At 52.2% G+C, this 279,774-nt stretch overlaps 9 protein-coding genes, 1 long non-coding RNA gene and 1 other non-coding gene across 24 annotated transcripts; 5 read left to right on the top strand and 6 right to left on the bottom strand.

The window, feature by feature from the left end:
• Positions 1-9,868: 9,868 nt before the first annotated feature.
• Meis3 (Meis homeobox 3) lies at positions 9,869-21,124 on the bottom strand. Of its 4 annotated transcripts, none has more exons than XM_021223245.2 (13): positions 20,933-21,124; positions 18,961-19,136; positions 18,669-18,828; positions 18,521-18,571; positions 17,852-17,902; positions 17,514-17,663; positions 14,131-14,242; positions 13,809-13,957; positions 12,361-12,437; positions 12,138-12,196; positions 11,476-11,559; positions 10,751-10,820; positions 9,869-10,321 (listed from the first exon to the last, which is right to left on the bottom strand). In XM_021223245.2, the coding sequence occupies exons 1-12, from the start codon at positions 20,942-20,944 to the stop codon at positions 10,771-10,773; spliced, it is 1,131 nt and encodes a 376-aa protein (XP_021078904.1). In that variant the 5' UTR covers positions 20,945-21,124; the 3' UTR covers positions 9,869-10,321; positions 10,751-10,770. The 4 variants fall into 4 exon arrangements, with proteins under 4 accessions (XP_021078904.1, XP_021078906.1, XP_021078905.1 ...); XM_021223247.2 differs by having other exon boundaries at positions 17,514-17,612; positions 20,933-21,108; XM_021223246.2 differs by lacking the exon at positions 18,521-18,571 and having other exon boundaries at positions 20,933-21,108.
• A 14,191-nt stretch (positions 21,125-35,315) lies between these two features.
• On the bottom strand, positions 35,316-64,402 carry Slc8a2 (solute carrier family 8 member A2). The gene is made up of 10 exons (XM_013125520.3): positions 64,249-64,402; positions 59,973-60,663; positions 52,628-53,292; positions 49,256-49,678; positions 44,213-44,316; positions 44,066-44,083; positions 42,000-42,124; positions 41,621-41,720; positions 37,771-38,049; positions 35,316-36,293 (listed from the first exon to the last, which is right to left on the bottom strand). Exons 2-10 carry the CDS (start codon positions 60,645-60,647, stop codon positions 35,917-35,919), a joined length of 2,766 nt encoding a protein of 921 aa, XP_012980974.1. The 5' UTR covers positions 60,648-60,663; positions 64,249-64,402; the 3' UTR covers positions 35,316-35,916.
• A 2,849-nt stretch (positions 64,403-67,251) lies between these two features.
• Kptn (kaptin, actin binding protein) lies at positions 67,252-74,947 on the bottom strand. Of its 2 annotated transcripts, none has more exons than XM_013125496.3 (12): positions 74,646-74,947; positions 74,053-74,135; positions 73,865-73,949; positions 73,736-73,790; positions 72,605-72,680; positions 72,420-72,493; positions 71,745-71,854; positions 71,591-71,668; positions 70,806-70,908; positions 69,616-69,751; positions 69,367-69,537; positions 67,252-67,620 (listed from the first exon to the last, which is right to left on the bottom strand). In XM_013125496.3, exons 1-12 carry the CDS (start codon positions 74,866-74,868, stop codon positions 67,495-67,497), a joined length of 1,320 nt encoding a protein of 439 aa, XP_012980950.1. In that variant the 5' UTR covers positions 74,869-74,947; the 3' UTR covers positions 67,252-67,494. The 2 variants fall into 2 exon arrangements, with proteins under 2 accessions (XP_012980950.1, XP_005086503.1); XM_005086446.4 differs by having other exon boundaries at positions 70,806-70,881.
• Positions 74,948-78,543: 3,596 nt separating this feature from the next.
• On the bottom strand, positions 78,544-96,988 carry Napa (NSF attachment protein alpha). 2 transcript variants are annotated; one of them, XM_013125519.3, is made up of 12 exons: positions 96,792-96,988; positions 87,843-87,922; positions 86,173-86,289; positions 82,852-82,898; positions 82,389-82,466; positions 82,162-82,217; positions 82,007-82,091; positions 81,212-81,316; positions 80,146-80,214; positions 79,846-79,896; positions 79,028-79,172; positions 78,544-78,911 (listed from the first exon to the last, which is right to left on the bottom strand). In XM_013125519.3, exons 1-11 carry the CDS (start codon positions 96,887-96,889, stop codon positions 79,071-79,073), a joined length of 888 nt encoding a protein of 295 aa, XP_012980973.1. In that variant the 5' UTR covers positions 96,890-96,988; the 3' UTR covers positions 78,544-78,911; positions 79,028-79,070. The 2 variants fall into 2 exon arrangements, with proteins under 2 accessions (XP_012980973.1, XP_005086504.1); XM_005086447.4 differs by having other exon boundaries at positions 78,544-79,172; positions 96,792-96,987.
• Positions 96,989-99,098: 2,110 nt separating this feature from the next.
• On the bottom strand, positions 99,099-133,504 carry Znf541 (zinc finger protein 541). 4 transcript variants are annotated; one of them, XM_040734654.1, is made up of 18 exons: positions 133,449-133,504; positions 132,335-132,483; positions 124,466-124,539; positions 124,114-124,178; positions 122,757-123,160; positions 118,510-118,750; positions 115,095-116,940; positions 113,128-113,204; positions 112,531-112,690; positions 111,234-111,552; positions 105,518-105,581; positions 104,891-105,033; positions 104,493-104,596; positions 103,034-103,109; positions 102,439-102,527; positions 100,150-100,290; positions 99,831-100,012; positions 99,099-99,741 (listed from the first exon to the last, which is right to left on the bottom strand). In XM_040734654.1, exons 5-18 carry the CDS (start codon positions 123,061-123,063, stop codon positions 99,573-99,575), a joined length of 3,918 nt encoding a protein of 1,305 aa, XP_040590588.1. In that variant the 5' UTR covers positions 123,064-123,160; positions 124,114-124,178; positions 124,466-124,539; positions 132,335-132,483; positions 133,449-133,504; the 3' UTR covers positions 99,099-99,572. The 4 variants fall into 4 exon arrangements, with proteins under 4 accessions (XP_040590588.1, XP_040590587.1, XP_040590589.1 ...); XM_040734653.1 differs by lacking the exon at positions 133,449-133,504 and adding an exon at positions 132,647-133,261; XM_040734655.1 differs by lacking the exon at positions 133,449-133,504 and adding an exon at positions 132,647-133,261 and having other exon boundaries at positions 124,114-124,173.
• A 15,315-nt stretch (positions 133,505-148,819) lies between these two features.
• Positions 148,820-221,011, top strand: Bicra (BRD4 interacting chromatin remodeling complex associated protein). 5 transcript variants are annotated; one of them, XM_005086449.4, is made up of 15 exons: positions 148,820-148,995; positions 196,953-197,053; positions 199,548-199,593; positions 199,700-199,742; positions 202,487-202,552; positions 205,762-207,696; positions 208,025-208,201; positions 213,596-214,231; positions 214,378-214,558; positions 214,763-214,872; positions 215,430-215,491; positions 216,393-216,541; positions 216,713-216,807; positions 216,997-217,099; positions 219,109-221,011. In XM_005086449.4, the coding sequence occupies exons 3-15, from the start codon at positions 199,553-199,555 to the stop codon at positions 220,218-220,220; spliced, it is 4,710 nt and encodes a 1,569-aa protein (XP_005086506.1). In that variant the 5' UTR covers positions 148,820-148,995; positions 196,953-197,053; positions 199,548-199,552; the 3' UTR covers positions 220,221-221,011. The 5 variants fall into 5 exon arrangements, with proteins under 5 accessions (XP_005086506.1, XP_040590275.1, XP_021078926.1 ...); XM_013125521.3 differs by lacking the exon at positions 148,820-148,995 and adding an exon at positions 176,368-176,525; XM_040734341.1 differs by lacking the exon at positions 208,025-208,201.
• LOC121135492 lies at positions 214,806-219,320 on the bottom strand. Its single transcript, XR_005872596.1, has 3 exons — positions 219,240-219,320; positions 215,266-215,475; positions 214,806-214,958 (listed from the first exon to the last, which is right to left on the bottom strand). It is a non-coding gene; the product is annotated as an uncharacterized LOC121135492 (long non-coding RNA).
• A 2,684-nt stretch (positions 221,012-223,695) lies between the features above and the next one.
• Ehd2 (EH domain containing 2) lies at positions 223,696-242,694 on the top strand. Its single transcript, XM_005086450.4, has 6 exons — positions 223,696-223,810; positions 226,867-227,325; positions 227,770-227,867; positions 232,455-232,867; positions 238,731-238,895; positions 240,927-242,694. The coding sequence occupies exons 2-6, from the start codon at positions 226,922-226,924 to the stop codon at positions 241,476-241,478; spliced, it is 1,632 nt and encodes a 543-aa protein (XP_005086507.1). The 5' UTR covers positions 223,696-223,810; positions 226,867-226,921; the 3' UTR covers positions 241,479-242,694.
• Positions 242,695-246,017: 3,323 nt separating this feature from the next.
• On the top strand, positions 246,018-254,633 carry Nop53 (NOP53 ribosome biogenesis factor). Of its 2 annotated transcripts, XM_005086451.3 has the most exons (13): positions 246,018-246,259; positions 246,771-246,835; positions 249,947-250,052; positions 250,212-250,411; positions 250,772-250,842; positions 252,326-252,421; positions 252,704-252,808; positions 252,883-253,071; positions 253,309-253,484; positions 253,572-253,638; positions 254,070-254,146; positions 254,236-254,292; positions 254,576-254,633. In XM_005086451.3, the coding sequence occupies exons 1-13, from the start codon at positions 246,036-246,038 to the stop codon at positions 254,580-254,582; spliced, it is 1,440 nt and encodes a 479-aa protein (XP_005086508.1). In that variant the 5' UTR covers positions 246,018-246,035; the 3' UTR covers positions 254,583-254,633. The 2 variants fall into 2 exon arrangements, with proteins under 2 accessions (XP_005086508.1, XP_012980947.1); XM_013125493.2 differs by lacking the exon at positions 254,576-254,633 and having other exon boundaries at positions 254,236-254,296.
• LOC121135613 lies at positions 253,679-253,787 on the top strand. Its single transcript, XR_005872716.1, has one exon. It is a non-coding gene; the product is annotated as a small nucleolar RNA SNORD23 (small nucleolar RNA).
• Positions 254,634-265,367: 10,734 nt separating the features above from the next.
• On the top strand, positions 265,368-270,166 carry Selenow (selenoprotein W). Its single transcript, XM_005139219.4, has 6 exons — positions 265,368-265,518; positions 267,028-267,052; positions 267,171-267,224; positions 267,360-267,434; positions 267,523-267,621; positions 269,849-270,166. Exons 1-5 carry the CDS (start codon positions 265,475-265,477, stop codon positions 267,604-267,606), a joined length of 282 nt encoding a protein of 93 aa, XP_005139276.2. The 5' UTR covers positions 265,368-265,474; the 3' UTR covers positions 267,607-267,621; positions 269,849-270,166.
• Positions 270,167-279,774: the final 9,608 nt, after the last annotated feature.

The following is a 279,774-nucleotide window of genomic DNA, read 5'->3' as shown; positions in this document are numbered from 1 at the left end:
TAGCCTCGGGAGTTTGAGGTGGAACCCAATGCAGTCCCTTCTGCATTGCCAGACCAGTGGCTTAAGGGACAGGAAGGTGGGGGGGTTATCTCATCACTGCAGACTAGGAAGCAAGAGAATGGACAGGAGTGAGACTAACCTTCCAGCCGGGTCCCACCCCTTCACGCTTCCATAGCCTCCCACAATAACGCCATCGGGCTGGGAAAAGTGTCTGCTGCTCAGGCAGGGGATCTGAGTTTGGATCCCCAGAAACCACATAAAAACCGAGCGTAGCAACACAGCCCGGTCTGTAACTCCATAGCTGGGGCTGGGGCTGGAGCATGCTGATCCCAGAGCTCAGTGGCTGGTCAGCCTAGTCAAAAACCTTCCCTCACAATGGGTGGAGAGGATCAAGAAAGATACCTGACACCAGCCACTCAGCTAAATACACACACACACACACACACACACACACACACACACACACAGCAGTCAGCTGGGTACAAGCAGAATGTTAAATCTGAAGGATCAACAAAGCCAGAAGGGGAACTGAGGCCTTGGGCTGGAAGCAGCTGCTATTACAGGCCCTGCAGCGCAGGTCCGTGGGGCACTTTCTCGAAAAACACCGTTTACTGAAACTCACTGTATTGTGGCTTTTCTCGTCTGTGTGAAAGAAACAAGGGAGGCAGGTTTTCCCAAAGCAATCTTGAGTTGTCTCCTTTCTGTTTGAAGACACGTCCCTTCAGGCTAGAGAGAAACTGCTACATAACTACCAGCTGTCTCGCCTGCCCTGGACCCTGCATCCGTGTGGCCATGGATCGTAATCGCCGACTCCATCCTTACGGGGTCAACGCATCCACACTTCACTTTTTTCTTGTGGTGCTGAGGGTGAACTCTAGGGCCTTGCACATTCTAGGAAGTCCTCCACAACTGAGCCGCACCTCCAGTTCCTAAAACTGATCAGATCTGCAAGGTCTCAACCTCTCTACGAGGAAACGGCAAAGACTTCTGGGAGTCACTCGCAGACCTGCCAAGCTTCCTAGAAGAGGGTTAGACCAACTGAGGCACGTGGAAAGGACACCCTCCAACCTGTTGAGCTGCCCGCAGACTGTACCATGTGCGCCAGGTTCCCAGAGCATGCTGGGGTGAGCTTTGGAGACGCAGCTGTCTTTGAGTCATTTCTGCTCCTATGATAACCACAGTAATACTCATTGGTTCACCCAAGTGGACTCTGGTGGTATCCCTACTTTGGTCTGTCATGGGATCCTGTCTGCGATGAGTCACCCCAAGCTGCATTTTCCTCCCCAGGAAAAATCTGTCACACAGTGTCTACAGACAGAGGAAGTGGGTTCCTGGCTGCCAGGGCCTGGGAACTGGAGAGTGGCTTATGTAAGGTTTCTTCTGTTGATATTTAGGATGATTAGAAGCCACTACCTCAAGATGGGCATGTTGGAAGGCCTGTAATTAGTCAGCACTTGAGAGACAGAGAAGGGAGATTCTGGAGTTCAAGACCAGCCTGGGCAATTTACTGAGACCATGTCTCACTCAAAAGCAAACCAAAATCACCAAAAAGCAGTGATAATATCAGAACCTGTCACCCAGCAACAGCCACGATGGGTCCGTATGCAAAAGGCACTTGCTGCCAAGTCTGAGACCTGAGCTTGGTTCCCAGCGGTTAGTGGAAGGAGAGAACCCGTTCTGTTCCTTGTCCTCTGCCCTCCATAAGTATGTGGCATACACACTCCTCCAACAACTAAAGAAATAAATGCGGTGGGGGGTGGCACATGGCTTTATTCCCAGCACTTGGGAGGCAGAGACAGATAGATCTCTGTGAGTTTGAGGCCAGCCTGGTTTATATAGTTCAAGCCAGCCAGGGCTATATAGTGACCATAAAGAAAGGGGGAAAAATAATTTAAAACTTCATGGCTCTTCAGCGCCCCCTTGTGGGATCAAGATTCACTGTTGTTCCTTGGTCCTCGTGTTAATGGCCTCTTACTCTTGTTTGACCCAGCCACACGTGGATCTCCTCTGGGAAGCTGGCCCTGACTCCTAGCCAGCCAATGGCCTTTGCTCTGGCTGTAAAACAGGATGAGTCCTGGGAGCCTGAGGCACCCCAGATCTCAGTGACAGAGACTCCAAGTGGGTTTACGGGGGTCTTGACACCACTGGTGCTTATCATAACAACTGTACCCTGCCAGGGAGCTCAGTCACAAGAGACCAGGAGTGACCATGGGTGGGTTTGGGACCCTAATGGCCTGCTGTGAAGTGAAGCCTGACTCATCAGGAAGCCCCCAGAGAAATTTCTGGTCTCCCTGCCCCCAAATGCAGTATTTCTTTCATCCAGTGTGTAACGGTCCAGGGATGAAGCCACCACAGGCCTCCCCCGCCCTGCTTTTTGTGGGGGGGATAAGAAAAAGATCAGTGTTGGGCTGGAGAGATGGCTCAGCGGTTAAGAGCACTGACTGTTCTTCCAGAGGTCCTGAGTTCAAGTCCCAGCAACCACATGGTGGCTCACAACCACCTTGAATGTGATCTGGTACCCTCTGCTGGCCTGCAGACAAAAGGCTATATGCACAATAAATAAATAAGATATTTAAAAAAAGAAAAAGATCAGTGTTATCTGTTCTAATATTCATTATTGTTTAAATGCTGAGCATTGAGTCTAGAGCCTCACGGAATGCTATACTGGGAAATCTACCACTGAGCCACACCCCAGCCCCTCACTGGGGTATTCTAGGCAGGGGTTCCACCACTGAGCCACACCCCAGCCCCTCACTGGGGCATTCTAGGCAGGGGTTCCACCACTGAGCCACACCCCAGCCCCTCACTGGGGGATTCTAGGCCAGTGTTCAGTTACAGAGCCATCCTGCCCCCAGGCTTCGTTTTATTTGGATTGCTTTTGGATTTATTTTACTTTATGTATGTTTTACCTGCATGCATGTGTATCATGTACATGCCAGTTGGATCCACTTGTGCTGGAGTTAAGGATGGTTGTGAGCTACCAAATAGTGCTAGGACTCAAACCCAGTTCCTCTGCAAGAGAAACAAGTACTTTTAACTTCTGGTCCATCTCTCCAGCCCTGTGTTTTGTTTGTTTGGTTTGGTTTGGTTTTCTTTTCTTTTTCTTTTTTTTTCTTTTTTTTTTTTTTTTTTTTTGGTTTTGGTTTTTTGAAACAGGTGTTCTCTCTGTAGCCTTTCCTGTCCTAGAACTTGCTTGGTAGCTCAAGCTGGCCTCGAACTCACAGAGATCCATCTGCCTCTGCCTTCCCAGTGCTGGGATTAAAGGTGTGAACCATTACTGCCAGGTCCTGAGGTTTTTTTCTGTTTTTGTTTTTCGAGACAAGGTTTCTCTGTATTGCTCTGTATTGTTTTGGAGGCTGTCCTGGAACTTGCTCTGAAGACCAGGCTGGCTTCAAACTCACAGAGACACCTCTGCCTCTGCCTCCCTAGTGCTGGGATTAAAGATTAAAGGCGTGTGCCACCAACGCCTGGCCGAGGTTTTTTTTTAATGTATTTAATTTGTAGTTTGTGTGTGGGCACATTCATGCCATAGCACGCATATGGAGTTCAGAGAATAACTTGTAGGTTCAGGGATGGAACTCATATCATCAGGGTTGCAAATACACTCCTTTAGAGCTAATCTGTCTCACAGCCCCTCTTATTCTGAGACAGGCTTTACTAAACCACACAGACTGATCTTGGTCTTGAGATCCTCCTGCCTCCCAGCCTTCCTAGCACCCAGGCTTGCAAACAGCCCCCCGTGCCTGGTACCTTCTCTTCCTCTATGCCCTGAATTCTGCAGAGGGCGCTGGTACTTGAAAGTGGCTCCATCTTGCAAGTGGGCTGAGGGTCTTGTGTCTCTGCTCGGGATCCAGGTAGACTTTCCTCCACTTGACCTGAAATTCCTTCTATATACCCTTACGCCTCACCCAATGATGGAGACCATCTCAGTGAGGGTTTAATTGCTGGGAATTGACACCACGACGGCAGCAAGTCTTACAGAGGAAAACATTTAATTGGGGCAGGCTTATAGCTTCAGAGGCTTAGCCTGTTATAGTCGTGACAGGAAGCATGGTGGCTTGCAGGCAGACATGGTGCTGGAGAAGGGGCTGAGAGGTCTCCGTCTGGATTTACACCTGCTGCGACAAGGCCACACCTCCTCATAGTGACACTCCCTGTGGACCAAGTACTCAAAAACTTGAGTCTATGGGGGCCATTCCTGCTCAAACCACCAGAGACGCTCTGAGGAGAGTCGGTAGCTTTCATTTCCTTACATGAATTCAGATGGACTCAGATCCCCTGGGTGACAGTCCTAGGAGGCCGTGATGGTCATGTGACCTGTTGTTGCCCAAACTGTTGAGATGCAGCCCTGGGCTCTGGAGATCCAGTGTTCCTGCTTGGCCATTTGGCCTCTAGAAGCCATAAATAACCAGCCAACGCCATCATCCTGCTTGCCAGATTCTCCAGTGCCTACTTTACCTTAGTGGTTCGTTTTAAGGACAGCATCGAGTTTGCCTTTGACCCTGAAGTGCTACTGCTTGTATACTAGCCCCTGGGGCTCAGGAAGGGAACCCCATCAGATTAGGGTTCCTACTTCTGGGGCAGCAGTTCCCCTCAAGTTCTGACTTCCGGGGAAAGAGCTTGTTGGGCACAGGGGCACAAGCACACCTGTAATCTTATCGCTTGGGAGGTAGAGGTGTTCGAGGCCAACAAGGACCCTATAAAATGCTATCTCAACATAAATAGACGCATAAATGGCAAGAAAGCCGAATGGAAGCCAGGTGTGTAAGCACTGGCGAGCCGGAGGCAAGAGAGTGAGAATCCAGTTATTCCCGGCTGCCATGGAGTCTGAGGCTGGCTAGTGTGGGTTACATGAAAGCCTGGATTAAAGGGAGGGGGTTTGGAGAGATGGCTCAGTGGTTAAGAGGGCTTACTCCTCTTGCAGAGGACACAGGTTTGGTTCCCAGGACTCACACGGTGCTTTACATCTTCCAATAACTTCAGTCCCAGGGGATCCCGTCCCCTCTCCTGCTCCCCATGGGCTTATGCATACAGGTGGTGCACATACACACATTCAGACACACACAGTGCCCATAATAAAATAGTTTTTTCCAAAAACAAGAAAGGGGAAAAATTCAGTCAGTGTCTCTGGGTTTTATTGCTTCGAAGAGCTACCATGACCACAGCAACTTTTTTCCCCACAGCAACTCTTATAAAAGAAACCCTTTAATTGGGGCTTGCTTTCAGTTTCAGAGGTTTAGTCCATTATCATCATGGCGGGAAGCGTGGCAGCGTGCAGGCAGACACGTTGACGGAGAAGGAGCTGAGATTTTACATCTTGATCCACAGGCAGCAGAAGGAGACTGTGTGCCGCGCTGGGCATAGCTTGAGCATATAAGACTTCAAAGCCCACCTCCACAGTCACACACTTCTACACCTCCTAATAGTGACACTCCCTGTGTGCCAAGAACTCACGCATGTGAGTCTGTGGGGGCCACACCTACTTAAACCACCACAGTGAGGGACCGTGAAGATGCCACAGCACTTTAGAGCGCTGGTTGCTCTTACAGAAGACCCGGGTTCAGTTTTCAGTACCCACATGGTGCCTCCCAGTTGCCTGTCATTCCGGTTCCAGGGGATTTAATGCCCTCACCCTTCTTACTTCAATGGTCACTGCACACACATGGCTCACGGATTACATGCAGGCAATCAATCGTATCCATTAAAAATCCAAACAAGCTGGTGAGTACAGGCTGGCAGTGGATCTGAACTATAATCCTCCAGGCACGCCCTTGGTGGCCAGCGAGGCTTTGCATACGAAGGTGTCACAATGCCAGGAAACATTGCTACCCGTTAGAGTCTCTGGGGGACTTAACACATCCAAACCACAACAGGCCATCAACGCAGTGCCGCAGAGCCCAAGGAGGAACACTCACTGGGTGGACACAGAAGGTGCCTGGTCATCTCACGCAGCTCCACATACAGGAATGTCACTGACACCTAGAAAGTAGCCCCCAGGGACACAGACCCCTCTTTCCAACCAGTCCAATATGTCATTGGGATGTACAGACTCTGCTGTATCCGGAAGGGAGCTCACACAGAGGCACCAGGACAGACAGCCTGGGGCACATCTCTTCCTGGTGGCACACTGTACTGTTTGACCACGCCCACACTCAGGGTGACTCGCTGCATTGATCCCTCCAAATAGCTGAAGGATCTGCTTGTCACCACATGCTGTCTTCAGTGACAGCTGACTCCCCGCCACCCTGAGAACCAAGTCTGACTTCTCCACCCTCAGTTTGGTTCCACTGGTCCCCCTCCCCCCTTTCTGGAAACTGTCACTTATACCCAAAGGGTACACTGATTTCTCCCCCACAGGAAGAGGTATTTTTAGTTGCAATTAACCTTCCCCTGTTTGTCTCCTCCTGGGTGGCCCATCAGACCCTCTAATTAGGGAGACTTAAGTGGGAGACATTTCCGGTCACTGAGAAGACAAGGTTTGGTAAAACGGCTCCACCGGTCTCTGCCCTACAACTAGCCAGAGTCTAGCCAGAATCCCACAGTCCCCCGGCCAGCTGCCAAGACCCTTGTCTGTGTTAGGCTGGGGTAGTGAGTCCCCTGTTGGCAAGACTCAGTCTTAGTAATCTCCCATCTCCTGGAGGGTCACGTTGGTGGTCCTTCCAGCTGTCTGTCCATCATCCATCCCACTGCAGAGTCCTGGAGACTCTGGGAGGAAATAAACTCAACTTATCCTTGACACAAGACCGATATCACACCTGCAAAGCAGCTCACGTTAGCTAATCGTAAACTATTTCTTGTTAAGTTTACTTATGTGTGTATGTGCATGTCCCTGGGTGAACGCCATGTGTGTGCAGGTTCCTGTGGGGCAAGAGAGGGTGTTGAGTCTCCTGGAGCTGGAGTTATTGGAGGCTGTGAGTCACCTAGTGTGGGGACTGGGACACACATTGTCCAGGACCACAGCAGAGATTCCCATTTAGGTTTTGCTCTGTAGCCCGGGCTGGGTCAGGGCTCACCATCCTCCATCCTCTGCCTTGTAGAGTGATGGTGGCTGCAGACACCTCCCACGCTACCTGGTTCTATGCTGCCTTCTAAAAACACCCAAGGATTTTGGAGGCTTGTTTTTGTTTTCTTTTTCTTTTTTTCTTTTTGGTTTTTTTTGTTTTGTTTTTTGTTTTTACGAGACAGGGTTTCTCTGTATTGTTTTGGAGGCTGTCGGCCCAGCCTGGCCTCGAACTCACAGAGAAACGCCTGCCTCTGCCTCCCGAGTGCTGGGATTAAAGGCGTGCGCCACCACCGCCCGGCTATTTTTTTCATTTTTATTTGGTTATTTCGCATGTGTGGATGTTGTGATGGCTATTCTCGGTTGTCAACCTGTCTGTATCTGGAATGGACTACAATCCAGACATGGAGGGCACACACCTGCGGTCCAGATCTTGAGGCTGGAAGGCACACCTCTAATCTGGGCCTCGCCTTCTGCTGGAAGCCTATATAAGGACAGGGGAAGCAGGAAGGGTGGTCATTCATTCTTCACACGCTTGCTCTCACACCGGCAGTGTATCTGTTCCTTCATTGGCATCCGGGCTGAGGTCAGGATTCCAGCATCTGCAGACCCAGCCTCAAGTGACTGAGCAACTACTATAGATTCTTGGACTTTCCACCCACAGCCAGCCGTTGTTGGATACGCTGGACTGCAGCCAGTAAGTCATTCTAATAAATTCCCTATGTATGTATGCATGTATGTATGTATGTATGTATGTATGTATGTATGTATTCATTCCATAAGTTCTGTGTCTCTAGATAACCCTGGCTAATACAGGTGTTTTGTCTGCACGCGTGTCTGTATACCACTTGTGTGTAGCACCGATGGAGGCCAGAAGAGGACATCAGACCTTCATGGCCAGAACTGGAGTTACAGATGGTGGTGAGCCACCATGTAGGGACTGGGAACTCAGGTCCTCTTGAAGAGCAGCCAGTGCTCTTAGCTGCTGAGCCGTCAACCAAACTCCTATTTTATTTTTAAATGTGTGTGTGTGTGTGTGTGTGGGTGTGGGTGCGCGCGCGCGCATGTGCACGCGCTCCCACAGACTGGAGTTGCGCACTACAAGGGTGGAGGTCAGAGGGTAATTTGTGGGAGTCAGCTCTCTCCTTCCACCATGCAGGTATCAGGGAGTGATCTCAGGTTGTTGGGTTTGGTGGTGAGCGCTGCCTTCATCTGCTGAGATATCTCACTGGCCCTTTATGTAGTTTTAATCTCTGGGTGTGTTAACCACCCATGCACCACAGTAAGTTGTAGAAGTCAAATGACAGCCCCTCACTGGGGGATTCTAGGCAGGGCCTCTACCACTGAGCCACACCCCAGCCCCTCACTGGGGGATTCTAGGCAGGGCCTCTACCACTGAGCCACACCCCAGCCCCTCACTGGGGGTTTCTAGGCAGGGCCTCTACCACTGAGCCACACCCCAACCCCTTACTGGGGGATTCTAGGCAGGGGCTCTACCACTGAACTACCCTTCCAGGCCTTCACTGGGGGATTCTGGACACCAGTTCTGGTATTGATCCATGTCCCTACCCTAGACTCTTCCTCATCATTAATCAGATCAGCACACAGCTGTGGTGTAGCAGACAGGATGCTGTCACTGTGTCATCTTCAGTGATTCAGACTGTACAGAGCATTCACGGGCTCTGCACACCCACTGTACCACTTTCTGTGAGGGGCCTGAGCTTGTATGGGTTGGTGACCCCCAGGGCATCCCGAACAGACTGTCCAAGGAGCTGGATGGAGCTGGTCACTTTCCATAAGCAGGCACCCAGATGGAGCACCCTGACTCTGCATGTAGCTTTGTGGTGTCTTGGGGGCAAGTATCAGGCTGGCCCTGGAGTTTGTTGGTTCCAGTGCTAGGCTTCTAGTTGCTACCCAGAGTCTGAGAGGCTGCTGGAACTGGCCATCCATGTGGAAACTCGAGCTGTCTTTAAGGTTCATAGACGTCCTTTTTGAGAACGTTGTTGGCATTTATTTGACAGGGAGAGCTCACATCTGTGTCACTGCTCGCATGTGGGGGTTAGGGCACTGCTTACGGGAACTGACTCTGTCCTTCCACCACATGAGGCTTGAATGGGTCCTTGAACTTGTGTCTTCAGGCTTGGGGGGGGCGTTAACCCCCTGAATCATCTCGACAACTCTGTTTTTTTTTAAAGGGGGTGAGTTTTTCTTTATTTATTTACTGTGCATTGGTGTTTTGCCTGCGTGTATATATGAGGGTGTCAGATCTTGGAGTTACAGACAGTTGTGAGCTGCCATGTGGGTGCTGGAAATTGAACCCAGGTCCTCTGGATGAGCAGCCAGTGCTCTTAACCACTGAGCCATCTCTCCAGCCCGACAGCTCTGGCTTTTATGCTGTTCTCTTTATAGGAAGTCTTTCCTCTGTGTGTGTGTGTGTGTGTGTGTGTGTGTGTGTGTGTGTGTGTGTGTGCCTGTGAGAAAGAGAGAGAGACAGACAGACAGACAGACAGACAGAAAGCACAACTGGAATTCTGTTCTCTCCTCCCACCATGTGGGTCCTGAGGCTTACACTCAAGTCGTCAGGCTTGACTGCAAGCACCTTTATCCACTGAGCGATTTTGCTGGCCCCTGTGACCACCTTTGAAGTCCAGCTGTGCCTAGTATAAGAGGCCAAACAGAAGCACAATAACCTTAACAATGTCATACACTTTGAGCCACAGAATTTGGGGGCAGCTTGTTACGCAGCAGCAGCTAACTGATACACATGGTATTTCAGAGCAAGAATCAGGAGAAAGACCGCCAAAGACTGTTAGCCTTTGTGATTCTTCGACTTCAAATTGCCAAAGATTTGAACTCTTACAAGACAAATGAGAATTTTGATTTGTATTTTTTAAGACTTTATCATTAAAAAAAGAAAAGTAGAAGAATGTCAGAGAAGGGAGGTGGTGAGGCAGGAGGCAGGAGGGGGCTCTCCTAAGCTTTGGATCATAGTGACCCTCCTTCCTTGAGTATCCTTGCCCAATCCCGATCCCTTCTCTGTCCTAGATTGGGGCCCCAGCCGCCATCTTCTGCAGACCCTGGCCCAGCTCTCAGCTCAGGTCCTGGGCAAAGGGGAGGGCAGAAGAAGGGTGCAGGACCTGGAGGCTTTGTCTTTGCCCTTGAGAGGCCCTCACGTGGGCTCTTGGGTCCCCAAGCCTCTGGGGGCCCCAGGGAGGTAGGCGTTGAATGGGGTGGGAGCTTTGGAGGCAAAGTCCTGAAGTCCGAGGACCAGCGGGGACCAATTAGGTACAAGGCTGGCAGTCACAGTCTGGAGGCTGAGGCCTGTGGAGGGGAAGACAGGCCAAGTCAGAAGGCAGAGCATTGGCTCCTGTGACAGATGAGTGAATAGGTGGATGGATGGGTGGATGGATGGGGGGTGGATAGGTAGACAGGTGGGTGAATGGGTGGATGATGGATGGATGGATGGGTGGGTGGATGATGGATGGTGGGTGGATGGATGGTGGGTGGATGGATGGATGGATGGATGGATGGGTGGGTGGGTGGGTGAATAGGTAGACAGGTAGGTGAATGGGTGGATGATAGATGGGTGGGCAGAGGGACGGATGGGTAGATGGAGGGATGGATGGGGCATCTTTCCATTAAGCTTGGAAAATTCTCACTTCAGGGACCCACATTGGCACTGCTCCAGTTGGGTCCACTGCTGGAGTTTGACAAAGTTTGGGACTGCCAATCTAGACTCTGGAAACTCACCTTCCTTTTGACCCCAGCCTCTATAGGTAATGCCACTCTCCTTCTAAGTTCAGATTCATCCCCACTGATCCTGAAAAGCAAAAGAGACGGTCAGTGAGCCTTCCTGCCCACAGATGTTCTAAGACCTCCTCTCTCCTGTTACCCAGGGTCCTTCACCAGGATTAGGTGAGTCAAGTGTTTAAGAGGGTTCTGAGTCTGGCTTTAATCCCAGCACTCGGGAGGCAGAGACAAGAGGATCTCTGTGAGTTCGAAGCCAGCGTGGTCTACAGAGTGAATTCCGGGATAGCCAGAACTACATAGACTCTGTCTCAAAAAACTGTGGTGGAGGAGGAGGAGGAAGAGGAGGAAATTTTTTAAAGAAAAACTAGTCTTGGGGGCTGGAGAGATGGCTCAGAGGTTAAGAACACTAGTTGGTCTACCAGAGGTCATGAGCTCAATTCCCAGCAACCACATGGTGGCTCACAACCATCTATAATGAGATCTGGCACCCTCTTCTGGCCTGCAGGGATACATGCAGACAGAGCACTGTATACATAATAAATAAATCAAAAGAAAAAGAAAGAAAACTAGTCTTGAATTTGGCTGAGCAGAGTGGACCAGTGGTGTTATGTTCTGCTCCCTGTGTGCAGGCAAGCCATGAATTACTCACGAACCGAGTCTAGGAGGTGTGTTGTTAGAGGTGTGGTCTGGCACCGGAAGTAGCTCAGCAGCGATACGGGACTTACCTGGCGTCCTGACTGTCACTTGCGGCTGAGTCTCTGTGTAGCCTGCCATGGGTTGGCCCTCAGGGCTGAAAGATGCACCCTGCCCTAGGAAAGGAGATGGGGTGTATGGTGAACCCCAGGAGGACTACAGAGGTGTTGGAGTGAAGGCAGAGTTTCACAAGACCTGTGGTGGGGGCTGAGGCCAAGGCTTGGAAGCTTCTCAGAGTGGCCTGGGGCACAGGCAGAAGATCGGGAGAGAGTTTCAATGAGATAGACCCCCTAGGAGTCATAAGAATAGGGTTGGAGCCAGGCGTTGGTGGTGCATGCCTTTAATCCCAGCACTCGGGAGGCAGAGACAGGCGGATCTCTGTGCATTTAAGGTCAGCCTGGTCTACCTAGTGAGTTCTAGGCCAATTAGAGTTACATAGTAAGTCTCAGTCTCAGAAATAAAATACAAAGTTGTCAATACTTATTATAGAAAAGAAGATAGCATTTGGGGTACAGACAGAACCCCAGGAGCCTAGAGAAGAGAGTTGGGGTTCAGATGGAGACACAGGAGCTCCATGAGGGGACCAAGGGTGCAAGATTAGCTTCAGGAACCCTCCAAAGACGTTAGGGTACAGACTCAGGCACAGAAAGTCTGGTCCCACCTGGGGCTTGGAACTTCCTGTCCTTTTGTGTACCTGTGCGGTTGGACTGGTCAATCATGGGCTGCACAATCCGTCTCCGGGCATTAATAAACCTGGGGAGAGTCAGGGGCAAGGAAAAAGGTGTAAGGAAGTATTCAGGGGGGAGTCAGAGAGCCACAAGAAGGGACGGCAGAAGGAATCCACATCTGGCTGTGAAGGCCACCGGGTGGGAGATGACGTTTCAGCACCACGGACAGCGCCCAGCCCCGCCACTCACCAGTTGTTCACCTGCAGGATGGTGAGCCCCGTGTCCTGGGCCAGCTGTTTCTTTTGCTCTTCTGAGGGGTACGGGTGCTGCAGCCACCAACAAGAGTCATTTCTGCCTGCCTCGGTGCTGTCTGTTCCCTAAGGTCTAGCCCTGGTCCATCTGGCTCCCAAGGCAGGAGGAGGGTAGGAGAGCCATTCTCCCTCCCCGGCCGAGGAGGCCAAGTCCAACCGAGTCTTGGGCAATTATTTTCCATCCCCACCTCTCACTGCGATCAGAGGCAATTGGGCGGGGAGCGGGGGTGTGGCAATCAGCCCCACCCACCCCGTCCTGCTCAAGGAGTTCCACAGAGTGCCTCATCTTCTCCCCTTTCCACTATATATAGCTCAGCTGTACCTTCCACCCTTAGGGGTTTTTGTTTTGTTTTGTTTTCTGTAGCCCGGCTGGCCTCCAACTTGCCTTATAGCTGAGGATGACCTTGCCTGCCAAGTGCTGGGTTACAGGCGTGGCTCACCACAACCTGTGTCTGCAGCAATGGGTGGCAGCCAAGACTTCTTCATGCGAGGCCAGCAGCCAAGACTTCCTCAGGCGAGGCCAGCAGCCAAGACTTCTTCATGTGAGGCCAGCAACCCACCCAACTTAACTACAGCTCAAGTCGACCCCTGCTTTAAAATTGCACGTATATTCTCATCATGTATGTGGTGTATGTGTGCCTGTGTGTGTACATGTGTGTGCGCGCCTGCATGCGGAGGTCAGAGGTCAACTTGTGAGAGGCCGGTCCTCTCCTTTCACCAAATGGGTCCCAGGGATCAAACTTGCTTTGTGTGTGTGTGTGTGTGTGTGTGTGTGTGCTTCACCCACTAAACCATCGCAGCAGACATGCTCCTGTGTCTTTTGAACAGAGAGGCTTCCTATGCAGCCCGGGCTGTCTTCGAACTCGGAACCCTCCCGCCTCAGCCTCCTCCCAAGCACTGGGACTGCAGGCTGAGCCGCCATTTCCAGGTTTGGGTTTCTGCTTTTCTCTGCCCCTCTTCCTCGGCCCTCAGTCCATCCCCATCTTGCCCTTCCTCCTACGGGGCCATCCGGGTAACCTGCTTTTAGCCTCTTCCTGTCTGCTCACCAGTCTCCCTCCGCAAGGCAGTGTGGTACAAGAGGTAGGGCTAGACTGTTTTCATCTGAACCCGTGCCTGGCTGGGTGATCCCAAGTAAGTCCCTTAACCTCTCTGGGCCTTGTCACGGGGCGTTTAGCAACAGCACGTCCTCTACAGAGTCCCCTGGGGTGGGTGGATGACTGATGGATAGGTAAGTACATGGAGGTGTGTGTGTTAGGTAAGTACATGGAGGTGTGTGGGGGGTGCTGGGAGGGCTCATCTCTGGGTGGCTCTGGGTTGGGGCTTGGCCTCCAGGACAGCGACCTCCCTCTCTCTGTGCCCTCCTCCACCCAATCTGAAGGCTCCTACCGAGAGATGCTGAAACAACCAGGCTCTCATGATGTTGGTGGCCACTTTGGGGAAGATCCCCCTCTTCTTGTTCCGCCGGCGCTCCAGGTCCAGCTCCTCATCCTCGCCGGCAGAACCGGGAGAGGCCACGCTTGCGTCCAGCCCATCTCCTGGGGAGCGGGAGGGCGTGCCCAGTCAGTGGCGGTAAGCAACAGAGCACTGGGGTACCCTCACCCGCGACACCAACCACACTGCAGCCGGTCCCCTGGAAGTCCCACAGGAAGTCTAACCTTAACCCTCAGGGCAACTCCCAAGCTTCCTCTGTCCCTCCTAAGTCGCTTACCTTGGTCACTTGAGTTGTCCCCACTCTGGGAGGCCAGGCCTCCACTGGATGGACCTGGGGTCCCCAAATGTACAGACCCACTGTCCTCATGGTCTCTAATCCATGTGTTGTTCTAGGAAACAAGAATCGGAAACAATGTCAGTGGAAAAGCTCAGGCTCTGTAGGCAAAACCTGTCCCTGCCATCCTGGCCATGTGATCCTCCGTGAGTCACTCTGCCGTCCTGGCCGTGTGATCCTCGGCGAGTCACTCTGCCTCTCGGTGACACTTTTGGCTGGGAAATGGAAGGCAACAGCAGCTCTCCCCTTGGGGCGAGAAGTGTGCGGTGGGCTCCTTTGTGTGAAGGTCTGTAGTGACCGACAGGTAGGCTAGAACAGTCCACAGCACACCCACGTCTAACACCCTAAGACCAGAGTTGCCTCCGGCTTTCAGACCTCACCCTGGAAGCCAGGGACGGTGGTGCTCCTGAACCCCGGCGTTCAGAAGGCTGAGGTAGGCTTGCCACGAATCCCAAGGCAGCCTGGGTTACAGAGCAGGACCCTGCCTCAAGAGAGCAGTGAATGAAGTAAACAAAAGAACAAATAAAACCTTTCTCATTCTGAGCCAGGATGCTGGGGCAGTGGGTTTCCTACTCACCCCCAGCAGGGGCTGGGGCTCTGCCTCAGCACCAAACCTATTAACATGCTCCCGAAAACCACATGAATATTAACTAAGTGGAAAAAATACAGGCTATAAATAGCCTCTCATTAGTTCAGGTTGGGGTTTTTTTTTTTTTTGCCAATGAATTTGCACTGAATTTACAATTTTTTTTGTTTGTTTCTAGATGTGTTATGTTTTGTTCAGTGTTGGGAATAGAACCCAAGGTATTCTGCATGTTAGGTAAGAGGCTCTAACACTGAGTCACATCCCCAGCTCCTTACTGGGGGATTCTAGGCAGGGGCTCTACCACTGAACCACACCCCCCAGCCCCTCACTAGGGGATTCTAGGCAAGGGCTCTACCACTGAGCCACACCCCCAGCCCCTCACTAGGGGATTCTAGGCAAGGGCTCTACCACTGAGCCCCACCCCCAGCCACTATGCTTTGTCCTGAGACTTCCATGTATCATATAACTGAACATAATCTCCCTGAGTGTGAGTGCTGTTCCCCCCAGAGTCCCCAGATGGCAACATTGCCCACAGAGAGGGTGTCCCTGTGTGTGGATGTTCTGGGGTGCTGCAGAGACAAACAGCAGTGTTGGGGTGACTGTGGTGGCCAGCATCAGGCTCAAGTGGCTGTCACCAATGGTGGTGACTACAAAGTCTGTTTTCTTTTTCCTAGCTTGTGACACAATTCGAGGGTTGTCTATTTTTTTAAAACACATTTATGTATGTAGTGCATGTGGGCATGAGTGTGCCACAGCATGTGTGTGGAGGACAGAGGCCAACTGGGAGGGGTTCGCCCTCCCCCCGTCATTCGGGACAGGGGGCTGAAACTCAGGGCGCCAGGCTTAGCATCAGGAACCGTTTACTCCCCGAGTCCTCTCACCTGCCACTGCCACTGGGTTGTCTTCCAGGGTACCATGTGTGGATGTGTGCCTATGTGTGCATGTGACTCTGTGGGGACACATGTGTGTGTGTGTGTGTGTGTGTGTGTGTGTGTGTGTGTGTGACCTCTGGATGACTGTTCTTTGAGCATAACGGAGGCTGTGTGAAGTCTGAGCAGGGACCTCCCTGGCAGTGATATCGGATCCTCTCATGCAAATACCCCAGAGCACATTTGTGTGGGGGCCACAGGGGCTGGGTGGATGTGCACCTGTGTGTTGAAGGGTCCGGCGCCTTGCTCAAATTCTCCCCACCATATGTACTGAGGCAGGGTCTCTCACGAAACCCAGAGCTCACCAATCCAACTAGTCTAGCCCGCCGGCTTGCTCCGTGTCCCGCCGGTCTCTGCCTTCCAAGTGCTGGGGTTGCAGTCAGGCTATCAGACTCACCCAGCATCGACCTGGGTGCTGTGGGTCCAAAAGCAGCAAGCCATTTGCTTTACACAGGGAGTGCTTTGCTTACTGAGCTGTTTTCTCCAGCTCCAACGGAGGGCTTGTGAGGCTCTCCTGAGTGGCAGCGTGTGGGTATACCCTAGGCTCTGGAGTTGTGCGGCGTGCCTATCTCTGGGTGTGGCCAGCGCATGGCTTTTTCCAGTTGAGGTGACTTGGGATCCACCCAGCGGCTATGTACGTAACTGTTGTCTGATGTTCTGAGATGATGCCGCTCTGTTTATCTCTACGTCTAAGTCTACGTAGACGGATATGAGGCCATGTGGCTGGCTTCTGGGCAACACCACACTTGTGCACACGCCTGCAGGTCCTGGTTGTTATGTGTACACAAGGACCTTTTGGTCAGTCTATGTCCGTGTGTGACCACATCTGCCTTTGCCTGGCAGTGTTTAGAGCTGCTGGGCTCCATCAGAATTACCCGTGTGAGCCGGGCGGTGGTGGCGCACGCCTTTAATCCCAGCACTCGGGAGGCAGAGGCAGGCGGATCTCTGTGAGTTCAAGGCCAGCCTGGTCTACAGAGTGAGTTCCAGGACAGCCTCTAAAACAATACAGAGAAACCCTGTCTCAAAAAGCAAAAAAACAAAACAAGGAAAAGAACTACCTGCGTGGCAGTGTGTGTATGTATGCAGTGGTTATCCTTAGGATGGCAGTGTGTGTACATGTATGCAGTGGTTATCCTTAGGGTGGCAGTGTGTGTACATGTATGCAGTGGTTATCCTTAGGGTGGCAGTGTGTGTATGTATGCAGTGGTTATCCTTAGGGTGGCAGTGTGTGTACATGTATGCAGTGGTTATCCTTAGGGTGGCAGTGTGTGTATGTATGCAGTAGTTATCCTTAGGGTGGCAGTGTGTGTGTATGTATGCAGTGGTTATCCTTAGGGTGGCAGTGTGTACATGTATGCAGTGGTTATCCTTAGGGTGGCAGTGTGTGTGCATGTATGCAGTGGTTATCCTTAGGGTGGCAAGGCAGGAGTGACTGTATGGTCTGTGCTACTGTCTCATGGCCGTACAACAGCTCTACGGTCTGCATTGCTGCTGCGTCATGACTGTGGCCTGTTTCAGAACACTGGGTGGCTGAAGGGCCTGTGCTACTGGTCTCAAGGCTGCGGCTTGTTTCAGTAGGTGGCGCCCTTCATAGCCTGTGGAGCAGGGCTGCCTACACCTGACTTAAGCTGGCCGTGCACGCAGGTGGCGGTGCTTGCGGTCCAGCGGTGCCCGTGCACTGTGACGACACGGGAACGTGTGAGTGCAGCGCACACAACACCAGGGCGGGTATGACACATGCCGCCCCTGCTGTGTCCACGCCCGTCTGTGGTTTTTTTCCAGGAAGTGCCTGGTGGCCTGTTGATGCCCACCTGATCAGGGAGACTGGGGCAGGAGGCCGCGTAGTCCTCAAGGTCCTCCCTGCAGCCACCCTCCCGATCTTCGATCACCAGGTCTATGGGCATCTTCCCCTTGAGGCAGGTGATGTAGCGGTGACAGAAGTTGTCGCACAGGTCGTGGACCTGGGAGGGCAGCGGGGTACTGGGGGCCGGGCCGCCCGGGGGGGGGGAGGGGCCGCCCGGGGGAGGGGCCACCGGGGTGGGAGGAGCCAGGGCTGGGGTGAACAGGGTGAGGGGCCATTCTGCTTCCACTCCGGCGGGGAGTGGGGGAGAGGAGGGGGGCAGGGCAGGAGCAAGTGAGACGCCCTCACCTTCTCCAGCTCCAGCAGGTGGAACCGGAGAACCTGGATGGCCTGGACCATCTGCAAACAGAGAGGAGGCAAAAAGGGGAGCAGCTGGGTGTGGAGGCCCACGCAAGGGAATCCCAGCACCTGGAGGGGAGCTAAGGCAGGAGGGTTGCCCACAGGGACATGGGCTCCTAGACTCCTAGACAGTAGGGTGAGACACTGCCTTAAAAAAAAAAAAGACAGAAAATATCCTTGACACAGAACAGCAAAGATAAGGATGGGGAGACAGTCCATCACAAGGGGAGCTGGCCAGCCAGCCCTCTGCTCTGGGTCCCACCTCCATCTTGTGAACTACATTTCCCAGAGACCTTTGCCAAAGGATGAGGCCCATAGAAGTACTGGGTACAATGAGAGTGTGTTTCTCAGTGGCTTTCTCTTTTTTCTCCCCTGCCCTTTACAGATGTGTAAGGAGGTGCGCACCACTCGCCCCGGCTCCCTGGTTCATGGAGCAAGAGCCAGGATGCAAACTCTGACCACCCGGAGTTCTAAAACTGGTCAACACTCTTGTGTTTGGAAATGTGGGCCAGTCAGTGGCTTCCTGTCCTCACCCCTCGGTCAACCCCAGGAGCACGGGTGGGGAAGGACAGGGGCTGGCTGGCTAGTGAGGGGACACGGGGAAGGCCTGAGCCTCACCAGGTTGTCCAGCTCCGGGTTGGAAGAGAACAGCGGCCTCTCGGAGCGGATCTGGGAGGGAGAAGAGAGGCCAGGCAAGGCGGTCCGGTCCGCCTCCCGCCCGCCCTTCCGGCTGCCTCCCCTGGTGCCTCGTTCTGGGGCTGCCCACCTGCTTAGCAAAGGCGGCAATGTCCTCATTGAAGGAATCCGAGGAGCAGACGTCACCGCCCGGGGATGAGCCCAGCCCAGCCGATGCCCCATCGCGGGGCGAGCATGTGGCGAGCTCACACTTCTCAAAGACCAGGGCCAAGAGCGGGAAGAGGGGGTGTCTGGGGGGACAGGAAAGTGGGCATGCCTGAGGGGAAGTACGGAATGCTTGGAGGCAGACCCTGGGGGGAGAAACAGACTCTGGGAGAGCCAAAGGACGCTGGGGACCCTGCCCTGTCCCTAGACACACTCACCCATAGATGTCATCCTTCTCTCTCTTCAAGCTGTCGCTGTCCAAGCCTGGGGCTTGGGGCTGGGGAGGTCGATGTGGGCCGTAGGGCCCAGGGGCTCGAGGTACTGAAGGTGCTGCCTCTGAGAAGCTGGCCAGGGTGTGCTCTGCAATGCCGGGGTAGTGGCGAAGCTCCTCATACTACGGAAGAAGGGACAAACTGGGAGCTCAGCATCCTCGGGGTTCCGTCTCTTTACCCAGGACCATACGGTGTGCACTCTGGTTTCCCAGGATCCCAGCGTCTGCCATATTAAGTTCCAAGTGACTCACAGAACTGTCTAAGTGGGTATAAGAGTCCACTCAGGACCCAAAAAAAGACGCCCAGGTCAGGAGATGCCTAGGAAGGAGCTGGCAACCCAGGGAGAGAAAAGTGCTAAGTGGTATAGAGATGGAGATGTAGGGGGAGCCAGCTAGGGATGGAGAGCACGGGAGGGAGGGCAGGGTCCAATAGGAGGCACAACCCAGAAAATCCACAAAATTTACCTGCACATGCACACCTTCCTCCTGATCGCCTCACAAATGTGACAGTACACTTCATTTCTGTAGTACTGGGTTCCAGGACCTGGTGCATCCTAGGCAAGGACTCTACCACTGAGTCACACTCCCAGCCCCTTACTGGGAGATTCTAGGCAAGGGCTCTACCACTGAACTACACCTCCATCCCCTCACTGGGGGATTCTAGGCTGGGGTTCTACCATTGAGCCACACTCCAGTCCCTCACTGGGGGATTCTAGGCAGGGGCTCTACCACTGAACCACACTCCAAGGCCCTCATTGAGGGATTCTAGGCCAGTGCTCTCCCAGCCTTGTTTATTTGTGAGACAGAGTCTTTGTAGCCTATGCTGTCTTGGAACTCAGAGCAATCCTCCTGCTTTAGCCTCTGGAATGTTGAGGCACACAGCTAACTACACACCTCAGAATGTCTTAACAACTTATCACATCCATCATGTAAATCCACCATAGCCACATGCTCACACAGTTGGACACACAACGTACATACACACTCATGTGACATACATGCACATATATGCCATAGGGTATGCCCTCCACAACATGCAGGGTTAGAGCACCACACACCCAATTGCTGGAGATAACCCTATACAGACAGACAGACAGACAGACATGGGGTTGGGCGGGGGGTGGTGATGTTAGGAGCGGTCGAGCCTAACACCGAGTAGGAACTGAATGAATGAAGACATGAAAGACCTTTGGCACAGTCTGACAACAGTCAATAAATACGTTTGGGGGAGGGGCAACCCCATTCCACTACGCAAACAGCTCCAACCAGAAATAAGACTATGCGGGCCACAATTCTGAGCCCTCTTGTCACAGAACCAACATCGGGGCAGCAAGACCTTTCGATCTCCTGGTCCCAGATTGTCCTGAGCCGTGGAGAGACCTGGGCTCCAAGAGGCCATGGGCTGGCTGGTATGAGGCAGAGGGGTCCCTTGTGCTCCAGCCACCCTGGGTGATCTGGGCCACCTGAGTGGCCGTCGCTTCTCTTTTGCTTCCTGGCTAACTTCTCCAGCACCCTGAAGTGAATTCACCTGCTACCCTGTTGCTCACCCAGAACACAGAAGACCGGGTCTTCACCCCCTGTCAGGTCCGGCTCTAGCCCTCCCAGCCCCCAGGGCTCCCATCTCTCCCCTCTCCAGGACCAAAGGACAGTCCCTTGTCTAGCAGCCTAGTAAGACGTCCCACCCCTAACCCCAGGGTGGGTCTGAGACAACGGAAGCCTAGGGGGAAGGCAGAAGGGAAGAGGATGGAGCGGAGGGGGTAGGGATGGGGAAGACCCAGGAGACGGGGGGGGGGGCAGTGAGGGGGAGAGAGCGCGACAGAGAGGAACAGAGGGAGGGGCAGAGGGGACTCCGAGGGGGGCAAAAAGGGGACCTTTAGGGGCAGAGAGGAGCCTGGGGCAGGACGGGCGCGGCCACCTACCCTCCGGGCCATGGGCCGGCGCCGCCTGTCCTGGGCTCGGGCGGTCACGGCCGGGGGCTCATCGCGGCGGGAGGTCCCCGAGGTCCCCGCCGGGTGCCAGGGTCTCCGAGCGGCCGAGACCCGCTGATCGCGGCCGAGGGCGGCGGCGGCGGCTCCTCCGCTCGCGCGGGCCGGGCCTGTGTCACATCCGGAAGTTCACGCGGAGACGCTTAACCCGCTGTCCGCCGGAGCTGGGCCTCCTCCGGAGCGTCCCCTCCCGTGTCTTGTCCCTCCTCTCTCCTTTGAGTTCCCTCCCCCCTCTCCCTCCCTGCGCCCCTCCTCTTCCCCCCTGTGCTGTCCCCTCTCTCCTCCTCTCCCCTTCTTGGCCTCCAGGCCTCCCCCAAACCCACCTTGGCCGTGGCCTTTGTATGTCAGGTTCGCGGGGTCCTGTGTCTGGCGCTTCCCCGGGTCCCCACCCTCCCTCTCGGTCCTGTCTGCTCCTCCTTGCTCTGTCCCCTGCCTGGCCGCCAGGGGTCTGCTGTAGCGTTCTGCCCCTCCTCTCTTGTCATCTCCGGGTCTCTGTCCCCCCTGTCTAGCTGTAAGGCAGGGTTAGAATAAACGAGGCGCAGGGACAAACTTATATTTTAGTTTGTCTTCTTGCTCTGGGTTTTGTCCCCTTGCCTCCCCTGGGGGGACAGGGGTGCTGTCAGTCCGAGGCACCAGCGTGTGTATGTGTGGCCCCCCGAAGAAGCAATGAACTAGGTTGGTAGAACATCCCTGGGTGGGGCATGAGTGTCCTTCTGAGCCCTGCCTTTAGGAAGGTTCTTAGCCTAAATGAAGTCCCCTTAGTTGCTCTCAGGAAATAGATAGGACCTCCAAGTCTGGGGGAGCATAAATCGTGGGTCTTACCACTAATGAGCCGCTATCCAAGCTTTGGAGTGGGGTTCCAGTGACAGAAAGTAGTTGTGCCAGGGGTGCGTGGCTGGGGAGGCAGGAGGATCACCGGTTGGATACGAACCTGGTTATATAGAAAGATTCTGCCTCCAAAACATCAGGGAAAGAGGAGGATAGGGGTCAAGGGCAGGAAGAGGAGGGAAAGGAAGAAAGCAGGAGGGAAACTGAAAAGAGACAGCCACTTGGAGACACGGGAACAGACTCCCAGAGAGAGGGAGATGCTCCAGACAGTGGAGGTAGCCAGAGCCTGCTTCTCTGTTGGTGGTGTGAGTCCTGCTGGGCTGGCTGGAAGTGCATTTTATGACTTCCATAAACACCGCCTGACACTCCTACATCTTCTCTGCTGGAAATAAATCAAAAGCCAGGGCAGGGGTGACAGGTGGGGTGGGCCTGAAGTGTGGGGGTGGCCCGGGGAGCTGGGGTGGCTGGGATGAGATGGAGAATGGACAGTAGGAGACTGTGGAGGGCCGGCCAACCGGACTGGACCGGACTCTGGTTCTTCTCAGCTGCCCCCCTCCCCCTCTCCCAGGGCCTCCTCTTCTCCAGGGTCCAGCTTCTAGGCCTCCTCCAGTCTGCTCCTCACTTTCCCGACTGTTCTCTGTCACCCCACAGATCCTGATGAATGGCTATGGTCTGGAGTCCAGACCTTTCTCCAACACGCCTTTCTCTTTCTGCAACAAGCCGGCACTTCAGGTTTCAGGGGACCTTGCCTGGCTGTGGGTTCATCACACAGAGTGGGGTCCCCCCTTCATCTCTCCCCACTGTGACCTTTAAGGCTGTGACCAGGGGAAGGGGTCTGGTCGCGCATACCCACCGCTGACATAGGTATTGTGGGTAGAAAATTAATTTTGATAGCTTTCAATTAAATGTGTAAATATATCCTGTCTGCTCCTCTCTCCCCCACGACAACTTCCCCTTCCCCACTAGCCTTGGTGGAGATTCATGGAGGGAGACCCAGAAGTCCCTCACGAGAACTGATTTTTAGGTGTATGTGTGTGGGGGGGCACGACAGGGTCTCCTGTGACCCAGACTAACCTTTAACTCTACACCTTGATGCATGATCCCCCTACCTCAGACTCTTTGAGGCCACAGGCGGGTGACACCACACCCAGTTTGATTTTTTTGTTCCCCGTGCCCACCTCCATCTTTTGAAATAAGGTCTTTGGAACTCAAGTTCTCCTCGGAGCCAGACTCCTCCTGCCTCGGCCTCCCAAGGGCCGTGATGACCAGCATATGCATGGCTATGCCTGGTTCCAAAGTCGAGTCTGAGCCAAGCCTCACTCAGTCCAAGGCAGAAGGGAGGGAAGGAGTAGACAGAGAACAGCAGGCAGGGGTGGGGGACAGAAATGTGTGTGTGTTTGTGCATGTGTGCGTGTGTGTGTGTGCGTGTGTGTGTGTGTGTGTGTGTGTGAGTGTGTGCGTGTGTGCCCACAGAAACTCCAGAGCCGGCTGCTGTTACTCTGTGCACAGAAGGCTCTAACAAGCTCCGAGCCAAAAAGCAGTGGCTGGGGCTCGTGGGCATAAATCTTTTTAATTAACGAAAGGGACTGGATGCTGGGAAAAGAAAGGACGAGAGTGTCGGGGTGATAAATTGATGGGCGAGGTAGGCGGGTGCAGAGAGAAGGCTCACTCGCCCCCAGTCTGTCTAACACACACTCCCTGGCCTGTCCTCGCCTGAGCTCTGGCTAACTCTCTATGGCTGCCTCCCTAACAGGGTTGGGACCCTTCCTCTGGGGCAGGATGGGCTGCTGGAAGCCAGTGTCTTCTGGCTGGCATCTCCTCTGGGAGGGTGCTGTTTGGACACCTGTGGACGGAGCTCCAGGATCTGTGCTGGCCTCTGTGTGGCCCCACGTCACCCAGGGGAAAGTCCCAGGCTGCATCCACTGCCAGCTGTTGCCAGCCCTTGCAGAGCGAGCGAACGAGCCAGCGCACGGGGCTTCCCAAATCTTCCCAGCTCGGCCTGCCAGGCAGGGCTCTCCCACCTGGGCTCAAACCGCAGAGGCCTTGACTATAGAGCAACCGCAACCCCCAAGGATCCTCCGGGGATCCCAGCCGTCTCTCTGTCTCTGTCTCCCTGCGTGTGCCCCTCTCTCCCCCGCTACTCTGAGACCTGCCATCTGCCTCTCTGATTCTCTCCACACTCCAGGCCCCCCCCCCGGCCTGGCCTGGCTGCAGCAGAAGGAACCATTTATCTCAGGAGCTCGTAGCTACAGGCCTGGCCATCATCCATCACAGCAGCAGCGGTGACTGGGGCAGCTCGTTTGTCACCTGAGGCCTGCTGCCCTCCCCTCCCGCCCCACCAAGCAATCATTCCATTAGCCATGGCTCTGCAGTCCCAGGGAACGGCTGTGTGACCCTGGGGCGGGGGGGGGGGGGGCAGGAGGCCCCACCCACACCCTTTTCTCTTCAACTCTGTTTTCCCCTGGCCCCTTCAGACCCTCCTCAGTCTCCTCCCTCCGCCAGCTGCGACCCCCTCCCTGGGTCTCGTGGCTCAGTGTCCTTTCTCTTCCCCCTCCTCCTCTTCCTCCCTCCTCTTCCCTGAGTTCCTGTGGCCACCTAGCCCTGTCTTGGTCCTGTGTCCTGTGTCCCTGCCCCCCCCCCAGCCTCCCCTCTCTTTCTGGGTCTCATGGCTCTGCCTCTAGGTCCCTCCTCTTCTGACTCCCAACTTTTATTCCCATCTGTCATCCTCCACTCCCCCCACCCCCACAGAAGGCCCAGAGGACAGGGAGGGAGACGGGGCCAGGACAATGCATGAGGCACCTTGGGGATGATCTGAGGACTTGACATGCCTTGAAGCTGGGGGCCCAATCCTGTTTCTCCTACCGTCTCTGAAATCCTCCCAGAGTCGGGCTTCTGTCCTCAGGAGAGACCAGGAGCTGGGGGCTGGGAGTTGCCATGAGAATGTTTAGTCCTCTGAGAGTGGTGCCTTTCCTCTCCCATACCCATAGTTCTGCAGGAGGGAGGACAGGGAAGTCCTCCCAACTCGGCAAAGCAGCCACGAAGGAGGGAGGCCCTCCATGAACCCCACAGACCCCAGGGTAACCGTCATGAGGCATCACCCCTGTCGAGAGACGGTGTCACGTGACACCTCAACGTCCCTATCCTCTGGTGGGGAACTTGGAGAGCATTCTGCACACTGCCCAAGAGGGCTCCAGCAGAATGGAGCCCCCCCCCGTGGCCCACATGGGTGACTGTCTACCTACATGGCCTTTAACCCTTCCTTTCTCTTTCTTAATATTTCTGCCCTGTGTCGCCGGCTTCCATCCTTGCCTCAGACTGACTTGTGGTGAGCTCAGCTGATGACAGTGACCAGACATGACCGAGGAGACAGGAGGAAAGAGACCGTCTTTCAATGGTTCATTGTAGATGCCTACTCAGTAATGCCTGGGTACCTATCCAGGGGCTCGACACCATCCTTGACGGTCCTGGGAAGATGCTCTTACAATGGGGTGAATATTTAAGTCAGCCGACAAGTTAACAGATTGGATGTGTGGCCTGTGTCAGAGAAGTTGAAGGGAGGAAGAGAAAGAGACTGAAGGTCTAGGAAAATAACTCCGTCAATAACAAGCTTGCTTCAAAACATGAAGATCTGAGTTCAGATCCCCAGCATTTTATTTATCTAGTATTATGTGTACACACACGCACGCGCATACACACACACACACACACAAAGCCTTATACAAGTAGCTAATACAGGAAAACGTTACCAGAGAAATGCTGTGACCAAGCCTGAGCACAAGCTTCTTAAGCCTTCGGAATAGGATGACAGGATGAATTGGGAAGGGTCTGGACACTCAGGCTGGAGGAGCCCCAGGGTACTATAAACTCGGGTCACTAGGTGACCTGGATGGAAGGTCCGAGGTATGGAACACCAGTCCAAATGCGGACTTCAGGAAGGCACAAGGGTTCTGTTGGGAACTGGGCTAGAACCCATTTGTGTTCCATTGTGAGGAAAAGCTTGGCCACATTCTATCCATGTCCTGAGGCTCTGGGGGAGGCCACGATGGTTAATTTTTGTTTTGCTTTGTTTTTCCAGACAGGGTTTCACTGTGTATCTCTGGCTGTCCTGGAACTCGCTCTGTAGACCAGGCTGGCCTCGAACTCACAGAGATCCACCTGCCTCTGCCTCCAGAGTGCTGGGATTAAAGGCATGCACCACCAACCCCCAGCACTGGTTAATTTTTAATTATCCATTTGCCGCAACCTAGGATAACTAGAGAAGACCCAAAGGATCCTCGATGCTCTAAGGGGTAGGGATGACTCTAAGACCCGGGGGGGGGGGGGGGGAGGGGTGGGTGACTACAACCAGACAGTGTCCTCCAGACACAACCGGAAAAGCTGCACGTGTGAACTCAAAGAGGTTCCGACAGTACACACGAGGACCTGCCCAAGATCTGGCCGAACAAAACCCCAGCGTGGGGAGAGGAGGTGGGCATGGTGTCACACCCCCTAGCTGAGGAAATCAATAGCTTCTGATGGAGAGGGAGAGAGAGACAGAGAGACAGAGACAGGCAGAGATGGAGAGGAAGAGAGATAAACACAGAGATACACAGAGAGAGACAGAGCCAAAGAAACAGACGAGAGACAGGCAGAGACAGAGAGACATAGATAGACAACGAGACAGGCAGGCAGGCAGGCAGGCAGACAGACAGACAGACAGACTGACAGAGAAAAAGTTCTTCAATAACGGGGCCCCTGGGAGGCCATCTGTGCTCCAGTATACAGGGAGCATCGAATGGTGGTTAGACATTAAAAAAGAACACATGAATTTGGGAGGGGAGAGTGGTAGGAAAGATGGAGGAGGAACTGGACGGGAGTGGGAGGGAGGTGGAAGGTAGAAGTTTTTGAGGCTAGCCTGGTCTACAGAGCGAGTTCCAGGTCAGCCAGGGCTACACAGAGAAGCCCTGTCTTGAAAAACCATGCATGCATACACACTTACACACACACACACACACACACACACACACACACACACACGCACACAAGCTTCAAGAATAGAGAGTTGAATCAGTGGTTGAGAGCAATTGTTGCTCTTGCAGAGGACCCAGATTCGGTTCCCGGCACCCAGATGATGGCTTACAACTGTCTTTAACACTAGTTTCAGGGGATCCAACACTTTCTTCTGACCTTCAAGGACATCAGCACACATGGTACTCATACACACATACATAAATGTAGACAAAACATTCATACATACACAATAATAAAATTAAAAATTTAACAATTTTTAAAGAGCCTCAATCGAGTAGTTATCTAGGTGAGGTTGGCCTGTGGGCATGTCTGTGGGGTGTGGTCTTTACTGTTATTTGAGGTAGGAGGATCCACCTTGAATGTGGGCTGCCCCATTGCCCAGACAGAGGGTCCTGTATTATGTAAGAAAGGAAGCCAGTTGTTGGTGGCACACGCCTTTAATCCCAGCACTTGGGAGGCAGAGGCAGGTGGATCTCTGTAAGTTCAAGGTCAGCCAGGGCTACACAACACAGTGAAAACGTGACTGGAAAAAAAGTAAAAGGAAGGAAGGAAGGAAGGAAAAGTCTAGCTGAGAGCAAGCTGACAAGCAAGGATCCATGCATTTATTCTCTCTGCTTTTAACCACGGATGCGATGCAGTGAGTCCCTTCTTCGACTTCCCTGAAATAATGAACCGTAATCTGGGGGTGTCAGCTGAATAAACTCCCTCTTCCCCTCGGTAGCTTTGGGTCGAGCTGTCGTATCTCAGCAACAGAAATGAGACTAGAACAGAGTCTGAGCTTAAGGGTATCAACAGTGTTTTGTTTGACTTTTTTTGTGAACTTGACACAAACTAGGGTCATCTGGGGAAATGGAGCTTCAACTGAGAAGACGCCTCCATCACACTGTAGGCAAGTCTGCATGGGCATTTTCACGACTGATAATTGATGGGGGGCAGCGACTGTGTGTGGTGCCTCCGCCAGGTAGGTGGTCTGGGCTGTAGAAGAAAGCGGCCTTGCCTGGTGCTGATCCGATGTCTTTAAGGTCACAGCACTGGGGCCAGACATGCTCACACTTTGGGAAAAGATTCATCAGGTCTGTTGAAATTCTGACTTCTCAGCGGGACAGAGACACCAGGCCTATTGTCAAGGTCACTGCTGTTTCTCACAAACTACTGAAGGAGTGAAGAGGAAGGCTCTCGCTTGATTTGGAAAGGGAGGGAGGGAGGGAGGGAGGGAGGGAGGGAGGGAGGGAGGGAGAGAGAGAGAGAGAGAGAGAGAGAGAGAGAGAGAGAGAGAGAGAGAGAGAGAGAGGCTGGGCAGTGGTGGTGCACACCTTTAATCCAAGCACTGGCGAAGCAGGGGCAGGAGGATCTCAGTGAGTTATGGGCCAGCCTGGTCTACAGAGGGAGTTCTATGACAGCCAGAGCTACACAGAGAAACCCTATCTTGAAAAATAGAAAGAAAGAAAGGAAGAAAGAAGAAAGAGAGAGAGAGAGAGAGAGAGAGAGAGAAGTTGAGCAAGTCGGTAAGCACTGCTCCTTTATGGCCTCAGCCTCCAGATTCCTGCACTGACTTCCCTCTGTCATGGAGTGTGATCAGGAAGCCAAACAAACCCTTTCCTCCTGGTAAGTTCACTCTGGTCAGAGTGCTTATCACAGAAGCAGAAAGCAACCTGGGAACAAAGGTGAGAGACTAAGCAACTGGGCAGAGGGAATTCCAAGCCGGCCTAGCGTTCGGTTTGCACCGTGGTTATCGCTGGCTGCTTTTAGACAGATTTTCATAGTGATCTGGAGCAGAAAGTAGAGTAGAAGGGCTTGAAAAGCATGCCGTCTGACCATAAGAGGAACACATTGAACGCCACGAGCTAGGTGTAGCGGCAACCCTTTTAATGTCAGAACAGTCGTTGGCACAGGTAGGCTGATCTGAAGCCAGGCACGCTGGCCAGACATGACAGACAGCCTAACTCCCTCCCAGCCCTGTTGGGTTCTGTTTTAGGACTTTTCCAGGGCAGATTATTTCTGTTCACCACAGAAGTAGGCACTTCCAGCCCAAAGAAAGTTCATCTACATGCAGCTTGGTAAACCAATAAGTTTAGGAGTGACTTCCAGGAATGTGGATGACTCTCACCCAACAGCTCGCCCCAGAATGAGTAATGAATGGCTCCCAAAACTGTACCCTTGGAGTCCCCTCTGCAACACACAGGCAGCTCTGCCTGAAGAGTCCAGTCCTATCTCTCCCCAGCAAGAGTTCACTGCTGGTATACCAAGCAGGGAGGCACCTGTCTTGTGGACTTTCTGATTCTTGCATCTCATGAGACCTTATTTTTAAAAAAAATCCAGGCAACATGTCTTTAATCCCAGCACTCAGGAGGCAGAGGCAGGCAGATCCCTGTGAGTTCCAGGCCAACCTGTTCTACAGAGCGAGTTCCAGGACAGTTGGGGCTACCACAGTGAGACCCTGTCTTGAAAAGCAAAACGAAACATTTATTTATTTATTTATTTGGTTTTTACGAGACAGGGTTTCTCTGTATTGTTTTCGAGGCTGTCGGTCCAGCCCAGCCTCAAACTCACAGAGCTCCGCCTGCCTCTGCCTCCCGAGTGCTGGGATTAAAGGCGTGCACCACCACCACCTGTCGAAACATTTATTTTATGCCGATGAGTGTTTTGCCTATATGGATGTGCACCATGGTTTAGCTTAGTGCCCAGGGAGATCAGAAGCGGGCTCTGGATCCCCTGGAACAGGAATTATGTATTATTGTGAGCCACCATGTGGGTTCTGGTTAGTCCTCTGCAAGAGCAGGAAGTGCTCTTAACCCCAGAGCCATCCCATCCCTCCAGCCCCTAATGAAAAGAATTATCATATATATATATTGGTTTTTTCAAGGCAGGGTTTCTCTGTATTGTTTTGGAGGCTTTCCTGGAACTTGCTTTGTAGACCAGGATGCCTCTGCGTCCAGAGTGCTGGGATTAAAGGCGTGCGCCACCAATGCCCGGCAGAATTATTGTATTTTAAACCATGTGCATATGTGTTTGCGTGTGCTTATGTGCATCTGAGTGCAGATGCCTGCGGAGGCCAGAAGAGGGCGGTAGGTCCCCTAGAGCTGGGATTACAGGAGGTTGAGCCTTCTGACATATGTACTGGAACCCAAACTTGGGTTCTCTGCAAGGTCAGTGCATTCTCATAACGGCTGAGCCTTCTCTCCAGCCCCTCATGTGAGTCTTACGAGCCACCCTGCTTCCCCCACGAGTGGCCGTTTCTATCCTAGGAAACAGCTACACCACGAGTGTCTGGCTTGGCTGAGCTCTGCAGGAGTGTGGCGAGAGGGGGGGGGCTCAGATGCATTCCATTAAGTCCCAGTGGAGACAATGGCTGGCTAAATAATGGCCCCCCAGATGTCCACTCTACATTCCTCAGAAGCTGAGACTGTTACCAAACGTGACCCCAAAGGAATCTGTAGATGTGTCCAATTAAAATTTCTGGGATGAGGAGAAAATATTAACCACCCAGATGGACCATAAGCGCCATCACCAGGGACCCTTTAATGAAGAGAGTATCACAAGGACACGGGCTGACTCTGACAGGTGCCATGACGTGGAGAGGGTTGGAGTCAGGGGAGGTGGAAATGGAAGCTTCTGGAATCTTTGAAACAGACCTCCCCAACCCAAGTCCCTTGGGAGTGCCATCCAGCTGACATCATGGTTTAGTCTGGCATCAGACTTTGAAGAAAGTCTGTGTTGCTTTAAACTGGAGAGAGCTTGTGGGAAACAGACTCTTTGGAGGGTTTCTGATCCTGACGGAGTCTCTCCAGACCCGTGTCTCACGAGAGCACAAAGCTAGCTGCTTGTCCTGTATCAAGCTGCCTCTTTTTTTTTTTTTAACATACACTCAGAATGCCTAAAGGGAGTTTTCTTTCCAGAGAGAACCCTTGAGACTCACTCTCCCAGCCTTCGCTGTGCCTGGCACACGACTCAGATCCCAGTGAGGTCCTGAGTCCCAAACGTGCAGCTTGCGGAAGAGACCCCTGATGGGATCCATCTGCACGGAGATGGTGGGAAGGTCAATAGCAAAGCAAGAAGCAACTTGACAGGATGACATTGTCTCCCAGAACGACTTTCAGCTGTGCGTTGGGGTGCTAGGGATGACACCCATTGCATACTAGGCAAGTGCTCTGCCTTTGAGCCACACACCCCAGGCCCTCACTGGGGGATACTAGACAGGGGCTCTACCACTGAGCCCCATCCCCAGCCCCTCACTGGGGGATTCTAGGCAGGGGCTCTACCACTGAGCCACACCCCAGCCCCTCACTGGGGGATTCTAGGCAGAGGCTCTACCACTGAGCCACACCCCAGCCCCTCACTGGGGGATTCTAGGCAGGGGCTCTACCACTGAGTCATACCCCAGCCCCTCACTGGGGGATTCTAGGCAGGGGCTCTACCACTGAGTCACACCCCAGGCCCTCACTGGGGGATTCTAGACAGGGGCTCTACCACTGAGGTACACTCAAATCTCTTTGATATGGACCCAAGCCAGTCCCTTCTAAAAGCCTGGATGGACCTCATTCATCACGTCCCTCTGGAACATTTCCACTGTGCTCATTCATTCTGGCTAACATGGGGCTGTTCCTTGTCGCTCTGCACCCCAGGCCTCCTTTCCACCCTTCCTCACCGTGATGCCTCAGGTAAACTGCTGCTCCTCTCTCAGCCCCAGTTTCCATTCTGTGGGATGACTGTGGTGGTGGGGCATCCTGATACAGGTCCTGATTCACAGCCCTGTATTCACAGCCCAGTCACCTTCGGACGTCTCCCTTCCCTCCCCATATTTGTGAAAGCGGTCTGTGCACTTTGACTCAGCTCCTGGCTCTACTCACTCCAGACTAGGCTGATTCTATCGCTGCATTTTCTACCCCGACTCAGACCTTACCAAGCTTCTTCCAGCAAGGTCAAAGCTCAAATGTTTCCTTTTCATAAAAAAGAGATTCTTGGAGCTGGAAAGATGGCTCAGAGGTTAAGAGCACTGACTGCTCTTCCAAAGGTCCTGAGTTCAATTCCCAGCAACCACATGGTGGCTCACAATCATCCATAATGAGATCTGGTGCCCTCTTCTGGCATAAAGGTGTACATGCAGGCAGAACACTATATACATAATAAATAAATAAAAATCTTATTTTAAAAAAGAGATTCTTGGAGCTCAGAGGTTAAGAGCACTGGCTGCTCTTCCAGAGGTCCTGAGTTCAATTCCCAGCAACCACATGGTGGCTCAAACCATCTGTAATGAGATCTGGTGCCCTCTGCTGGCCTGCAGGCAGAGTACTGTATACATAATAAATAGATGAATCGTGAGAGAGAGAGAGAGAAAGAGAGAGAGATTGATTCTTGCCAGTGGACACCTTTAATCCCAGCACTCAGGGCAGAGGCCAACGGATCCCTGGGTCCTAGCCTGACCTGCAGAGTAAGTTCAAGGATGTCCAGGGCCACACAGAGAAACCCAGTTTTGAAAAAGCACCACCAATAAACAGCAAACCAGACAAACACACACACACACACACACACACACACACACACACACAACAAAAACAAAAACAAAAAAACAAATAGGAGAGACTGTCACGTAGCCCAGGCTAGACAGGATCTCCTGAACCTCTTCCCTCCACCTCCCTAGTGCTGGGATGGCGGGTATGTACAATAACCAGTTTTCTGTGGTGCTGGAGATTGAACCCAGGGCTTCACAAATGTGAGCCAAGCCCTGTACCACCTGAGCCACAGTGCTGGCCCATTGTGGTTCTGAGACAAGGTCTCCCTCACTCTGTAGCTCAGGCTGGCCTGGAACTTAGTCCTCTGGCTTCTCTGCCTTAGGAGTGCTGGGACTGCAGGTGTGTGCTAACGGTTAGTAGCATCCTAACGATTACGTGTCCGTGTCCCTGAGCCCTGCATCGGACCCTTCAAGACAAACTTTTTCTTTTTTTTTTTTTTTTTTGGTTTTTCAAGACAGGGTTTCTCTGTGGCTTTGGAGACTGTCCTGGAACTCACTCTGTAGACCCAGGCTGGTCTCGAACTCACAGGGATCCACCTGCCTCTGCCTCCCGAGTGCTGGGATTAAAGGCGTGCGCCACCAACGCCCGGCTCCTGTCACTATTTCTTTACCCTCTTGGGCAACCCATGCCAGCCCTGGCTTGCTGGTGAGTCCCAAGTCTCCTTCGTAGGCAGTCAGTTCCCTCTCCAAGGGGCCACAGGATCCTGGATCTCCCTCCCTCCCGTTTTCTTCTGCATTTGGCACATCCTGTGTCCCTAGATCCATCCTCTGAGCCCTGATTCACCCTCGTAGTTACCCATTTCTCATGCCCCAGCCCGGTCTCCACCGGCTTTCTCCTGCCTGAGTCACTGGTTTGGGCTTGGCCTCTGGTTTCCTGTTGGATTCCTGGCTTCCTGTTGTGGCAGCAGGAGCCGGTGGGTCTCAGGCTGTGGCTGGTGTCCTAGCTCTCTACTGGGCTGCCCTGGGCAGCCTCCACTCGCCTGCGCGTCCCAGCCCTGTGGCTCTGCACCTTCCATGTCCCCAACCTGGTCACTCCGAGGCCCCTTCCCGAAATTACCCTCCTGTTTCAGGCGCCACCTCTTTCCAGCCCCCCCGATCTTCCTGAGCCTTCTCATCGCCCTGATTCCCCATCTTAGTTACCCTTTTCTCATGCCCCCCTCCCCCGCCAAGCCTCTGCTCCCTTTCTCCTGTCTGAGTTACTGGTCTCCCGGCGACTGGGGACCACAGAAGGCCACGAGGAATGCTTGAAAATATGAATCAGGGGCTGGAGAGCTGGCTTGGAGCTTAAGAGTACTGGCTGCTTTTGCAGAGGCCCCGGGGTTCAATTCCCAGCATCCATACTGTGACTCACAACTGCCTGTAAATCCGGTTCCAGGGATTCAAAGCCCCCTTCTGGCCTTGGCAGGTACTGCATGCACATGGTACACAAACACACACTTGGGTACACATATAAAAAATATATAAATCAGCTGATGTCAATTGCTGGCCTGCCCCTTTTAAATCTCTTCTAAAGCATTCTTTTGCATTTAAATACTAAGCTCCTTAGTGTGGTTGCTAAAGTCTCTTATAATTGGTCCTGAGGTTCTGCTCCCCACCCAATGCAGGAAGCACGTTTTCCGTTCCTGTTCACCCCTTGCTGCAACCTGAAAAATCTACTGCCTTACAGGGCCATACACCTTAACCTTGGCCGTGCTCATTCCCTGAACTCCACCCTTCTGCACAGGCAAATGCACACGCATCCCTCCTGTTTCCGTGACTCTGAGAAAGTGGCCTGTTTTATTTAGGAAACTCTTATCAACCTCAGCTCCTTCTAGTTTAGGCAAATTGGGGTCCTCCTCCTTTGCGTTCCCACAATGCCCTGCGAACAGGAAAAGCCAAGTAGCTGGTGATCGGGGTGTGGCCAGCAGAATCTCAAGGTCGGTGAGAGGGCGTGGCAATCAGGGCTAGGCTCGAGGCTTATGTGTGGGGCATGGTACTAGAAGCCTGTGGCTGACGGGGAGGGGCGTGGCTAGTGGATGCTCTTGGCTGATGGGCGGGGGCGTGGCTAGCGGATGCTCTGATAACCCCATGCCCGTGTCCCGCTGTCTGGCCATACCCTGAAGCACAGGCTACCTAGTCTGTCCCCTATTGCCTAGATATCGGAGGTGCCATCTATCAACTCTCTCCTGTTGCACCCAACTTCCCATGGGAGGACTGTTCAGGCAGCATTTCAAAGTTTTATGGCAATTTTTACAGAAATCACAGAGAAGAGACAGCGAGTGATGCTGATGAGTCTGGGGCGAGACGGGCAGTGGGTAATGGCTCCGATGCACAACTGGATGAGAAAAATGCAAAAATAATAGTAGTAATAACTTAGGGGAAGCAGGTTTACGAAGGAGGTAGGGTCACGAGGAGTGGGCAGCACTCCCCATCCCCCCAAGGATGTCTTTTTGGGCAGGAAACATCAACAGTAAGAAATGCAGGTGGCCTACCAACAGATGTATGGCCCGCAAAGTTAAAAATGCCCACCCAGACCCCCGCCCACCCTCCCTCCCACCCCCGCCCCCCAACAGGCAGAGATGTGGCAGCATTTGCTGGCTTGTAGTATTGGTCCTCTGGGACCCTCGGTCTCCTCTTCGAGGGTCCTGCCCGGATTGGCTGGCACTGAGGGCAAAAGTGAACCTTCTAGAGTATTCTCATCAAACCGTCTAGCATATTGTCAGGGGAGGTCGGCTGGACTCCCTTTGATTTTCAGTCTCCTCCGCTACGCAGATTCTCAAGGCTGAGTGAGTCGCGTGCTGCCCTCTCGAAAAGGGAAAGTCTGTCGACGCCCCTTCCCCCAAGACATGCACCCTCCCTTGTCCCCCCGCCCCCAAACACATTATATACAAACACACACACACACAAACACACACAGGCCCCTCCCTCCAGGCGTGGCTGGGCTCTCAGAGGTAGTGGAGGGCGAGTCGGACGCTGGAATGTCAGAAGTGGTGGGTTCAAGACGTGTCTCCTCTGGCTGAGCCTGGGGGACAGAAACTCCAAACGTCCCTCCTCCCTCTCCATGCCTCTGTCTGAGTGGAGACGTCAGGAAAAGCGCATGCCCTCCCTCTTTCATGCGCACACCCTCTTACTCATCCCCCTGGGGACTGCAGGGAGCTCCCTGAGGCTTGGGGGTATGGGTGGGGACGGGTGGCATCCTGGGACGGCACAGCCTCCCTCTGAGGTACCTGGGGAGATGTTCTAAGGCCCAGGGGCATAGATGGAGGGAGGGTTGTGGCTGGAGGAGGGGACCCGGGAGGACAGAGGCAAGTTGGGTGTCCAGGGAGGCAGAGAAGGTGGTGTCTAGGGGGTGGGTGCCTGGCTTGGGATTTCAGATGTAACTTACAAGGGATGGGCTGGAGGGGGTGCCTCTGAGAAGGGAGATGGAGGGATGAGTCCAGAAGGAAAGGGAGGCTTGTCCAGGAAGAGGGCTGGAGACGAGGAAGCCCAGGAGAGGAGTCCCAGGGGGCCCAGGCTGAGTCTGGACAGAGACAGAGGTGGGTCCAAGAGCTAATGCCACCTTGTCCCCACCATCAGGGCGGTGGCTACGGCCCTAGAAGCCCCGGATGTGGCAGTAAGCCTCGAGGCTAGCGAAGAGAATGTAGAGGAACCAGAGACCCAGGAAGAGGGCAGTGGTGGCCAGCTTGGGTCCCCGCGGGCCGCCCAGCTCGCCGCCGATGTGTGGCCGGCGCCGGTATAACAGCACTGCGATGCCCACGAAGGCGAAGACGGTGAAGAGCGTCACCGAGAAGGCCAGCGTGCCCGTACGCACCTCGAAGGGGCGGCCCTGCACCGCCCAGTACACCGCGGCCACCGACCAGGCCACGCCCAGACCCAGGAACACGTTCACCGCGTTGGAGCCGGTCACGTTGCCGATGGACGCGTCAGCACACTGGTCCTGCAGGGCTGCCACCTTGCTGGCGAATGTGTCTACAAACAAGAGGCAGCGGTGAAGAGAGCCGTCCCCCCACCCGACCCCCGGTCCTCGCCTACTTCCTATGGGATCTGTCTGCATGCAGTAGGCGCCACTGTAGAGCACTTCTTTGGGACTTGTGCGAAAGGTTGGCATTGTCCTGTTCTAATGGGGTTCTTACTTAATTTTAGAGGGCCTGCTGCTGTCCAGCCCTCTCCCCAACACACCCGCTCTGGAAACAGCTGTGTGTCCCCACATGTGCCCTCCCTGCTGGTGAAGAAACAGAGTCTCTCCCCATCTTGTCATGATGGGGTTGATTTGATCGTGGCTATGGCCTCCGGACAGGACACTGCCCCGTTTCTGTGGCACGTTCACCCTCACTGGCCCGACTCTTGCTGACATCTGAGTTAAGACTCAGCCGGGGTGGTGTGCACGCCTGCAATCCCAGCACTTGGGAGGCTTAAGCAAGAGGATCGCCATGAGTTTGGGGCCAGCCTGGGCTACATAGCCAAATCCAGGGCAACTGAGATAGACTGAGGCCCTCTCTGGAAAAACAAAACACACAAGAACTGTAATCCAAGTTCTTGGAGGTGGAGGCAAGGGGATGAGGGTTCGAGGCTAGACTCTTCTACATAGTGATTTTGAGACCAGCCTGGGATACCTGAGACCCACTACAAAAAACAAAACATAACAATAAGCTGGCGAGATGGCTCCCTGGGTATAGTGTGAGAACGCGAGTTTGAATCCCCGTGCTCATGTAAAAGGCTGGGGGTTTGGTCTGGCAAGACGGCTCAGCAGGTAAATGGACTTGCCGCCAAGCCTGATGACCCGAGTCTAATTCCTGAAACTCGCGTGGTGGAAGGAGAGGAAATGACTCCTTCAAGATGCTCTCGGATACACACACACACACACACACACACACGCGCACGCGTACACGCACACAGAAAAACACACGCACGCACGCGTACACGCGCACAGAAAAACACACGCACGCACGCGCACACACACACAAACACGCACGCGTACACGCGCACACACACAAACACGCACGCGTACACGCACACACGCACGTGTACACGCACACACACGCACGCGTACACGCACACACGCGTACACGCACACACACACACAAACGCGCACGCACGCGTACACGCACACACACACACACCTCCGAGAATCATTGCCCGGTTCTCTCCACCTACCACCGAGTATCCATGAAATCAGCGGGGGGGGGGGGGGGACCTGTCTCTAGGGATCCCCCCAACAGCGGATTTTGTGAGGTTTCCCAGGAGCTCTAGGTCCATTCCCCACGCCTGCATGGCCTCCCCTACTTCCTATGGAGCCCGGGTCTGCTTCCTAATGCTCCTGTTACGTTAGCCCTCCATGCCCCTGCCCTGCTTGCCCTGGTGCACGGTCAGCCCGAACACTGCACACACAGGGCCCCTCCCAGGCCCTCTCCTATCTTCCCGTCGAAGCCGCCTCCCGGGGCGTTACCGGGGATGGAGGTGCCCAGGGCCACGAAGACCACGGCGTTGACCGAATCCTTGAGGCCCACCGTGCACCCAAAGTGGGAGGCCAGGTCTCCGATGAGGGCGGTGAGTAGACCGATAACCAGGATGCAGACCCCGAAGCAGGCCCAGCCGTGGCAGTACTCCGTGGGAGGAACACAGGCGAACAGAACCTTCCAGAACACCGTCAGGAAGTGCATCACGTAGTCAAAGCAGGATGGCAGCCGCTCTTCCCGAGACCCGTCCTCCTCCTCCTCCTCATCCCCTGTGGGCACATGACCCAGCTGGGGCACACGCCATGCCTCAGACCTCCATGCTTACACAGCTCCATTGGGTTAGGCTTCCAGACAGCTCCAAATGAACTGCTTCCCCAGCATGCCTTGCAGCTAAGAGAATGTCTGTCTGAGAGGAACGTATTTATTTTCCCTGAATCCCTTGCAGCTAAGAGCATGTTGGGCCCAGGTAAATGTACTTTCCCAGAATTCCTAGCAGCTAAGAGTATTGGACTAAGGGAAGCTTATTTGCTTTCTTATATTTGCAGCTAAGAGAATATTAGGTTTATGTAAATTCAGTTTCCCTAAATCCCTTGCAGCTGAGAATGTTGGGCAGAGGTAAATATACTTACTTTCCCAGCATTCCTAGGGGCTAAGGGACTGTTGTGACCAGGTAAACACACTTACTTTCCAGAATCCCTTGCAGCTAAGAGAGTTGGGCACAGGTAAATTCATTTACTTTCCCAGCGCCCCTCAAAGCCTGAGAAGGCAGTATACATCCCTTGCTAAAAGTACTCAGTGCCAAAAAAGACCCGTCAGTGCCTCACAAACCCTGGTTGCTAGAGATGACCATGTCTTGAGCTAAAAATAGTCATTTCCCCAAAAGCTCTCCACAGCCACGGACAGCCATCTGAACAGCCAGAAATACTCACCTTTGGGAGGAGTCCCCGAAGTGGCATGGGGCTTTGGCTCAGAGGCAGACTGCCTGCCTAGCATGTGAGAGGTTCTGAGTTCTGTCCCCAGCGCCACCAAACAATCAAATGCCAAGATTCCACAGTTGGCTAAACACCCTGGCTTTCCCAGAGTCTCCAGCAGCAAGACAAAGACAAACACCCAGCTAAAATTACCCAAGCTCCCAGAATCCCTTGAGGTTAGCAACAGCCACATCCACGGATAAAAATATGTTCTCTCCCAGAATCCCCCGCTTCTAGCAATTCTAAAATACATACTTTCCCCAAACCCCTTGCAACAGCAGCCCTCCCTCCCTCCCTCCCTCTCCCCCTCCCTCCCTCTAGCAATGAGACAAAAGCAGAGGTTCTGAAACACCCTAGCTCCCTTGGTACAGGCGCCCTGTATGTGTTTGTTTTCTGAGCTTTGCAGAAAGGCCCAACTTGTCCCTTACTGTGACCTGATCGGCTTTTAGTACCCAGTGATTTGTGTGATTTGAAAAGCACAGAAGTATGTGGAAACCTCCACACCCTGAGACGATAAGCAGGAGGTGATGAGTGAAAAAAAAAAAAGCAGGTTCTCCTGTGCCAAGTATTATAGCTGGGAGGGTGCTGATAAGGGGAGTGGCCAGTGGCCAGCAGGCACCAGGCAGTGGGCAGCGAGGCATGGGGAGGCTAGGCCAGGTGCTGGATGCCGAAACCGTTTCCCAGAACCAGGCACAAGCACCCAAATTTTCTCTCTAAGAAACAGGACGCTGCAGTGGTGGGGCAGAGCCTGCCCCTCCCACCTGGCTGGAGGACTCCAGCCACATCCCATTCTGTCCTTTCTAACTTACTTAACCACGGGCTTGCCAAAGAAAGAAACGCTTGAATTTGTTCTTTATTCAAGTGGGCTTTGTGGTTTATTGGTTCTGCAAGAACCACACTTTTCGCCTCAACCACAAGTAAAATGGAATTAGAAACAACAACCAGAAACTCAGCAGACACCCTAGCCTAAGTTCTGGCTCCCCTAAGTTCTTTTTGTTCCTGCCGGGACTGTAGACCTGACACCTAGAGGTGTAGCAGCCACGAGGGCCAAAGCTGAGGACGGAACGGCAAAAGAGGAGCCAGATCCAGGCGTGGTGGGGCATGAGATTAGTCCCAGTGCTCGGGAGGCAGAAGCAGGAGGCTCTCTGTGAGTTCGAGGCCATCCTGGTCACCAAGAGGAGTTGCAGGCCAACCTGAACTCCATAATAAGATCTTGTCTCAATAAAGACAAACAAGGGCTGGAGAGATGGCTCAGAGGTTAAGAGCACTGGCTGCTCTTCCAGAGGACCTGAGTTCAATTCCCAGCAACCGCATGGTGGCTCACAGCCATCTATCATGAGATCTGGTGCCCCCTTCTGGCATGCAGGCAACTATGCAGGCAGAACGCTGTATATGTAATAAAAATAAGTAAATAAATTAAAACAAAACAAAACAAATAAATACATAAACAAATGAAATGAAACAGTCCTCCGTGAGCCTCGGTCATCTGGAATGGGGTTTTTCTGCTGAACTGCTGGTACCGGAAGTGTACTTAGAGAGGCCAGTGCAGACAGGCACATTCTGGGACTCAAGGCTTCTCCTGCACTGTACATTCTGCTACGGCTCACCAGTGCCCTCACATCCAGACTGTTGCTTTCTAGCCTTGGACCCTAAGTTAAATCGCCATCTCCAAATACTCAAAGGTTCTGTCCTTGGTGTCCTTCCAAACACCATCCCTGCTGCTCCCCCTACCCAGGGGGGCCGCGCTTGCCCCCCCAACCCTTCCTTGTACACTACTGTCTGTAGCTGATGCGTTAGCATGGCCCCTTCCAGGAAGCTTCTCCCTTACCTCGGGCTGGGAGCTTCATGCGGGCTGTTGGGGTCTCTCTCCCACCTGTGTCACACCCCTGGGCTGGCACTGTTGTGTGGCATGTCTACCTTCTCCACTGTGCTGTGAACCCCACAGAGACCAGGACAGTCATCTCCCTCAGACACATTAAAAGTTGTGGCTCCGAACAGCCGCGCTGGTCTCTAGGCTGATCTCATATCTCGACAGGTCTGAATTTGTACTGCGCTCAACAGAGTTTTTTAAAATTTCTTTTTACATTTGTTTGTTTGTTAATTTGTGTGTGTGATAACCAAAGGAAAACCTGCAGGAGTCAGTTCTCTCCAACTGCATGAGTCCTGGGATTCGAACTTAGATTGTCAGGCTTAGCAGAAATCGCCTTTACCTGCTGAGCCATCTTCTCTACCCAACATTTTCTTTAACATTTCTTTCCTTGTATATTAGTCCCTCCAGTTGAGGCCACCCAGAAGGAAACCTGATATTATGTGTGGGAGGGAGCCCTGAACTGAAGCTCCAGATCTCATTATAAACTCTTTGGGAGACTTTAGCCACCTCTTCTTCTATCTGAGCCTCAGTTTCCCATCTGTGTAGCAAAGGACCCCTTGTGAATTTCGAAGATCGCAATCTGTGTATCCAGTCGCCATTGTGCCTCTGGCCACACGAGGGCGCTGCGGGTCCGCGGGAGAACTAAGAAGGGTGATGACCACAGCAGGTGGGAAAGAACCCGGTGCCCTGGTGACTGTCTCCATGGCAACAGAGGAGCCCAGGGCTGTCTGGGGGAGGCCCGCTGCCATTTCACCTATCTGATTTCTAACTTCCTGATCCTACTAGGGTAAAACCCGGGCTGGTCCCCCACCTACCTCGGGTGGAAGTCAAAGCTAAGCCCACCGCACAGTGTCCTCAACTTTCTCCTGTTTCCATCTCTGGCCTCCCGCGGTGGAGGGGATGCTGGCTCTCTGCCTGTTGGCATCCCCCTGCCCCGTGTACCTTTGTGTCTTTGCCTCTCCGTCACCTCCCTTGGCTCTCACTGGCCCCTTAACTTACCTGCGCTCACCGTAACTGCTTCTAAAAACTGCTCCCTCCACGAATGAGTCCCAATCACTAAGGCCAGGTTCGTTTTCTTTATGAGTTTATCCACGGTGTTCTGGGGGAAGAGAGAGTGAGGGGAGGAATTGCTACCCTTGAGTGGCCCCAGGGTGGTAAGATGGGGGGGGGGGCTCTGGGGCTGGGAATCACACCCACATACAAAGTCCAGGAAGGCAATTATGTGCTGTTCGCTATCCGGTGCTGAAGCTGGCCCTGGAGACTACCCAAGGACCCCATCGTGGTCCCCAACTTTGAGGTTGGCATGCTCTTCCTTTCTTGAGCCCTCCCCCCCGCCCCCGGGAAAGCTCAGGACAGGCTCCAGGAAAAGGGGAATCACCTTAAAGTCGTAAGATTCTTCAATGATGACCTCAAGACGACAGTTCTCCCCAAGAACTGGCTTGCCCATCTCTGCTATTCTCCGAGCCTCCTCCTCCTCGGCGGTCAACTTCCTGTCCCCATCTCCTGCAGCATGAGAAGCGGAGGTTAGATGTTCAGGAGGCAGGCCTAACAGGTTCGGTAATGACTTTACTATCTGTTCTCTCTGGGACATCAGTTGAACTGGCCCAGCTTCCTCTGACCACCTGCTCCCTCCGCCCATGAAGTTCTAGTAATGGACTCTGGGTTCGCATGGTGGAGGCTGTGTGACCTCAGGCAGTGTCTTAGTCTCTCTGTTCTGTATTTTCTACATCTGTTTGATGGGCACGGTAATCGTGTCTACCTCATCGGGTGGCTGAGTTAAGCCTAGTCCCAAATGCCGCTCTAACATCACACTCTAGTCCTGCACCCTGAACCCAGCCCTTTTCCTCATTCCCAACTCCACTCCTGGATAACATCGCTAGCAGCAAACTTAGCCTGGTGGCAGAGAGACAGCTCCCAGTTCACCCAAGTCTGTGGGCAAACAGGCAGACTACATTTCCCAACATTCCTTGCAGCTGGGCATGGCCATGTGATTGAATTACAGCCAATAGAATGGGGATGGGAGGAGTGATAGAGCCTCCAGACTCTCTCCTGTGATCCTGGGGATTTTCTTGCCCATTTGCTTGGAGGCACCAGGGTCCAGAGACAACACAAAGTTCAATGGCAGGTGGAGGCACCGGGCGGAAAGGCTCATACCGGAAAAGACCTTCTGCTACAAAGAAACTCACTCGCAAACTTTGCCTAAGCAAGAAAAGCACTACAGCAAGCATTTGCCACTTATTGTAGCAAACAGGCAATGCTAGCCCTGTTTGTTATAGCAGCTTGCGTGGCTTCTGGAGAAATCTTAGTCTCAGGCTAATCCTAACCGTATGCTACAGTGTAGCTCTTGCTTCTAAACTGTCACTATATCCAAGCTTCCAGCTCTAACCTCAACTCTAACCCCCAACTTCTAACCTTGGCACCAGTTATTTTTGGAGGTGGGGGTGGCTGTTTTGAGACAGGGTTTCTATGTATCCGTGGCTGTCCTCCAACTCTGAGATCTGCCTGCCTCTGCCTTCATCCCAAGTGCTGTGATTAAAGGCTTGGACTACCAAGTCTCTCTCTCTCTCTCTCTCTCTCTCTCTCTCTCTCTCTCTCTCTCTCTCTCTCTCTCTCATAGTCTAGGCTGTATTTAAACTCTCTATGTAGTTGAGGATGACTTTGAGCTTCCGATTCTCCTGCCTTCACCTCCTAAGTGCAGGGATCAAAGGTCTTCATTGTCTTAAGTATGGGACAAAGGGCTTTGTGCACATGGCCAGGCACTTCTCTGACTGAGCTGTCCTCAGCCTCCCCTGACCCTGCTTCTAATCCAAAGTCTTCAAATCCCAACTTCAGCTTTAAATTTTGAAAATTACTCATGCATGCATGTGTGTGTGTGTGTGTGTGTGTGTGCCTGCATGAGTGCGTAGGTGCATGAGGAGGCCAGAAGGGGGTGCCAGATACCCAAGAGCTGGAGTTACAGGTAGTTTTAAGCAACCTAGCATGGGTGCTGGAACTGAACTTGAGTCCTCTGGAAGAGCAGCATGCTAGTGCTTTTAACAGCGGAACTATCTCTCCAGCCCTCAACCTCAGTTTCAGCAAAAACACTGACTCCAGTTCTAACCTAATCCCATCTCAAGCCCTGACAACAACCTCTGATTCAGTTCTTGTCTTGACCTAGTGGGAAGATGGACCTCATAACCCAAACCCATCCCACCCCTGTCCCAACCAACGCCAAACCTGATTCATACAGACCATGCCACAAGCTCAGATCTGATTTCATGACTCAGCTTCTTCCAACTTTGATTATAAGTGTTATCCTCAACTCCACAGCCCCTCCCTCCCCAGTCCCAGCTGGCTCCAATCTTCACCCATCCCAAATCCACCTCTTACCTCCAACCTGACCCAAGCCCACCCCTGTAGCTCTGGAGGCTTTGCCCCTCCACACCCAGAGGTCCCTTCACTCACCTTGGTTGAGTAGCAGAGCTGGGGAGAGACAGAGACAGGGACACAATGAGAGAGTCGTTTCTCCTCAAAGCTCAGGCTCGCGAGCCCCCCGGGGGCCCCCAACCCTGAGCCCCCTGATTTTCCCATAGCCACATCTTCACCCCTCACCTGAGATGCCCCTCTTAAGCCACTGGGGCTGCCCAAGCTCGATGAAGAAGTTGTCCTTCTTCTCATACTCTTCGTCATCCACTATCTTGACCTGAAGGGTCTTCCTGGGGGAGGCATGGGCAGAAAGAAAGCATAAAGTTATCCCCGCCCTAAAACTACCTCAGGATGATGTTATTGGCCTTGACGGAATTGGGGGGGGACTCTATCAAAATGCAGCCACCCAGGACAGCCTAGCCTAATTGTGAGCTCCAGACCAATGACATCTGTTTCAAAAGAGGTGGACAGTGCCTGTGAGGATGACACTTGAGGTTGTCCTCTGCCCTCCACGCATGTGAGCACACATATAGGTGCATACACGCATGTGCACATAAAAAGGCTGGATCTGTAATCTCAATAACTTGAGAGCCTGAGGCAGGGGGGTTACAGTGAGATCAAGTTCAGCCTGAGCTACAGGAAGGAAGGAAGGAAGGAAGGAAGGAAGGAAGGAAGGAAGGAAGGAAAACAACTAATTAAATCTATCAACACAAAATATTTGCAGCTTCCCACCCTCCGTTCTGGTCACATTTGGAAAATCAGCCTGATGTGCCCAGCCCCCCCCCTTTTGCAGGTTTTCTGTTCCCATGGTAACCAGGGTGAGGTTGGGGGGAATAGCCTAATGTTACCTGTCCCCTTAAGGCACTGAACCCACACACCTCCTACCCCTCTTTGCGATCTCCAAGCTCCACAGCAAGGAATGCTCACCGATTGGGTGCCAGAAAAACTGTTGGCTGGAGGAGCAGTGTACGTAGCCAGCCCCATAAGGCCTGGCCCCAGATCCCAGCCACACAAACACCCCACCCACGCAGTCACCAATAGAGGAAGCGCCACCAGTCACCCGCCCACATACACAGCCATCCGCCCAGCCATCCCCCTGCAGCGCATGATCTCAGGGAACAGATGCCTGTTCGTTTGAGAGACACCCCCGACACAGCCTGAGACAGACACTATCACCCGGTGGGACCCTCCTAATGCTCCTCTATGGACCTTGCTCTTTTGTTATTTAATTACCTTTTGGTTTAGTGAGACAGTGTGTCACTATGTAGCTTAGGCTGGCCTAAAACTCACTAGGTAGCCCACATGCCTTGAAATTCACTATCCCCCTGCCTCTGCCTTTAAAATGCTGGGATGGTGGGCCTATGCTTAGATTCCTTTATTTGTCTTGCTATCTGCGTATATTTCCCTCAGTGTCTCTCTGAGTCTACCATCATCTCCATGCCGTTCTCTGCGTCTCTCTATCTCCCTGCGTCTCTCTCTCTCTCCTCTCTTGGTCCTCCCTGTCTGTATTCTTTCCTCTTTGTCTCTCAGTGACACCCAAATGAAATAAAGCTAACACAAGCAGGCAGACGATTCCTAATCAAGTAATAATTCAATCAACACGTCTCCGCAAGTGAATCCATGCAGCATACAGAGACTCTGTCATGTAGGGACAGCCACCCACCGCCACTCTCTGAGTTTGAAAACTATTTGAGACAGGGTCTTTATGAAAATAATTTATTATTTAATTTTATGTGTATTGGTATGAGGGTGTCAGATTCCCTGGAACTGACTTACAGACAGTTGTGAGCTGCCATGTGGGTGCTGGGAATTGAACCCCAGGTCCTTCCAGAGGGCAGCCAGTGCTCTTAACCACTGAGCCATCTCTCCAGCCCCTTGAGACAGGGTCTTATGGAGCCCAGGTTGGTTTCAAACTCTATGTGAAGGGCTGGCAAGATGGTTCAGTGGGTAAAGGCACTTGCCTTGACAGCCTGATGGCCCAAATTTGATCCATGGGACCCATGTAAAAGGCTGAAGAAAAGGGACTCCCAAAAGTTGTCCTCTACTCCACATGTGGGCCGTAGCATGCACACCTCCACACACAGCAAACACTCACCAATGTATACATAAAAACTAAAAAAAAAAAAACCCTCAAGCTTGAGGTATTGACAAAGATGAACTTGAACACCTGACCGTCCTCCTTCACCTCCCGAGCACTGGGATTAGAGAGGCGGGCTAGCATCTGACGAGATACTGAGACTGGCCCCAGAGCTTCCGGCATGCTAAACACTCTACCAACTGGGCAACATCCCCAGCTGTCTGTAAAACAAGTTTTCACGCTGTAGCCCAGGCTGGCCTGCAGCTCATGGCGATCCTCCAGTCTCCAGTTTCACCTGCTGGGATTCCAGGCAAGCAACACAATGCACGCCCAGTTGGGCTTCAAAATACTGTGCAGAGTCGCCCGGTGTCAGGAAGCGGGCTGGGCGCTGTCCGCGGTGCTGAACCACCACATCTGGGAAGTTGGGGTTGGATGAGGCGGAGGTCTCCCAAGACACATTGGGCTCCTCAAACTCCACAAGCAGACACAGTGGCACACTGACATGGTGGCACACATGAGCTCTCCTAGACACCCCACAAACTTCTTTTTTTTTTTTTTTGGTTTTTCGAGACAGGGTTTCTCTGTGGCTTTGGAGGCTGTCCTGGAACTCGCTCTGTAGACCAGGCTGGCCTTGAACTCACAGAGATCTGCCTGTCTCTGCCTCCCAAGTGCTGGGATTAAAGGCGTGCGTCACCAACGCCCGGCCTCACCCCACAAACTTCTAACAGTAGCTGATGCTTGTTGACAGGTAAGTCAGTGCTCTGACAGGCAGCCATGGAGAATTCCAACAGACAGGACATGGAGAGAGACTCACGTTAGACAAGGGGAGGACTGTCCTGAGATCTTAGGCAACAGTCTTCTTCCCTAGCTACTATCCCTCGGTTCCGGGAACGCCACTCTGTCTAGTCCTCACCCTTGTTTCTCGATGACCCTGGTTCTCTGCGTCTGAGTTTCTGACTACATTCTACCCTCCCTCCCTCCCTCCCTCCCTCTCTCTCTCTCTCTCTCTCTGCTTCCTTCTCCTTGTGTCTCTCCGTTAAGTCTCTGACTCCTCCAGTCTCTGTGTTGATCCTGCCCAGGCCCCCACTCCAGCCTGGTTGTTTCAAAGCTCCTCTAATTAGCGCCTGCCCGTCAGAGGAAGGATGTGTTTCCCTAAACGCTAATTAGCCTCCTGTTCTCTCGGCTCCTGTAGCCACAGCTGGAAGCTTGGGCAGAGGCGGGAGGTGGGGGAGGACAGAGGGTGTCCCAGGCTGGGGAAGCCGTGTGGGGGAAGAGAGGCCCATGGGATTGCAGCAGCAGGAAGGAAGCAGGTTAGACAATCAGAAGGACCAGAACCATAAAAGGACAACTCTGCCATTCCTTCCTTATGTGTCTTGAGTTTAGAGAGATGAGGCTAGGGATGATGATAGAGCTGGTCATTCCAAGCAGCCGGCACATGAACCCCCCGCACCCCCGCAGCCCCGCAGACAAATGTGGATAGCTGTGGCAGGGCCTATGACTAAAGCATAACCCGAGGCAGAGACAGGGTCCCCAGAGAGGCAGAGCCTGGGAGGTCAGAGATTCAGGGATGGAGAGCCATCACCGGCCAGCCAGATGACGGCGAGGCGGAGGCCCCAAGGCTGGAGAGAGCGCGTGGGAGGCAGGAGGAGGGAGCCAGCCGCTGCGGGGGCGGCGGGCGCGGAGGAGCGGTGCTGGCTGCGGGCAGGCGCGGGGGAGGTGAGCTCGGGCCTCCAGGGACTCTGAGGCAGTGCCAGGGCGCAGAGTTTGCAATGCCCCGTCCGTCTGCGCATCTATAGAGCATACTGCGCCCAGGCACTTACCAGTATTCAGGACCCCGTGCCCCAGGCCCCCTCCGAATCCCGTGTCTCTCCCCTGATCCCTGGGCCTCCTACTTTCCTAGGTTTTTCCTGGCTTTCTCAAGCCTCACCTCTTAGACCCGCCCACACCCAAGGCCACGCCCACCACTCGACCACGCCCCTCTACTCTGCCAAACTCCTTTCTCTAGCTTGGACCCAGTAGGCCACGCCCATCCATAAATACGCCCCTTTCTAAAGATCCCTGGTCGGTGTTTCTCCAAACCAAGGTTCACCCAGGCCCCGCCCATCCTCAGACTCCTCCTTCTTTACAGACAAATTACGTTTTCCAGCTTGGACTATTCAAGTCCTTCTTCCTAAAGCCCTACGGGATCTCCTCAACGCCGTCTGCTCCCACCCACAGATCAGCCATGATCCTTTCTCAAGCTTCTCTCAGCCCCATCAAATGTTGCCTCTGCATGGCCCCTCCCGCCGCCAAGACCCTCTCTGGTCTCTACCGACCTGGGCTTGGGCTCGGCCCCTTGGCCCAGTCAGGTTCCCCTGTCTCTGCACAGCCCCACGAACTCCCAGGAAACTCCCCCAACTCCTGCCCTTCACCTCCCTACCCCTACTCCGTCTACACTGCCCGCACACCCCCTACCCCTCACCCCCACCCCCACTCCATCCACACTGCCCCGCACTGCCTCCTAGTCAAGTCCGTTTCACAGGACCTGTCTACTCTGGTGCCACACGCGGCCACAGCCCCATCCCAGCGTTCGGCCAGGGCCATTTCTCAGCCCCTGCCACCTTAACCCCGGCCTCTTCTCCAACTAGGGCCATTCCTCAGATTCCACTCATCTTGACCCTTGCCCACCTTAGCCCCGCCCCCTCCTCCAGCCGAGGCCAATTCTCAGACCCCACTCATCTTGGCCCAGCCCATCTCCAACAAAGACAATTCCCCACACCCTGTCCACATTAACCTTGCCCCATCCCTAGCCCAATCATTCTTCAGTACCAAGCCAAGGTTGCCATTCCTTAGGACCGCACCCCCCCCCAACACCTTGGCCCCATCCCGTTGCCTGTCAGGGTTCTTTTGCGTTTGTTTACAAGACAGGGTTTCACTGTGTAGCCCTGGCTGTCCTGGAACTCACGCTTTACACCAGGCTGGCCTCGAACTCAGAGATCCACCTGCCTTTGCTTCCTGAGTGCTGGGGTTAAAGGCGCGCGCCACCGCTGCTGGGCTTAGGGCTGTTCTTCAGGTCAGGTTTACCCTGACCTCACCCCCTTTCTCTGCCGGGGCCCTTCCTCAGGTCCGCCTCCCCTCCCCCGCCCCACTCTGCCTGTCTCCCACTTACTCACATGGTTTCGTCATCGCCGAACTCCAGCTCTCCACAAGCGTCCTCGTAGTGCACGCCGCCGCCACGCGCCGTGCCGTCCACTGTGCGGTAGGGGAGGCGCACGGTGCCGCGCGCGCCTGAGCTGCGGACCACGCGCACGTCCACGGTGCCCATGCATTCGCTCACGTGCAGCAGGCGATCCTGGAAGGAGAAGATGCCTGCGTGGTCGTCGTCCAAGATGGTGACGGTGGCCAGCAGCGGCGCCACTAGCCTCCCCTTGGGCCGCCCGCCGCCGTCGGGCTCGAACATGCCCTGCGCATCGCCCACGCGCAGGTTCAGGAGCCGCACGAAGAAGTGCTCGTCCTCCTCGAAGATGTCGTCGTCGATGATGCCGATGCGTAGCTCCTTCTGCGTCTCTCCAGGCTTGAACACCAACGTGCCCTCGCTGCAGAAGAGAAGCAGAGGGTGCCACCCGTGTTATGCGCACACGTGTGTGCAGTGCCCGAAGAGGCCAGAAGATCCCCTAGGGCCGGAGGTACACGGTTGTGCACCCCTTCTAGCATGGATATTAGGACTCAAATTCGGGTCTTGTGGAAGACCAGCCAGTTCTCTTAACCTCTGAGCCATCTCTCCAGCCCCGAGGATGGGTTTTAGGGTCCTCCTGAACCTTCAATCCCCTTACTATTTGCTGAAGCGGGAGTGCGATGCAGTGTCCCCCAGCTTCTAGATTCTGTATTTGTAACTGAATCTAGGGCTGTAGGTGTTGCCGGGACCAAAAACTGAGTAGCAGAGATTTAGGGACTTTGGAACAGGCCTTGCTGTTCCTCTGATTTAAATAAATAAACAAGGCGGGGCTGGACAAGATGGTTCAGTGGATGGAGGTGATTGTCGTCAAGCTTGATGACCTGAGTTCGATTTCAGGGACTCACATGATGGCAGGAGAGTACCGACGACACCCATAAACTGTCCTCTGATCTCCACACATGTAATTTAGGGGCTGGATCAGTGGCTAAGCACGCTGGCTGCTCTTCCGAAGGACCTGAGTTTGACTTCCAGTACACACATACGGTGGCTCGTAGCCATTTATACAACTCTAGTACTAGGGGACCTGATGTCCTCTTCTGACTTCCGTGGGCACCAAGCATACATTGAGTGTGCAGACATATGATACATGCAGGAAAAACACTCATACACTTAAAACCAATTAAAAATAATTCTAAGTAAAACAAATAAACGAACAAACAAAAACCCTTCAAAAGTTGAGCATGGTGGTGCAGCCACATCCCAGCCTCTCACTGGGGGTTTCTAGGCTGGTGCTCTATGGGTATGGCATACCCCATGCAGACTGAGATGCTAATGATTCCTGAACCCTGCAGATGAACAGCTCAGTACCATCTTGGATTGGGGCTTGGGGGCTGGAAAGTAGTAGCCACCATTACTATGATCAGCTTTATGTAAAGGTTTTCCAGGAGAATCCCAGCACAGTGGGAGGGACACAGGGGATCCAGGGTCCTAGAACTAAGTGGCAAGAGCAGGAACAGAGGGCAGGTGGTCCTGGTTACTGCAGCTCCTGCCTTGACAGACACTGTCCTTGGTGGCTCCCAGACAACTGGGCCAACTGACTGTGAGCCCAGCTCAACCACAGAGCCAGCTGTGTGACCTCCAACCTCAGTGTCTCAGAAGTACGACAGAGCTAATAGCAGCAGGTATCTCATTGCTTGGGGAGGGGGCTGAGTTCATAGACAAACACTCAATGAAATTTAACTGGATGAGGTGGTTCACAGATATAATCTTAGCACTTGGGAGGTAGAGGCAGGAGGATCACCAGTTTGAAGCTTGCCTGGGCTATATAACCAGGATGGCCTCAAGCAAAATAAAACAAATTATCTAATGGTATTTGCACATTAATTGTGGCTCAGTGGGTTGAGCGCTTACCTAGTAGCTGTGATGTCCTGGGTTCCTGTGATCCCCAGGACTGCATAAACCAGGTGAGGTCGTGCATGCCTATGATCCCAACACTCAGGAGAGGCAGGAGGATGAGGAGGCCAGGAACACCCTGGGTTACATGGAACGTTCTAGACCAGACTGAGCAACGATTTTTATCTAAAAACAAAGACCTGGGGATTCTACAGTAAAATATTTGAAATTCCAACTAAGGGGATAGCTGTCCGTGGGATAGCTGCCTCCAACTAAAATTGCAGATGGGTGGGGCGGTGGTGGCACACGCTTTTAATCCCAGCACTCAGGAGGCGGAGGTAGGCGGATCTCTGTGAGTTCGAGGCCAGCCTGGTCTACAGAGCAAGTTCTGGGACAGCCAGGGCTACACAGAGAAACACTGTCTTAAACAAGAAACAAACAAAAAAATAATAACAAAATCTAGCATGATCCAGAAATAAGAGGCACAGATAACTTGTGAATGTTGAATGAAAAATCTCAAAGACAATTTTGCTTTCCCTAGACCTGTGTCTGGTACATTTGGGGAGCAGGAGAATTGTGACATATGACCAACACATGTCCTCCAGGTGGCCAAGCACTTGATAAAATTGTAGGCATTACAAAAGTGAGCCTGTGCACCAAGAACAGCAGGTGACAGGGACAAGGTGGAAAGCAGTGTGATGTGGCCCCATCAACACATCACCTATGACAGCATGTGGTAGGCACTCTTTAAACGTGTTAAGCAGCAGAGAGATCTTTTCCTCCCATCCAGAGTTTGGGTGTGGCTCAGTGGTAGAGCCCCTGCCTAGAATCCCCCAGTGAGGAGCTGGGGGCATGGCTCAGTGGTAGAGCCCCTGCCTAGAATTCCCCAGTGAGGGGCTGGTGGCGTGGCTCAGTGGTAGAGCCCCTGCCTAGAATCCCCCAGTGAGGAGCTGGGGGCATGGCTCAGTGGTAGAGCCCCTGCCTAGAATCCCCCAGTGAGGGACTATGGGTGTGGCTCAGTGATAGAGTCCCTGCCTAGAATCCCCCAGTGAGGGGCTGGGGTGTGGCTCAGTGGTAGAGCCCCTGCCTAGAATCCCCCAGTGAGGGACTGGGGGTGTGGCTCAGTGGTAGAGTCCCTGCCTAGAATCCCCCAGTGAGGGGCTAGGGGTGTGGCTCAGTGGAGTGAGGGAATGATGACTGGATTATTAATGAATGAATGATGAGTGAATGTATTCAAACACTGATGCTACGGATCTGCACAGAGTAGGCGAAGGAGACTCCAAAGGCATTCTTGAGGCTCAGCCCAAGGAGGCGTCATGTTCCCTGCCTTCTCAAGTGCCTTGCCCAGGACCTACCTATACGTGGACTCACCTGTAGTTGGGCCTGAGAACCTCCTGGACCAGGACTCATCTTGACCTGGGTTCCACTTGTAGCTGGGGCCCACATGGACCTGAGCGTCACGGATACTGGAACTCACCTGTATTCGTAGTCTGATCCCGCCTTGGCAGAGCCGTCCTCTGTGCGGTAGTCCACGTAGAAGGTGCTGTTGCCCTCACCGCCCTGGCAGGCCACCGACAGCAACACGGACCCGCAGTTCTCCAGGCAGTGGTAGAGGCTGGGCTCAAAGAAGATGCGGCTGGCGCCGTCATCCTCGTCGTCAGCGGTGCCGTCGTTGGCCCCGGGCCTGCGGGCTGCATCTGCAGCGTGTCTTCGAAGCACGTTGCCCGCGCCCGTCATCAACCGCGTGGCCTGGATGCGGTAGAAGGCGCGGCTCTTCTGCTGGTGCAGCAGCGCGTAGTACTTGGCAATGCCCACCAACTGCTCCAGGTCCTTGTCTGGGTGCTTCTGCTTCAGGTCCTTAAGAATCTGGATGACCTCGCGCCGGCTGGCGTCCAGCTCACGTGCCTCGGCAGGACCCGTGCCCAGCACGCCCAGCTCACCAGGGACCTCGGCGCCCACGAACGTACCGTCCAGCTCGATGCTCTTGGGCGGGTCGCCCTCTGCCCCGATGATGATTCCACTGCGAGGGTCGGTCCGGTAGCGCTTGTACACGTACTTGTAGAAGAGCAGCCGCTTGTCCGCCATCCAGGCGAACACCACGCACACCGGGAAGAAGACCAGAGTCAGCAGCGCCTCCCACACCTGCGGGGGGGGGGGGGAGCGGCAGGTGGTGAGCACTCCATGCGCTGTCTCTCTCCTGTTCATCTCTGTTCACTTCTGCTTTTCCGGAGCTCACATTTCTCCACACATATACCCATCTATCACATCCATCCATGTGTCCGCCTGCCCATCCATCCATCCATCCATCCATCCATCCATCCATCCATCCATCCATCCATCCATCCATCCATCCATGTCCATCCATCTATTCATGTGTCCACCCAAACATCCACCCACCTACTCATCAACCACACCTGTGTCAGCCGGTTCTCTGCCAACTTGAAACAGTCCAAAGTCCTTTGGAAAGAGGAAACCTCAGCTGAGATGATGCCCCAGTCAGACTGGCCTATGGGCTAGCCTTTCATGCATTTACTTGGCTAGCAGTAGATGTGAGCGCTAGCTACCTCTGGCTAAGTGGTCCCGGGATATATAAGAAAACAAACTGAGCAAGCCAGGGAAAGCCACTAGTAAGCAGCATCCCTCCACACTCTCTGCATCAGCTCTTGCCCTGACTTCCTTTGATGATGATGGACTGTGATTGGAAGTGTAAGTGTGATGGCCTGAAGGGGAATGACCCCCATAGGCTCACGTATTTTAATGTTTGGCTCCCAGTTAGTGGAACTGTTTGGGTAAAGGTTAGGAGGTGGGGGCTGGAGAGATGGCCCAGCGGTTAAGAGCACTGGCGGCTCTTCCAGAGATCCTGAGTGCAATTTCTAGCCATCACATAGTGGCTCATAACCATCTATAACAGGATTGGGTACCCTCTTCTGGAATGCAGATATCCATGCAGAGCACTGGGGGTGGGCTTTGACGTTTCAAATGCCTATGTCAGACCCAGTGTCCCCCTCCCACAAATGCCTATGTCAGACCCAGTGTCCCCCTCCCACGTCCGCCTTCTGCCTTTAGATCAGGATGTAAAACTCTCAGCGACTGCTACAGCGCCATGTCTGTATACTTCCTGCCATGATGACAATGGTCTCGTCCTCTGAAACCGAAAGCAAGCTCCCAATGAAATGCTTTCCTTTATAAGTGTTTCCTTGGCCGTGGCGTCTCTCCACAGCAGTAGAACAGTAACCAAGACAGTGAATGAAGTAACCCTTCCTCCCCCAAGTTGCTTTTAGTTGTGGTGTTTTAGCACAGCAATAGAAACCCTAACAGAACATCCACCGTCCATCTGTCCTCCATCCATCCATGTGCCCACCTACTCGCCCGTCCATCCGTCCGTCCGTCCATCCATCCATCCATCCGTCCACCCACCTATCCTTCCCATCCATCCTTCACCTAGCTAGCCACCCACCCATCCTCCTTCTACCCAAACACCCACCGTTCACCTGGCCCTGTGTCAGTGCTCACATCCGTCTACCGACATGTCCTTCCTTCACTCACACACCCACCCTCACACACATCCATCCATTTCCCATCCCCCACTCATGCACACTTCTACACCCCTTTTATCGATCCCTCCTGCCTTCCTCCTCTTTCTCTCCTTTCCCCATGTCAAACCATCGTGCCATCCTCAACCCACTTAACTCTTCATCTCTGTCGCTGCCCTGGCCGCCTCTTCTCTCGGCCCCTTCCCCCAGGTGGTGTTTTAAATCTTCCCTTTTCTCCCTTCCACTCGCTCACCTAGGTCTCCTTGTCTCTATGTCTTTTTTTATCCTTTTTTTTTTTCAGACACCCATCTGTCTCCCTTGAAGAGTCTTTAAAGTTTTTCTCCTTTGTCCTCTCAGTAAGTGTGCTCTCTAAATGGCACTGTGTGTGTGTGTGTGTGTGTGTGCGTGTGTGCGTGTGCACGCGCGTGCGCACGCTCTTTTCCCGGCTCACTCTGGGTCCTCTCAGCCATCCACCTGCTGAGTGCTATACCTTGCTGTGTGCGCTAGACTTTGAGACATTCTTAGCCACCACCACGTGACAGATGCTCCCGCTTGGGATCCCTGCTTGCCAGGGTCAGAGTCCGCATCTTTTCTTCCCTCTTCCCTCCCTTTCTTTCCTCTTCCTCATCTGGAATGCCTGCTCTCTGGTCACCACGGTCTCACCATCTCCCCATGCCCACTGGTGACCACAGCCCTGGCCAGGCTCTCCTTCCTCAGAGCTTGAGCGGCTCTGAGGGGCAAGACTGACCTCTCAAAGTTCATTCCCTGAAGCTCTGGACCTGTAGGCACCATTTTCTTTTCATTCCGGGGAAGCCGCACCATGCACGGCCGATAGTTTTAGAAGGGGGTTTATCCAGGTGTGGTGGTGCATGCCCTTAGCTCTGGGAGGCAGAGGCAGGCTGATCTCTGCAAGCTGAAGACCAGCCAGGGCTATATAGTAAGACCTTGTCTCAAAAATATTTTTTTAATTTTTTTGAGACAGCATTTCTTTGTGTAGCCCTGGCTGTCCTGGAACTTACTATGTAGACCAGGCTGGCCTTGAACTAAGAGATCTTCCTGCCTCTGCAGGGATTTAACGTGTGCACCACCACTACCCGGCTTTCAAAAGTATCTTTTATTTTTATGTTCTAAGAGAGAAAAGGACAGAATGGGAAAGACAGCTCAGTGGCTTTTTTTCCAGAGGACCCAGCTTCAGTTCTTATACCCCCATGGAGGTTTGCAACCATCCATAACCCCAGTTCCAGGGATTCAGCACCTTCTTCTAGGCTTCAAAGGCAGCAGGCACAGACAAACATACAGCAAGACATTCATGCAAATAAAAATAAATAAACAATTAAATAAAATGACTTTGTGGTAGAGCCCCTGCCTAGAATCTACTGCTGAAGCTAGGGCTAGGGGTGTGGCTTAGTGGGAGAGTCTCTGCCTAGAATCCCCCAGTGAGGGGCTGGGGGTGTGGCTTAGTGGGAGAGTCTCTGCCTAGAATCCCCCAGTGAGGGGCTGGGGCTCAATGACAGGGCACCTGCCTAGCATGTGTAAGGCCCTAGGCTCAATCTCTGGTATGAAAGAAGTAAAGAAAAGAAATAACAGAAGTCAGCCTCCAAAACAATACAGAGAAACCCTGTCTCATAAGAACCAAAAAAAAAAAAAAAAAAAAAAAAGAAATAACAGAAGTACTCTCTGTTCACTACCATCACTAGTTCAATGATCTTGGGCTGGCTACAGACATAGACTCAACCTGTCTGCCCCCTGGACACACACAGGCACTATCCAGCAACACTTTCGAGCTTGGTGTGAGGATTATCTCCTCCCCTCCCCATCTTTCTGTGGTGTTTCCAGACAGGGTTTTCTCTGTGAAACAGTCCTGGCTGTCCTGGAACTCACTCTGTAGACCAGGCTGGTCTTGAACTCACAGAGATCCGCCTGCCTCTGCCTCCCAAGTGCTGGGATTAAAGATGTGTGTGCTGCCACCACCCGCTTCTTTCTAGTTTTTAAAAATTTATTTTTAAGAGAGAGAGAGGGGGAAAGAGAGGGAGAGGAAGAGGGAGGGAGGGAGAGAGAGAGAGAGAGAGAGAGAGAGAGAGAGAGAGAGAGAGAGAGAGAGAGAGTACATCTGTGCAGTTGCCTAAGAAGTCGAGAAAACGGTATCAAATCCCCAGGTACTGGAATTACAGGCAGTTGTGCGTCACAGATTTGGGTGCAGGGAACCAGAGTCAGGGTCTCTGGAAGAGCAGCCAGCACTCTTCATCACTAAGCCATCCCCCAACCCTGGAGACTTTCACATAAACACCCATTCACCCATATGTCGTCTTTCTCGTTAAGGGTAGACAGGTTAAAAATGGAAGAGTGTTTCAGGTCAGGTGGCCTCCCAAGTTCTTATAAATGTGTCTGAGGGAGAAAGAGGGCTTAAAAAACAAACAAACAAACAAAACATTTATTTATTGTTGTGAAGTCAGAGGACAGCTTTCAGGAGGCACTCAGGTCATCAGCCTGGGCCACAAGTGCCATTACCCACTGAGCCATCTTGCTAGTCCTGGAAAAGGGTCTTTAAAGATCCAATGTCCCATCCCATAGTTGCTGGGTCTCCTGATGGCTCTGCAACCTCACAGCTCCGCCAGGGCGAAAGCTGGGCAGAGGGCTCTGGCATGTCACCCCCACCCCCACCCCCACCGGTGTTGATCAGATCTGGAGCTTTTCCGTTAATCAGCAGAAAACCTCGGCATCTCCTACTTCATTTCCCTCCCTGAGTGTAAATGGAAGGTCCTTCTGGAAGGTTCTCACCTTACAGAGCTGCCACTATGAACAGGTGTGATGATTCGGCCACCCTGGGACCAAGGCTCTTTCTAGTCAACCCCCGGGAGCAAGGATGCCCTTGAGAGGAGGTTTGGGAAACCCCAGGGGTGCCACCATAGTTGGGGAGGAGCATGCGATCCTGACTTGGTGGCCTCAGGAAGTCCAGGGACAGTCCCATACCAGAAGGAACAAGACTCCATCCTTCAGAACACCAGGCACTACTGTTCCTAAAGACACTGTGCACAATGCTGGGTGGTGGTGGCGCACACCTTTCATCCTAGCGGGAGGCAGAGGCAGGCGGGTCTCTGTGAGTTCAAGGCCAGGCTGGTGGACAGAGTGAGTTTCAGGACAGTCAAGGCTGCCCAGAGAAACCCTGTCTCGAAAAATCAGAGAGAGAGAGAGAGAGAGAGAGAGAGAGAGAGAGAGAGAGAGAGAGAGAGAGAGAGAGAAACACAGGGTTCACTTCTGACTTTTGCTTGATTTCTTTCTTTTTGTTTACTGACTCAAGATCTCTTGTAGCTCCCGCTGGCTTTGCACTCCTGACTTCCTGAGTGCTGGATCACAGGTGGGCATGCTCGACCCTGCTGTAGTGCTTTCTATTTTCCCTTGTGATTTCGCAGACACCCATGGCACTTATGTTTATGTTTGATTTCGAGGCTCCTCTGCCTCTCGAATGGAATGATGCCTGATTTTTTGTTTGTTTTTCTTTCTCTTCAACCTAGCTTACTTATCCTAACAGACCCAGTGTGAGGCCCCCTGTGCGGGTTGGAAGTGCCGAGATCACGCACATTTACTCGGCTTTGCAAGAGCATCCTCCTCTCTGTGTGCACGCAACACTGACTTTTCAAGAAGCCAGGTGTGTCAAAGATTTCATTCACAGGACGCAGAGCTCCGTTTACTGTGTTCCGGGCACACTGATTCAAGGCCTTCCACACAGAAAGGCTAAAGTCACCTCGGAGCTCAGCAATGGAAAGACCCACACACAAAGGGACTTAGCAGAGGTTGGATTTGAACCCAGGCATTTGGCTACTGGGTCTATGAACCAAGCTTCTTCTTCTTCTTTTTTCTTTGTTTTGGTTTATTCGAGACTAGGTTTCTCTGTGTAGCCCTGGCTGTCCTGGAACTCAATTTGTACACCAGGCTGGCCTCGAACTCACAGAGATCCACCTGCCTCTGCCTCCGGAGTGCTGGGATTAAAGGTGTGCGCCACCATCGCCCGGCTTCTGGCTTCGATTCCACAGTGTCTTTTTTCCCCCTCTCTCCTTCCTTTCCTCCGTTTCTCCCCTCTCTCCCTCCCCTCTCCCTTCCTGTACTGGGGATCGAACCCAAGACTCCATGGGGCTAGGACATACACTACACCTTAGCTACATCTCCACCCCCTTTTTGTTTTTCAGAAGTGTTTTCACTGTGTGACCCAGGCTGAACTCAAACTCATAGCAATCCTCCTGCCTCAGCTTTCCTAGTGCTAGGATTACAGACCCAGATAATCCCTGCAGTCTCCACTTTGATGCCAACCCTAAAGCACTTTTACGTCTGGGTCCTTCTGGAGCAGGATCTATTAAGCGACAGGAGTTAACAGATCATGCACAGCGTGAGTGAGTGAGTGAGTCTTGGGCAAATAAATTATGCATGTGTGTGTGGGGAACCGGCTGAGGCCAGGCCCATGAATAAATTATGCAAATAGAGGCAGCCGTCTTAGAATTGTGGGAAATAAATTAACCAAATGTTGTAAAGGAAGATGAGGGCAGGCAGGGGTGCAGGTGAAGACACTGGACGCGGAAGGGGTGGGGGCATTGTGGGAATTGGGGGGTGAGCCAGGCAGCTGTGAGTTTCAAGTTTGTCTCGGTGCAGAAATAAATTATGCAAAGTGGACACCGGCCCCTGCCGGTGTCTCTGCCAATCGGATGGGAGTATAAACTACACTGAGTCTGAACTGAAGATGAATAATGAATGAGCCATGCAAACGGCCCCTCATCTCTCCGGCCCTACGGAGAGATAAATTATGCAGATGTGGGTACCACAGATGCCAGTCCGTGGATATATTATGTAAATGGACCAAGTTACTCAAATTGATTTGCACTGTCAGAACACAGGGGGGTGGCCTATGCAAGTGTAGTGTGAATTATGCACATAGAGATGTCTTATTGCAAAGTCGGGAATAAATTATGCAAAAGAAGTGCTCTCAGGTAACTCTGTGGCAAGCGGAGGCATGTCTAACACGGACCTTGGGCTCTGTCAGCCCATGCAAAGCCTTGGGAATTACCTTCTCTACTTGCATCTCTGCATCTTTGGGAATTACCTGCATCTCTGACTTGCTGTCTTGGCTCAGGCCTCTAGTGCAGAGAGTCAGCGGCACAGCTGTGTCTGGTGTTTCTGTTCGCATGCATGCGCGCGCACACACACACACACACACACACACACACACACACACACACACACACAGGAGCGTGCAGACACTCCAAGCCACCAGGCTCTCCTGGAACCCTGGTCTTTACTCACCTGGACCACACCTGGGGAGAAAACTGCCAGAATGAGATAAAGCCAGACGTAGGCAAAGATGCTCCAGGAGGCTGTCACGAAGAAGACCCTCAAATGCTTGATCTTACGGCTTTCGCCAGCCGGGATGACATACACACACACAGCAATGACCACAAACATGTTGAAGGCGGCGCTGCCCACGATGGTGCCTGGGCCCAGTTCACCTGCCTGGAAGTTGTGGCCACAGACCTCGATGACAGACAGCAGAATCTCAGGTGCCGAGGAGCCCAGGGCCATGAGGGTGAGGTTGGACACTGTCTCGTTCCAGATGCGCACAGTGCCCACGCTGGTCTCCCCGTTGGCCTTGGTGATGGTAATCTCCTTCTCCTTAGATGTGATGACCTCAATGGATGCCATGAAGCGGTCGGCAATGATGGACACGCCCAGGAACATGTAGACCATGGCCACAAAGTACACCACGGCCCTTGCTGCCTTGTCCCCCAGCGACGGGTCATCCGGTTCCCACACAGGCAGCAGCACCCCTGGCTGGCAGCGGTAGGATCCTTGGCAGCCACCTGGACTGGCATCGCTGTCGTTAGCAGGGGGAGGCGGCAGAGAAGGGGTCGGAGTGGCCTCCCCCAAGCAGTAGGGTGCCCCCAGGAGGAGCACAACCCCCACCAAGGCCAGTGGAGCCATGGAGGGTGGTGGAGTCCTGAGGGGAGGAGCAGAAGATAAAAGTGAGTGGATCGGATGTCTCCCTGTCACTCAAAAGGCACAGTGAGGGCTGGGGGGTGTGGCTCAGTGGTAGAGCCCCTGCCTAGAATCCCCCAGTGAGGGGCTGGGGGTGTGGCTCAGTGGTAGAGCCCCTGCCTAGAATCCCCCAGTGAGGGGCTGGGGGTGTGGCTCAGTGGTAGAGCCCCTGCCTAGAATCCCCCAGTGAGGGGCTGGGGGTGTGGCTCAGTGGTAGAGCCCCTGCCTAGAATCCCCCAGTGAGGGGCTGGGGGTGTGGCTCAGTGGTAGAGCCCCTGCCTAGAATCCCCCAGTGAGGGGCTGGGGGCATGGCTCAGTGTCAGAACCCCTGCTTAGGGTGGGGCTCACTGATAGACCTCCTATCTAGCATGCAGAAGGGCCTGGGTTTCATCACCAGCCCTGTCAAACAAGGAGACTCAGGGAAACACAGAGATCGCCACATGGAACATCCAGAGGAAATGACACAAGGACGCCCAGGACAGAGGGGCCTGGTGAAATGCTAGGAACATTAATAAATCAAAATACCCTGGGAGCCCACAGCCAACCATCACACACCCTTAGGAGTCAGCAGCGCTGTTCCTCGGACAGGCTTCTGAGCCCGTCTCACCAAAGGGTCCCCAGGAGAACGTCCACATCAAATTGTCTGGGACAGGGCCAACCTGGAGGCCCCTCAACGATTAAGTTCAGAAACAGCAATGGGGTAGCATACTGCCTTAAGCAGGGTGGGAACTACAGCTGGCTGTGATGACCCAGAGGAGCCGGAACCTGAGGCCTGGGCCTGAGGGAAGGACGCCAGGCACAGAGAACACCGTGAGGCCTCTGCGTGAGCCCAGAGCTGGAGGGCAGGAGTCCACCGGGCAATTCTAGTCATCCCCATTTGGCCCTTGAGGGGGCTGTGGTAGGTTCTGGGTCTGAGTGGCTATTTCTGTCTTTCTGTGTTTATGTTTTATTACATTTTTTATGTATTTGGGAAGGGGGTGGCCTGTGTGCTCTGGCTGAAGAAGAGAGAATGTATTCTACAAAGTTGTCCTCTGACTTTACACATGCACACAATAATAAATTAATAATAAGCACCCCCGAGCTCCCATCCGTCCTCTTTCTAGAACATTCCATGGCTCCCGTCTCAGAGAACTGGGGCCCCTTCCCTTGCCTGTATGACCTCTCTCTCCCTCCCTCTCTTTTGTCTGCTCTGTTCCAGGCGCTCTACCCTCTGTGGTTGCTTGCACAGACCATGCGAGTTTCTCCCTGGGGACCTCAAGTCTCTCCTCTTTGGGTTTCTTGGTTCTTGTACCCCTGACTGTCCTTGCCAAGATGCAACACCTGGCCTTTGGGGTAGGCGTCTTCCACTCCGTTCACGAAGCAGAGGATCAAGGCTCAGAGAAGTGAATCGATTTACCCAGGTCACCCAGCATCTACTCTCCCCAGAAGGATGCCCAAGGTCTGAGCGCCCAGCCCCGCCCTCATGTAGCTATGGTAATCCAGTTGCCTATTATAGAGAAAAGGCGGGCAGAGGAGCTGTCACCTGAGCTGGCTGCCCTCTTAGAGATGCCTTGGGGGTGCCTCCAGCCTCAAGTCTCCAGGAATCTCCACCTTCCATGGCAGTCTGAAAAGTTCCTCTGGAAGTCTAACCCACAGCCTGCCCTCAGCTCACACCCACAGACCAGGAGCAGGCTTCTCTGGGGGAGGGAGGCAGCATGTTGGCAGAACTTCCCGAAAAGGAGTGAGCAGTGAGTGAGTGTGTGTGTGTGTGTGTGTGTGTGTGTGTGTGTGTGTGTGTGTGTGGGCAGGGGCGGGGAGAGGGGTGATTCTTAAAGGGCCACTGCGCAGTTAGCCCCCTAGGCAAGGCCCCTAATGATATATCTAATTAGCAGCCCCTAATTAGCAAACACTCAGGCGTAATTATGAACCCACCGGGATCCCAAGCAGATTCCCCTCCTTCCTCTTGGGCTTTTGGGAGAAACAGGGAAGACCCAGAACGTCAGGAATCCATGTAGCCACATCTAACTGCTTCTTTTGGGGAGGGCAAGAACCCTGGGAAGTTCTCCAGGAAGACCAGGGTCAGCAAACTAGTGTTTGCGGGCCCAGGGGCGGGGTTAGCTAGTCTATTCAACCCCTTTTGCTGCCACCCAGATTTACCCCATCGCTCTCTCTCTCTGGGTCTTGGAAGAGGGACCCAGGAGAGAAAGCACTAGATAAATATTTGTGAAACTCATGGACAAGAGGCCTGAGCACTGTCTGTCTATGGCTGGGGCAGCCACACTTTCTGCTCGGGCTTCCTCCTCTGAGCCTTGAAAGCTAATCTGGGTGTAGACTCAGAGGCAAAAAAGGATCAGGTTGAGTCCAGGAGGAGCAGGCAGGGCAGATGGTGACATCTCAGGGCTTGGAGGCAGGGGCATCCCCAGTCTGGCGGGCTGGTAGCCAGCTGGGTTAGTGGTGAGTGTCTTGTTCAGCCTGGTCTGCCTCTGGGGGATTCTGGGAAGAATCTCCCATCGAGGCAACCACAGCAGAGTGAGGACCCAGGGTGTCTCCTGACAGCTGGGGGCTGCACTGCAGAGTGGGAACACAGAATTCAGAAAACACACACACACACACACACACACACACACACACACGGGACACCGTCTGTCCCGTCCCTCCCTTAACCACACAGTATACACAGGGTTGAGAATTGCAGACAGGTAAACTGAGGCTGGGGAGGGGAAGGAATTGGCCAAGACAGAAGCAGAACAGAACTGTGGTGTCAGAGGCGTGGGGCTCCTAACCCAGTGACCTTTAAAGCCATCTGGAGTTCCCACACGCCTGCCACACAGGGCGGGGACCTTGTGGGCACGCCAAAGCTCACCCCGGCTCTGGCCCAGGTGTTGGCCAGCACCTCGCCCACCTTCCCCAGAGCCTTTCCTGAGGGAAGGGAAGCGCCAGGCTGAGTCTCTCTGTAGAACCCTCAGGAGATCTGCTTTCCCACCCAGCCTTGCAGGTGTGAGGCTGGAGGGATGGAAGTGAGACTTCGGGAAGGACCTGTCTAACCTGACCTTAGAGCAGTGCCCAGGAGTACCAAAGTGTCGCAGAGTTGTCCAAAGAATGAATGGACAAACAGTGAAGGATTCGGGAGTTAGACTTTGCAAGGACTGGTCTAATGTTACTACACAGGTTAGGCTGTAGGCAGGACCAGCCTCAGAATGTCAGGGTTGGGAGGATGGGGAGACCTGGGCTGAGGAGGGGTGAGGAGGACTTGGGGGCACTCCAGGCCCTGGGGGGGGGAGTCCACGCTGCGGGGGATCAGCCTCCTCCAGGTCCCCGTGCATCAGGGGCGGAGACAGAGGTGTGTGGGTGTGAATCGGCTGCAGGCAGAGGGAGAAGAGGGGAGAGACGGAGAGACCCAGGTGCCCAGAAACAGACAGACAGACGCACACCATACACATGGCGCGAGCAGAAAGCCGGCCAGCCAGGACTGGGAGCCAGGGCTCAGGGAGCCCCCCGCACTGGACGACGCAGCGCAGCCTGGGTTCTCGCAGCCCCGGGGCTCCGGGCGGCTACGCTGGGCTCTTACCTGCCTTGCGGCCGGGCCGGTCCCCGCTGGGCCGCCGCGGTGGGCGCCTCCGCCCGAGGAGGAGAGGGAGAAAGAGGGAGAGGAGCCGGGGACTGAGGGAGAGCGGGGAGGAGGGAGGAGAGGGGATGCGAGGAGGGGAGCCGGGGAGGGGCCGGGAGAGGGCGGAGCCCAGGGGAGGGGGCGGGGACAGAGGAGATGGGGGGCGGAGGGAGGAGCCCCGGGGAGGGGGGCTAGACCGGAGCGGTAGGGGAGTACAGCTAGGGAGGAGGGGGGAGGGGGCGGGGACGGAGGAGATGGGGCGGGGGGATCAGCGGAGAAGAGGGTCTAGGTTGAAGGAGGGAGAAGCCGCTGAGGGGAGGGCATGGGACCGGCGAGCAGGGGAAAGGACCACCGGGAGGTGGGAGGGAGGAGATTAAGGAGGGGTAGGATGGGGACAGGGGAGCTGTGGGCTGGAGGACAGAGGCAGATTGGCAGAGGGAGGAGCTGAAGGAGGAGAGAGGGTGGGCACAGGGGAGCTGGGGAAAGGACCACCAGGAGGAAGAGAAGCCAGAGGAAGAGAGGGAGGAGCCAGAGGAGGGCGGGGCTTATGGGAGGGAATGGGGCCTGGGAGCTCCAGCTAGGGAAGCTGCTGAGGGAGGAGCCATTGAGAGGAGGCGTGGTCATGGGAGCTGGGGGCGGGGACACCGAGCTCGGAGGAGGCCTTACAAGAGAGCAGGAGGGAGGAGCCCGGTAGGGGGCGTGGCCAAGGGAGCTAGGGGGCGGGGGAGGGGCCTGACCGTGGGGTTTGCAGGTTGCCCTAGTCTCGGGGTTCAGCACTAGAGGGCCGAGGACAGCGACGGAGGGCTCAAGTGCGTGCACTTGTTTGTGTCATCTCCGGTCCCCCCTGTGATCACACACAAGCAGCATCCCGTCCATACAAGGGCCCAGAGATGCAGTCATCGCTACAAATAGCCACAGGCTGGCAGACCTGGGGGAAGGGGGGGGGCAGGAATGCTGGGCGGCAGCTCTTCCAAGTTCACAGGCTCAGCCTGCTCAGGGAACCTCACAGAAGGCAGGGAACTGCCACCAGAGTGACCAGGTACGACGAGACCCACAATCAAAGCCTCCACCCCGCCAAAACACTCTCCCTAACAGCCCTTGGAGGCAGATGCTATTAACTCCATTTCAACATTTCAAAGGTGGGGAAACTGAGGCAGCAGGTAGGTACTGGAGTGTGGCTCCAGGCTCTGTATCCTTAACCACTGCTGCCTCTGGGCTGAGGACAAGGTAGGAAGGATCAAGGCTATCCGGTGTGGTGACACACATCTCTGATCCCAGCACTCACGGGAGGCTGAGGCAGGAGGATGGTTGAGTTCCAAGCCATCCTCATAACAAGTCCTAGACTCAAAACAAAACGATTTGGGGGTGGGAGTTGAGGATGTGGACCAGCTGGTAGAATGCTTGTCTAACATGCACCAAGCAAGGCCTGGGTTCTGCCCTTGGTACTGTCAAAACCAGGCACGGTGGTGCATGCCCGCAATCCCAGCAATCAGGAGGCAGAGGTGGGAGGATCAGGAGTTAAATGTCACCCTTGGCTAGAGGCCAGCCTGAGCTCCATGAGACCGTCTCAACTCCCCCCTGTAACTGCGAGCATCCTGGGAGTCAGTCCTGAGTCGAGCGTCCTAGGAGTCTGAAGACAAATTCCCCAGCCGGCATGAGGTTGGACACACATAGCTGTACTGTGCCCACCCACCAGCAAGCGTACACCTCCTCAGGATGCATGCACCACACACCGTCACCATCACTATCCTCGCCACCCGTCTCCAGGCTCCCTCCCTCCACAGGACAGGTGACAGGTGCCGGGTGCTGGGCACAAAAAGGTGGTATGGCAGGGAAAGAGGGCAGCCCCTGCCAGGAGCCGGTGCCCGCTGCCAACTCTGGCAGGACACTCTTGGGCCTGCTGCCAGGAGGGGGGAGTTCCAGCTCCCCGAGGCTTCCCACGCCTGCGCCCGGCTTCTTCTAGAGCTTGGAGCCTGGGAAGTTGGGAAGTTGGTATCGGATCTCCCAAGACCTGGAGGCTGCTCAACTTTGCAGTGGAGGAAGGTGGGCAGATGTACAGGTGGACTTCCCTGGTGGGGGAACACATGCCCTTCCAAGGAAGCCCCACTCAGGCCCCACGCCCAGCCTGGATTCACTCTGAAACTTGCCAGACCCACTGACTCCAATTCTTCTCCTTGTCTGGGACTGGGAAGGCAACCCTTCCTCCTTGGCTACCTTCCTCTGGATCTTGGGTTGCAGACTCTGATGGAGCCGGGGGTGGTGGGATGGTGGCAACTGCCTTGTCTCACTCCTCCTGGGCTGTTTAGCTGAGCTGTACCCAATAACCACTTCAGCATGGTCTCTTGGTCTAACTTTGACCCCCCCCCATCCCCATCAGAATCCAAGCTCAATTATCTTCTGCTAGGAGCTAGCCTTGGTTCTTGCCCAGTCTAATCGCTTTTGAGATCACCTCCCCCGGCTGGACCAGTAACGTGACCACTTCTACCTCTGGGCTGAGGGAGTCTGCAGACCCCTTACTGCTTAGCCAGAGATGCTAAAAAGCAACCCAAATCCCCAAAGATTCCCTGAGTCTCCACGGGTTTCGCAGGAGCCCTACCGGAGCCCAAAGCCCCTTCTAGTTAGAGTTCTCACTTCCCTTCACTGTTGATGCCGCGTCTACGCTTTCTCCTTCATCCCCCGTGGAGACAACGAACCCAGAAGCCTCTGGCTCAGGGTGGCCTCAGTGGCATTTGTCTGGCGCCATACTTCCCGAGTTTAGCTCACCAGCGCGGAGAAATGCTCCCCAGCTCTCAAACGTGCAAGCCAACCCCACCCCCTCCATCCTTCCCTCTGGGTCTAATCTTGGACTCTCACTGCGGAGTTCCCCTCCTAAGTTCCTTGGGAGTGAATTCAGCAGAACTTGGCATACAGTAAGTGCTCAATAGATGCTTGCCAGGCAAAGGAAATGAAGACAGCTAGGACAGCTTTTGTCGCTCTGCATGTATAAATAGTCTCCGGGAGATCAATGGCTGATGGGACCACAGGGGTTCTCTGAGAACATCCCCTTTCCAGTGGCTCTGAGGGGTGATGGGTTAGAGTTGCCCAGCGCACCAGGGCGGGTCAGGGACTCCCAGCATCCCTGAGTCCCGGGGAAGCACCCCTTTTCTCAGATGCTTCCCCCACATCAATGACGGACACGAGATGCCCGGGCCCGAGGAGAGGGGTTGCTCAGGAGGCTGGGGGCTCCTCAGGCCTGGGACCCACTCTGTCCCCAAGGCCCTGCTGATGTTTCCTCTGCTCCACTCGATGACGAAGCCTCGTCAAGACCAGCTCGGAGGCCTGGATCAGGCTGTGCTGTGGGAACAAAAGGGGAGCATTAAGTGGAGACAGTGGAGCACAGGCTAGACCATCCTGGGAGGTCAGGGGCTCAGCCACAGCAGGAGGGCCAAGAGTAGACCCGAGGGTGCCGGGTGAGAATGGGTATCCCTGACAGGAGTGGAGGCCGGACTCAGCAGGAGGGGCTCGGCCAATTTCCTGTGGGAATGGCAAAGCCTGGACTTAGATGGAAAGGACTGAGGTTGGAAATCAGTGTGGGAGTGGCTAAAGCGAAAAGGACTTGTGAATTTTGGGATAGCCCTGGCTGCACAGTATGACTCAATCCCCAGCCCACAAGCTGGGTGGACACAGCGCAGTGGGTTTGGTACCAAGTATCACACACACACACACACACACACACACACACACACACACACACACACACACACGCATGCACGCGCGCACGCGCACGCACACACACACACGCACACACGCGCACACACACACGCACGCACACACGCACGCACACACGCACACACGCGCACGCACACACGCACGCACACACGCACACACGCGCACACACACACACGCACGCACGCACGCACGCACACACACACACGAGTAAGTGGGAAGACGGAAGGGAGGAGAGAATACGAAAGTAATCTGTGGGAGAGACAGAGGGCGCCAAGTGACACATGACACTAGAGGATACTTGAGGTTCAGCTGTTAGAGAGAAGCTGAGGTTAGACCACAGTGGGAAGGACAGAGGTGAGACCCTGGCAGCAAGGGAGAGGTCAACAGGGCGAGGACCACATAGAAGTGGAAAGCAGGAGTTGAGGTTAGACCTCAGAGAGGCTCCCTTGGGGCTCGTGAGCTGCCAGCCTACTCAAGGCCCAGTAAGAGACTCCGCCTCAAGGTGATAAGATGGAGGAGACCTGAAGTCCTCTGTGGCCTACAGACAGACAGACAGAGAGACACACTCCTGAAACCCTTCCTGGCCTACACACACACGCACGCACGCACGCACGCACGCACGCACACACGCGCGCGCACCCACGCACGCACGCACCCACGCACACATGCACAGTCAAGCTTGATGTAGAAGTCATGAACTTACCAGCGAGCTGGGGGCCAGATCACATTAACCAGGGAAGACGGGAAGCAAAAGCAGGCTATGGTGGGAAAGGGTAGGCTGTGTCCAAACAGACACATCAAATAAACTGAAGGCGATCAAGACCAGCCTGATGTCTAGCCCTTGGGATGGGGTAGACAACACGAGGAATGACCAACAGAATCTGGAAGAAGTGTCTGGAGACTATGGCCTCAGGTGAGAGTAAAGAATAGAGCATGTAGCATGGCCAGATGGTACAGGCCTATAGTTCCAGCTACTCCCAAGGCTGAGGCAGGAAGGATTGTAAATTCAAGGCCTGCATGGGCTAGAGTAAGAGTCTGTCTCAAAACACCAAGAGCTGGGGGTGTGGCTCAACAAGAGTATCTGCTGAGAATTCCCCAGTGAGGAGCTGGGGGTGTGACTCAGTGGTGGAGCCCCTGCCTAGAACCCAGTGAGGGGCTGGGGTGTGGCTCAGTGGTAGAGCCCCTGCCTAGAATCCCCCAGTGAGGGGCTGGGGTATGACTCAGTGGTAGAGCCCCTGCCTAGAATCCCCCAGTGAGGGGCTGGGGTGTGGCTCAGTGGTAGAGCCCCTGCCTAGAATCCCCCAGTGAGGGGCTGGGGTGTGGTCAGTGGTGGAGTTTTTCCTCTACAAATAAACAAATAAAGGGCGGTACCTGGAGGATGTGCACCCCTTTCAGGGATACCACAACCAGCTCCTGCAGCCCATCCCCAGTCAGGTCCACATGGGCCATGGCCAGCAGAGGGCTGGCGAAGGTCCGACGCCACAGCAGGCGGAAGCCTCTGCTGGCCTCAGGCAGCGCGTGGTACTTATAGCAGAGCAGCTCCTGTGGGCAGAGGGGTCAAGGTCACAGGGGCTGCGGAGGGTCACTGCAGAGGAGTGACAGGCTCATCTCAGGACCCACCTGTCCGTAGGTGGCCACCAGGACTTCTGGCTGCCCATCTAGGTCCACGTCAGTGACCAGGCCACAGAGGACACTGTCGAACTGGTCGCTGCTGGGTAGGAGAAGTTGGTCTTCCAGGCCCTGGTTCAGAAGGTCCCTGAGGGCCCCCACATGGGGGTAAGGGCAGGTCAGATGGCCGGGCCCTGCCGCCTTTTGACTGCAGACTGTAGCTGATGCCTGACTGGCTCCCCCGCCCCCACCCCCAGAGGTCCAGATCCACTTCCCTGGAGCTGAACACCTTTGTCTCCATGCGTGTAACTTTGAAGTCCCCACTCAGGGACCACCTGTCACTCCAGTGCATGGCCTTGGGTCCATCCCGCCGACCCCATCCTGGATGCCCACTGTACTCCCGGGTGCACACCCCCATGGTGGCTCTTGGAGATACAGGTGCCGTGGTCCCTCACCTAGGCACCCGGTGCCTTACAGAGCACGGGCAACTCGGCACCTGCTTTGACATTCCCACCCCCAACCCAGAGTGTGCCGGAGCGGACAGAACTAGCTCACGGCAGCTGATGATGGAGAGTGTGCGTGTGCATGTGCTCGTACTTGAATGAGGGGGGAGGTGGAGTCGGAGAGGTGGGGGTGGGGGGGTGCGGGGGCTGGAGATGTAGTTTAGTTGGTAGAGCGTAGCATGAAGGAAGCCCTGGGTTTAACCCAGCACCACACAGTCGGGCTGTGGTGGCGCACGCCTGGAATCCCAGCACTCAGGGGGCAGAGGCAGGGGGATCTCTGTGAGTTCAAAGGCATCCTTAGAGCCATGTAGCCGGAGGGCAGCCTTGACTTCGGGAGGGGCCGTCTCGCTCCCACCACCAACACACACAAAGATGACCGTCTTTGCAGTTTCACAACTTTGGGTGGCTAAAAAATCTGAGATGGTGGGAATACTGACACTACAGACCTGCCAAGCAGTTCAAGTCTAGGCCTTCCCGACTCAGTGTTCGCTGGCATCCACCCGTGCCAGGGGTCTGGGTATCTTTAAGGGCAGGGAGACGTAACCGCCCTTAACAAGTTTTCTACAAGATCCAGATGTGAGCACTCCCCCCTCCTCCCTGATTACAGCACCCCCTCCTGATCCTACCCACCCCAAGGGTTGACAAGGTTAGACCACACCCACACAGGCACGGGGTTGAATTGCACCCAGAAACCCTCACCAGTATACTGCCGCCGGCTCCAGCATGCTGGCAACAAGCAGACTGTATCCTTCCTGCTGTGGGCTGGCCTCGGTTGCTATGGAGGAGACAGGAGATGGAGGGCCTATGGGGACAGGGTCTACTTTAGCCCGTTCCCTCCTTCAGTGAGAATGAAGGCTGGACCTCAGGACAAAGACCCAAGATCGCGTCTCTCAGGTTAGAGGCCGGACTATGAAATGACTGTTCTAACCTAAAGTTAGAACACCATAGGAGAGACAAAGGTTAGACCGGAGTTGAAGTCTAAGGTTAGACCATGGTATGAGGACGGGGGTGGGGGGGGGGGGTGGGGGTGGGGGGTTGGTTGGGAGACCCCTGTTTAGAAGGCAAAGGGCAGGTCAAGGTGAATGTCAGTATAGGAGAGACCAAGGTCAAGGAACAGGAAGAAGGTAGCACCTGGGGATGCCGTGAGACCATGATTGACAGAACAGCTGTTAGTCAAAGGGAAAGAAGCATGGGGTGGGGGGAGTCAGTGTAAGGTAATATGAGGAATGAAGGTTAGACCACAAAGGGAAAGGCGAAAGTAGAGTAGAAGTTCAAGGCTAGACCACGGAGTGGAGAATGAGGTCGGCAGATAAAAAGAAACGAGCAGAGTCCAATCTGTGGCACGGCTCATGGGCGTCGGGAGGGGCGGCTGGAGGGGCGTCGGGAGGGGCGGCTGGAGGGGCGTCGGGAGGGGCGTGGACTCTCAGGGCGGGGACAGCTGAACCCTCTGAGTTCACCCTCCAGGACCAGAGCAAAGAGCTCACCGTCAGGGCTGCACAGGCTGAACAGGATCACTCGGGAGATGGGCCCATCCTGCAGGACTGTCCATGTCTGCAGGATCTCTGTGTGGAGAGCAGGGGCTCAGGCATCTGTCCCCATCCCTGGGCTCGGCCCCACCCAGCCGGGCCTGACCCTCACCTCGATTCCTCTGGTCGACGTGAGCCACACGCACATAGCCACTCTGGCAGCCCAGAGCTGAGAGGCGCCGGGATGAGCCGGGCAGGTTGCGGACATCAAGCCAGAGGACGCTGGTGGGAGCAGACGGATGGGCGAGCACACCAGTAGGTATCGCAGAGCCCCAGCCCCATTTTGCTTCCCAGGCCCACCCAGGCCCATGCTGAAGCATCAGGACCCTGCAACCTGACTCTCTCGGGGGCCAGTCACTACCTCGCAAGCACACTGAGCCCCCTGTGTTTGCCCTGGGGACATCTGTCCACGAGCAATTTTCTTGAGAACATGCTACCTAGCTGCCTTTTTTCTCTCGTTTAGACAGAGTCTCGTGTAGCCCAGGCTAGTTTTCAATGTCACGATACAGCCAAAGATGAACTTGAACTCCTGACCCTCCTGTCTCTACCACCTTGAGTGCTGAGGTTACAAGTGCCTGGATTTTGTGGTGCTCTGGATTATGGAACCCGGGGCTTTGAAGATCCTAGGCAAGCACTCTAACACCCCAACACGCTTCCTAGTTCCTCTAAGGTCGCCCCTACTGCGTACTGTACTAGAGGGTGGCCTGATCTATCTGGATTCTCTGCAGTCAGGGCCCTGGTCCCTTCTTTGGGTGTAGGGTAGAGGGTGGGTGGGGTCCCCTCCTACCTACTAGTCAGGTTCGTGAGCTCTGGGAAGAGGTTTTCCACGGGCTGCTCTTCGAACTGATGAAGCTCCTCATTCTGGAGGAACGAGACCCACCCCAGGCTCCGGAGTAAGCCAACAGCTTCCCACGCACGGGCCATCACTGCAGTGGGATCCCTGTCAGATGATGCCCAGCCTGCCCACCTCACCTCCTTGTAGAGATGGATGGCTGGATCATTCCCGCTCAGGAGAAAGACGGTCTCCAGCTGGTCTCCAACCTGGACTCTGAAAGCAGAGAAATCTAGAATGTGCTAGGGCCAGAATGGGGTCGAATTCCTCCGGGGATTTAGAAATGCCACTGTCAATTTATTCGGAGATAGGGTTCCATGGACCCCCATGCTGGAGTTGAAGTCACTATGTAGCCACGGCTGACCTTGAACTCCCGATCCTTCTACCTGTACCACGCACCCCTAGCCTGAAATATGTGTTTATAAAAACAAAACAAGCTGGGCGGTGGTGGTCCACGCCTTTAATCCCAGCACTCGGGAGGCAAAGGCAGGCGGATCTCTGTGAGTTCGAGGCCGGGCTGGACCGACAGCCTCCAAAACAATACAGAGAAACCCTGTCTCGTAAAAAACCAAAACAAAACACCAACAACAAAAACAAAACAAAAACAAAATTTTGAAGCTGGACAGTGGTGGCACACACCTTTAGTCCCAGCACTTGGGAGGCAGAGGCAGGTGGATCTCTGTGAGTCTGAGGTCAGCCTGGTCTACAAGGCAAGTTCCAGGAGAGCCAGGACTGTTACACAGAGTAACAAACAAACAAACAAACAAACAAACAAAACGTTGCCGGCACGAACCCTAACATTTAGAGACTAGCATGCCAGCGTGGATTAGTGTTCTGCAGATTTATGTACACTAACCCTTGAGTTCCATGGCTTTGAGATCTCAGAGCAGCCAAGTGAAGATGCTGGGAGACCTGCTCCGACAGCCCTGACTGCTAGAATCTTCACTCTTGGAATGGGCCTGCCAAACCTCACAGCAAGGGCCGATAAGATGACTCAGTGGATAAAGGCAAGTGCCACCATTCCGGATCACCTGGATTCGATCCCCAGAACCACCCACAGAGAGGAAGGAGAGGCCCCAACTCCTTCAGTTTGTTCTCTGACCACCGCCCCCATGCCTAGGGACCCTCTTGCACCCAAGTAAATATAAAAGAATCTATCTCAGGGATCGGGAGACAGAGGCAGGCGGATCTCTGTGAGTCCAAGCCATCCTGGTCTACAGAGTGAGTTCTAAGACAGCCAGGGCACAAGCCTCAGAGGAAGGATCACTCACTCTGCGTGGCACAGCTGGAAAGGCGTGAACTGGAGTTCCAAATTGAGGCAGCTCTCTGCAGAAACGACACAAGCTGAGCCCAGGCGCACCTGCCAGCCCCGCGCACCCTCTCCCCCAGGCTCCACTCACCTGCAATGGAGTCCAGGTTGTACTCTGAGCCAGGCTCATAGTCACAGTAAATGTTAAGAAAAGGACTGCCCTTGTCTCCTGAGTCCTAGGGGTGGAAACTGACCTCAGAGGAGGTAGAGGGGGCGAGAGGCATTTGGAGTACATGCAGGGACTTGGTGGGTATGGACAGGTGGAGGGCGCTGCGGTACCTTTATAAATGTGATGCCCACCACCAGGCCTCGCTTTGGGGGTGACTTGTTGAAGGTGTCGAGGGACACGATCTCTGCATCCACTGCGAGAGGAGTTCAAAGTTCAGCGATCAGGCAGGTCTCCACTCCTGCACCCCTGAATCACACTGACTTCTTACCACTGTAGCAAAAACGTTAGGTCTCCGGGAGTCCTAACCACTGGTACCATGACCTCTGACCACCGAGTACCAGACTGTTAACCTCTATTTTTGAGGAATGAACTCTAACTGCTTGCAGACCCTGACGACCTCTGTATCGGATCCTAATGATTACCAGGGTTTGTTTGTTTGTTTGTTTTCTCTCGAGACAGGGTTTCTCTGTGTAGCCCTGGCTGTCCTGGAACTTGCTCTGTAGACCAAGCTGGCCTCGAACTCACAGAGATCCTCCTGCCTCTGCCTCCCGAGTGCTGGGATTGAAGGCGTGTGCCACCACCGCCCGGTTTTTTGATTGCCACTTTTAACCCTGACCTCGCAACACAGTTAGCAACTCAGTCTTAAGGACTCCTCGATTGCCACCAGAATCCGGTCCCGCCCCGACACCACAGCGCCACGCACCGGGGATGTAGTTGAATTGCAGCTCTTTGGCCACAGGCCGGATTTTCTGTCGGAGGTCTTGGTAGCGGAAGCCGAGCACCTTGCCTTTAAGAGTGGCGGCGAGCAATTCCCCTCGCCCATCGGCTCCTCCTGCCAGTCCGTACACGTTGCTCTGCGACGAGAACCGTGTGAAGCTGTCCTCGCGGAGCGGACAGGGTCCGGCCGCCACGGCCGCTTCCCCCATCCTGGCCCTCTGCGGTCAGTCCCAGCTGGCTTGTTGCTCTCCAGCCTACCAGGGAGCCTCCACTCGCGCACACTGATGACGCCAAGAAGCTGCCGGCGTTGCCCTCTACCAAGATGGCGCCCGGTTTCCAGGCTGGCCGGCCCAGCCAACCTTGCCTTTCTGCGCCTGCGCACTGTTCTTTCCCATTTCAGAGCTAAGGAAAGGGTCTTCCAGAACTTGACATGGGATATGGCGACCGCTCCGGGCCTTTTTTTTTTTTTTTTTTTTTGGTTTTTCGAGACAGGGTTTCTCTGTGATTGTTTTGGAGGCTGTCCTGGAACTCACAGAGATCCGCCTGCCTCTGCCTCCCGAGTGTTGGGATTAAAGACGTGTGCCACCAACGCCCGGCTCCGGGCCTCTTTTTAAGCGGTGTGGGAAGTAGAATAAGAATAACCATGAGCCGGGGAGGCGGGGGTTATGGCGCACGACAGTGAATCCAGCACTTGGGAAGTGGAGGCAGGTGGAACAGGAGTTCAAGGCTATCCTCTGCTACATAGACTTTGGGGTCCCGTCTTGAGTACAGTTTCCAGGCCAGCCTGCCTACATGAGACACCCCCAGGCCCATCTCTCTCTCTCTCTCTCTCTCTCTCTCTCTCTCTCTCTCTCTCTCTCTCTCTCTCTCTCTACACACACACACACACAACCTATTTTCCTTTTGTATAAGCACATTCCACCTGTCAATTTAATTAAAACTCACAATCAAGCTGACGCTGAGGGATATACCTTATCTTTTTTCTTTTTAGAAGACAGGACCTTGCTTCATAGCTTTGGCTGAACTGGCGATTTGCAGATCAGGCTGGGTTCAAACTTGTGACACTCTTCTTACTTCTGTCTGCTAAGTGCTGAGGGCACAGACACGTCTTTGTAAAGTAGGTACTCTTATTTAACTATCTTTAACTTTTACTTGTGTATGTGTTTCTGTATGGGCATGCGCACCATGTCATGTGCTCAGAGAACAACGGAGGGAGTCAGTTCTCTCCACTATGTGGGTCCCAAGGATTTGAACTCAGGTAGCCAGGCTTGGTGGCAAGTACCTTTACCTGCTGAGCCATCTTGCTGGCCCTAAAGTACTTTTAGGTATCTGTTTTACAGGTATGAATAAATTGCCTAAGACCACACAGATAGTAAGCAGCAGCTAGTATTAAATATGAATAAATTATAACTTCGTACTTGAGCAATATCACTTTTAAAACAGTAGAGTGTATTCTTCTCCCGGGGGAAAGATCAGTTAACCTGTCCATCCTGAGACCACCTGCTGTCCAGTGAGAACATCCACAGTGACAGTCTCTGCCCAATCACTCAGACTGCACCTGGTGCCATCACCCCCTTTACAGAGCCCTCACAAACGCCTCTCCAGAACTATGCAAAGAGCTTTACAGGGGATGAGCCTGGAGCCCAGGGAGAGCAGGGGTGCTTCTCAAGGATGGAGATGCAGCCCAGGGAGAGCAGGGGTGCTTCTCAAGGACGGAGATGCAGCCCAGGGAGAGCAGGGGTGCTTCTCAATGACAGAGATGCAGCCCAGGGAGAGCAGGGGTGCTTCTCAAGGACGGAGATGCAGCCCAGGGAGAGCAGGGGTGCTTCTCAAGGACGGAGATGCAGCCCAGGGAGAGCAGGGGTGCTTCTCAATGACGGAGATGCGTGGCAAGCGAGGTGTTCCCAATTTTGAGGCCTTCGGGGGACCTGGATTCGCCACTTCATTGTCACAATCAAACCTCGGCACCTGGAATATATGGCCTGACACAAAGCAGGCTCAGTAAACATGTTACACAAGACAAAAAACAAAGCAAAACAAAACCCATCAACTATGGGCCAGGCAGATGGCTCAGACAGACGGTAAAGGTGCTTGCAGTGTGTAAGCTTCACGGCCTAAGTTCAATCTGGAGAATCCAGATTGACAAAAGCCAGCTGAAGGGGTGCACATCTGTAACCCCAGGACTCTTAGCCGTATACCGAAGACTCTGCCTTGCCCACAGCTTTAATTCTAGTACTTGGGAGATGGAGGTAGGCAGAGCTTTGAGAGTTGAGGCCAGCCTGGTCTACAGCCCAAGTTACATAGAGTGCCTGTCTTTTTTTTTTTTTTTTAAGATTTATTTATTACATATACAGTGTTCTGCCTACATGCCAGAAGAGGACATCAGATTGAATTGCAGATGGTTGTGAGCCACCATGTGGTTGCTGGGAATTGAACTCAGGACCCCTGGAAGAGCAGTCAGTGCTCTTAACCTCTGAGCCATCTCTCCAGCCCGAGTGCCTGTCTTAAATGATACAAAACAAAGGATTGACTGACAATGTCTTCTGACCCCCACAGGTGGGCCACGGCACATGTGCATACACAGACTTACAGACCTCCAACCATGTGGCAGGCCCTTGGCCAATATGCTGTTAGTACTGAGGTCTCACATGGGCAGTCTTTAGATGCAGTGTGGGTATGGACGTAAGGAGTTGGAGAATTCCAGATTCCTTGTTTGGTGAGGAAGAGCTCCTGGCTGGTGGGCCTGGGACTGTGCTCCCTGCTGGCACCCAGCAGCAGTTGTCGTGTGAATTGAGTGAATGGGATGTGAAGGCTGGCGTGGCCTCCCCAATGTCGTGTCTGTGGGATGTAGTGAACGCATCGTGTGCATTCCACGCACATGGGAAGATGGGGCATCTGCTGTCCTGTTCTGTCACTGTTAGTTCCTTGAGACAGGGTCTCCTGCTGAACCTGATACTAGGCTTCTGGCCACTAAGCCCCAGGAACCCTGTCAGTGCCAAACCTTCCTGGGTTACGGGGATGTGTGGTCATGCCAGTGTGAGACTGTGTTTCTCTGTGTAGCTCTGACTGTTCTGGAACTCACCCTGTATACCGGGCTAGCCTCGAACTCAGAGATCCACCTGCCTCTGCCTCCTGAGTTTGGGACTAAGGGTGTGCACCACCATGCCCAGCTATGCCGGTGCTTTTTAATGTGGGTGCTGGGGATCTGAACTTGGGTCCTCATGCTTGGGACGTAAGTGCTTCTACCCTTTGAGCCATCTCTCCAGGCTGTGCAGTTTTTCTTCAGGCTGCTTCTGACTTACATGGCAACTTAAAATCCACGTTCACTTAATTTCCAACCCTACTGTGTGTCTGAGCCAATTATGAAACTTCCAAAACACCAGAAGGGTGGTGACCTCAGTCTAACCACAGAGCAGCAGGGTGGGGCCCTGGCTTGTAGATGGGTCAGTGGTTTGGAAGCAGAGCCAGGGTTGAGACTCAAGACTTGGGAATGGATGGCAGATTCTCACAGGCCTTCTTGGCAATGGTGGATGATGGTCAGTCTCCAGCCTCAGGACCACTCAGAGTTATCAATTGACTGAAGCTGTGGGGGCACTCTTGGAGGGACGGAGGAGCAGAGCAGGATGTCTGGAAGTCCAACTTTTTCTACTGGGCCTGCTTCAGCAGGGCAATCCCACAGGGAGGGCAGCCCTGGCAGAGCCCATGTGGGGTGGAGTGCGGTGTGAAGCTCCTGCCATCTCTTCTCGAAGTGTGGGAGGAGAGGAGTAGGGATGACAATCTCTTTAGCTGATTCTGAGGCTCGGCTGGAGAAACATGTACTCCCCACAGGACAGTCAGGGGCCAACGGGGAGGACACCACAGGCAGAAGGGACAGCAGAAGAGACTCATGCAAAAGTGGCAGGTTTTTATTGTCTTTTTTGGGCTGGTTGCAGCTTCAGGTCAAGACAGACCTGGATGCCGGGTAAGAAGCAGGCGTGGGGCCCTGTGTGTTCCAGGGCTGGGTCTAACCTGAGAGGCTGCCATTGTAGGGGCAGGGGTAGGGATCACCACCAGCCAGGAAGAGCAGGTCTCAGGGCTACCTGTGTTCTTAGCTCTGCTGGGGGACACGGTAGGGGAGACAGAAAAAGCCTTAGCACACAGCTGGTAAGGAGATGGGACCGGAGGCTGACCCCAGGTTCCTGCTGCACACAGAGAGGTCTGTATTGGAGAGTCCGTCCAGGTGGTTTCCAGGGCAGGAAGACACCTTTGGGGGCTTAAATAAATGGCAGGGTGAGGGATGCAGCGGGCATTGGGTGACCAGCCAGCCAGCAGAGCCCGTCTGGCGCCCTGGCAGATGTGGCCCGCGCTGCACCCCCTCGGCCCTCATACTCTGTGACTGACAGATGGGTGGAAGGCGGTGGCTGGAGGAGGCCTAGCGCAAGTCCTCCTCATCACCCTGGATGGTCTTTTTGATGCGCAGCAGCATGGTGGTGAGCCACTGGTCCAGCCTAGAGATGGAGTCGTATTCCTTCACCTGTAGCCCGGGGAGGGTGATCTGTGACACACTGCTCCCTCCCTGGCCCCAGTCCCACCCTGTCACCTCAGTCTGCAAAGCCTGGAGCGTAAGCTGGCAGGAAAAGCCTTTGTTGCTTAAAAGACCCTCCCAGCCATCTTGGCTTTCCAGATGGAACTGAAGTTTGGAGGCACGAAAACGTTGCCTCTCACACCCCTATACCAGACGGGATAGGACAGCCTGACCTCTGCCCTCAGCCAGACCCAGGGAGAGATGTCACTGCTAAGTACTGGCTAGGGAACCCGGATAGGCCACAACTGGAAACAAATGGCTTTCCGGAGTGTTCAGAGCAGAGTGGGAATGGGAACCAACCCTCCATGGCAGCTGGGTGCAGAGGAGCAGAGGAAGGGAACAGACAGCCTCGCTGCCGCCCCCAGGGGCTCTGAGGAGGTAGGAAGACTTCGATTTTGGGGGGCAGAGATGGACTGAAATACCAAAGGACCAGGGCAAGTCCCAGTCTCTCCTCAGCTTTTGTGATACTATGTATAAAGTGGGGCGAACACTGAGTGTTCTGGGGTGAGGCACCAGGAAGAGAACTGCAACCAGGGCCCAGGACCTAGAGTTCAACTAGGGCAGAATTTACGAGAACACACTGGAGGAGATCCACCGGCCAGAACCCGTGCCAGCCACTCACCGATTCTGTGTAGCTGTCCACATTCTGTTCCTCATGGGCTTCCAGCAGTTTCTGCAAACACGGTCAGGGTCAGTAGACCCAGCGGGTTCTACGGGAACCCTGGCTCCTGACCACGCCCACCATCACTGCATTTACTGGTGTCATGCAGAAAACAGCAGAACGGCAGGAGAACACCAAACCACATGCAGCCCTTTGAGAATGTCTCTAAACAGTGTGGCGGTTCCTCTGGCTGAGGCCAGGCACCCAGACACCCCTGCCCATCCTATCCCCAGGTCAGGGCGAGCCAGAGTCAGCACTCACTTTCATCAGCTTGCATTCCCGGGAATCCGAGAAGGCCGGGAACAGCTCCTCATACTTTTGAACAGCAAGCTGAGCAATGGAGAGAGGGTGAGAACACTAACACAGACAGCGGCGGCGCTGAAAACACGCATGGCAGCTCTGACTTGGTGCTCTGTGCCCTGCCAGGGTCACCTGACCTGTGACTGATGGTGCCATCGCCAACTCAGCTGAATCGGGTTGGCAGAGATGACTGCAGGAAGGGGGCAGGCTTCCCAGGCAGGGGGGAGGGGAAGGTGACAAAAGAGCTCCCCACACTAGGCCTACAGCTGGGCCTTCGCACACAGAACCCGGGTGAGGACCTTGGGTGGGTTAAGTGACAGTGGGTGGGTGGGTGTGTCAGGGGACACAGGGTTGGACCTGTCCCGAAAAAACCCACTCCCGTGCTCGTAACTCAGTGAGGGGTGGGGATATGGCTCAGTGGGAGCGCTTGCATAGGTTACATGAGGCCTCAGGCTCCATCTCCACCACAAAAACTAAAAACAGCAAACTGTTTCACCTCCCCCAAATGCAAAGCTGCCAGCTGTACGCAGGCAAAGGGGGGCGACTGCGGAGCAGGCAGACATCACGTAGCCCCAGTGGTCTGATCAGGAAGCACCAGAGGACTGAAATACCAACACCCAGCTTCCGGATCCTTCCACCAGCCACTGCCCTCCCTGTCCCTGACCTCTCCTGCCAGGAAGCACTGAAAACCAGAGGGTAGGCATAGGGCCACAGTCAAAGCCAAGCCACCAGGAATCCCAGGGCCTGGCAGGAACTGAGTGCCTTGGCCTCAGCAGCTCCCACATGACAACTGAACGGGATAGTCAGGTCTTATAGTAACCCGCGACGGGGAGAGGCCAGCAAGGAGCCAGCCAGCAGCTGGGAACTCACAGAAGCATCCAGGCCTAGGCGGGACGCCAGGGCGAATAACACCAATGCCAAATTATTTCCCATCCTAACCAAAGGGCAGGGGCCAAGTGGAGACACTGTCCTCTGACGCTCACAAGTGACGTGGTCTGTGGGGGCGGCCTGGCCGGTGTGGGCTCACCTTGGCGTTGAGCATGTCTATGCAGAAGTGGCAGAGGGCCGCCTTGAAGAAGTAGTCTTTGGCGCTGTACTTGAGGAGGGGACTGTCCATGGCGCTGGTCCCTACCTATGGCCACACACCACCATGAGCTCAGGCAGGCGACTCAAGGGAGAAGGTCACTAGCACTCATGCCTGCTAGGAGCTAAGTCTGCATCCCAGGGGGAGGCCCGGGGACCTCAGGCTGATAGTGATCAGGGACAGCTCAGCAAGGTCACCAAGTGTTGCCAGAATGACCAGGACACCGTGAGGGTGTGGGTGGGTGGAGGAGGGGAAGCCAGGTGTCTGTGGGTCTCACAGGCAACCAAGTCAGTGGGGGAGGAGGCACCACTGCCAGCCATCCAGGAAACTGGCACTTGGTGGGCAGCGGGTGGCAGCTGTGGGAGTATGAGAAACAGTGCCCGCCCCTCTCCCCGGGCCAGCTGCCTGCCTGTCTTCTGGCCACAGCCCGCCCTCCCCACAAGCAGTGTCACCGGGGCAGGGCGTATGACACCTGCTGCTAACCATGAGCAGGGAGACCCCGCCCTGCTGGTCCTCTCCCGCCTGCCCCACTTTTTCTGCTGAGGACACCCAGCTCCGAGGCAGCTCCTGTCAGGAGGAGTGACAGGACCAACCCATCTAGGACAAGGTGGTGACATGCACAGCCTGCTGGTGAAGAAGCACTTGGTGGCGGTGGCCTGGGAGAGAGAGGAGACGACGGGGCAGGGTGGGCAGAGGGGGTGGCGGCAGCCGATGACAGCCAGGCAGAAGGAAGCTCACCTGCTCATAGATGTCGATGGCCTTCTGGTACTGCTCCAGCTGCGCGGCGTAGCCGGCCACCTTCAGCAGACACTTGTTGGCTGAGCTGTGGGGGGGAGGAGCATGAAGGGACAGTGGCGGGCCCCACAAGGAGGGGCAGGCTGGGGAGGGGCTACCTGTTGGACTCTTCGCCTTTGTAGTAGTCTGCAGACTGCTCATAGTGGGCGATGGCCTGAGGAGACGAGAAGGGGGCACCTTGAGAGCAGGACAGGGTGGAGCAACTCCTTGGCACAGCTTCCCGGCCTTCTGCCGGCACACGGCAGGGGCCCTCCTCCCACTGAGCATCACGGTGTGGGACCGGGGGCAGCAGAGGCCCGGCACAGCCAGCCTGATCCCAGCTCACCTTCTCCACGTCCACCAGCTCTGTCTCGTAGATCTCAGCAATGGAGATGTGGTGCTTGGCTGCAATCGTGAATCTGCCCTGGGGACACGGGAAAGGGATGCCTATGACCAGAGACATCGTCCCTGCCCAGTCTCACCCCATCCAGTCCATCACCCTTGGGTTTCCACCTCAGCAAGGGGTCTGACCACAGACACAGAGGTGACATGTGATGGCGTGGACAGCAATGGACTGACTGACAGGAGCAGTGGCCTAGGCGCTGCCTGTCAGGACAGGACAGGATCACTAGAGCCCATGGCGTGGGGGTGTGGGTGTTACTACAGGGATGGACAAGGGGGCAGAGGCACCATGTGAGGGGTGTTGCGGGCTGCAGCAGACAACCCCGTCCTGTAGCCCAGCTCAGCGACCAAACTCCCTGCCTCCTACAACACAGCACAAACAGGACGGAACACCGTGCAACCCTTACCATGTCAGTATAGATCTCGATTGCTCTCATCAGACAGTTAATGGCCTCTAGGGAGGAAAGAGAGGACAGAGAGGTCATTATAGCACATCCTGGAGACAGGAGGTAGCCTGCACTTCCCAAGGGAGATGACGGCACACGGCTGCCTTGGCTTCAGGGCTCTCGGGCTCTCTCAGAGCAACCGGAAGGAAAGGACGGGAGCTTCTGGGTATCTCTGCACACAGAGACACGATGGGCACATCTTCCCAGGGAGGCCCTCTCCCATAGGCAGCCATACGTCCAGCTTTCTAGTGGGATCGGGCCACAGTGGCATTGCCAGATTCCCACAGGGTTTGAATCAGATCAGCACAGCCCTGTTGTCAAAGGGCACGCTGACGGCAGGGCTGAGCTGGGAAGAGGCTCTACCTTGAGTAGGTCCTATCCCTGTGACTGCCCTGACTGGTCTCTCTGGCAGAGAGGGCTGGATGCCATGAGCGCTGGGGCCCCTCCATGGGGGCTCTGCACCCCCAGTGCTGAAGAGCACTGTCCTTTCCTCTGTGCCCCCAAAGGTGTCAGCTGCTGCTGTTCCAATAGCAAGCCGTACCCATCACCAGGATGGCACCAGGCTACCTCTGTTGTACCATCTCTTCCAAGATTTTCAATTTGGGGAAGGCTGGTTTTTTTTTTTTTTTTTTGGACAAGTTATTTGGAGGAGAGGCATGAGTGGGAGGCATTTTCTAGCAGATGGAAACGAGCTCTCAATATCTTTCAACTACTTTAACATCTCTCAGGAAGGGAGTTGGGGGACGGGGTCGAGGGTCTATGTGCTGGGAAGGCTCCAGGACTGTCCCTGGGCTGACGGTGGACTGGACTCTCTTGGGATGAGGATGCTAAGGCTGCTTCCTGAGGGGACTTCAGCAGCTAAGGTCTGTTTGCTCTGGGAACAGCTTGCAAAGTGGTAGGCTGCCGGCTGACACCTGGCCTGCTCTCACCACAGGCCACAGGCCTCAGTGCACCTTGAAGGTAAACAGTAGGGCCCTTAGTCTGTCCCCACCCTGTGCTAAGCCTGCCCAGAGCAGGTAGGGAGTTACAGAGCCCAGCTCACTCTGCATCACCCCGAAGCCCCTGGTCACACGCAGACCTAAGCAAACACCATCCACAACAAACGAGGGACAAAGCGCCAGCTCCAATAAGGAGTTGGGATGGGTGGAAAGACATGTTTGTCTCGTACACAGTCGGCTCCCGGGAGACAACGGGGCGTGTGGTGCGGGGCCCATGCACATTCACGGCAAGCTCCTGCTATAAAAGGGTTAAATTCCCAGGCCTCAGGCAGGCAGCTGAGATTCCTAAAGAGCTGGTTGACCAGACCACCGGGCAGGGGATCTCTCAGGAAGGTCTCTCCTGAAGAAACTGGGTGTCGAGCCTCCACTGGCCATCCAGCTGTTTCCCAGGGCACCCAGCCATGCAGGGAGGCTCTGGAGCCCAGGGCTGCCCTGTTCTGGATGCCAGGGGTTGCTGTGTGTCTCACGGTAGGTGTGTGTTGCCACTGAAGAGGAAACACGGCAGAATGACGAGCTAGGCTGAAGCGCAGTACGCAGCACAAGGCCCCAGTGGGTTCCTTGGGAAGGGGAGCGATCTGCTCGGGCATCCAGGCCTGTCCTCCCCTGCTTGGTCACTCCTCTCTGTGAGCCCTGACTGGCCCCACAGAAGAGCTGTCACCAGTGCAAATGCACTCCCTTCCCCTCATCTGTGGAACTGTGGCTGGGGAGGGCACCGAGGCAGTAGCGCTGGATGTCACAGAGTCCCTAGCCCTTGACATCCGAAGTGCTCCTGTCACACCTTCATTCGCACGCTCGGCTGCAGCCTCCTCAATACACTTTCCTATCAGTTTGTACCAGCTGAGGCTGGGCCCATGCCTGGGTCCACAGGGAGAAAGGGCATGACCCCAGGCTGGGAGGGGCAGTTCTGTTCTAAGAGCTCACAATGCTACGGCACCCTGTAGGCTGGCAGCCACTGCCACCCAGGAACAAGTCCTGCCGGCCACTCCGGATGGAGCAGCAGCTGAAGGGCACAGATGCCAGGCAGCATCTCCAGGCCAACCAGTTCCCCAGGGAGCAGAAGGGAGAGTGTGGGGGAGGGCTGTGTGGGGGAGGGCTGTGTGGGGGAGAGGACTTCCCTGAGTCACCGGCGTGTCTAAGTCCTACCTAGCTGAGAGGCCATCCGTCCCTCTCTGTTTGTCAGGCCTGAGCTCCACATCACAGCTAAACAAACAGGAGTAACCAGTCAGCCCAGGGACAGAGTCAACACAGTCATGTCTCTAATCGGGAGCGGCCCCGTGACAATGACAGATGCTATCCACTGATGCTGGGAGGGCAGCGGTGCTTGTCTCCTCCCCAGAGATGGGCCTTTATCCAGACACTGAGCATCTCCTTTAGGAAAGAATATTCACTTCTTTCCCACTCTCCTGAGAGAAACATCCCAGGTATTTTAAAGATTTATTTATGAATCACAATCTCATGTAGCCCAGGCTGGCCTCAAACTCACTAAGTAGCTAAGCGCTGAGGATGGCTCTGAGTGTCTGATCTTCCTGTGTCTGTCTCCCGAACGCTGGGACGACAGGCATGCACTGCCCTGACTGGCTTAGATGGTTAACTGAAAACAGCAAATACCTGTGCGTGCTGAAATTAAAAGTTAGTAATCTATGTGGCTCTAAAATTGAAAACAAAAAGAACTATTCTAGGGACCGGGGACATGCACAACACATTCTCAGCACACAAGAGGTCCAGGCTCCATCCCTAGCACCACAAAAATAAGTGAACAAAAATAACGAATGCAAATTCCCCAGCCTGGAAATCTCAAGTCTGAGGTCCATGGGCTGTGCTTTGGCCTAACCAGACTCCTGTCCCCGTAGGTTCTGCTTTAAGGAGCTGGGCTCTGGCAACTCACCTGAGGCTTGCTCCCTCTGCTCTCTTCTGGGGTGCGGGGAAGGCAGGTCAGGTTGACTTCCGCTCTACCTGGTTCATCTTGGACCGCCCCGTTCCCTTCTGCATGCTAATTCTGACAACTGAACAGCTTTGCCTGGCAAGCAGTGGGTCTGAGATGGAACTCCCACTCCCAAATGCTCAAAGCCCAGGAGGGGGTGAGGGCTGCACACCAGGGTGGGGGAGGTGGGGATATAGGGCAGTATGCCAGTGCCAGCCAAGGACCAGCCCATTTTGAAGTTGGGGCTTGTTTTGTTCCTGGCCTATCATGTGTCAGGCACTGGAAAAACCCATATCTGTGTAGACCCAAGGATATGGGGACAGTGCTCAGCTGCTCCGCCAGCTGTGGCTCAGAGGTTCTTACCTTGTGGGTCGGCTTTCTTGAAAGCATTGCCTGCGTCCACGAAGCACGTGGCTGCATCATGCTTGCTCTGGAGCTGTAGGTGCAGCTGGGCAGCCTGGCAGAAAGCATTCCCAGCAGCTGGAACAGAAGGCATTGTCCCAGCTTCAATGCAGTTGCAGTCACTGCCCCAAGAGGCACATTAGGCTCACAAGAATACAGCCAGAGTCCCAGGGAGAGGCCAAGGTCAGCCCACTCCAGCCCAAGGGCAGCTGAAACCCTCACAGAGCTCCCCGGTGCTGCACCTGGCAGAATGAGGACATCAGGAAGCTGCCTCGGGGGAAGCCTGAGCCCAGGGGCACAGAAACAGCCCAGGGAAGCCCAGTGCCAATCCCGTGTCCTCCCCGTGCCCCGCCTCTGCTGGCACCTCCAGAGCCACCACTTCCACAGAGAGGAAGGAAAGGCAGGCAGAGCTAAGGACTGCAAATACACGACACCCAGGCTCTTGGGCTTGGAGCTCTCCCTCAGAATCTGAACTGAAGATGGAGATGGAGCAGGGCGGGGGTGCCCCGGGAGGGTAGAGAGATTAACTCATGGGACATTTCCCACTTGCTCCCTTCCCTAGTCCTGCTATGTATGCATGAGTCCTTGCGGAGACAGGGAAACAGGATGTGGACAGCAAGAGCCAGTGTCCACGCAGACAGTGCTAACGCCTGAGGCCCAGGCCAGCCTGTGCTTGGTCAACAGCCACAGGCCCCACACCGTTGCTCACACACTGCCTAGACTGGCTAAGGGGAGGCAGAAGGGTCTTCCCTGCTGTGGGCGGTGCTCCAATACCACCTCAGCTAAGGTACAGCCTTGCACGCTCCTCCAGCTGTGGGAGGACCACCTTGTCCTCTCTCCTGAGCACCACAGGACACACAAAGCCTGTGAAGGCTTTGCTCCGCCATTATCTGACAATTGTGATCCCTTTGTGGGCCTGGGATCGAAACCACCGCCACCTCACAAATGCCAGGCTAACGTGGTCACATCATCAGTAACCGTAACAGCGTCCATCATTGTTACAGCAGTGTTTGGCTTTCTGAGACCGGTTCTCTTTTATTGCAGAGTGATCTCAAATTTCCAATGTTGCCTAGGAGAGGCTTGAATTCCTGACCCCCCCGCCCCACCTCTGGAGTGCTGGGACACCATGTTAGACTCCCCCATTATTTTTAAGAACTCCAAACAGTTTGAGCAGGGGACAGATGGCCTAAGACTTCCGTTTCCAACACGGGGAGAGGCAGAAAAGCAACCCGTGGTTAAATAACCATCCTTGGACTTTGGTAACTGCACTCACAGGATGTGGCAATAGCCGAGTCTACCTTGAACTTCTGTACCCCACTGTCACCCCCACCATGTCCAGAAAGCTCCTCCCTGAGCTCCTAAACTGTCTCTTGCTTCAGTCCTTGGACCAACCTTGCTGACAGTGGAAGCCATACTATGAGCTCAGGTGATGGGCTGCCCTAACAGAGCTCATCTGGAGGCCTGGTGGATGCCCTCCCTGCCTCCCTTCCTCAGAAAGACCGCACCTCCCTATACATATGCCCAACTCAGGGGGCACAGCAGCCCGCTGGTCTCATGCTGTGATCCCTGATGCTGGAGAGGGGACTTCAGGGCCGTGCTCTGGGCCTGGCCTGGGGGCTGAGGGCACGCACCGCTCCAGTTCTTGGCCATCTTGAACATGTTCGCCGCTCTGGCATAGATCTCGCATGCTTCTTCTATTTTGGACGAGCCTCTGGGAAGAAGGAAAGGGGAGAGGTAAAGAGGCCATCCAGTCTGCTATCAGAAAGCAAACCCACACTCTGCCCTGTCAGCTGGCAGTCTGCCGGTGGAAGGCTGCTGGGTCCGTCCTGAAGGGAAGTGTGTACTGGAGGCGATGGTGGTGGTGTCTCATGAACTCCCCCTCTCCACAGCCTGACACTGCGGTCTCTGGTGCTTTCTGCCTAAGTGGCAGATGACCACTTGAACCCAGGGAATCTACAGATGCCCGCTCTTCAGGAGGCCGAAAAGCACTCTGGGGGAATCCCCGGGACCCCGATACTGAACCTGTGCTTTGCACATGGCTATGGCTCCAGAAAGACCTCACTACAGAGAGTGTTGTCACACTTCAGAACAAGGAAGATATGGCACATGTCAGCCATACGGAGAAATACTATCACAAGACATAAATATAAAATTAAGAGGGTGAGAAGAAAGAAACACACATTTATATAAACACTGAATATTTCTGGAAAAATATACCCAAACCTAGTAATAGCATTGTTTCCTGAGGCAGAGCCTGCAGAACTGGGGCTGGTGGGGGAGGGTGGCATTCACTGTACGTGTCTGCTCTGCTAGTGTGTTCTGTGCCATCTGCACATTTCATCTCTTTCAGAATTTGTGGTTGGTTATGGAGGCGCACACAGGTAGGATTTGCTCAAGGAGGTGGAGGCAGGAGGATCAGGAGTTTGAGGCCAGCCTGGGCTACACATTTTAAACATTTTAAGCTAGGGCAGTGGTGGCACACGTCTTTAATCCCAGCACTAGGGAGGCAGAGGCAGTCAGATCTCTGTGAGTTCGAGGCCAGCCTGGTCTACAGAGCGAGTTCCAGGATAGCCTCCAAAGCTACAGAGAAACTCTGCCTCGGAAAAAAAGAAAAAGAAAATTTGTATATTTCATTATTTTCACACAGGTCCTAGTGTAGCTCGGGCTCTGGACCTTCTGGCCACCTTCCGTGTGCTGGGATTACAGTCGTACACCCAGGGACAAGCGGTGCTGGGGACAGAACTCGGGACCTTCCTTGTGTGTGCTAGGTAAGTGCTTTCCCAACTCAGCACACCTCCAGCCCCGTGTTTTAATATCAGGCTTTATATTTGGCCCGCAGTCCAGCAATGAAGGACACCACTAGCAATTTATCCTAAGACACAACCAGGAGAGCTGCAAAGGCATTTAGCACAGCCTTCTGAAAATGCAAAACCACCCTCCTACACTCAGACACACAAGTGGAGGGGACATTTCAGTCTGTTTGCTGAGTCAGGGTCTTATATGGGATGGTCCAGACTGGTCTTAAACTTACAGCACACTGGGGAAGGCCACCCTGGACTCCTCATCTCCCAGTGCTAAGTTATGGGCTGGCACCATGACACTGGACTTTGGCCACCGAGCTACCACTGAGCTACATGCCCTGCCCCAGTAGCTTGTAGTAATTTTAAAATAAAGGATACCTCTTTGGGCTTTGCCTTGGATTCTCAACCTCCAAGAGGTTCATATGAACCTCCTCCTTGGCCAGGGGGTAGGGGACTTTCTTAGTAGCTCAAACTCCTGAGTCCTTTCCAAATTCTGTCTTCCAATGAGGTCTAGCCCATGAGGTCTATGACCCAACAACTGTTCAAAACTCTCATCATATACACAGGAGCAGTCAATGAAATTCGACACCCCAGTGTCCACAAATGGATTTCAAACCCCTTCCCACTCTGGGACGGGTTTTGAAAAACAAAAAGGAACATTTCCCATGAAAAGGCACAAGCACCATCCTCAACAACTGCCCTACACTTGGATGATGCCAGGAGCTTGGCTTCTCACACAGCCATGGGGGCCGTGGAGGCCATCCTGTCCTGTTCATGTGTGACCTGACACAGACCACAGCCCTCATCAGTGAAGCATCCCACATGCCTGCACACTTGCTCAGGTGGGTGAGTCTGGACTGGGCCTTTGAACCACTACAATTTGGAGACCCAGTGATTTGGGTGACCAGGCAAGTCCGACCACCGTATGAAGCCAGCAGACGGCTTAAAGGAGGCCTCCTGAATCCAAACAGCATCAAGTGCTTCTTCAGACAGAGTCCACCCTCTGCTGCCCTGGCAGCATGCCCCTCCCCAACATGTTTTCCCACTCCCAGTCATGGTGAGGTCAGAAATGCCCATGTTGTTGTTGTTGGCATACATTAAATCAGGAGGGCCTCCCAGACTCTACAAGTACCGTCTTTGGAATGCTCTCTCTGGATGTGCTAGAGATACAAACCAGGGCCACTGACATCCCCAGCCCCAGGAATATTCACATTCTCTGTCTCTGACAGGGTCTCATGTGTCCCAATTTCTAAGCTAACCTTGACCCTTGTTACGTGATGCAGTGCTCAGGACTGAACTTAAGACCTATGCCCCTGCAATGTTTGTTTTCATATTTATGTGTATGAGTGTTTTGCCTGCATGTGTGTATTGCCCTCACCGGGGTGCCTGGTGCCCAAGGAGATCAGCAGGGGGCATCGGGTACACTGAACTGTAGTTACAGACAGCTGTGAGTCACCATGTGGGTTCTGGGAATCGAACTTGGGTCCTCTGCAAGAGCAGTAAGTGCTCTTTAACTGCATCTCTCCATTCTTTAGAATATTGTCTTAACAGCTTTCCATGCCACTGACCTCCCGAGCTCATCCTTTCTTGGTGGGTAGAACTAAGTTCCATGCAGTCCCAGATGCTCCTGGCAGAGCAGATGTCTGGGGTTATCACGAAGCCTCGGGCGGAGTGGCAATGAGAGCAGTCACCGCTGGCTAGGTTTCATTCAGCTCAGCACAACAGGCAGACTCAGCAAAGTCTGCCAGCTGCCGGCTACAGCTTTCTGATCCCACGCTAAGCTGGGCTGACCCATCTATTGCAGCGAAAGCCAGAGGGATTACTGTCTGCTCTGGCCCCAGGCTGCCTCCTGGTCCTTGCCCTGCCTCTGTGAGGTGACAACAGAAGCTCTCCAGAGTCCCAGCTCTTTTTACACATGGGAGGAAAGTCCCCAGGGGGCAAGTCCACTTGTGTAGTTTACTCAGTAAATCCCGAAGAAGCCACGCACACACTTTTTTAGCTGTGAAACAAGCATCTGAGGATTTGAGGCTAGCTGTTCAGAGGAGGAAGCCTGCTCTCCACGATATCAACACCTTGCTCACAGACACTTGGCGTGAGGGCTGTACCTGATGGGGTGAGGCCAGGGCTCCATCCTCAGTGGCCGAGGAGCCACCCCAGAGGAGGGAGGAGCACAGGAGGTGAGATTCATAGCATGTGCAATGGCTGAGTCAGAAACACGCTTGAGGAGCTGAGGACGGGAAGTGGCCCAGTCGGTTAGGGCAGGGCGTGGTACAACTCGGCTGGAGCAGACAGGACACAGCAGAGTAGAGAAGACCTTGCTCTGACATGAGAGAGAGTGACCAGAAGGCCGATGCTCTCAGATCCACCATCCACGCTGCTCCTCTGCTAGCTCACTGAGGTTTCCCACTCCATCTGGGGGAGCTGTTTCAGCTACCTCTTTACTGTGGCCCAACTAGAACTGCTGACCCCTGAGAGGATGCCCCCTGCATGAGGCACCACAGGCTCACTGCCTCCTGAAGGGCCTGGGTAGCACTGCAGGGTGACAGCTGACAGGCTTCCCCCACTGACCTCCTCCAAGCTGCCGTGGCTGCACTCTTCAGCCCACAGCTCCGTGCCTCCACGGGAAGAGAGAGAGCTGGCTGGGGCTGGCCTGGTGCAGGCTGTCTATAATTACTGCTCAGGTTTGCTCCCCCAAGAGGCGCGGAGGAAGCAGCCTCAGGCCTCCCAGGCACAGCTGCCATACGGAGTGCTCAATGTGCCAGCAAAGTGCAGGCACTGCTGGCAGCTGCCAAGGGCTTCTGCAGGACAGGCTAGGCCTGCCTACCTCCTGCCTCTGTCCTCTGGGCACTTCTGGCTTCCAGAGGCATACCACTTCAGTGTTCCCGCAGCCCCCCAGCGTGTGCCTGAGACTCTCCCTCGGGTCCCTCTGGCAGCCACAGGCACTGGCCCCCAGTTTTCTCCTAAGACTTAAGGCTCGCTGGCCAGAGCATCCAGCCAGGGTACTCAATTTTGACTAAGATGATGGACCCAGGGCCTGCCACAACCACCCATGGCTTCCAGTGTGGCTCTCAACTGCGGATGATGCCGGGAGACCTGTAGGAGTGTGGCCAAGCTGACGCTGCTTGTCCCTTGCTTAGCACCCTAGAGTCCTCTGGAAAATGAGAGGGTGACCAGGAGCATGCTGGCCTCCAGGGTCCACCAGAGAACGGCATGCGCTGAAGAAGGACCCTGCTCCCTGCTGGAGCTGCCAAGCATCCTCTAGGTAAGGGCCCTGTCACTTAGCCAGCGCTCACGGGGTCACACCAACTTGCCACTGTGTCCTCAAGTCCTCTTGGGACCCTCTTACAGACAGTGATGGACAGAAAATGGCTCAGGCACTTTGCTGTGGCTGTGACTTAGTACCCCAGGAACTGCATCTCCTCAGCTGCACAATGGAGACGGAACCTGACCTCAAGACCTGGGAGAAATCTGAGAGAAACACACATACCCAGCAGGTACTCAGGTGGCCACAGAACAGAGGAAACAATCCCCCTCCCAATGGGCACGCTAGAGTGGTTGGTGAAGATGCACCCTTGTCTTCCCTGTCACAGGGACAGGGCTCTGCACCTTGCTGGTGAGGGTGTCACTGTCATCAGACCCCACAGAGCTCAGACTCAAGAATGTTTCCCCACTTCAGCAGCTCAGCGTGGGCTCTGAGGCCTCCCCCCTTCCGGTGAGCTGTGCACGCCTCCTCTGTTTCCAGAGTGGCAGGTCTCCCCTTCCTGCACTAATCTCCCAGTGATAACAGGGCAGTGGCCAATGGCTCTGGGTTTGCACACAGGGAGTCAACCCATGAGGACCACAAACATGCCAAAACCCTATACCTGCTCTCAACATGTCATGGCTCCCCCCTTGTCATTGTCCCCTCAACAGCACAGGGGAGCAGGCAATTCTACCACACTGACGTTGCATAAAGAGGTGAGCTGGGGTGACGCAAAGGGTACAGGAGTGGGGCTGTGTGCAGGTTATGTAAATGCTACACCTCTCATGGAAGGGATCTGAGCAGGTGCCGGGGTCTGTGGGGATGGGGTGGGGGTGGAGGGTGGTTAGGGGAGGACACACTAGGACAACATGGTACTTAACAGCGAGCCTGCCATCCCACAAAACTGCCAGCCCAGGGAATGGTCGCAGATGTCACTCACGCAGCCTGGAAGGCCTCCTTCCTGTGCCCTGACAGGGCCTCACTCGCTGCAGTCCAGAACACCAACATTTGCTTTACTTAAAGAAGAGCTGGGAATGCCCCTGGCCTCTTAGCAACTTGAGCACAGGAGGAACCAGGGAACCCATGTGCAACCAGCCAGCAGAGGCCACACTGTGATTAAGTCAGGAGCTCTGGGTTCCCCCAGAGACCTCACCTGCCCTGAGGACTGGGCAGGAGGTGCCAAGCTTTCAGCTGTGTATCCTGGCAGTGGGTGAGCGCTGTGGTTCCTACTTGGAAGGACACTGGTGTTTCTGCAGATGGCAGGGGAGCCGACACAAAACTGAGCTTGTCCCAGGCTCTACCGAATGCCTGTGGGCCCAGTTGGAGGCACCCTCCCTCCCGAAAAAGGAGGTCTGCTCATTTCCAAAGCTGGCCTCAGACTCCTGGTGCCCTCAGGCAGTTCAAACGGAACCAGCCTGTCAACATGTCATCTTGAGGAACTGGCTGTTTGTAAATAGAACACTCTGCTGCCTCCTCCAGTTTCTCAGCGCCTCCAGCTCAATTTGCGGCAATGATACTAAGAATCACACCGGTGAGCATCTATCTCAGACACACCCAAAGTCCACAGTTCTCACTATGCTCCAAGTCAGCCTGCTTACTCCATAGAAAAACAGCAGGTAGAGGGGTCACTCTGACCTCGTTTCCTAGAGCAAGAAACTCCAACAACACTGGCATCCCACAGGGAAGGGTCTCGTTATAGAGACCAGGCTGGCTTCAAACTTACAGAGATCTGCCAGCCTCTGCTTCCCAAGGGAAGGCTACAGGGAGAAGTAGGGATCAGGACCTGGTCAGTCCCCATGGTGCACTGCAGAGGTGCAGAAATGAGGTAAAGAGTGCCCAGACTCTCAGGCAGGAGCCCATCCATCACCCAGGGAAGGTGCTAAAAAGGCTTTGATCGTAAACTGACTGGTGTTTCAAAGCACCCTAGTGTCCAGCAGCCCAGAAATCCAGAAGAGTGAAGATGATGAGCACCAAGGCCACCACACCCCAGGTGAGGACAGCCTCCATGACCCATGTAGCCCAAGCAGAGGCCACTTAACTTGAGAAGCTGTCACCACTGAGAGTCCCAAGAGCAGAAGCCGCCTTAGGGACCAGCTGAGTGAAGGCCACTTGTCAAATGTTTACCTGGCAGCCACAGCACCAAGAGGAAGGACCAGAGCAGCACCCATCTGGTGGCGAAGTGGTTTCTCTTCAGGTGATCTCGGGGTACATCCAAGCCCCACCCCACCCCTAGTACCAGGGGGCCTTGCTCAATTCCCTACAGTACCTCTCCTCTTCTTCCTGGAGAGACCAGAAGAAACCGGCCTGCTGTCTCAAATGTCTGTAGAGAACTGCTGTGGGACAGCAGCTGCCTAAGGAAGGCAGTTCCCCAGACTAGTCTGTCAACACCCTCCCTGTATGCAGTGTCCACAAGCAGGCATGAGTGTCTGGGCTTCAGGGCCACAGCTCCAGGCTAATGGGGTGCGCTGTGGAACTACACGAGCCAGGTCTGGCGTCCTGGTGCCTCCTCTGACTCCTGTGCTGCCAGACAGATCAAGTTTAGGCTGCCCGCTTTAGCCTTTGCCCAGTTCCACAGTGAGTTTGTGGAGATAAAATAAGGTTAACCGTCTGAGAAGCAGAGTGAGAAACTGCAGACATTATCCACCAACACAGCAACAGGTTTCCCAGATCGCTGTCCCCCCAGAGAGCTGCTGCGGTTCTTTCTAAAGGGTAAAGAGAACCCACTGGGAGAGGCCCCCAGTAAACCCTGCTCACAGGCCTCATCCATCTCCAGCCTCCCCTCCCGGTCTTTCAGTTTAAAGTCACAGTCTGGCTTGGAACTCTGCCTGTACCAACCCTTTGCTCAAGCTTGCCCCTTCTGCTGCTCCCCAAATGAGAGAACCCCCAGATCTCCTCCTGGTCAGCCCCTGGGTGGAAGCCTGTCCTCTAGGAAGCCATCTCTGACCCTGTCCCATCCTTCTGGGCAGAAATTCCTGCCACACCAGACCTTTGTTCCCCCATCCCTGCTGCCTAGACCGCCCTCGCCCTCCTAGGCTCCCATTCACCACCTCTCTCCTTACCAAGAACCTCCCTCGCAGCTTCCTTTCAACTCTGGAACTCTGTGTGAACGATATGCTGGCCCTTACGCCCTATCAGTGGTTGGGAAGTGGTAAACAGGTGGGACTCCCAGCTGTTCCCCTGGGAGCAGCCCAACTATACACTTATCTCTCTGAGCCAAAGAGAGCAGACGCAGAGCCATTAGGAAATCTACTGCTGAAAACTGAGCCCGAGGCACCACCCCAACACCTCGCCTGAACTTCTGCCCTTGTGCAGACTGAAGAAACACACACACACACACACTCACTCATGTGAAATATCATTTGTCTAATTGATCATCAGAACCCGGATGTCTCTGCAGCAGGTATGGATTGCAGGCAGGCACAGGCATTCTGAAAGTTCCTTTGCTAACCATTATCTGGTTTCAAATAACAAAGGTGGTTTCCTCTTCTCCTGCTTTCTTTTGAGTCCTCCACCCAGCTCCTAACAGTCTCTCTCAGAACCCAGGCCTTCTCCCAGCCTTTCCCCGGCTCTCTGACAAGCTCCTCATTCTTCTCCAGTGCTCGCTGCGGAGGCTCCCGACTCTGTGCCCCACCCCACAGCATAGCCTAAGTTTTCCTCAACACCACCAGCCGGGTCCCTTTCCCAGTGTGCCTCTCTGCTCGTTTCTTCAGGAGCCTTGCTTGCTCCTTGTACTGCCCTCTCCCCTCCCCCTCCGTCACCCCAAGGCTCTCCAGTCTCCCCATTAGTCTCTTACACTCCCTGAGTCTGCTTCCTCCTGGCTAGCGACTTTAAGAGCTCTGAGCCCACACCGGACTCGGTTCTGAGCACATTACATAGTTCATACTCACAATAACAACAACAAAAAACTTCTGCGGTTAGTTGTTGATCAATTCGCCCTTTCAGGAAAATACACTCCCCCGAGATAAAGAAGCCTCCAAATCACATGCCAGGCTTGGGCTCTGCGGCTCCTAAGCTAATGTGGCTGAAGAGGGCCAACTTTCATGAGCTGTGTGTGGGTGCCTGCCATCTCCTGGGTGTGTGTGCCGATCCCAAACTTGAGAACCACCCAGCAGGCCTCTACCCTACTCTGGTTCTCTTGGGTGCCTCTCCCACCCATCGCCGTTTCTGTGGCCAAACCATTGTCAGTGTCTATTCACGCCTCTCCCCTCCGGAGGGGGGGGTCGCTGTCTCTCAGGCGGGGCCTCCTTGCCATCAGTCACTTAGCTAGACCCCCACTCACCCTCACACCTCATACTCTGGCTCATCATGCCCAGGGTAGCCCCAGCCTGGCTCCCTTCGGTCTGGTGTCCTCACCCCGGCAATCTGGGCCTCACAGATCCACGGGCACCAGCCTGGGAAAGGCGCGGCCACCTTCAGTGGGTGTCGTCGGCCACAGGGTCCCAGCCAGGGTCTGCAAGGCCGCAGAGGGGCTTCCAGAGTGCAGAGGGCATGCGAGCCCGCTCTCCCCCGCCTCGGGCCCGGCCTCGCCCGCCACTTACCCGAAGAGGCCGGAGAAGAAGGACTGTGAGTTCTTCACCTTGCGCTCCGCTTCAGCCAGCAGTGCCATGGCCTCAGCCTGCTTCCCGGAGGTGTCCATGATGTCGCGCAGCTGCTCGGCTCAGGCCCGACGCAGCCGGCGACTACTTACAGGCCCCGGACACCGCGCAACCCGGCAGCGCTCCGCCCGCTGCGTTGACGTCGCCCAGCCCTGTTATGCCACGTGACCCGTGTGGGCCAACCAGCGGGCTCGCGCCGAGGAGCGCGTCCTTCAGCCACGCCCCCTCCCGCCACAGCACCCCGCCCCTTGACCGGCAACCCGAGCCCTCGCTCGCGACCGACGCCATTAGCTTCCTAAGAGCCCCGCCACGTGACACGACACAAGCCAATCACGATCCCGCCATCCCCCCCGCAGCGCGACCTTTGACTCCCTCCAACCAATCAGCAGACCCCATGGACTGCTTCCGCCACGCCTCTGCGGAACTGGGACACACTAATCAGCTGACCAGTGACGTGATGCTCACGTGACATCTCAAGGGTCACGCTCTGGGGTTGACAGATCCAGCAGTTTAGCTCCACCTCCTGCTTTACCTCACTTCAGTCACTTTGTGGTTTAAAAAAATAAAAAAATTCTTACGCCCTCTGGCGATCGTCTCTGGAATTGGCTTGGGGAATCCAGAAGGTCTCTCTATTCCTAGCTGAGGGGCTGATGAGATGGCTCAGCTGGTAAAGGCACTTGCTGCCAAGTTTAATGACCAAAGTTTGATTCCTAGGACCCACATGGTGAAAGGTGAGCCCTGACTCCTGCAAGTTGTTCTCTAACCTACACACACACACACACACACACACACACACACACACGAGGTTGGGGCATCTTGCCACACACAGAAAGGTGTAAGTATGCCAGGAGGAGTTGGGGAGATGGCTCAGTGGCTCAACCGAAATGCATGAGGTCTGGGTTTGGATGCCTCGATCCATGTAAGAAGCTGGGTATGTCAGCATGTATCTAATGACAGCAGTGCGTGGTGGGAGACAGACATATCCCGGGAGCTTGCTGGCCAGCCAGTCTACACACACACACACACACACACACACACACACACACACACAGAGGGAGGGAGGAAGGAAGAGAGAGGGAGAGAGAGAGGAGAATTTTTAAATAAAGCATGGGCAGTCAGTTAATAGTACTGACAATGGTTCAGTATCTGCAGCAAATACACTATGCTATAGTAAGATGTGGAAATCTTTGGTGCTATGCTAGTTTTCTATAAATCTACAGTTACTCCATGGCCTGGCTCACAGTGTGGTGTGGCGGCACAGGAATCTGTGCTGGAGACAAGAAACGGTAAAAGACAGCTTCCCCTGGCCCTCTCCCACTGAACATTTGTCTGAATGTCCCTGTGCTCACTGCTGTATTCTGACCACAGAGCTGGTGAGTCTGGATGGCATAGTCCGCTATGGTTCCCATTGCATTTGCTGCAAGGCATCATCTTTTTAGAGCAACGGCTATGCAGCAATAGATCCTCAACCCGTAAGGCCAGACTTGAATTTGCACTCATGGAGTTGGGTCACTCAAGGCAGAGCGGTGGAGTGCTCGCTACGTGGCAATGCTCAGGTCACTGGGAAGCCCCACCAAGCAAAGTGCATTTCCTCATTTACCAGCTACACACACTGGGGAAACATGTTCAAGCAGGAAGTCAGTTTGCAGATACTAGGAAGGAAGACAGTCCTGGTTCCTGGGCTGCCCTGCAAATCCCCTCCCCCACAAACAGGGCTGTCACCAGCTCCAACATCGGTTTCCTCACTGCCTTTCCTCTTTAGCTGAGATGTGGTCCCTTGGTGAGACCTTCTCTGTAGTGCTGGGATGGGTGGGGCCCTGGGACAAAGGAGGTGAGGCAGGGCTCTTCTCAGTCCTTTTGCAAGTTGGGATGGGGCAGAGGTTCCTGTTCTTACATGGGCTGCAGTCAAGGTGCCATTCTGCCTGCTGCCTGGGCCCTTCTTCATGTCAGGTTGAACAGCTACACCCACGACGTTTTTTCTGGCTGCAGTGTAACCAAGCCTTCTGTTACCGTGGCCAGGCAGGCCTCTTGTCACCACCTCCTCACCGCTGTGCTCACTCACAGCGGCTACAAGTCCTCTCCTAAAGGGAAGCTCTACGAGGAAGGGGCTTTTGCTTCTCTGTGTGCGCCCGTCTGCAGCCTGGGAACCGCTGCTGTGCCTACCTTCTCTCCTCTCCTTGCTCACCCCCCTGGCCCCAGATGTGGCCCTGAAGCTTCTGCAGAGCACACAGGCTGAGCAGTTGGAAAACATCTGTTTAAGAACCCAATTTAATAAGATACAAGCAGACACATAAAAAACACACCTAACAATATACAGTCATTGCAAGACTAGGGATGGTGGGAATGCAGGGAGGCCCCAGCTCACTGGATCTCAGGTGCCCTCACTGATTCTCTCTAATCAATGTCAGTCCCATGACTACAGCTCAGATCTAAAAGTCACCTAGACCAAACCTTCTGCCTCCCAGGGTCCCCTGCTCCAAGTGAATGGGACTGCAAATAAGCAACTATTAACCAGGAGAGAATGGAGCCTCTGGTCACCCACACAACTTCAGAGCTACCTGTGACAGCTTCTGCCTGTTCATGTCCGAATGCCAGCCAAGCTTGCTGGCGAAGCTGGACATTGAGAGGAGAGAGGGTAAGTGTGCCCCAAACACTTTTGAGAGGCCCAGGGCACTGGCTCAGGGCTGGATCTCCCCTCCTTGCAAACCAGCTTCCAGCAAGGAGTCACCACTGCAGGGGGCCCATGTCAGCCCCCAGTTCCTCCTCTTCCTCCTCCTCTTCCTCCTTCAGTGGGTAGGGCTTCACAGGCCACTTCACCCTGACGGGTTCCACGTGCTCCTGGAGGCGGTGGCGCTTCATGTGGGCATTCCGACTCTTGATCTTGTCGAACACTCTGGGAAGTCACAAAGATGTGGGTCAGAGCCAGAGGAGCTTGGGAGGCCAGTCAAGCAAAAGTGTGGAGGTCAGAGGGGAGGCTGATACCTTTCACACTCTCTGCAGGGGAACACACCCTGGCTCTCCACACTCCCTGGAGGCTCAGGGGTACGCTTGGGGGCTGCACTTGGGCTGGAGTGAAGGATAGACTCCCTCCTGTAACTCTTGGTCTTTATCTTTAACTCAGGAGTTGGACGATGGGTGGGTCTCTCTCGAGGGCTACAAGTGACCTGCAGAAGGGGTAAAGATGACTTAAGACACCAGTGTGGAAACATGTGCTCTGCAGGGAGACCTTCCCTTGGGAGCCTCCACCACCCTCTGGCTGGACCACAGATGCACCCAGGCCACTCCTTCATGCATCCTCTACCTTGTCTTCAGTCCTTTCTACCTCATCCAGCTCTCTCCTGCCCCTCTTCTCCAGTCCAGGAGCTCGGCCACAGTCAAACTTGACCATCTTTTTCCAAATGTAGTAGTATTCAACGCACTGTGCTACACTCTTAGTCTGGATCTAGCGGGAAGGAAGACACAGAAACAGGCTGTGGGCAGTACCTCACATGTGAACTCCACCCTAGAAATTCCTTCCCCAACACCTCTGCCCATGGCTGGGCAAAGTCCTTCCAGGTGGTGAAGGGTCCAAAATGAAGCCACCAGCACTAAGTGCAGCATGCTTCTTCCCTGCAGAAAGACACACAAAGACCCACAAGTGAGGAGGCCCACTGTGGCATTACAGCAGGCAACAGGCACACTTAGTGAGACTGGGACCAACACAGAATGCCCTTCCTCTGTGGTGAATACACAGCCATCACAACTAAGCCTCAGAAGCCCTCTGGGGAAAGTGGCCATGTGAGAAGGACAGCTCTGAGTGCAATACTCAGGCCCAGCCACTTGCTCTTGTAAAAATATGACCCCTGTACTGAATGTGGTGGTGCATGTCTTTAATCTCTGGAAGAAGAGGCAACATTCTCTCTGAGCATATCAGGACAGGCTGGACTACATAGTGAGTTCCAGACCAGCCAGGGCTATGTAGAGTGACCCTGTCTCAACAAACAAACATGACTTCTGGAGCCAGGTACAGCGAGTGATATTGAACTGTAATCCCAGAGCTCAGCAGCCTGAGCAGGAGGACTGAAGAGTCTGAGGCCAGTCTGGGCTACACAGTGATGCCTTATCTCAAGAAAGAAAGAGCCTCTGAAAACAAACAAACAAACAAACAGAACAGAGAGCTGGAGGTGGAACCTAGTGGTAGAGAGATTGCTTACTATGAAGGAGGATGTGGGTTCCATTCCCAGCACCAAGAAGAAGGAAAGGAAGGGAAAACTGAGTTGCCCAGAAGGAAACTTTCCCAGGAAATTAACTGGCGAATGAGTGCCAGAACCCACTTTCTCCACATGAATATGAAACTGCTTGTGTGTTGTTGAAAACTAGAGTCAAGGCAGCATGTCTTCTGTTTAGGAAACAGTACCAAGTTAAAAAGAAAAGGAAGCAGTCTTCTGTTCTGAACAAGATAGAGCATCAGAAGCAAATTCACCTTCCAGCCAAAAAAACAATGAAACAGTGCTGGGAAGGACAATGACCTCTGAAGACTCTGCACAGGTCGCTCACAACAGCTTTATTTTATAATCCATCAACCTGGAGATCACTCAAATGTCCATCAACTGATAAATGACTAAATACAACTGTGGTACATCCATGCAGTAGAATACTATTCAGCAGCAGAAAGGATGAACTATTAATAATTGCAACACAAACGAACTTCAAAGTAAGTAAGTATGCTGAGTATAAGCAGCTAGTTGAAGCTTGGAACACATGCTGTTTGACTGCCCTAGTGATACAAAACTCTAGAAACTGCAAACTTTCTTACAGACCAGGCTGACCAAGGACATGGGGAGAGGCGCAATGGCATGATAAGGAAGAGGTAATGGGCATTGCAGAAAAGTTCGCTGTCTTGCCTGTGGTGACAGTCCCATGGGTGCATACATATGTAAAACATACTCAGCCTTGAACCTTATTTATGTGTAGTTTTTTTGTTTTGTTTTTTGTTTTTTGAGACAGGGTTTCTCTGTATTGTTTTGGAGGCTGCCCTGGAACTAGCTCTGTAGAGCGGGCTGGCCTCGAACTCACAGGGATCCGCCTGCCTCTGCCTTCTGAGTGCTGGGATTAAAGGCGTGCGCCACCAAAGCCCGGCCCTTATGTGTAGTTTTATATACACCATTTTTGTTAGAACAGAAGAGAGAGCTGGGCAATGGTGACACACATCTTTAATCCCAGCCCTCAAGAGGCAGAAGCAGAAAGATCTTTTTGAGTTCAAAGCCAGCCTGGCCTACATAGCGAGTTCCAGGACGCCAGAACTACACAGAAAGGCCCTGTCTAAAAAAAACCAAAAAAAACCCCAAAAACAAAACAAACAAAAAACCCACCATCACCACCACCACCGACAACAACAAAACAACAAAACCAGAAGAGAGCGTTAGGCTGTATGTCCATGTGTGTTTCAGCACATGCACATGTGAGTAAATCAGAACAGATGAGGAGCAGGACAGTGGCAGGACAGCCATCTGAGGTAATAAGCTGCTTACAAGGTACTAAGTGTGCTGTAGGTAGGTGAGGGACAGTTGTGTGAGGCAAGGCTTGCTGCCCAGGCCGTTTGTCATCTTACCGTCTTGTGTATCAGGTAAAAGTCCTTCTTGTGGGCACAGAATGCCTTCTTGAAGAGCCTCTTCTCCATGGGGGTCCAGATGTCTGATCCTGCCAAGGAGCACAATCAGGTCAGGGGAAGTTTTTCTCAAGGGACCACAGCCTCACTGACATGTGCCACACTTTTTAGTACTACCATTATGAGCATTGATAATGCACTAATCTAGAATAGTCTTCCCAAATCCTACAAAGCTGGGGTCTCACTACCCTTACATTATAGATGTGGGCAACTGGCTGGGGCCTTGGTGGCCAAGGGTGGTTGGGCCCAAGTTGCCCAGCTTTGCTGTGCTCATCTGCTCAACCTGAGTCCATATCCCCTGCCCTAGCCAGGAACGCCAATCTTGCTGGGAAGAACTCGAGGGAAAATTGGAACAGGGCTGGTAGGGTCTAGTGAACTCAGAGAAGAGCCTGCAGAGGCCCCCTGGAAAGAACAACCCCCTTCAGGAAGTCAGGCAAAGGCCCTGAAAAGAAGGCCAAGGGGCGGAGGCAGAGGTGGAGTTTGCCATTTGGCAGCGATCAGCCAGGCCTCAGTATCAAACGGCCCTTTCCCTAGTTACCTGTGTAGCGATAGTCAGCTAGCGGGTGAGTCCGGGGCTTCTGGGGTCCTCTGAGTAAAAGAGTCTCCAGGGCAACCTGGAAGGACAGTAAACGTAGGCCACTCACAAGGCATGGGAAGTGGGGACTGCCTCCATTCTCCTTCCACTGAAAACAAATGTCTCTAAAGTCATCTGGTTCAGGGCGACCTAGAAGTGTTTGATCCCTTGGGCTGGTGGAGAGTCTGTGGGCTCATGATAACCTCCCCGATCACCCTTTGAATGCCATTTTTGCCTTCAGAGGATGGCTTTTCCACGAAGGACACAGTATGTGGTTTGTGAAGCACATACTCCTGCCCCACCAGAGCCTGAGCATAGAAGAGTGCTATCCCACCCAGCACTACATTTTATTCTCTCTCTGTATTCCTTACTGTGGTACTCTTACCTTTCAGCAGTGCTGGGATGGAGCCTAGGCCTTACATATGAGCTACACCACTAGCCTGTGGCTGTTTGAGACAGAACCTATACCGTAGCCCAGGCTGGTCTCAACCTTCTTATCTTCCTGCCTTAGCCTTCCAAGTGCTGGAGTACAGGTGTGACTGACCACACCCCTTGGCCAATATACTTACACACATTTTGTCTCTCCTATCAGCCCTGTGAGGGTATGGACTACTCTAATCCTAGTAAGGACCAAGCATGGACTTTCTAGGGTTTGGTACAAAATGAAAATGAAGATCTCTACTGGGTGACACACACCTTTAATCCCAGCACTCAGGAAGCAAAGGCAGGCAGATCTCTGAGTTTGGAGCCAAAATGCTCTACAGAGTGAGTTCCAAGACAGCCAAGGCTACACAGGGAAACCCTGTCTCAAAAAAATCATAAAACAAAACAGGATTTCTACTCAGAAAGTCTGAATAATCCCCAGATGAGGACAATGAAGGATTAAATCAAAGACAGAGCACACATGATTGACATCCAGTGTTTATTTGGTACACGTGTGCTAGGTACTGCCCCTCAGCCTGACAGAAAGCATGACCCAGGACTGAGTCTCAGGCCTTGAACACTGCTCCTCCTACACCGTCCTAGAATACCTTCTCTTGGAGCAGTGGCTCCCAACCTTCCCAATGTTTTAACCCTTTAAAACAGTCCCCACAACCACAAAATTATTTTTGTTGCTACTTCATATTGCTACTGTTATGAATTGTAATATAAATATCCGTGATTTCCAATGGTCTTTGGTGACTTCTGTGAAAGGGTTGTTTGATCCCCCACATAAGGGTCTTGACCCACAGGTTAGAACCACTGCCCTGGAGAATCAATAATTGACAGACAAGTTCTGTAACTGAGCAGCTTTCATCCCCCACCCCACCCCCACTCTGCTATGCCAGCCTGGAAGGACTGCAGACATGGACCTTCACGTTCCTTCATCCAGACAATCCAAAGAATGCCCAGCCCCAGAAGTGCACAGTGCCGAGGGTCTCACCTGAACGCTGCCCTGGGCTTCATGCAGGCAGTGGAGGGCAAGCTCTAGGTTGGTGCCCCCTCCTGGCATCACACTGGAGCATGCCACATTGCAGAGTTCCATCACTATGGTTCCAGCAAAGCCCAAGAGCATTAGGAAGAAGAAATGGAGTCAGGGCATGCCAGGGAGGTACCTTCCCCATAGCACAGGGGCTCCTGGTCAACCCCCTTTCCTCACATCCCCACAGAGGGCAGGGAACAAGGAGGAGCCACAGGAACTTGGGCTTGGCACCTGCACTGACAAGCGAGAGGTGGGTCAGGGCAATGCAATGTGGGAGAGAGATGCTGGGCTGAGGGCACAATTCCTGGAGTTGGATGGGGAAGGAGGGGCCTTGGGATCTGACCCAAAGCCTCAGCCACCTCTGTCCTGGGTCTCTGGGTTGGTCATCACATCTCCCCATGGCTTCCAGACCAGAGAAGCTACGTTCTCATCCACTCTGGCCAGTGGCTTCTCCTGCAGTTCTGGGATCTCCGCCTGAAATCTGCTTCCTACGTTGATATGTCTGAAACGAGGCCACATACACATATGGGGATTCAAAGGTGACTAAGCCAGGAAACAGCAGAGATGTACCAAGTACCCTGTTCACAGCCACAGCCAGCTCCATGGCAGCTTACTACCACCTCTCAGACACAGGGGCTTCTTGTTACCTTCATCATCCAACAGACAGGCATTTTACAACACTCGTCCTTTATTCTTCATTTTTTGATTTCTGGCCTAGGTTCCAGGAAAGGAGCTACATGCTGACACTGGCCACAGCCCATAAATGCTCTGTCTTCTTGAACTATGCTGTCGCCACTTCTGTCCAAAAACTCAGGCCCATGGAGGAAATTCTGCCCCACCCCAAGCCCATCTGTGTGAGTTTAGACAGAAGTAACACAGTGGGACCTGCCCTCCCTAGGAAGACAAGCCTGGAAAAGGAGGCTTGGAGTCCAGGCTGGTAAGAACACCCTCTCTAGAAGGGCTTGGACGTAAGTGTCCCAACTCACGGTTCGATGCTGATTTTTGTGTCATCCTTCACCACACAGATGCCAAAGGAGCTGTCCACTTGGTCTAGAAAATACACAGGGAAGAGCCTCAACAAGACTGACCTGACAGGACCCCTTGGGACCTTCTACCTGCCTTTGGGGACATAGGTGAAAGCAAAGCTGAGAGGCCCAGGTTGGGGGTGGGGGGAGAGCTTTGAAAAAAGTAGAGGAAGAAACCCAGCAATTTAAAACAAACAAACAAAAAACCAAAAAGCTATTTGCCTGGCATGGTGGCTCACTGGGCACAGAGACAGGCTGATCTTGAACTCCGTGAGTTCAAGGCCAGCCTGGTCTACACAGTGAGTTACAGGACAGCCAGGATTACATAGACACTATCTTGAGAAAAACAACTGAACAAACAAAAAACTGATGAGGCTGGTGAGATGGTTCAGCGGAGAAGATGCCACTGAATCTGAAGAGCTTAGATCAATCTTGGGACCCACATATTGGAAACTGAACTGACTGCTGCAGGTTGTCTTCTCACCTCACATGTGTATAGACAGACAGACAGACAGACAGACAGACAGACACACACACACACACACACACAAATCAGTGTAAAATACAACTGATTAAAAACTCCACACAGGTATTAAACCAGTAAGTTAACAGGCCAGGGAGAGTGCTCAGGGGGTTAAGGCACCCGTCATAGACCCTGACAACATCGATTCAATTCCTAGGACCCATATTAACAGAAGATGAGAACTAACTCTCATAATTGCCTTTTGACCTCCACACGTGTCACTCATGAACATATGCTCAAACACACAGAATCAATCAATAGATGTAAGCTTTAAAAATTAAATTTTAAAGCTGGGCATTGGTGGCGCACGACTTTAATCCCAGCACTTGGGAGGCAGAGGCAGGCGGATCTCTGTGAGTTCCAGACCAGCCTAGTCTACAGAGAGTTCCAGGACAGCCTCCAAAACAATACAGAAAAACCCTGTCTCAAAAAATTAAATTTTAAAAATTATACAATTAAGAAAAGCAAGGAAAGTAGAATGACGGATTCTTATCAAGGAATAACTTTAAGAGGTGGAAACTCTGGAGTTAAAAAGCACAGTGACCAAAGTTGAACTCAGCAGGTTTGACTGGGTTGGTAGAAAGGCATGATCAGGAAACCTGGAGGTGAATGAATAAAGAACCTGAAGAGGGAGAAGAATAGAGAAGGTGGACACCACTGAATGCCGAGACCACATGCAGTGGACACATCAGATAGAGAAGAGAAGGGCGTGGAAAGAGACGACGGTAGAAGGTCCCCTAGGCTTGGTGAGAAACAATATGCATATCCAGGAAGCACTGTGATTCTAAGAAGGACAAACACAGAGGCAAGGGTTCAAAGTCAAAGACTCAAATCTCAAAAGCAAAATGAGAAAAACAAAATAAAAAACAAAACCACCTCACCCTACACAAGGGAACTCCAGTAAGACTCACAGTTGACTTCTCATGAAATTGTGGTCAGAAGGTAGGGGCACAGCCCTATGCTGAAAATAAATGTCAAACATGTCTTGTGCCAGAAAGTTAACCTTAAAAAGTAATATGAAAAAGATTATCAGATTTAAAGAAAATAGAGAAAAATCTGTTGCTACTAATCTTGGCTTATGAGAAATATTATAGGGGGATATTCTTCACCCTGTGCTGTGGGACTGAGACATCCCTCAGCACAGATGGAATCTGAACACAACCAAGTGAGGATAGCCAAGCATAAGGAACCACATACTGTGACTCCATGTGTTCAAAACCTTTCAAGCAGCCAAGCCTATAGAGGCAGATAGTGGATGAGCTCAGCCCAAACCTGGGCAAGAGAATGGGAAAGAAATGATGGCAGGGAATGGAGTTTCTAGGTTGAGAAAAATGTCTGAAAAGCAAGTATGGGATGATGATGCATGGTCCTGTATCATTACCAAGAACCACTGAGTCATTATGCAGTTTAAATTGATAAGTTAAGGGGCTGCAACGATGGCTCAGTAGTTAAAAGCACAGACTGATCTTGCAGAGGGCATGTGTTCCGTTCCCAGCATTCACATTAAGTAGCTCACAACCACTTGTAACTTCATATCCAGGGGATCCAACGCTCCTATCTAAACTATACAGGCATTTGCACTCACATGTGCATATAATACCCTGAAACACACACACATCCACATAATTAAAAAAATAAGCTAGGCATGGTAGTGAACACTTTTAAATCCAGCACTCAGGAGGCAGAGGCAAGCAGATCTCTTCTAGTATGAGGCCAGCCTGGTCTACATAGTGAGTTCCAGGCTAGCCAAGATTACGCAGTGAGACTTTTTCTAAAATCAGCTACTAAGGGAATGTATATTATGGGCCTAAAACATCTAGAAATATATGTTACAGTAATAGCACAAAGGAGCAAAACTGTGCTTCTGTGGAGATGGTGCAGTCAGTGAGGAAGACCTCAGCTCAATCCCCAGAACACATACAGAAAGCAACAACAGAAAACAAAACAAAAATCCCTGTGTGTCATGGTGCACATTTGCAATCCCAGTTCAGGAGAGGCAAAACAAAGAGTCCCTGGGCTCACTGGTCACCCAGTCTACTCTGCTGGGTGAGCTCCAGGTCATTGAAGGACCCTTTCTCAAAAGAGGAGTAACAGTCGGGGTTGACTTCTAGCCCTCACACACACATGCCTGTATACACATGAGCACACACACGAGAGTGCATGCACACATACAAAAGAAGAATAGTGTCTGATGGTAATGGGCTCACAAGAACTATGGAAAAGACGTGGAATGGCAATGAAGAGTAAAGCAAACGCTGTGGGCAGTGCTTGCTTTCTTCTATTCCCTTGGCTTATATGACCAGATCTATAATACCATGTGTAAAGTAGTAAGAACAACAGTGAGGAAGGGCCTGCTGACACATCTGCTTAGGGAACAGCTGGAGCAGGAAACGCCCATCAGATGGAGAGCACAGCGTCTCAGCTCCTCACCATGACTACATGAGCACAAATCTGAATGGATTCTGCTAAGGACAGATGTCTACTGCACAGCACATGGTGGCAAGTGCCTGCCACTGCACCACTTTGGATATACAAGTAGGAGGATGGTGAGTCCCAGGTCACCCTGGTCTACTTAGAGATCCCATCTCAAAAAAGCAACAAAGATATGTGAGACATACAGTGACAAACATGATTGAGACAAAATGTAACAAGACTTAAACAAATGGGAGGATGGTCCATCATGGATAGAAAAGCCTAAATTATTTAGGATGGTAATACTTCCCACTTATATACATATCAAACAGGATAACTATCAAAATACCACTGACTCTAAAATTCTACAGCATTGCAATTGAACTCAAAGCAGCTAAAACAATCCTGGAAGACAGAACAACATAGGAGAACTCAAATACACCTATTTGAAACTTTATCACAAAGCTACAGTGGTCAAAACATTGTGATACTAGCATACGAATAAACATGCACAATAACAGAAAGAACTGAGGAACAACCTCATGCACTGTGGTTAATGGAGAGGTGTGTGTGTGTGTGTGTGCGCGCGCGTGCGCGTGTGCACGTGCACATGCAGGTGTTGTGGAATATTATTTTAATATGTGTTACATTCATTTATGTTGTGGAACTTTTGTTTAATGATGCAAAGATGTGTTGCATTTGTTTAACTCTGTGAAGCTGTGTTACTTTGCCTGCCTAAAACACCTGATTGGTCTAATAAAGAGCTGACCAGCCAATGGAGAGGCAGGAAAAAAGATAGGTGGAGTTGCCAGGCAGAGAGAATAAATAGGGAGAGAAATCTGGAAAGAAAAAGGAGAGAGGACATTAGGGACCAGCTACCCAACTACACAGCAAGTCACAGAGTAAGAAGTAAAGAAAGGTATTTAGAAAGATAAAAACCTAGAGGTAAAAGATAGATGGGATAATTTAACTTAAGAAAAGCTAGCTAGAAATAAGCCAAGCTATGGCTGGGCATTTATAAGTAAGAATTAAGTCTCTGTGCATGTACTTATGTGGGAGCTGAGTGGCGGGCCCCTAAAGAGACAAAGATAAAAAACAAACTACAGATAAGTATGCAAGTGGGTGCATGTGTGTGGAGGCCAGAGGTAAATATCCTGTGTTGTTCCTCAGGTATCATTCACCTTGACTGAGACAAGATCTCTCATTGGCCTAGAGCTCACTAGCTAGGCTGGACTGGCTGCCAGACGAACCCTAGGATGCATCTGTCTCCCTCGTGCTGGGGTTACAATGCATGCCACTACACCCAGCGTTTCTTACACTAGGCTCTGAGGACTGAACCAAGCACTTTATCAGCTGAGCATCTCTCCAGCCTTGGTCACCTAATTTTAATAAAGGCACCTAAAACAATTCCGTGGGAATGATCTTTTCAGCAAATGATGGGAGCAAGTGGAACCCATGCTTACCTCATACAATATCCAAAAGCTAATTGGAAACTGACTAAACATGTAAATTTAAGAGGCTGCAGAGATGGCTCAGAGGTTAAGAGCACTGGCTGCTCTTCCAGCTCCCAGCACCCACGTGGCAGCTCTCACCTGTTTGTGACTTCAGTTCCAGTAGATATGACACCCTCACAGACATACATGCAGGCAAAACACCAGTGCACACAGAGACAAAAATGAAAATCGTTTTAAAAGATTTTTAAGAAGTCAAAATTATAAAACTCTTGAGGGAGGGAGAGAGAGAGGGGCAGCGTGAAGCTGAGGCAGGAGAGAAAACCGAAGTGTCTCTTTATGACTCTGTGCCAGCCAACTTTTCACATATAACACTCAGAACACAAACTGTCAGGGGCACCCAGCAAGATGCTTGGCACCAGTAGCCCTCAGTACAACACAAATCCAAACATAGCACCTTTCACCTGACAGGATGGTTTGAAAGAAAGCACAGTCTACAAGTGCAGGGAAGGGGAAAAGGTTTCAGGATTCCCCTGGATTGTTGGTGGGAATCCAAAATGGGACAAGTACTTTGACATGTAGTCTGGCAGTTTAGATGGTTAAATAGAGTTTCCATGTGACCCAGCATTTCATTCTATGTATTTGCACAAAAGGAATTGGTACATAGACCCCCATAAGAAGTTGTTCACGAGTGTTCTTACAGCATTATTTGTAATAGCCAAAATGAAAACAATGCCCATACCCATCAACTGATGATAAAACATAAAAAAATAACTGGTCTAGCTAACCAGTAGACTATTACTCAAAGAAGAAGAAGAAGAAGAAGAAGAAGAAGAAGAAGAAGAAGAAGAAGAAGAAGAAGAAGAGGAGGAGGAGGAGGAGGAGGAGGAGGAGGAGGAGGAGGAGGAGGAGGAGGAGGAGGAGGAGGACGAGGACGAGGAGGACGAGGACGAGGAGGACGAGGAGGAGGAGGACGAGGACGAGGAGGAGGAGGACGAGGACGAGGAGGACGAGGACGAGGAGGAGGAGGACGAGGACGAGGAGGAGGAGGACGAGGACGAGGAGGAGGAGGAGGAAGAAGAAGAAGAAGAAGAGGAAGAAGAGGAGGAGGACGAGGACGAGGAGGAGGAGGAGGAGGAGGAAGAGGAGGGGGAGGAAGAGGAAGAAGAAGAGGAAGAAGAAAGCTCTGGAAAGAATGGCTGGACCAGATACACAAGATGAAAGATGAAGTGCCTGTGGGCCACAGGAGAGGCAGCCTAACCTGGACCTGTCATGCTCTGGCCTCACTCACCAAGCACAGGGCTGATGAGGTGGGCCCCAGCCCGGGATGTGGAGCAGAGGGTGTTGAAGTACAGCCCGGAACCCTCACGAATGGGGCTGAGCATGGGCGGTGGTGTGTAAGGAGAGCACTGAAACAAGCCCTTCAGGAGGTGGTCCACCAGGAACACAGGAGAGCGTAGGCAGCTCTGGTGGCACCCTCCTGGGCCTGGCTCCCCAAGGGCAGAGGGTGCAGGAGGGGCGAACAGGGCCTTGGGCTGGGGCCGCTTCTTCCGCTTTCTGTACTGACTGCTCTCTTTGCTGTCTCTCTCTTCCCCATCTTTCTCTTGTCCCTGAAGAAGAGAGGACAGAAACATAGGTGTCACCTGAAGTCACCAGCTGTACAAACTCAGTCTTCAGCTTGTTCAAGGATGGGAAAATGGGGCTGGTTATGGTGACAGAGGGAAGCAGGATACTTATGCCTGCCATGGCCATACACAGGAAGCTGAACAGAACTTTCTGCTCACAGCCCAGGCCCACCAGAGCCAGAGCTGGCCAACATACTGAATATGGTAACATTCTGAGGCCCAGAGCCTACTCATACGGTCACATAGGGATGCATGGGGGCAGTGCAGTGGTTCAAGTGACAAGCATTCCAAGAGTGAGGGCCAGATACAGGGTGTATTGGTGCATGCCTTTAATCTCAGCACACGGGAGACAGAGGCCAGTGATCTCTGTGAGTTCAAGGCTAGCTTGGTCTATATAGCAAGTTCCAGGTAAGCCAAGGCTATATAAAGAACCTGTATAAAAAAAAGCAGAAAACAGCCGGGCGTTGGTGGCGCACGCCTTTAATCCCAGCACTCGGGAGGCAGAGGCAGGCGGATCTCTGTGAGTTCGAAGCCAGACTGGACCTACAGCCTCCAAAACAGAGAAACCCTGTCTCGTAAAACCAAAAAAAAAAAAAAAAAAAAAAGAAAACAAAAATATGTATAAAAAGAAAAGAGTGTGAGCCAGAGACAAAGTATTATGGTGTGACAAAATAAAAATGTATTCTCCATCAGGCTTCAGTGCAAAACTGTGCCAAATACCTGAGCATAGAGAGCTGGCAGTTTAAGGGAAAAAGCAGCCAGGGAGAAGAAAGTACTCCTGATGACACAGGAGTACAGGAGCCTGGTACAAGGGCCAGCACAGATGGTTCTGATACTCATGACACCGTTACCATCCCTTCCAGAATGCTGCTTTTAACCTGAGATGGATGACACTCTCCCTTCATCCATTCCCCCAAAGTCTGTCCAACCCTGTACCACAGAAGTCACAACTTGTCCCTTCACCTGCTGCTCCTGCTTCCCCCGAGGTGATGGCCATTGGTCACTGTGGAAACACATGTGGCTGCTCAGCCCTTTCTCGGTGTAAAACATCTGGCTGCAATTCTTGCACACAAAAGTGCTCTTCGACTCCATCCAGTCTGTGGGACCCCCATTTGGCTGATGGCTGTGGGTAGAAAAGGAACTGGGTGTTGGTGGCGCATGCCTTTGATCCCAGCACTGGGAGGCAGAGGCTTGCAGATCTCTGTGAGTTCAAGGCCAGCCTGGTCTACAGAGAGTTCCAGGACAGCCTCCAAAACAATACAGAGAAACCCTGTCTTGAAAAACCCAAAAAAGAAAAGAAAAGGCAGGGGGAAGAATGGGAGAACAAGGCTCTAGCATGGACTGCTGCTTCTGTTGTTTTGCCTTTTTTGTACGCAACCCCAATCCCCTGACAACTCTTACTAAACAATGAAAATGGAAGACCATATTCAACTTTCCAAGGGCTGAAGCACCTTCTATTGGGCTGGAGGAATCTGGTCCCTTCACCCAAGAGAGTACAGAGAAGTCGGAGGATTTGCCAGGGACAGTGTCCTTGTGGGGCATGAGGGCTTCTGAACTTACCATCCGCTTGTCAAGCTCTCTTCCTTCACTGGATGGGGGAGCCTGTAGATGTTTCCACCCTGGAGAAGAGAGGATGTCTGAGCCAACAGAGCCCAGACAAGGGAACAAGGGAGATGGTGTTGGGGAAGTCTGTATGATGGTAACTGGGAAATGGTGTCTCAGATTTGACACCAAAGCAAAGCAGAAAACACAACAAACACACACACTGGAATCACTAAAACTGAAAGCCTTGACCCCACATGTATTCACACATAAGATGTAAAGACACCCCACACAAGGAAAGGAAGCGTTTGCAATTCACATGTCTGATGCACATACAGAATGTGTGTGTGTGTGTGTGTGTGCGTAAGTTAGTAAGATAAGAGTTCACAAGTGGCCTATAAGTCCACAGGAGGATGCTAACTTCAGCAGTGCCAGGGCATGACAGTGGCAGCACAGGCAGACACCACTGCACACTCTAAAGAGCATAGAGAAAGCAGGGCACTTGCGCACAGTAGAGGTGCTGGAAAGCAGTGCTGCTCTCTAGAATGCAGTCTGGCCACTTTCAACACTGAGCAGACATTCTGTAGGATCTGGTGATTCCAGTCCTAGGGTTCAGCCTACAATGAGAACATCCACCCCCACAAAAGCTGTATACAACCTTACCAGGAGCTCACTCACAAGAGGTGAAGAGTGAAAACAGTCCACGAATGATTGACCAAATAAAATCTGGCCCGTCTATCCACTGGACTATTGCTCAGTCAGAAAAAGGAATGGGGTAGGGTAGGAGGAAGGCTCAGGGGGTAGAGGCACTTGCTGCCAAGTCTGATGAGTTTGATCTTTGCAACCCACAGGTAGAATGAGAGAGCCAGCTCCACAAGCCGTCTTCTTCCACATGAGCTCTGTGGCATGCTCATGATCATACTCCCATCCAAGTACTAACCAGGCCCGACCCTGCTTAGCTTCTGAGATCAGACGAGATCGGGCACGTTCAGGGTGGTATGGCCGTAGATGCTCATGATCATACTCATACCCCCCACAAACACACACATGAAATGTGCCAAGAGTGGTAGCACAGGTCTTTAATCCCAGCACTAGGGAAGCAGAGGTAGGCCTGATCTCTGTGAGTTCAAGACCAGTCTGGACTACATAGCAAGTCCCAGGCCAGCTAAATACTACACAGTGATACCTTTACTCTAAATAAATGTAAAAAATGTTTTTAATTTATAAAAAAAAGAAGCACTGATAGATGCTGCCACATGGATGGACCTTGATCATGTGATATAAGCAGACAATACTAGACACAAATCACCAGACAACGTGTAACTCTACTGACATAAAATGTCCCGAGCAGTTAAGCCATGGAGTGAGGTTTGTGGGTGCCTAGGGCTGGAAGGATAATGGTAGAGGAACCAAAAGACCGGGTTGATAACTAGAAGATTCAGGGTATCTTTTGGGAGTGATGAAGCGTTCGGGCCAACAGTAATAGTTGTGCCAGAACCTGCGACTATATCAAAGTCTGTTAAAGCACAAAACTTGAAAGGGCTCATTATACAACATTTAGTTAACCAGGATGTAAATGTTTACAAAGTAGTAGCTGTGAGATGGTGGGCATGATGCTGCTCTCACTAAGAGGAGTGGCTAAATGCCCAGAGAGCACCTGGTCACTGCACAGTGCACAAAGGACCCGGGCTCTGTGCATGCATGCGGAATGCACAGCCATCGCATGCAGTTAACAGTTAAGGGAGGAGGCCTGTACCTTGTTCTCCTCTCAAGAGTTGATGGAAGCAAATCTAGGAGGAAGTAGGGGCAAAGGAAAGCAGATAAGAGAGCTTAGAGAACAAGCGATCAGTGCCTCTCCTGGTGAAATCACACCTGAGGACTCATTGCAATGGGGGAGGTGCCTGGAGAGTTAACAAGTGCTATACATCCAAGAACATACACACGGCCCACCATAGCACAGACCATGATAGAGGGGGTACAAATACCTGGATTCTGTTGAAGATGGTCAGTTTGGACTTCATGTCCCGGGGGGGATCCGCCAGAGGCCCAGCCGATGAGAAGGAGGCCATGGCCACCTGGCTGGGAGATGCTGCACAGCATACATCCATCTTCACTTTCTCCTTCCGGAAACCAGAGAATCTCTGGGTCCTGGGGTGACCTGAGAAGAGCCTGTAGCCTCCGCCTCGGGGGCAGGCTGGGCCCTTCTCACCTCTCATGGCCCCTGAAGTCAGGGCATTCTCACTTTGCCCCTGTTTCCCAACCAACTGGGTTCCAGCTGGCTCATCTCCACCTAACTGGGACTGCCGTGAGCCTGCAGTAGGAAGAATGTCCCCCAGGTCCAAGGTCCCTTTGGCCAGAGAACTGTCTGGATTCCGGGAGGGGTGCAGAGCTGGCCCTGTGAGGGATGGTGGTGCAGAGGCCACTTTGGGCCCTCCTTTTGTGTCTCGCCTTGGACCACCAGGAGATGCTTCTCTGGACACTGCAGGCATGGTTTTCCTCCGGCGGACTGGTGATCCCTCTGCCTCTGAGTGTCCAGGGCCTATCTGGAAAGAGTCCACAGTGGGTACTGGCAGGGCCTGTGGTGGCCATGGCCCCTGCAACGGCTTCAGGGCTGACTGCTTGCCCTCTGATCCTGGTCTCTGGGCTGAAGCTGTAGCCACCTGTGTGTGGGAGAAGATTCGCTGAGACTTGGCAATCATCTGGAGCACCTGCATCTGCTCGTGGCTTACAAGAGACTCCTGTGACTTCATGAACAGTTGCCGGAAGAGGGGCGTGGCATCCGAGGGGAGCCCACCTGGGCTCTGTGTGTCTTGGAGCCCAAGCTCGGTGGGGCTCTGCCACTGGAATGACTCACAGTCAGGTTTGCTTTTCTTGGGAGGCCAGGCGTCATCTTCTCCAGCTGCCTGTCGGACATCACTGGGGGCCTCACCAGGTGCCTTCAGGAGTGCAGGAGGAAATGGCAGCAGGTCCTCCTGGCTGGTGCCTGGAATGGGTGAAGGCTCCACTGTGGTGGGGATGCTGCTGGGCCCAGGGCCCCCCTCAGAGCCCTCCCGAGATGGCACTGCAGGGGGCTTGTGGACCATAAACACATTGCTGCCTTTGTTCTTGGGACAGCCAGGCAGGTTCCGGAGCCACTGGAAGTTGTGGCTGGATGGCTGGGATCCTGAGGGAACTGAGTGGCCTCGGAAGAGAGGCAAGCAGGCAGGCAGGGAGCTGCCCTCCGGCCAGCCCTCCAGGGATGATGGCCGTTGAAGTCGGGGAGACTCTGACTCCAACTCTGACTCAGGCGGGTCAGGGGCACCATTCTCAGCCACCCTTGACTGGACAGCTGTGAACACTTCAGTGGCAGGTTCCTTCCGTGGGGGGTGAGTTTCCTCAGGAACCTCAGAGCCCTGGGTTCCTGGGGCCACGGGGGTGCTGGCTGGAATACAGGATGATGACCCCAGTGACGTGGGGCAGGCACAGGCTGAGCTCCTTGCTTCAGTGTCGGAAGGCCCCACTGCTGGGCCAGGAGAGGGAATCTTCTGGTGGACGATGCTGCTCACAATACAGCGAAGGAGGTCTCGGTTGGGCAAGACAGAGCCAGGGGACCTAGCTTCTGGGGGAACTAGGGACCTCAGGCTGCTGGGTGGAGGCTGGTTGGCCACATCGTGGTTGTGAGTTGGGTCCCCATAGCCCTCCTCTTCTGGTGGAGCCTCCTTCAGGATGCATACTCCATGCTGGACCTCATAGTGGCGACGCAGAGAGCGGTAGTCACAGTAGCTCTTGCTGCAGCCCTGCTCGATGCACACAAAGGGCTTGGTCTTCTGGTGGGTGAGCATGTGCCCAGTCCTGCAGTAAGACATGGAAGGGAGGTCATCAGGCAGGTCCCACACCCCAATACAGGAACTGCTTGGGCCCTTTACTCTGTCTAACCAACTGTCCTCACCACTAACAAACACTGTGGGAAGAAATAAATCCCACAGGAGCCAGATCAAATTTCCCCAAAGTGGGATCACAAGGGACAACAGTTCTCTAGAGACAAACCTTGAGGACTCAGGCACATCTGGGATGTGTTAAACCATGTATGTACACACACATTCTTTACTCTTTGGAGGTTGGCAAAGCACACGGAGTGGGGTGTGTTTAACCTTTATTTTCAGATAGTTCCTCCAGCATTCCTGAGAAGCAGAGCTCTGCAGAATACATCTGAGGAGATGCCAATCTGGAACTACCACAGGACTGTCAATGGTGACAGCTTCCTGGGATATACTCCCCACCCCAACTCCAGCCAAGAAACCAACTTACCAATAGTCAACAAAACCTTCCTAGAGCCAAAAGGCCAGCATGTCAATAATCCGTCAAGTGTAAATGCATTTAATGTGTGTTGTGCCTACTCCTGCCTACATGGACAATGGCACAGCCAACACTGAGCCCTTACCCTCAGGGCCCTGACAGTCTAGCTTTGGACAATCCCAGTGTATGTGGTTGGGACATTCTAATGACTACTGTCTTTCTACAGAGAATGTCCATGGTCTTGTGAGGAAAGAACTCAGAAGACCTAAACACTAGTCCTAGGGGGAAACTACCTCCTTTGCCTGAGGTGAGGCTGGACCAGAGGGTGAAGGGAAAGCCCTGCCTCCGCCCAGCCCCCTAACTAGGCACTGTCCTCTCCCACTCTTGAGCTTCACAGCAACAAAACCTTGTTATTCCCAAGACATTAACTACAAGGGGGCTTTGCTCGAAGCTTTTTTTCTTTTCTTTCTTTTTGAGACAGGTTTTCTCTGTGTAGCTCTGGCTGTCTTAGAGCTCACTGTGTAGACCACGCTGACCTCAAACTCACAGTAGTCCACCTGCCACTGCCTCCCGAGTGCTGGGATTAAGTGAATGTGTCACCACCACCACATGGCCACTCTCAGCTTTTATACAGGCTTTTTAAAAATCCCCAGAGGTTGCAGACCCAGTGTTCTCAGACACCTACCCGGGACTTGGGGCATCTCATTACCAAGTTAGTCAAACTCATTTGTATTGTTTTTTCTTTTTTCTCATGAAGCCCAGGTGGACCTCAGACTTGCTAAGCACACAGCCGAGGCTGGCCTTGGACCCTTGCCTCTCCTGCCTCCACCTCCACCTCCCCAGTGTGCCACCAAGCCTGTAACCCACCACGTTTATAAACCCCAAGAGTTATGTCTGCAAACAGAGGCAGGGGTATCCTCATGGTGTAAATTTGGAGACTCAGTAGAGAGATCTACCCCAGACAGTAGTGGTGTGAAAAGAACTGCGTCCATAGCAGAGGATGGGGGGCACATCTGGGTAGCACAGAAGTGGGGGCTCAAAAACGGACAGGATGGGTGGATGAGAGGGTAGGGGAAAGACAGGTACATGCCCCCTGCCCTTCTCCTGACCAGACTCTTGACATACAGGTGGTCCTGGCGCTTGAAGGCCTTGCTGCAGACTTTGCACACGTGCTTTCTCTCCTGGCTGTGAGTCAGGTAGTGCTTGCTCAGGGAGCTGGCGCTGCTGAACACCTTCCCGCACAGGCTGCAATCCAGGAGCGGGTTCTGAGGGGAACTGTGCTGCCGCTTGCCTTTCCTTGTACTCCCAGTGGCCCTGCCTCCTTCATCAGCCTCTTTAGGGACCTTGAGCGCTCCCAGCCCCAGGTCTAAACAGAGGGAAAAAGCAGATTATGTTACACTAGGACCTGGGAGTCCTAAAGCAATAAAGACCCTTAGCATGGAGCCCTGTTCAGGTTGCCTGAGACTCCTCCCTCTCAGCAGCTCTGCATGGCAGGAGGTCCAGGACAGGCCATATCTATAGGACTGTACCTGGTCTTGGTGCAAGACATGGAGGCCTGGGGATGGCAACAGGTTGAGCATCTTGGGCAGCAGCATGATAAGGCAAGCAGAGCTGGAAGCTGACCTACCTTATCACTGATACTCACACAAGGTCTGTCTGGAGCTACATTATCCAAACTTAGAAAACAGTGCAACTGTGCACTCGCCCATCTGGCTCTGCTCTTGGTTCCTAGCTTTTTACAAAAATCTACCTGTTTGTTCTAGTAAATGTTAAAAACAACTTTTTATCTGTCAAGAGCTTAGACATGAGTCTCTCTCTCTCTCTCTCTCTCTCTCTCTCTCGTGTGTGTGTGTGTGTGTGTGTGTGTGTATGCACACACAATGGAGATTGAGTCAAGGGTCTGACACATGCTAGAGCTTGGCAAGTACTCTACAAGTGAGCTAAACACCAGCCCTGTATTATGACCTATGAAATAGCATTCTAAACAGAAATTGTAGAAATGTCCAAGAACATGGAAGAATATTCATACCATACTACTAAATTAAAGAAAGAAAGAGAAAGCGGTCTATTTGCAAACAGAATTGCCCCAGGTATGAAAACAGAGAAGTAGATTTAAGAGAAGCAGGCAGACTAGGGTTCACTGGTGGAGATGGGCTGGTTTTACCCAAGCCCCTCCTTGTGTGTGTCTGAATTTCCCACATTTTCTGTATCCTCTAGTAAAATGATAGCTAGTAATTTTAAGAATTGTGTCTCCTGAGGAACAGCTGAAGGAACTGGGGACATTCAGGTGGAAAAGGGAGGTGACTTCAAGTACTGGAAAGGCCAGCGTGTGGAGAAGGAGCAGACTGCCTCTGTCCTGTCTCCAGGGGCAGAGAGTCCTCAACCTTGCTGGGGATACTTTAAGCATACATTAAAGCAGCTGTAAAACTAGAAAACAAACTGCATCAAAACAAAGTTGACAAGACAGTCATTGGCCTACACAGTCACCTGAGCTCTAGAAAGCAGTGCCATGAAGCTGAAAATTGTGAGCAGAGTGTTCAGCAAACTAACCCAGAAGAAAATATTCAGTATGTAAAAAGCTGTTCACAAGGCTGGAGAGAGAGAGCGCTGGCTGCTCTTGCAAAGGACCAGAGTCTAGTTCCCAGCACCCACAGCAGGCGGTTCACAACTGCTTATAACTACAGGTCCAGGGGATCCAATGCCCTGCTCTGTCCTCCACAAGCACCTACACAGATGTGGAATACACACCCAAAGACACTAACATATACACATAAATAAAATATTTTTAAAGCTGTTCAAAGAAACACTTCAATAGTCCAACAAGACTGTGATTGGACAACACACTAGAACACTTAAGACAATACTAATCAATTCAGTCTCACATAGGAATACAAATACACCAAGCATTTAAACCATCAAACACTATTGCATCACTTATGGGGCTGAGCATATTGCTGGAGACTGGAACTCCGGGCCCTTCACATGTATTAACTCTATAAAATAGCATATATCTGAGCAATTTTACCCACGCATTTGAAGATTTATGAGCTGGACCTATTGGTGCATACCTGTAGTTCCAGCTAAAGCAGGAGAACTGCTGAGTTCAAGCCAGTAAGGAAGACACAGTGGACAGTACCCCACACACAAAACAAACAAAGCAAACAGTATTTATGTGTGCAGTACATGGCTAAAAGGCTAAAAGGTGTTTTCTCTTGCTTATTACTATATTTGCTATAATAAATACATTTTACTTTTTTGTTTGTTTGCTTTTCAAGACAGGGTTTCTCTGTGTAGCCTGGCTGTTCTGGAACTCTCTCTGTAGACCAGGCTGGCCTCAAACTCAGAGATCTGCTTGGCTCTGTGTTCTGAGTGCTGGGATTAAAGGACTGTGTGACCACTCCCCATCACATTTTACTTTTCTAATTAAAAAATTTAATATAGCCAGGATTTGTGGCTCATGCCAGTAGTCATCAGCACTTGGGAAACCGAGACAGGAAGACTACTCAGACTCTGAGGACACCCTGGATGACACAGTGAAACCCTGTCTCAAATAAACAAATAAAAATGAACTAAAGTTGGGCATGCAGATTATGCCTGAAGTTCCAGATATGCAAGAGGCTAAGGCAGGAAAATCGTTTGATCAATAGCAGAGAGAGACCCCTGTCTCAAAAACAAAAAGGAAGAAAATTACTTAAGCATATTCACTTATATGGACCTAAATTTAAGTTTCAAACGCATGGAGTTGAAATTTAATGTATGTGTGTGTGGAGGGAGGGGGTAGTATAACAGTTAAATATTAAGGCAGGCTAAACTAAGCAGAAACCTAAAAATAACTGTTGACAAGTAGGTCTCCTGTGCCCAGAAAAGCGTATACCTCCCCAACCACTAGTGTTTGCCAGTATCACCAGGGCCCAAGCTGAGTGCCATGCCACAGCCACGGTTAGTGCCGCAGGCTGTCTTCCCCTGTGAACTGTCTTCATTCTAACACTTCCCGCTCTGCCACCATTCCAACACAGATACAGGCCTCACACTGCTTGGTCATTTTTTGTGGAGTGGGGCCTTCAGAATCTTCTCAGACACAAGCCCAACCAATTACTCTCTTTGTAGACAGGCCTTTACATGTGGACTTCCTGGCGAAAGGTGTGATTATAAACTCTCAGGAGCTCTAGCCCAGTCAACCTATGGAAGCAACTTGCCAGGAACCGATAAGGAGGGCCAAAACCAAATCAAACCCAAAACAAAACAAAAGAAAAGAATTTTCTTCTATAGGAGACCAACAGCAAACCAAACTGAGACTTACCCAAGCTGTTCAATTATTTCACTAATTCTCCCCTTGTTCTTCCACAGCTGAAAAGTTTGGAACTGAATCTAAAAGTTTGGAACTGAAGCCGGGCGTTGGTGGCGCACGCCTTTAATCCCAGCACTAGGGAGGCAGAGGCAGGCGGATCTCTGTGAGTTCAAGGCCAGCCTGGTCTACAGAGCGAGTTCCAGGACAGCCTCCAAAGCTACAGAGAAACCCTGTCTCGAAACACCAAAAAAAAAAAAAAAAAGTTTGGAACTGAATACTTTTGACATGAAGTATCACTGACAGTACTCAGTATCTGCTGAACAAACAGTTAGCTGGGCATGGTGATACAACCTATATATATTCCCGGCTCCCGGACAGACTGAGGCAAGAGGTCTGCTGGAGCCTTGGTGTTCTGAAAAGAGGCAAGACCTCTTTAGAAAGACAAAGCAGAGACAAGTCAAGCACCTATACCTGTCTGGTACATTACAGTCTACGGAAGGCTTTTGTGGTCTTCCTTTTTCACATCTCACCGCTGCTGTTTTGGGGGAGGGGGCATGAGAGGATTGGGGTCCCCTTACTTTATAGGTAAGGACATGAGGCCTGGAAAAGTTAGACAAGCACAGAACTGAATGGACAGGATCCCACTCATTCTGGAAGAATGAAAAGTGCTCTTGAGGTACAGCAATGGTAGGAAGGTCTCCTACAAGCCTGATGATCTGCCTACATACCCACTTCTCAATCTTGCTCCCGAGGATTAGTGTTCCCTTTCCTTAACGAGTTGGGAACAATTCCAAAGTAGTCCAAAAGCCTCCTATAGAAGCAGAGACTTTTGTTCTGTTTTTCTTTCTTTCCTTCCTTTCCCTTTAGTTTAGGATGTTAGTTTTTGGAGGTAGTGCCTTACTATGTAGCTCTGACAGGCATTGAATTTGTAGTATTTCTCCTGCATTTGACATCTACATGCTGGGATTATGAGCTCGCATCACCACACCCAGTTGAAGAGGAGAATTTTCCTAGCCAGTGTCAATAGATTCAATCCTTGACTGGCTGCAGGAACTGTAGGTGCTCTGTCCCTGAAGAGCCTCACCTTGTAAGGAGGTCTGGGATTCGGAGTCTGCATATTCTTCCAACAGCTTCACAGAGTCGCTATCCTTCCCTGAGTACAGTGACAGGGTGTCCAGATTGTCCTCCAGCACCTCGCTGGGCATATCCGATGTGGAGAGATTGGGGTCAAGGTCCAAACCACTTAGACCAGCATAGAGCAGGTCCCGTGTGCTGGGGCCCAGGTCCCGGTTGAGTGTGTCACTGCAGTTGAGCCCTTGACTGTCAGAGAAGGAAGGGAGGTGCCCTTCTGATGGAAGGGTCCCCTCCTCCCCAAGGCTGTATGGCTCCATAGGTTTCCACTGCCAGGTCCTGGCCAGAGCCTGTCTCCAGACAAGCAAGGCCGTGTCCAGAGTCAGGAAGGGGAGAGCACTTGCTGGAAGCTAGCTCCTGAAAATGAACACGAAGCAGTCAGAATTAAGAGGTGGTAGGTGTGGTAGGCACAATGTAGACTTGGAAATGGAGCAGCCCAAATGATTTTGTTCTTGGCCATTTCACAGCTGCCCAACCTTGGGCAGGTCCCATGAGCCCCATTTCCTTATCTGTCAACTAGACAGAAGAATGGCACATGGTGGACTGTAGAGCCACCTCCCTCCAGCTATAAAGAGGAGAGATCAGATAGACTTCAATGTGTCCAGGCAGAAAAGACAAGTAAGGAAAACCCAAGTGCCAGCAACAAGAAAACTCAAAGCTAGACGTGCAGGCGCAAGTCAGCACATTGGGAAATGCTTATCCACTTGTCCTCTGTGGCCAGGTGACACATGAAATACCACAGCCCAAATGGAGACATGCTGCATGTGTAAAATAGTCTGAACTGGAAATGTCTGGTACAAAAAATGAGTTTTAATATAGACTAAATGTTGAAGTTAGGCTGGGAATGTGGCTCAGTTGGCAGAATTCTTGCCTAGCACACACAAAGTTCTAGGTTCCACCCCCAGCATCACATGAACCAGGCATGCCAGCACTTGGGAGATGGAGGTAAAACATCCTTGACTACACAGACAGTTTGAGGTCAGTCTGTGTTTCATGACACACTATCTCAGCTGTCCTCCTACTCTGCTCCCCCCCAAAAAAGGGAGTAAGAAAAGAGGTTATCACTAACCACTTTCCAAAAAATAAAAGGAATTAGAATGAAGTAGTATGAAGAACTGTGTTTAGACAGTGCACCCACACAGTAGATCAGCTACAAGACACACCCATTACCTTAAGTCAGCCAACTCAGATACAAAAAAGGATCAAATTCTTCAAAATAGACAAATTACCAAAACTCACTCAAAAAGAGGAAAATATGGGAATGATCCTGTAGCTAATAAAAAGGTTAGGGAATGTGCAGTTGTGCCCACCTATACTCCTAGCACTCCGGAGGCTGAGTGGGAAGAGCTCTTGAATCCAGGAGTTCAAGACTGGCCTAGGAAACACAAGTGGGTGGAGAAGAAAAGAGAATATGGAGAAAGGAAGAGAGGGATAGAGATAGGAGAGGATGGGAGGGGAAAGAAGAAAAGGCAAGAAGAGGAGAGGTAGAGAAAAGAAGGTTGGAGAAGGAAAAATATTGAGTTAATAATTCAAATGCTTCCCATCTATCCCATCACAGAAACACCAACTCTCAGTAATGGTGAAGGCTTCGCAGCCCGTAGCAGGCCTCTGAAGGAATAGGTGACCCAGCGGGTGGAGCAGAGCTCTTGGATACTGACTTACCCTAGCCCATTCCACTCCCTGGCTCAGCAGTGTTCTTGAAGAGGCAGCTGTGTTTCTGGTGTAGGTTCCTGGTGCTGGAAGGAACAGAGGAGAATTTGTTCTTAAAGAACCACAGCCTCCCATCTGACCTGTCCTGGCTCCCTGAATGATAGCTGGGCGCTGGTAGTGCACGCCTTTAATCCCAGCACTCGGGAGGCAGAGGCAGGCGGATCTCTGTGAGTTCGAGGCCAGCCTGGTCTACAGAGCGAGTTCCAGAGCAGCCTCCAAAGCCACAGAGAAACCCTGTCTCGAAAAGCCAAAAAAAAAAAAAAAAAAAAAGAACCGCTGTTCCAGAGGAACTGGATTTGATTCTCAGCACCCACATGGCAGCTCACAACCATCCACAACTATAGTTTCTAGGGATTGGATGCCCTCTTCTGACCTCCATGGCACCAGGCATGCCCAGACATATATGGAAGCAAAATACCTATACGTGTAAAATAAAACAAATTTGGGGTGGTGCACAAAAAGCTGCCAAGTCACAAAGGCATGAAAGGATCTGAAATGCATGGATGAGAAGAGCAGCATAAAAAGGCTACATATCGTATGACTCCACCTATGTGGCATTCTGGAAGACAATGTTAAACAATGGCGTCTGTCAAGGTTGAGAAAGGATTAACAGTAAACACACAGAAGGCATTGGGGTGGGGGCAGAACTATTCTGTGTGAAGAGCTGTAGCAGTAATAGTGGAGACATCACACATTAGTCAGGAACCACAGAATCACACTACACCCGAGTGGGTGCTAGTGTAAACATGAACTTAGTCACGCCATCCCTGAAGCAGCTCTATATAATCCTGGGAATCTGGAAGGCCAGGTACTGACAGTAGGGTGAGCACATGCTCAGAAAGACCTGGCCAGAAGGCTCCAAGTGTCCCTCTAGCCAAGCTTTGTCCTGCTTAAGCAGGAAGTGAAGGTTAAGGCAGAGCTCCTGCCTAGCAGTGCTAAAGGCTGCTTCATACTTGAACAGGGGTTATCTACAAGTGCCAGTTGTTTTGGTTTGGTTATTGTTGGGTTGTTTACTGGAATCTTTGTCACTACCTCACTATTAGACTGACAGGCAGAACTGATCAAGCATGAGGACCTGACTTCAACACCTAGCACCCATGTAAAAACCCGGGTGTGGCAGTGAACTCCTAATCACAGTGCTGGGTGGCATCAGGAGGATCTGGAGATTGTTTCTCTGCCATTCTAACCAAATTGATAAGCTCCAAGCTCAAAAAGAGACCTTGATTTTAAAACTAAGGTGTAGAAGGGCTAGGGATACAGCTTAGTGGATAACGTGCTTGCTGTACAAGCCTAAGAACCAGAGTTCAGTTCTCCATCACCCACATAAAAAGCTGGGCTAGTGGCCCACTTGTAATCCCAGTGCTCAGAGGCTAAGATGGGGAATCCCTGGGGCAACCTGGTTACTGGCTAGACAAATCAGTGAGCTCCAATTCAAGGGCTCAAGTGAGAGACCCTGCCTCAGCAAATAAAATGCAGAGTGACTGAGGAAGATACTCAATGTAAACCTCTAGCCTCCACAGCATATACACGTGATAGACATATGTACCCACATTTGTGTGTGCATGCACGTGCGCGCGCGCGCGCACACACACACACACACACACACTAATAATAAAATTTACGGTGAAGGGTGATTGAAGAGGATACTTGGGCCTCTACATGTACAATAGACATCCACACACCTCTAACACACACACACTGGAACACATGCACAAGTATACACTAACCGGGTGTTGGTGGCACACGCCTTTAACCCCAGCACTCGGGAAGCAGAAGCAGGCAGATCTCTGTGAGTTTGACCAGTCTGGTCTACCGAGCAAGTTCCAGGACAGGCTCCAAAACAATACAGAGAAACCCTGTCTCGAAAAATAAAAAGCAAAACAAAACAAAATACACACACAGTACCACATGGTTCAGGTCTGGAAACTAAGTGGTACTTGAGATGTCCAGAGTCTGCGAGCTTTCTGGGTTTCTGAAAAGCAGAGTGGAGGTGTACCTATAATCAAAAGGGACCTCTCCACCATTGCTGAGCAGCTTCTACAGAGCAGGGCTACTAGCTGTGGAGGAAAGGACCCATCCCCTTCATCAACCAGTAAAAACAAGCTCATAAAAACCACTCTTGTTGGGGACTGGAGAGATGGTTCAGCGATTAAGAGCACTGGCTGCTCTTCCACAGGACCCAGGTATAATTCCCAGCATCCATACTGTCTGTAATTCCAAGATCTGAAATCCTTACACAGACATACGTTCAGGCAAAACACCAATGCACTCCCAGCACTCGGGAGGCAGAGGCAGGCGGATCTCTGTGAGTTCGAGACCTGCCTGGACTACCAAGCGAGTTCCAGGACAGCCTCCAAAGCCACAGAGAAACCCTGTCTCGAAAAAAAAAAAACCAAAAAAAAAAAAAAAACCAATGCACATAAAATAAAAATAGATAAATTATATTTTAAAAAATCACTTCTGTTAAGCACTTTCTCTGAGTCAGGTTTGGACCCACAGGCTTTCTGAGCATTTAACTCACCACTTACAGCAACCCACAAATAATTCTGTTATCACTCCTATGGAACAGCTTGAGGAACTAAAGGGTTACAGGATTATCCCAGAGTCACTAGAGAACAGGTGGGAAAGCCAGACCTGAAATCTGAATAGCTGACTTTAGGACTTTTAGCAATTTAAAAACAAAACAAAACAAAAAACCACCACAGTGCTCCAATTAAACTAGAAGGCACAAAGCCAGACAGTAGCACATGACTGCAATTGCAGCACTTAGAAGGCTGAGGGAGAGAGATCACAGCAAGGTCAAGGTTGGTTTGATCTGCACAGAGAATTCCAGACCAAAGAACAACACCAAAAACCTCAAAAGACATGTAAGGTATCCAGGGTTGGGGCATCTGACAGGATGACATTTGCTTTTCAACATATTCCTGAGTCTAGAACAATCAGCATGTTCTGAGCCACAGGCGGGGTAAGCCCCAAGGCCCAGGCTCCACACTGGCCATTCCCAGGCAGTAGAACATATCTGATTATTCTGCCAACAAATAAATTAATCCAACAGGTATTTTAGCATGTGTGGTCATAGTGGTGGTATTGGGGATCAAATGGAGGGCCTTCTACATGCTAGGCAAGCAAGTGCTTTATCACTAGCTACAGGTCCTGCCTTCTAAGAAATATGAAACCTTGAACTTGCCATATAGTGGAGGCTGGTCTGGAACTCCTAATCCTCCTATTCCACCTCCCAAGTGGCTTCTAAGGATCTTGTAATTTTCTATTTTTACTCTGAAGACAATCTAAAAGGAAAAAAGCCTGGGAATACATGGATCACTGAATGACCCCTGAGAAGGAAGCTCTATGGAGGCAGTCTGTTTCTATTCTCTGGCCAGAAAGCACTATTTTGACTGTTGCAGGCTAAGGAGGGGAGAGTACAAGTAGATTTAGCTAACTGATGTCCAAGTGATACAATGACCTCTTCTGACCTCCATGGGCACCAATACTCACATGTGCACATACATGCAAGCACAAAGATAATTTTTTTGGTTTTGTTTTTTGAAACAGGTTTTCTCTGTGTAGCTTTGGAGCCTGTCCTGGAACTTGCTCTGTAGACCAGGCTGGACGCAAACTCACGGAGATCCACCTGCCTCTAACTCCCGAATGCTGGAATTAAAGGTGTGTGCCACCACTGACTGGCCAAGATAAATGGTTTTTTTAAAAAATGGGAAAAGGGGTTAGAGAATTGAGACACCACAGGATCTTGGCTAAAGCCAAAAAGTGCCATCAAGATAGTCAGCAAGGGAACGCTTTCTAGGAACATTAAAGATGCAGTGAGTCCTCTCCTTAAATTAATATTTGCAATCTGATTAAACTGGCTGGGTTGCCTCATTTGCATTTCATTTGTAAATTAATTTTAGCTTTATAGCTGAATAAGGGCTGTGAGCTTTAGAACCTTATGCCTTGTTTATAATCATGGATGCCTTGTTGAATAGTTTAAAAAACAATTTATTTCAGCACTGGGCTTCCAAAGCAATGCTATTATTTTTTTCTTTTAAAAAGGTCATCACTAAGCTGGTCGTTGGTGGCGCACGCCTTTAATCCCAGCACTTGGGAGTTCAAGACCAGCCTGGTCTACAAGAGCGAGTTCCAGGACAGCCTCCAAAGCCACAGAGAAACCCTGTCTCGAAAAAAAAAAAAAAAAAGGTCATCACTAACTGGGCAGTGGTGACATACACCTTTAATCCCAGCACTCGGGAGGCAGAGACAGGTGGATCTCTGTGAGTTTGAGGCCAGCCTGGTCTATAGAGAGAATCCAGGACAACCTCCAAAGCAATACAGAGAAACCCTGACTCGAAAAACAAAAAACAAATAAAATAAATAGATAAATAAAAATAAAAAACGAGATACAGTAGAACTTGAAGGACACTCACAAAGGAAAACTCTGACATCGAGTCAAAGTTCCTTCCCTCCTACAAGCTGTCCTAGCAAAGAAGGCAAGGAAGCATTGACATCTAGAATAGCAACGAGGGTATGGTGGTAAACACCTCAATTCTAGCCACTGGGGTAGGGGGTGGGTGCAGGCAAGGCCACCAGGAGGTCAAGGTCATCCTCATAAGTACACAGTGAATTCAAGCCTGGCACCCCATTTCAAAAAGGGGAAGACACAAAATAAAATCTAGAACAGCATTTTTTCTTTCTTTTAAAAGAATATATGATTTATTTTAAGTTCATTGGCGTTTTGCCTGGATGCATGTCTGTGTGAGGGTGTCAGAGCCCTGGCACTGGAGTTACAGACATATGTGAGCTGCCCTGTGGTGCTGGGAACTGAATCCCAGTCTTCTCAAATAGTGACCATTGCTCTTAACCACTGGGCCATCTCTCCATCTTGTTTTTCCAAGACAGGGTTTCTCTGTGTAGTCCTGGAACTCAATCTGTAGACCAGGCTAGCCTAGAACTCAGAGCCATCCACCTGCCTCTGCCTGCCAAGTACTGGACTAAAGGTCCTTTTTCTCACTGCATCTTTGATTTATTTTTACATTTTTTCTTAAGGTAAATGCAAGAATTTTTCAGGAAGTTCAGAGGTCAAAGCTATTTTATGATAATACTCATTTCTTTATTCTCAGTGAAAATACATGACACAGTATCTCAACTGAGTACAGAAACAGGGGGCTACACATGACAATACATGCGTAAGTCATGACAATACATGCGTAAGTCAATACTATTCTTTGTACTAAAAATTTTCTGTCATGTATAGTTTTTAATTAAGATGCCAATTATATTCATAAGCAACGGCTTCATTGTTATTATATTTTGCCATGAAGGATAGAATGTGCTTTTAGTGAGATAGGGTCCCAGAGTGTAGTTTTCCCTGGAGTAGAACTTATTACATAAACTAGGCTGGACTTAAACTCACAGAGATCTGTCTGCCTCTGCCTCTCCAATTTCTGGGATTAAAGGCAGGCACCACCATGCCTAGCCTATTCTTTTTTTTGTTTTTCAGGACAAGGTCTTACTATGTTTCCCAAGCTGATTTCAGACTCAAACAATCTCCAACCTCTAGTGACAGAGGAATTATAGGCCTGGTCCATTTTACTCACTCAGATTTTTTTGACCTTGATGTATTTCTTCTCCTGCATACTTCACACAAATAATAAAACTTTCAGCAAGCCACATTTGACTGTATTTAGTTACTAGCCTCCTGAGTGGATGGGCTGCTCCACCAGGTCTAGCCACTATCTTAAGTTTTCAGTGCTGCAGATTAAACAGTGCTTTGTGCATGACACACCACTACAAGATCATGGATTTGCAAATAAAAAATTAATTCAGAAATGTTTGAGATAATACCTTCAGTATATTTAATATCTCAGGAGGCTGACTGCAGATACCCATTGGCTTAACTGAAATTCTAATAGAAAAATATTAGTCTACATAGTTTACATTAAAACTCTCTGAGGTCCTCAGGTATGAAAAAGATTTTTATTTTCCCTGAAACAGGATTCCACTATGGATTCCTGGCTGACCTAACTCTCAATCCTCTTCCCTCAGCCTCCTTAGTTGGGGATTATCAGTATGGGCTACCTTACCCAACTAACAGGTTACTAAAGATCAAAAGTTTTAACACTCAATATTCTAAAGAGAAAATCTCCTCTAAGTATGTTTACCTTTGTGTGTTTCCAACAGGAAAAAAAATCTCCAGGTCTGGTGGTATAGCTCAGTGGCAGAGTGCTTGCTTAGCATGCTCAGGGTCCTGGGTTGGATTCCCAGCACTGTAAAACTAACAACATTCCTAAGCCTAAAACTTCAAATATGGCAGTGGGCAAACATATTTTCTTATCTATCTATCTGTCTATCTGTCTGTCTATCTGTCTATCTTGAGACGGTTACTCTCTACACAGTCCTGGTTGTTCTGGACCTCCCTACATAGACCAGGCTAGCCTTGAACTCAGAGATCTGCCTGCTTCTGCCTTCGGTGCTGGAATTAAAGGTGTGTACCACCACAACCAACTCAAAAATATATTTTCTAAGGCCTCACATTGTCTTCTTCTTCTTTTTTTTTTGAGACAGGACTTTACTCTGTAGTCCAGGCTAGCCTGAACTCTCAGCAATCCTTCTGCCTCAGCTTTCTCGGTGCTAGGATTATTGGTGTAATCAGTACTCTTAGTTTTTGTTGTTTTACTGTTTTGTTGAGAGAGGGTTATCTGTATCCCATGTAAGGTCATAGAAGAGAATGACCTTAAATGTCTGATCCTCTGACCTCCATCTCCCAAGTGTTGACAGGATAGGTGTGCACCAGCACACCAGGTTTTATGCAGTGCTGGGGGTCACCACATGAGGGCTTCATGCATTCTGGCTAGGCAAGTACTCTCACAACTGAGCTACAGCTCCTGCTCTGCCATTTTTAAAACCATTTATGAGTATGTTTGTATGTCTTTGTACCACACTCATTCAGTACCCAGGAAGGCCAGAAGAGGGCACTGGACCCTGGGACTGAGTTAATGGATGTTTATGAGCCACCATGTGAGTGCTAGGAATTGACTCCAGATTCTTTGGAAAAGCCATCTCTCCAGCCCCTGCCCTGCCATTTTTAAACTATTAAATCCATTGTTAGCATTAGTAATTTAACTTTCACATAAAGACAGTTTAGGCATTGTCTCTTTTTTTCCCCCGCCCGCACCCCCCCCCCCGCATTGTCTTTAAAAAAAGTTCTTGCAAATCTGGCCTGGCATTTCTTATTTATTTATGTATTTTATGTATATGAGTGCTCTATTTGCATGAATGCCTGCATGACAGAAGAGGGGATCAGATTCCATTAGAGGTGGTTGTGATCCACCACGTGGTTGCTGGGAATTGAACTCGGGTTCTCCGGAAGGGCAGCCAGTGCACTTAGCCACTTAACCCACTGGGCTGGCATTTCTGATTAGCTATCTGCACTAGCCGCCATCACGCAATGGAGAGAACACGATGTGGATTGCCATAATCCCTCCAACTAAGATCCCTCATTTGCTTTGTCGCTGTAGGGGTCTGAGTTGCTACCCTGAACCAGCAGGAAAGGTAAAAGGGTTTTTTGTTTTGTTTTGCAATGAACATCAACAACAACGAAAACATACTTCGATCTAATAAAAGTCTGCCTTCCTCAAAAGAGGTCAGCCAGCATGTGCCCTAGGATCTCTTTCAATGATTCCTTTATGCGTATACTTATCCTTCTGCTGATTTTTGCCAGCAACGTGTGTGGTCTTCACAATGGTGCAGAGACGCTCAGAAACGTTGGAAAGTGATACAGGTAGCAACACAGAGGGTGTCTTTGAACAGGTGCAAGAGAAGGAAACTCACCCCTAAAGCGAGTGAGTGACTCTCCGGGGACCAGGTGGGCCTGGCTTAGGCCCCACAGGAAAGAGGGTTCAGGTGGAATCAGACCTTCGCTATCTCCTCCTGGAAGGGTGAGGTGGTATTTTTTGAAAACTCATCCAATATCTTTTGCCCTGAAAAACGTAGTGAAAAGGAAGGGGCAGTCAGAACTTGGAAACAAAAACAAGCAGGGAAAATAGGTATGAAATTGAGGAGAATTTAGGGAGGAAGTGAAAGAATACTAAGCTGGGCAGATAAAGATTAAAAATTAAAAATTATTTTAAAAAAAAACCTTACTTCTTTCCCACTACCCCAGCCAGGAAAGAAGAACCTAGAGGGTTTTGTGGGGGACAAAATCTAACTGTGGCAGACTTGATGATGAAAAGGAATTTGTGCTGGGAAAGTCAGAGGGGAGGTTTGGAGAAGTGAACACATTAGATGAGAAACTGGAAGAAAGAAATGAGCTGATTTCTTGTAATTGGAAAAGTATTCCAAAAGGGGAAACTGTAGTCTAGATAATATTCTTCTTCTTCTATTTTTTTGCTGGAATCTGGGGAGGTCTTGACTGAAAAAAGTCGTATTTTTGCTAGAAAAAGCACAGGGAGAGGCATGGCCAAGGAAGAGAGGAGAGTCAGTTGTTCGTGCTGGAAGGTCCTCAAAAAGAGACACATCCGGGTCCCCCTAAGCGGGACACCTGAGGAGGAAGGGGATGATCAGCAGTGGGGCCTGCGAATGCAAGGCCGCGGTGCAGAAGGCGCAGAGGTCGGGTAGGGCCCGCGGCGCGAGCTGGGGCGCTGCCAGGGGGCAGTTGGGGGACCTGGCAGGGGCCGGGTAGGAAATAAAGGTGGGTGCAGTGGGCTGGGGGCGCCCCAAGAGCCTTCTCCAAGGAGGAAGGGGCTGCGGGGGGTGCAGAAGGAGCGTGCGTGACGCGGAGCTGAGCGGCGCCCTTGGACGGGGGGGCCCCAGAGGCCTGCGCTTGGGGAGGAAGATGAAGCCAAGGGGAGGGCGAAGGAGGGCCGAGGTGAGAGGAAAGAGCGGGCAGACAGGGCTGGGGAGAAAGGGGGGAAAAGGGGCAAGGGCAGCAGCAACCGGGTTTTACCCGCCCCCGGGGGCTCGCGCGCCGGGCCTCGCGCCTCGCGCCTCGCGGGGCCTTCCCAGCGGCCGCCCGTCAGCCGCGAGGCGCCCGGACGACGCCCGGCGCGCACGCGCAGCCCGGTCCCGGTCCCCGGGCGCGTGCGCCTGCCACGGTGTGCGTGCACGTGCCTGGCCCGGCGTCGCCGCGAGCACGCCACGCGCTGCCCGGGCTCGGGGCGCGTGCCTCAGGCACAGACCACGCCCCCTCCGTCTCCCCCCCCAACCCCACCCCGTAGCTGCGGGGCGAGGGGGCGTGGCTTCCGCGGGGCGGGAAACCTGCGCGGGTCATGTGACCCGCCACCCGGCGGGAAAGGAGGCGGTTGGTCGCCATTTTGGGAGGCGGGCGGTTGGAAGGCGGGAGAGGCGAAGGCGAAAGCCCTGACAGGGCCGCAGGGGGAGGGGTGGGGCAGAGGGACCCGAGGCCTCGTAAAACGAGGCCGGTGCGCCCTGGACGCCCTCCCGCACCGATCCCGATCCCTGGCGGCCGCAGGGTTTTCCTGGGTGATGGGGACCAGCGAAGCCTGTCTGCGCATGCTCGTGGGCAGCCTGATTTCTCCCCCCCCTCCCCGGAAGCCGAGGATATCCTGTTGGGTCCCGGCTGCAGGAGTTCCTAAGATTGGCTGTTAAAAAAGAAAAATTGCTTTTTGATTTATTTTTAAACAATACCAAGGATTGACTCCAGGGCCTCGTGCATTGTTACACCAGCTTTTGCATTGAGCCGTGTCCCCAGCACCCAGGGGTCCTAGGCAGGGTCTCTACCACTGGGCCACGCCCCCAGCCCCTCACTTGGGGATTGCTGGAAAGTTCTTTGCTGCTGAGCCATATTCCCAGGCCCTTAGTGGTAAATTCTGCCCTGCTGCTCTACCACTGAGCTACATCCGGAGCTCCCTTTAATGCATTTTGGAGACATATATGTAGGCCAGGCAGCCCTCAAACTAGTGAACCCCTTGCTCAGCGACCCCCACCCCCTCCCCAGTAGTTTTGATTACAGGCCTTCCCTCTGGGTTTTTTGTTGGTTTTATGCATATACATATAGTGCTCAAATGAATGTACTCGCATATATATAGATAGTGCTCCATCTGAATGTACGCCTTTATGCCAGGAGAGGGCATCAGATCCCACTATAGATGGTTGTGAGCCACCATGTGGATGCTGAGAATTGAACTCAGACCTCTGGAAGAGCAGCCAGTGCTCTTAACTGCTGAGCCATCTTTCTAGCCCCTCCCCTCTGTTCTTGATCAATTTTTAAAGATTTGATCTATTTATTATCCTGTATGTCTCACAAAAGATTCCGGAATCTACATTTTGCTACATTCAGTTTTTCTATCTTTGGTAATTTTACAAATATGGAGACAAATAAATAGATTTCATACTGATGGCTCTATGGATAAGTACTGTGCTGCTCAGTCCTTGGGATTCTGTGACAGGAGAAATGCCATGTGTATGAGGACAGCCTGGGCTATAGTGTGAGAGCCTAAAAACAAAACAGCCTTCATGTGATTGCTCATTTAGTAAAAGCAGTTGCTGGCAACCTGAGTTCCACCTCTGAATTACCTGGAAGAAGAGACCCAACTCCCAAAATTGTCTTCTAACCACGTACACTCTGGCATACATGCATAAACACACACATTACATTTTCTTTAGTATCTTAAAATGCAAACTTGGTGCTGGAGAGATGGCTTAGTGGTTAAAAGAGTTTATGGCTCTTGCAGAAAACCAGAGTTCACTTTACAGCATCCACATGAGGCAGCTCACAATTTCCTGTAACTCCAGCTCCCACTCATCTCACGTCCTCTCTGGCTTCCATGGACACTGCACACACACACACACACAATTTATAAATATTTTGTGTTTGTATGTGTGTGGTCACGTGTGCGTGGTCATCAGATCCCCTTGAGCTGGGGTTACAGGTGGTTGTAGGTATAGGAACTGAACTCAGGTCTCTGGTCCTCTGCAAGAGTAGCAAGAGCTTTTGACCTCTGAGCCATCTCTCCAGCCCCAATAAAAATCAACCCTCAAAACAATACCATTCTTTAAAAACATAAATTGTATACTTACTGTAGAAATAAGTACAGATGCTCTTTAGAAAATTGAGATTCCGCCGGGCATTGGTGGCGGACACCTTTAATCCCAGCACTCCGGAGGCAGAGGCAGGCGGATCTCTGTGAGTTCGAGACCAGCCTGGTCTACAGAGCAAGTTCCAGGACAGCCTCCAAAACAGTACAGAGAAACCCTGTCTCGAAAAACCAAAAAAAAAAAAAAAAAAAAAAAAAAAGAGAGAGAGAGAGAGAGAGAGAGAGAAAAGAAAATTGAGATTCCCTGTCTCCAAGGAGTTTTTGTTTTGTGTTAATTGGTGTCCAACTCTGAATGAGCCAAGAGTTCAACAGTATTTACTGGGACTCCAGCATGTGTGCAGAGATGCCCTAAGTGGCCCCAATAAGATGTGAGAGGGTCAGACACAGAGGACTGACAACCTGATAAGTGCTCTCACATGTGTCCCTCTGGATCTGTTTCTGCGTCACAGTTTAGCTGTGCAGAGACATCTTTTTTTTTTTTTTTTGGTTTTTACGAGACAGGGTTTCTCTGTATTGTTTCGGAGGCTATCGGTCCAGTCCAGCCTCGAACTCACAGAGATCCGCTTGCCTCTGCCTCCCGAGTGCTGGGATTAAAGGCGTGTGCCGCCACAGCCCGGCTCTTTTTTTTTTTTTTCCTTTAAAAAATTACGTGCTCGTTCATTTGGTGTGTGTGTCACAAGCACACATGTCACAGTGTGTGCGGACAGAGGATAGCTTTCCAAAGTTAGTTCTCTCCTTCCGCCGTGTGTGTTCCAGAATCAAACTTTCTTCGCAAGCTCCTTTACCCAATGGGCCATCTCACTGGCCTATATGAACCATCCTGTTCAGAAATTCCATAATGAAGTTGACACTTAGGTTTAGCCAGAACTGAAATCCATACATATAACATAAATTCTTGGGGCTGACTGGGCACTCACCTTTAATGGCAGCACTCGGGAGGCAGAGGTAGGCAGATCTCTGTAAATCCGAGGCCAGTCTGATCTACAAAGTGAGTTCAGGACAGCCAGAGCTGTTACACAAAAAAAACAAAACCAAACAAGCAGAATCATGGGACTGGAGAAATGGCTCAGCAACTAAGAGCACTTGCTCTTGCAGAGGATCCAAGACATGGTTGCCATCACAGACACGGTGGCTCACATCAATCTGTAGCTACAGTTCCAGGGCATCCAATGCCCTCTTGCGACTTTCTGAGACCCTAGGCACAGTGGACATGATGCACATGCCTGCATTCGAAACACGTGTAAAATAAGTAAGTCTAAATATATATATAATAATATTAGCCCACAAGATGTGGGTGGATCCAGGAGATGCCTCGGGGGATTGGATTAAGCACCTGTTTATCCAGTGTGAGGCTCTGGGTCCAGATTCCCAGTAGCCATGTAAAAAGCCAGGCACAGCTACTGGTGTCTGTAATCCCAGCTCTGGAAAGGCAGGCACAGCTGGATCACTGAAGCTCTTTGGCCATCAAGCGATCTCCAGGTTCAAAACATAATGCAGAGGACTGTGGACATAGCTCAGTATTAGAGCGCTGATCTCTCACTCCGAGACCCTGAGTTCAATCCCCAGCAATACCAAAAAAATAGATTAGTTCAGTGGAACTTGACTGAGAAAGAAACAGGTATATATCTCTGGCTTCTAGCACACACACACACACACACACACACACACACACACACACACACACACACCAGGGAATGGTAGAAAGGATTTGTTCTGTGTCTTCATTTTGTTATGTTTTTTTTGTTTGTTTGAGATAGGATATCTCTGTGTAGCCCTGGCTGTCCTGTAACTCACTCTGTAGACCAAACTGGCCTTGATCTCACAGAGATCCATCTGCCTCTGCCTCCTGAGTGCTGGGATTAAAGGCGTGAGCCACCATGCCCAGCTGTGGCTCTGTGTTTTTAAAATCCCACACGCCATACCATATGTGTGGAGGACAACTCCTGCCAGTTAGTTCTCCCCTCTACCATGTGAGTCCCAGGGACTGAACTCAGGTCACTGGGCTTGGCAGCAAGCAGCTTTACCCACCACCCCATCTGAGTTTTGATTTAATATATACAGCCTTTAGCATTAGAATCTAAAATGGTCCCCTGCAAACGCACTTGCTCCCCAGCAGGTGGTGCTGTTTGGGCAAGGCGATGACACTTCGAGGTGACAGCTGTCTGTCAGAAGTAAGTCACTGGGAGGCAGGGTTTTGAAAGTTATACCCACCCCTAGTTACAGTCCTTGTCTGCTCTCTGGTCCACCCTGATGAGAACTGTCTCCATGTGTTTTGGTGGGCTCAGACAGAATGGCTCCCCACGTAGCCCAGGCCAGCCTCTGATTCTCAACCCTATGCCTCAGCCTTCCTGTACATGGTGAGGACAGAGCAGGCCTGTGTCACAGTGCCCACCTCACCCTGGGCATGATTTTTCCCTGAGTCACAGTCTTTTGTAGCTCATGCTGGCCTCAAACTCACTATGTAAGAAGATGACTCTGACCTTCTCCTCCACGTCTCCAGTACTACGATTGTAGGCATGTACTACCAGACCAGTTTGTGTGGTACTGGGAATAGAACTTGGGACATTGTGCATGTTAGGTGACCAATCCACCAGCTCTTCCTGATTTTTGTTTCTTTGGTCTTTTTCCTCTTTAAATTTTGAAAAATTTAGCTGGTGCTGGTGGCACGCCTTTACTCCCAGCACTCCGGAGGCAGAGGTAGGTGGATCTCTGTGAGTTTGAGGCCAGCCTGGTCTACAAGAGCTAGTTCCAGGACAGTCTCCAAAACAATACAGAGAAACCGTGTCTTGAAAAAAAAAAAACAGAAAAAATTGAAACATTTACTTATTTATTTCACATGTATGAGGGTTTGTGCTTGCATGTATAATGTGCGTACATGGTTCCTGTGGAGGTCAGAGAGGACATGAGATGCCCCGGAACTGGAGTTACTGATGATGCTTGCGAGCCTTTGTATGGGTGCTGGGAATCAAACACCAGTCCTCCGGAAGAGCATCCCCGGGGTCATCTCTCCAGCTTCCTGAGCATACTTTCAATGCAGCAAGGTTCCCGTGGTCCCTCAGTCACATGAGTACATCGGGAAGACAGGGCAGAAACGGAAAGGCTCAGGACACCCCTTATTTGCACTCTGAGAAGCTTGAGAGTGCTCCCCAGCAACGTTCGAGGTAAAGATGAGCCCCAGCGGCCGCACAGACCTCCTGCTCCTCTCCTCAGCCATCCTCTGCTGAGGTCTCCACCTGTGGACATTGCTCAGCCCCTCTTTTGGTGGCTCCTCTTTTGAATCACTTCCATCAAGCACCGCTGGCCTCCTCACCCCACCCTGGTCCTCCCAGACACTCACTTGACCAAATGGCAGCTTTCTATCATGGTCTCCAGGTTGGCTGAACCAGCAAGACGAAACCACTCAGCCAAACCTGAATCTGAACTCTCAGACCTCCCGGGCTACAGAGCAAGTTCCAGTACAGCCAAGGCTAAACGGAGAGACCCTGTCTCAAAAAAACAAAACAAAACAAAAACCTGCGAACAACAACACAAAAAAGCAATCTCAGACCTGTGGCGGGCACAGGGCAGTCTCTCCCAATAGACTGGAAAGAGCCGAGCATCGTTGACCCCACGGGCCTCCCTCCTCTGCTGACCAGCCCCGGGCTTCCCATGCAAGGGGAAGTCATTGTGTGGAAACCCCTGACATCTGCAGAACACAGAGCACACACACCCCATCTCTTTCACAGCTGCTTCGCAGGGGAAGCTCTTTCAAGGCCCCAAGCCCTGGGGTTCATTGACTCTCAAAAAAATAGAGGCTAAGCCAGGTGTGGTGATGCACACTTTAATCTCTGCACACAGGAGGTGGAAACAGGAACATCCAGAGCTCAAGGTCCTTCTGCTTATAGTGGGCTTCAGACCAGCTTGAGATACAAGATACACATAGACACACAGACACACACGAGAGAGAGAGAGAGAGAGAGAGAGAGAGAGAGATTAAATATTAAAAAAAAAGAATAATTTGTACCGTAGAGATGGCTCAGCTGTAAGAACACTGGCTGCTCTTCCAGAAAGTTCTGATTCCATTCCCAGGAGTCATATGGTGGCTCCCAATCGTTTGGAGCTCCAGTTCTAGGGGATCCAGCGCCCTCTTCTGGCCTCTGTGGGCACTGCACACATGAGATGCACTGTCGTATATACAGGCCAAACATCCATCCACATAAAATAAAAATAAATAAATCCTTAAGACAATGACAATTGGTCCAGAAAAATAGCTCATCAGTTAAGAGCACACACTGCTTTTCCAGAGGATTAGAATTTGGTCCCTGGCACCCACGCAGCTCATACAGCTCCTGAAATTCTAGACCCAGAGAATCTGATACGTGCTTCAGGCCTCCATGGACACTGTATGTGTGTGGTGCTCAGAAGTGTGTGCAGACAGAATATGCATGCATTAAATAATGAGATATTTTTAAAAGCATCGATCTGAAACCCTTTGTATGAATTCAAAAATAGGTTTTAAGAACAAAGAAGTGTTACCCCTCCCAAAAAAAAAGGAAGGAAGGAAAGAAAGAAAAGAAAAGGCAAAAGAAAAAGGGAAAGGGAAAGATGATCCATTCACAGGCCTGCCTGTCTTCTAGGTGGTTCTGGATACTGTTGACAACTAACACCAGCCGTAAGTGTGTGTGTGTGTGTGTGTGTGTGTGTTTAAATTCATGTGTGCATGCAGGCGCTCATGCATGTAAGCATGGAAGACAGGTAGACGCCAGGTGTCTTCCTCTATAGATTTCTGTCTTAGACGGGGACTCTAATTAACCCTGAAACTTGCTCAATAATCTACCCAGCGATCCCCAGGGAGCCACCTGTGTCCGCTCCCACCCCCCTCACTGGGGTAACAGACTTAACGCCATCACACCCGGCTTTTAAGTGGGAGCTGTGGGTCAGAACTGAGGCCCCCCTGTTCACAGGTCAGGCACTTTAACCCTGAACCACCTCCGTGTGCTCTCCCCATTTGACTGTGGTCACCCTGGTATGTGAGTATTGCTGTCACAGTGTGGTTTTAACTTCTACTTCCCTAATGACTAATGTGCCGAACTTTATTCCCCCCATGCACTACAGTGCTTTGTTAACCACCATTTGCAAACTGCCCTCGGCCCCACAAACCTCAGAACCCTCATTTCCATGTCTGCCAATCCAGTGGCCTCTTTCTCTCTCCTTTATTCCTTCCACAATCACTCTTTTTGCTTCTTCTTTTTTTTTTTTTTTTTTTTTTTTTGGTTTTACGAGACAGGGTTTCTCTGTATTGTTTTGGAGCCCGGCCTCGAACTCACAGAGATCCACCTGCCTCTGCCTCCCGAGTGCTGGGGTTAAAGGCGTGCGCCACCAACGCCCGGCCCGCCCGCCCGCTCTTTTTGCTTCTTAAATATTTATTTCAGGCTGGATGTGGTGTCACAAGCCTTTAATCCCATCACTGGAGAGATAAAGGCTGTGAGACAGTTGGGAACCGCTGGGAACTGAATCTGGGTTGTCTGCAAGATTGGTCAATATTCTTAACAGCTGAACCATCCCCGCAGCCCCACAGTGAGTTTCAGACTCACTATGTCTGAAAAAGTCAAACTCAGAGCTGGGTAGTAGTGGCGCACACCTTTAGTCCCAGCGCTCAGGATGCAGAAGCAGGCAGATCTCTGAGTTCAAGATCAACCTGGTCTACAGGATGAGTTCCAGGACAACCAGGTCTACATGGAGGAACCCTGTCTGGGGGTGGTGGTGGTGGGGATTTGGAGAGAAGGTCTGGAAAGGGGTCTTGGTGTCTTAGCCTTTCCAGATGACCCGACTTGGGCTTCTACCAACCCACAACTACCTGTAACTCCAGCTCCAAGGCATCCGGTGACATCTTCTGGTCTCAGAGGGCATCCACACTCTTACAAGCATTTATTCACATGCATATACATAGATAACAATAAAAAGAAATCTTAAAAACATCCGGCTGCATAGTGAGATTCTGTCTCAGAAATACAAACAAAAATTAGGTGAGTTCTAAGTAATTTTATTAAGTTTGTTGTTATAATGGCTCTAATTTGCTATTATGTTAATCTCTTTATTTATTTTGGCTTTTCGAGACAGGGTTTCTCTATGTAACCCTGGCTGTCCTGGAACTCTCTCTCTGTAGACCAGGGTGATCTCCAATTCACAGAGATCCACATGACTCTGCCTCCCCAATGATGGGATCAAAGTGTGTGTGCTGCCACACCCTAGTTATGTTAATCTCTTAAGGTGCTTCTCTTAGTTATTTTTCTGTCACTGAGATAAAATACTGTGAACAAGGCAAATCATCAGTTTTTGAGTCTACAGTTTCAAAAGAGTAAGAGTCCACCACCAAAGAATAAGAGTCCACCACCAAAGGCGTGCGTTGGTGGTGCATGCCTTTAATCCCAGCACTCGGGAGGCAGGCAAAGGTGTGGCAGCTGGAGCTGGAAACTGAGAGAGCAAACTTCAAAGCCACTCCCAGGGGCCTGGAGAGGTGACTCAGAGGTTAAGAGCACTGACTGCTCTTCCAGAGGTCCTGAGTTCAATTCCCAGCAACCACACGGTGACTCACAACCATCTACAAGTCAATCTGGTGTTCTCTTCTGGCAGAACACTGTATATGTAGTAAATAAATACATCTTAAAAAGAAAACAAAGAGCCACTTCCTTCCAGCAAGCCTACCCTTCCTCCAAAACTTACCCAAGCAGGACCACCTAACTGGGGACCAAATACTCAAATACTGGAGAATATGGGAGACATGTCACTCAAACTACCCCAGCACCTCATTGATAAATTAAACTCTGTATGTATGTATAGAAGAAAGGAAGAAAAGAAACAGAAACAAAACCCAAGCCTGGCAGGTGGAAGACACCTGTAATCTTAGCAATCCGTAGGTTGAGCCAGGAGGATTGCTAGAAAATGGAGGCCATCCTGGGCTACATAGTGACTCGAAGGCTAGCCTGGGCTACAGAGACCCTGTGGTAGAGTGCTTGCTTAGCGGGCACAAAATCCTGGCTTCAATCTGGTGCATAGCTATAGTTTTGGTGCTTGGGAGGTGGAGGCAGGAGAATTAGGAGTTCAAGGCCAACCTCCATATGTGAGACCCTACCTCAGAATAATTGAAAACAAAGTATTCAGTGTTTAATATTATCTTTTTCAGGCATCCATGGGAATGGACATTGGAATGTGTCCTCTAAAGATAAAGGGTGTAAATAATAATTTTTCTCTCTTCTTTGGCTCTGGTACAGCCCTGGTGGCCTAGGATAAATAAACTCATATCTCCGTATCATTTTCCCACATAGGTGCTAAGATCTGGGTCTCAGAAGTTATTTTTCCTCCTCCTCCTCCTCCTCCTCTTCTCATCATTATCATTATTTTATGTTCTTGAGACAGGGTGTCTTTACATAGCCATGGCTATCTTGGAAATTACTATGTAGACCAGGCTGGCTTTGAACTCACAGAAATTCCTTGCCTTTGCCCCCAAAGTACTGGCATTAAAGGCATATACCACCGTTCCTGGCTTAAATTTATGTTTTATTTATTTTAATTTACAGTATACTCATTTGAGTAGGTGATAGGAATTCTAACTTCACAAAGCTAAAAAAAATGACCTATTATCCCCTAACTCCTGTCTATTTCCATTTGTGAGTTATTCTGTGCAATGTATCAGCAAATAACTGGTGTCTTTTTACAATATTTTGCTCTTTTTTTTGTTTTTTTTTTTTGTTTTTACGAGACAGGGTTTCTCCGTATTGTTTTGGACGCTGTCGGTCCAGCCTAGCCTTGAACTCACAGAGATCCGCCTGCCTCTGCCTCCCGGGCGCTGGGATTAAAGGCGTGCGCTACCACCGCCCAGCAATATTTCGCATTTTTAGAAGTTCCCTCCTCCTTGAGTGGGTGCAAAAGTTATTCTGTGTCACTTCACGGTTTCCATGTTTATTGCAGTGACTTCCTGTCTCCTGTGGGCCTGGATCACAGCTGATTTCAGATCTCCATTGTTAGTCGGTTAAGTTGTATCTTTTTTTATTCATATATTTATTTTGATTTTAGGAATTTTATGAAAATGTGCACCTCAGTTTCTTGGCTAGCCTTTATTAAGGAAGCTGACAAAAACCCCAACAGGATTCTGCAGAGTCAAAGCTCCATCATGAGAGTTCTGGTACACAGGGAGCTGTCAGCCACCGGCCCCGCCCTCCGAAGCCACGCCCCCGTAGCAACCCGCTCGGTCCGATTCAAATCCAGCCAATGGCAGCGTGTAAACAAACCTAAGCCACGCCTACTCCGAGAAAAATTTCGAGCACCAGGGCGCGAAGCCTATTTTATCTGGTGGTGGGGGCGGGGGATAGAGGTGGGGCGGAGCTGTGGCCACGCCCCCGCGTTTGGGCCAATCGAGCGCTAAGCTCCGCCCCCCGCACTTGCGGCGCTAAGGACCCCAGGCGGGGCTGGGCTAGGCGCTGCCTGATTTAGCTGCCGGATTCCTGCGCTCTGAGCGGGGCTGGGCTAGGAGCTGGTACGGTGCAGCCACAGGGGAAGGGCATGGTTAGAGGACAGAGACTACGCAGGAATCAGTGCCTTCTTTTTTCTCTGTTCTTCCTGGCCATCAAAACCCAGACCCCCGAAAGTCTCGTGAAAACTTTCTTTCCTCGCCCCTATTGAAAACAACCTGGAAAGGCAGGAGTGTTTCTGGATGGGAGTCAGGATTTTGGTTATTGAAGTGTTACATGCAAAAGGAAAAATGCACCAATCGTGTGCCAGCAGGCTCTCGGATAGAGAAACAATTGGGGAGCAAAGTTTTAAGCTTCCAATGCCTGACAAGGAGCCACGGGGAAGTGTTTCTACTTTTCAGAGGTAGAAGCCATGTACTTAAAAGGGGAAGGTAGGGAAATGGGAGGGGGTTGCTGAGATACCTCAGCGAGTAAAGGCACCTGCTGCCAAGCCTTGATCTGAATTTGATCTCCAGAAACCACATGTTGGAAGGAGAGGACAAACTCCCGTAAAATTTCCTCTGACTTACACACACCCCCCACACACTCTAAAATAGAACCGGGTTCCAATCCCTAACACCGCATCATCCTGGCATGGTGGTGAAAGCTGTAAACCCGGGAGGTGGTGACTGGAGCGTCAGGAGTTCCAGGTCATCTTTGGATCCATAGCAATACTGAAACCCCCTTAGGGTCCAAGAGACTGTCTTAAACGGATGCCATTGGCACTTCCTGTAGACAGATGGCGCTGATTAGGTTCTCATGGATAGGAGCTGGGCTTTAATGAACCGGGCTCTGGGCTCTAGAGAAAGGAGTTAACTAAGGCAGGGTGCAGAAATGTGTGAGAAAGGATACTCTCCTGGCTGGAGGAGGATTAGGTCGATAAGATGATGCCAGGCCCCTAGGGAAAGGAGGTTCTCAAATATTTGGAGCTGTCCACAAGAAGAACATGCGGCTTCTACCTTCTCTTCCCACTATACTGTCATAATGAAAACTAAAACAATCAGCCCAGCCCGGTGCTACAGACCTGTTATCCCCTGCTGCGAGGGAAGCTGAGGCTGGAGAGTGGCAAGTTCGAGGTCTGCACTTCAGCAGCCTAGGCTCTGTCAAATAAAAAGTGAAAAAGAGGGCTGGGGATGGTGACTGGAGCCCTCGCTGTGTGAAGCACTGGGTTTGATCCAAAATTCTGAGGGTTAAAAAGCAATGAAACAGACAGTAGCCATCTATGCTCTTTTTTTGTTGTTGTTGTTTTGTTTTTGTTTCTGATTTTCGAGACAGGGTTTCTCTGTATTGTTTTGAAGGCTGTCCTGGAACTCGCTCTGTAGACCAGGCTGGCCTCGAACTCACAGAGATCCGCCTGCCTCTGCCTCCAGAGTGCTGGGATTGAAGGCGTGCGCCATCAACGCCCGGCCCCATCTATGCTTTTCTTTTTTTTTTTTTTAAAGGATGTATTTCTTTTTCTTCTGCTTCATCTTTTCCTCCTCCTTCTTCAAGATAGGGTCTCATTATGCTGGCTGGCCCTGAACTCAGAAACCCACCTATTTCTATCTCCAAAATGCCGGGACTAAAGACATGCTGGGTTGCCCAGAAAAGCCTTTGATTCACTATGTGACTAGACTTAAAAAAAAAAAGACTTATTTTTATTTCAAATTATATGTATGTGTGCCTGTTTGGATATATACGCATGAATCCCAGTGCCTAAGGAGGCAAAAAGAGGGTGTCATCTCTCTTGGGGCTGACATTAAAGGCTGTTGTGAGTTGTCTGACATGGGTGCTGGGAAAGGAACTTGGGTTCTTCTGTTAAGTTATTCAAACTCTTAACCACAGAGCTATCTCTCCAACCACTGATCCTGAACTTCTGATTGTCCTGCCTCTACCTCCATAGTGCTGGAATTACAGGCGCGCACCACCATACCCAGTGTGTGTGGAGCTGGGAATAACTCCAGATCTTTGCATGTGCTACGAAGACAATCTAGCAGCAGAGCTATGTTCACATACCCACCGTGTGTGTGTGTGTGTGTGTGTGTGTGTGTGTGTGTGTGTTTAATAGCACTGACACTTGACACCAGCTCTGATGCCTGGATGGACTTCCAGGAATGACCAGGGAAGATGGATATTTGATCCCACAGGGCTGTGCCAGCTATGACTCAGTTTAGGGGCTGAGTTGTCATAGCTCTACCACATCCAGCCAGAAACTTCCAAGCAGCATGTGTTCAAAGCCTACTCCTAATAGGTCTGGGGTAGGTATAAGGATCAGATACGTGACTTGGCCATAAACAATATCTTTTTTCCAGCAAACCTTTGCTTTTGAGGCAAGGTCCTCTGGAGCCCAGACCTTGAACTTGCTGTGTAGCAGATGACTTTGAACATCTGATCCTCCTGCCTCCACCTCTCCATCACCAGCTTATTCCCCCTTTATGAGACATGGTCTTCCTCATGGCCTAGGCTAGCCTTGAATGCTCAGCAATCCTGTCCCAGCATAACAGGCATGCTGTCAGTGAATTCCTGGTGCAGGCTGTTAGAACACAATTTCACATATGAATGAATGAGCAAATGCAGTCAACCCCTTGGCCTCAAGCCATCTAGCTCCTTGTCTGTCAGGACTTAAGTTCTCAGTTTTCCAGAGCTGGTAGTTCTAATAGACGCCCAAGTGCCACCCAGGTCAGGTCACTTTGCACAGAGGATTTCAGCCGAGTGTTGGACCCCACTTCCTGGATGGGCAAAACGCTTCCCTTTTGGGAGCCAAAGCTGAATTTCTACACAGTGTGACCATATCTAGATGGGGGTTCTCAGGTCTGCCTCCTGTGGGCAAGTTGTGAGAGTGAGTCAGGCTCTCATATAACCCAGATTGGCCTACACCTCCCTCTGTTGCTAAGCATGACCTTGAACAATCGATTCTCTAGCCTGTGTCTCCCAAGTGCACCGATTCTGCTTGTCCGGTGCTCCGAGTGCAGCAGTTCTGCTTAGAAGCACTCCCAGCTCGACTCACCGAGCCAACTACATAAAAATTAGAGCAATGTGCACGCTGCTGGTTCCCCGATTGGCTCACGCACCTCCAGTGGGCTGTGTGACTGAGAGTGAACACGTTCAAGGCGTTCATTCACTTCTGCAGTGGGTAGTTTCCATTTCACCAAGTCACCACATAACAGCAGCAGCCGGCACTTCCTCTTCTTTATAGAGGCTCTATAAAATGAGCCCACTGCACCAAGAAATACTTATTACAAGCATAGAGCTCAGAGGACAACTTATGGGTGCCGCAAGTTGTCTCTTTCTACCAGTGTGGGTGGGTCCTGGGGATCGAACTCATATTGCCAGGTCTGGTGGCAAAGAGCCCTTACCCACTGAGCCATCTCAACAGCCCCACAGGCGGCATTTTAGAAAACAGGAAATAGAGGCAAGGAGAGACAGAGATGAAGTAGCTCGCTTCACGGCACACAGGAAGCAAGCGTCAAAGGCCACAGTGTAGCAGGGTCCTCCTTAACTCAGGGCCCATAACCTCAGCCTCTTGCAATTTTTCACTGTTGCACCCAGACCTCCACACAGTAGAAAAGCAGTCTTATCACTGAACTATATCCCCGGCCCTCAAAATAACAATTTACAAAAAAAAAAAAAAAAAAAAAGTCAAACATAGCGACACACAAGTGTCATCCCAACACCTGTGAGGTGAAGGCAGGTGGAGCGTCCAGCCTGTGCTTCATAGCAAGGCATCGACTCGGGAGAAAAAAAACAATTAAAAAATGTATGATTAAGTAAATATTATGGGTAGTGCCAACATGTGATCAACGATAAGGCTTACAAAACAAATCAATCAGTCGTTAATGCAACACGAATTTATTTGATACCTACTGTGTGCACCAGGTTTTCAAGGGCCCGGGGGTAACAGAAGGGTTTGTGAGACCTGAATGTTAAGTAATCATCAGGTCAGTGCGGTCCGGGAGGGCAGGCTGGAGCGGTCTAGGGACGCGCTGCGCAGGGCTAAAATGCCCGCTCACCAAATGGCTCTGCGAACAGACCTGTGACTCCAAGCGTCGCGCAAAGAAGCTTCGGATCTGCGCGGCCCGCCAGGCACCGAGCAGGCTCTCTAGCAGGGCTGACCATGGGCTCTGCGCCATAGCAGCAGCTCAAGATCCCCAGCCTCGGAAAGACTTCATACGCCATGCCTGGAGTCCTGGTCACCCCCAATGTTCTCATCCCCGGCACTCTCTGAGCAGCATCACTGTCCCACATCCTGAAGCCTCGACCACTCTGTCTCTGAAGGTCTTCTAGGGTGCCCTGGGGCGCACCATCCCGCAGAAGCCACCATCTTGGGCTAGGGAGCACGACACTTCTTCCACAGGCGGACCTGGTGCGGCGATGCGGACCCGCGCGAACGAACCCCCCAGCTCCTCTTCCACCACCACTGACCTGAATCCCAGCTCCAGCTTCCCGACCCCACTGCCCCGGAGCCGGGCAGGCACTCTGGCAGCCCCGCCGTGCTCGGAGGAGGAGGCGGTGCTGCCTCTCTGTGCTCCCACCCACAGAGTGTGCACCTTTCTATTGGCTACCAGACCTGCCGCTCTAACTCTCCTCGCCGCTATTGGCTATCTGCGACACGAGAGGCGGGGCCTCTTGGTGCTCCTCCTCCTAGCAGGGAGGAGGGGAGGAAGAGGAGGAGGAGGAAGAGGAGGGGGGGCGGGACACAAAAAAACCAGCAAGATTTTTTTTTTTGCATTTAATTAAAAATTTTTTTGCATACCCGAGGGGCGCTCCCCGGAGCGGGGCGCGGGGCCGGGCCGCGCGGGGCCGCTTCGTTGCAAGGGCGGCGGCGGGCCCGGGCGCAGCGGAGCCGGGCCCCGCCATGCGATCAGGCACTGCGCTGACCGGCCCGGCCGGCCGGCCCCTTCTGGGTCCTCCCTGTGCAGCCCGTGCGGGGCCGTCCCGGAGACCCCGCGCCGACGGCTGCTCAAACATCAGGGTGAGTTTCTCACAATGTAGCAATTTCTCTTTAAATCTCTTAACTCTCTCTACCTGCGAGTCGGGGCTGTGACAGGGCGCAAAAGCGAGGGGGGGAGTGGGGCTCGGCGGCGAGGGTGTGTGTGTTGGGGGGGGAGAGCCGGAGCTGGGGCCGAACCCACTCCCCCCCGACACTCCACACTCAGCCCCCCAACCGGGGCGCAGCGCCCGCTGCCGCTGCTGAGACTGGATTTTTTTTTTTTGGTGATCGGCGCCCACCACTATCCGCGCACCCCCATCCCAGGTCTCTCCCGCCACCGCCGCCGCCCCGATCTTGCGGGGAATCTCCCTGTCCATTGCGCCCCGATCTCAAACCTTGAGCCCCGCTTTCCTCTCCGGGATACAATGCAACGGAGGAGAGGGGCGAGCGCGAACGTCTCTCGGGGGGGAGGGGCGGGGACCCCCACCCGCCTTGGGGACCCCCTTCCCTCCGCGTGCTCCCCGCCTTTTCTGGGGAGAGGCGAGGGCCATAGAGAGACATCTGGATCCATCTCCTCCCCCTCCTGTCGCGCGTCCCATGCGCCCCCTCCCCAAGTCCCTCTTGGGGGTGCCTGGGAGAACCAGGGGTCCTCTGCAGGCTTGTAAGGAGCGACGAACTGGGATGCAGGCCACTGGGTCTCCCCCTCTCCATCGCCCCTAAACAATGAGAGTTGACTTGGTTCCCCTACCCCAGTCAGGGAGCGTAGGGGACCCCCGCCCCCTCAGCTGTCTGGTCCCGCAGGAGGCCTGTTTCTGGGGATCAAAGGAAGAGAAAGGGGGAGCCTCCATGCCTGTCACCTGGGTTTTGGGGCTGCCCCTGAGCTCCAACTCTGTGAGCCTGGGAATGGGAGGTACCAGGCCCAAACGGGCACCGCGCTCCGGGTGGTGACCTTTAGACAAAGGCAGTCCTTTCCCCGGGGTGATCCTGGCCAGGTCCCTGAGGAGGGCGACCAGGCCGTGGGCTCGGAGGGAGAGGAATGGGATGGATGGATAGATGGATGGATGGATGGGTGGGTGGGTAGGTGGAAGAGGAGGGAGGAGGAGGAGGAGGAGGAGGCTTGGGACCATCTGGTTTTCCCATCGCCTTAGCTGCCCCTCGGCTCCTTCCCCGGCTCCTGTCACCGGCAGCCGCGGGGAGACAAGGGACCAAGGAGCTGCCCAGCCAGGCCTTGGGCCTCCGCCAGCCGGAGGACCCGGTGACGAGCCGCGGGAGGGCGCGGGCTCCGGCGCCCGCGGTGATTGGAAGGCATAGTGGCTCCTTCCTCTCCGCGCCCCTTTGTTTTGCTTTGTGGTTCGGAGCAGCTGAACGTCCCTGGAGGTGGGGTCAGAGGCTGCCGGGTCAGCTCTCTAGAGGAAGTCTTGGTGACAGAGTCCTCTGAGGTCCCTGCCTGTGCGCTTGCATTTGGTACCCCACCCCAAGTCTTAAACCTTCATCCCCTTTTGTTGCTCCCCTCCCCACGTAGTCTAAGAAAAATCTGGGGATGTGTGGAGAACACCAACGGCTCCGTCCGGACTGGAAGTCAAGAGATCTTTGGCACACAGCCTCTCCCCACATCTGCGCACTAGGTCAACTCTGACCCCAACCCCCAAGATGAGGAAGCAAGGGAAACCACGCTTTGAGACTACCCCTTTCCTCTGCCCCGTGGGACTTATCAGTTGTTTACCTCAGTACCCTGCCTTCCTCTGTAGCTCCCCCACCTCTCAGAAGCCGGAAATAACCACTCTCTACCCCGGATTGGCTACTGCTAAATGCAGTCTACTCTGGCTACAGTCTGAGGGATGAGGGAGTACAGTTGAGTGTTCCCATTTTCAGGCCGACTCACTGAGGCCTAGAGTGGTTAAGAGACTAGGTTGAGGTCACACGGTTCAGGTCACTCTGAGCCCCGGTTCGCAGCACCCTAGAGTTACCCAACCCAGTTCAGAACCGGTTGGCACTCTCTTAGCACTTTCTCCTTTTGATTTTAGTGGACCTGGGTTTTTGGAAGGATCTGCCAGATGTTTTACCTGGAAAGCTGGTATGGCAGAGGAGGCGAGGGCTCAGCTTGCCGGACCATTTCACCTCTGTGTGTGTGTGTCAGTACAGGGGGAGCCCTGGTCTAGCTGGATGAAGGCTTGGCATCACTTGGGACCCAGCCCCACTGTCACCGACCACTGATTGGGACTTGACTGCTGTCGCTTGATTGTAGAGAGGAGGGACTCGGACCTGATTGTTTGACTGGGAGTGCTGTGCTGCTTGATGTCTGCTTCACTGGGCTGGGGATCCTAATGGTGTCTTGATGCGGCCAAGAAAGAGCTTGTGTCTCAGGCCAGCCCTAACCTTAGGAAGGCAGGTCTATAACCTGCTCCCCTCAGGCATCCCCTCCCCATGCACTGAAAAAAAACGAAAGCTCTTTGAGCTGGCCTGGAGGGAGAGAAAGGGGTAGCCGAAAGGGTGATTTCCATTTAATCTTAGTTTGGGATAATAGGGCGGCCTGGGGGTATGATGGAGGCGTGAGAATAAGCCCAGCCGCTCTTGTTCCAATGCTGGGGTTTGCTCACTGGAGGAGAGTGCTGCTGAGTCCTAGCTTCCCCACTGGAAGGTAAACTGAGGCCAGGGTTTGTGCTCCGTGAGTAAGTTGTGTTGCCAGGCCTCATATGTGGGCCAGTGTTGAGAGGATTCTTCATGCAGCATAGGAGTTGGTTCTAGGTATGTTGACAGACCCATGCTCCCCCTGCGGAACTCTTCCCTTGTTAAGGATAACAGTGTTAGGATGTGGGGTAGGGCCCACTAGGAGGAGAGGTGTTTTTGGAAACACTGACTTCTGAGAATCAATGTGTCCTGAAAAGTGGTGCCCACTTGGGGAAGATGGGAGAAACTTCAGTTAGACCCAAAGAGGGACAGTTCTCTGTCTTGCCTACTGTGGGCTTCCTTGCCTTCCTTCCCAGAAGCCCCCTAACACCTTTGCTAACCTTTCTCAGGATGTGTGTGTGTGGGGTGTGGTCTGCCTTGTCTACAGAAGGACCAGGGGTCAGTATCAAAGCCTTTGGGTCACCGGGAAAGATAAGAGGAAGGAGGTTTGTGTGGGGTTTTCTAGCCCTAAGGCTAGACACCAGCTAGCCTTCCAGGAGGATCGTGTGCCCCCCCAACTCCCTCGGGCTTCCTTGACTCCTAGTCTCAAGAATGCGGAGCGCTGCTGCTGGGGTTGTTAATTGGAAACAGGAAAACATGGCATTCCTTCGAAGGAGCCTGGGCTGGAAGCAGCCAGGCCCGCCATTTCCCCCCTCCCACCCTGCAGGGCAGGAGCTGGGGCGAGCGGGAGGCCCAGGTCATCTCATCCTGGGTCCTGGTCTCCTCCCCTGATGCTTGGATGCAGCCCCAGATATCCACCTTGTACCTGGTTCCCTCTTCCCGGCAGGGTCACCCCCCCTTCACCCTCTCTTTGCTTTCTTTCTTTCTTTCTTTCTTTCTTTCTTTCTTTCTTTCTTTCTTTCTTTCTGTCTGTCTGTCTGTCTGTCTGTCTGTCTGTCTGTCTGTCCCTGGCTAGGAAGGATATACCATACCATAGCTTCAAGCAAGGTCGGGAGTGCTAAGTTGAGTGGTCCCCAAGGATTCCCCCATCCAAACCCAGTTCCTTCTTTGCCTGTGGCAGTCCCTGTTTGACTGGTCCCCATTGACTAAAGCCTTTGTGTCTCCAGGACAGGCAAGGCCCCCCATGAGATGGCTGGAGGAGCTTTCTGAAGGCATTTCTAGTTTGGGGACAAGGAATGTTGTGTGTGAGTTGTGTGTATTTGTGGGATCCGGCTGGTGGCTGGGGAGGCAGAGAGTGCCTTTGTTTCTTCTATTGTTTTTAGTTAAAGTTGCTGGGGTGGGGAGGTTGCTGTTAGGGGCTCTGCCCTACCTTCAGTGCTGATGCTGGATCCCAGGTCAGCAGGAGATTTGCTGGGCTCCCTGCTGCAGGGTTTGATTAGTTCAGTCTGGGTGGCCTGAGACACTCCAAGGAGGAAGTTTAAGCTGGTTTATTACTCTCTCCTCCCTGCTTCTTTTTTTTTTTTTTTTTTTTTTTTTTACGAGACAGTGTTTCTCTGTATTGTTTTGGAGGCTGTCCGTCCAGCCTGGCCTCGAACTCACAGAGATCTGCCTGTCTCTGCCGAGTGCTGGGATTAAAGGCGTGGGCCACCACCGCCCGGCTCCTCCCTGCTTCTGAATTTTGTGTGTTTGTTTTGGTTTTGTTTTTACTTTTGTTTATTTCTATATGAGTATGGGCGTGCACTTGTTGGACAACTTGCAGGACTCTGATCGCGCCTTCTACCGTGTGGTCGCCAGAGACTGAACTCTGTCTACATTGGGCTTGGTGGCAGTCACCTTTACCCTCTGAGGTATCTCATTAGCACTCCTCCCCCTTTTAAGACATGCGTTCCACTTAGCCCAGGCTAGCCCTGAGAATGACCCTGAACTCCTCACCCTCCTACCTCGACCCCCCAGTGGCTGAGACCCTATCACACCAGATTGGTTTTCTTCTCCTGCCTTCCATCTTTCCCCTAGCTTCCTCCCCAGGAGCAGCAATAACTCAGCTCTAAGGTTGTGTGTGCCTTTGAGTCCTGAGAAACTAATTGCGCACAGCTTGTCCCACGTTCTCCCAGTGTTCTGCCCTTTGCCGTTTCCGCCTTGTTTTCCTAGAACACCTTCAGTGTGGCTGTTCCATCTGCTTTTGGGCTCTGTGGTATTCTACCGGCTAGACAAACTTGGTTCCCTGTGATGGTGTGGCTATAGTGCCGTGTATTGCCAGCCTGCAGGATCAAGGTCTGGTAGCTCCCAGACGCATCTGGGCTGCTGTACTTAAAGAAATCATTCTCCATTCTGGATGTTCTTTTTTTTTTTTTTTTTTTTTGAGACAGGATTTCTAGGATTCCTGGAACTCACTCTGTAGACCAGGCTGGCCCGGAACTCACAGAGATCCTCCTGCCTCTGCCTCCCGAGTGCTGGGATTAAAGGCGTGCGCCACCGCCGCCCTAGGTGTTCTTATCTAACCTGTCTGCTGAGCTGCTTTAAAGGGCATCACGTTATTTGCCTCCCATGACATCCTTGCTTCATTCCCCTCTTCGTGGCCTGCATCACATGGGTAATTGTGCAGGGCAGGACCTTGGCTCTGGAACCCAGCTATTGGTCTGAATTTCAGTTGGCAACTTCTTGGCCAAATGGGGCTCATTGGCTCTGGACCTGTCTTTTCCTCTCTGTGAAACCCAGGACCAGCCTTAACCAGTAACTCTGAGGGAATGCAGCTCTGGTGAAGTTCATGAGTCACTGTGTCTAGGGCCTGTCGATCTCAGCCAATTCTTTTTCTAAGCAGCCTTTTCAACCCTGCTGGGCTGAGGTTTCCTAATGGACAGGCACAAAACAGGATGCTAGAATTGTCAGCGCTGGATCTGGTACCCAGGGTCTCCTTGCGTGCTAGTAAGCCACACCTCAAGCCCCTCACTGGGGGATTCTAGGCAGGTGCTCTACCACTGAGCCATGTCCCCAGCTCCTCACTGGGGGATTCTAGGCAGGGGCTCTACCACTGAACATATCTTTTATTTTAGATTTTGTTGTCCACACCGTCCTTGAACATTTTAAAAAAACATCGGCTTGCATGTATGTGTCTGTCCATGGTTGTATGTGTACGGAGTTCAGAGTGCAGCTTCACCTTCTGTTTTGTTGCAAACCAAGTCTCTCTTACTGTTTGCCCCTGGTCTGGGTACCCCAGACTAGTAAGCCCGGAAGCGTAGGGAAAGGTTCCTGCGTCTGTGGTCCATCTCACAGCGGGAATGCTGGCATTGCAGATACTTGCCACTTTGGAGTGAGCTCAAGTTGTCGGGCTTACATGGTCAGTTCCCTGGTAGTTTGATTGACAGGTCTGTACCACTGCATCAGGGTCTTTACTTATTTCTCACTCACGATGTGCCATTGAGCTGTGCTCCAGGGCTGGCGTTTTGCTTTATTTCGCTTTACTTTGTATGTGCGTGTCTGAGTGTGTATGTGGTGTGTGTATCTGTGCACCTGCGTGTGCGGGTGCAGCGGCCAGAAGGAGATAGCACGTGTCTTCCTCTGCCACCTCCCTTCACCTTAATTCTTCTGAGCCAAGGAGTCTCAGCTTGGAGCTACTTGGCAGCCAGCAATCCCTGTGTTTTTGTCTCTATTCCTCGCCTTCAGTGCTGGGGCTGTAATCTTGTGTTGTTCACACCCGGGTTTTTTATCCAGTTCTGGGGATTTGAACTTGGGTCCTCATGCTTGCACAGAGAGCACCTTTACTCGCTGAGTCATCTCCCCAGTTGGTTGCAGGTTGGTCTGGAACTCACAGAGATAGCCCGCCTCTGCCTCCCGAGTGCTGGGATTAAAGGCGTGTGTCACCACCGCCAGGCTATTTATTTATTGTGAGTGTGTGTGTGTGTTGGTTGGGGGGGTGCAGAGTGTGTGGAGGTCGGAGGACAACTTGAGGGAGTCAGTTCTCTCTTTCTACCATGTAGGACCTGGTGATCAAATTCAGACCATCGTGGGTTTGGCAGCGTGTGTTTTTGCTGATGCCATTTTGGTTTGGTTTTTGGTCTTTTTGAGACAGGGTTTCTCTGTGTAACCCTGGCTGTCCTGGAACTCACTCTGTAGACCAGGCTAGCCTTGACCTCTCAGAGATCTGCCTGCCTCTTTGTCGGGAGTGGCTGGAATTAAAGGCGTGTGCCACCACCGCCTGGCAGGCTTTTTTTTTTTTTTGAAGATTTTTAATTTTTAATTTTTCTGCACAGGATCTTACTACGTAGCCCTGGTCGGCTTGGAACTCACTATCTAGACCAGACTGGTCTCAAACTCACAGAAGTCTGACTCCTCCTGAGTGCTATGATTAAAGGCATGCACTGACTGGGAAGAAAAAACGTTTGCTGGGGCCAACAGTGGGTTTATTAGTGGTGTTTGCTTCTTTGAAATGTTGACTACATTTACTTACACAGAGTTCAGAGGAAATATTGCAAGGAACCAGTTCCTCCCTTCCGCCTTGGCGGCATGTGCTCTTACCCCACTGAGCCGTCTCGCCAGGCCACCTTAGCACTTTAAGTGGAGGGCACCGTGCGTGATGGTCGTACGCCGTGCAGCCTCAGTTGCCTTTGGGTATCAGAACACCCCCTTCCTTAGGTGGCTGTGAAGTTTAAGTTGCTGAATTGGCAGAAGGCCTCCAGCATAAGCCTGGCTGGCCTCTGAAGGAGACTCCCGGGTTCACTTTGTTATAATTATTTTCACATTTTGATTTTTTTTTAATTTTTTAAATTACATATGTGTGGGAGGTAATGGGAGCCGTGCATGCGAACGCAGTGCCCAGGAAGGTAAGAGGTAGCGGATCCCCTGGAGCTGGAGTTACGGCCAGGTCTGAGCCAGCTGACTTGGGTGCTGAGAACAGGACGTGGTGAACTTGAGTCTTCTGGATGTATAGTACACTTTTTGTTTCTTTTGGTTTCTGGTTTGGTTTTTTTGTTTGTTTGTTTGTTTTGTTTTTCCAGACAGGGTTTCTCTGTGTAGTTTTGGAAGCTGTCTTGGCACTTGCTCTGTAGACTAGGCTGGCCTTGAACTCACAGAGATCCGCCTGCCTCTGCCTCCCGAGTGCTGGGATTAAAGGCGTGCGACGCCAATGCCCGGCTCTTTTGGTTTTCAAGACAGGGTTTCTCTGTGTAGCCCTGGGTGTCCTGGAACTCACTGTATAGTCAGGCTGGCTTCGAACTCAGAACTCAGAAATCTGCCTGCCCCTGCCCCCCAATTGCTGAGATTAAAAAACAAAAACGTGTGCCGCCACCACCTGGCTCATGCAGTACACTTTTAACCCCAGAGTCATCTCTCCAGTCCAAATTTTCACTTTCTGTTAGGGAAATTTGACAGCACCCACCCAGAGTTCAGAGCAGCCTATGGTGCCGAGGTTCCTGGGAAAGTCCTCTTCTGATCCGCGTTTGGTCTGTTACCCCATCCTCCACACTGTGTAAGTCATTTTGCCAGCTGGGGTGTTTCTATTGACATACCCATGGTATCAAATCCTAACATGTGTTATTTGTTGTACTGTTTCTGGGGTCCAGACCCTTGTTTCACCTCCTCCAGGGGATGTCCTCTGTTTTGAGGGGGTGGCATTGAGCCCATTTCTCAGGTGGGAGAAACAGTTCCACAAGGCTTATGGGTTTTGCCTTGCTTATTCTAGTCTCTGAGTTCTCCCTTTGGGGATGCAGGTGATTTCTCTGTCTTGGTCATATCAGGTCTCACGCCATGGGGCTGGCTCTCTCTGTCTGATTGCCTAGGTTTGGGGGCTCGTGTCTTGGCTGCATAGAGTATGGAGTAAAGGTTCTGATGTTGTGGGAAGAAATTGTTCCCATTAGCTGGGCCTGGTGGCCTGGACCAGAAATCAGCTATTTGGGAGTTTGAGGCAAGAGAATCCTGAGTTTAAGTTCTGTCAGGGATACAGAAGAAGTTCAAGGTCAGCCTGAGAAATTTCCTGAGACTGTGGGAAATACAAGAGTCACCAGGGACTTACACCTTTAATCCCAGCACTTTGGAGACAGAGGCAGGAGGATCTCTGAGTTCGAAGCCAGCCTGGTCTACAAAGCGAGTAGGACAACAGCCAGAGCTGTTACACAGGGAAACCTTGGCTCATAAAACCGATAAATAAAACGACATTAAAATTAAAATATAGAGAGGGCCCTGGATGTAGACTATAAATAGAGTACTTAGAATCCCCCATGGAGAGGCTGGGGCTGTGACCCAGCAGCATGTGTGAAGCCTTGGCGTCATAGCATATTGTGTGTACCGTATACACCCAAAAACAAATACATTAAAAAAAAAAAAGAAAGAAGGAAGGAAAAATAATTGAGCCTCGAGGTGGTGGTGGAACACGCTTTTAGTCCCAGGCAGAGGCAAGCGGATCTCCGAGTTGAAAGCCATCATGGTCTACAGAGCTAGTTCCAGGACAGCTAGGACTGTTACACAGAGAAAGCCCGTGTCAAAAATCCAAAAAAACAAAACAAAACAAAAAAAACCCAGGAGTTGTCTCTTGCAGAGGGAAGGAAGAAGCGAGGCTGCAGCAGCCTCTGTGTAATGATATGTCCCTGGTGTGACCGGGTCATCTGCCTGGTATTGAGACCTGGCTCTGCCTCTTCTGGCTCTGTGGTTAGGGGGCAGGGCCGGGTGGGGAAGCAGAAGTGTGAGATAGTGAGACTTGCTTCTCTTGAGAACCCCATTGTCAGCCGCTGTCTGTGTGGCAAGGGTCCTGCGTGTGCCAGGCTCCGCATCAGCGCTGGGAGTGAAGTATGTTGGTTACACACACACACACACACGCACGCACGCACGCACGCACGGGCCTGACTCAGTTGCCTCTGCCCCTTCCCTCTCTGCTTGGAGGAAACTCTCGGGATTCTTGGGTGACCCTTCCCTAGCCTCCTCTGTCCTGAGCAGGCTCTGGGGCCCAGTGAGCTGAGAGATTATCTAAGGCTGTGGGACCGTTGTTAATGACCCTAGGGACTTTGACCGAGCCCCACGGGGAGCCTTGCTACCCCAGCACTCCAGGGTACCTGAAGATGAGATTCTCCTAGTACCCTGAACCACGTGTGGGCACCTCCGCAGCTTGTCTGTTCAGATGCCTTCCACAACTTGGGTGTCACCAATACGCTGGACCTGGGGGTACATGTGCTGTCTTGAGTGCCTGGTGTAGGGGAGAGAGGGGGGCCGGTAGTGCCTGAGGTGCCTCATAATGGCCCCTCTACTTCACGTTGAACAAGAGAGGCGAATACAGCGTAGTAGGATGCGTTGGAGCCGAGGATGATGGGATGGTACATATCTGTGATCCATCACTTGGGAGGCTGAAGTAGGAGGAGCACAAGCTAGCCTGGGCTACCGAGCAAGACTTCCTCAGAACAAACAGATGCTCTAAACAAAATCCCAGTGTAAAGACACAGGAGTGAATTTCTGCACTTGGTAGGTAGAGGCAGGAAGATCAAGAAGAGTTCAAGGCCGGGTCTGGAGAGGTGGCTCAGAGGTTAAGAGCACTCTGACTGCTCTTCCAGAGGTCCTGAGTTCAAGTCCCACCACCCACATGGTGGCTCTCACAACCATCTATAGTGTGATCTGGTGTACTCTTCTGCCTCCAGGCATAAAGGCAGGCAAAACACTGCACATAAATAAATCTAAAACACTAAGTTCAAGGCCATCCTCAGCCACATAGCAAGTTTAAAGCCATCTTGGGGTAAAGAAGACACTGCCTCAAAAAAATAAAAAATAAAACAAAGAAATACGAACAAGCACAACCGGGTAGAAAGCACCTCCAGGGTTTCCTGTGACAGTGGTTCTGCACAGGCGTGTGAATCTGTGTTGGAATCCCATCAAAGGCTGGCTGGGCATGGCCCTCATGTGCCAGTTACCTTAGCACAGAGCAGAGAGGTAGGAGGCTTCCCGGCTGCCAGCCTAGCTCCAGGTTCAGTGAGGGGACCCTGCCTCAAAAGGATAAGGCGGAGATCCCAAGCAAGGCGCTTCCCCTGCTCACACATGCGCACAGACACGCACATCCATGCACACGCCGGGATAGGATGTGGCTCAGTTGGCTGAGCGCTTGCCTAGTGTGCACAGAACTCGAGGTCTAGCCCCTAACATCTCCAACTGAGAATGGCGATGCGCGCTTGTCATCCCAGCACTTGGGAGATGGAGGCAGGAGGATCAAGTTCAAGATTACTCTAAACCAGGTAGAAAGTTTGGGTTCAGTCTGGACCATGCGAGCCCCTCCCCATCTTCAGAGAAATAACATTCACGTGATCTCTGGTAGACTGTTGACATTGCTCTACTTTACAGTTTTATTGGTGTGTGTGTGTGTGTGTGTGTGTGTACGTACATATGCCATGGCAGACATGTAATGGTCAAAAGACAACTGTGTGGTCTCTTCTTTCCTTCATTTTATGGTGTTTTGGAGCTTGAATTCAGATCTCCGGACTTGGGTTGCAGTCACCTTGACCCACCAAACCGTCTCTCCAGCCCTAAGTGTCCTATTTTTATTTCTGTCGATATTAATCTCTTGCTGTGCCTAACTTATAAATTAAACTTTATTGTAGACATACATATGTAGTATAGTTTTAGACATACTTTGAAAATGGTATATGTTACTTATTTTTATACGAACAAATAATTCATGCATAAAATTATATTTTGTATATTAAGCATACACACATACATATGTATAAAAGGCCATATCAGTAGTGTCTGAACATCCTCCACAGGTATCTTGGACTTTCTTCCCCTCAGGAAATGAAGGAGTGCTATGAATCTTCTTTCTCGTCATCGTTTCTCGCCGGGGTGTAATTTACATACAATAAAATATACAGAGTCCACCCTTGTCTTTTGACAAGTCTTGGCCGGCGCATGCCCCAGGGTAAGTCACAGCTCATCAAGACACAGCACATTCCTGGCCCCACCCAGCTGGCACCCTCCCAGCATCTGTCCCTGATGTCTGTCATCCCGGCTCCTGGCCCACGGTGGGGGCGGGCGGAGGAGCCACCAGCGGTTCACACTTGTGGAATGCCACCTGTCGAGTGCTATTCTTTAGTGTGTGTGAAGAGGAGACAGGGTCTCGTGTATGTAGCGCAGGATAGCGTCTAGTTTGCTGTGGAGCTAAGGACGCCACTGAGGTCCTGCTCCTCCTGCTTCCTCCTAAGTGCTGGGATCACAAGCAGGCGTCACCACGCCTGACTGTCCTTCAGGTCGAATGACTTCTGTTTGTGCGTGTGACATGAGTTAGTGTGTGTACGGGCTCGAGCTTGCCGAGACATGTATGTTTTATGGGATTCAGGACGACCTGGGGTGCCCATCCTTGCCTTCCACGTGGTTTGAGGCAGGGTTTCTTGTTTTGTCAAGCTCTTAGCCTCCCATCTCACCGCAGGATCAGACGTGGGCTGCTGTGCCCAGCCTTTACCCGGCAGCTGGGGCTTTGATCTTAGATCCTCACACTTGCTCAGCAAGCACTACTTCACTTGCTAGGCCGTTTACTCAGTCGCCAGGGTGAGCATCTTTCACTCAGTATCATTCTTTGTAGACCCACTGTGCACAGGTCAGGGGTGTGTGGTTTGCAGCAGTCCACTTGCACGTGTGTATGCCTCTCTGTGGAGGTCAGAGGTCAACAGCAGATGGCTTCTCAATAACTCCACCTTTTTTCACCTTTACATTTTCTGCTTATGTTTATTTTGTGTGTGTATGTGTATGAGTACGGGCATGCACATTCCTTGGTGTGTAGAAGATTCCAGGCAGGGGCTCTACCACTGAGCCATACTCCTGCCCCTCACTGGGAATTCTAGGCAGGGGCTCTACCACTGAGCCACACCCCCAGCCCCTCACTGGGAATTCTAGGCAGGGGCTCTACCACTGAGCCACACCCCCAGTCCCTCACTGGGGGGTTCTTGGCAATTGTCTATCACTGAGCTAAGTGTCTAGCCTTCTCTCTCTCTCTCTCTCTCTCTCTCTCTCTCTCTCTCTCTCTCTCTCTCTCTCTCTCTCTCTCTCTTAACTTGGGACAGGTTCTCACCAAGTTGCTCTGGCTGGCAATTAACTTTCAAGTCCTACTTTGGCCTCTTGAGCGCTGGCATCTTAGGCTTCTGCCAGGATTGGCTCAGGGCCCCTTACTTTGTTTTGTTAATGTTCCTGGTTTCTTCCTTGGATGAACAGAGTTCTCTGGTGTCCATGTGGACCTTTCCCTTCCTGAGCATGACCCTTTTCATGGCTCAGTACTTCAACTTAGATTAAAAAAAAAAAACATTTCAAGTTGTATGTTAGTGTGTTTGTGCATGCACGTGACCACGTGTGTAGCGGTCAAATGTCTAACTTCTTTTTGCCGTGGGGGCCACAGGAATAGAACTCAGGTGGTCAGGCTAGGTGGCAAGCACTTTTACCTGATAAACTCTCTTGCCAGCCCTTACTTTGATTTTTTTAAAGAAGCCCGGAGCTAGCTGTACCTAGTAAAATCCACTTTAAAATATATGGGGACAGAGGTTCCTCTGTTGCTGGAGTTTCTTTGTCCTGCCAGGTCCCACTGCCGCTTCAGCCCCCCAAAAAACACACAAAGACTTATATTAATTATAAAATTGTTGGCTGAAGACTAGTGCGTGCTCTGTCTTAATTATTAACCCATTTCTATTAAATCTATGTATTTCCACATGGCCTTATCTTACCAGAGAATGCCTGGCATGTCCTATCCTCCTGGTCTCTACATGGTGCCTCTTTGTGGCGCCTCTCTGTCTACCTTTCCCAGGGTTCTCCTGGTCTCCTAGCCCTGCCTATCTTCCTGCCTCTATTGGCCAAATAGTGTTTTATTCGTAACCAATAAGAGAAACATATATAAAGAAGGGTATCCCCCAGCAGTCCCTCCATTATTAAAAAAAAAAAAACTTGCTGTTTAATTGTGAGTTCAAAAACCTAGCATCCCTGTCAGACAGCTCAGAAGTGCTTGCAACTCCTATTTACACACACACACACACAGAAAAACAGATTTTACCATGTGGGTCTGCTGGGAGTGGCACAGTTCCTAAATTGCTTGGTTTGCAGGCATGAGGACCTGAGTTCAGTTCCCAAAACCCTGGTGAGCATAGTCAAGTGTCATAGTGCACGCTTACAGTCCCAGCACTGGGGAGGCAGAGACAGATATGCATTCCTGGGGTGCTCTGGCCAGCCAGGCTAGCCTAGTCAGTGGACCCTCAGTCTTAGTGAGACCCTGTCTCAAGGTTGTCTTATGACCTTACGCATGTGACGTGTCATGTACACGCATAAAATAAAATATTAAAAAGTATTGTTTTTAGCTGGGCGTTGGTGGCGAACGCCTGTAATCCCAGCACTCGAGAGGCAGAGGCAGGCGGATCTCTGTGAGTTCGAGGCCAGCCTGGTCTACAGAGCCAGTTCCAGGACAGCCTCCAAATCAATACAGAGAAATTCTGTCTTGAAAAGAAAAAAATGTTTTTTTTAGAGGTGGAAAGTGCCTGGGGAAATGACACCCTTAGGTTGTCCTTTGACCTCTGCCTGTACACACAAGTACCTACACACATGCACATCCATCCATGCATGCAGATATGCACACAGAGTGGACATAAGTGGTTCATGCCTGTAATCCCAGCCCTGGAGAGGCCAAGGCAGGAAGATGGGGGAGTTCCAGGCCAGTCTGGGCTACATAGTGGATTCCATCTCAAAAGAAAAACCAAATTTACATGTGATACATGTACTAGTCCAGATCCATATTCTCTCTTCCTGTCTCCATATATGTATGTATATATATATTATATAATTATATGATTGGTTATAATGCATCTAGAAGCATAAGGAAGGTATGCAAACCACATTATGCGGCTGCCTTCTCTGGCTCCCCTATTACTCAGAGCTGCTCTATAGCCTGTGCTCCCTCACCACCCCAGTGTGTGGTCCATCCTTTGCTGTCCCTGCAGGTGGCTTTGCGTGGAGGTTTTGCTGGGTCTAAAGGCTGTGTCCCTCCCGTGTCTTCCTCCCCCGGTGTTGCCTTTCAGATATCACATGTGTGCTGTTTGTCATTTGTTGCTTTTCACTGTCCCATATCCTGTGAGCCACCGATGTGGCTTGGCTGGGTGGTAGAGCATTTTGTTCTCCCTTTAAAAAATATATATATTTTATTACATTTATTTATTGGCTTGTGTATATGAGGAGGGAGTGCATGCCACAGCACGTTAGTGGAGGTCAGAGGACAATTTGCGGTTGTTTCTTTTTTTGCTGTGTGGTCCTGGGGTTCGAACTCCGGTCCTCGTGCTTAGCTGCAAGCCCCTTTCACTCGCCTAGCCATCTTGCCTTCCACTAGAGCACAGTTTTAGATGCAAGAGATCCTGAGTTCATCCCCAGCACTGGGGTGGTGATTTGGTGGTATGGTTGTGGGTGAAAAAAAATCTACAGGCTAGACTTCCCAAGTTACTTCTGGCTATCCGTCTGTTTCAATGGCAGAGAGCTGATCTCTCCAAGGTCCCTTGTCAAACTACTGCCTGAATTGAGACTTGCTGCTACTTTTTTTTTTTTTTTTTTTTTTTTAAAGACAGGGTTTCTCTGTGCAACAGCCCTAGCTGTCCTGGAACTTGCTCTGTAGACCAGGCTGGCTTTGAACTCACCTGCCTCTGCCTCCCGGGTGCCGGGATTAAAGGCGTACACCACCACCAGGCTGATTTGCTGCTACTTAATTCTGATCCATTCTGAGGTGTCTGTCTTTCTGGCCTATGGTGTGTGCTGCCTCCCAGACACAGGAGGGAGATCTGGGATCTACGTTCCCAGACGCAGTTGGGCAGAAGTTTCCATCTGGGGTATGTATCCTGGTAGGCTTCTTGAAGTCGAGTGTTCTCTGCAGGCATTGGACACAGTGACTAACAGTAAGAAGTTGCTCTGAGCCGGGCGGTGGTGGCGCACACCTTTAATCCCAGCACTCGGGAGGCAGAGGCAGGCGGATCTCTGTGAGTTCGAGGCCGGGCTGGACCGGTAGCCTCCAAAACAATACAGAGAAACCCTATCTCGTAAAAACCAAAAAAAAAAAAAAAAAAAAAAAAAGAAGAAGTTGCTCTGAGCCCGAGGTGTTTTGCTCAACACCTGCAGCATTCCAAGGATGGACGAGCCTAAGATGATAAAACTGGACGTGAGTGTTGTGGCTTTGTGGATGGGAAGGGTGTCAGGGAGAATGTCTAGCGTGGGCCAGGGCCGAGGGTCTGAGTAGGTGGTAGGTGGAGATGTGGTATGATGGGCAACCCTCCCGCAAGAAAGCTCAGACACCCCTAGGTTGGCAGAAGGAAGCAGGGGTAAGGTTGCAAGCTCCCAAAGAAGGAGCTCCCAGGACTGAGAACCATCACCCTGCGCTGTGCGCTCGTAGGGAGGAGAGTTTCTGCCCAGCTGTGAAGGTCAGTGTCTCTCCTGAAGAAAGCCAGGAGTTTCCAGAAACTCTGGGTTAGAGCAGGTGTCCTGGAAGCTGGAGGATGGAAGGTTGGACCCGTGGGGAGGGTCAGTGAGGCTGGAGGAGGGAGTTCAAGGCCGTCTTCAGTAATAATAACAAGCTCCAGCTGGGCTCTGTGAATCCCTGTCTCGCAAAAAGGCAGGGAGTGGGCAATGGCATGGTTCTGTAAAAGATGCTCACGCCTTCAATCCCAGCACTCAGGAGGCAGAGGCCGATAGATGTCTGAGTTTGAGGCCAGCCTGGTCTACAGAGCGAGTTCCAGGAGAGCCTCCAGAACAATACAGAGAAACCCTGTCTCGGGGGAAAAAAAAAAAAAAGATGCTTGCTGCCAACCCTGACTACCTAAGTTCGCCTCATGGGATCTACATGGGGAAGGGGAGAACCTACTCCACGCTCCACTGGCTGTCCTCTGACCTCCACAGACACAGCACCTTGTACATGCCCTCACATACACAAACAGATGTAAAGGGAAAAGAAGAAATGGATGATGGATGCCCTTGTGGAGAGAGGGTGAGTGAAGGCAGCTACGAAACTGAAGGAAAAAAAGCAAAACAAGACATTTTTGCCACCCCTTGTGACTTCAGGTTCTCTGAGGTGGAAAGCAGTGTCCTTCCTTCTAAAGTCCCTGTGACCTGACCTGGCTCCTTGCCCTGACTTTATCCCTCCCCCCCCCATCTGTTTTCCCCACACCCAGACTTCCCGATCTTCCTCTCACCTGTCTGTCTCGGGCCGTGCCGTTCCTCCATACTCCGCCGCTGGCTCCCAGGCAGGCGTCCTTGTCCCTGTTGGCACAGGAGTCTTCTCCAGGTCCTCCGGGACTTAACCAGTAACCAATCCGAAGTCCATATTTACTAGGTAGAGGAGGCTACACCCAACTTTCATGCCAGTAGTGGGGTGTGGGAGGACACCCTGATCGATTTCTGAGAATCTGAACGGGTTTCTAGAGTGTATGAGAGGAAAGGGCGTTGGAATGTTCTGGAAGAGGTCTGGAGTGTGTGGCTGAGCTTAGGAGAGCAGGTTTCTCACAGGTTGGGAGGGCTGAAGTTTATTTGGCTGCTGAGGCCTCTGGGGACTAAGAATGAGGGTACCGAGGCTACCCCTAGTGGTGAAAACCACTTAGGAAGTCTTCCTGCCTGGCCGGGGCCAGGGACCTTGGTTTCTTTGTGCCTTCTATAAACACAAGCCGATTCTTCAGATTCCCTTTAGGGGTCCCCTAGAGGCCACAGACCTTTCCCTAGAAAAACACACCAATAGCTGGATACCCTACAGTTTTTTTTTTTTTTTTTCTTCTGAGACAGGCTCTCACTGTGTAGCCCTGGCTGCTCTGGCTCTCACTAGGCTGACCTCAGCCTCACAGTGTTGCCCCTGCCTTCTGAGCGCTAAGATTAAAGGCGTGTACTACCATCCACGGTCCAGTTTGGAGAAAGGATTAGGGGCTCCTCCCAATGGATTTGAGGGCTTATTTTTGAGACAGCCGCTTATGCAGCCTAACTCTTGAGCTCACACTACAGCTAAAAGATGACTTTGAACCTCCCACTCCCAGATATACCAACCACCATGCCCAGTTTATGCCGTGCTGGGATTTGAACCCAGGTCTTTTCCCATGCTAGATAAGCATCCTACCAACTGAGCGCCGGCCCTGTCTCAGGGCTTCATCTAGACTCTAGTTTCTAGATTATGATAATCTGAGTTGGCTCACCATGGTCTGTCTGTGCTCTGGGATAGATCTTTTTTATTGTGCTATTACCCACTACTGAGTTCAGGGGTTTGGCTCGGGAGTCTCATTGCACGGAAGAAGAAGCTGAGACATGGAGATACTCACTGCCTTGCTGGATGACATCATTATCTCACACGCGCGCACGCGCGCGCACACACACACACACACACACACACACACACACACACACACACACACTTCGCCAGGTTCTTATTCACAAGCCTTGAGGCCTCTTGGTTCTAGGATCCAAGGCCAGAAAGCGCAAAGCCACTTTGGAAAATAGCTTACCCCCCTCCCTCATCCCCTACTTGCCCCTGAGCCATGACTGATACACCTCAGGGCTTCCTTTCCCTTAATGCCTTTGTTAACGTAACCCTGGTCAGCAGCTTCCTGGAGTCTCTAGATACACGTGAGAACACCTCCTTCTACTGAGGCTGGAGACAAACCGATACAGAGCAAGACCCCCCCCCCCAGCCTCAGTCTCTCCACCAGCCTGAGAGACCTACTGCCTTCTTCTTGGTGGTCAGAAAGATGACATCTTAGGTCACCAAAAGTCTATGCTTCTCTCAGTAACCGGTGTCATAGATGTTTCAAAATTCAGCCCCTGGCCTCCCATGTGTAGTGGCTGTTGACATTCAGGAGAGTCAAGGTGATTCAGGGGCATCTGCCCAGTGAGTTGGGGTAGGGATGAAGAATTCAGAGTTTTTGAATGACTGCTGACTCACACCGCCCTGGGGGGTGGGGGTGGCTGTGGAATTCAGTCCCAAAGATATAAGGTCCCTGCCAGTTACTCTTTCTCCCAGCTGTTCTTGCTGTTACTGTCTTTTTTTTTTTTTCTTCTTTTTTCTTTTGAGACAGGGTTTCTCTGTAGCTTTGAAGCCTGTCCTGGAACTCTCTCTGTAGACCAGGCTGGACTTGAACTCACAGAGATCCGCCTGCCTCTGCCTCCCGAGTGCTGGGATTAAAGGCGTGGACCACCAACGCCCGGCTCTTGCTGTTACCGTCATTGAGGTTTTGTGAGTTCAGATTGTACCTCCCGTGCAATAGATGAGGTTGGAAGGTAGTGCGAAATTCCTTGAACATACAGAGATAGCTCAGCAGTTATGAGTACTGACTTCTCTTCCAGAGGGGACGGGGGTTCAATTCCCAGCACCCACATGGCAGCTTACAACGGTCTGTGACCTGACACCCTCACACAGACATAAATGCAGGCAAAACACCAATGCACATGAAATAAAATAAATCTTTTTTTTTTTTTTTTTTTTTTTTGGTTTTTCGAGACAGGGTTTCTCTATGGCTTTGGAGGCTGTCCTGGAACTAGCTCTTATAGACCAGGCTGGCCTCGAGCCTCTGTCTCCCAAGTGCTGGGATTAAAGGCGTGTGCCACCAACGCCCGGCTATAAATCTTTTTTTTTAAAGGAAGATAATCCTGGTATCATAGCTCTGATCCCCTGTGGGCAGGTCTCAGACAGACAAACTTCTTTCTCTCCCCATCTGATAAAGAAACAGTGCACCGGGAAAAAGGGTCTAGGATACTTTATTAAACATAGAAATCACTTACAGGGGAAGCTGGAAAGCTCTCTGCTCTCCGAAGCACAGTCAGTATCCAAGAAAGAGCACCTACCTGTTTCTTCTTTTATCTCCTGAATCTTCCCAAGTACCCGTGACCACGCCCAAAGGGGGCGTGGTCATCTGCTGGTACCTGGTCTCTCCCTACACCCATCCCTTGTCTTCCTCCCTTCCTTCTTTATGGGAAGCTTTATTATTAAAGGTTTATTAGCTTACAGTTCAAGGGTGAAGCCCACCAGGGGGGAGGAAGCGTGGTGGTGGGAGTGGCCAGTCACGTTGCGTACACTGTCGGGACGCCTCGTTTCTCCCTCTTACTCAGTTCGGGACTCCCAGCCGGTTGAACGGCGACAGCGCCCCCCCACATGAAGGGTGGCTCTCCCACCTCAGTTAACCCAGTCTGGGACCTCTCACGGTCTTACCCTGAGGCTTGTCATTCTAGCTAGATCCTGTCAAGCTGACAGTCACTGTCAGTCAGCACAAGTTCGCTCTCTGTCAACGCGAAACCCAAAAATACCAATGAAAAAACAGATTTTCTTTTATTCATTTATATTTTTTTGTTGTTTTGGGCTTTTTTTTGTTTTGTTTTTTGAGGGGGTTGCTCATACTATAGCAGTGTGGAGGAACTTAAAGGAGTCAATTTTCTCTCCTTCCACCGTGTGTGTGTGTGTGTGTGTGTGTGTGTGTGTGTGTGTGTGTGTGTGTTCTAGGGCTCCAACTCAGATTGTAACGCTTGGCTGCAAGCACCTTTGCTTAGTCATCTCACAGTTCCCAAGTATAGCAAAAGATTTGTTTTTAAGTGTGTGTGTGTGGTGTTTTGTTTTTAGACGGGTTTCTCTGTGTATCCCTGGCTGGCCTGGAACTCCTGTAGATCATGCTGGCCTTGAACTAAGAGATCATCACCCACACACACCTCTGCCTACTGAAGGCTGGGATCAAAGGTGTGCCCCACCACCACCTGGCTTATTTTTATTTTTTTTGAGACAAGGTGTTGTTTGTAGCCCAGGCTTGCCCTGAAATCCTGGCTCAAGTAATTCTCATGTCTACCTCCCCAGCACCTGGGGCTACAGACATGAATACCACACCAGGCTATGTTTACTGTGATTTTTTTTATGTGGTTATATATAAATCTCTGTCTTGCTATTTCTTTTACATATCTCCTGTGTTCATTGCCTCCTCCCCAATTCCCACACTTTTCTGTCTCCTGTAGGTTGAGTATTTTGTTTTGTTTCTGTTAAGGGTTAGACTTAGGGCTTCTAGCACGTTAGGTAGCTGAATGATATCCCCAGCCCCTCACTGGGGGATTCTAGGCAGGGGCTCTACCACTGAGCCACACTCCAGCCCCTCACTGCAGGATTCTAGGCAGGGGCTCTACCACTGAGCCACACTCCAGCCCCTCACTGCAGGATTCTAGGCAGGTGTTCTCTCACTGAGCCACGCCCCTATTCCCTCACTAGGGTTTGCTAGGCAGGGGCTCTACCCCTGAGCCACACCCCCAGCCCCTCACTGGGGGATTCTAGGCAGGGGCTCTGCTACTGAGCCACACTCCAGCCCCTCACTGGGGGATTCTAGGCAGGTGTTCTCTCACTGAGCCACGCCCCTATTCCCTCACTTGGGGATGCTAGGCAAGGGGCTCTATTGCTGACTCACATCTCCATTCCCTGGATTAAGGCAAGAACTTAATGACAGGCTCTGCCTCTAGCCCTTTAGGTGTCTTGGGTTGCATGCTATTCTGTGTTGAGCTGTTGAGCTGATGGAGCAGGCATCTTTGTTGCTCTGAAATTTCCATTCTGTGTTTTTGGCTAGGACTTGGCTTTGATTCTGTGTGAGCTTGGAGCCTGGGGGTGGGTGATAGTTAGAGCCTGGGAGTGACCTGACCTGACATTTCCTTTCCATCTCTGCACCTTAGACCTCAGACCTCTTATGCAAGAATGTTTTCTGGGAGGCTGAGGCGGAGGCCTGCCGAGGTGCGTTCCAAGAGGGCTTCGCCATTCTTGTCCCTCGAACACATAGCCAGAGCCATCGAGTGACCGCTTAGTGCCAGGCCTGTGCTAGACTTTGGGGACACTGGCCAACAGCAGCCTGGGACTGGCTGGCTGGTTCTTGAGCCTCAGCTGTGATGTTGGAAAAGAGGAAGGGCTGGGTGGGTGTAGCAAAAGGAGAAGCGAGAGAGGATTCTGGAAGTGTAGCCAGATGCTGTAGGCTGTGCCAACATTCCCAGCAGTGAGGAGACAGGGACAGGAGGATCACCAGGAGTTCCAAGGCAGCCTTGGCTTCAAAGGGAGAGAGAAAAAGAAACAGACCCGTTTCAGAGTCTGTCCAGCTCAGAACCCACTAGCTTGCACACTGGGCAATGAACAAAGACCTCTGCTAACAGCGGGGACCACAGCCCACACCCCAACTCAAGCAGCCCAAGGATGCTGGTGGCGAGCCACTGAAGTGACTCACTGGGCCCCGGGGACCTACCCTGGAGGCAGGATATGTGTCTCCTCTTTTCCTGAGCTCTGTGTGAATGTCTGTGCATCTGGCTGAAAATACTGGAGTCAGATTGCTGGGTGACCCCAGAGCCCACCATGGGGATGCTGTAGGAGAATCTGGAAAACTACCTTGTGAGAGAGACATGTCACCAGGAAGGCTTTGATTGGTTCTCGTTGTTGTATTTGAAATTATTTCCACGTTTTATTTGGTGCAAGCGTGTACGCATGCCTGTGTACGTGTGTGCATGTTCTAAGCCATGGGAAAGTCAGAGGACGACTTGCGGGAGTCAAAGCTCTCTTTCCACCAGGTGGGTCACAGGGATCCGTCTCCAGGTTTCAGGCTTGACTGTTAAGTGTCTCTACTCTCTGAGCCCTCACACTAGCCCGTTGGTTTTTGAGACAGGGACTCATGCAGTCCAGGCTGGCTTCTGACTTGCTATGGAGCTGAGGATGGCCTTGAATTTCTGATACTCCTGACTGTTTGTACCTGCTTTTCCAAGTGGTGGCCTTACAGCCATCTGCCACCACACCCAGTTTGTATGATGCTGGAGACGGAACCCTGGACTCAGCAAGCGCTGTACCAACTGAGCCACAGCCACGAGGCTTTGATTTCTTGTTTGTGGTTTTTTGTTTTGTTTTTATTGGGTTTGGGGCTGGGGGATAGAGAGACCAAGAGTCCACTGTGTAACCAGGTGGACCTGGAACTCTCTGCAACTGAGAAGGCTTGAACTTTTGACCTTCCTGCCTGCACTTACCCCAGTGCAGGGCCGACAGCTGTGGGCCACCGTGCTCGGCGACCCTGGGAGCTTTTAACGGCTGATGGGCTTGTATGGGTGTTGCAGACCCCGCTTGGTGTCTTCAGGCCCTGCTGTGTTTACTTCTTGGTACCCCCGATCCGGCATGAGCAGGGATGGAACTGTGGTGTGGTTTTGGCTTAGCCTCCCTGGTGCTAGGGGAGGAAAGGGAAGCTCCTGGCTGAGCTGGTTTGGGACTTGCCTTTCACTTACCAAGTGCCGTGGGCAAGTCACGTGAGCCCCATAGTTTGCCGGGAAGCAAGCGAGGCCAGGACTGTGGTCAAATGGAGGAGTCCTGGAGGAACAGCTGTATTCTCTTTGTCTGATAGTCTCACTGAACAGGCTGAGTTTCGACCTCGTGTCCTTACTTCCAGAAGCCCACAAAACCCAAAATAAGGAAACAGGCCATTCCCTGTGAGGTCATCATGCCAGTTATCAGAGGCTCCGCCCTGGGGATTACTGGTACGAGCCTGGCCTAGGTATTGTCTTTATTCACTGTACTAGCTGGCCCCTGGCTTTTTCTCTGTCCTCATCGGTCACTCATTCCTTTCTGCTTGCTCATTCCTTTCAAGCCCCTCTGGCCTCCTTCCTGGAAACAGATCAAGTCCTACCCCAGAGCCTTGTTCATCCCATTCTCCCCTTCTTCCTCCCTCCTTCCTCAACCAAGACTGAAGGTACCGCTTCATTTATTTATGCCCTTAGTCTAGGCTGCAGTCCACTGGGCAGTTCAGGCTGGCCTCAAGTTCACAGCTGTCCTCCTGCCTCAGCCTCTGCCCCAACTATCGACCTATTTAAAACTGTTAGTTTCTAATTCTTTTCCCTAGAGGCATTTCCTTCTTAGCTCTTTTTGTTTGGTTGGTTGGTTTTTGCTTGTTTTTTGGAGACAGGGTTTCTCTGTGTAGCTCTGGTTGTGCTGGAACTCTCTCTGTAGCCCAGACTGGCCTTGAACTCAGATATCCACCTGCTCTGCTTCCCAAGTGCTGGGATTACAGGCATGCACCATCATCACCACCCGGACCTTATCCTTTTTAACTCTTAGCAGTTTTTGAAATGCCATCTACTGTATGTTTATGTTGATTTTACCTACAGCCATATTTGTATTTATGAGCAGTAGAAGTATTTGAATAATTTGGCGTGTCGTATCACATGTAGTTTTGCATTAACAGCTACAAATCATAATATGTTACATTTTAGTTGATAAAAATCAAACACATGTAAATTAAATACAAGTCAGTATGTAATATAATATTTTATAGTGTTGTTTTCTGTCCTCTCTCAACCTGTTTTAAAAAATAAGTGCTAAACCGAGTATGGTGAAAAATGCATGGAATCCCAGCACTTAGGAGACCCTGTTCCAAAAACTGAATAGAAGGGAGCTTGAAGAGATGTCATAGTGGTTAGGAGCACACATGGTGGTCCCTCTCAAATGCCCAGCCTCTCTGTCCTTTTCCAACACCTACACCAACTTGCACGCACCCCCCCCCATAGACACATGAACACATCAGTTAAAATTTAAAAAATAAAATAAAATAAATCCTTCCAAAAGGTGTGGTGGTGCAATCCCAGCATCCTGGAGGCAAAGGCAGGCAGATATCTGTGAGTATAGGGCCAGCCAGTCTACAAAGTGAATTCTCCAGCAAAAAGAATTCTCCAGACCAAAAAAAAAAAAAAGCAAAAAAAACAAATCAGTGGAGGGCCAGTGAGATGGCCCAGTGGATAAGGATGCTAGCCACTAAGCCTGACCACTTGAGTTTGATTCCTGGGCAAAAAGAGAACCCGCTCTGGCAAACTGTCCTTTGAACGCCACAAATACCCCATTCTGCGGCACAGGTACCCATGTATATACGCATGCAGATTATTAAAAGTAACGTAATTTTTAAAATTGATGTAAGCTTTAAAAAGCCCTGAAAGGCTGGGACTGGTGGTATACCCTTTTAATCCCTGTAGTCAGGAAGCAGAAGCAGGCAGATCTCTTGGGAGTTCAAGGACAGCTAGGGCTATGTGGTAAGACCCTGTCTCAAGGTCAACCTGCAGGGCGGTGGTGGCGCACGCCTTTAATCTCAGCGCTCGGGAGGCAGAGGCAGGCGGATCTCTGTGTGTTCGAGGCCAACCTGGTCTACAAGAGCTAGTTCCAGGACAGCCTCCAAAGCCACAGAGAAACCCTGTCTCACAAAAAAAAAAAAAAAAAAAAAAAAAGTCAACCTGATGGGTAGGTAGACTGGTGTAAACTCTAAAGAACAGGCATCTTTGTTGTATTCCTCAGCTTCTAGACTGGACCCAGGGTGTGTAGCCCCATGCCTCAGTGCTTCGGCGCTGAATTGACCGACATATGAAGGCTGACTACAAAACTACCTTTAGACATTTATTTATTTGAATTATTTTGTGTGGGTGCGTGTACCAAGGGCAGGTGTTAGGGATGGAAGTCATGCCTGTGGCAAGCGCCTTTGCCCAGGCGAGCCTGAATATCGAGTGAGGGAAGAACTTGGGAGATGAAGGAAAGTGCGTTGGGAATACAGGGGAGGGTTAGAAGCATCAGAGGAAAGACCCAGAGCTCGAAGCTGGGCTAGCTCCAGGATCGGCGGTCTACATGGGCGGGGCAAGTGCGTGACTGAAACCACTTCCCTCGTGCGCATCTTGTGTGACCTGCAGCGGCCAGCTTACCCTCTCTGGTCTTCACGACCTCAAATCTGTAAGAAGCGTGGGAAGGAAGTGTTGGTTTACTCAACACACGTGCATTGCGAATTGACAGGTGTTTGGTAAACTGCTGTTGTTGTTACCTGGGGTGAAGGTGAGGGCTCTTGTGGGCCTTCTGTAAGCTGGAAATGTACCCAGGTCAGGGGTGGCCTGAAAAGATCAGTTAAAAGCCGGGTTGTGTGTCTCGTAAAACCCCCCCCCCCCAAAAAAAAGCTGGGTTGTGGTGCCTCAGACCTAGATCATGAGCTCCAGGCCAGCCTGGGCTACATAGTGAGACCTTGTGCTAAAAGCAAAAAAAAAAAGTGGTTAAAGTGTCTAGCCTGGTACCTCGTTGGTGGCCATGGTAGTTGATAAACGGGACGGACACAGTAGCCTGGATCGTGCGATGGAGGCTGGAAATGTGGAACCGTGGGTAGAGTTTGCCTGGCATACATGAAGTCCAGCAATACATAATGGCATGCATAGCTGTATTTCTGGCATTTGTTAGGTGGAGGCAGGAGAATCAGGAATTCAAGGCCATGTTTGGTTACATAGTGAGTTTTAGGCCAGCCTGGGTTACATGAGACTGTTTCAAAACAACAAATGATGAAATGGTGTCTTTTTGTTTGTTTTTGTTTTTCCCGAGAGGCTATCTTAGAACCAGCTCTGTAGACCAGACTGGCTTCAAACTTAAAGATCCGCCTGCTTCTGACCCAGAACACGGGTATGTGTGCATGAGCTTGAATGCCCGCGCGCACAGACACACACAGACACACACAGACACACACACACACACACACACACACACACACACACACACACACACACACACACACACACACGAGTTCTTTTCTCTTCATTTTTTAGCTGACAGTCTACACTCGCTGCCTTCATTTCAGGAGCCCTCAGAGGTTAGAGCCTGCTGCTTGGCAAACAGAGAAAAGAGGCAGAAATAGGGGAACATTGGACAACAGAAGCAGCTTGTTCATGCCATTTCAGTGCTCCGTGGTCTAGACTGCAGCAGAAGCTTGCACGGGGGCAGCCCTGAAGGTCAAAACAGAGAACAGCCCACTGTTCCCAGGACAGGCTCTGCCTCCTCCCCAGGGCACACTGCTGGGCTGACTTCATTCCCAGTGACCTCTAACCCCTGTCACAGTGGCCTAGTTGTTTCTGGAGCCCTTGAGACCATTTCTGCCTCAGGGTCCTTGCTCTGCTGTTACCTCAGCCTAGGATACTTTCTCCCACCAGTTCCCTGGTCTCTGCTTCAACGGCACCATTGCCAAGAAGCCTGCTTGCTATGGCCGCCATGTTTAAAACTGACTGGGGGGCCTGGGGTGTATGGGGGCGGTGGTCAGCAGGTAAAGGCACTTGTTAAACATCAGCCTGGTGGTCTGAGTTGGAACCCAAACCCCAACTCTACAAAACTGTTCTCTGACCTCCATTTGTGTACTGCTACACGGGGGCTACGTGCTCCCTAAACACACACACACACGCACACGCACGCACGCACGCACGCACGCGCATAATAAATAACAGGCAGGCCTGATGGTGAAGCCTTTAATCCCAGTACTCAGGAAGCAGAGGCAGGTAGGATCTCTGTGAGTTCAAGGCCGGCCTGGCCTATACAGTGAGTTCTAGCCAGATGGGGCTCCATATTGAGACTTCTAAAGACAGGGAACCCATGACAGACCAAAGTGTGGATGCCACCAAAATCCAATCTGGTGAACCAGTGAGTTTTATTGGGTTCACTTACAGGAACAGAAATGACTCAAAGGCAGCTGCATCACCAAAGGCCGCCCCTGCGTGAGTGACAGCTCACAGAGCTGGGAGCCTGGAGCCCACTGCACAGCCCGCAGGCAGGCAGCTCAGCATGTTGGAGAGTGTCCTTTCCAGGTGCCTGGGTTGGTCTAAACCTTCCAGACACATTGGCTGGTTTCGGTTTCTTCCAGGCAGCGTTTCTCCTCTTGAGAGTCTTCTTGGTGTCTCAACTTCCTTCTTTCTGAGGGGGCCTCTCGGTGTATTGCTTACTGTGTCAGGATGGGGCCTAGTGAAGAATCTGGTCAGTTTCAGGGACTTCCTGAAGCTATATTGAGCTGTTTATTAATTTTATGTATTTATTTTTATTTTGTGTGCATATTTGTCTGTGTGAAGGTGTCAGATCCCCTGGAGCTGGAGTTAACAGACAGTTGTGAGCTGCCACGTGGGTGCTAGGAATTGAACCCAGGTCCTCTGGAAGAGCAGCCGGTGCTCTTAACCACTGAGCCATCTCTCCAGCCCTTTACCTTGCTTCCTAAGGAGCTTCCTGCAGGATGGAACTGTTACACAACACACACACAGTAAGACCTTTCTTATCGCCACCCCAGACAGGGTCTCTCTATATAGTTCTAGCTGTCCTGGAACTTGCTCTGTAGACCAGGCTGGTCTCGAACTCACAGAGATCCGCCTGCCTCTGCCTTTCCAGTGCTGGGATTAAAGGTGTGCGCCACCATGACTGACCTGGAAGCTATTTCTTAGATTTAGAAATGGGATTGTCCATGGGGTGTTGTATGGAGAGGCGGGGCTGGGAGGTGAGGGGTCACTCCAGCCCCTAGAGCCCTTCAAGCTGTGGGACCAGTGACTGTTACTTGAAAGCACAAATGTAGGCTTAGCGTTTTGGTTTTCTGTTTTTAGAAATCATTTCAGAAGACGGTTGCTTAGGAGTAGTACGGAGTTTTCTCTGCTTTACAGCTTTACATTTCCCTCTGTTCCCCTCCCTACTCCTGGGTTGAACATGAGAGCCTTCTGTATGGTCACATTTGCTCTACCACCGAGCCACACCCCAGCCCCTCACTGGGGGATTCTAGGCAGGGGCTCTACCACCGAGCCACACCCCAGCCCCTCACTGGGGGATTCTAGGCAGGGGCTCTACCACCGAGCCATACCCCCAGCCCCTCACTGGGGGATTCTAGGCAGGGGCTCTATCACTGAGATATACCTCAGCCCCTCGCTGGGGGACTGATGGGGAATATCGAGCTACACAGAGTAGGTTGTCATACATTACTTACTGAGGGAGACGTCATTTACATGAGAAGTCGAGAACCTGAGGTCAGCAGTCCACTGGTCTCCGAGACTTGACCTAAGAGAGCCAGCATTCTCCTGCACAGCCCTTTATTTCCCTTCTCTGTATGCACTTGTAGCCATGCCCAAAGTGGGTGTAGTCATCGGCACAGATATCTAAGCTCTTTCCCCACAGGGACTCTAGACTATCTACCACTGGACTGTATCATAATCACCCTGCCATAATTTTGAAAAATCTTTTTTTATTTTAGGGTAATGGTTCGTTAAATTGTCCAGACTAGATTTGACTTATTCTGTTGTTCAGAGAGGCCTTGAACTTTATTTATTTATTTATTTTTCGAGATAGGGTTTCTCTGTTGTTTTGGAGGCTGTCCTGGAACTCGCTCTGTAGACCAGCCTGGTCTCGAACTCACAGAGATCCTCCTGCCTCTGCCTCCCGAGCGCTGGGATTAAAGGCGTGCGCCACCAATGCCCGGCGAACTTTCACCTTTTTAAAATTTAACTTAATTAAAATTTGTTAATTGTATTTTTACTTATGTGTGTTCGCACCCTGGAGCAAGTGTGGAGGGCAGAGAGCTGCATTCAAGAGTGTTTTCTCACTGAGGCATGGTCTGTTGTTGGGATGTGGACTTCAGGCTTGCTCACTGGGAGTTTAAGGCTGATTCTGTGTCTGCCTCTCATTTTAGGAGTCTCTGGGATTACAGATATGTGCCTTTTAAATATTTTTATTTGTGTGTGTGTGAGTATCTGTTTGTTGCATTTGTGCCTAGTACCAGTGCGGTCAGAGGGCACTGAATTCCCTGTAACTGGAGCTAGAGGTGGTCGTGAGCTACCATGTGGGTGCTGGGAATTGAACCTTGATCCTCTCTCTGCAAGAGCAGCCAATGCTCTTAACTACATAGCCGTATCTCCAGCCTCCATATAAGCCTTTTAAATGATGGGCTAGAACGTAGGTCACTAAGTTTGCTCCTAAGCATTTTTGTTCCCCCAACCACCTCCACAACCCAAGAATTTACTATTTATTTGGTTGGTTTGGTTTGGTTTCTTGGGGCATCCCTGGCTGTCCTGGAACTCGCTCTGTAGACCAGGCTGGCCTCGAACTCACAGAGATCCACCTGCCTCTGCCTCCCGAGTGCTGGGATTAAAGGCGTGCGCCACCACCTCCTGCATGACTTTATTTATTTATTGTTCTATTGACCTACCTTCTTTGTGTTTGCTGAATTGTGCAGAGGCAGCCCCCCTCCCCCACCCCCCCTCCCGTCCCTTGCATCCTTTGGGTTTTGGTTGGTCCTGTTTTATTTAGGCTTTGGGGGTGAGGTTGGGGGCTGGGAGACCTGTTCGGGTCTGTTGGCTGGCTTGTTCAGGAGGAAGGCAGTCCAGAAGAAGGCAACTTCAGGAGTGCATCCAGGCCTGGAAGTCATGTGCCTCTGTGCCTCCAGTGATGGGTGGGGTGTGGCCTGTGACGGAGGATATGAGTCAAGGGAGTGTGCAGCCTAGAGATTTGGGATGGAACCAAAACAAGCAAACAAACAAACAAATCCAAAACAAAAAAAACAAACAAAAAAACCAAAACCACAACAACAGAAAAGCCTCTCCGTCTCCTTTCCGGCTTCTCCGACACCTCTTCATTAGTCCTGCTGGTGGAGGCTTCAGTGTGACAAATGGTATACCCATCAGCTTTACTGGCACATGTCTGTCTATTGCAGTGAGTCACTGGTCTGGTTCAAGGCCTCTGGTTTCTGGTACACCATCCTAACTGGGTCCTCACTGAAACTCCCCTGGGACTTCCTGTGGCTGCCACGAGTCTTGGACATCTTGTAGGTATCTTTCCACAGGACCGAGTCGGGGTGACTGTAGTCTTATATCTCATTCCTTCCCCTATGGAATTTTACTTTGTTTCTACAGCAGCATCTCATACGAGGCTGGCTTTGAACTTCAATCGGCAAGGATAACCTTGAACTCATCCCCGAGTGCTGAAATTGTGGGCCTGGTCCATCGTGCCTGGTTTATGCCGTGCAGGGGATGGACCTGATGCTTTGTGGCAAGCTTTCTCCCAAATGAACTAACTACACACCCATCCCCCTCGCTTAAAATGACACTTAGTTTATGTTCGTTTTTTGAAGTAGCCTCTCATTCTGAGCCCAGGTTTGCCCAAGATAGCAGTCACCACTCCTAGCTTTAAATTTTTTATTTTTAAAAAATTATTATTATTGCTAGTATTTGAGGCAGGGTTTCTTTGTGTAACAATTCTGGCTGTCCTGGACTTGATCAGTAGACCAGGCTAGCCTGGAGCTCAGGAAGATCCACCTGCCTCTGCCTGCTAAGGGCTAGGATTAAAAGCATGTGCCGCCACTGCCCAGCTAAAATTTTTTTTCTTTTTGGTTTTTCAAGACAGGGTTTCTCTGTAGCTTTGGAGGCTGTTCTGGAACTAGCTCAGTAGACCAGGCTGGCCTGGAACTCATAGAGATCCACCTGCCTCTGCCTCCCCAGTGCTGGGAGTAAAGGTGTGCGTCATCACTGCCCGGCTATGAATTTTTTGTTGTTTTTTGAGATAGGATTTCTCTGTGTAGCCCTAGTTGTCCTGGAACTAGCTCTTGTAGACCAGGCTAGCCTCTGCCTCCTGGGTGCTGCACTTAAAGGTGTGTGCCACCCACCGTCCGTCTAAAATGTTTAAAAATACTTTTATTTCATGCCTGTCATAATTCAACCAGCACTCAGGAGACAGAGGCAAGAAGATCACCATATGTTGGAGGCTAGCCTGATCTATATAATTCCCCTGCTGTAAGATGTTGTGCGTACGGAGCACAAAGTTACATGGCTTCCTCTCCGTACACTTCCACAAGCATCCTGTTCTGTAGTTCCAGAACCCTTTCATTACTCAAAAGGGAAACCCTAGACCCACCCAGTGCTTACTCTGCTACTCTGCCCCCGATCCCCCAATCCCTGGCAGCCAAGCATCTCCATTCTCTATCTCTCTGGCTTTGCCTCCTCTGGATACTACAGATAAATAACATGATATAATGGGCAGTCGTTCACGCAATGTCACGTGGCCAGGCTCCAGCTGTGTTGTGTCACAAATCATTTCGTGGCCGAATAGCAGTATTCCGTGGGACGGGTTGCCTGGAGTTTCTTAGTGGAGGAGATTCTGTCTCTCTGTTGGGTTTTCAGGAGTAACGCTGCCAGGAATGTTGATGTGTTACTTTTTTTTGTGGGTGCGTTTTCCGTGTCTGATGGGAGTGGAAACCAGGAAGATGACGTTAAGAGAAAAGATGTTGAGGAGATGAGGAAGCTCGCCCTGCGCTTTCAGACAGGAAGGCAGTTGTGCACACAGAGTGGTAACAGCTAAGGTCCTGAGGCAGGGAGGGTGACAGGAGCTGCCCCGTGGGATTATCAGAAATGGCCGGGCTGGGATTCAAATTGACATTCCAGTGCTGGATTCTGATGGATGGAGGCCAGAGGGCAACCTCGGGTGTCTTACTCAATTGTTCTCTGCCTTGTTTATTTGAGAAAAAAAAAAGGGTGGGGGAGGGGTGCGGTCGTGGCGGGGCACATACCTTTAATTCCAGCACTTGGGAGGCAGAGGCAGGCAGATCTCTGGGAGTTAGAGACCAGCCTGGTCTACAGGGCGAGTTCCAGGACAGCCAGAGCTATACAGAGAAAACCTGTTTTGTTTGTTTCTATTTTGTTCTTGCTAAATTTTCCTTGTTGTTGTTGTTTTTTTTTTTTTAAGACAGGGTCTCTCTCTGTCCCTGGCTGACCTGGAAATGTAGACAAGGCTGGCTTAGAACTCATAGAGATTTGCCTGCCTCTATCTCCCCACTACTTTGATTAAAGGCATGCGCTGCCATGTCCAGGAACTTAATTTTTTTTAGTGTGTGTGTGTGTGTGTGTGTAGGTGGGTGGGGTGGTTTGATGTGATGTGTGTGTGTGTATATATATGTAGGTGTGTGTGGTTTAATATGTGTGTGTGTGGTGTGGTGTGTGTGTGTGTATACATCTACCATCAATGAGTATGAAGGTCACAGGACAACTTATGGGAGTTGATTAATTCTCCCCTTCTGACAAATGGGTACTGAGCTAGAACTCAGATCATCCATCATGCATGGCAAGTACCTTTATCCGCTGAACCATATCCCCTGTCCTGGAGATTAAGTGTCCAGAACCTTCCTCAGAGGGTGTTTTATGATGGACCTAGGAACTGAGCGCAGAGAAGGGAGGACATTCGCTTCAGGTGGCACAGCCAGGAAGCATAAGGCAGAGTGAAACCCAGGTCCCACAGCTGAGCCAGCCAACCTGTGCATGTTGAAATGATTATGTATATCTAGAAAAGTAGAGAAAAACATCTCCATCAGTCGATTCCTGGTGAAGCTGTCAACTGTGCCTCATACTGAGAGAAAACCAGCCCTGTGTGTATGTGTTAATCCTCATCCAGCTTTTCCTTCTTGATTTTCAAAGTAGTTTTGAGACAGGGTCTCATGTGGCGGGCGCAGGCTGGCTTTGAATTCCTCATCCTCCTGCCTCCATCTCCCGAGTACAGGCGTGTGCCGCTGTACTGTGTGTGCCAGTCATGTTGGACGTGTGTACCGTGGTGTGTGCCTGTTGTCCTCGTGGTGTGTGCCTGTTGTCCTGGTCATGTTGGACGTGTGGGCTGCAGGGTTGTGATGCACGCATTGCTTTTCCTGGTGTTTGTCTCTTTCATTGTCTTCAGTCTGAGGCGTTTCCCCTGCCTCTCCTGTCTCAGAAGCCCCCCCCCTCGAATGAATGAATGAAGTTGCTTAGGCAAGGTGGAGCACTCCTTTAATCCCAGCACTCAGGAAGCAGAGGCAGGTGGATCTCTGTGAGTTCCAGGCTAGCTAGAGCCACACAGACCCTATCTCGGAAACACACACACACACACACACACACACACACACACACACACACACACAAAGAATCGTGGTCATCATCTATAAGCCTTGATCTGTGATGCCCCGAGGTGGGAAAGCCCCACTCCAGAGTTCTGCGGTGGACAATCTGAACACCCAGGCTTCAGAAACTCTTCCCCAAGAGTTTGGAAGCAGACAGTAAACAAGATATGTCAGTCAGGTGTTTCCTAGATGAGATGCTGATGGTCCAAGGTCAGGAGGATGAGGAGAATGCGGTGTAGATGGTGAGGTCGGAGATGACCTTGGTGAAGATGTGGCGTTGTCAACCCAGACTTGAAGGTGGTTCCTGTGGTCTGGGGGAAGAGCAGCCAGTGCAGAAGTCCTGGGCGGGTCAAAGGCTGGCCTGCTCGCCCGTCAGCAAGGAGGTTGCTGGCTGCCATGCTGTGTGTTTGAAGAGATGTCGCAGTGGAGACTTGACGGCCACGAGAGGACATTACTTTTCCTCTGAGATTGGCTGGAGCCCTGACTAAGAGAAGAGATGGTTTCAAGGAAAAGGGGGTGCTTGCCACATAGGACAGTAGGGAAGGGGTTAACTTCTAAGCTCCCTGACCTAGGAGAACCTGCTGTGATCCATGGTGGGCTTGGGGGAGGAACAACTCAGTTTTCAGTCTCTAAAATAGTAAAACGGTAGGCTGGCGTACTCAGGACACATTGGTCACGTTCTCTCTCTCCTTTTTTTTTCTTTTGTTTTGTTTTTTGAGACAGGGTTTCTCGGTTTCTCCATGAAACAGTTCTGGAAATACTGGAACTCACTCTGTAGACCAGGCTGGCCTCGAGCTTACAGAGATGGGTCTGTGTCTGTCTCCTGAATGCTGGGATTGAAGGCGTGCGCCACCACTGCCCACTGCACTTTCCATGTTTTTTGTTTTGTTTTGTTTTGTTTTTTAGTTGTTGTGGGGTTTTTTTGGTTGGTTGGTTTTGGGGTTTTGTTTGTTGTTTGTTTGTTTTTCAAGGCAGGGTTTTTCTGTGGCTTTGGAGGCTGTCCTGGAACTTGTTCTTGTAGACCAGGCTGGCCTCGAACTCACAGAGATCCTCCTGTCTCTGCCTCTCAAGTGCTGGGACTAACGGCGTGTGCCACCACTGCCTGGCCTATGTTTTATTATTAGTGTGTGGGTGTGTGTGTACGTGCTCGAAACCCCCAAGATTGCCTGCAGGGGCCCTCAGAGGCCAGAGTAATTGGATGCCCCTGGAGCTGGAGTGGTAGGCATTTGTGAGCTGCCATGTGAGTTCTGGAGCTGAACTCGGGTCCATTCGGTACATACTCTTAACTGCTAAGCCATCTCCCTATCCCTACTTTCTTACTTTTTTATGGGGAAAAATAAATTCAGAGGTGGCTCAGTGGGTAGAGGTGTCTGCCACCAAGACTCACAGCCTGAGTGGAGAGAGAACTGGTTCCTGCAGGTTGTTCTCTGACCTCGATGCCCAATTCCCCACAACACAAAATAAGTACTTAAATGTAATGGAGACATTTTTAACAAAGGTAAATTCAGACAGAATTTCCTCTGGCAGTTACGAGGCAACTCCGCATGCTTGCTCTTTGTGAGTGTTTAATTGAGATGCAATTTGCATACCTACAACCCACCCATCCAAGCAGACAGTCCCCACATCAGCCGAGTCCTTTCAACAGAAACAAACTCATGTCCCTTAGTTATCCACCTCCCTATTCTCTATCCATGATGAACCATGAGGCGTGTGCACACACACACTTGCTGCCTATGGATTAACATGTCATGTGTTGAACAGGAGCACACACAATATGATTTGGGGTTTTCCCCTAACGGGGGAATAAAACCAGGGCCTTCTGCGTGCTAGCAGGTGTTCTATCACTGAGCCACACCCCAGCCCCTCACTGGGGGATTCTAGGCAGGGGCTCTGCCACCGAGCCACACCCCAGCCCCTCACTGGGGGATTCTAGGCAGGGGCTCTGCCACCGAGCCACACCCCCAGCCCCTCACTGGGGGATTCTAGGCAGGGGCTCTACCACTGAGCCACACCCCCAGCCCCTCACTGGGGGATTGTGGTAGGTGAGTGCAATACTACTGAGTTGTGTCCACAGCCTTTCACTTTCTTTTTAAATCTTTTTACTTTGAGACAGCATCTTGCTAAGTGAATCAGGCTGCTCTTGAACTCACTGTATCACAGACAGGCCTTGAGTCTGGGGTCTTCCTCAGCCTCCTGAGTAGCTGGGTGCCATGCCTGTAACACTTAGCTAATCATTCTGGTCCCGGTGTTTCTCGCCATGCTGTCACATGCGTCGGATGTTCCTTCCTATGTATGGGTGAATAGCGTTGCATTGTCTAGATAGACCGTACTTCGCATGACCCACTCATCAGCTGATAGATGCTTGAGTGGATTCTACCTATGGGTTTTCATGAATCCTGCTGTGAGTGTGTCTTGAGTTCCTACTTGAGCATTTATGCCGTTTCTGTAAGTACAGATGGACATCTGGCTCAGAGACCAGCTCACGACTAACTACCCCACTGGCCATGAGTGGAAACTCGACTTGCTGGCCTTTTGATTATTCTCCTGTTGGGGAGGGCATTGGGTTGTGTGCTGTTCACAACATTCTGGGATGTACTTTAGGGTCCACATACACCCTGTATATCCAAATGGTGGAATTAACATCAGGAGCGTCTACCTGCCTGGTCCATGTTTGGCTCTCACTGTACAGTCTTCTCGAATCTTCTGCAGAGATGAGTATGGCAGTCTTCTCCTGTGCTCCCTGCTGCCTGTGGACAAGATGCCCTCCTCCAGGGCCTTTGGGGTCCTACCCTCTGTGATGTCTCTTTGGGTGAGTGGTAGATGTTGTGTGATTTTTTTTTCTCTTTTGACTCTTTAGCCTTTTGGCTTTGGGGGATGGGACAGCTCACGGAGGCTTATTCTAAATTATGAGTGCCTGGCCTTAGCGTGGCTTGTTTGTAGTCAGTCAGCTTTCTTATCTTAAATTAACCCATCGACCTTTTCCCTCTGGGCTTTTATCTTTCTTATTGCTGTATACCTTTCTTTCCTTCTTACTCCATGGCTGCAGGGTAGCTGGGTGGCTGGCCCCTGGTGTCCTCCTCTCCTTGGTCTACCTTCTCGTCTTGTTTCTCCTCCTATGTGTCCTCTCTGCCTACCAGCCCTGCCTGTCCTTGCTCCTGGCTCGCTGTTGGCCCCTCAGCTCTTTGTTGGGACCATCAGCTGCTTTAGACAGGCGAAGAATCCCAGCTTCACAGAGTTAAACAAATGCAGCGTAACAAAAGTCACACACCTTAAAATGACGTTCTGCCACAGGCAGACACGGAGTCCCTGCTTGATGCTGTTGCCCCCTACTGGGTATTTTTGCGCCCTTAATCAGTCAACTTTGTTTTCTTGAGGTTAAGAGTAGGTCTTCTGGGCTAACCCGAAGCTTGCTCCATAGTAGATGATGACCTTGAACTTCTGATCCTCCTGCCTCCACCTTCTAAGTGCTGGCATTTCCCCAGCCTGGTGATGGCATTTGGGAAGCCCTGTTGGAAGTGACTGTATGTCAGTCTCCTGAGCTGTTGTCCAGAGCCAGGAAGACACCTGAGGAGCGGCCATCCCAGCAGGCTCCTACGGACACGCTCTTTGTGTTGACCTGGTTGCCTGTTGCTTGGACATCTCAAGCTGCCTGGTGGGCCTGGCTGGTTCTCCTGACCCGCCTTCACCCTCGGTGACTCTGATCTGAAGCCTGGTGTCACTGTCTTCCCAGGCAGACTGTGTGTCTCTGAATCCCCAGGGGCCACTGGGTGTGCTCCACGCAGTGACCTCTTACCTTCTTTCCATCAGTAGTTGGCAAGTCCCTGCTGGGTCCCCTGGGCCTCCTCTCTGAGTGGCAGGCTGACAGTCTCCCATAGATGTCGCATGACCCAGTCCTGGTCATTTTGGGTCAGGTGCCTCTCACGTTCAGCACCATCTGTGGTACATGAGCATACGTAGCCTTCCATCATCCCGTTAGTGTTTACCCAAAATGCCCAAAACAAGGATACTGTCTGGGAGTTCCTCCCAGGGGAAGCAGGAACTCAGATAAATCATGTTTATGGCACGTCAGCCACCCTTTGAAGGAAAGCAGATTCGGGAGGAGGGAGGGCTGGCAGTCTGGCAAGAAGGCTTGCCAGTCTAGATGCAGTTTGATTTGAGACACTGGCCTGGTGACAATTGGGAAAGGGGAGGGAGGACGAAAGAGGAGGGACAGTCATATGCAAAGGTCCTGAACGAGCAGTATGGCGGGTGGGGGACTGGGGATGGGAGAGGGGAGGGGACCAGGCAGACCAGTGTAGAGCTGGTTGCTAAGTAAGAAGGTGAGGGTTTAGGCTGAATGCGGAGAGGGACTGAGGAAGGGTGCTGGCTGACAGGCAGGAGCCAACCTGAGCGCCGCCTGTCGCTTGGGCGTGAGGATGAGATGGCAGAGGAGGGTGCACGACAGGGCTGTTCCGCTGCAGGAGGACTGTGGCTTCGGTCCTGGGAGCTGTGGGGTAGGGGGCCACCTGAGCCCTCAAAGGACAACTCAGGGAAGCAGCCAGTCGGAGCCTGCTGGCAGTAGCGTTCCTTCTTGTTTGGTTCTAGCTCACCTGCTTTTGTCTTTGTTTTCTGTGCTTGAGATGAAACGCAGGGCCCTGAACACACCAAACTTTGCCACTTAGTCACTCCCTCCATCCCTCACTGGGGGATTCTAGGCAGAGGCTCTACCACTGAGCCACACCCCCAGCCCCTCACTGGGGGATTCTAGGCAGAGGCTCTACCACTGAGCCACACCCCCAGCCTTTGGTTTACTGAGAGAGGGGTTTCCGTATGTAACCCAGGCTGGCCTTGAACTCCCCCATCCTCCTGCTCAGCCTCCCATGTTCATCTGTTTCTGCCTGCACAATCCCTTATTTCGAGGCAGGGCTTGTGTAGTCCTGGCTGTCCTGGAACTTGCTTTGCTGGGATTAAAGGCAGTTTCCACTACTGCCCGGCTTGTGTATTTTTCTTATTCCTGGATATCATCTAGGACACCGTTTACATTTATTTAGGCACCGATTCTCTGTCCTTCTTCCTGGTGGTGTCCTTGACTCACCCAGCACCTATATTTGATGACTCAGGTGACTTTGAGGAACATCCCTTGAGGATTTTTGTAGAATGGGCCCTGTGGGGAATATCTGGTGTTTTTCTTCTCATCAAATGGGATGACCTATGGGTTTGGAGAGGCAGACACACAGGCCAAGGGCCTGTTCATTACATCATACCAAAGGTATGTGGTCCAGGGTCTAGGGATGTGGCTCAGCCTGCAAGAGTGGTGAGAGCCTAGCATGCATAAGATCCTGAGCTCAATTTCTAGCATTTACAAAGCAAAGAATCTATTTTTGGTTTGTGTGTGTGTGTGTGTGTCTCTGTGACTGTGTATATGAGCGCACACGCGCATGTGTGCATGCATGAATCCATTTGTGTGTCTGTGTTTGCATACGTGTGTTCATGTGTAACTCTGTGAAGTCCACTGTTGCCTTCCACTCTCCAATCCCGGGATCTAACTCAGTTGATCAGGCTTTTGTGGCAAGTGTTATAATCCACCAAGCCTTCTCGACAGCCCTAGTTCTTTGATTTGTTTATTATTATTTTTGGTGTGGACCCTGAGGTTTTTTTTTTCCCCCGAGGCAGGGCTTCTCAATATTGTTTTGGAGGCTGTCCTGCAACCCTCCATAGACCAGGCTGGCCTCGAACTCACAGAGATCCACCTGCCTCTGCCTCCCGAGTGCTGGGATTAAAGGTGTGTGCCACCAACACCCAGCTCCTGTGTTAGTTTTTAACCTGAAATTTTTTTATTTAATATTTTTTAAATTTTATGTACATTAGTGTTTTGCCTGCTTATATATCTGTATGAAGGTGTTAGATTTTTTTAAAGATTTTGTTTTATGAGTGGAGTGTTTTGCTTCTATATATGTATGTGTTCTGTGTTCATGCGTGGTGCTCACGGAGGCTAGACGAGGGCATCATATTCCCTGAACCTGGAAGTGAGCCTCCATATGGGTGCTAGGCATCAAACTCAGATCCTCTGAAAGAGCGGCTGACGTTCCTAACTGCTGAGCCATCCAGCCCCACAATGACTTTTTAAATTAACTAAAGAGTGCACAAAACAACCCGTCGAACAATGACATTGGATACATGTCCTTATTCCCTCTCTTACTCCAGCCCTTCCATGTTCCCATCCTTCCCTGCCAACCTCCCTGCTCCTTTTCACAAATAAATCCTTAAGTCGAGGCTCTGCCTATGAGAGACTACACGCAACATTTTCTTTCTGCCCACATTGCCTCCCCTTTCCTTGCATCTTCTCTTTAAACCAGTCCTTCCCCTCTGATGCCTTTTTGAGGCTTTAATTAAAGTTGACAAGCACGACACGGAAGTCGTCAAAACGAGCACTGGGCCAAGCCGAGGTCTAACCCTCAGAAACTCTACGAGGAGCTTCATCCCTGAGTCTTAAGATAATGGAATTAGGAGGATGAAGGCTTAATCCAGCTGTTTAGAGGTGATTAGATGGGATCAGGGCCCGGGCACGAGCCCTCCTCTTCCTGCAGTTTGTGTTGTGGCTGCATAAGGAAACAGACACTGGACTTGGTGACGAGTGGCTGTAATCTCTGCACTCGGGAGAAGGTTGGAAGCTCGGAGTTCAAGACCAGTTGGAGCTACATGAGCCCTGGGAGGAGGGGGGGCAGGGGTATAGCTCAGTTGGTAGTTTGCGTGTTCTTTAGTGTTACAGCTCCAACACTGCTCTGAGCTAAATCAGTCCACCTTTTTCCTCTACGGTAACCGCCTCAGGTAGAAGCTGACTAATGCATGCCATCAGGCATAGCAGCATCGTTTTCTTTACCGTGAGTACAGGGAAGCAGTACCTTGTTTCTCTTTCTGCTGGCCACATTCTGTGGGACATTAGTTCATATGTTTATTATGGGCTACAATGATTTTGCTCGACATTTGAGGTCTGGGGATGAAGGAAAACTGGAAGTCTTATCAATGAAAAGGAATACAGAGCCTAGGTCAGGAGCCTGGCAGGTAGGTGCACCTGCCCACTGTGAGGTCTTGCACCTGCCCACTGTGAGGTCTATGTGGTTTCTTGGCAGATCCGTGAGAACTGGAGACTTTGAATAGTTGGAGGTAAGGGCAGAAAATGAGCTCTTGCCTAGAAGCTTCCCTTAAGGAGCTAGGGGCGTGGCTCAGTGGCAGAGCCCCTGCCTAGAATCCTCCAATGAGGAGCTGGGGGCGTGGCTCAGTGGTAGAGCCCCTGCCTAGAATTCCCCAGTGAGGAGCTGGGGTGTAGCTCGGTGGTAGAGCCCCTACCTAGAATCTCCCAGTGAGGGGCTGGGGGCTTGGCTCAGGAATAGAGCCTCCGACTAGTATATCCGAAGCTCTGGCTCAATCTTCAGTACAGCATTGATAGTATCTTTGCAGTGGCTAGTATGCTCACATGACCACAGGTTTTGAATTGTGCAATGTTGAGTACCCCCCTGGACCCCAGCAGATCCAGCTGTTTCAGTGTTTACTAAAAATCAAAAGATGCTTGTGTCTCTTTCCTTGTCCCTGGTCATTTCCCAGCTCCCCGGGGAACTAATCAGTGTGTACAGTGGCCTGTCCTTCCTTCCCACGGTTCTCTACACATACAAAGCCATAGAAAGTATGTACTCTTCGGCCTCCTCTACCCCAACTTTTGAGATTTATTTTTTACTTTTAATTATATGTACACATGTGTGCCTGTGGTGGGAGTGTGCACACGAGTGTGGGTGCCAGGGTGGCCAGAAGGGGCGTGGCGTGTCCCCTGGGGCTGTAATTATAGGAAGGTGTGAGCTCGCCGAATGTGGATGCTGGGACGTGAACGGGGTGGTCTGTTAAGAGCCTCAAGTGCTGTTAACTGTCAGACCATCTCCCCAGTGCCCCTTCACATCTTAACAACAACAGCAGCAACAACACAAGGTTTAGCTGTACATTTATTCACTGCGGTGTGGGAGGTATGGAGGTCAGAGCTCAGCTGGCTGGAGTCCGCAGGGAGGGGGAGAGGGGGAAGCCCTTGTCCGGAAGCCCTGATCCCCTGAGCTTCGTCCCTAAAGCCCACATAGTGGGGCTGGCGCCTGCGCATTGCCCTCTTACCTCCGCGTGTGGCGCACACGTACCCTCTTCATCAAAATAAATGTAATAAAACAAATGAAAGTTGCCCTCATGCTCTCACCGAGCACTCTAAGTACAACCGCAGTTGCTTTGACAACGGAAGACCCTGTGGTTGTGAGCTCCCTACCCCACTATCAGTCTGGACCCGACTGACCTGGTCCTGGTGCGGTGACCAGCTGGCCTTTGGGTTTGGGTTCTGTTCCACTTCCTGTTTTCTGGTCCCTGTGCCATCATGTGTCGTCACCTGTTTGCTTCTTAAGGCTGCGCGCCCCCTTTATAGCGATCTCCTTTGGCCTGAGCCATCCACTGATTGGTCCTGAGCTATTTGCACCTAGGACTCCGGTGAACACATTTTTGTGTGGTCTTAGGTCTTAGGGTTTCTCTGTGTAGCTTTGGAGTCTGTCTGGGGACTTTGTAGGCGAGGCTGGCCTGGAACTCACAGAGATCTACCTGCCTCTGTCTCCTGAATGCTGGGAGTAACGGCGTGCACCACCACTGCCCGGCTATAGGTTTCTCTTTTGGAGACAGTGTCTTGCTATGTAGCTCAGGCTGGCTTCACACTCACTTCGTAGAGCAAGTTGGCCTTGAATATGTTATTCTTCTACTTCAGCCTCCTAAGTAGCTTCGTTTCGATTACTGGACTATGTCACCACTCCCGGCTGCACAAGTTAGCCATGTTTGGTTCAATCTGTGAGGGAAAAATGCACAGCCTTTTATAGCGTAGCTTGGTGGATGTTGCCAGTGTTACCCAAGTGAGCATCACAAAGGTTGTATTCAGAGCATCTGCATCGTTCTGGAATACTCCCAAAGGGCCTCTGATGGTCCATCTTCCCTCCTCTCCCTTGAGACTGGCATACCTCTGGTTTTCCCCTCAGGTCTAGAGATTGTCACAAATGGGCTCGGCACAGAGTGTCATGTCTGATCACTCTTTCTTTCCATCCATGTTGCTTCTGTGGCAGAAACGCACTCCCTCATTGCCAGAGCAACACCCCATCCCATGCCTGAGCTTGGTGCTAGGGCAAGAGATAGGCAGTTTTCCAGGCTGGGGCTTTCTTGTTTACTGACTAAGCTGGGGTTCGAGCCTGGGGCATTATGCATGTTAGGCAGGAGCTCAACCACTGAGCCACACCCCCAGCCCCTCACTGGGGGATTCTAGGCAAGCCCTAATAGACTCCTTTTTTGAATGAATTAGAAAAAGAGACTACTTTTTGCTGGTGATTGTCATCATGTCTAAGCACAACTTTCTAAACTGTGCAGTCAACAACATGTGCAACTCTACACACACACACATGCACGCACGCACGCACGCACGCGCAGCAAGTAAAGATGAGGACTTTAATTAGCAAAGGGTAGCTGGGTTTGGAGGCACACCCCTGTAATCCTAACACTTGAGAAAGGGTGAGGCAAGAATGGATCATGGGCTACAAAATGAAGCCCTGTCTCTACAGATAAATAATTACGTAGATGTTTGGAGGCGGCAGCCCTTGAGGAACTATTAAACCCAGTGTTCTTTTTGTTAATTACATTTCAAAATGTATTATTTGTAGGGAGGGCGGGAGAATGTCATAGTGCATGTGCAGCAGCCAGAAGACAGCTCCTTTCACCTTGTATGTCTGAGGATCAGACTCAGGTCATCAGGCTTTCGGGCAAGTCCCTTCACATCCTTAGCTTTCTCGACAGCCCTAAACAAGCCCAGTCTCTCTCCTACATGTCTCCTGGTGGGTTTTTCAGCCTTTGCTTCGTGGTGACAGAGTAGCTGCCGTAGCTCCTGTCCATGCCAACTCCCATACAAGCCGGAAAGAAAGCAGAAAGCAGGTTCCTTTGTTTACTAGAAGAACTTGTTCTGTGACTTCCACTGTCTTACGGAAGCCAGGCCTGTCCACTTCCGTGTTTACTGTGTGGTGCCATGGCTACCATAGCTTCAGGGGAAGCCAAGAGTGATCATAGAGGAGATAGGATGTCCCCAGCCTACTTATGCCTCAGTATGTGACCCAGAGTACGCATACAGACACACGTGACCAAATGTGCTCTCAAATGTTCCATTCTGTTGTGTGCTCTGTGTTGGTTTTATTGCAGTTTGTAGGGTTTTTCCCCCTGAGGGGGAAGTCTCTCCCTCTCCCTCCCTCCCTTCCTCCCTCCCTCCCTTTCTTTCCTTTTCTTTTTTTGGAGGAGTAAGTTGGATCAATGCCTTCCTATATAGCCCAGGCTAGCCTCCTCAAACCAGTCATTCTCCTGCCTCAGCCTCCAGAGTGCTGGGCTTAACAGGTGCGCCACACCCCAGTTTATTCGATTGTTTTAAACCGGTCCCTGGCCCAAGCCTGCTGCCCTGGTTTCCCAGCCCTCAGAGGTGTGGCCGTGGCTTGAACGTTGGCTCAGAAAGGTCTTTGTTCATGGAGCTGGCGGGCCATCCACGGAGATGCAGCCAGGCCTGTGTGAGTGAGGAAGCCGAGGAAGTGAGGCACAGGGGTGGTGGGGTGGCCCTGCCAGGACTCCCAGCAGCCCGCCCGCTGCCCGCCGCCGTTCTGTGGGCTGCGGGGAGTGTAAGCGTTGCTTACATCGTTCTGGGAAATGAACAGTAGCCGTCTCTGGAGTTTACCGGAGTCTTTGAATTCCAGATCCCGCTAGCATGCTGGCTCCCCTGCAGCTCCCAATGACGACGCAAAACTCTGGTTCCATTCTGAGTGGAGGAGGGATCCTCAGGGCTTTCTGGAAGGACACTCTGTTACTGCTCTTCTCCTGGACTGCTTGCAGTTGGCAGGCCCGGCGGGGAAGAATCAGGAGAGTCATGGGGTCTGAGTTCAAGTTTGGGTCCCCCAATGTGGTTAGGAGCTCAGTGTCTCCGCTCCCTGCGTGTCACTTCTTCTTACTGGAAAGCATGACTCAGTGTTGTTCCATCACGGTCACTCAGTGGGGACAGGGTTCGTACTAGGCCTGATGCCCAGGCTTGGGCAATGGGAGCTCCATGGTGTGTTGTTAAGCTTTGGTCGAGAGAGGAGCAGTAACAAGTGAGACCTGTGACGAGAGCTGCAGTGACCGGTGAGCCCCAGGTCTCTGCAATTACGGTGACAGAGACTCGGCTGCTCGTGTGTATCCTCATCATGGGTTGCCTGTGGCTTTGTCCTGTGTCCACTCTGTCCTGAGGACGAGGCAGAGCCGTGATATGTGGGTTCCGTCTGGGTCACTCAACTCACACGCTGTGCATGCAGGTATGGCCTGACTCCCGCACCGGCACTTGTCAGCGCGGGCTGCCGGTTGGGGTCAGTGGCTCTGTTTTCCAAGAGGGTTTGAGCATATGGACTGATCTGGCCATCCCTGGGTGAGAACCGCTGGCCGTGTCCCCCTCCCTGCCACAGCCACAGACCTCTCGGGCACCCTTACCTCTCCCTACATAAAGAAAGTGCTTGTGTGTGCCCCCGTTCGTTAGGCTCCCTTGAGCAATGGGCTCGCTTAACTCCCGCTGCTCGGTTCGTGTGCCCTCCATTCTCTACAGCCTCAGAGTCAGGGGTCTCAGGCAGCAGGTGACACCTGCTCGTGACAGGGACACAGTGAAACGGAATCAGATCATCAGGCACAGGCTAGTTGCTACCAGTGTGTATCGGCAGGTAGTAACGAATTAACCAGACCCGGTAGAATAATTGATGGTGTTTTATTGGGGAAATGTAATGTGTGGGCCCTGCCGAGCTGCCTGAACCCCCAAATAACACACAGGACACTGTATTAATTATAAGCTGTTGGCCATTTGCTATTGTTTCTCATTGTCTAGCTCCGACTTAATTATTGTCCCGTAATCATATATATGTATATATTTATAAGGACTTACCTTTTGAGAACGCCAGGCTTACGTTCTCGTCTCCGGGGATCACATGGCGACCGGCTCAGTTCACTACATTTCCCAGAATCCTCCTAGACTCCTAGTCCCACCTATCTTGCTTCCCTATTGGCCAACAGTGCTTTATTGACACATACACAGGACTCTCCCATCAGGGAAAGAACTCACACAGAAAACAAGTGACTGACTGTCGTGGGGGCGTTCCTGCTCCAAGGTTGCAGACCCTGTCTCCCAGATGCTCTCCTCAGTTTCCATCTTCTCTCTTTATCCAGTCAAGTCCACACCTGTAACCACGCCCGAGGGGGCGTGGCCACGGTTACAGACGCTCAGGCAAATGTATTGCTACAAATGTGGGTTTTATTTTGCTTGCCCGTCTTCCCCCCCCGGGGGGATTATTACATTTTTAAAATTCATTTTAGTGTTTACATTTTACGTGTATGAGTGTTTTGTCTGTGCTCCACGTGCTCCTGGAAGCCGGAAGAGGGCCTGGAATTACAGATGGTTGTCAGCTGTAAAGTGGGTGCTGCGAATTGAAGCTTGGTCTTTTGGAAGAGCGGTCGGCGCTCTTAACTACTGAGCCATCTGTCCAGCCTCATTTTGACTTATTTTTGCATGTGCCCAGCTGTGGGTGGATAAAATAGATGGTCGAGCTTTGCGGTGGGTGATTTTACTTGCTGAGCCCTCTTGCTGGCCCCTGGTGGTGTTTTATTTCGGGACAGGGTTTCCCTGTGGCTTTGGAGGCTGTCCTGGAACTCACAGAGATCCACCTGCCTCTGCTTCCCGAGTGCTGGGACTAGAGGCGGGCGCCACCACGGCCCGGCTGGTGTTTCTTTCTGAAGCAGGCTCTTGTGCAGTCTCAGATGAGCTCATACGTGTCTGAGGGTAAGCTTGAGGTTCTGATCCTCTTGCCTCCCGCGTGCTGGGTTTTCCAGGTGTGAGCCACCACGCCCAGCTCCGGTACCTCTTCTCATCTCTCCAGTCTCAAGATCCATCTTTGACAGTGGTTGTCAACCTTCCTAATGCTGCGACCATTTAATACAGTTCCTTGTGTGGTGGTGACCCCCCCATCATAAAATTGTTTTCATTACTACTTCCTGACTGCAATTTTGCTACTGTTAAGAATCGTAATGTAAATATTTTTGGAGATAAGGGTCTGCTAATGGGGTCGTGACCCACAGGTTGAGAAACGCCGATCTGCGTGATCATGTTAGAGCTTCCTGGATGTCCCACTGTACAAATACTCGTGACAGTTTATCCATCCACGACTGCTCAGACATCTTCCTCTGAAATGCTGTGGTGGCCTCTGGTGTGCAGATGCCTCTTTAAGACGTTCGATTCTTTTGCACACATGCCCAGAAGTAGGGTTAGAGTACTTGGTGCAAGGGCTATTTTTAATGTTCTGAGGAACTGCCAAATCCTGCTCCACAGCCGCCAACGGGGTTGCACTCCTGCCAGCAGTGAGCAAGGGCTCCGGTTTCCCACAGCCCTGCCAACACTAGCTACTTCCCAGTTTCCTCACGGTAGCCACTCTGAGGGGTGTGGGGCCTCGTCTTCTTGGGGCTTGGAGTGCATTTCCCCCCGATGATGAGTCATACTGGGCATCCTGTTGTGTGCCATTGGCTGTGTATTTTCTCTGGAGATCAAACTCAGGATCCTTGTGTATGCTAGGCAGGGGCTCTACCATTGAGCCACGCCCCCAGCTCCTCACTGGGAGATTCTAGGCAGGGGCTCTACCCTTAAGCCACACCCTCCAGCTCCTCACTGGGGAACCATCTCTCTCCCTCTTGCCTCTCTCTATATATATTACTCTCTTGCTCTCTCTCTCTCTCTCTCTTTCATTCTGTGTGTATGGAGGCTAGAGAGCAACTCTAGTGTCATCCTCCTTTGAGACAGTCTCTCACTGAACCTGTCTCTCACTGATAAGTTAAGCCACCTGGCCAGCAAGCCCCAGAGAAAAGCTCTGATATTACAAATGTGTGCTACCACACCCAGATTTTTTTCCCCCAGAGACAGGGCTTCCCTCTGTAACAGTCCTGACTGTCTTGGAACTCACTTTATAGACCAGGGTGGCCTCGAACTCACTGAGATCCATCTGCATCTGCCTCCCGGGTGCTGGGATTAAAGGTGTGCGCCACCAATGCCCAGCTGAGACCTTGTTTTTCTAATTGTGTATAAGTTTGCTTTGTGTAACTTAAACTAGTTTTCCCTCTTTCTTTCTCCTCTTTCCCCTGCTCCCTCTCTCCCATTTTGTTTGCTTGTTTATTTGGTTTCTTCGAAGCAGGGTTTCCTCTGTGTAGCTTGGAGCCTGTCCTGGAACTTGGGCTGGCCTCAAACTCACAGAGATCCGCCTGCCTCTGCCTCCCGAGTGCTGGGATTAAAGGCGTGCACCACCACGCCCAGCTCCTTGCTCCCTTTTTAAAACTTAATAACAGGGCTGTACTCTTGGTACTTGAGGCTGAGGTGGGGGAATCTGTAGTTCCCAGGCCTGCCTGGGCTGTATATTTAGTCTTTGTGGGAAGTAAGTTAATGATGGTTCTTAGTTGTAATTCAGTTTAGTAGCCCTGTTTGTTTCCGCCTTTGCAAATTTTTTTGAGACAGAATCTTCCTGTGTGGCCCAGGGTTACCTACAACTCTACAACCTTGCCTCAGCCTCCCCTGGGTCAGGATTATAAATACCCGCCCCCCCCATCTTTCCCAGCCTCTCCTCCCTGTCTTCTCTCTCACTTCTAGATTTGTCCCTCCCTCCCACAGCCCCCCTCTGTCCCTTGTCCTCTGCCTCCTCACGACCTTCCTCACTCACAGCTTCTGTGTTCTTCCCACAGCTGGCCCCACAAAGGACACCGTCAAAGTCCCCAGCCCGGGGCCCTGCGTAGACCTGGAGGGGCCACTCCATCCTTCCCTTCATGATTCGTTCATAGCACAGGTAACCAGAGAAGACACCCCTCCCCCCCCCAGTTCACTCTTGGAGAAGCTGTTGTTCTTCTGGGTACTTGTGAGGCCACTGTCATCTGACTTGCAGAACTTGGTTTAGTGGCTTCCGTCAGTCCCTCCTCTCCAGCCTGCATCCCCACGTACAGCTGTGGGAAGGATGTTCCTCAAGCTTCACTTTTTCCTTTATACTCTGTACTAAGACAATGTGAGTGTAACTTAGTGGTAGAGTCCCTGCCTAGAATCCCCCAGTGAGGGGCTGGGTTGTGGCTCAGTGGTAGAGCCCCTGCCTAGAATCCCCCAGTGAGGGGCTGGGGTGTGGCTCAGTGGTAGAACCCCTGCAGAACACCCACGAGGCCCTGCAACAACCACAATAACAACAAAAAGGGAAAGGCCAGGGAGGCACTTTAGTTAGTAAAGCAGTTTCCTTTGTCCTGAGCTGTCAAGTTCCCACAACTCGGGGGCTACGGTCCTCTCGTTGTGTCTAGTTCGTGTTATTGGAAGGGAAGGGCCAACATGGGGACAGTAGAAAAATGCACTAGAAGCAGGGAAAGAGATGTGGGTGTGTTTGCCTGGATGTGTCTAAGGGTGAGTGCATGGGAGTTTTAAAAAGACAGCAGGGGCAGATGCTGCTTAGATAGATGATCAGTGCGTGTGTAGTAAGATGACGCATGGGTGTTTGGAAGGATGGAATGGGGAGGGGACAGGCGCTTAGAAAGTCAGATGCAGACTGGAGAGACAGCTCAGTTGGTAACGTGCTTGCAAGGACCTAAACTTGATTCCCAGAACCCACATAAAGAGCAGGGCATGGAATCCCAGCACTGGGGAGGAGGACGCCATGGGACACCTGGGGTTTGCTAGCTGGCCAGCCTAGCCTGATTGGCGAGCGCCAGGCCAATGAGAAACCCTGACTCAAAAAGATGGACAGTGTGGGATGATAGCTGGGAGGAGGACCCTTTGGAGGACAGTTTACAAGTGCAGCGGGCATGTTGGATGCTCTGAAGAAATGGGTGGCTGATTGGAAGGCAGGGATGCTGTGTGGTGGGAGGCCGACGGGAAGGTGTAGGCAGCTTCCGATCCTTTTGGGGTGCAGTGAGCAAAGCAGCCTCTCCCTCCTACCCCCCCCAGGCTGACCACGCTAAACTTTGTCATGGGCTCTTTCAGCGCTAGCCAGCGGTGAGCGCCAGAGGGCTCAAGACAAACCTTAGCCGTCCGCATCCTCATCATTCAGCTACGGGGCCAGCCCTACTCTCTGGCTCAGCCTCGTGACCTCCCGCTCCCTTTCTGCTGCCTCAGTCTCCCTCCATATTTGACCCCTGTCACCTACCCTTGCTTCAGACCCATACTGCACAAGTCTCCAGGGTTCGCCCAGGACACAGTGTGACGGCCTTCCTGTCGCCGGCACACCACCACACCTACCTTCCCTGCCTTGTTCTATCACCTTGAGGCTCAGGACAGGACCACCCCACCTCCCCCGCCTCGCCCCCCGCCACACCTTCTGGACCATAAACTGTGTTCAGAAAACAGGACCAGGGGGTGTGGAGTGTGTAGTCTCAGGGGCGTGAAGAGGCCAGGCTGTCTGGAGTCAAGCTGAAGCCTGTCTGGTGTGAACCGAGTCATCCTGTGATGAGGGTCTCAGAAGACCCTGAGAGAGCAGTTCGGGTTACTTTGGTTTTGAGACAGGGTCTCATCCATGCAGGCCTGGCTGTCCTCAGGCTCGGACATCGTTCCGAGTGCTGGGATCAAAGGTGTGGGCCACTTTACACCCAGTGAGTTTGGGGTCCTGACTCTGAACTAGACTTGACTCTGCAAGTCTTGAAGGTAGAATGGCAGACCTGATTTGCGCCCTGGAGTTTGGAGCAGGCGCGTGTCCCCTGGGGTTCACACGTGTGTAGCACACTCATAGGGAAGATGGACAGTAGGCATTCAGGAGCCTCATACTCCTCACCCCTAAGGTGGGGGTGCTGTGGTTTGTTTAGTTAAACCTGTCTGTAGCGCTTAGCGGAAGGCCTGTGCACCATCAGAGACCCCTTAGCCTCGATTGATGCCCTGTCACTTGGGGGAGGGGCTGCAGTTGGGCGTGAGGACCAGAGGGTAAGAACCCTGCCCCATCCCTGGTCAGGATTTCTTTTTTTGTTTGCTTGTTTTTATTTTTGTTGTTTCGAGACAGGGTTTCTCGGTGTATCTTTGATTGTCCTGGAACTCGCTCTTGTAGACCAGGCTGGCCTCGAACTCACAGAGATCCGCCGGCCTCTGCCTCCCGAGTGCACCGCCACACCCGGCTCCCTGGTCAGGATTTCTGTGTGGGCGGGTGCCTGGGAGGTGATTCTTCTACCCCTCCATCTAGCTCTGTGCATTCCAGGAAGAGTTGCTCTGGCCCTCCCCCCCAGGCGCACCCCCACCCCCCCACCCCCGCAAGGGGCAGCTGGGCAGACTGCCTCAATCTAATCATGTCTCCCTCACCCTCTTCCCACACCTGCCCCATCTAGTGGAAATGGATGATGAGGATGGGAGATGCTTACTAGACGTGATTTGGTGAGTAGCGGGCTCCCCCACCCACCCCTGCCCGTCTCCCACACCCCTCCCCTCTCTCCGCTCCTCAGCCTGGCTCCTTAAGGTCTCTTTTCCCTCTCTCTTGCAGTGACCCTCAGGCCCTCAATGACTTCTTGCATGGATCCGAAAAGGTAAGTGCCAGCGGCAGGGAGGGGCATTCCCTGGGCGTGGGGGCCGGAGGATCGGGAGGGAAAGCCAGGTCCCCTAAGGCAGCAGGCATCCTGTAAGGATGGGTGCATGAGACAGCTCCAGACCCTGTCCTCTTGCTGATGCTGTGTCGTCTTCCCAGTTAACCAAATAAGCCAGTCACAAAAAAAAAAAAATGCAAACTACCACAACATGCTTTTAACATTAACATGGAAATGATGCTGTGTTGGATACGCTTATTTAGTATTTAATTAAAACATACTGTATCAAAAAAAAATAAAAGTTCGGGTTCATGCTTTAAATCCCAGGATTCAGGAGGCAGAGGCAGGGGCAGATCTCTCTGAGTTCGAGACCAGCCTGGTCTACATGGTGAGCTCCAAGGACAGCCAGGGGTATACAGATAAACCCTGTCTACATAAATAAATAAATAAGTGAATAAAACAAAAGTAAATAGAAGTTATTCACTATTCACCTAGTAAAGGTTTTCTTAAAGAATATGCAGAAAATAACTAGAAAGAAATACTAAGGAACTGGAGAGATAGGTCTACTGTATGGATAAGATAGCAGACGTAAGCATGAGGACCTGAGTTCAAATCCCCAGTTACCATGTAAGTCTCCATGTTATTCCATTTCTTTGGGGAAAGGATAAAGACAGAGGGATCGCTGGGGCTGATGGCTATCTTAGCTCCAAATTCAGTGAGATGGCCTGTCTGAGGGGAACAGGGCAGAGTGGTGAAGACATCCACCCATGTGTGTAGTGCGCGTGCGCGCACTCTCAAAGAAAGACAAAGCCCGGGATTGGAGGGATGGCTCAGCAGTAGGGCGCTGGACAGCCAGGACTACACAGAAACCCTGAAAGAAAGAATGCTAGGTGCTCTTCCCGAGGACCCAAGTTCAATTCCAAGCACCCATAGGTCAGCTCACAACCATCTGTAACTCCAGTTCCAGGGGACCCAACACACCCCAGGCCTCTGAAGGCACCAGGCATGCGTGTGGTGTCCAGACACACATGCAGGCAAAACAGCCATAGGCATAAAGTGATGTTTTTCTATTTTAAATGAAAGACAGCAAAGGCCTCCTGTAGCTGGTGTAGTTAGAAAGGCTCACTAAGGAACGACATTAAAGGTGGCCACACTTGCTAGCCGTAGCAAAATCAAGAGAGATGGTAAATTTGAGGAACGGGCTCAGACTGAGGCAGAACTACTATGGGGTGGCACTGAATGGATTAGACTTGGTCAGGTAAATTTTATTTTCATTTTATTTATCTGTTTGTTTATTTATTTTGAGGCAGGGTCTCTCTATGTAGTCCTGGCTGCCTAGAACTCATTAATGTAGGTCAGGCTAACCTTGAACTCACAGAGATCAATCCACTTGCCTCTACCTCCAGGTGCTGGCATTAAAGTCATGCACCACCCCCACGTGACTGATGTATTGACTCTGAACCTGACAGCAGTTCCTGGGGACTCGGATTTGATTTGTGTTCGGAGGCTGGAGCTATCTGGGAAAACGTGACAGTCTGGGGACCCGTGTAGAACTCTGTTTGTTTTGTGCAGTGATATGAGAGATTACCCCCACATGGCACTTATTACGTATTTGTTAAGCTTTTGCAGTTTGCCATGCTGGAAATCTGGCTCAGGGACTCCCCCCTGAGGTCACAGCAGTCTGTATAGAGGGCTCGTCTGGGTACAGCAGATGTACCTGTCCTGACTGTCTCCTGCGGCCACTACCAGGGGCCCTATGTTCCTTTCCCATGGGTGTCTCTCTCACCCTATTCAAATGTCCTCAGACTATGGCAGCTGACTTCCCTTGACATAAGCAACCCACGATAGAGAGCCGGGAGGAAGCCAGAGTACCTTTTATGACCTAGTCTCCTAAGTCACACAGATGGGGGCTGCTAAGAGCTGAGGGTGACTAGGTTGGCAGGGTACCTGCCTAGCTTGTACGGCGCTCTGAGTCCCGGTTCCCAGCACCACATAAGATGAGGCATGGTGGGATACACCTGTAACCCCAGCACTGGGGAGGTCGAGCGGAGAGACCAGAAGCTTAAGGCCAGCTGTTAACTGGCAGCAGCAGGTTTGAGGTCAGTGTGGACTGTGTGAGAATCTGTCTGCCTTGAGGGAGGACGGAGAAAGGAGGCAGTACGTGCACTCTGATGGGAGAGGTCAGCGCTGCCTCTCAAAGAAGGGACATCCGTGCTGAGCTCTCAGGGGGACAGTGGACTGCGCTGTGTACAGGAGAGGGAGCCCAGGCATGGTGCATGCCTGGAACCCTAGCACTCAGGAGGAGGGCAGATGGATCGCTCCTGCCTCTGTTAGGCTCCGTTCTGCTGCCAAGATGCCCCAGGACTCAGCAGGTCCTGTCCCCCAAAAGGCGGGTACACAGCTAGGTATTAGCTACAATGTCGGAGAAGGGAGGGGCAGATTTCATGAGCAGGTGGCATTGCCACAGCCCCTGGGAGATGTGTTACCAGGAGGACTGTGAGTTTCACTCAGGGGCACAGATTGGGTGCAAACCAAGAGGCCAAAGTCCCAAGATCAAGGCTGGCATGGCAGAGGGGTGGAGTCTTAGAGGCCAGGCTGGGGGAGTGCCTGGGGTGGTAAGTGTGCGTCTCGCTCCCACACACCCCCTCTCCTTCTTTTGTCTCAAACCCGCATTGACTTCCGCTCTAGAGTCTGGTCCTGCCCTGTTCACCTTTGACCTTGGGTTTGGGGGGGTCGTCTCATTGCAGCTGGATAGCGATGACCTCCTGGATGCCCCCGTGGAGGCCCAAAGTGCCTTCTATGAAGGTCCTGGGGTAAGTGGCCAGCCAGTGGTACACTGCTGGTGCAGGAGGGAGTTGCAGAGGCTGGGCATGCCCGGGTGTGTGTGCGGGCATGGGGTGGGGTGGGGGGTGTTCAGGAACTAAGCTGTCTCTCCACCCTGGCTGTAGAGAGGGGCAGAGGCCGGCTCTGGTGCTTTTGGTAGATACCATGTGGCTCTGGGGGAGGTGTTCCTCCCCTACACAACGCTGTATCTGCTCTGAAAGTGAAGATAGGAGAGCACAGAGAACATCGAGCCTGTACTGCGTGCTTGACCATGCCAGCTTCTCCGTGTGTGTGTGTGTGCACAGAGTTCACGTGTTTATACACGTGGAGGCCTGGGGTCAGCCTGGGGTACTGTCGTTTGTCAGGAGCCTTCAAGCCTGTTTTATAAGGGCTGTTTATAAGCCCTGGAACTTTCCAAGGCTGGGTGGCCCATCCTGCAGTCTTCCTGTCTCTATACCTTCCCACCATGGGGATGACTGATGCCTCTAATTTTTTTTTAAGTATTTTATGGTTTTTATGTGTGTGAACGTTTTGCCTGATTGCATGACTGTATATCACGTATTATGCACAGTGCCCGAGGTGTCTAGAAGAGGGTGTCTGATTTCCTGGAACTGGAGTTACGGATGGCTATAAGCCGCCCATGTGGGTGCTTGGGATCGAACCCTGGTCCTCTCCAAAAGCAGCCAGTGCTCTTAACTGCTTAGCCTTCTTTCTATGCCCACTGGCTTTTTAGTTTTTAGTTTTTCGAGACAGGGTTTCTCTGTGGCTTTGGAGGCTGTCCTGGAGCTCGCTCTGTAGATCAGGCTGGCCTCGAACTCACAGAGATCCGCCTACCTCTGAGTGCTGGGACTAAGCGTGCGCCACCACTGCCCAGCCCCCCACCGGCTTTTTGTGGGGGTGATGGGGCGGAGGGGGGAGTCTGGGAATCTAACCCAGATTGTCAGTTATGAGACAAGCCCTTTCCGTGCTGAGCGTCTTTTCCCCTTTTCTCCTATGCCACTGTGTAACTTCCGTCCCCTCCTCTTTCCCTCTTCCCTGTCATTGTGACTGTCATTCTTTTAACATGCTACTTGATGAATGACTTTCATTTAGTTTTCCATCAACCATAACATCATACTCTACACTTGATCTTAGCCAAAAGGCCCAGAAGCGATAATAACATCCTATTCTAAATAACCTTTCGTGATAATGATCAGGGTTAGAGAAACAACTTAGGTTTGTAGACCTGGTCCCGGCGGTAACCTCTCTGCCTTTGCTAACACCTTCATTGAAATTTAGGTATTTTGGTTTTCTGAGACAAGGTCTCGTGTGGTCCCGGACAGAAGCTCACTGGGTAGCTGAGGATGGCCTTCACCTTTTAATCCTTCTGCCTCTACCCTCGGGTGTTGGGATTATGGTCATACACCACCACCACCACCACCACAGCCACATCAAGTCTGTGCTGGGAACCGAACTCAGGTTCTTTCTCTCTAGGCAGCTGAGCCATATGCCCAGCCCCAACTCTGAATCTTTCTTCCATCTAGTCACAATATGAGGAGTTGACGTGCCTCGAGCTTGGGTATTTCCCGTGGCCTATTGAGCTATGTTAGCCACTGGTCACAGTCCCAGTGAGGATGGCACCAGCCCAGCCCCCGCCCCCATCCCCAGGCAGCAGTTGCTGTGCTATGGTCTGTCTTTCCCCCAACCCCAATGCCTCATACTGAATTTTGGAATCAGACATGTTTTATATGTGTCATATATGACATCACCTGTTTGCCTTCCTTTGACAACCCTGCGGGGCCCCCCCCCCCCCGCACTGGATCATTATGCGATTACCCAGAACTCCCAGCAGGGTTTGCTCTTACAAAAATTAAAACAAACAACAGAACACCAGGCAGGTGTGGCAGTACTTGCCTATGGTCCCAGCACTTGGGAGATAGACACAAGAGCATCTGGAGTTCAGAGTCATCCATGGGGTCTGGAGAGATGACTCGGTGGTTAAGAGCACGGGCCGCTCTTGCAGAGGACCTGAGGTCAGTTCCCAGCACCCACGTGGTGGCTCACAACCGCCTGTAACTCCAGTTCCAGGGAGTTCGACTTTCTTCTGGCCTCTGTAGACACCAGGCACCTATGTGTTGTACAAACATGCACCCAGGCACACATGTATACATAATTTTAGAAAAAGTCATCTTTAGCTATGGAGCAAGTTCAAGGCCAGCGTAGGCAACATACCGAGTTCTTATCTAGCCTGGGCAAAGAGAGGTCATCCCGGGCTATCCATCAAGTTCCAAGACAGCTGGGGCTACACGGAAAGCCCGTCTCAACCTCCCCCTCCCCAGAAAGAAGAAATCCATTACATGCTCTTGGTTTGTAGGGAGTATTGGAACCACAAATCCTTTCTTTTACTTATTTTGTGTGCACCTGTGCGTGCGTGTGTGTGTGTGTGTGTGTGTGTGTGTGTGTGTGTGTACTTGTGCATGAGTTTACCACAGCTTGTGCGAGGAGGTCAGAGGACAACTTTCAGGAGCCGGTTCTCTCCTGCCACCTTGTGGGGTACAGAGGTGGATCTCGGGTTGTCAACCCTGCATGTGGTTTGCCTCTGCCCACAGAGCCATCTCTCCCATCTGCCCAACGGACTGTTGTTTTTTAAATGCAGACTGCTCCCTGAGTTCAAGGCTACCCTGGTGGTCTATGTAGTGAGTTCCAGGTCAGCCAGGGTTACATAATGAGACTCTTTGTTTGTTTGTTTGTTTGCTTTTTAAAAAAAGAACATTTTTTTAACTTACTAATATGGTGTATATGTGGGTGTGTGTGTGTGTGGGTGTGACACTTGGGCGAGGGCATACATGGCATGCATGTACAAGCATAAGGACAGATTTAAACAGTCGGCTGCCCAGATTGAAACAGTCAGTTGCCCATTGGCAGCTGGGGCTGGACCTCGGGTCATGGGGTTGTGAGGTGAATGTTTTTACCCACTGAGCAATCTGCCTCACGTCCATCCCCAATATTCTTGTTGCCTTCTAGTGATGGGTACAGAGAGAGAAACTGGGCTCAGAGTAAGCAAACTGCAGGTTACATAGTCAAGCCCACAGCCCAGTCAGGGTTTGATCTGCATCCAGCCATTTTCAGATAGAAAAATCATTGGGTTGTAGTGGCCTTCGACACCAAGTGTCCCTTTGGTGACCTCGGCTCTTGCCTTCTTCTCCTGACTGCCCTCCAGCTCCATGTGCAGGAAGCTTCCGGCAACCACCTAAACCCAGAGCCCAGCCAGCCTGCCCCCAGCGTGGACCTGGACTTCCTGGAAGATGATATCTTGGGCTCCCCTGCTGCAGGAGGAGGTGGAGGGGGCGGCGGGGGCCCAGAACAGCCCTGTGACATTCTCCAGCAGAGTCTTCAGGAAGCCAACATCACAGAACAGACCCTGGAGGCTGAGGCTGAACTGGACCTGGGCCCCTTCCAGCTACCCACCCTACAGCCCGCTGACAACGGGGCTGGGGCTACAGGAGCCGCTGCGGTGACGGCGGGACCCCAGACTCTCTTCCCAGGCAGTGCAGATCTCCTGGGGCTGCAAGCCCCACCTACGGTCCTGACCCACCAGGCCCTCGTGCCACCCCAGGATGTGGTCAACAAGGCCCTCAGCGTTCAGCCCTTCCTGCAACCCGTGGGCCTGGGCAACGTGACCCTTCAGCCCATTCCGGGCCTTCAGGGCCTCCCCAATGGCAGCCCTGGGGGTGCCACAGCAGCCACCTTGGGTCTGGCACCTATTCAAGTGGTGGGCCAGCCCGTCATGGCCCTTAACCCACCCACCTCCCAGCTCTTGGCCAAGCAGGTGCCTGTCAGTGGCTACTTGGCCTCGGCAGCCGGGCCCTCAGAACCAGTGACTCTGGCATCTGCTGGTGTGTCCCCCCAGGGGACCGGCCTGGTTATCCAGAAAAATCTCCCAGCCGCAGTGACCACCACTCTCAACGGGAACTCAGTATTTGCCGGGACAGGGGCTGCCACTGCAGCAGCCGGTGGGGCACCCTCGGGACAGCCGCTGGCGGTGGCCTCAGGCCTTGGCACGTCCCCGCTGGTACAAGCACCCAATGTAATCTTACACAGAACCCCCACGCCCATCCAGCCCAAGCCTGCAGGGGTGCTACCCCCCAAACTCTACCAGCTGACACCCAAGCCCTTCACCCCCACGGGGGCAACTCTCACCATCCAGGGTGAGCCAGGTACCCTGCCACAGCAGCCTAAGGGTCCCCAGAACCTGACTTTCATGGCCGCAGGAAAAGCTGGCCAGAATGTGGTGCTATCCGGCTTCCCCGCGCCGGCCTTGCAAGCGAATGTATTCAAGCAGCCACCAGTCACCACCACGGGGACAGCACCGCCGCAGCCCCCCGGGGCCCTCAGCAAGCCCATGAGCGTCCACCTCCTCAATCAAGGCAGCAGTATTGTGATCCCTGCCCAGCACATGCTGCCTGGCCAGAACCAGTTTCTGCTGCCAGGCACCCCAGCCGTCCAGCTTCCCCAGTCACTCTCTGCCCTGCCTGCCAACGTGGGTGGCCAGATCCTCACAGCCACAGCACCCCATGCGGGTGGACAGCTCATTGCCAACCAGATCCTCACCAACCAGAACCTGGCGGGCTCACTGAGTCTGGGCCCCGTGCTGGCCCCCCATTCTGGGGCACACAGCGCCGCACATATCCTCTCCGCAGCCCCCATCCAGGTGGGCCAGCCTGCCCTCTTCCAGATGCCCGTGTCGTTGGCCACCGGCAGCCTGCCCACCCAGAGCCAGCCAGCCCCGACTGGCCCCGCCGCCACCACCGTCCTCCAGGGTGTCACCCTGCCCCCCAGCGCTGTGGCCATGCTCAACACCCCTGACGGGCTGGTGCAACCCACTACCCCAGCCGCCACCACTGGGGAGGCCACGCCTGTTCTGGCGGTTCAGCCTGCCACCCAGGTGCCCCCTGCCGTCACCACGTCGCTGTCCCTGGGTCTCCAACAGCCACCGACACAGCAGCCTCCACAGGCCCCGACTCCACAGGCGGCCACCCAGCCTCAGGCCACCCCTCCTCAGGCCAGCCCAGAGAAGATAGTCCTGGGGCAGGCGCCCCCTGCGGCTACCACGGCCATCCTCACTCAGGATTCCCTCCAGATGTTCCTGCCCCAGGTACGGGGGAGCGTTGAGGGAGGGAAAGGGGTTGAGTGGCACATCGCTGAGCTGAGGCAGCTAGTGGGGGGGCTCAGGGGTGTCTGCCACATTCGTAGATTGACTGACAGACTGACGGGGACATATTTAGTGAACCGACAGACAGGGGGAGGGTATCGGCGTGGGAGTGTGTAGAACACACAGGATGGTGGGGAGAGGTTCTGGGGTCTGCCTGCCCTGAGCCTCTCATCCGCAGCCCCCCATGAGGCCGAGGGGGGGTGGCAGGCTCAGACGGGAGCCCACTGCCTCTGGGAGGGCCTTCTGACCCTGTGCGGGTGGCCCCTTGCAGGAGAGGAGCCAGCAGTCCCTCTCTGCGGAGGGTCCCCACCTCTCGGTGCCTGCCTCGGTCATAGTCAGCGCCCCGCCTCCTGCCCAAGACCCAGCCCTGGCCACACCCGTGACCAAAGGAGCTGGCCCCGGAGCTCAGACCCCCGACAGCCAGGCTTCCCCAGCTCCGGCTCCCCAGGTAGATGCACCCTGGCAGCCTGGCCTGCTCCTCGCGCGGCTCCCCGCTCTGCCCCGCCTGCCTCTCGTCCTGCTGCCTTGGAAAGCACTGTCTTCTTTGTTCTTCACTCTCGTCTCCCCTGAATGTCTCCTGGCCACGGTGCGCATCTGAGACCAGGGCCAGCCCGGGGAGAGTCCGGCTTTAGATGGACACAAGTCGCAGGGCGCTGGGGAATGACCTCTTCCTGTATCGGGTACCACAACTCGTTTACACTTCAGCACATGCTGGCGTCAGACACGACACCTGTCTGTAACCGGTACTCAGGACCTAGGGAGTTTGAGGCCAGCCTGGGCTCCATGAGACCCTGTCTGGGCCACAGCCGGAAGAGCCTTACTGAAACCCTCTGCCCCACCTGGACAGAGCCTGGAATGGCCTTTCAGCGTGAGCATGACCACACATGAGCACTCTGTCTCCCAGTTTTATAAAATGTGGTAGCGTGCTGTGCCTGCGTTCACACTCATGCGCAGTTTAAGCCTGGCCTTGGCAACTGCGTAGTAGACCGTTGTGTAGGTGCGTTATTTCTTTAGCTAGTCGTGCTGGTGGGCTTCTGAAGTCACTCCTGGTTTTTACATGTGATGAACAAGGCCACAGTTAACAGCTGCGTAGGTGGCATTTTGCAGGATAAATCGTTGTTTGGGGATCTGGGTTTGAATTGAGAGCTTTGTGTGTGCTAGGCAGGGGCTCTCCCACTGAGCCACACCCCAGCCCCTCACTGGGGGATTCTAGGCAGATGCTCTCCCACTGAGCCACACCCCAGCCCCTCACTGGGGGATTCTAGGCAGATGCTCTCCCACTGAGCCACACCCCAGCCCCTCACTGGGGGATTCTAGGCAGATGCTCTACCACTGAGCCACACCTCCAGCCCCTCACTGGGGGAGTCTAGGGAAGCATATACTGTGAGATACATTACAAGCCCTTTGAACATTTTTGAGAGAATATTGCTAACTTGTCTAGTTTAATCCTTTCATTTGTTGTCCTTCTCACTCAGAGTCTGAAGTCACTGGACTACCAAGTCCATTCTACCACACCTAACTTAGAATAAGTTCTTTAAACTGAGTTTCCTGGGACTAAAAGGTGTATGGCTTTATATTGCAGTGGTGTCTCCAAGCTGCCTTCTGTGGACCGTCAGTTGATTAGGTTTGTCAGCAGTGTAATGTGTACTTTTGTTTTGTGTTTTGAGGGGTTGTTTTTTGTGTTTTGTTTTTACCAGCTTCACTAGTGTATTGAAGTGGCCAATGTAACAGGTGAAATATAGTGCCTTGTGCTGATTTTTTATGTATACAGTGTTCTGTCTGCATGTGTGCCTCCAGACCAGAAGAGGGCACCAGATCTCATCACAGATGGTCATGAGCCATCATGTGGTTGATGGGAATTGAACTCAAAACCTCTGGTATAGCACGCAGTGATCTTAAGTAATGAGCCACTCTCCAGCCCCACTTTTATACTTTTTTGCTTTTGTTTTTTGTTTTTTTGTTTTTTGTTTTTTGTTTTTCGAGACAGGGTTTCTCTGTGGCTTTGGAGGCTGTCCTGGTATTCACTCTGTAGACCAGGCTGGCCTCAAACTCACAGAGATCCACCTGCCTCTGCGTCCCAAGTGCTGAGATTAAAGGCGTGCGCCACCACTTACACCAGGTCTGTTAACCAAAAGGAGCCAGGTAGCTGGGTGTGGTGGCTCATGCTAGCAGGCCTGCCTACCCCCTTGGGAATCAGAGGCAAGAAGACCCAGAGGTTCAAGGTTATCCTGGGCTTCGGAGTAAGTTCCAGGTTAGCCTGCAGGTCATGAGACTGCAGTCATGTAAAGGCTTGCTGAGGTTGGTGAACCTGCCTCCCAGCTCAGCCTGTGTGGGCGTCCGAAGAGACAGGTCACAGCAAGCCGTGGTTGCTTTCCCCAGGGGCGAGTAGTGAAAACCAGCCGCGGGTGCGAAAACCAGCCTGCTTTGTGGCTTAGTCTTGGAAGTGACACAGGATCTCTCTGGGGGAATTCCTGGTCACAGACACTAACCCTGGGATGATGTGGGGCAGTGGGGTGGCTAGGGATGTCTTAGAGACTGATCGTATAGGTTGTATACATTACCCCTGCCCTGGACTCCTGAGATTGTAGTGCAGTATGACAGCCCCGGGGAAGAGTTTTCTCTTTAACCGTTGTGTCAGTTAGACGTAGTATACATCTATAACCGAAGCATTCCAGAGGCTGCGGCGGGAACATTACTGGATGCTTAAGGCTAGTCTGAGTTAATAAAAGCAAAACAAAACAAAGACCTACTTGCTTTGTACTGTTGTACAAACTATAGCTTTGTAGTGCTGTTGTGCTGTTAGCAGATTTGGTGTACACACTGGACCGCTGCTTGACTGTTTTGTACTTACATTTGTATGTTTTAAATTTATTCTTAAATTTACTTTGCATGTGCATATTAATGTACTTGTGCCAGAGTGCACCTCACGAGGCCTGTCCACTGAGCCATCCTCCCAACACTCATAAACCAGTTTAAATTGTCAGCAATATAGTCTTGTTTCACTTAGCTCTCCCGCGCCCCCATGTGGCCATTACTGGAAAGGCATTTAGAGTATTGGAAAGGACTGGCTTTTCCTAGACACCTGGTCTGTTTCTTTCCCTATTGTAAATATGGCCACAGTAGATATCCCTGTTAACAAGGACTGAGATTATCTTTCAAGATTTATTTTTGAGCTGGCAATAAAGGTGCTCACCTTTAATCCTAGCACTCGGGAAGCAGAGGCCAGCCTGGTTTACTGAGAGAGTTCCAGGACAGCTAGGATTGTTGCACAATGCTGTCTCAAAAACCAAAAAAAGCCGGGCGTTGGTGGCGCACGCCTTTAATCCCAGCACTCGGGAGACAGAGGACAGAGGCAGGCAGATCTCTGTGAGTTCGAGGCCAGGCTGGTCTACAGAGTGAGTTCCAGGACAGCCTCCAAAACAATACAGAGAAACCCTGTGTCGAAAAACCAACAAAGAATTATGTATATTTGCCTACATGTTGCCTACATGTATATCTCTAGGTGTGTGTGTGAGAGAGACACAGAGACAGAGAGAGGGAGGACACAGCCACCATGCGGGTGATGGGATCTAACCCTAGATCCTCTGGAAGAGCATTCTGTGCTCTTAACTGCTGAGCCATTTCTCTGGCCCCGCTTTTACTCTTTGAAAAAAAGTAAGTTGGTGTGATGGTGGCACACACTTTTAATCCCAGCACTCGGGAGGCAGAGACAGGAGGATCTCTGAGTTTGAGGCCAGCCTGGTCTACAGAATGAGTTCTAGGACAACCAGAGCTACACAGAGAAACCCATCTCAAAAAAAAAAAAAAAAGAAAAGAAATCCAAATGAAACATTTTGTTATTTGTGGAAAGACTGAGTAAACCAATCGCTAATATCCCTAAACGGTTTTCACAGCAGTCCCAGGAGGTCCAGTGCTGTCTTCTGGCCTCTGTGGGCCAGACGTACATGCAGGTAAAACACATGAGACATTAGCACAGCTCTTCCCTGCCCCATCTTCACCCCTATGCCCATTCCAAACTTCCTGGAGAAGGAAAAAGTAAGTTAAAGGTCTGTTTTGTTTAGCTGAGGATGACCTTGAACCCCTGATCCTCCTGCCTCGAGCTCCCAAGTGCTGGGATCACAGCCCTTGAGCCAGTATGCCAGGTTGGGATCGAACCCAAGTCTTGGTGCATAGTAGACAGACATGCTACCAACTGAGGCACAATCCCAAGGAAATGAAACCTTGCAATCACCAGAGCACGGTGCCTTCTTTGGCGTTGTCGGAGCACGGTCCCTTTCACTGTGTGGCAGGCCCAGAGCTGTTATTATGTTACTCTGTCCCCTGTTTGGAGCTGGCAGCACTGTAGGGGTAGCCAGGCTGGCTGCTTGATCTAGTTTGTTTGGGGTGTGTTTTGTTTCTTAGTTGCCAAAAGTTAATCAGAGCTAAGCTCGGGAGGGGAAAGCCCATGCAGAGGTGCAGGCAGGAATGCTGACCTGCAAATTGCCTGCCCCTTGAGTTCTCAGCGTGAGACCGTCAGAAAAATGCGGATATTTAGATTATGATAACTAACAGTAGCAGAATTGCAGTTACCAAGTAGTAAGGAAACTAACTTTGTGGTTGGAGGTCTTCATATCACGACGGGACTGTATTAAAGTTGTGCAGCATTAGCAAGGTTGAGAACCACTGAGGTAGAGTGAGGAGCCCTCAGACTCCCTGGTCTTGAGAGTGTGTGTGTGCGCGCGCACGCGTGCGCGCACCGCAGACCATGTATGGAGGGCAGAGGACCACTTGTGGGAGTTGACTCTCATCCCACCATGTGGGTTCTGGGGATCGAACTCAGGTCATCAGATTTGGCAGCAAGTCTTTACCTGCTGAGCCGTCTTGCCAGCCCAATGTCCCAGGAGTAGGATGGGAGACACTCGAGGACCTAACAGTTCGAGCTCTGCCTCTCCTTGGTGGCAGATCGTCCCCACCTCCCCTCCCCTGCAGCTGTCAACTCTGCCCACTTAGCTATGAAGTAATGAGCGCAAGCCACACTGTGAGACATCCCATTAGCCAGTTCTGGTGGCCAAGTCAGTGTCAAGGTGCCGGCCAGGTCTTGGGTACACAGTGCCTGCTGCGGTCGTGACTTGACTGGGGCCTGTTTGGGTGGAAGGACAGTGCCCTGGTGCAGGATGCAGGCGGGATAGTGTGGCTGACGGTTTGGCCACTGTCTAGAACTGCCACACATGCATACAAAGGCGGACATGGAGTTGGGGTCACCAGGACACTGAGACAGGCAACAAAACCCAGGACCCCAAGCGCAGCGCCCGGAACACGCCGCCCGCACACCCATTTCCCATGGTTGGCCACTTCCTGTTGCCCTCGTGTCCCGAAGCCTCCCACGTTGGCCAGCAGCCACATGTCCGTGTAATTAGTGTCGTGCAGGTTCCTCCCTGTGCTGTGCTCCTCCCTGTGCTGTGCTCCTCCTGCCTCCTGCTCAGCAGCTTGTGGTATCCCCGTGTCCCTGCCGCTGCTTCCTCTGCTGCTGCCGCCAATCCGCACACCCTGCGGGGCTTGCCTTCGGCCGCTGGGTGGGGGTGCGCAGGGGAGATCAGAGCGGAGAGTAGGGTGGGGGACGCGCGGCGACAGGGGTGTGGGTAGGAGAGGATGCAGGGGTGGCGGGTAATGTGGGGGAGTTGAGAAACACGGGTGTTGGCAGTGGCGTCCTGCCTCGGACGGGACTCGGGTAGGCAGAGAATGGCGCTTGGGGTGGTAAGGTTGAGGTCTGGGTGAAATGGCAGCGGTTACGGCGCCTTGGGAAACTGGAAGCCGAGGCCAATCTGAGCCTGTCTCTGCCTCTCTCTCCCCCTTTTCCATACAGATCCCCACAGCTGCCCCACTGAAAGCCCCTGGCCCTGCCTCCTCCCCATCACTACCTCACCAGGCCCCCCTGGGAGACAGTCCCCACATGCCCTCCCCGCACCCTGCCAGACCCCCTTCCCGCCCCCCCTCAAGACCCCACTCCCGCCCTTCATCCCAGCCACAGAGCCTGACCTGCCCGCCCCTGGAGCCCACCCTGCACCCCTGCCCTCCACCCCAGGGCCCCCCAACTCTACCTGGTATCTTCGTCATCCAGAATCAATTGGGTGCCCCCCCACCGGCCGGCACCCCAGCCCCCACGGCCCCAGGCCCACCCCAACCCCCTCTGCGACCCCCATCCCAGCCCCCTGAGGGCCCACTGCCCCCAGCCCCCCACCTCCCTCCTGCCTCCACCCCCTCTACCACGGCCTCCTCCTCTGAGCCTTCCGCCAGGCTGCCGGTCCCCACGCCCCCTGACTTCCGGCTCCAGTTCCCACCGGGCCAGGGGCCCCATAAGTCCCCCACTCCACCACCAGCCCTCCACGTGGTCCCTGAGCCCACAGCACCCCCTCCACCACCACCTCGGACCTTCCAGATGGTAACCGCCCCCTTTCCGGCACTGCCCCAGCCAAAAGCACTTCTGGAAAGATTCCACCAGGTAACCGTCAGTAGGGACACCTGACTTCCCCCACCTCCCCAAACTGGCCCCCTGCCCTGTGCCCTGCCTACTGTGTGGCCCTGCGCATCTGGCCGCCCCCCACTGTGATCCCATGCCTCACCCCTCAACCACCTGTCCTTCCCCAGGTACCGTCCGGGATTATCCTCCAGAATAAGGCTGGGGGCACCCCCGCCCCCCCGCAGACGTCCACCACCCTGGGGCCCCTCTCCAGTCCTACTGCCTCTGTGCTAGTCACCGGACAGGCACCACCTGGGGCTACTGCCTCCTCCAGCCATGCCCCAGCCTCCACACCTATGGCCACCACAGGTAGGGAGAGGGGCCTCCTGCCTCGGCATAGGCGCGGGGTAGAACAGCCCAGGTTACCCCACCATGCTGGTACCAGCAGGTGGAGAGGTCTCGGGAACGGGGCATTGGGTGAGCTGTGGGATGGGAAGGGTACTCACGGCGGAGGAAGGCTCCTCGTGCTGGCGACCCCTGGGTCCTCTCTCACCCTTCCCTGCTCTACCCTAGGCCTCCCTTCTCTACTTCCTGCCGAAAACAAAGCTTTTGCCAGCAACCTTCCAACCCTGAGTGTGGCCAAAGCTGCTGTGTCTGGGTCAGGGAAGCCCCCGGCACTGCAGGTAAGGAACCTCGTGGCAGCTAGGGATCCAAGTGTGAGCTGTCTTCGGGGTCACAGTCCATCGTTAAGGGCAGCCGGGGCAGAGACCTGGGAGAAAATGTTCCTTGCTCGTCACTCGCTGGCTTGATCATTCATTGGCTTATCTTCTTGCTAGGCTAGGACCTTATAACGCTGGCTTGATCATTCATTGGCTTATCTTCTTGCTAGGCTAGGACCTTACAAAGCTCGGGCCTAGGAAATGGTGCCGCCCACAAAAGGCTGGGCCCTCTTGGGTCATTCCATCAAGATCATCCCCAAAGGGCAGACATCAGTTGAGGCTTCTTCTAAAGTGCCTCTAGGCTGTGTCGAGTTGATGGCTAAGGCTAACCAGGGACACAGGCATATCACAGCATACCTGGCTTGCCCCACCGGGTATCTCTTGATGGGCAGGGATGCGGTAGCCGGGGCCAGCCCCCTTCACCATCCATGTCCCTGGCTAGAGAGGGGACCTAGACTGAGGAGACCGAGAAGTCTTCCTCCCAGCAGCACCTGGTCACTCAACCTTTCCTCCTTCCACAGTATGACGGCAAATTGTGTAGCCTGAAGAAACAGCCCGTGCTGCAACCTAGCAAAGAAGCCTGGTGAGTGACAGCCCCCTGCCCCGAGCACTCCACAGAGTCCCAGCTCCCAACTCTCCAGAGTTGTATGCATTCCCTCTGGACTCCAAGGGAATGATGGGAGCGGGCTCAGGAGGGGGCATGGGCAGGCTGCTGACTTTCAGAAGCTGCCATCTGCAGTTTGATGTCAGGGCTGTCACTGTGTCTGTACCGGGTCAGCGTCAGCGGTGGGGGAGAGCCAGGCAGATGGGTGGATAGAAGCCAGGCTGTCCAGATGGGCCCCGCGGGATAAGTGCACATCACTTTGAGGGCCAGGGAAGGTGGGGAGTCGGGAAAATTGAATAGGTGGTTAAGACGGCTGCCTGTTGGCTGAAGGCAGGCAAGCTGAGGGTAAGTGGTGCTTGTGTTTGCCACCAGAGTGTTTGCCCCTCCAGACCTCAACAGATAAACAAGAGTAGGAGATCTGCACCACCGTGCCAGTCTTCAAGGCTTGGGGGGGGGCGCGGTCACGTGATGGGAGAAACCCAATCTACTGTGATAGGGATTCCATAGAGAACCACAACTGAGAAACAGAGCGGGCGTTTAAAAGCTAACACCCTCCTAGGCAGCCCCACCTCTTCGCACTCTCAGGTCAGAGGCACTGGAGAGGTCCTGCCCCCTGGTGGCAGGAGACGGAACAGCATGGACCTTAAGGTTCCCACCTTGGCTACTCTAAGCGAGAGTGTCCCGACCCCTCACCTTCCCAAGCTTCTCTTAACTCTTCTGTCGCCCGCCCGTTAGCTTTGGTCCGTGGCCAGGGAAGCCACGAGACAAGTGGCGCCACCCTCCTTTACAGTCTCGAGTTTATAGCCCAGGGCTGGGGTCCAGGATCAGATTCCCCGGCCCTCACCCCCAGCCCTCGTTTGTGGTCTAACCCCACCCCCAGCTTCCTGGAGCATCTCCACAAACATCAGGGCTCCGTCCTGCACCCCGATTACAAGACAGCCTTCCCCTCCTTCGAGGACGCCCTCCATCGCCTCCTGCCCTACCACGTCTACCAGGGTGCGCTCCCCTCCCCCAGCGACTACCACAAAGGTGAGGCTTCCCCGCTGCTCTCCTCCCGTGTCCCCAAGTGCGCTCAGCTCAGTCACCGGCCCTCGGTGTTCGGGCCACAGACCATGGGCTAGGGTGAGCATTGCTCACTTGGCCGTCTACTCAAGCTTCCCCCAACCCATTTCTCTGCCTGTGTGGATTTTCTTCCTTCAGTGGATGAAGAATTTGAGACTGTCTCCACGCAGCTGCTCAAACGCACCCAGGCCATGCTCAATAAATACCGCCTTTTGCTTCTGGAAGAGTCCCGGGTAGGATTCTCAGGCTGCTGGGGTCCCTTCCCTGCTGTGAACTGTCCTTGCCTCCTTCTGGACAGGGGTGGGGGTCTCTCCTTAGCTGGGAGGGAGGTAGACGGTTGCAGCCTCACCACTCACATCCTGACAATATCTTCTCTTCCCCAACTTGCCCTCCCGTGTGTCCTATGCCTCACGGCACCACAGAGAGTCAGTCCTTCTGCGGAGATGGTTATGATCGACCGAATGTTCATTCAGGAGGAGAAGACCACCCTTGCCTTGGATAAGCAGCTCGCCAAGGAGAAGCCTGGTGAGGGGGGGTTGGGGCATCCCTGAGTGGGACATCCCCCACCTGGCATGCACCTTGCTGCTAAGATTCCCAAGGAGCAGCCTGAGTGGTTGACGCACCCAGGAGGCAGAGGCAGGAGGAGCTCTGTGAGTTTGAGGACAGCCTAGTCTAAAAACAAAACAAAAAACATCAAGGGTTGTATGCTGAGTGGCCTTAGCTTTCCTTGCTCCCAGGGGGCACACGGACTTCCTCATGCAGCCATACCACAACCCCTGGCTTTTCCAAATTCCCCTTAAGCCTTCTCCCACATTCAAGTACCATTATGCTCTTGAAAACAATCCACCATTCTGCTTCTCCCAGCCCTAGGTCTTTTTATACACTCAAAGGAGCCAGGACGCTAGTGTATAATCTTTCTGAATGCTTTGGGTTATGTTCTGGAGCTTTCTGCCTTTGAGAAGGAGATGTGTACATACATGTGTCTTCTGAGTGTCCCTACTAGGTCTGGGAAGGACCCTGTGATCACACACAAGAATTTCTATAACAAATCTGATGGGCAGCATGGGATAAGTCAGAGCTATATGCAACCAGCCTGGGGCTGTGGGTGTGCATGATACGGAGCATGTGCCTAGCACATCAGAAAACAAGGAAATAACCTTGAAGCATTTGCTCGTTTGTGAGGTCCTAGTGTTTAAACTCAGGGCTGATCCTAGAACCTTCATCCAGGGACTGATGGAAGCAGAGACAGATACCCACAGCTAAACACTGAACTGAACTCCTGGAACCTAGTGACAGAAATGGAGGAGTGATTAGCAAAGGGGTCAAGACCATGATGAAACCCACAAAGACAGCTGACCGGATAAGGGGGGAGCTCTTGAATCCCAGACTGATGGCTGAGAGGCCAACAGGGGACTGATCCAGACTCCATGAATGTAGTGCCAGGGAGGAGGCCACAGAAATCACTGGGGCCTTGGGTAGTAGATCAGTGTTTATCATGATTTATGAATGAACTTTGGGAGCCCATTCCAAATAGAGGGATGCTCTCTCAGCCTGGACACATGGGGAAGAGCCTAGGTCCTGCCTTGGATGAAATGACAGACCTTGGAGACCCACCCCCAAGGAGGGCCTCACCCTCCCTGGGGAATGATGTGGGGATTGGGTGGGGGGTTAGGGGGCTGGTGGAGGGACAAGGGAGAGAGAGCTGGGACTGACATGTGAAACATTCACGTTTCTAATTTAAATAAAAACATATATTGAGAAAAAACAAAACAAAATAAACTCAGGGCTGGGAGCATGCTAGACTAGGGCTGTACTGCTGAGCCACGCCTCCAGCCCCTCACTGGGAAATTCTAGGCAGAGGCACTACCACTGAGCTATGCCCCCTACTGGGGGATTCTAGGCAGGAGGTCTACTGGTGAATCACTCCCCAATCCTGTTTTGTTTTGTTTTCAGCTTTGCTTTTTTTAGAGACAGGGTCTCACTAGGCCCCCAGGCTTGCCGTTGTTTTGAAGTCTAGAATGGTCCTTGTGCTCCAGATCCTCTTGCCTCATCCTCCCGAGTAGCCAGAATGACAGATGTAGGCCGCTACACCCTCCCTGGGGCTGCATTTTCTGCTCTAAATTCTTACTGTTTGTTTCACGCAACCCTGGTAGGGCAGTGAAGTTTTAGGGAGTGCTTGGGAATCGTTGATAAAGGAAGCCTGCAGAGTAGGGTGACCCAAGGGTCTGCTCGGTCCAGACCTTCTTAATGCTACAACCCTTTAATACCTTCCTCATGTTGGAGTGACCCCTGACATACGGTAACTGTAATTTTGCTGTTATGTGTCATAATGTATATATCTGGTATGCAGGATATTTGATATGCTATGTGACCACTGTGAGAGGTTTGTCCAACTCCAAAAGTAGTTACAACCCACAGGTTGAGAACTGCTGGTCTAGACTCGCGCTGAACCACAAGATAAAATATTCAGTGTACAAATACCTCACTCAGCTTAGCTACTAACCCTGAGGATTTTCTCTGTCCCAACTCCACAGACGAGTACGTGTCTTCCTCCCGATCCCTCGGCTTCCCTGCCCCAGTGTCTTCCGAGGGTCACCGGCTATCCAGCCATGGCCCATCATCCTCATCTTCCACATCCGGAACCTCTGCCCAGCCCCCTCCTCACCTTCCCACCAAGCTAGTGATCCGGCACGGCGGGGCTGGCGGCTCCCCTTCGGTGACCTGGGCCAGAGCATCATCTTCCTTGTCATCAACATCTTCATCCTCCTCCTCCTCCTCTGCCGCCTCATCCCTGGACGCAGACGAGGACGGCCCCATGCCCTCCCGCAACCGGCCACCCATCAAGACCTATGAGGCCCGCAGTCGCATCGGCCTCAAGCTTAAGATCAAACAGGAGGCGGGGCTCAGCAAGGTGGTGCACAACACCGCACTGGACCCTGTGCACCAGCCTTTGCCGGCGCCGGCACCTGTGAAAGGGGCGGAGCCCCCGCCGCGCCCGGCTCCGCCCCCACCCCCGCCTGCCACGCAGGCGCAGATGAATGGCACTCTAGACCATCCCCCGCCCGCAGCGCGCAAACCCACAGTGCCTGCACCCTGCCCACGCCTACCATTGCGCAAGACCTACCGTGAGAACGTGGGCGACCCAGGTGCTGCCGAGGGTGCACAGGGACGGCCGAGGGGTGCGAGCAGCCCGACCCCACTGCCTGCCAAGGTGGACGAGGCCACCAGCGGGCTGATCCGCGAGCTGGCTGCTGTGGAGGATGAACTGTATCAGCGTGTTCTGAAGGGCGGCCCACCACCCCCAGAAACCCCAGCCTCCACCACCAGCCAGGGCCCCACCGAACCTAGCTGGGAAGCCCCCACGTTACCCCCGGCCAAACGACGCAAGTCCGAATCCCCTGATGTGGACCAGGCCAGCTTCTCTAGTGACAGCCCGCAGGACGATACGCTCACAGAGCATTTGCAGAGCGCCATTGACAGCATCCTTAACCTGCAGCAGGCCCCTGGCCGGACACCCACAGCCCCCTACCCCCTTACAGGGCCCACGCCTGGCACCCCCACATCCCCAGTGCCCCTGCACAGGCCAGACGCCTTCCCACCTTCCAGCCACAACGGTGGCCTCGGTGCCAGGACGTTGAACAGATAACACTGGGCTGCTCCTGCGGCCCCTGTCAGGTGCTCCCAACCCCACCTCCAGGGGAAGCAGCCTGGCAGCCGACCTCCACCTCTAAGGGGACGCTAAACCAGTTCCCCTGACAATTCTTGCCTAAGTTATTTGAGTCACAAAGGCCTCCCCCACCCTCCTGCATCCACGTTGGCTAGAGAGTTGAGATGGGGCGTGGGCTTCCTAGGGGAAGGGGGGCTGTAATGTACAATGTTCCCCTGGCACAGGCCAGGCCAGGGGATAAGAACGAGTGTTTCCCGGAACTGGGCTACTGGGTTGATGTACCGGTAACACCCGAATTCCAGGCCTTATCTGATTGGCTTCATGGATCACTATCCGGGGCGCCCAGAGCAGTGAGAGACCTTCAGACAGGCTCGACTCTCTTCCGATTGCCCACAGAGCCTGGAAAATTAGGAAGCAAGGACTCAAGCCAGTGTCCCAAAGTACCTGCGTCCCATCCGTAACGTGCACACGCCTGAGTCATCCCGTGTGTGTACATGCACGAGAGAGTAAGAGAGATTCCCAACACCCCCACCCCTCCAGAGGAACAAGACACGAGTCTTCCTTCCTCCTCCCAAACCGTCTTCCCTGTATTCTTCTTGCCTCCAGCCCACACGCCACGTTTTGAAATCTCGGAGACAAAACTAGTACTGTAAGATAAAGGTTTTTTTTTGTACTGTATTTATTGTGTATAACGATTTTTTTAAGGGAGAATTCTGTACATCTAGAACTCTTGTAAATTAAAAGCCAATCTTTTTTTTTTCCAAACTCTACTCAGGCCCCCTCCGGCCCCTGTTGCTTTTGGGTGTCTTATTTTGGGACTGGTGTTGGTGGGTTGGGACCAAGCCAACAGAGAGGAATTTCATATGTTGGGTGAGTGTCCACTGGGTCCTAGGCCGTGATCTAAGCCCCGTGGGGCCGGTGAAATGACTGCAGCGCTTTCCAGGACTCAGAATGTGATCGCTGGGACTTAACGTGGGAAGGAAGAACTGACTCCCTCGCGTTGACCACTACACATGTGCACTGGCATCCATGCCCACACACAAAGAAGTTGTAAGGGGGTTTCGGGTTGGTTGTTTTGGTTAATTAGAAGGTAGTCTCTGGAACCAATGCTGTCTGTTCTTACTATACCCAGTTGTGTTTACCTGGAAACGCTCTGAACCATTGCCCTAGGGAACGTGTGGGGTTGGGACCCGAGCAGTTCAGGGTCAGCGTTCTCAACACCTTATTTTTAGACAGTTTGCTGTTCAAAGACATCTATGGGGCTGCAGAGATGGAGCCCTGATTAAGAGTGGTGGCGCACGCCTTTAATCCTAGCACTCGGGAGGCAGAGGCAGGCGGATCTCTGTGAGTTCGAGGCCAGGCTGGACCAACAGCCTCCAAAACAATACAGAGAAACCCTGTCTCATAAGAGTGCTTACTGCCCTTGCAGAAGGCCAGCTTTGGTTCCCAGCATCTGTATGGTTGCTCACGACTGCCTGTAACTCCTGTTCCAGGGATATGACGTCCTCTTCTGGTCTCCTTGGGCTCTTGCGCACATATGGTACACATAAATACATGCACAGACACGTAAATAAAACAAGTCTTGAAGGTGCTGCATGCCTGTCACCCCCGCTCTTGGGAGGGAGAAGCAGGTTATTCACCGTTATTGTCAATTACTTGGAGAGACCAAGGTTAGCCTGGCCCAAACAAGACCCTGCCTCAAAGCACAAATGAGCGTTGGAGAGATGACCCAGCGGTTAAAAGCACTGGCTGCTCTTGCAGAGGACCTGAGTTTGATTCCTAGCAACCACTTGGCAGCTTATGGCCATCTGTTAGCTCCAGTCCCGGGACATCCGACACCTTCTGGCCTCTGAGGGTACTGCATGCATATGGCGTCTAAACATACAGGCCGACCAAACCTACACACATAAAGTAAATCTTTGAAGAATTTAAACAAATGCATAAAGATTGAAAAAAAAACACAAAACCTGGTTGGTATGCAGGAGGCCCAGGGTTCCATCCCCAGCTTCTCATGAACTGGACATGGTGGTACACCTCCATAATCCCAGAACTCTGGACAGAGGCAAAAGGATCAAAAGTTTAAGGTCGCCCTCTGCTACATAGTGGGTTCTAGTCTAGCGTGGGCTGGCTGAGACCCTGTTTCAAAAAAAAAAAGAAGAAATTAAGAAGAAAGGAAAGGCTGCAGACACGGTACCATGGATTTTGGGCGAATGTTCTTGGTGTGCAAACAAAGACCTGTGTCCTGATCCCCAGAATTCACATAGAAGCCAGATGTTACCTCACACCTCTTATCCCAGCACAAAACCTAGGAATTATAAAGGAGGACACGTGCCTTCCTCTGGATGCTGCACATGCGGGAGGAGGGGGGCACACACACTTGTATACATGCATAAACCACATCCAAAACCGGCAATAGGAACCTCTGGGCACTGGGTAACAACAATGAACCAATTAGATGGTGGCAGTCTTGTGGTTAAATGCCTGGCACTGTGGGCAGGCAGCATTTTCAGAAATGCAATCGTTGACTTGCTAGGTGTGGTAGCATATACCTATACTCCCCTCAGCATTTGGGAGCTGAGGCAGAAGGATTATTAAGGCTCATTTGAGCTACTTAGGGAGACCATATTTTATTTTGATATTTTTTCAGATAGTGTTTCTCTGTGTAGCTCTGGCTGTCCTGGAACTCAAGACCAGGCTGGCCTTGAAATCACAGAGATCTGCCTGCATCTACCTCCCGAGTGCTGGGATTAAAGGCATACACTATTGCCTGGCTAGGTGACCGTATTTTAGAAGGTCAAAATAAAATAAGCCATGTAATGTATAATATGAACTATGAGCCAGTCTGAGGGTACAAATATGCACCACTATGCTGGGCGTATCCTGTGCTGGGGATAGAACCTAGGGCTCCATGCATCCTAGATTGGCACTCTACCAGCTAAGCTGCATGCACTCAAGTTGCTTTATTTTGTTTTGTTTTTGTTTGTTTGTTTGCTTGTTTTCAACACACGGTCCCACTATGTAGCTTTGGCAGACCTGGAATTTGCTATTTAAATCAGGGTGTCTTCAAACTCAAGAGATCTGCCTGCCTCTGCCTCCTGAATGATGGGATTAAAATTGTGTGCCACCATACAGTGCCTGTACTCTCAGATTTTAAAATTACTGTTGTTACAAGTATTAAGACAGGATCCCGCCAAATAGTCCAGGCTGGCTTCAAACTTACCATCCGCCTGTCTCGGACTCCCTAGTTGGAAGATATAGGCATGCACCACTATGACCGGATAAATTATTGATATAACCTTCTGCAGCCTCTGTCTACTCATTTGCTAAGAGACAGAATGAGAGGGAGCCAAAAACTGGAGGACCGGGCTCAGCTCGAACTAAGGACCGCACGCGCGAGCGCGTGAATGTCTTCACGGCATCCGCCAGGGGGCGCCCGAGGCCGACACGGGCTGAGACAGGGGGCCCGGGCCCGCCCTGCCCGGTGCTCCTCCCGCGCAGCCCCACCCGGCTCACTCTGCTGCAGACGGGACAGAGCTCAGACAGATTGCTCTGTTCTCTCCGGGTCCCTGGTGAGTGCTCCCCAAACCCCAGCCCTTACCTCCGCTCCCCTGTAACAGTCTATGTCCTGTCCTTCCCAGTCCCACTCTTCCTCCGGGACCCTCCAACTCCTCCATTCTCCCCGAGTTCCCCCAACCTCTCCTATCTCCCGGAGTCCCTGCCCCCAGTTCTCCCAATCCCTCGCTGGCTTTCCTCACCCTCGAAGACCCCCTTCTTTGAAGTGGCCTTCTACCCTCCATGCCCATTTCTGCCCTCCTTGGTCTTTCTTGCCGCCCGAAGAGCCCTCTTCTGACTCACCAAGTGCATAGGTCCTTTAGCCAACCCTAATGGTATTTTTCTGAGATGTCCCAGCCTGGGACCCTGCCACAGTCCCCTCGTGTGTATGTCCCAGGTTTCCTGCCTCTGTTACCTCTCTATTTTCTTTCTACTCTTCGCTTTCTCTTTGAGTCACTATGATTGATTTTTATGGGTTTAATGTTTTGATTTACAGGGTTGTTGTTTTTTTTTACTGTTTTTTTTTTTAATACTTAGATTGTCTTATCTTGAGTCAGATGCAAGACCCAGGAAGCAGAGGCAGAAAGGTCTCTGAATCTAAGGCCAGCCTGGTCTACATAGCTCCAGGGCAGCCAAAGTTACAGAGTGTAAATCTGGGTTTTTTTGGAGGGAGGGGCGGCTGCAGAGATGGCTCAGACTCGGAGGTTAAGAGCACTAGCTGCTCTTCCAGAAGACCCAGGTTCGATCCCTAGTATCCACATGGCAGCTCACAACCTTCTGTTACTCCAGCCCAGGGGAACCAGCACTCTTCTGGCCTCCAAGGGCACTCCAGGCACATGGTATACAGACTTGCATGCCTAGAAAATACTCAGAGACATAAAATAAAGAAATTATTACAGCCAGGAGTTGGTGGCGCACGCCTTTAATTCCAGCACTCGGGAGGCAGAGGCAGGCAGATCTCTGTGAGTTTGAAGCCAGCCTGGTCTACAGAGCAGAGTTCCAGGCTCCAAAACAATAGAGAAACCCTGTTTTAAAAAGAAGTGGTTTTTTTTAATGAAAGGAAAAATTGTCTCATCTCTGGCTAATGGGAGCCATTTCAGGCTAGGGGCTGCGACCCTGGTGGTCTTTGAGCTGACCCAGACTGGATTGCTCTTTCCCGGCCCTGGCCCTGGGACAGCTGTTTCTCCAGGGAGCCCTCCATTGCTTCTGTAAGGAATGACATTTAGGGACTCCAATCTGACCAAAGGCTGGCTCTTTGAGGTCTCTCAAATAATAAAACGTCTACTTAGAGAGTAAGGGAAGAGACTATTATTGACAGCAAGGAGAGGCAATACCCCGGAGTCCACAGAGACTAAAAGACTATAGAGGGGATGGGGATATACAGAGATCACAGTCTGGTTTCGGGGGTGCTCACTGCTGCAGGGTCGGTGATGGCTTTTTTTCCCCCTAACTGAGCTCTTGAGACCTAGGGTGGGAAACAGGCTCTGAGAAACAATTTCCTGGGTTCAAGTCCCAGCCGGAACACTTTCTACCCCAACGATTCTGTGCAAGCTATCCATATCCTCCTGAGGCTCAATTTCCTCTTAGGACAGTGTGGTAGGAGTGAGGGTATAGCATGCTTGAAGCCTTGGGGTCCAAGCCCAACTCTGAATAAAACTGGGCATGCCGGTGTGTATCTGTAATCTCAGTGCTAGCGGAGGTAGAGCCAGGGAGATCAGAAGTTCGAGATCATCCTCAGTTACATAGTGAGTTCAAGTCCATCAGGGAATACAGGAGACACGGTCTCAAAAATAAGCCTTGTAATGGGGATAATGATAAAATCCCATGATAGAATCATGAAAGTTAAGTGAGCTAGCACAGGGCTGGAAACTGTGACTCGGTTTGTAAAGGCCCTGCCTAGAATCCCCCAGTGAGGGGTTAGGGGTGTGGCTCAGTGGTAGAGCCCCTGCCTAGAATCCCCCCAGTGAGGGGCTGGGGGTGTGGCTCAGTGGTAGAGCCCCTGCCTAGAATCCCCCAGTGAGGGGTTAGGGGTGTGGCTCAGTCGTAGAGCCCCTGCCTAGAATCCCCCCAGTGAGGGGCTGGGGGTGTGGCTCAGTCGTAGAGCCCCTGCCTAGAATCCCCCCAGTGAGGGGCTGGGGGTGTGGCTCAGTGGTAGAGCCCCTGCCTAGGATCCCCCAGTGAGGGGTTAGGGGTGTGGCTCAGTGGCAGAGCCCCTGCCTAGGATCCCCCAGTGAGGGGCTGGGGGTGTGGCTCAGTGGCAGAGCCCCTGCCTAGAATCCCCCAGTGAGGGGCTCAAGTATGTATGTAGCTCAGCAGCATTGTGTTTGTCTAGCCTGCTCAAGGTTCTGGGTTCCATTCTAGCACCACACCCCAAATACGAGCTGGCACAGGGTCTGGCTTCTACTTACCATGTTTCTTCCTCGTGCCCAAGGCTTCTCTTGACACGGCTGCACCTAGGTAACCGCTGCAGCCTTGTTTCTCATCTTTCTGGTTTCGTGTCCCTATCAGACCATTTCTCAGCTCCCAGCACCCAAGAAAGAGCCTGTGGTGCCCGGGGCCTTTGCACGTGTCAGCCTCTGCCCAAGACCTTTGTCTTGCCTGTCTTTCATGAAGGAGCTCAAAAGTCACCCTTGCCCTGACCTTTGCTGACCCTGTCATCGGTTTCCCATGCCTGCCCCCACACCTGTGGGGTGCCCAGGTCGGTCACTTGGGGGCTCTGCCTCTATGGCACCTTTCCTGGGCTACTGCAGCATGGAGCGAAAACGCGTCCAGCAGTGGGTCTTACATGTTGCACAGGCCCGCTTGGAACTTGTGATTTTCCCGCCTCAACTTCCCAAGCGCTGGCATTACAGGTGGATTCGACCATATCCAGCTCAGGGATGTGTCTGCCCCCACCCCCAAGAAATCCCTTCCTTTCCGTTGTTTTCCGCCCTGCTCTCCTTCTTGAATAATTCCACTGGTAATCTCCAGACTAGCACCTCTCCCTCTTCCCACCCCCGGGTTCCGCTGCTCCTCTGCCCATCTCTGGCCGTCCCCCATCAGTCTTCCATTATGTTCCCTGGTCTTCCTGCAGGTAAGCGCTCCACCCTGTAGTCTCCTTGGGTAACCCAGTAGGCATCGAAGACACCATGTTCAGCTGGCTGAAGAAGGGCGGGGCTCGGGGCCAGCAACCTGAGGCCATCCGCACTGTGACCTCATCCCTCAAGGAGTTGTACCGCACGAAACTGTTGCCCCTGGAGGAACATTACCGCTTCGGGGCTTTCCATTCACCAGCCCTCGAAGATGCTGATTTCGACGGCAAACCCATGGTGCTGGTGGCCGGCCAGTACAGCACCGGCAAAACCAGCTTCATTCAGTACCTTCTGGAGCAGGAGGTCCCCGGCTCCCGAGTAGGTCCAGAGCCCACTACCGACTGCTTCGTGGCTGTCATGCATGGCGAGACAGAGGGCACCGTGCCCGGAAATGCTCTCGTCGTGGACCCCGAGAAGCCCTTCCGCAAACTCAATCCTTTCGGAAACACTTTCCTCAACAGGTGTGGTAGCCAGCAGCGGGGGGGAGGGGGAGGTGCAAGGGACATCTTCTATCCCGGAATGTTTCTGTCCGTCTCAGCTCTGATTCCCTCCTTTCTGCCTACTTCTTTCTCTCCCTGCGTCTGCTACCTTCCCTGTGGGAACCTGGGTTCCAATTGTGCCTCGGCCACTATGAATGCTGGGCAGCCTTAGTGATTTAACCTCTCTGTGCCTCTCATATTCATCTGGAAAATGAAGGTAACCCAGGGTTTTAGTGGTGATTTGGGATATCCCCAAACACAGATCTGGCTTTTTTTTTAAATAGATCCCATGATCCCTCCGAACTTCCCTCTGTCCGGGACTTCAGCCTTCTGCACCTGCCTCTCTCTTTGGGGTACCCTTAGTGTCTCTTCTCTTTCTGTCCTTCTTGACGTTGACCCCTGACCCTCTGTCTCCCCCCCCCCCAGGTTTATGTGTGCCCAACTCCCCAACCAGGTCCTGGAGAGCATTAGCATCATCGACACACCGGGTATCCTGTCCGGTGCCAAACAGAGAGTGAGCCGCGGTGAGTGAGGGAGGAGGAAGCCCCGTGTGCGGGAGGAGGCCGGGCCTGGACCCCTGAGTCTGAGGGAGGAGGCTGGGGTCTCCTTTGAGTGTCCCCCTGCAGGCAAATGGAGCTAGAGGAGGCTGTCATTCCCTCCGTTGGTGCTTGGTGGGGTAAGGGGGGGGACCGCGGCGGGTGGCAGGGGAGGCACGGGTGGACACGTGTGAACAAGCTGGAGCCACATGTCTGGGCGGGCTGGGAGGATGGAAAAGGAGAGATGGAGAGGGCCAGAGACAGGGCGGGAGGCAGGAGCTGCTTAGAGATTCCCAGGAAGAGACCGGGCTGGGTCCGGAGGCCCTGGGTCCTATGCTTGTTCCTCTGAGCAGGATCCTGGCTTGGAGGCTGGGCCACAGATGGGGCTGAGAGGGAGAATCTGGGTGGGGGCCAAGGCCAGGGCCTGGAATTTATAAACAGCTGTGCAGGGGGAGCAGTGGGGGGTAAATTCCAACAGGGCCTCCAGTGAGCCTGTCCCCTCCCACCCTGCCCAGCCTTTTAGCCCACTCCTACCCTAGGCCCCTCCCCGACATCTCCCCCAGCCCAGCATCTGGGCCCATCTGGGTCTCTCTGTCTGTCCCTGGCACCACCCCCAACCCTAGGCCTCCGCCAGGGAATTGGGGCAAAGGAGGCAACAGTGTGGGGCAGAGGGGACGCAAGACCAGGCAGAAGGCGGGGCCAGGGCAGGGCTTTGGCTCCGAAAGTGCCTGTGCCCCTGGCCGCTGTCCAGCAGAGCAGCCCCGAGGGAGAAACACAGGAGGCAGCTGCAGAAGTGGTCGCGGTGCTCTGCCAGCTGGAGGGAGGGGGGGAGGCAGGGGAGGGAGGAATTCCTGGTGTGCCGAGCCCATGGGCTGGGCCTAAATGATGGAGGGAGCCCAGGCCCCCAGCTTCCGCAGGAGATGATGAGGCGTGGGCATGGGGATCCCCTTCCTCTGGCCCTGGAGACATAGGAGGTGGAGCCTGTCTGTCCAGGGGGACTCGTGGGGGTGGGGAGACCTGGTCAATCCCGGGGAAGTACTGTGTGATGAGTAGGGGACATGTGTGTCCGCCTGTGATGGGGTGTGCTGACAGGTGTGACATGGAGGCCATGACTGTGCCCTTGTATTAATTGACCGACAGCTGGCTCCGTGCGCTGTGTACCTCTAAGTGTGGCTAGTTGTGATTTTATGTGGTTCTGAGCGACGGTATGGGGCAGGGGGACATGGAGGGATCCTGTGAGACTGTTTTATTGCAGGATTGCCTTACACACAGTAGGCAAGCATGCCATGACCCCAGCCCCTCACTGGGGAATTCTAGGCAGGGGCCCTACGGCTGAGCCACGCCCCCAGCTCTTGCGTGTGACTCTATGCAGTTATGTGTGTGTGTGTGTGTGCATTTGTATTTATGTCTGTGTGGGTTATTCTATGCATCTTGAGAGGTGTCTCATTACTGCAGAGAACTCGTGTGGCGGGACACATCTGTCATCCCAGCACTGGGAAGGCTGAGACAGGAGGATTGTGACCAGTTGGAGACTAGCCTGGGCATCACAGTAATGTCTCTGCCACACAGCTTGTGTTCAGACAGGCCTCCATGCTGGAGTGTGTACTGATTCCTGCATCGGTGATGCCATGTGGGTCCAGGGCATCTTTTTTTTGTTTGTTTGTTTGTTTGTTTTGTTTTGTTTTTCGAGACAGGGTTTCCCTGCGTAGCTTTTGGAGGCTGTCCTGGAACTAGCTCTGTAGACCAGGCTGGCCTCGAACTCACAGAGATCCGCCTGCCTCTGCCTCCCGAGTGCTGGGATTAAAGGCGTGCGTCACCAACGCCCGACTCCGGGCATCTTTGTGACTACGTGTGGCATGCCTATCTGCGCAGGTCCCAGACTCTAACACGCAAGTATGTGTCTGGGAGCCTGGGTCTGGTGCAGGAGGCTCTGGTGCATCTGGCTGACTGGTGGTGGGTGTGCAAATCTGAGTGTGCATTGGCATAGGTGTGGCTGCCTGGAGATGCTTGCCATGGTGTGACTGTTGCCTTGGCATCTCGTTAGCACACCTCCAGACTGGACTCTGCTAGTTTTTTTCCTTTTTTTTTTTTTTTTTTTTGACGCAAAGTCTTTGTTCTGTATTTGGGGCTGTCCTGAAACTCATTCTGTATTCCGAATTTGCCCCCAGCTGGTGGCAATCCTCCTGCCTCAGCTACTCTTGCAGGGAGATGATGGGCATGCGTCAGCACGCCTGGCCTTGTTCCCTGAAACTGTAATGGCTTAAGCAGGCCACCTTGTATTACTGTGCCTCAGTTTCCCACCTTCGAGTAGGGAGCAAACCGTAGGAACTTCCGAGAAGAGTCAAGTTGGCTGCTTGGAGCAAATAGGTGCCTGGGTGATGGGTAACCAGGAATGTTTTTCTTGGGTGAACATCCCGTCTCTCTGCCCCGTCTCCATTCCCATACTGACTCAACCTCCCTGCCTCCCTTTCTCCATCCCCCTCCCCCTTCCTTCTCAACCCCATGAGACAGACTTTCCAGATCTAGGCCAGGGTGTATGTAGATTCTAGGGAGGGAGGAGAGGCCCAGCTGCTGCTCCTGCGGTGACCTAGTCCTTCCTTCCCCCAGAACAATATCCCTGCCCCTTCCCCTCCCAGCAGCAACGAGCAGCCTGCCTCCTGGGCCCATGTTGGGGTGAGTGTGCCAGGTGGACGGGCAGCTACAGCTACCGAGGCGACTTCTCTTGCCTCGTGCCTGTAACCCTCATGCATCTCAGTTTCCTCAGATGGAGAATGGGGACACAATTTGCCTGCCTACTGGTGTTCTGTGGGATGAGTGAGTCAGTTATGCCCCTGAGCTCCAGGCAGGACATCAGTGATGGCTTCTGATCCTGCCAGCTGCTGGCTTTTTATCCCCTCCTCCTGAAAGCCTTCCTTGGTCTATGCTTAGACAGGGTCAGGCACCCCCCACCCCAGGGACTCTTCACAGTTTCCAGGACCCCCGCATTCTAATTTGACCACCCTGGGGACAGATTTGTCCCCAGACTGTAAGGACAGAGTTGGGGTTGCCTCAGCCTCCCCTCCTGCTGGGAGCAGGCAAGATGAGTCCTGAGTCACCCTTGTGTGTCTAGTGGCCCATGGCTAACATCCGGTGAACTCTTGTTCTGCTCCTGATGCCTTGTTTTTTCTCTAATAGTTTTCTAGGAGTATAGTTGCCGGGAGCTACTCTGCCCCTTCATGGATACAGTGATACACACCATCTCCAGCTTTTCCCACAGATGAGCTCGGTTGTCATTCTTTAGTTTGACGGCCTGTGAGACAGGACCAATCGTGATTGTTGTTGTTTTTTTTTGTTTTTGTTTTGTTTTTCAAGATAGGGTTTCTCTGTGGCTTTGGAGGCTGTCCTGGAAGTAGCTCTTGTAGACCAGGCTGGTCTCAAACTCGCAGGGATCCGCCTGCCTCTGCCTCCCGAGTGCTGGGACACTACAGCCTGGCATGATTGTTGCTTTTTTTATGATTGTTACTTTTTAATTTTAGGGGATAGGCAAGTTTAGAAAGGTTAAGTTATTTGCCTAATATCACACAGCATATGGGGGCAGGGCAGGGATTCCTGATTGCCCAGTCAGGGGTGGGTGGGTCTTACACTGTCTTCTCAGCTCTCAGCTCAGTAATGGTGAGAAGTATAGAAGAGCATGAATGAGAAAAGGAATGAATGAATGTGCGAGTGAATGGATGGATGGACACAAATTATTGAAAATATAGGGTAACAAGAACATAGTGCTACTAGAGAGATGGCTCGGTGGTTGAGAGTGCAAATTGCTCTTGTAGAAGACCTGAGTTCAGGTCCCAGCACCCACAGTGAACTACTCACAACCACTATAACTAGCTCCAGGGGCTCTGACACCTATGGCTTCCATGGATACCTGCACTTGTGTGTGACACACGCACACACACACACAAACACATAGACACGTAGACACAAAGAGAGAGACACACACACACAGAAGCATACACAGACATATGCAAACACACACATATAACACATATACAGACATACAGACTTGTACACATTGATACATATGAACACACAGACACACACAGACATACAAAGATACAAGTACAACACCGGACATGGTGGCACACGCCTTTGATCCCAGCACTCGGGAGGCAAAGGCAGGTGGATCTCTGTGAGTTCGAGGCCAGCCTGGTCTACGGAGTGGGTTCCAGGACAGCCTCCAAAAGATAAATATATCTACGTCAAAACCAATCCCTAATGTCTGCCTACGGAATGAATGAAAAGGCCAATGTTGTGAGAACCAGGAGGGTGGAGGGGTGAAGGGTGAGGTGGTAAAAAGGGGAGGGGGCATGGTTGTCTCACCCCAGGAAGCCAGGTGGCTTGAGGGTCTGGGACAAAATCTGGGTCCTGAAAAGTGACTGTCAACACACGTAGAGGCCCTGAGATATTTGGCACACACGGGAATGGCATAGTTAACAATCTGGACATTTGTGCCACCCGTTATCAGTTCAAAAGAATGGTTGCTAATGCGTGGGGTGTGGGAATGTGACTTCCTGTGTCCCTGTCCTCTGCCTGCTCTAGGCTACGACTTCCCAGCTGTCCTGCGCTGGTTTGCGGAGCGCGTGGACCTCATCATCCTGCTCTTTGACGCCCACAAGCTGGAGATTTCCGACGAGTTCTCAGAGGCCATCGGCGCCTTGCGCGGCCACGAGGACAAGATCCGCGTGGTACTCAACAAGGCAGACATGGTGGAGACCCAGCAGCTGATGCGTGTCTACGGGGCGCTCATGTGGGCGCTGGGCAAGGTGGTGGGCACGCCCGAGGTCCTGCGCGTCTACATCGGCTCCTTCTGGTCCCAGCCGCTCCTGGTGCCGGACAACAGGCATCTCTTCGAGCTGGAGGAACAAGACCTCTTCCGTGATATCCAAGGTCTACCACGCCACGCGGCATTGCGCAAGCTCAATGACCTAGTGAAGAGGGCGCGCTTGGTGCGGGTGAGCAGGGCAGGCCAGGGGCCGGGAGGACTTGGGGAAGTTGAGCGAGGATTGAAAGGGAGATCAGGAGATGGGGAAGGAAGTCTGGAGGCTGCAGGAGGACTGAAGGAGGCTGGGGAGGACTTCGGGGCTCTAGGGAGGACTTCGGGAGGCTATGGAGGATTAATGGAGTCACGGGAGGCCTAAATTGAGAAGGCCTTGAAGATGTGGGACAACCTTTTCTTTCTTGTCTACTTGTGCAGCTAGCTCGGCACCACCTAGCTCTCAGATTAGTCAATCCTCCTGATGGCTGGTCTGGTGCTTCGTGGACTGAAGGAGGGAGTCCTGTGCGGAGGGTCCCTTTTCCTCCATTGCCCGGGGTTTGCATGTTGCCCTGTCTGTCTCCATTCTATCGCTGGCCTCCTCCCCCTCCTTCCATCTCACTGAGCAAAAGCTGAGTCCCCTTGGTGGCTGTCTTAGTTACTTTCCTATAGCCGTAACCAAGGCAACTTACAAAAGAGAAGTTATTGGTGCTCATGGTTCCAGAGGGCTAGAGTCCATGGCCGTCATGGTGGGGAGCGAGGCAGCAGGCAGGCAGGTATGAGGCAGGAGCAAACTGGGAACCTCAAAACCCACCCTTAACGGCATGCCTGCTCCAGCAAGACCACACCTCCTAATCCTTCCCAAAGAGTTCTAGAAACTGGGGACCAAATGTATGAGTCTATAAGAGTCTTTCTCAGCCGGGCGGTGGTGGCACACGCCTTTAATCCCAGCACTCAGGAGGCAGAGCCAGGCAGATCTCTGTGAGTTCGAGACCAGCCTGGTATACAAGAGCGCGAATTCCAGGATAGCCTCCAAAGCCACAGAGAAACACTGTCTCAAAAAACCAAACAAAAAAAAGTCTTTCTCATTCAAACCTTCCCAGTTGCTCACTCCTTCTGCTCGTTTTCCAGCAACCATTGCACTACACACTGGTGACCTCAGCCCTACTCCAGGGCTTTTGCACTCGCCGTTTGCTCTTCCTGGCAGCCTTCTCTTCCCCTGACTGTCCATATGGCTCACTCAAATGTCCCTTCTCAGGAAGCTGTCCCCCCTCCCCACTGCTCTGGTTTTTCTAGACAGGCTTTCTCTGTGTAGCAGCCCTGACTGTACTGGAACTCACTTTATAGACCAGACTGGCCTTGAACTCGCAGAGATCCACCTGCCTCTGCCTCCCGAGTGCTGGGATTAAAGATGAGCGCCACCACCCGCCCAGCGGGTACCTGTCTCTCTCTCTCTCTCTCTTTTTTTTTTTTTTTTTTTTTTTGGTTTTTTCCAGACAGGGTTTCTCTGTGGCTTTGGAGGCTGTCCTGGAACTCGCTTGGTAGTCCAGGCTGGTCTCGAACTCACAGAGATCCGCCTGCCTCTGCCTCCCGAGTGCTGGGATTAAAGGCATGCGCCACCAACGCCCAGCTGGGTGCCTGTCTCTTAATGAGCATACCTACTCCAGATGTACCCCTTGCCCTGTTGTGACCCCATTCAGTGTCCTCACCTCGTGTGAGCCTGTCAGGGGACCCCTGTTTACAGTCTCTGTACTCTGCTCTGTACTCAAGTTCTGCAGAACCTGGCATCTTAGAATTCCTTCACGGAGTGTCCCTAGCTCCTGGGACTGAATTGCTCTGTAAATATTTATGGAATGAATGACACTCGTGGCAGAACTTCAGCTTGAACAAAGTCACCTCTGTGCCTTCTGCTGGGACGTGCTGGGGATGCGGCCTTGGCCATGGCTGTTCTTGCCTTCTGCTGGGACGTGCTGGGGATGTGGCATTGGCCATGGCTGTTCTTGCTTTTCCCAGTGGGGTTCCAGGCCTGAATGCCCCGGGGCAGTCTGAGATCACGCCCTTTGCTGGGGGAGAAGACTGATACATCCCATAGCCCAGCTAGGTTCAGTCTCAGGGGTGGAGTCAAGGAGGCTTCTCAGAGGAGAGGGTATCAGAGGGAACATGGAGAGACTGAGGACTGCCAATCCTATGGGCTCCATCAAGGCTCCTGTGCTTTAAGGGCGCCAGGGAGACATGGAAAGGTTTGGAGCGGGATGACAGGATTGCACTAAAGCTGCCTTCTAGAGAGCAGATTCAGGTCTAGGGAGGAATGAAGGGGCTGGGCAAGGAAACAGCCTGTTTCAGAGAGGAAGAAGAGGGCAAGCAAGGACTTTGCTTTCAGAGCCAGAGACGGAATGGAGCGTTCACAGGGGAGGCCGCCAGGGCGGAGGTGGGGCAGGAAGCTGGCAGGAGAAGAGGGCCACGAAGGTTCTAGGTGGTAGAGGCATCCGAGGTGTGGTTTAAAGGAGCTGCAGAGGAGTGAATCACCGCCTCCAAACCCACCGCAGGAATTCTCTTTAGAAGGGAGTCCTGGGGTACCCAAGGCATCTATTCCAAGAGGCCAGGGCTGTCCTGTAGTCGATGTGTCCCCATCAACCTCTTCCTTTCCCAGTTCCCTTCTCTTGTTCATACCCTTTTCCTAGTCTTCTCTTTCGTCCCGCCTCTCCTTCTCTCTTTCTCAGTACCCCCTGGCTCACCCTCACTCCTCGCTGGGAAGCAGGAGCCAAACCTGGGCCTCTGCGGCACAGGGACCAAGGGGCCGGGCCGGACACCTGGCGCCCTAGCCAGGCGGGAGGTGGCTCCGGAAACCCGGGACAAACCCCGGAGTCCGACCCGCTCCCCGGCCCAGCCCGAGCTGCCCCCTTATCTCTTCCTGCCACCTTCCCATACTTCCTCTCTGGAAAAGCCATCAGCTCTCCCGCCGGCCTCGGCGAGACGCGCCTCCAGCCACGGTCCTCGCAGACCACGCCCCTCTCCTTTGGGCCACACCCCTGGAGTAGCCGACGAGCCACGCCTTTCCCATTGCCCTCCCTCGCAGGCAATACCCCTTCACATTGGTCGGTCCTCGTATGCCACGCGCCTTTCCATTGACACACACCCCCCTCCCCCGCCACAACAGGCACTGCAAGCCACAATTGATCTCCCCAAACAGGCCACACACCTCCCGATAGACCATCCTCAGTCTACGCCCCTCCTTATTTGACCTCTTAGGTCAAAAGTCTCCCCATTAACTCACTCTAAGAGGCTACACCTCCTCGCCACTGGGCCATTCTCACTGGCTGAGTCCCACAGGCCCTCCCTGGTAGGCACCCGTCGTTCCTAGTGGCCGGCTATCTCAAATCCTACTCGTTCCCCATTAGGCATCCATTTCAGACCCTCTCCTCACTGCCTTTCCCGGCAAGCCCTGCTCTTCCTCGGTGGGTTTTCTCCGTTCAACCATGAATCTTCTCCATTGGCTCCTGGTAGCAGGCGGTGACTTTCAACCTGATCACACCCCTACTCTGATTGCCCTCTCAAAACCATGGGCTATGCTTCCCTCTGGCCCTGCAAACGCATGCTAAGTTAACCAGTGCCTCCGTGCCCAGGATCCTCAGCCTCATCAGGGCCCGGGGCTGCCTCTGAACACACTTCATTGTGCCCTTCTCTGTGCCACATCCTCGCTCACACACCCCTCACAAATGACCCAGACTCACTCGGTCCAGTCACCAGTCACAGCGCACGTGGCTTTAACCTCCCTTGAACGCTCTCCTTCGGTGACACAAGACCGTTAGGGACTGTCAGAAAATGTTATTTGATAGCCAAAAGGCCAAGAAGCTGCCCATCCCGGATTCTCCGTAGCTCAACCCGTTAGCTCCGTTTCACATCTGCGCGAGGCAGTGCGTGGGTGATTGCTCTGTCTCTGCCCTTCGGTGGAGGTGGAAGCCTCTAGAAGGGGTGATTCCAGAATGCCGTCGTGCTTGTGGCTGCGATCTGGGGAGAGCTGATTATTTTGCTACTCTTGATGCTTGTTTTGTTTTACTGCGTGTGAGCATGATGTTAAGTGTGTGCGTGCATTCACATGCCGCATTTGATATAGTGAGGCCAGAGGACGAGGACAGCGTAGGTCAGGCCTCTCCTTCCACCATGCGGGTCCCAGGGGCCCAGCTCAGGGTTGGCAGCAAGTGCCTTTATCCCTGCCCGTCCCTATCACCAGCCTCAGTCAATCTCCATCTGAGCATGCGTAGTCAGTGATGGAGCTGCCTACAGACAGCAGGCACGCCTGTAAGTTATCATTCCGCCCTCCTCATTTGTGTTTCAATAACTTATGAGAATGTGGCTCAAAGGTTCTCAAGTTCAGCGGCTTATCCGACAACGATTTCCTGAGTGACACCGTGCATATTGTCCCGGGACTGGGGACAGAGGAAACAGACAAGGCTTGATCTGGCAGAGCTTGGAGTTTGAAGGAGGGAAACAGAATGGTCAGATAAAATAATGATGACTCCAGCTCCGCTGTGAAGAAGACAGAAAGGCCGGAGATAACCCAGATGGCAGTGATAAGGGCACTTGGTTTTCACGGTCAGTGGGGGGATTGGGACAGAGCTCCCGCGAGAGAACGTGGTCGCGTGCAAAGGCCCTGGGTCGAGGGAAAGGTTGGTGCGCTGGTCACTAAGGAATGCTGGTGAGCAGCATATAGAAGGAAAAGATGGGAGAATGTATGGGTGAGGCTCCAGCGGTCAGTCAGGGAGGGCAGAGGGGCTCTTAATTATTGAGGGGGCCGGGCGTTGGTGGCGCACACCTTTAATCCCAGCACTTGGGAGGCAGAGGCAGGTGGATCTCTGTGAGTTCGAGGCCAGCCTGGTCTACAAGAGTTAGTTCCAGGACAGCCTCCAAAGCCACAGAGAAACCCTGTCTCGAAAAACCAAAAAAAAAAAAAAAAAAAAGAATTATTGAGAGTGGTAGCTGGAGGGATGCGCAGCAGTTACGAGCTCTGGCTGCTCCTCTAGAGGGTCCGGGTTTGGTTCCCAGCACCTGCATGGCTGCCTACAACCATCTCTAAAGTTAGTCCCAGTGGATCTGATGGCCTCTTCTGGCACTGTATACACATGGTGCTCAGACACAACACACCCATACACATGGAAAAGTTTTTAAACGCAAACAACACATTGAGGTCTTTCTAACCTCAGCCATTCGGGAGGTAGGGGGGGGTTGCCAGATTGAGTCCAAATGGGCTACATAAGAAACCAAAGTGAGTCAGGCGTTGGTGGCGCACGCCTTTAATCCCAGCACTCGGGAGGCAGAGGCAGAGGCAGGCGGATCTCTGTGAGTTCGGGGCCAGCCTGGTCTACAAGAGCTAGTTCCAGGACAGCCTCCAAAGCCACAGAGAAACCCGGTCTCGAAAAACAAAAAACAAAAAACAAAAAACAAACAAACAAAAAAGAAGCCAAAATGTTCAGTTCAGTTTCTGGCTTCCTTGGGGGTGGGCATCCCTTTCAAGAGCTGGGCACAGCTAAGGGCAACTCACTCTGGGTTGAACTTGAGTACCTTGGAGGGCATCAGGCTGTGGACCTGGGTAGGAATGTGACAGGAGATAGGCAAGTCCCAGCTCTGGGCTGGTATTTGGGTGAGGCCAGCTTGCAGGAGCTTAAAGCTGGGAGTGGCTGAGATGGCTTAGCAGAGAAGAGAGAGCTTAGGTTGAACCCCACTAGATAAGACAGTGGGGTTCCACCCAGGCATGAGGGCTTACAGCTGCAATCTGAGCGGTGAAGAGGCCGACGCAGGAGGATGGCTGTGGGTTTGAATCCAGCCTAGGGAATACAGTGCAACCTTCTATGGAAAAGCCTGAGAGAAAAGCCGTGCACAGTGACTCACGCCTGTCATCCCAGCACTCAGGAGGTAGAGGCAGGAGGACCAAGTGTTCGGGGCCGGTCTGTGTTACAAGAGACCCTGCCTGGAAGAGAAAGGAATGCAAGTTCCCAGGCCCTGCCCAGCCCCAGTAACCTCCTGGTGACTGTGCTGCCGGCTTAGATGTGAATGCCTTCCTGCAGGTGCACGCTTACATCATCAGCTACCTGAAGAAAGAGATGCCCTCGGTGTTCGGGAAGGAAAACAAAAAGAAGCAGCTGATCCTCAAGTTGCCCGTCATCTTCGCAAAGATCCAGCTCGAGCACCACATCTCCCCCGGGGACTTCCCTGACTGCCAGAAGATGCAGGTGTGGGGGCTGCTCCAGACAGGGTGGCAGGGTGCTGATGAGAGTCTCCTGTGGGGTTCCAAGAGGGAGCCTGGAAAGGCTGGAGGGTTGGGTTGCATTTTCATCCAGGGGAATCCGGCTTTATGAGTTAGGGTAACAGAGTGGGAAGAAAACCCATAGTAACAGCTAACATGGAAGTTACTTTTCTTCCCTTTAGGGCCCTAGATAGATATACTCAGGGTGGGAGGGGTACTTGCTGCTTATGAAATCAGGGACCTACTATATTTCTGTTTTCCGTGCTTGCCCATGGTATTAATGGCTGCAGGAGCTTCAGTCATTGTGTCTGCATTCCAGACAGCAAGAAGGTGTGTGTGTGTGTGTGTGTGTGTGTGTGTGTGCTGGGCATATAGGGATGGCTCAGAGTTTAAGACCACTTACTGCCCTTGCAGGGGTCCTGGGTTCATTTCCTTGCACCCACATGGCAGTTCACAACCATCTATAACTCCAGTTCCAGGGGATCCAATGCCCTCTTCTGACCTCCATGGGCACGCCCGTGGTACTCACACTCACACACATAAAATATCAATAAGTATTTTAGCACAAGGAGACAGAGAAGAACTTGGCAAGGTCTTGTACACCTGTAATCTAAGCAAAGTAGAGGCAGGAGGATCAGGAACTCAAAGAAGCCTCTGCTACAGGAGTTCAAGGCAAGCCTGGGCTACATGTGGCCCTGTCTTTAAAAGGGGAGAGGGACAGATGAGTACAGCCTCGCTCCTCACCGTGTTTCACTGTGAAGGAAATGGTCCAAGCTGTGCTGTCAAACATGGTAGCCACTGAGCATATTAGTTGAGTTATAGTTAAGTATATTGATTCATGACTATTAATCCCAGCACTGGAGTGGGGGGGTGCTGGGACTCGGCAAAGGCAGAATGATCACAAGTTCAAGGCCAACCTAAGTTACGTAAAGAGTTCTGGGTCAGCCTGAGCTGCATAGTCAGACCCTGTCTCAAAAGAAGGGTTGGGGACTGGAGGGGTGGCTAAGTGGTTAGGAACATGCACTGCTCTTTCAGGAGACTGGGGTTCAGTTCCCAGCACCCCACGACATGGCTCACAACCACCTGTAACTCCAGTTCCGGGGGATCCAATACCCTCTCTGAGCCTCTGTGCAAATGGTGCATATGAACTCATGTAAGCACACACACAAACATAAAAATAAGGAATTAAAAAAAGCACTCAGGGAGGCTGGACAGTGGTGGCGCACGCCTTTAATCCCAGCACTCGGGAGGCAGAGGCAGGCGGATCTCTGTGAGTTTGAGACCAGCCTGGTCTACAGATCGAGTTAAAGGACAGTCTCCAAAGCAATACAGAGAAACCCTGTCTCGAACCCCGCCCCCAAAATAAAGACAATTGGCTGGGACTTAGTCACATGGCCAGCTGACTGTCCTGTATGCTGAGAAGTGTGGCCTTTCTTGGGGCAGCCAGGCTCCCAGATGACTTAGCACTCAGGAAGAAGGGAGAGGGGCTGGAGAGATGGCTCAGTGGCTAAGATCATTTTCTTCTCCAAAGGAGTCAAGTTCAGCCCTCAACACCTGTGTCAGTCTGCTCACAACATCCATGTCAGTCCGCTCACAACCACATGTAACTCCAGCTCCAAGGAATGCAGTGTCTTCTGGCCTCTGTGGGCACCTGTGTGTGCATGCACACATCAAAATAAATCTTTTTTTTTTTTTGAGACAGCGTTTTTCTGGAACTCACTCTGTAGACTAGGCTAGCCTTGAACTCACAGAGATCCGAGGCCATCCCTTCTTACGCAGTGAGTTAGAGGGTAGCCTGGGTTACACGGAGACCCCGGCTCAAAGTGGGATTAAAAAAAAAAAGTAATATAGGACTGGGCTCATTAGTGATAGACTACCTGCCTAGAATTCCCCAGTGATGGGCTGGGAGGCGTGGTTCAGTGGTAGAACCCCTGGCTAGAATTCCCAGTGAGGGGCTGTGGGCGTGGCCTTGTGGTGATCTCTCCTGACTTCTGGGCTTCTCCGTACCTCCTTCCAGGAGCTGTTGATGGCACATGACTTCACCAAGTTCCACTCAATGAAGCCGAAACTGCTGGAGGCTCTGGACGAGATGCTGACACATGACATTGCCAAGCTTATGCCGCTGCTTCGGCAGGAGGAGCTGGAGAGTGTGGAGGCTGGTGTGCAGGGCGGTGCATTTGAGGGCACCCATATGGGCCCCTTCGTGGAGCGGGGCCCTGACGAGGCCCTGGAAGATGGCGAGGAGGGCTCAGAAGACGATGCTGAGTGGGTGGTGACCAAGGACAAGTCCAAATACGATGAAATCTTCTACAACTTGGCCCCCGCCGACGGCAAGCTGAGCGGTTCTAAGGCCAAAACCTGGATGGTAGGTACCAAGCTTCCCAACTCCGTCCTGGGGCGGATCTGGAAGCTGAGCGACGTCGACCGAGATGGCATGCTGGATGATGAGGAGTTCGCCCTGGCCAGCCACCTCATCGAGGCCAAGCTCGAGGGCCACGGGCTGCCCACCAACCTGCCCCGCCGCCTGGTGCCGCCTTCCAAGCGACGCCAGAAGGGCTCTGCTGAGTGAGCTGGCCGCGATTGCTGGTCCTCCCTCCCACTTCGCCCTGCTGTGGCTCCCCAGCTCCAGTTGGCTACACGGCTACACGCAGATCCTTGCTCTGGCCCACTCACCCTGCCTGCCCACCCTGCCTGGCTGTAAGGACTTGGGGGGGCTGCTCCCCCACACCAGACATTGAGTCAAAGCACTTATAGAGGACCAGGGGGAGTGACCAATCTTCTCTGTCCTGCCCTTCATATCTCCACGCTCGTATACACGTGGGCTTATCATACAGAAACACACAGGCATCCATCCATCATTCACATATAGCCTTTTTTTTCCCTGTATTTTTTTTTTATTTTTGGAACAGTGTCTCAGATAGCCCAGGTTACCCTTGAACTTCCTACGTAGCTGAGGATGGCCCGTATATTTCATCTTCCTGGTTTAATGCAGTGCCGGGGTGTGAACCCAGGGCCTCCTGCATGCTAGGCAAGCACTCTTATCAACTGAGCTATGTTCACAGCCCCATCCAGATATTTATTGAGCACTTACTACATGCTGGGCCCTCGTGGAACTGACTCTCAGGAGTGTGGCGTCTACACAGTCACACAAACACTGATACCAGCAAGACCCCTTGTCTCTTTTTATAGTTAGGCAGTTTCTTTGACTCAGCCTTGCTAGGGTCCCCTACTTCCATTATGACTTCAGGTCACAGGACCACTGGGGGCTCAGAGGGGGACACCTGAACTCCTCTTTCCTCATATGGAACCCTCTTTCTTTCACTTTCCTCCCCACAAATCCTGAGTTCTGACCACACCCTTTTCACAAAGATTCTGCAGCAGATAGAAAAACCCCAACTTCCCGGCTCCTTCAAGGATGGTTTCCATCCTCTGCCTGGCGCCCCCAGTGCTCTCAGATTGTGCACGGGGGTTGGGGGTCATAGAAGCCCGTCCCTCTTTCCACCTTCAGGTCTGTCTTTGGTGGGGACTCTATTTAAATAGACAGAGCCCCCCGGGGGGGGTTGACGGGCGCTTTACAGAAGCCCGGGTTTTCACAGATATTCTGGGGGATTGGGAATTCTTGGTGCTATAGCCTTTCCTCCATCCTAAAGGGACCCCCACGCCTTGTGTCTTCACCACCCCTGGTGGTGGTGGGGCATCATGGAGAAGATGTGGAGGGCAGCTGGAAGGGGCTGGGAACCCAAGAGTGTCCCCTACAGGGCCAATAAAGCCAAGGCTGCTGCTTGTGTCAGTGTCAGGCTATCTTGGGGCAGGAGACCCCTAGGGAAGAGACCATTCTGGCTCACAGGGGCGGTGCAGCCTGTGACTCAACACTGCGCTGACTCAGTCTCGGGCTGCGGGCCAGCTCTGCATATTTTCCGAAGCAAAGTTACTCGGGGCCCTTCCCATCCCCGGGACATCCCTCCCTCCCGCCTCCTGCCTCAGGGCCTGGGAACCCAGGCCAGGGCGTGGACCAGTGCCAGTTTGGGTACAGCGAGCCCTTCGTCCCCAAAGCGCCCTCCAGTGCTCAATGACATGTGGCGAATGCACCAGAGCAGACCCTGTAGCTCCGATACCACCCGATCTTGGAGGAGGAGGGATTAGTGTCCGAGCGCACAGGACACACGCCCGGCCCACACCCACCGCGCCCGCCCGGGACACGCTGGCCTGGAGAGCCTCTCGCCCACACAAGTCTTGCTCTGCGGCCAGGGACGCCCTCTGGCGTAGTCTGGTGGGAAGGTGGTTAGTGACTCAGTCCAGGCCATCACCTCAACACCCTGGGCAAGGATTGAGCTGAGTTCTGCTGTGTGACCCTGGAGCGATGTGTTGCCTGCCCGTGCCTTTTTCCTTTTAAGAGGCTGGGATAGTGGTCCTTTGCAAGCACATCGGCAGCAGGCCAGTCTGAGCCTGTCTTGGGGGGGGAGGGTGAGGTTGGGTGGTGAGCTGCCTGCACTGCGTGGGGCTCTGGTTTCCACTCTCAGCATGGATGGGAAAGCAAAACCCTCTGTAGACCTCTTTGGATGAATACCACTTCCCAGGGGCTCCTGGGGGATGGGGTGGGGGTGGAGGCAGCGGCAGTAGCTGGTACTCAGATGCTAGGCACCACCTCAAGTGCTTCACGCTTTACATGAATTAAGTATTATTTCCAGAATAACAGTATTATTATTCCCGCTTTCCAGCTAAGAAAACTAAGGCACTGCGTAGTACTATGCCAAGAGCAATGATTCTGAGTCTCTTTCCTAAGCCTGTGAAAAAAATATGCAACTAATGTTGCTTGAATATCATCACATTCTGTGTGTCCAACTTAGACCTTCCTAAAGGTCTTCCGTTTCCAATATGCTAGATGCTAGAATTGGAGCTTTAAAAAATACTTTTACTCTGCACTTATGTGTATAGTTGTTTTCATGCACACACACGTGCGTGAATCCCGAAGAGCTGAAAATACAGGCCGTTGTGAGACACCCATAGGTCTTGGGAATTGAACCAGAGTCTTCTGCAAGAGCAGCCAGTGTTTTTAACAGCTGAATCATCTCTCTGGGCCAAATATTCAGTTTTTTTTTTTTTGTTTTTTTTTTTGGTTTTTCGAGACAGGGTTTCTCTGTGGCTTTGGAGGCTGTCCCGGAATTAGCTCTTGTAGACCAGGCTGGCCTGGAACTCACAGAGATCCACCCGCCTCTGCCTCCCCAGTGCTGGGATCAAAGGCGTGCGCCACCGCCGGCAGGCGTATTCAGTTTCTTCTATAAATTCAGGTCCTGATGGATTGCCCAGAGAGCCCTTTTACCACTGAGCCATCTCCTCAGCCCTTGTTTTCCATTTTCAGGCAGTCTCTCTAAGATACTCGCTCTGCAGGACAGGGCGGACCATGAACATGTGATCCTCCTGCCTTGGCACCTCTTGAAAAGATAGGGCTAGGGCTGTGAAGAACAGTACCCAACTTCTTCTTTTTCTCTTTAAATGTGTATGTAAATGAATATGCCACAGCATGCCCTGGGAAAGGCATGTAAACCGCCTGCTTGCAGAAGCTGGCTCTGCTCCCATCACATGGGTTCTGGGGATTCATCTCAGGTCACCAGGCTTGGTAGCAACAGCCTTTACCTACTGAGTCATCCTGGCAGCCCCATGCCCGGCATACTCTTTAATAAAGAAGTTAAAGGAAAATCCACCCGACTCCACCCTTTTAAAGAAAAATTCACCCAACTCCACCCTTATGGCAGTAACTGTTTGGAAATGAGGGGTGTCCTTCAGTGATGTAGGGGCTGATCAGTTGCCTCTGACTAACCCTTCACTCATCTCATGCAAAAAAAAAAAATCCTTATAAATCCAGGGTGTCACAAAACAACAAAGCGCATGAAGGGAAAGGAAAGTTTGAAAGAATCGTGACGCAGCAGGGGTTGCAAAGGTATTCGAGAAGGCAATGGGAAGAGAAAATGGCCAAGGCATGTATGAAATTTGTCAAATTAAAAACAAGTGGTTTGGGGGCTGGAGAGATGGCTCAGTGGCTAAGAGCACTGACTGCTCTTCCAGAGGACCTGGGTTCAATTCCCAGCACCCACATGGCAGCTCACAACTGTCTGTAATTCAGGGGACTTGACACCCATGGCAAAATACCACTGCACATAAAATAAAAATAAATTTTAAAAAGCATTTTTAAAAAGCAGTTGGAGCAACATTTGAGGACACTGGGAAAGGCGTATTGCTCAGAGTGAGAACCAACAATCTGCATAACCTACTCTCCACCAGTCGGAAATTGCAGGTCCCAGCTGCAAACACAGGATCTTGGTATGGTGGCATTATGTCAGGTGACCACAGAGGGTCAGGAATTCAACGTCATCTCCTCCTACATGAAGAGTTCTTAGCTTTCTTGAATTACACGTGACTCACCTTTTTAGAAAAATTGGGGCTGGAGAGACAGCTCAGCGGTTAAGAGCACCCACTGCTCTTCCAGAGGACCTGGGTTCAATTCCCAGCACCCACATCACAGCTCACGAGTGTCTATAACCTGACACTCTCACACAGACATACATGCAGGCGAGAACGCCAATGCACATAAAATAAAAATGAATCTTTTTTTAAAAAAAAGGAGCCGGGCGTCGGTGGCACACGCCTTTAATCCCAGCACTCGGGAGGCAGAGGCAGGCGGATCTCCGTGAGTTTGAGACCAACCTGGTCTACCGAGTGAGTTCCAGGACAGGCTCCAAAACAATACAGAGAAACCCTGTCTCGAAAAAAAAGCAATAAAAACAAAATTACAGCAAGAAAAAAATAAGAAGGGTCTGAAGAGAGGACTTAGCAGCTAAGAACACCGACGGTTCTTGCAGAGGACCTGGGTTCAATTCCCAGCGACCACATGGTGGCTCACAACCATCTATAGAGGGATCGGATGCCCTCTTCTGGCATAAAGGTGCACATGCAGATAGAGCGCTCATGTACATAAGATAAATAAAATCTTTAATTAAAAAAAGAAGAAGAAAAAAGAGCCTGGAAGAGAAACTATCCTTTACCAAGACGGCCGCAACAGGAAGTGCGTCACGCCCACTTCCAAACCGGATATCAAGAGTCCGAGCGAGCCAGCGCTTCCTTTAAGAAGATGGCGGCGGGAAGCAAGGGCGGCGGCGAGAGGCGCGGCGCGAAAAGCCATGCGGACTCTGGCTTCCTGGGGCTGCGGCCCACGTCGGTGGATCCGGCTCTCAGGCGGCGGCGCCGGGGCCCCAGAAACAAAAAGCGCGGCTGGAGAAGGCTCGCTGAGGAGCCGCTGGGGCTAGAGGTCGACCAGTTCCTGGAAGACGTGCGGCTGCAGGAGCGCACGACCGGGTACGTGGGGCGGGACTTCCGGCGGCCAGGCTTGGCTCATTGCGGCCGGGCGCTAGACCCACTTGGGGACTTCCGGCTCCGGGGATCTCGGGATCGGAGGCGTTATTAGTACGGTCCTGAACAAATTCGTATACAGCAGTTCCGTCAGAGTTGAAATTTATTGTGTTTTTATTTAGCTGGCTAGTGAGGCAGTCCTGGATGGCCTGGCGCTCAGTATGTGGTCCTGTGTAGACATACCAAGTGTCTGTAAGCTGGCCCCGATGCTGGGATTTAAAAAGCCTTGTGCCACCAAGTTTGAAGAATTTCAAGTGAATGGGGGATAACATACGTGCCTCCCAGCGTGGTATGTTCTTAGTCCTACGTGATGTAACGTGAAAAGCCCCAGATGTAGCCTAGGAGGACCCCATGGTTGAAGGAGGCGTTGGAATGGACCAGAGTTGGGCTCCACCTCAGAATGCCTGTGGTCTTCCCGGCACCATTTTGGCTAATGGTCTGCATTTTTACCCTTCAGTGGCTTGTTGGCCGAGGCCCCAGATGAAAAGCTCTTCTTCGTGGACACTGGATCCCAGAAAAAAGGTGAGGAGTGCTTTTGGTGGCCTTGTGTGAGTTTTGCAGTCACGTGAGGTCTGCATTGATGATATCATTTGAAAAGTCAGCGTTTTAGGGAGATGGGGGGGGGCACAAGCCTGGAGTCCCGGCACTTGGGAGGTAGAGGCAGATGGCCTACGTTTAAGACCAGCCTGGTGTACGTAGCAAGTTCAGGCTATAGAAAGAAAACCAGTAACAACAACAAAATTTAAAAAAAATTTTTTTGAGACAGAATCTCATCATGTATGCCAGATTGGTCTCACACTTAGAGACCTGCTTGCCTCTGCCTCCTGAGTGTTGCTTATAGAGGGGTGCTCTACCACAAGAGGGTGGAAGGGACCATTTTAAATGGGATGGAGAGAAGGCTTGAGATTATACTGTTTTTTGTTTTGTTTTTCGAGACAGGGTTTCTCTGTAGCTTTGGAGGCTGTCCTGGAACTAACTCTGTAGACTAGACTGGTCTTAACTCACAGAGATCCGCCTGCCTCTGCCTCCGCAGTGCTGGGATTAAAGGCGTGTGCCACCACCGCCCAGCTGGTTTGAGATTATTTTAAGAAAGGCAACCTTGTTTGTTTTTTCTCAATACTGGAGATTGAATCCAGACCTCACACATGGCGAGGCAAAAATCACTGAGCTGTACTGCCCCCCCCCAGCCCTTTGTTTAAAAGAGCATGATGGCTGATGTGGTAACCCACCCCTTTAATCCCAGCACTCGGGAGGCAGAAGGCAGGTAGATCTCTGAGTTGCAGGCCAGCCTGGTCTACACATGAGTTTCAGGACAGCCAGGACTACACAGTGAGATCCTGTCTCAAAACAAAGAGAACAAGAGGATCTGCTGTAGCCAGTAAGTGGGAAACATGTCTTGACAAGCTGGCTTTACCCCGTTAGAATTTAGGTTTGGGCCTGCTGAGACACGAAGGCAAGGGCAAGTTAGGGATTGCTTTGATGAGTAATTGGGGTTTTCGCCGGTGTGGCAGAAAAACACTCAGTGATTCAGCAGGTACTGAAAACAAGCAGGACAGCCAATGACTTTGCAGGGCAAGCTGGGAGTTTTGCCAGCAAATGGGCACCTTCACATTGACAACGTGAGCCCGAAGCTCCTGTTAATGAAAACAGGACTTTCTTTTTTGAGACAGGGTTTCTCTGTATTGATTTGGAGGCTGCTCTGTAGACCAGGCTGGCTTCAAACTCACAGAGATCCACCTGCCTCTGCCTCCCGAGCGCTGAGATTAAAGGCGTGAGCCACCAACACCCGGCTTGACTTTTTTCTTTTTAAACTGATTTCTACATTAGCTTGTAAAGAAATGGGTTTCATCATGATGCTTTAATGTCTCCATACTTTATTCTCATTTACTCCCTCCCTGTCTTCTCTAGCTGGTTCCCTTGTGATAGTTCCCTTCTTTGTTTTCTATGTTTAAAAAAACGTTTGTTAGATTTATTTATGTGTATGAGTGCTTTGCCTATGAGTGTGTATGCCACGTGTGCATGGTGCCCCCAGAGATCAAAAGAGAGCATTAATTAGATCTCCTGGAACTGGAGTTAGAGATGGTTGTGAATCTCCATGGGAGTGCTGGGAACTGATACACAGGAACACACACACACACACACACACACACACACACACACACACACACACACACACACATCCATCTGCAAACACAAACACAGAGTATGTGTAACTGCTGAGCTTTTCCCTGCCTCCCAATCTCCTTTCTAATTTTGTGACATACGTGGAAGTCCTTTTGGTTTGGGTTGTTTGTTTGCACAAGGTCTCAGTATTCGGCCTTGTTGGCCTGGAACTTGCTGTGCAGACCAGGCAGGTCTAGAACTCACCGAAAATCTTCCTGTCTCTGATGGAATTAAAGGTGTGTACCTTCATACACAGGCCGATGCATGTAATTTAATTTTAAATCTAGGTTCTACATATAAGGGAAAACACGGTGTTTATCTTTCTGATTCTGGCTTACGTTTGCCTAACTTAGAGACTTCTAGGTTTTTGTTTTGAAACAAGATCTCATTCTGTGCCCAGGCTCGCTAAGGGGTCACTGTGTAGCTAGGCTGCCCTGGAGCTCATATCCTCTTGCCTGGGGCCCTCCCAAGTGCTTGGATTACGGGTAGTCAACAGGCCCAGCTGCAAAGATTTTTTTTTTCCTGTTGTTTTTGAGATAGGGCTTCTCTGTGTAACAACTCTGGTTGTCTGTCCTGAAAATGGCCTTGACCTCACTGACATCCATCTGACTCTGCCTCCCTAGTGCTGGGATGAAAGGCTTGAGCCACCACCGCCAGGTCAAGCTACAAAGTTTTATCCCTAAAGAAAGTTAGCATTTGGTTTTTGTTTTTACATCTGTTTTGTGTGTTTACACACACATGTCATGGCACACGTTTTATCAGAGGACAGCATGTAGGCGTCAGATCTTCTACCTGTGGGTTCCTGGGTTAGACTCGTGTTGTCAGGCTGGGCGGCAGGAGTCTTTGCCACTGAGCGAGTCTTGGAGTCCATCACTCAGGCTTCCATGGCATCTCGCTGCCGCTGTTATTATTGCTATATGCAGCGCTGCGTCCCACCCCCTGTTAATCTGTGGAATTAGGTTCTCTCTGTTTATCTCAGACTGGCCAAAGACTCGGTCCTCCTGCCTCAGCCTCCCGAGTTTAGTATTTCAGGTGTACACTACCGTACTCGGCCTCCTTAGTGTGGTCTGCAGTAGAATTCTTGCTTGACCTGGTGGCCCTTGGAAGTTGAAAGCCAAGTGCTGAGAGATGGCCACAGCAGGTCCCTCTGGAGCCTCAGTGTCCAGGGTGCCTTCCCTCTTCCCTGTTAGTTCTGAGATCCTTTCCCTGCTGTGTCTCTGAGTCCCTCCAGATGGGTCTGTGGGGACTTAGTCCCCATCACAAGGCCTGCCTCTTGCTGGCTTAGGTCGTGGGTGGGTCAGATCTGGGCCTTTGGGATCTTCCCCTGAAGGTGAACAAGATCAGTCTGGGAACCTTGGGGCATGTGCTGGTTAGCCTGGGTTGCAGGCTGTCTGGCCTCAGTAGACCTGAAGTCGGGCATTGGTTTATGAAGGCAGGGAGGTCTAAGGTGAGGACTCTTCTCTACTGCAGAACGGAACAAGAAGACCTGGGTCCAGAAGAAGTCACAGCGTCTCCAGAAACCCCTACGGGTTGACCTTACCCTTGAGAATCCTTCTAAGGTCCCTGCTCCCAAAGAGTGAGTCCCTCTGGCCCTGGGCCCTGAAGACTTTCTGCAGAAATGTGGGGTGATTCAGTCCTGGTACCAAGGCAGCAGGGTAGCCTGGACCAGGCAGGGGCTGTTGACTGGTCACTGCTCAGCTGTCGCCTCACCAGATGCCACTCTCCCCTTACCCAGCATCCTCGCACACCAGGTCCCTAATGCCAAGAAGTTCAGGCGAAAGGAGGAGCTATGGGAGAAACTGGCGAAACAGGGTGAGCTGCCCAGGGAGGTGCGCAAGGCACGGGCCCGACTCCTCAGCCCTCCTGCAGCAAAGGCCAGACCCGGGCTCCAGGACATCACTGAGCGGCCCTTCTATGACCTCTGGAGCCCAAACAGTGAGTGATTGTGTTCTCGCTTGCAGATGGACGGGACTGCCATCGGCAGTTGTCCATATCATACACTGTCCAAGAGTGGCTCCCAGGGCATGTGTTACAGGTGTTAGTGTGACAGTCTTCTAACAGGGAGTCCGAAGTCCTCAGTGCCATCCTTTCCTGCTTGTGGGGGCTTCCCCCACAGCCTTCAATCGCCCACCACTTCCCAGATCCCCTTGAGGTGTGGTTTGAGGCCATGGGGTCTGAGCATCCTTTTCCAGCATCCTCTTCCCTTACGTGGATTTCGGTGGCACTTTGAGCAGTGTGGAGGGACTGGAGGGTCCCTGGAGAAAGCCCGCTGCAATTGCTCTCCTCTCTCCTCAGACCCTCTGGACAAGCCGTTGGCCGATCAGGACACATTTTTTCTGGAGCAGACCAAGAAGAAAGGAGTGAGGGTACGTTTGCACAGGCAGGCAGTGGGGTAGGGAGGGTTGCTCCCTGGGGGTCTCCATCCCTGCCTCTGAGGCAGTCATCCTAGTGGCCCATGTCCCTCTCCTAGCTCCCACAGTGACACTCACCTTGGGAAGGTGACCTCACTTCAGTGCCTCCATTCCTTCCTCTCAGAGTGTGGGTGACAACCTGCTTAGGACAGCTGGGGAGGTGCAGGTTAGAGAAGAAATGCCTGAAAACTGCGGGGTGCCCAGCGCTGGCACTGTGGGTTTATGGGTGGTTTGTGGCCATCATCTTGAGCTCTGGACCGTGGCTTCTGTGAGCCAGGTGGTGTAGCGTTCTCTGCACTGTTGGGGGGATAAAGTATTGCTCCCTGTGAGGCCAGAGGAAGCGTCACTTTTTGGTTTTTCGAGACAGGGTTTCTCTGTGGCTTTGGAGACTGTCCTGGAACTCTCTTTGTAGACCAGGCTGACCTCGAACTCACAGAGATCCGCCTGCCTCTGCCTCCCGAGTGCTGGGATTAAAGGCGTGTGCCACCAACGCCCGGCAACCTCACCCTTTATATCCATGTGTCGTGTGTCTCTAGGAAATGAGAGGTTGGGGGACAGGCTTCAGTGAGTCCTGGAGCCATCACTAGAGAAAAGCTCCTGGGGTTGGAGATCTGGAGGTGCAAGCCAGCCATGGTCAGAGCAGGGCCAGAGACCCCTGCAGCCAAGGGTGTGCAGAGGTTCCTGAGCCGGCGTGTGTGCAGGAGACAGTCCTAAGACAATAGCCCCAGAGCTCACAGGATCAGGTGTGAGGAGTTTGGGCTACTAGGGGACCCCTCAGTATAGGGCCTATACCAGGGAGGAGACTAGTTGTGGGTGGGCAAGAAAACTCTTGGCCACCTGAGGTTCCATTGGAAGATCTTGGGTGGCCCTGGATTTTCTGTTCCTCGTTTCCTCTGGGGACTTTTGGACCACATGGGCATTAGAATTGTCACCTTCTGTGAAAGACAGCAGAAAGGCCCATAGCACAGCCAAAGGTGGCAGTGTGCTAGGACTTGTCTGACCACCCAGACCCAGCGTGACACGCGTGCCCCTTCTCCCGCAGTGGTCTTGTGCCTTGTCATAGGAGAGACCTGCAAAGCCCTGTCTGGCAAGCTTGCGCACCCCTGGTACAGTTGTCCCCTGTGCAGGGTGTGCGGTGCTGTAAATGGCTGGTCGGCCTGCAGCCTCTACCATGGCACCCCACGTGGGAGAGTTATGCCTCTGGCTCCCGTGAGATAGGCTCAGTGATCTGGGAGGGGAGGGGTCTGGTGTCTGTGTCCTTACATGGTGGAAGCTGGGTGCAGAAGAGAGAGGTGCAGGGTGAAGCCTTTAATCTCTCTCAGTCATCTTGAGGCCTACCTCATCAGGCCCGCCTCTTAGTCCTACGCTGGTCTTGAAGATGCGGTGTGGGCATTGTAGGGGTGTGGAGCTCATCCTCCCTGGTCTTGTCTTCCTGCAGCGGCCATCACGCCTCCATGTCAAGCCCTCCCAGGTGCCTGCAGTAGAGGTGACTCCTGCAGGAGCCTCCTACAACCCAACCTTCGAAGATCACCAGGTAGGTGTGCAGAGGGTGCCCGGCCAAGACCTAGGTGCGGCTGTCACTTTGGAGTCCTGGTTCCCGCCAGCCCTCCCCTGCAGTCCCTTCTCCCCTTAGCTCAGGCCCCTGTTCGCTTCCCTCCCTGGGACTGCCGTCTAACCAGAACCCAGCATGCGTGAGGGTGAGGATGGTCCGGCTGTGTCCGCGTAGACCGTACAGTCATGAGGTGGGACCGGGGTGAGGTAGGGGTCAGGAGGGCAGTCCTGACCCCAGATTCTCCCCAAACTCACCCCTGCCCAGGCCCTGCTTCTGAAGGCCCACGAGGTGGAGCTGCAGCGAGAGAAAGAGGCAGAGAAGCTGGAGCGACAGCTGGCCCTGCCCACTGTCGAGCAAGCTGCCACCCAGGTGAGCCCCAGCCACCATTTGTCCCTGCCTGTAACCCCAGCTGCCCCGCTGCTGCTGACGGCCGTGCTCCCTAGGAGTCGGCGTTTCGGGAGCTGTGTGAAGGCCTGCTGGAGGAATCCGACGGTGAGGACGGGCCAGACTGTGTTGAGCGGCCGGCGGCTGACGATGCGGCCGGCGAGACGTCACCCACTGGCCCTGCGGAGAAGAGGACGGAGAAGAAGACAGAGCAGCAGCGGCGGCGGGAGAAGGCTGCTCGCAAGCTGGTGAGCGCCCTGCCCTGCAGGCCCGTGTTGCCCGGGAGCCCTCCCGTTCGGCACAGGCCCCTCAGCACGGCCTCGCAGGCCTCGAGGGCAGGGCCCTGGGACAGAGGTGGATGAGAAGGCGAACAGCTGTTGAGTGAGCTGATGAGCAGTGCCATCGAGAGGGAGGCCATGGCGCTGTGGGGCCCTGGGTGGGCAAGGCACTAGGTTGAGTGAGCTCTCCTTACTCTCCGTCCCCAGCGGGTACAGCAGGCTGCGCTGAGGGCAGCCCGGCTTCAGCACCAGGAGCTCTTCAGGCTGCGTGGGATCAAGGCCCAGGTGGCCCGGCGGCTCACCGAGCTGGCGCGCCGGAAGGAGCAGCGGCGCTTGAAGCGGCTGGCAGAGGCTAACAAGCCCCGAAGGCTGGGGCGGCTCAAGTGAGGCCTGGGCTAAGCTTGCAGGAAACGGGGGTCTCGGGGCCCCATCAGAGCCAACCCCAGTGCCGTCTGCCCCGTTTCCTGTAGGTACCAGGACCCTGACATTGATGTGCAGCTCAGCTCCGAGTTGTCGGACTCACTCCGGACACTGAAGGTACTCTCCATGAGGGTGGCAGGGTGCTGTGGGGACCCTGTGCCCAGTGATGATAACCATCCTTGCTCCCCGTGCCCTCTGGGGCTGTGGGCGACACCATGGCTGCCCTAGGCTGGGCCAGTTGGGCCATTGCCTGGGGTCTGAGGGCACAGGGAGGCGGGGGTGTTCAGCTGTGTTCTCTGGCCCTCAGAAGGCCTTTTGTCACAGCCTGTCTCACATCGGTCCTAGTGGGTCTCAAGCTGTGCACATCTGGAACCTGGCCTGGCACTAGGGCTCCGTTTTTGCAGCCCTAGGCTTTCCTCTGAGCCTAGCCAGAATAGCACACGCTGACCCCAGGACAGTACTGAGCTCCATCTCGACCCCAGCACTGTCCAGGGCCTGACTTCCTTCTCCCAGACCCTGCTAAAGTGTCTCTGCCCTCGCTCCCACAGCCAGAAGGTAACATACTCCGAGACAGGTTCAAGAGCTTCCAGAAGAGGAATATGATCGAGCCCCGGGAACGAGCCAAGTAAGACCTGCTGCAGTGGGGAGGGTGGTGGGGGCTGAGCCCCTGCCTGCTGAGGTAAGTGATGCTCACCATGCTCGCCCCTTCTCCAGGTTCAAGCGCAAATACAAAGTGAAGCTGGTGGAGAAGCGCTCCTTCCGCGAGATGCAGTGAGTGAGGCCCCCCCCCCCCTGTGGCTGACAGGCACCCTGTGAGCCAGGCTCTCAGACCTGCTCACCCCACAGGAGCCTGCCTTCCCTTTGAAAGCTGGTGGCCCAGGGCCCTTCCCAAACTCCGAGATTGGTCAACCAGTGGGGCGGGGCGTTCCAGGAATCTAGAGTAGTTGTGGAGAGGGTGCTCAGGGGAAACCAGAAGGGGCACCGAGTGTGAAAGACTGGGCGTGCCCCTCCACTCATCCACCTCAGCTCTGCCCTCTGTTCTCTCTGTCCTCAGGTTGTAGCTGTGCAGATGTTGGAGCTCCGCCCCTCAATAAAGTGCTATGACCAGCCCAGGGGTCTTGTTACGTTCTTCTTAACAAGCAGCATCTCCTCCTAAAGTCCACCCACACTGTCTCTGCTCCTCCTCTGTGGCCCAGGACTGAGGTAGCACAGACCCGCTGTAGCAGAGCCGGCCACCAGTGCTGAGTGTGCTGAGGCCACTGGTCTACCGGTGCTCTCCCACTGAGCCACGCCCCCAGCCCCTCACTGGGGGATTCTAGGCAGGGGCTCTAACACTGAGCCACGCCCCCAGCCCCTCACTGGGGGATTCTAGGCAGGGGTTCTTCCACTGAGCCACGCCCCCCAGCCCCGCCCTGGGGGATTCTAGGCAGGGGCTGTAACACTGAGCCACGCCCCCAGCCCCTCACTGGGGGATTCTAGGCAGGGGCTCTCCCACTGAGCCACGCCCCAACCCCTCACTGGGGTATTCTAGGCAGGGGCTCCACCACTGAGCCACACCCCAGCTCCTCACTGGGGGATTCTAGGCAGGGGCTCTCCCACTGAGCCACGCCCCAGTCCTCCCACCCCCCTTGGAGCCACTACCACTAAGCTGCATCCTCATGCTCACCTGCAGGGAAGCTCTTCCTGTGAATAATTACAGGGTTTCCTCTTCGGTTCCTTCTCATCTTTGCTGAAGGATTTCACTGCAGTCTCCCTTCACGTCTTACTGTAAATTGTAGCCCCTCTGAGCACTGTAGTCCCTTTCCTGGTGGCATTTGTCACCCTTGGCATTCCATCTGTCTTCTTGCAACTTCTGTTTTTATTATTTTTGTGGGTTTTTTGTTTTTCTCTCGAGACAGCGTTTCTCTGTATTTTGGAGGCTGTCCTGGAACTCCCTCTTGTAGACCAGGCTGGCCTCGAACTCACAGAGCTTGCCTCCCGAGTGCTGGGATTAAAGGTGTGTGCCACCAACGCCCGGCTATTTCTGTGTTTCTGTTTGTCTAGAGGGGTCTCCTGTGGCTTCACACTGTTTAACTGAGGGACACTCTGAACCGATCCTCCTGTCCTGGGATAGCAGGCGAGCACCACCATGCCTTGCCAGGACACAAAGAACATTAATCTCAGCAGCATCTGTAAGCCGGGAGGTCATGTATCCGAATGTCAAACACTTGAGACAATGGAGTCTGCAAAAGAAGAAAGCTAAATGACTCTTCAGTACCACGAGAATTCTTGCCTTCCTCCCCTTGTGTCCTTTCCAGCAAGTCCAAGGCTAATCTAAGCTGCTTTGGGGATCAGAGAGGGCTCCCTCTTCAATTCCTGTTTACAAACGCCTTTGGCAAGGAATCAAGTGTACATCCTTAAAGGGAACAGATGAGGCTGGAGAGGTGGTTTAGTCTTGGGAGAGCTTGCTGCTTTTGCAGAGGACCTGGGTTCAGTCCCCAGTCCCCACATCAGGTCCTTAAAACCACCTATAAAGTCGGGTTCAGGGGATCCAGTGGCCTCTTCTGGCCTCTTACATCAGTGTGCAAGTAGTGCACATATATTCAGGCACACACACAAATCAATTTTAAATCTCTATAGTGTTTTGGTTTTATTTTTGTTCTGACACATCTCATATAGACCAGGGTGGCCTCAAATTCTGCTGGAATCAGGTGTGTGTCGGCACAGCTGGCCCTGATTTTTTTTTTTTTATTCTTAAGGATTTGTGTAGATCAAGTATTTCCCCTGCATGTATGTCTGTACACCTCGTGCATGGTGCCCACAGAGGCCAGAAGGTAGTAGTGGATCGCCTGGAACTGGAATTACAGATGGTTGTGAGTCATGTGGGTCCTGGGAATTGAGCCCAGGGACTCTGGAAGCCCTTAAACACCGAGCCATCTCTCCAGCCCTGCAACAGGCTTGAAATTCAGATTTGTCATGTTTTTGTTTTTCAGATAGTGCCTCGTGTAGCTTGGGCTAACTGGGAACTCTTATGTGGCGGAGGGTGCTCTTGAACTCCTGTCCCCACGTTTCATATTCCTTTCCTGAGACAGGGCCTCAAAGCCTTGGATGGCCATGCTGTGATAGTCCTTGCCTGGCTTGTCCATTTTTTTTTGTGTGTGTATATTTATTGAGGTTTTCATGCATGTATACAGTATGTTTTGATCATATTCACCCTCCTAGGAATGTTTGCATGACCCCTGTCTCCTGGTCTTGAGTGGAAGGGGTTTAGAGCCAGTCAAGTGCACTGGGCAGTGGTGGCGCACACCTTTAATCCCAGCACTCAGGAGGCAGAGACTGGCAGATCTCTGAGTTCGAGGCCAGCCTAGTCTACAAAGCGAGTTCCAGGACAGGCTCCAAAGCTACACCTGTCTCAAAAAAAGAACAAAGAAAGAAAAGGAAAATGTCAAGTGTCCCTGGCCTCCGAGTTGCAGGTGAACAAATCCAACAGCCCTCTGGGCCAGCCTAGAAAGGTGTCTCTAGGGAACACACACACTGTCCTCCCCATGCACCCGTTCAGAAAACAGCCCGGTCCTGTGTGTCCTGGGGTCTGCTGCTTGCTGCACTGTGGCCCCTTGAGGGTGGGTGAAGGGTAAGAAAATCTAACCAGAACTTCCCAATGACCAGTGTCTCTAGAACTTTTCATTCTCCTTGAACTTGAGAGGACCCTGGAACTAGAGTACCCATAGTCTTCTGACATCATATGGGTGCCGTAAATCTAACCTGGGTCCTCTGGAAGATTGGCCGGTGCCCTTAACTGCTGAACCATTGTTCCATGTGTTTGTTTTAAGGTATTAGTTTTCTTTAATGTTTGTGTTCTCATGGAAGCCAGACAGGGCCTTGAGATATTCCGGAGGGAGAATATCTCCAAGTAGTTGTAAGCCACCAGAACTGACTCTGGTCCTCTAAGGTCAGGAAACTGGACCACTAAACCATCTCCAGTGTCCCCGCCTCATTTTAAGTTGAGATGGGGTCTCCAGTATCCTGGGCTAGCAGAGAGCCTTGACCTGGTCCTCCTAGAGTACCTTCTGAGTGCCGGGATTATGGACATACACTACCGTGCCTGGTTTTATGTAGTGCTAGATATTGAACCCAGGGCTTTGCACATCCCCAGCTCTGAGACTTTGTCTAAAAACCCTGGTTCAGTACAGAAAAATTGGAAACGCTGGGAGAAAAGGGACAATGAATTTGCTGGAATCTTGCTGCCCCTGCAACTTGGCAAGGAGTTTGTTGATCACATGCCAGAGTGGACGATCAGTCCCACCCAGCACCAGAACACAAAAACCCCTGGCCCGTACACACTTCCTCCCATTCTCGAAATGCCAGGTCTTAAGCCTTCTCCCAGATTCCCCTGTTTCCTCACAGCCCCCAGGAGTGAGATCAGCATGAGGAAAGGACTTTTTTTTTTTAACCCCATTGTTGTAGCAGCAGTCAGCAAATGGTTGGAGAGAATGGCCCAGTCCTAAATCACTTTTTGAAGAAAGGGTCAACCAATGACAAGGACACTATCCCATACTGTGCTAGACACACAGAAAGGTGTAAGTCACCTGCAGGAAGGAAATCACACAGCACACAGACCCATGATTTGATGTTGGAATGTGGGTCGGCAGCCTGGAGTTTGGTTAGCCAGGCTCCCTTCCCCCCAGGTGGCTCTGATGGCAGTCCCAGATGGGACACGGGCCATTCACTGCGTGCTGAACTGGAACACACGCATTTCCTGCAGTCTCACTGAGGTTCCCAAGTCTGCCTTGAGGGGCCGGGCTGCACGCTTGGTGACCTGGTGACCAAGAACACCTCACCCAACCCGTGCCATCAGCTACCCCAGTGGCCTTCTCTGGCCCTGAACTTCCTCCCCACAGCGAGTTCCTACACTCCCAGTCAGTGTAGACATCCTGCACCAGAGAGCGGGACTTGAGACCTCTTAAGATACTTGGAATGCATAAAAAGTATGTGCTCCAGCGACTCCCATTCCTGCCATCTGTTCCCACCCACACATAAAGCACTGTTTTCTAGTCTACAGAGCATCCTTTCTAGGATGGGAGGGGGGAGGAAGGACAGGAATAGCTTTCAGGACAGGCTTTATGGGGGGGCGTGGGTGGAATCTGACCAGGGTCTCTGCCCTCCACCTATTTATAAAGTGCCACCACTCTTTTTTTTTTTTAATGGAGATCTTATCCTGGAGAAACTGGTCCAAAGAAAGGTCATAAAAAACAAAACAACAAAAACAGCTAAGTGATGATGGTACACATCTTTAATATGGAGGCAATCTGGAGCACTCTGGAGACAAAAGCAAGCAGATCTCCAAGTTTGAGGCCAGCATGGCCTAAAGAGCAACTTCAGAGAAACTCTGTCTTGAAATCCAAAAAGTGAAGTCTAAAACCATTAAGCATTTCTGCCTGACAAGACCCCATCTTCAGCCCAGAAGCAGCCTGAGAGGAGTGTAACATTCATGACAGAACTCAGGTCTGCCACAAACAAAATGACAAACACTCCTGGAAGAAATACAGCTAGCCAGTAGCCACGGGGAGAAATTCTTAGTCCTGGCTGCTCCAGGGTTTACAGAGATCTTCCTGCCTCTGCCTCCCGTGTGCTGAGATTGAAGGTGTGTGCCACCACTGCCCGGCCAGAAACAATGCTTCACTTCTTTGGCAAGCAGGCACAAACTAAAAAGGGAAGATTTATGGTGGCTACCTTATGAAGAAACAAGTGGGATACTACCTTGCTGGAAAGTCAGTAGAGCCTATGGGGAATACAAGTTAGCTAGAACTTGCCACTGAGGGGCTAGGGCGTGGCTCAGTGGTAGAGCCCTGCCTAGAATCCCCCAGTGAGGGGTTAGGGGTGTGGCTCAGTGGCAGAGCCCTGCCTAGAATCCCCAGTGAGGGGCTGGGGGTGTAGCTCAGTGGTAGAGCCCCTGCCTAGAATCTCCCAGTGAGGGTCTAGGTGGTGTGGCTCAGTAGTCAATCCATGTCCTGGGGATTGAAAGTGGGTCCTCTGAGACAGCAGCCATCTATCATTCCAGTCTTTAATTTTATTTGTTTTGGTTCATGGTTTTAGAGGTTCAGTCAGTCCAACATGGTGGGGAGGGCATGGCTGAAGAGAATAGTTCACCCAAAGTGTCCCAGAAGCAGAGAGAGTAAAAGGAAGCAACCAGGACAAGATGTATGCTGAGGACAAACCTTGGTGACAGTTTCCCCAACTGGGTCCCAGCCCCTGCCTTTGGCCACCACCTAGACATACCAGTCATATCATGAGCCCGCTGAGTCACCAGTGACGCATCGGGCCAGAGCCCTTGGGATCGAATCCTCTCTGGAAACCCCTCACAGATAGACCCAGCAGTGTGCTGTGCTTGTCATGGGCAGGTATAGGGGTCAGAGGACAACTTCTGCAGGAGCAAGCTCTCCTCTTCCACCATGTGAGTCCTGGGGTTTGAACTCAGGTCGTCAGGATTCGCAGCAAGTTTGCCCATTGAGCCTTCTCACCTGCCTACCGCTTATAGTAACATCATGACATTTAAAACTCTTGCCGCGTGAGACACCAAAGGCCAAGTAGCTTAGGGTCCCATCTGCGGTCCAAGTTCAGATCGGGCTAATTCACAAAGACGGAAGTTACGTGTGGGGAGATGCCCTCATCCCACAGATACCCTGGTCCCAACAACCGCAGTCACTGACCCCGTTGTCACTGGAGTACAGGTGGAGGAAGAGTCAGAGTTTATTTTTATCAGGAGAGAAATCGAAAGTACATAGCCCAGAGCCAGAGAGGACCAAGCAAGGCGTCTGGACTGCCGCTGGCATGTGGACTCAGCAGTGTTAGTCCAGATTTCCCTCCCAAGGGACAGTCGGGGTGGTCTCCTTCCTGGTATAGGCAGAGGCTGTCTTAGAAACCTCCTTACTCACAGCTCAGCCTGTTACATATGTGTTAGAGACAGGCATGCTATACACAAGTGTTGCTATAGCCCTTGGGAGGCCCAGGAGCTCAGGGTCTAGCCTGGGTCACATAGGAAAACCCTGTTTCTAAATAATCTAAGAAAGGCCGGGCGTTGGTGGCGCACGCCTTTAATCCCAGCACTCGGGAGGCAGAGGCAGGCGGATCTCTGTGAGTTCGAGGCCAGCCTGGTCTACAAGAGCTAGTTCCAGGACAGCCTCCAAAGCCACAGAGAAACCCTGTCTCGAAAAAAAAAAAATAATGCCCGGGCTTGGTGGCACATGTCTTTAATCCTAGCACTTGAGGGGCAGAGACAGGCACGTATCTGTGAGTTCCAGGACAGCCAGAGGCACACCGTCTCAAGTAAAAAACCCATATTATTGTTCTCTCTCTCTCTGTCTCTGTGTGTGTGTGCCTCTCTGTCTCTTTCTCTCTCGTCTGTGTGTGTGTGTGTGTGTGTGTGTGTGTGTGTGTGTGTCTGTGTGTGTAACTGCAGACACCAGAAGAGGGTGTCAGATTCCCATAGCTGGGGTTACAGGGGTTGTGGGACTGCTGACGTAGTTGCTTCGAACAACAAGCCCTCTCCTGGAGCCACCAGTCCAGCCCCTGACCTTGCTGCCTGGACCCTAATAAAGGATCTGGAGAGATGGCTCAGTGGTTAAGAGCACCGCTGCTCTTCTAGAGGACCCCGATTCAATTCCCAGCACTCCACATGATGGCTCCCAACCATCTGTAACTCCAGTCTCGGGATCTGCTGCCCCCTTCTGGTCATCACTGGCACTGTATGCATGTGGTGCGCATGGAGGCAAAAAGTACACATGAAATAAAAATAATCCCAGGGGGGCTGGAGAGATGGCTCAGTGGTTAAGAGCACTGACTGCTCTTCCAGAGATCCTGAGTTCAATTCCCAGCAACCACGTGGTGGCTCACAACCATCTACAATTCAATCTGGTGCCCTCTTCTGGCCTGTAGGCAGAACACTGTATATGTAATAAATAAATAAATCTTTTAAAAAAATTCCAGAAAGTGATTTCAATTTAATAAAGGGGGGGAGCGGGGAGCCGGGTATGGTGGCGCAGGCCTTTAATCTCAGCATTTGGGAAGCAGAGCAAGGCAGATCTCTGTGAGTTCCACGCCAGCCTGGTCTACAAGATGAGTTCCAGGACAGCTAGAGCCGTTACACAGAGAAACCGTGTGTCAGAAAACAAAAACAAACAAAGCATGATTTCCATGTGGCCTCAGCAGGGGGAGGAGGGAGTTGGTGGCGGATGACGTCAGAGATAAGGGACCAGATCAAGCCGAGGTTTGTGGGTGGCCCTGACTGAGGCCTGCGCCCGGGGAGAGTGCGAGCTGTGGCCAGTATGACCTGCTGCCCTCTGGTGGTTGTGTGAGGACCAAGGCTTTTTAAGACTGGAAAACTTTTAACGATTTACTATGAGTGATTATGCATGTGGGTGGATTTGTGGCTGTGGGTGCGCGATTCCCACCTAGCAGAGATGTCAGGGACCCCCGGAGTTGGAGTAACAGGCAGTTGTAGGATAGCAGAAGTGGTCCTGGGAAATGAATGAGGGTTCTCTGAGCAAGAGGGGCTAGTGCTCTTAACCACTGAGCCATCTCTCCAGCCCTGCCTTGCTCTTTTGTTTCTTTGAGACAAGAGTTTCACTATGTAGCTCAGGCTGGTCTGGAGCTCACAGTGTTCTGCCTGCCTCTCTGCCTCTTGAGTGCTGGGATTAAAGATGTGTGCCACCATGCCCAACTCATGAGACTCTGTCTTTAAAAATAAAAATGAAATTAAAAGCAAACGCCTTTAATCCCAGTACTCAAGAGGCAGGTGGATCTCTATGAGTTCGAGGCCAACCTAGTCTACAGATCGAGTTCCAGGACAACCAGAGAAATCCTACCTCAAAAAAACCATTCAGGGCCGGGCGTTGGTGGCGCACGCCTTTAATCCCAGCACTCGGGAGGCAGAGGCAGGCGGATCTCTGAGTTCGAGGCCAGCCTGGTCTACAGAGCTAGTTCCAGGACAGCTTCCAAAGCAATAAACCAATAATAATAATAAAATAAATATAATGAAGCAAATAAATAGGAAAAGGAAAAGAGAACTGAATGTCTTTAATAATACCTACTATATGGTTTATGTATATATATACTCATTGAGCGTGCATGCATATGTGTGTGTGTGTGTGTGTGTATAGGTCAGAGGTCAATGTCGGATGTCTTTCTCCACCATGCTGTTTGTTTTTTTTTTGTTTTTTGTTTTTTTGGTGGTACTGGAGATTGAACCCAGGGCCAGTTGCATGCTGGGCAAGTGCTCTGCTACTCTGCTACTTTGCAGCCCCCCAATCTTTTTTTTTTTGAAAGAGGGTTTCTCATTGAACCTAGAGTTCTAGATCTGCTGCAGCTGGGTGGCCAGCCAGCTCCAGGGTTCTCTGCTTGTCCTGCCTCTCCAGTGCTGAGCTTCCGGGTACCACACCAAGCTTAGCTTCTGTGTTAGCACTTGGGGATCTAACTCAGGACCCTCATGCTTAGATGCAGTAAGCACTTTACCCACTGAATCGTGAGTCATCTCTCTAGCCCCTATGAATATGATTTGGGAGGTTAGGAAGCTAAATTGCTCAAAGGATATAAATTACAACTGACCAAGCTCAAAGATTAAGAAAAGATATTAACTTCAAAAGTAAATGAGCCATTTCTTTTATCTTCTTAAAGAATTCCCTAGATGGGAGGTGATGGCGAACACCCTTTACTCTTAACTACTAAGCCATCTCTTAAGCCTGCAAATAATTCTTCTATAAGCCATGAAGCTCCACGGATGGCCAGTGACCAGCAGAAGTGACACCAGAGGCAGAGTTCTCCCTCCAGTCCTGCGTGTAACCAGTCCTCCAGCTACATTGATCTCAGATTTGGGGCCTCCAGGAGTGTAAGGGGAGGCATGTTGGTGGTTTAAACCACCGGAGTTAAGGGACTTTGTAAAGGCGAGCAAATGGGTCCAGATGTGTTGTACACAAGGCAGAATTTCCCAGAAGGAATTGTTTTCCCTCCATGTTGCAGCTGATTCTTGGAGGAAAAGCAGGAGTCAGGGGTGAGAGGGTTAAACCAGTGTGTGCAGAGCTCTGAGACAGGAAGGTGGCTGGGGTCCCTTGCTAGAACCCCAGTGGTCCCTGTCACTGGGACATTGGGAGAAAGGGCCAGGGAGGCCCTACGGTCCCAAGTGCCATGGGTCATGCTAAGGTCTGGGATGTTGTTCCAAGGATGTTGAGAACCACAGTAGAATGTGAGTTATGAAACATTCATAAACACCTGTTTCTGTCCATTGTCCTCCAAGACTGTCTCGTTTATTCCTTTTCAGACTGACCACAGGTCCACACTCTGCAGACAGAGAGGACGGACAGGACACTACACTCATCCTGCCAGAGATGCTGGGTGAGGACAGAGCAAGGCTTCTGGTTATCTTCATTGGGTTCTCCCAGGGGCACATGCCAGATTCTGGCTCTAATTCTTTCCAGGAGTCTGAGTGCATGAATACACCACCCATCCTTTTTAGGGAAGTATAATTTTCTTATGGTTTTAGCCTCTCAATCCTATGAGGTCAAGGGAAAATGAATGATTCAAATTTCATTCTTCCGTGGGAGGATCAAAGCCCGCCACCATCTTCATGCGGGCTAGTTCACTGATCGTGCACAAAGGGGGCCAGGTGGGAAGAGACTGGCATTTCCTTATTTGGCCCCTAGTTGGCATTGGCGGGCTTACTAGTGATGTCAGTTAAAGAATGTCAGGTGAGATAAATATCTCTGTTGGTGAGGGGCAGGGCGGGAATGGATGGTGTGCATCCATAGAAACTAGAGAGCAATTCATAATTTCTTTTTTGTTGTTTGTTTGTTTGTCTTCTGAGACAGGGTTTCTCTGTAGCTTTGGAGGCTGTCCTGGAACTCGCTCGGTAGACCAGGCTGGCCTGGAACTCACAGAGATCCGACTGCCTCTGCCTCCCCAGTGCTGGCATTAAAGGCATGGACCACCACCACCCAGCTCAATACATAATTTCTGTGTGAACGAATATCTCCTGCGAGCAAATCTGCCCAGGATCCATTAGGGGAAACTGAGGCTCAGGAGTCCTAACCCCTTAAGTCAGATTGTCCATTCTCACTTTTGAGATGATCTCTCTATGAAGACCTGTCTGCCCTGGAACTATGTAGCCCAGGCTGTCCTCGAACTCACAGAGATATCTCCGGCTACTGGGATTAAAGGCAACACTGGCTTTTTTTTTTTTTTTTGTGCTATTTTCTCCTCTTCATGTAGCCTAGACTAGCAGGGATAAATCCTTCAGTCTCCTCTTCCCAAATGCTGGGATTACAGGTTCGTGCCGCGGCCTGTAGTTTATGTGATCCCGGGGATCTGCCCCAGGATTTCACACATGCCAGTAAAATACTCTACCAACTGAGCTACAGTCCAAGCCCCATTCCAGCACTTTCTATGTACCCTTCTGCTGGGAGACGACGGGAAGGCACAAAAGGGGGCTGTACGCTTTTGGGGGGTACGCTGGGGTCACACGCTGGGACTCTTAACTTTACTTTTTCCGACCTAGGGTCCATGGGATGGAGACCCACCCCAATTATCTGTCCCCCGAAGGAGGATGGGACGCATGCGTCGTGTGCCTCAATTTCCCTGCGCTGCGCTTCCCAGCCACACAGTAACTCGGCTTCGAACGGCTGTCCTGAGGTCTGAACCATTCTAACAAGGAGGGGGGACAGCGAGGGGAGCGCAGGTGACTGGTCCCAGAGACGCCGTCTATGGAGACAAACCAGAGATATCAAGGGACTGCATGAGTTCGTGCTTGAGGGGTTCGCGTCCGTGGCCACAGACCTTGCCGCGTCCCGAAGCCTCGGTCCCCGCGCTACCCTGCTCCCCCCGCGCGCACTTGGTTTGATCCTCTTCTTGAGGGCCTCGGGCTGTGCGCACGGCCCCACACGCAGACTTCGAGGTCTTTGTTGGTCGCGTCCTCTCGCCGTGTGCGGGGATGCGATCTGGAGCCATGGCACTCGCCGTTCGAGTCGTGTATTGGTAAGTTCCAGTGACCACAGTCCGCTCTTGCCCTGTTCCCGGTCCTTTGTGCCAGGGACTCCCTTCCCCGCTCCCCGTCTTCTGTGCCTTCTCCGCCTCCCCAGCCTTTCTCCCGGGAACTGCTGGCTGAGTACGTTGGTTGCACCCCAGACCCACCTGTCCTTGGGGAGGGACCTCCGAGTGGGTGGGACGGAGATAACAGAGCTTCGAGCCAGACGCCCCGCGCCTGGCAGCTGGGGCGTCTCCCCCTGTGACTCAGCGCTGAAGGGAGGGGAAAGGGTAGCATCGGGTTTCTCTGGGGGAACCTTCGCCTCCCGACAGACCGTTTCCCTTCCCCCTCTCTGAGCAGCACCGGGTTGGAGAAGGCGGGTGGAGGCTGTCCTGCCGGGTGTAGGGAAGACTCAGATACACGGTGTGGCGGTGGCATGGCACATATTCGTCCTTGGGAGCTCTGCGGATGCCCTGTATCCCCGCATTGTAGTGCGAGTTACAGTTGCTCACCCCCTCCCAGAGTGTCCCTGAAAAAGAGCGACTTGAGCCTCGAAGAGGTGGTGCACGCGTTCACTGGAGGCAGAGAGGCAGGTGGATCTCTGCGAGTTCCAAGCCAGCGTGCTTAGCCAGGCAGCCAGGGCCACATAGTGAGACCCTGTCTCCTCACCCACAACAAAAAAAAAAAGAAAGAAAGAAAGAAAAAAGGGGGGAGGGTCAGCCGGGCGTTGGTGGCGCACGCCTTTGATCCCAGCACTTGGGAGGCAGAGGCAGGTGGATCTCTGTGAGTTCGAGACCAAGCCTGGTCTACAGAGTGAGTTCCAGGACAGCCTCCAAAACAATACAGAAAAACCCTGTCTCGAAAAACCAAAAAAAAAAAAAAAAAAAAAAAGAAAGAAAGAAAGAAAAAGGGGGGAGGGTCGTGTGGGGGTGGATACTGGACATGAGAATGTAGCTCCGTGGCAGAATGTTTGCCTGAAATGCCCCAGGCCCTGGCACTTAACGCCCGCCCCCCCCCCTCAAGGGCTCTGATTAGTCCCGGATTTTCAGGATATCTTTCAAAAAGCCTGCTTTGATGCCTTGCTCCCATGAGGCCACTGAACCAGATTCCAGGCCTGAAATAGCCTGCAGTCGGGAAGGTTGGGGGCTGGGGAGCTTGTGTTTCACACTGGGTGCTGGGGAGAGTTGGGATTCCTGAGTGACAGCCGGGCGGGGGCGTGGGTGGGTGGGTGGACTTCTACTGAGGCAGCTTTTGTCCTAATTCTCTTCTTCCTGTTTCCCTCCCTGTTGTCATCTTGGTGTCTTTCTCATCCGCTGGCTCCCCAACCTCCTCCTGCTTGGTGTCGGCTTTCTCTGTCTCTTTACTGTTGCCTGTCTCTGCGGTGATCTCCTTTGTCACCTCTCATCTGTCCCTGCGCCCCCTTCATCCCTGTCCCTGTTGCCTGCCTGGCTTGGGCACCTGTGCCGTCTTGGATCCTTGCTGCCCTGGTGGACTGTGGCAACCCTGGATTCTCCTTTCAGTGGAGCTTGAGGCTACAAGCCCAAGGTGAGTGGAGTTTCTCAGGAGTGTCTTGAAGTGGGTCGGGCTGTGGATACCGTGGGGGGGGGGGATTTGCTCGGCCTGGCTGGGCCCCCGACAGCCCGCTCTCATATCCCGTTTTCAGTATCTCCAGCTCAAGGAGAAACTAGAACATGAGTTCCCCGGATGCCTGGACATCGTGAGTATCGGAATGGGGTCGGAATCCCGTGGGTCCCTTTTCTGTCATTTGGGACTGGGAGGCAGTGGGGATGGGTTAGGCCAGTCCTCCCTCCCGAGGATATCTCAACCCCCTCTGACTCCTTCTTTCCTCAAGTGTGGCGAGGGGACTCCCCAGGTCACCGGGTTCTTTGAAGTGACAGTAGCCGGGAAGTTGGTTCACTCCAAGAAGGTAAATCTGCATCCTGTCCCATAGAGGGGTCACATGGTTTAGGTTGGTGTGTGGGGCCTAGCTCAACTTTCTCCTGTCTTCTCCTCAGAGAGGTGATGGCTACGTAGATACAGAAAGCAAGTTTCGGAAACTGGTGACCGCCATCAAAGCTGCCCTGGCTCAGTGCCAGTGAGCCCTGGAGGCAGGGGTAAGGAGGCTGGGAGCTGGGTGCCACCTGGGGCTGTTGTATTCTTCCCTGCGTGTAGACTCTCAGGACTGGAGAGTGGGAAGTGTGGCTGCATCCCAGGGGCCCCTGGAGCCGGGAGGGCTCGGAATCATACCTAAGGGGTTGCAGCGTGGTCCTGTGGGGGTGACGAGGATAACGGGCTTGCCTTAAGCGGCCTTCTTGATTCTGGAAGGGAGGATGCTAAAAGCTTGTGGTTGGGGGGGTGTCACAGTTGGTGCAGGGCTTGCCTACCCTGTAGGGAGCTCAGGTCCAGCTTCAACACTCCGGAGGTAACTGGGAGAAGTGTCTTAGCCCCAGGGAGGGCATGAATGAGAACTGCCAAGGCTGAGGCCGAAGGATTGCCATGAACCCAGCCTGGACCTCATGAGACCGTGTCTGAACAAAACAAAACAGTGCAGATGTCACGGCAGCTAAGAGTATTGGCTGTTCTTGCTGAGGACCTGGGTTCAGTTCCCGGTAGCGACGAGGTGGTTCATAATTACCCGTAACTCTGGTTCCAGAGAATCTGATATCTCTTCTGGTCTCTGAGGGCACTGTGCATACACAGTACACATGCAACAAACACTTCATACACATAAAAAACAAAATAAGGGGGCTGGAGAGATGGCTCAGAGGTTAAGAGCACTGACTGCTCTTCCAGAGGACCCGGGTTCAATTCCCAGCAACCACATGGTGGCTCACAACCATCTACAATTCAATCTGGTGTATATGTAATAAATAAATAAATCTTTTAAAAAAAACAAAAAAACAAAGTAAAACATAAAGCAAAAGAGTTGGCATTGTAGAGCAGGCCTGTGATCCCAACATTTTGGAGGTAGGGGCAGGAGGATCAAGAAGGAGTTCAAGGTTACCCTTGGCTACACGGTGAGTTTGTTGCCATCAAGGGCTACGTGAGACAGTCTTTAAAAAAGCTGTCAGGGTTAAGAGCACTTGTTGCTCTTACCAAGGACCTAGGTTCAATTCCCAGCACCACATGGTAGTTCATATTAATTCCTAGCTCTAGTTGTAGGGAATCCAATGCACTGTCCTGACTCCATGGGCACCAAGCACTCTGCATAAAGTAAAATGAATAAACCTAACAGTCACAGAATGCTGCAAAAGAGCCCTGGCAGTTCAGCCTGGGTCCCCTTTGTTCCTTTGACAGAAAAGTTTCTGATGCACTGGGGCATGTGAGGGGGCAGCCCAGGGACTAGTGTCTACCAGTGTGTTCTGGAATACAGTCCTGTTCCCTATCCATACCACGTTCTCCGTTGGGTTTTATTTGTGTGTTTTGGGTTTTCGAGACAGTTAATAGCCCTGAATGTCCTGGAACCTGGTTTGTAGACTAGGCTAATCTTGAATTCTCTCTGTAGTGCTGGGATTAAAGGTGGGAACCATCACTGCTAGATCTTTTTTTTTTAATTGTACTGGAAGTTGGATAATCTGCTACATACATGCTAGGCAGGGGTTCTACCACTGAGCCACACCCCAGCCCCTACTAGGGGATTCTAGGCCGGGGCTCTACCACTGAGCTACCTTTATTTTTAAAAATTTTTTTAGATTTTTTTTTCAGACAGGAAATGTAACAGCCCTCACTGGCCTGGAACTCACAGAGATCCGCCTGCCTCTTGAGTGCTGGGATTAAACACCTGTTTGTTTTATGTTTTTGTTTGTTTGTTTGTTTGAGGCAATTATGTCTGGTTGAGTGGTCTGTCCTGAACTCATCAAGGTTCCTAGGTTTTATTTTGAATTTTGTTTCCTTGCCAATTGTTCCACCTTGGTATGAGTCCTGTGCCTCGGTCTAGACTTAGGTATGACAGCCGGGTAGTGGTGTTGCACGCCTTTGATTCTAGCATTCGGGAGGCAAAGACAGGCGGATCTCTTAGTTTGAGGTCAGCCTGATCTACAGAGTGAGTTCCATGACAGTCAGGGCTCCACAGAGAAGCCCTGTCTGGAAAAACAAACAAAGCCCAGCTGGGTATCTCATCCCGTACCCCTTGGACTAGATGCCCACTCCCAGCATGCTTTGCACCAGGGATGGAGTTGCAGTTTCAGCTCAGTCACACATGGTGGCTCGTGTGTAAAAATAGCACTGGAGAGGCTGAGGTAGGAGGATTGCCGGGACTGCAGGAATGCGCCACCACACCTGGTTCTGCATCCCTTATATAGCCCACCCCCTGCAAGCTGACCTTTCTCTCTCTCTCCACAGTCCTGGGACCTCCTGGCAGCCGCCTTATGACAGGAAGGACTGAAATGTCTCAAGGACCTGTGGTCTTTCCTTGATGTTCCTGCGGCCACCAAGTCAGGCCAGAGAGTGCCTCTGTGAGGGGGTGTGCCTCCCAGAATCCACCTGTGCATGCCCCCTGCCCCGCCCTCCTGCCGTCTTCCACACCTCCCCCTGAGCTCCCCCACATCTCCCATCTGTTTACCCGCCTTGGTTTCCCTTCTCCAGCTCAGACTGCAAGAAGATAAGCAGCCATGTTGCCAACTGTTCCCGGTTGAATAAAAGTTAGATGAGGCAGCTTAAGGCTGACATGATTTATTTTGGTCGCATTGTGTCTGCAGTCTTGAAGCAGGGAATTAAATGGCTCGGCAGAGGAAAAGGGTCTTGCTGCCAAGACTGATGGCTGAGTTCTGTCCTTGGGACCAGCGTGGTACAGGAGAGAAGTAACCATTGCAACTTGTCCTCAACCTCCGTTGCCTACTTCGGCAAACATTCTGGAGAGTGCACACAGGCAAACACACAAAGTAAAAACGTAATAAGCAGGGTGAGCCTCATGCTCGGCGCACGTGGTTGGAGAGCCCCCCTCTTCAGGGAACGGTTTCACTTATGCTCAGCTGAGGAACCAGCATTCCGTGGTTAGTACTGACTTCCTTCCCTGATAATGAGATTGATGACTACCTTCTATGCCATTCTAGAGCCTTTATCCAGTGACTGATGGAAGCAGAGGCAAACACCCAGAGCTAAACACTGAACTGAACTGGAACCCAGTTGCAGAGAGGGAGGGGTGATGAGCAAAGGGGTCAAGACCAGGCTGGAGAAACCCACAGAAACAGGTGACCTGAACAAGGGGGAGCTCATGGACCTCAGACAGCTGGGAAACCAGCATAGGACTGATCTAGACCCCCTGAACGCGGGTGTCAGTGAGGAGGCCTGGGCAATCCATGGGGCCTCTGGTAGTGGATCAGTATGTATCCCTAGCATACGAATGGACTTTGGGAGCCCATTCCACATAGAGGGATGCTCTCTCAGCCTGGACACATGGGGGAGGGCCTAGGCCATGCTTTAAATGATATGACAGACTTGGAGGATCCCCCATGGAAGGCCTCACCCTCCCTGGGGAGCAGAAAGGGATAGGGGATTAGTAGGGGGCAGGGGAGGAGGAGAGGGAACTGGGGTTGACATATAAAACGAGCTTGTTTCTAATTTAAATTTAAAAAAAAAGGGGAAAAAAAAGATGACAAAGTAAAGCCAAAAAAAAAGAGTACTGGCTTCTCTATTTCGAGGACCCTGGGTTCAATACCCAGCACCCACAAGGATCCACAGCCATCTATTACCCCAGTTCTCGAGGATCCGATGCCATCTTCTGGCCTCCACACACGCTGCATATACACTCAGGCAAAACACCCAAATTCTTAGGATGGTAAAATGACTTTTTTAAAGATATATTTATTTTATGTATATGTATGCTCTATCTACTTTATGCCAGGAGAGGGCATCTGATCCCACTACAGATGGTTGGGAGCCACCATGTGGTTGCTGGAATTGAACTCACAACCTCTGGAAGAGCAGCCAGTGCTCTTAACCACCGAGCCATCTCTCCAGCCCAGTAAAATGATTTTTAAAAAGGTGGTAATCCCACATCTCCCAGGTTCTCCTTGACAACTGGCTGGCCTTGAACTTTCTGTGTTGTCAGGGACATCCTCCAACTCCACCTCATGACTGCTCTGACTTTAGGCGACTCTACCAGTATGTCATTAATGTTGATGGCCACACAATAATTCCTCAGATAGATACTGGCTGCATTCAGGTTACCATTCATCTGTCATGCCTATGTGCATGTATTTGTTTAAAACCCATGTTCACTTTAATCTCAGCACTCGGGAGGCAGAGGCAGGTGGATCTCTGTGAGTTCGAGGCCAGCCTGGTCTACAAGAGCTAGTTCCAGGACAGCCTCCAAAACCACAGAGAAACCCTGTCTCGAAAAAACAAAAAAACAAAAAAACCCATGTTCAGTTCTTTTGGTGTGTACCAAGGCCTTGAATTGCTGGGTCTATAGTTTCTTCACTCCATGGTAAAGGTCACATGAGGACATTTGTATAATTTCCTTCTGAATTGAGGAACTTGGTCCTTCTGCTCCGGAAGGGGGGGGACTGGAAAAGTTTAATTTCGTATTCAAAACATCACAAATCTCAATTTGGAGATAGAAAACAAAAATTGGGCAGACAGTTCAGGTGGCAAAGTCCTTGCTGCAAGTACAAAGACCTGAGTTTGATCCTTAGTACCCTTGCAAGAAGCTAGTCATGGGGCTGGAGAGATGGCTCAGAGGTTAAGAGCACTGACTGTTCTTCCAGGGGTCCTGAGTTCAATTCTCAGCAACCACATGGTGGCTCACAACCATCTACAATTCAATCTGGTGTCCTTTTTTGGTAAGGTACATAGGCAGAAAACTGTATATGTAATAAATAGATAAATAAATATAGTTGTGGTGGTGTGGACATGTACCTCTAAGTCCAGAGCTGGAGATGTGGCACTCTCTTCGACCTGTGGGCCAAGTCCCACATTTCTTTTTTTTTTTTTTTTTTTTTTGGTTTTTCGAGACAGGGTTTCTCTGTGGCTTTGGAGGCTGTCCTGGAACTCGCTCGGTAGTCCAGGCTGGTCTCGAACTCACAGAGATCCGCCTGCCTCTGCCTCCCGAGTGCTGGGATTAAAGGCGTGCGCCACCAACGCCCGGCTAAGTCCCACATTTCTAATGGTTGGAAAACACAAGGGAGGTGGATGGCAAGATGGTGCAGTGTGTAAAGGTGATCGCTGCCAAGCTTGATGACATGAATGCTATTCTTGGAGTCCGTGTGCTAGGAGAGAACATCAGGACTTTAGGCCAGCCTGGACTCCATGAGAAGCCACCTTTAAAAAGTAGAACTCATGGGCGATGGCGGCACATACTTTTAATCACAGGACTCGTAAGGCAGAGACAGGCGGATCTCTGTGAGTTCCAGTCCAGCCTGGTCTACAGAGTGAGTTTCAGAACACAGGGATACACAAAGAAACCCCGGTCTCCAAAGACAAAAAGAACATAAACCTGAGCAGGGCAGTGGTGGCGCCCACTTTTAATCCCAGCACTCGGGAGGCAGAGGCAGGAGGGTCTCTTGAATTTCAGGCCAGCCTGATCTAGAGTGAGTTTCAGGACGGCCAGGGATACAGAGAACCCCTGTGTACAGGAGCCCTCTCTGCAAGTCTTCCGTCTCAGTTTTTTTGTTTTGTTCTTTTTTCCCCCAAGTGGAAAAGGGGGCTGATAAGATGGTTCAGGGCTGCAAAGCCTGGTGACCTGTGTTGTATCCCCAGACCCAGCCTAAACTTGGAGAGAGCTGATGCCACAATGTTGTCCTCTGCCCTCCATGTGTGCCCTGGTTCCTGTGAGCCCTACACCTCTCTCTCTCTCTCTCTCTCTCTCTCTCTCTCTCTCTCTCTCTCTCTCTCTCTCTCTCTCTCTCTCTCTCTCTCTCTCTACACACACACACACACACACACACACATACACACGATAAGCAAATAAAAATATTTTAAATGGAATACTCTGACCTTTGGATTCCGTCCTCAGCACTGCAAATATAAAACACTGCCAAATCTAAGTAAAAAGTAAAACCAAGGGACTTTCTGACCTTCGGCCTCGGTCTGTAGGATCTCTCTTTGTCTCTGAGACCATCTCAGGCTTTGTCAGGTCATATAAGCGTTTTACTAAAGCTGCCTGTCCCTGTTCTTTCTCCGGTAGTCCCTGTTCTTTCTCCGGTAGCCCGAGATGCGTCTGCAAACACCAGGCCTAATTCTGCCCCCCCGCCCCCCATCGCTTGCTTCCTTCTGAGACCCTGTCTGAATTCACAGGATTCTTGAGTTTGCTAAATGGGACCAGACAGGGTCAGAGAATCCGCTGTGGGAAGAGAGCCAGGGGCCGGGATAGCCACTAGGGGGTAGCAGAGACTCTCTAGAAATTCAGGGAGACACTATAGGGGCCCGGCCTCTTTCTGGAGATCACTGCACAGAGACTTAAAAGTTGCAAGCACAGAGCCTACATGGGTCTGCAGCAGGTCCTCTGTGTATATATTATAGCTACCAGCTTAGTTTTTTGTTTTTTTTCGAGACAGGGTTTCTCTGTATTGTTTTGGAGGTTGTCCTGGAACTCGCTCTGTAGACCAGGCTGGCCTCGAACTCTCAGAGATTCGCCTGCCTATGCCTCTTGAGTGCTGGGATTAAAGGCCTGGGTCACCACCACTGTCAGCTTCTAGGTTCTTTAATTATCGAGCCTTGGTTGGCCTGGAATTCAGAGATCCTACTGCCTGTCTGTCTTCTAGAGAGCTAGGATTAAAGGTGTGCCACTACTCTCCGCTGTGCCTGGAATGTTTAAAAATGAAGCTTGGCATGGGCACAGGCATTTAATCCCAGCACTCAGGAGGCAGAATCAGGTGGATTGCTCTGCCCAAGTTGCAAAGTCCCCAGAGACTACCAGGAAGACCTATCAAACAGCAAAAAGCAAGGTTTAATCCTAGCACTCGGGAGGCAGAGGCAGGTGGATCTCTGTGAGTTTGAGACCAAGCCTGGTCTACCGAGCGAGTTCCAGGACAGCCTCCAAAACAATACAGAGAAACCCTGTCTCAAAAAACCAAAAAAAAAAAAAAAAAAAAAAAGCAAGGTTTAATGATTGTTCATCTAACTATGACAGGGACGCCCATCCAGCAAGCTGACTCAGCAACCTCCAGAAGGAGTGAAGTTCCCTGTCTACAGCTAGGTTTTAAAGACAAAAGTTAAAGGATTACATCGGGATGGTTTCTGATTGGTTGACATTTGGGAACAATTAGGAGCCTTTCTCAAAGTCATATTTTGGCGTGAAATATCTGTGTACCAATTATTCTCATTGGTTAGTGCTGAGAGGGAACATTCTGTGGTTTCTATGGCATTGTCTTGTTACTTGCAGGTGGCCTGTTGTACATAGATACCAATAGTTTTCAGAACTATATATCCTGGAGACTACAGGGGGAGGTTTTGGTCCCCCTGGAGTTTCTTTTGTGGCCAAACAGGTCCCAGGAACCAAGTATCTAGGAGGCTATGGGGGGGGGGGTCTGGAGTTTCTTTGTGTTCAGTTTTGGCCCTAGACTCCAAGATGCCAGAGGATCTGGAGTTTCCTTGTGTCAGAGGCCTACGTGTCTTTTCTGTAGCCTGTCATGGCTGCTAAAGCAGGGGGCTGAGTGAGGGTCTGGTTCCTTTATTTCTAAATTGTTAGAAGTGAAGCCTTTGAGTTTAGTTTAGCCCCTTCAAGATCTCTGAGTTCAAGGCCAGCCTGGTCTGCATAAGGAGTTCCAGAACAGCTAGGACTACACAGAGAAACTGTCTTAGAAAAAAACAAGAAAAAAAAAAATCAGAATGATAGTGCGGAGGCAATGGTAGGCTGATTTTTGTGAGTTCGAAAACAGAGAAACCCTGTCTGGAAAATCCAAAACAAGTAAAATAAGCATAAGAATTGCTTTAAACAGGGCGTGGTGGGGCAAGCCTTCAGTCCAGCAATAGGAAGTCCAGCAGTTTGACATTTGTAAATTCAAGGTCAATTGTTTCCGTGACTCCCAAACTAGCCAGTGATACACAGGGAGAGCCTGTCTGGAGAAAAACTACAAGCCCAAGTGTGGTTTTAGGGCCCAGGGAAGCTTGGTACACACAAGCCATGGCAGGCTCAATAGCCTGAGTTTCAGTTGACCCGAAGGCAACATCTGACTCCAGGAAAGACGACAAACTGGGACCACCCAGGAATCCATCCGAGGGGAAAACACCTAACATTCCAACCATTGTAGATTGGATCACCAGACGTCCCTTAGTCCAGATCCACACCCATTTCCAATCACTAAGACCTCTGCTATGATAAGACCCTCCCCAACTGAGCTCAGCCCCAGGCTCTCTGATAGTGCCGAGGCCTTGGACACAGGGAGAGCCCGAGTTCGAAGTTGAATAAAGACTCTGCATGTACACGTGGGATTCAGTCTCCTTGTTGGTTTTTTGGGGAAGTGGGAGATCTGAGTATTAAAGTGATAGCACACACTGAAGGATCAAAAACTAATAGTTTAAAATTTTGGGCCCAAAATCTATACAGAGAAAGGGAACTTCTAATGGTAAAGGTGCCTGAGCCCTGTTCTCAGAGAAGGAAGCTGACTGTCCACCACTCTTTTTTTTTTTTTTTTTTTTTTTTTTTTTTCCGAGGCAGGGTTTCTCTGTGGCTTTGGAGGCTGTCCTGGAACTCACTTGGTAGTCCAGGCTGGTCTCAAACTCACAGAGATCTGCCTGCCTCTGCCTCTCGAGTGCTGGGATTAAAGGGGTGCGCCACCAACGCCCGGCGACTGTCCACCACTCTTAACATTCCTTTGTTAGTTATTGACCATAATCCCTTGCCAGTTGTAAGGATCCCCCACTCCAGGGCATAACTGACAGACCCTGTGACCATGTACCCTGGAAACTCTGGGTCCTGTCTTTTCTTACTCAAATGTATCTTGCTTAAAATATATAGTTACTGGTTTACTCTGTACTTTCTATGACTGTAAGTAACGATGGAAACTGAAATTTGTGACTGTCAACCTTAGGGTCTGCCCTTTAAAAGCTCTTTTTGGCTGGTTAGCATCTCATTTCTCCGCCATGGAGTGAGATCCAGGGTGGCCCTCTTGAACAATAAAAAGAAACCTTTTGCTTTTGCATGGGAAATGTCTGCACCTTGGGTTGCTCTCTTGGGGTCCTCGAACTTGGCACAATACCGCCTTTAATCCTAGTATTCAGGAGGCACAGGGAGGTGGTCCTCTGAGTCAAGGCCAGCTTGGTCTGGGCAGTGAGTTCTAGGATAGCCAGGGCTGTACAGATAGATTCTGTTACAAATTTAAAACACCATAAGCAAACAAAGCTAAAATGAACAAGGCAGGTGATACATGCCTTTGTTCCCAGCACTTGAGAGCCAGAGACAAAACAAGCTCGAGGCAAGACTTGGCTGGCCTGGAACTCACTAAGATTTGCCTCCATTAAAAAAAAATCTGTTGTGTTTATTTTCCTGTGTGTGCATACATGCAGAGACCAGAGTAGAATGTTAGCGTCTTTCCCTGTTTTTCTTACCTGTGTCTTTCTGTCTGTCTGTCTCTCTCTCTCTCTCTGTATGTGTGTGTGAGAATGTGTTTGAGACAGGGTTTCTCTGTGTAGCCCTGACTGTGACTGTTCTGGAACTTGCTCTGTAGACCAGGCTGGCCTCAAACTCAAGAGATCCGCCTGCCTGTGCCACCAATGACTGGGATTAAAGACCACAACCACCACCCAGCACTGAAGCACTATCTTGAGAGCAGAAGAGAGCCTGAGCCCACCTCCTGTTCGTTGCTACTTAGAGAGGCTGGGAAGATGGAAGGAGGCGGCTCGGGAAGGGCTGTCACACCATCTGTTGCTGTGTCCCCATGGCCCCTTTCCGTTCTCTGACCTGGCTGAGATTCTGCAGACACTGGCGGGGGCGCTAAGAGGATTGGGCTAGGTGATGAGTTGGGCTAGGTCAAGGCCAAGGAAACATGCCACCTGTCATCACCTCCCAACTAGAGGCTGACGAGAAAGGATGAAGCCGGAATCAGGCATCAAAACGGCTCCGTGAAGCCTCGTGTGAGGGTGCACGCCTGTACCCCAGGACATCCTAGGCTGAGGCAGGATTGCCTTGAATTCAGTTACAGCCGGAGCTGCTTAGCAGACACCTCCAAGCCCAGTCCAGTTTTAGACGCATTTGACTTGCCATTTCACTGCTCCCCACGAAGGCACCCCTGTAGGAGGGAACCCCACGAAGCTATCTGCCCATGAGGGCGGGAACATGTAAACTGACACAGGTAGATATAAAAGGAAGTGAAAGAAAAAGGAACCTCCCTTTTTCTCCTGGAAGCCAGCTGCACTTTTTTTTTTTTTTTTTTTGGTTTTTCGAGACAGGGTTTCTCTGTAGCTTTGGAGGCTGTCCTCGAACTCGCTCTGTAGACCAGGCTGGCCTCGAACTCACAGAGATCCACCTGCCTCTGCCTCCCGAGTGCTGGGATTAAAGGCATGCGCCACCAACGCCCGGCTGCCAGCTGCACTTCTAACTCCTGGTTTGTGCGACTTCTCTCTCTCTCTGGTAAATAAATATATTGTTTTCCTATAGTATCCACACCCCCATGCTCCCCTTTTACCCAATGAGCACTTTTGCAGGCTACAGGGGACTAGGGACCAAAGAGGTCCTTGGTGGTAGCCAATAGCCTTATCCAGGTAGGAGGACAGCCCCCAATTTATCACACTTAGCTCTTGAAGCCCTGGACAGCAGCAGATCCGGGAGGGCAGATCCCCTGTCAGGGCCTGTTGGGCACACAGACCTTGCTTTTCTGGTCTTGCTCCATTATTCCTTAGCCTGACCCAACTGACATTGACGAAGCCCCGGGGCGTCCACGAGTTTGTAATCACCCACGCTCCTCCATGCTTGCCAGCTCTTCCTTGTGCAGTGGGAGTTCTAGGCTGAGGATGTACACCTGACCTTTGAAGACAGACACCTGAACCGGGTGGTGTGGCGCACGCCTTTAATCCCAGCACTTGGGAGGCAGAGGCAGGTGGATCTCTGTGAGTTCAAGGTCAGCCTGGACCGACAGCCTCAAAAGCAATACAGAGAAACCCTGTCTCGTAAAAACAAACAAAAGACAGACAACTGCATCTTTCCTTTCACCTACTCCTGGGACCTCGCAGTGCAGAAGCAGACAAGTAACGCAGAAACCTGTGTGCCCCGTGAACCTGAGGCTCAGCCAGCTTGATTTTTCACCAACGCCTGGTGAGAGCCGCCTAGGCTGCTTGACCCACTGGAGCTGGGCGATTTCCACCTCCTTGGGGGCTGCACAGAGCATGGTGAGAGGTAAGAAGGGCTGTCTTTTTATAATTTAAAATTACTTGATTTTTATTTTTTAAGAGACAGGATTTCTCTGTAGCTGTGTAGATGGTCCTGGAATTCCCTATGCAGACCAGGCTGGCCTCAAACTCAGACCCACCTGTCTATGCCTCCCAAGTGCTGGGATTAAAGGCGTGCGCCACCACCACCTGGCCTAAAATATTTTTTAATGACTGGTTTCTTCTCCCTCCTCTACTCCCAGCCCCTCTCCCTACCTTCCCTTTCCCCCAGATCCACTCCTTTCCCTTCAGAAAAGGACTAGCCTCCCAGGGATAGCTACCAGATATGACATAACAAGTTGTAATAAAATTAAACACATCCTATTAAGGTTGTGTGAGGCAACCTGTAGGAGAAAAAGGTAAGTGACTTTTTTTTTTTTGGTTTTTCAAGACAGGGTTTCTCTATGGCTTTGGAGGCTGTCCTGGAACTAGCTCTTGTAGACCAGGCTGGCCTCGAACTCACAGAGATCCGCCTGCCTCTGCCTCCTGAGTGCTGGGATTAAATAAGGCATGCGCCGCCAACGCCCGGCAAGAATGACCCTCTCTTAATGAGGCATAGTGGTGCCTGCCTGTAATCCCAGCATCCAGGAAGAAATGGCAAAAGATCTTGAGTTCCAGGCCAATCTGGTCTACAAAGTGAGTTCCCAGGCTACACAGAGAAGCCATGTCTGGAAGGAAAAAAAAAAAGAATTCAAGGTCATCTAGTGATGAGACCCTTCCTCAAAAAAAAAAAAAACAACAAAAAAACAAAAACAAAAAGAGGGGCTTGGGGGCCTGACGTTTGGCTCAGCAGTTTAGTGTCCACTACTTTTGCAGAGGACTCAAAATTCATTTCCCAGACCCTTTGAGGCAATTCACAACAGCCTGTAACTTCAGCTCCAGCAACACACAGCACTGTCTTCTGAAGATAACGTGTGTGCTCACTTACTTACTCGAGGAGTACGGCACACACTTTCAATAGCAAA

Source organism: Mesocricetus auratus, unplaced genomic scaffold, assembly GCF_017639785.1.
Source record: "Mesocricetus auratus isolate SY011 unplaced genomic scaffold, BCM_Maur_2.0 Super-Scaffold_100038, whole genome shotgun sequence".
Taxonomy (NCBI): Eukaryota; Metazoa; Chordata; class Mammalia; order Rodentia; family Cricetidae; genus Mesocricetus; species Mesocricetus auratus.
The sequence above is the reverse complement of the archived record's forward strand: the minus strand, read 5'-3'. Positions and strand labels throughout refer to the sequence as shown.

Coding starts and splice junctions, on each gene's coding strand:
- Meis3 (XM_021223245.2), bottom strand. Junction 17,903..18,520: donor ACCCGGAGCTGGACAACCTG/GTGAGGCTCAGG, acceptor CTCTGTTTGCAG/ATGGTCCAGGCCATCCAGGT. Junction 13,958..14,130: donor GGACAACTCAAGTGACCAAG/GTAAGCGACTTA, acceptor CCCGCTCCCCAG/GAGATGGGCTGGACGCAAGC.
- Slc8a2 (XM_013125520.3), bottom strand. CDS start 60,647: ATGGCTCCACTGGCCTTGGTGGGGGTTGTGCTCCTCCTGGGGGCACCC. Junction 53,293..59,972: donor TCTCCCCAGGTGTGGTCCAG/GTGAGTAAAGAC, acceptor CCCCCCCCGCAG/GTGTGGGAGGCGCTGCTGAC. Junction 38,050..41,620: donor AGCAGTTACGGTGAGCGCAG/GTAAGTTAAGGG, acceptor ATGTGCCCACAG/GGGATGAGGAGGAGGAGGAG.
- Kptn (XM_013125496.3), bottom strand. CDS start 74,868: ATGGGGGAAGCGGCCGTGGCGGCCGGACCCTGTCCGCTCCGCGAGGAC. Junction 71,855..72,419: donor CTCACGAACCTGACTAGTAG/GTAGGAGGGGAC, acceptor TGCTCCCACCAG/CGTCCTCTGGCTTGATGTCC. Junction 69,752..70,805: donor GAGCCGGCGGCAGTATACTG/GTGAGGGTTTCT, acceptor GGGGGCCCTCAG/GGACCTTCTGAACCAGGGCC.
- Napa (XM_013125519.3), bottom strand. CDS start 96,889: ATGGACACCTCCGGGAAGCAGGCTGAGGCCATGGCACTGCTGGCTGAA. Junction 82,899..86,172: donor CAAGAAAGCCGACCCACAAG/GTAAGAACCTCT, acceptor TTTCCTCCCTAG/AGGCCATTAACTGTCTGATG. Junction 81,317..82,006: donor CCATCGACATCTATGAGCAG/GTGAGCTTCCTT, acceptor GTGTGGCCATAG/GTAGGGACCAGCGCCATGGA.
- Znf541 (XM_040734654.1), bottom strand. CDS start 123,063: ATGGAGCCATACAGCCTTGGGGAGGAGGGGACCCTTCCATCAGAAGGG. Junction 105,034..105,517: donor ACAAAAATCAGCATCGAACC/GTGAGTTGGGAC, acceptor GCCTCGTTTCAG/ACATATCAACGTAGGAAGCA. Junction 104,597..104,890: donor CCCAGAGACCCAGGACAGAG/GTGGCTGAGGCT, acceptor CTGGAACCATAG/TGATGGAACTCTGCAATGTG.
- Bicra (XM_005086449.4), top strand. CDS start 199,553: ATGGATGATGAGGATGGGAGATGCTTACTAGACGTGATTTG. Junction 214,873..215,429: donor GGAAGCCCCCGGCACTGCAG/GTAAGGAACCTC, acceptor CTCCTTCCACAG/TATGACGGCAAATTGTGTAG. Junction 216,808..216,996: donor TGCTTCTGGAAGAGTCCCGG/GTAGGATTCTCA, acceptor ACGGCACCACAG/AGAGTCAGTCCTTCTGCGGA.
- Ehd2 (XM_005086450.4), top strand. CDS start 226,922: ATGTTCAGCTGGCTGAAGAAGGGCGGGGCTCGGGGCCAGCAACCTGAG. Junction 227,326..227,769: donor GGAAACACTTTCCTCAACAG/GTGTGGTAGCCA, acceptor CCCCCCCCCCAG/GTTTATGTGTGCCCAACTCC. Junction 227,868..232,454: donor CAAACAGAGAGTGAGCCGCG/GTGAGTGAGGGA, acceptor TGCCTGCTCTAG/GCTACGACTTCCCAGCTGTC.
- Nop53 (XM_005086451.3), top strand. CDS start 246,036: ATGGCGGCGGGAAGCAAGGGCGGCGGCGAGAGGCGCGGCGCGAAAAGC. Junction 250,412..250,771: donor TGACCTCTGGAGCCCAAACA/GTGAGTGATTGT, acceptor CTCTCTCCTCAG/ACCCTCTGGACAAGCCGTTG. Junction 253,639..254,069: donor ACTCACTCCGGACACTGAAG/GTACTCTCCATG, acceptor TCGCTCCCACAG/CCAGAAGGTAACATACTCCG.